This window comes from Periplaneta americana, chromosome 6, assembly GCF_040183065.1.
Source record: "Periplaneta americana isolate PAMFEO1 chromosome 6, P.americana_PAMFEO1_priV1, whole genome shotgun sequence".
Taxonomy (NCBI): domain Eukaryota; kingdom Metazoa; phylum Arthropoda; class Insecta; order Blattodea; family Blattidae; genus Periplaneta; species Periplaneta americana.
In genome coordinates, this window is record NC_091122.1 from 160244253 (window position 1) to 160532610 (window position 288358).

A 288358-nucleotide genomic window follows, 5' to 3' on the forward strand; every position below is an offset into this window, starting at 1 on the left:
TAAAATTATGATTTTTCTCGTTTGAACAAATGTAAAATGGCCGCTAACAAGTTTGTACAGAATGTAGTGGCATAGAATGCTTTTACTGTAAGCAATATTAGGGGGCGGTATTTGAAACAATCAGTTAATACAGGCCCACTTGATGTCTATTTTCAAATTTAATTTGAAGATTTTTACAGAAAATTTGTTTCTTTAGATTGATATGCATGAACAAGTAAAATTAACAACTGATTGAAATCAACTGATCTTTAACATATTTTGCCGCCAAAACGTACTCTCGCCGGTGGGTGGCTTCTTCAAAATATGGATATAACTGGATAAAAAGTATTTAAGTCTATTAGATCATTTTGTTTCAATTAGCATTCTTTATCATAAAGGTACTCAGTACCATTACACTCTGTATAGGCTATTCCATATGAAATCGATCAGTAAAAAACCTTGCATTTTTTTATACTCTAACTTTTTCCCTATTTATACAAGATGCTGAGAAGAGTGCATTTTCAAAAATATACTATCGAGAGTCAAACGGTTTTCGTATTGTTGAGCGACAAATTTAGCGTATTTTATAAAAACAAGCCTCTTTCAGCGCTCAGAACTCTGGAACCATTTACTGCAGAACATTGAACGAGAGCTCATTTTGAATCTGACATTTGTTAGGTTATGATAAGAAGTAATCCTTATTTTTATTTTATACAGAGAGACAGATAATCTCATTTTACTTAGTTTTAGGCTTTTTGCCCATTTGTAAAAATGTAAAAAAAATATTGAGAAAAAACCTTGCATTATTAAGAGGGATTCGGCATTGTTTGCTTAGTGTCACGGCAATAAGTTTCGGGAGTATTAAATAAATTATTTTCACACGCCTAGACTTGAAAGGCGCAACACAGCACGGACTGGCCGAGAGATGAAGATAAGCTAGCGCTGGGCGTCATTTTACTCCTGTGTTTATGAAAACTTGTGATAAAGCTAGCACAGCTATGCGCTACTAGACGAAACATCACCTGTTTGTGTCTCCTGGTCTTGCTTGCCTAGGCTAGCTCCCGCCTCACAGTCAGCTGGTTAGCTCACGCGCATACTATTTATTTTCTTTATTTGATTTTTCAATACTTTCTTATTAACGTTGCACCAGTAAAAAATACGTGTTTATTTGTACTTTCAATGCGGAATCTAACGATATATTTTAAAAATATTTTTTTTCGTGGGCAAAGGTGTCTTAATTAAGAAAAATCTAAATTTGTCCATTTCCATAAAAAAAAAAAAAAAAAAAACTGTTTACATGTCAATATAAACTTTAACTTTTCAGCATCAAAATAAACCATTATTTTGATCATTGGGTGAAAGGGTTTCGGAGCCGCAAAAGTTTAAAGATGCTAATCTTATGAAAATACGATAAATTAAAATATTTTAAATTTGAACACTATGAAGTTCTGATGCCTCAAACTTTGCACAAAGCATTGTATCACAGTTGTCTACGGACAGAAAAAGTTTCATTGTATTTAAAAATTTCAAGGTCAATTTTCTCTATATTTCGGTCGATTTGAGATGGAATAGCCAGTATGTATAAATTATGACATGTTCAGATATATGTAAGGCCATATATTCAATGAATTTATTACAGACTTCCAAGAATTATGACATTAAATTCTTCTGTTCGTTTTAATGTTTGTACTTTCATTATGAGCTGTTAAAGTTACTGATATTCAGTGATTATTTACGACCATAAAATTAATTCCGCAACTCGTCACTGTAGTTGAAGTATGTTTATTTTCAAATGTGGTGGAATTATTCGAAACATAAATGAATCGCTGTTTGCAAAACACTCTAAGTCACAAAATACACATTTCGTGAAAACATGAAAAAAAAAAAAAAAAAAACAGACTATATCGGGTTAATGGATTGCTATAAATAGTTATAAATAGGGACAGTATTCTGGCCCAGAGCGTACGGAAATAAGGTTAGTTGTTCATAGACTACATTGACGTGATATATTTGGCGCGTGCCACAGCTACTATCAGGTAACACTTGGATTTTCTTATAAGGCGGATGAAGTGTAATCTGTCAAGAAGCTTCTCGCAGCCACGAGCGGAGCGCCACATGCACAAACATGACGGGAATTTCAAACGACTTCTCTACACCTCCCCGTTATATTCTTATTTACATCAATGTTTGAAATGTAACCATCTGGAGATATATAACTATACGCTCACTAACGACACCTTCACCCTCGATTTCACATATTCTTCGAGCCACGGCAACACCTTTACAATATTGTTTCCAGTATTGCTTTAGAAGGACTTCAATCCCAAACTTAATCACCTCTATTTTATAATCGTTGTCTTGAAAAATTGCATTGCCCAAATAAAGAAAATCATTAACATTTTACAAAACACCAGACTTAAAGAACCGATAGGCCTATTACCTACGAGACAACCTAATACTGTACTGTTCACTCACTTAATCTGGAGACTCTGTTGGTTTGCCTGTTTCCCAACTGTCTTCTTTTTTCAGCAGTAATCTCACTAGAGGTTTTGATTTATTTAGAGAAAATCAAAACTCGAGTGGGATTTAATTAACTATTGCAGGATTAGAAGAAAGTATATAAAGATTAGAAGAAATAAAGTACTGTAATACAAGGAAACATTAATCGACTCTCTATGCTGTAAACAAATGACGATCGCAAAACATGTTTTATAGTACCATAAAGAATTTGCAGTTTGAAATATTGGCAAACAAAGAAACAAATGCTAGGATAGTGATAAAACAAACAAATGCTAGGAAAGCGATGAGATTAAACAAATGCTAGGGAAGCGATAAAATTGTGCAATAAGCAGCCATGATTGGTTGAAGGACGCCCTTTCGTACCGTTTTATTGTTTCAAAAATAGTATGACGTAGTAAAAGTGTAATAGCATAAAACACCGTTGGTGAAATCTCATTTTGCTGTCTACATTTTGTCTCTAATTGACATCCATATAGAATTGCCTAACACTCCTTCACTAACTGATTCGTTACTGCTACACGTAATGCAGAGATAATATTACGATACTTTCAAGGATTGTTCTACGGATTTTTTTTTAGTATATTCTGATCATCAAGGTAGTTTGATGCAGGACATGAAATTGTCAGGGAAATTGATTTGAAACACGTCTTTGGCACATGCAAGTGTTGTAAATGCCTCTTAAAAATTGATTTAAACACATCTGAAGCACCCGATGAGGCAAGCAGGTTGGATGCATTCTCTCCGGTATTGGTGTTTTATAACACCGGTCACACAACTTTTGCAACATACATTGCACACACCCTTGAATGCCTGGAGGCTTCTAGAGGCATGCAGCGAATGTGTAAAGACGCAACATCACTTTCATTGGGAGTAGTTGAGACAATAGCACATGATCACTACTTAAGAAAATTTAGATCTAGAATGAGTGAGTTATCAGCACTGTTACGCATGTGTAGTTTTTAAATTTACAACTTTTCTGTTATTTTAGCATTATTATTTTCGTAGAAATCCAGTTAATCTTGCAAAAATAGTGCTCGTATGCAGCGTAAGCCTTCCTGTAATGTGCTTGTTATGGTACAGGGACATCATTTTATTTTTACTAACATTTTTAATATTAACCTGGCTATACCATTGGATCAATTCCGTTTGTTACTCCCTTCCACGACTGGAGTTCGATTATACTGGCGTAATATACAAACAAATCACTTTACTAGGTATAGGAGGGAAGAAAAGTAATTCACCCATTTAGGTAAACTAGGAAATATCGCGATTTTGAATTTGATCATTTTCATTAGGTTTTTGTTTAATCAGTACAGTACAGTATTAACAATGAGTGTTTTTACTCACGAACTGAGCTGTCCATGTGGACGTATTCATTATGCAGTGTATATTATACTGTCTACAGCACATTAGCGTACACTATAGAGAATGAAGTTAAATTGAAAAATAATCATAATATGGATATTTAAACACATTTTTGAAAATGGTGGCCGTTCATGTCGATACAGGCTTCAGTTCTTTTGTGCATATTATCGCACTATAGACTATTGCATCTAATTCCAATTACCAGTTTCGTCCTTCGTACTAGTAACTCATGTTGAAATAATTCTGTACCTACTCTATAAAAGAGTACCTTACGTACTGTAAATTCAGTCTTCACTTCTGTCCGATCCGAAAAGATAAAATTACTCAGACATACTATCTACTGTCCGTCTAAGTAGTTATGTCATAGGGTCGTAGAAAGGGAGGAAATCACGTGACAGTTAATTACTTAACGAGGCCCTTTTATTTAAGTTATTCTAAACAGTTGTATAATATTACGCAGACGTTAAATTCCTAACAGAAATTAATGTTCTCAGAAAAGAGCTAAGACAGCCCAGCCACTAGCTGGCGAATAAAAGCTGTTGGGGGAAACCGGGATGCGACGTAGGCAAATGGACGACAGTACCTGTGCGAAAATGATTCAATATTGAAAGCTCTTTCGTCACTAGAAAACGCGAACATATTTTTGGAACGTCCTGTTTACTATGACCGTACGGCTACTATGACTGTATATGCGGTCTTGGATCTGTGTGGAGGACGATTGAACTTCATTAGTAGAAGGGGTGGGAGTGAAGTACATTCAAAAACTCAGGTACAATAAAAATTGAAGTAAAAATAAAGTGATGTCCCTGTATTATGAGTTAAGGCTGGTTCACAATAAACCAGGAACGAGAACCAGAATGAAAACGAGAAGCAGAGGACGTGAATATGAAAATTTTTGATTCACAATAAACCGAGAACGTAGACGACTATGCATATCGATATGCATGTCAATAACGATATGTAAAGTCGATATTACGCATTCTGATGTTATTTGTGTATAATTGACCAATGGCGTTCTCTCATGAGTACAAGGCAGCCAACATGAACATAAGTTAACCAACTTCGAAATTTCAACTGAAACATTTCATTAGGTACGGTACTATAAATATGCCCATGCATCTTTATTATCACAACCTATTTTAAGTCTACTATAACGTAAAATAATTAGAGAAGAAACATTTGTAATAGAACAAATATGAACACAACAGTAGTTATTGAATTGAAGCGTGAATATGTAGTGTGTAATACAACCAATGCAGTAATAAAATATGATTCACTTACGATCGGTGTTCAAAGATGCAGCTATTGAAAGCCACGTATTCTCCTTCATTTTCTCATCTTTATACGAGGCGCGCCGCTTTCGTAAACGTGAGGATTTTCCTCAACACTCAATATTAGAATCTCATCAAATAAAACTTGCTCCATGATGCACAGCACAGAACAAAATAATGCATAGGTTATGTCACGGTCTTCTTGCTACAAAATATACGCCGACAAAATAGCTTTTAGATGGCAATAGAATGAATCTAGTGGGCTGTGATCGGAAACGTGAACGCTAAAGTTGAAACTCGGCCAACTCTCCGTTCCCGATCCCGGGCTCCGGCAAGCTTTTCGTTAATTGTGATTGCTCACATTTAAATGCACACATTTGAACAATTTTACCGTTTTCGTTTTCGTTCCGATTCTCGTTTCCGATTTATTGTGAACCAGCCTTTATCAGTGTTGTCATTTGTGGATTCTAACCGAACAGACCCAAATAAATGTTGACTATAAGAATAAAAACTCCAATATCTCATAACATCGTATAAAAATAAAGACTGTTATATTATATTATATTATATTATATTATATTATATTATATTATATTATATTATATTATATTATATATCAGATTTATAAAATAAAACCATCTGCCCTTCAACAAGGGTGACCACAAGAATCCAGATAACAAATACATGGCCACACCTGTGGAGTAACGGTTAGCGCGTCTGGCCGCGAAACCGGGTTCGTTTCCCGGTCAGGGCAAGTTACCTAGTTGAGGTCTTTTTCCGGAGTTTTCCCCTCAATCCAATATGAGCAAATGCTGGGTAACTTTCGGTGCTGGACCCCGGACTCATAAAGCGTCGTAAAATAACCTACTTAAAAACAATTACATATAGGCCTGTAGATGTTTACAATGAAACAATGAAAATGCATACAATAACGTTCAAAAGAAAATTAAAGTGAGGGCGAAATTATATTACTTGAAAGATAGATGGAATTGCAAAATTTGAATTGAATCCTTCAGAATTTCTCTAAGGATTTTCTCAATGTTTGTAAAATGTGAATCCCTTTGACTTTTAGAGGTTATAGGTGTATTTTGGTGTATGTTTGTAAAATGTGAATCCCTTTGACTTTAAGAGGTTATAGGTGTATTTGGAGATGGTACCACGAACTCCAAAGAGAAGTCCGTGTACTAAACAACGATTAGCCATGATGTTACATTGCTTGCTAAAATAAGGAATGCAAGATTCATAGATAATTCTTTTCTCCATCAGTAGTAAGTTTTGGTTGTTGCATCTCTTTCAAACCTGATAGTCGGGTCTAATATTATTCCTGTGTTGTTTTTTCTTAATGACATCAATATCTGCTCGTCTTGTTGAATCATCTTCATAGAAATTTAACCCCACAAGTGACGCCAATAAGGCATCACTCTTGAGGCAGCTAAGTTAGGAGATAATGGGGTAGGGTGGCTAGTTCATTTCCACCCTCCATTGCATATCGCTGACTAGTTACATATTACACTAATCAGACTTCAGATGTATACAAACAAATTGTTCTTCCTCTGACATATCGTCAAGTGAGATGTACTGCCTGATAATAGATTTATATATCGGCCAGAACCTCAATCAGATATTATATTATATTATATTATATTATATTATATTATATTATATTATATTATATTATATTATATCATATTATATATATCATATCATATCATATCATATCATATCATATCATATCATATATCATATCATATCATATATAATATGATATCATATATCATATCAAATCACATCATATCATATATCATATCATATCATATCATATCATATCATATCATATCATATCATATCATATCATACATCGTATCATATCATATCATATCATATCATATCATATCATATCATATCATATCATATCATATCATATATCATATCATATCATATCATATCATATCATATCATATCATATCATATATCATATCATATATCGTATCATACCATATCATGTCACATCACATCATATCATATCATATCATATCGTATCATCATATATCGTATATCATATCATATCATATCATATCATATCATATCATATCATATCATATCTCATATCATATCATATCATATCATATATCGTATCATACCATATCATATCATATATCATATCATATCATATCATATCATATCATATCATAATGAAAAAGATTTTTGAAATTCATATACCTACTCAAATTATGACTAGCAAAACAATGTAGCAAAGTAATTGAATTTTGTATTTAAATTTGTACGAACTCTATAAGTTTCCAGAAACAGTGTTAATCTTATTTCACCATGTGCTGGAACTTAACATGTTCAAAGTTTCGGTGCTGCATGCAAGTTCCATCTTGAATGCAAATTACCGGCACTATTGGCGAATTTGTTTGGAGTAGCCAGGTTTAACGGCTCCAGCAAAGTTAGATGTCCCATTATATCGTACTAATTTGCCCTGAAGATGGAACCTGTATACAATTCCGAAACTTGAGATGTGTTCCAGCACACGGTGGAATGCCCAGAATTGTATATCTGAACACAATCACCGTGGGAGCCTTAAAGTATTATGTTTCGAAGTTTTGTTTTCTATCTTGGTAAATCTCAACATGAGTTCCATTATACGAGTATCAATACTCGATTTTCCTGTTATACGTAGTACGCGAATCATATTAGGCGTGCTTAGCTGATCCTTTCTTTTAGGTGACTGAGGTAACGGATTTTCTCCGAGTACACAATGCTTATTGACATATCTCCGTATGAAGAAAACCATGACTTATGATCTGAGATATCTTGAAGAACTTACGTTTGACGCGTACAAGATGTAATTGGAACATGAAATGAAGGTTCAAGATTAGGCCTGTCGTTGAATTCTTGGCCGCGCAGTTTGGACATTTCTATCTTAGCCTAAGTAACATAGATCTCAAAACTCTTCCTGGTATAAAAAATATGTCAACAGTATTGATATTCAGTAAAGTTATATGGATATTATAACACGCAATGTTCCACTAACCCCGGGGAATACACGTTCCAAAATGCCACGCGACGGAAGTTGTAGCTGATTTCGTATCTTTTTGTTATTGCCTCTGGGCTTTACCTGACCTGGCACGAAGTACGAATTCAACCGACCGACACACTGTTATGTGTTAAAGCTACGGGATTTTAATCTGATAACCAAGGGTACGTAAAGGTTAAGAAGCAAAATCCGTATTTGACTGCAACTATGTAGACAGTCAGTAGAACGCTGGCTGTTTAGTGTAGTTATGCTTTTTGCACGTTTCATTTATACACTTTCAACACTGCAAGGATGAGGTATCTAACTGTATCATCATAAACACATCACAGTATACGCGTGGAATGTATTTCTTTCAACTGCATCAGAATTCAACGTATTGTAAGTGAGATATGACCGATGAATTTTCTCTGGATTCCCTAAGAGAGATAGGGTTCTTTTACTTGCCTACGACAAGGACCTCACAACTTTACTTTTATTTCGGAGAAAGCAGTGGTTTCCAACCTCTTGAGTGCCACGGACCTCTTGAATTTCATATTTCATTTTGGCGGACCCCAAAATGTTTTGTGTAATTTAGGCTGGTAATATGTTCTACTCATTGAACATTGGGTAGTAAGAATAAAGCTTAAGTACTTTCTCAAGGTTTATACTTATGAGTATGAGCACTTCCTGTGATTATATACTCGTAACCACTAGAACATACTCATATTCGTAAGAATAAAGACATTCTACCTAACGCGAATATATACTCATCTCTACAGCCTTCTTGATCGTTCAAAAGTTAGTATGTACTCATGTTACCTATCCTCTTTGACCACATTGCACCGTGATGCTCAGTTTTTTTTTTATAGACTTTCACATGCTATCCGCATGCTGTAGTGGTCTGTGTATGCTTTTTGTAAATTTTGATAATGAGTCTATACTAATAATAAATCTGTAGCCGAAATTTTTCTGGTAATTTTCGATTTTCCAAAAATAATTGGTCCTAACATATATAATTAACCACCCTGAAACCGAAAATCGCATTTTTGAAAATTTTGTTTGTATGTCTGTCTGTATGTTTGTTACCTTTTCACGCGATAATGGCTGAACCGATTTATTTGAAAATTGGAATATAAATTAAGTTCGTTGTAACTTAGATTTTAGGCTATATGGCATTCAAAATACTCTATTTAAAAGGGGGGTTATAAGGGGGCCTGAATTAAATAAATCGAAATATCTCGCTTATTATTGATTTTTGTGAAAAATGTTACATAACAAACGTTTCTTTAAAAATGATTTCCGATAAGTTTTATTCTTTACAAAATTTTGATAGGACTGATATTTAATGATATAAATGAGTTTTAAAATTAAAATAACGCCATCTAAGACGGTGCAATGAATTAAGAACAAATGACTTTGTCTATAAGGGGCCTTGAACAACAACAATCGAAACAGGGGCCTTGGACATCAACAATCGAAAGCTATTAAACATAGCCTACAGAGAATGTTTCTGTGTTTGTATGAAGTAATATCAGAAGCTAAATTAACCGATTTGTATAATTAATTATTATTTCACCATTGGAAAGTGTAGTTTCTCTAGATGGACATAATGCTATAATGTTATTACAGTAACGTCTGAGTAAATCGAGGACAGATAAGATTAAAATAGCTTCTTATGCACAGAAAATGTGATAGGCTATTTTGTACATTCGTTTTCTGTATTTCTTAAAATAATATTTATGTACACTCATTTTAATCTCAGAGAATTAACGAACAACGAGAGTGTATTGATTTAGTATGCAGTAATAGTACATTAGCTTAGCAATCCATTATTTTATAATTCAAATTTTAACTATGCTCAATTGAATCGTGTTAAAATACATAAAATATATATGCAATAAATGCAATGCAAAAAAATTGGGTAATGAGCGAAGCAGATTATCTTGCGCTGTTGTAAAAGTTGTTCCCTGGATCAAACGTCCTATTTTAATTATGTAATTACTTTATATTTATTTCTAACAGGTGCAGCGGAGCGCACGGGAACGGCTAGTAAATAAATAAAATAAATAAATAATTAAAGAAATTAAATAATAAAATTAATTAATTAATTAACTAAACGAATAAATAAGTAAATAAATAAATGAATAAATAAATAGACATGAAAGAGAGAGTGAATCAGATAAATGACGTTAATAAAACAGAAAACAAGATAATAGTACTGGGAAATGATCATTACGGGATGTTGGATAGAGATTACAATCCATTTCTAAAATTCCAGTTATGCTAATTCTATGTTTTATTATGGAGAGTTATATATAATTTAAAGTTACAAGTAATTGCATTTTGCAATTCAAATGTTACAAAATAAACTGTAATTCTTAATTATATTTAACAATACACTCTAACCTCATAATTTGATAATCTTCATATTTTTATAGGTTATGTTTTTTATGAATAACAAATACGTGTTTAACCTTTTTCGCATTCACTTTTGTGAAGTGTTAAAGGCTTCTGAAGTTCACGTCCTTCTCTATATTTTTCCATGAGGCACTACATCGTTCATAAATTCTGCCATTTTTTTTTATTTAACTTTAAACTGAACACAAATCAACAAATATTCAGAATTGAGCTTGCTACAAACCATACTTAGAATAACATGAGAACGAACATAAATATGAGAATATACTAGCTTTTATTCTTATCAAGCATGAGTATATATTCTGTACAAGATGGACACTTAAGTATATTCTACTATGCTTCCATGTTATGAGTATGTAATCAAAAATGAGTAGGTACTCAAATGCTTTTATTCTTACTAACAAGAGTATATACTAAAAAAAAGGATAGTATATACTATATACTCATGTTTATTCTTATCACGGATTTGCATTATGTAGTGAATTAAACTTCCTTATTAAATGACACCGACATTAAATTTCGACTCTAGCTTTTCAAGTGAAATAACCCTGCAGATTTTCAGAGCGAATAGCTCATGTTGTATGTAAAAAAGAAGTGTTATACCACATTGATAAAAGTCCATAATTTTCTTAGAAAAAAAAAAGTTTTTTTTTCTAAATGTTTAACATCCTCATATTTGGTAACTAGTACGAGTAGTATCGTGATTTTTGTCCATATCAATAGAAAATCTAATAAAGAATAATTTATCCTTCTGTCGTATTTCAACAGCGTGGACGGTTTTCGTGTAAATTTAATTAAAAAAACCACTGATTTGAAGCCACTGAACGATGCGATCAGCCTGCAACATTGTAGCCAGAAAAGGAGATGGGAGGTAGTTCACTAAGACAGACAGACCTGAGTTCGTTGACCTCTTGCATCTATATTACGAGGAAAAAGAGCAGTGTGTTAGCGGCGATGTTGCCAGACTGCTGAAACTTCCAACTCAGTTTTGTAATTAACCGTGCATTTAATCACAAAACATAATAGAGGTTTTCTATTCATTTAAGTGTACCTTGTCGTCCCTTTCAATCTGCAGTAATATTTCACTTCCTTTCTTGTATAATCTGAAAGTACATAATGCTGTCATTAATTATAATTAAATCTATACTAATAATAAATCTGTAGTCGAAATTTTTCTGGTAATTTTCGATTTTCCAAAAATAATTGGTCCTAACATATATAACTAACCACCCTGAAACCGAAAATAGCATTTTTGAAAATTTTGTTTGTATGTCTGTCTGTATGTTTGTTACCTTTTCACGCGATAATGGCTGAACCAATTTATTTGAAAATTGGAATATAAATTAAGTTCGTTATAACTTAGATTTTAGGCTATATGGCATTCAAAATACATTATTTAAAAGGGGGGTTATAAGGGGACCTGAATTAAATAAATCGAAATATCTCGCGTATTATTGATTTTTGTGAAAAATGTTACATAATAAAAGTTTCTTTAAAAATCATTTGCGATAAGTTTTATTCTTTGAAAAATTTTGATAGGACTGATATTTAATGAAGTAAATGAGTTTTAAAATTAAAATAACTGCCAAGGCCGTGTAACGAAATAAAAAACAAATGACTTGATCTATAAGGGGCCTTGGACAACAACAATCGAAAGCTATGAAAGAGTCCACACCTGTGGAGTAACGGTCAGCGCGTCTGGCTGCGAAACCAGGTGGCCCGGGTTCGAATCCCGGTCGGGGCAAGTTATCTGGTTGAGGTTTTTCCGGGGTTTTCCCTCAACCCAATACGAGCAAATGCTGGGTAACTTTCCGTGCTGGACCCCGGACTCATTTCACCGGCATTATCACCTTCATATCATTCAGACGCTAAATAACCTAGATGTTGATACAGCGTCGTAAAATAACCCAATTAAAAAAGCTATGAAAGATAGCCTACAGAGAATGTTTCTGTGTTTGTATGAAGTAATATCGGAAGCTAAATTAACCGATTTGTATAATTAATTATTATTTCACATTGGAAAGTGTAGTTTCTCTAGATGGACATAATACTATAGGGGAGAGTCGGGTAGTATCGGACATCGGGTAATATCGGACAGTGAGTTTCTTTCATCTACCACACGATGATAGTACCTGATTGACATGGTTACGTTTCTGTGATGTCGCATAGAGAAACGTAACCATGTCATTCAGGTACTACCATATGGTGGTAGATGAAAGAAACGCACTGTCCGATACTACCCGACTCTCCCCTAATGTTATTACAGTAACTTCTGATATAATAATATAATATAATATAATATAATATAATATAATATAATATAATATAATATAATATAATATAATATAAGTTATTTGAAGGGTTCAGAACCATAGTGGGCCAAGCGCCATTTACTGAATACGTAGAAAACAACAAGGGTTAAAATTAAGTTATTACCATAATTCAGTGGAAACATATAGCAAGTAAAATAAAGTAAAAGGTAAAGGTATCCCCGTAACATGCCATGAAGGCACTTGGGGGGCATGGAGGTAGAGCCCCATGCTTTCCATGACCTCGGCACTAGAATGAGGTGGTGTGGTCGGCACCACGCTCTGACCGCCTTTTACCCCCGGGAAAGACCCGGTACTCAATTTTATAGGAGGCTGAGTGAAAGGTAAAAGTATACACATTAAAGCTAAATGATGTCATTGTTCATTAAACTATGGTTGCATGTAATAACAATTAAGAAACATGTTAAAGGAATTGTCATTGCACCAAATGAGTGCTTTCTGGACCAAAATGATCGCATTTTAATTATTTAAATACAATTTAAATTAAGTAATATATTAAACGATTTATCCTTCTATCAACCACGAATGTTCCCTGGATCAAACGTCCTATTTTCATTATGTAATTACTTTATATTTATTTGTAACAAGTGCAGCGGAGCGCACGGGTACGGCTAGTATTATAATATAATTAATTAACTACGCAGTTAATATTATTAATGTCTGTTGATTGCAGAAAGGACTTAAGTCCAACAGTTTTGAAAATTAATAGCACACAAACTACAAGTGAAATTTATTTCATTTATTGTTTAATCAGTGGCACATACAGTATGTGTACTTTTAAAGAATTAACAACCAAGTTATTTTAATGTGACCCAGAAAATTTTAAATATATATTTTTTTCAGTTTTCTCAAAAATAGGTTTTCTGGACTTAAGTCCTTTCTGCAATCATCGATTCATATGCAAATGCATATTTAGTTTGCTTTGACTTGTACTTACGAGGTGGAAACTGGAAGTTAAATGCGCTTTATGTTCTTCTGTTTCCATACATAAAGCTTTATGGTGCAAATATTTGCATATCTGCGCTTTTATTGTGTATTTTATGTTTTTGGCATGTATAAGACGTTTTTGAAATAAAAATAAACACGTAAATGCAATAGTAAATTTTAGACGAGAGGAAAAATAGGTATGACATTCTCTTTGATTTGTGTAGGCCTAATCTGTGCAGTGAAGCAATTGCGTATTAAAAAAAAAAGAAACAAGCAATTGTTGCAGCACCAGCATCTTGCGGCTAAACAGATGCAAGACTACTCAATGCAGATCTCACTGGCCCAAGTATCTTCTACATAATTTTTGCTCCAGTGATATTTGTAAAATAATATTCCGAAGAATTTACTAATAATATCTAGTTCTGCAGTTTTCATGAAAAATTCTGTATTCGTGCCATGCCAGCAAAATAAAAAAATAGGAGAACCTCGGTTCCCAAATTACCGCTGAATGACGTTATGTAATGTATTTGTATATACAGTATGTTTTGAATTTTATTATGTATATTAGACCTGTAGTCGGTGGCGGTGCGTCAATAAGAGCACAAGAGCACGGGAACATCTTGTTTCCTTTAACACTTAGATTGGCAAAATTTCATTTCTCACACTAGTTTATTAAACCGTGTCGGACTGTAAAGAAAACAACTGTCGCAATGTCCATATTTTATATGTTGTACAATATTATAGTATTATGAAATTTTAATTTTCCTAACATTTTTTTTTCTATTGTTCTATTAAAATTATAGCATATAGACTATTTACCTGCTGTATCCTATAGGATACTTTGCTAATTTAAGGGTTAATATACTATTTTTATTATTTAATGTCGTATTCACGTACTAGAAATGTATAATATCCGAATTGAGAAGTTTAAACTTCACGCAACTTTCACAGAGTTCTTGTATAAATTTGGCAATGTACGTTCACATGAAAGCCGTGCTCTTTTCAAGGAGACTAGACCTACACGACTTGATACGCATGCGCGGTACAAAATTGCCTGTAGCTGGCTTCTTATGACTCGTCAAGAGCACAAGGCGTTAAGTGAACATTGAATCTATCTATCTGCCAGGTGCGTCGATGTAGGAAATAGTCTTTATTTTATTTTGTATGGGTGTATGTACTGTACAGTGCTGCTACGAGAGTGTAGTTTGTGAATTATTATACTTCAGAACACTCTAATTAGCTATATGAGGAGCTTGGTATCAAAGTTGGACGACTCCACTTTTGCTTTTCTTTTTTACAGGAGAGGTAAACTTGATCCTTGGAAACCAATGTCACCGTTATAGGCCTACGTACATTTTTTTAAAAAATTCTCATGGATCATAGAAACATATTTTCAGTCTTAAAATGTGATTAAAATTAATATTCAAGTCGCAATTTAAGTTTAAAAAGTGGAGTTGTCCATCTCTGAAACTAATTCATGGAATTGTCTGCTTTTAAAACCAAATGAAGCCATATTTAAAGTGGAATTGTCTACTTTTGAATCTAAGTCTCTTATAACTCGGTTTCAAAGCAAATTTACGTAAAACAGTAGTCTACTTATTCATCCACAAACCGATTATATAAACAATCAGCCATGTTGGATTCGCGATGTGTCATGGGAAAAGGTGGTACGAATGTGGCTTTCTCATTGGCTACTGAAGGAATTGTCATAATTTGAAACCAAGCCACAGTGGAGTTGTCTACATTTTGATTCTAAAGCACACAATTAAGTGCTATTTTCGCTCTGTTCTGTCCGTTTTTTGAACCTAAACAGTTCCAGAATCGCATTCAGCATATAACGTTCTATGAGAAACAATCGATATATCGAAATCGCAAAAAATGAAATTGTCGAACTTTGATACTATGCTCCTCATTATGTACCATGCTATAATGATATATCATGCAAGACAAACGTGGCGAGTAAACTGTAATAAAATATTGAGGTTTTATTTTTATCATTATTAATATTATTATTGTTAATATATATTTTCAAATTATACACGACCTTTTTTTCGATAGTGAGACGTTCGAATCGTGACATTTATAAAAAACCTTTTAATTTTGACTAATGATTCCAATTTCTCTTCGGTTTTGGATCACACACTCACAGGAATGCGGTCCTAAAGACTTCAAAAATCATCCCATAATAAGGAAGTCGGCACAATAAGCTTCATGCTGTAATGCACGTCTTCGGACCCTACTTAGAAAGAGGAAAAAGTACATTTCGTATGGATAGGAAGAAGTTTTTTTCAAGGAAGTTATTTATTACATGCAGTGGTATGAATGTTATCATATCGGCGTGTACCGTGTAGCAAGCTTGCCGAGTACATGTGGGAATATACTATGGCAGTGGCGGCTCGTGATATAATATTTAACTTTTTTATCTGTTCCCATGATAATGTTCGCTTGTAAGCCAGGAGATAATGGGGTAAGATGGCCAGTTTCTTTCCCCTTCCATTGCATACATCGCCGACTAAATACATATTACACTAATCAAACTTCAAATGTAAGGTAAACATTGGTAATTTCGTGATAATTTCATGAAAACTAATTTAAAATGCAAATGTGTAAATATATCCTTATTCCGATTTTTTCATCTAAAAGACGATAACTTGCTGTACAAATCTGGAGACATAAAAGATTGGATACGTTCTTGAATATGTGCCAAAAACCACTTTTACAACTTAAGCTGAAAGGTTGGTTATTTCGTGATAACCTTGGTAATTTCGTGATATTGCATTGATAATTTCGTGAGAGGTAGAAGAATTGTGGAAAAATTCATTAAAGTCAAATGAAATTCTCATTTATTGTTACAAGACTTCAAACATAGTAATTCCGTCTAATATTCATAGCAAGAAAACATAGAAATACATATCAACACATAATAAGAATGAAATCAAAGTAAAAATTGAAATTGAAAAGGGATCTTCTTTGCCCTGAAAGGGTGAACACTTTTATTACGGACTTTACTGTAACCTATATTACTAGGGTAACTCCAAAAGTAATGCATAACGTTTCTTTAAAAATTATATTTTTATCCACATCTTTGCTATCTTCAAAGAATGTAGATGCATCCTTAAGGAACAAAATGTCACTTTTCCACATAATCCCTGTCCGTTTCAACTGCCTTACGTAACCTAGGAACGAGGGCGTGTAGACCAGCACGGTAAAAGTCTGGACCAACACGTCTGAGCCACTCTTTAGCAGCGTGCACAAGGGAGTCAGTCATCTTCTAACCTCGTTCCGCGAAGGGATCCTTCAGTTTATCAAAGAGATGGTAGTCACACGGTTCCAGTTCAGGACTGTAAGGCGGATGTTTCAGTGTTGTCTATCCGAATTTTCTGATCTGGTCTGTGGTCTTGTGACTGACATATGGCTGTGCGTTGTCGTACAATAGCAGAACATCCTGCTTCTCCCGATGTCGTCAAACACGACTCAGTCCAACTAGAAGTTTCTTGAGATTTGCAACATACCGGTCAGAATTAATGGTGATTCCGTGTGGCATGATGTCCACAAGCAAGAGTCCTTCTGAATCGAAAAACACAGTAGCCATAACTTTTCCTGCCGAAGGTGTTCTTTTGAATTTCTATTTCTTTGGTGAATTTGCATGATGCCACTCCATTGTCTGCCTCTGTCTCCGGTCCAAAATGGTGGAGCCATGTTCCATCTTCTGTCACAATTCTTGCAAGTAAGTCATCTAGCACTTATCATTGACACTTAGCATGATAACAAATCAAACAGAAGCTACACTGAACCCATTGCGTCTCCGTTTTCTTTTTTGTTATCACATCTTGTCTTCAGATTTCTAAAATTCCTATTGTAATACAATTTTTAAAATAGTATAAAATGTAACGCTTAATGCTCAACAAAATTTCGCCTCAAACAGCTAAGATTTATATCAGTAAAGCTAAGCCTATATGGGGACTACAGATGTATCTAAAATTCCAAAACCATTTCCTAAAATTTCATGAAGATACAATAAATCTTTGTACCAAATATCATATGCTTACCTTTAGTAATAAGCCTGTAATGTAATTACAAACATCCACAAAATTTGTACGCCTGAGAAGTCGACGCAAACTTGCTCTCTCCAAACATAAAAGTTCACTGAAGCAACTACAATAGTCACACAAAGCTTAGCTGTATGTTTCTGGAAACTGGACAAACATAGGCAATCCCTTGGCGGAAATTTGGATCTCGTAACACCATAGGTTAGTTCACAAAAGAGCAAAGAAAAAGTATCACGAAATAACCACTACCACGAAATTACCAATGTTTACCCTATTCAAACAGTTGTTCTTTCTCGGACACATATCGTCAAGTGAGATGTCAATCAGAGGTATGGAGGCAAGAATAACGGTCAGAAAAACCTCTGGTTTTGTGGTCTATACCATAAACCTTTTAAATTAATAAATCCCTAGATAGTGACGACAGATTGGCGGACAAATTCTTAGTTATGGTTTTTCTTGGGGTCCTTCCATTTTCCCAATATAGGCATCTACATGATTTCCTAAACATTTCTCCTTTCCTATTGTTTTTTCTTTAAATATTCTAATATTTATAACATTTCGAAGTCTGAAGTGACTTTGAAATGACCTTATATCAGATTTTCCTCAAATTTTGCAAACGGGGAAAAACTCGACTTTCATTTGTTCTGCGTGATGTTACGATGGCAACCAACCGAGCACAGCGTGACGCTGGTACAAAAACTGTTGTCGCTGTTTTTCTATAGAGATACATAATTAACAATGAGATGTAACACCGGTAATGACGTATTTATGACGAAAACGTGAGTGAAATAACATGTTCTCGGTCATTGGATTGAATTTTAACAGTTATCGTGTTTGTCGGTCAGAGTCCGTCGGTGTGAACTGGATCTGCTAGTAAAGCTGTCAACAGTGCATTGCTAATGAGAAGAACTTCGTTATGCAGTTTGTGAGCGTAAGTTATTTCGTTCCAGAGACATTTTGGTTAAATGCATTCAACTAATATGAGATAAGGAATTACAAAATATTGAAAGTAATCGGAAATTAGTTATTAGTAGAGAGACCGGATTTTAAAGGGAAGATTTTTCATCAAAAAAAGGACAAAAAAGGGAAAGTCATAGCCAAAAAAAAAAGCTTGGAAAAGGACTATATTACTCCCCAAAACACACTTCAGCACATTCATGGAAATACATGGCACACAAAATCCTACATTTATCTCTTCACAACATAAGGAAAGTGTTGTATTTGATATAGTCAAAAAAGGACTTAAAAAAGGACTATATTACTCCTTCAAAAGGGTGACATTTTAATTGAAAACACGTTTCATCACACTCCTGGATACACATAGCACACAAAAGCTTATATTTATCGCTTCACAGCATAAGGAAAGTGTTGTATTTGATCACATTCAACATTTCAATGTGATTCTGCCTCTTTGAATGCAGAATGTCTTTCTAGACAGAAAATGACAGTTCAACATCAACTGAAACCCGAACTCTAAATCAGCACTTCATTAGCTTTTCAATGCCTGGAATCAGAAGAAGAACGATATTTATTTTCGCTTGCTCAGGAAGTTATAGGCTATCGGAAAAGTGTAGGAAAATTATCTAGGCCTAAATGTTTGCGATAATCTGTCAAAAAAGGACCTAAATAAGAGGTTTTTAAAAAAGGGAAAAAGGGAATATGGACTAAAAGAGGGGGAAAAAAGAGAAGTCAAAACCACATAATTTGGTCGGTTGAAGATAGTTTTGAACATCGTAATTAATTATTTCATGTTTCGTGTTGAAATAATAATAAAAAAAAAAGATTCCCTTTTAAATCCGGTCTCTAGTTATTAGATAGGAGGCTCATAAACGTATCAAAGATTTTATTCGATGCATCAGGTATTTTCCCTAAGAAAACGCTGTGTATTCTCCTTGCTCTCTTTGTAAACCAGATTTCCCTATCGTAGCTTCCCAAAGATGCTGGGTGGACACCGGTCCCATACATTGGCTGAAAAAATTCCCTTCCCATGAGGACTCGAATCAGCTCTCATTCCGCAACGCGAGTTCAAGCATGATGTCTTCTATCACAAGTCCTTAAATAAGGGATTTGTTTTAGATCGGTTAACAAGGCACTGGCCAGACGACTCAATTTTTGTATGTATGTATGTATGTATCTATCTATACGTACGTACACGTACGTGTGTATGTATCTATTACTGTGTGTATGTAGGTCTATAGTACAGTGCTCTCATTTTACGAGGAAACTTCGCATCATTCTGCCGCCGGCAGACTTCCTGCTCTCCCGACCGCAGCGTGGGAAGCCAGTTCTACAAAACATTCCAGCAGTTAGTTGCGCTTGAAAATTGTACCGGAACGTGTGTGCGACTGTTGCTTCTGTATTGGGTAATCGATTGAAAAATGAAGTATACGCCGGGGTTTCGCTGTAATCTAGTTTCCTCGTAAAATGAGAGCACTGTATGCATGTATTGTACGAATGTAAGCCTATTGTATGTGTGTAGGCCCATAGTATGAGCGTATAGTATGTCTGTATGCATGCATGTAGGGGAGTAGTGGGTACAGTGAGACACAAAATATTAAGACATATGTATGCAAGTGATAATTTAAGTATTTTTAAAATCAAGTGCAATAGAAATAGAAATTAAAACATGGAGTATAATAATACATAAACAAAAATGTTAATAGATGAAGGACATAATAAACAATACGTGTTTGTCAAAAAAATGCTAATGTCTCACTGTTCCCATTCAGGAGGGTAGTACAGTGAGACACCACAGTGTCTGTTAACGGACATTGAAATTATTTACATTTATTTCAAAAGAAAACAAAAACTTGCTGTCTCTTTATCTTGGCATGTTCTGTAGGCTTATTTAGAATCATTTTGATGTCTGACTTCGAAACCATTCAAACATCTGGAACATTTGGAAAAGTGAATTTTCCATGAAATTTCAAACTTTTGCGAAAAAATGAAATGAATTGTTGGTGACAAGAAATTATAATTATAAGAATTTAATGTAATTCTTTATTATTTTTTAACATTTTCTTAAATTTTGTGAATATTTTTTTATTTATGAAACCATTAAAATGTAATGTATCCATTATTTTAAGCTACAGTTCCTAAATTGGTTACTAGTATGTTCATTTTTAATGTTAGTTACTGGTAAATGTAATATAATTACAGTTTGTTTTTGCAAATCATTGGTACATGGGGACAGTGAGACGTCTCAGTGTACCCTTCAATGGCATGTCTCACTGTTCCCTTTACGCATAGTTCATTTAAAAATGACGCCATCACTTCAAAATTAAAACAAGAAGGACCAAACTTTGCCAAACACATACTCAAATACCATAGTATTAGGTAACAAAACATTCATATTTATATCTCATTTGTATATCCAATATAACCTTCATTAAACACAAGCCAAAATTTTACTTCTAGAGTGAAAAATTACGAGTTATTTTTTCATCACTCACCTTTATAACTAGAATCAAATCGAGTATGAAAATACTGTTACTTCACTCATGCAACATACAACTCCACTGTTACCAACATCTCAACATCAAAATTTATCATCTAATAAAAAATGTCTCGCTGTTCTCCCTGTCTTACTATACCCACTTCTCTCCTACTTGTTCTTTCTGCAAATGGGTAAACACCCGATGATTTTTAGTGCATGAAGTTCCGTGGTCTAATGATAATATAATGTTTATTGTAGAATAGTGGTCAAATGGGATGACACGGAAATCCCAAATACACAAAAGTGAACCTTCGATACAGGCTTCATCCACCATACATTTATTAACATCTACCATAGATTAAACTCCAGTCCTTTTGGTGAGAAGCTGAAAGTTTAAGTTTTCGGTCGCCTGACTCTTAACAACGACTCTTTCGAAAATTGCAAAAATGTTATTTTCTTTTACAATGCTTCAATATGTAAAAGTTGTATCGTGGTTTTATCATGCATTCAGAAAAGATCCACAGACGTCTTGGTGGCCATTTCGTATTCCATTTAGCGTCACGTAAGTGAACACTATTAGTAACGTTTTTAATAACCGACATCCGGAGTTGTTCGTCGTCTATGTGTTTTCATTTCACTGCTGTTAACCTTTCGTTATGTCACTCGTTCCTGTGGCATTGCATTGTGTGCTGAAGGACGGCGCTGGAGTGGTAATGTATGTTAGTAGGAAACAGAGATCGTAACCGGAGCTCTTCTCACAATGGAGGTGTTGTTGAAAAGAAAAATAGTTTCAGTCAGAACTCAAGTCTCTGCCAGCTGTTACAACAGAGTTCGTAATATTGTATACTAGACTAAACCCATTCCTTTAGGAGTCTTCACGGATTCTGTCAGGCTAATTCCTAGATGGTTTGGTTGCAGTGTAACTTCACCGATAAAAAGGGTTTAGCATTTATGGAAAAAGAACCAATAAAAGATAAACATCTCAAAGAGAACAAGTAATAAAAAAGCAATATTTGAGATGCTATATACCCTTAAAATACGAAGAACAAAAGATCAGTATCTAGATAAAAAGTGACATGTTATGTCTAATCCCATTAATTGCTTCACTACGATTTTATTAATTGTGTATTATACTTAATTTTAGTGAAAGGATTATGTCGATTCTGCTCGCAACTTCTTTCCATCTACGACGAAGCAATACAGTACTGACTGATGTCTCTTCTACTGTTACAATACTCCCCTCGTATGAGATGGACTCGTCCTATGCTTTCATTTCATTTGTTTTTGACGAAATCCCTTTCGTATTGTTGTTTAGAGAATCTTGTTTTCCATTCCTTCCACATGCTTAATCAATTCTGTTGGTATTTTTTATTTAATCTACAAAACTGCCTTCTAAACGAAATCATACTTTTAGAGTCCGTTACCTTCATTATCCTATTAATGAAAATCATATTATAGACTTTGACTTTTATTATCCTTGTAAAGAAAAACATGCAATAGACTTTAAGACCTTTATTATCCTTGTAACAGAAAACATACTACAGACTTTGACCTTCATTATTGAAAAGGAAACCATACTATAGACTTTATGACCTTTATTATCCTTGTAAAGGAAACCATCCTATAGACTTTATGACCTTTATTATCCTTAGTATAGGCATACTATAGACTTCATAAATTTTATTATACTTCTAAAGGAAACGATACTATAGACTTTAAGACCTTTATTATTCTTGTAAAAGAAAACATACTACAGACTTTGACCTTTATTATCCTTGTAAAGGAAACCATCCTATAGACTTTATGACCTTTATTATCCTTACTATAGGCATACTATAGACTTCATAAATTTTATTATACTTCTAAAGGAAACGATACTATAGACTTTAAGACCTTTATTATTCTTGTAAAAGAAAACATACTACAGACTTTGACCTTTATTATCCTTGTAAAGGTAACCATCCTATAGATTTTATGGACTCTATTATCCTTACTATAGCCATACTATAGACTTCATAAACTTTATTATCCTTCTAAAGGAAACGATACTATAGACTTCTTGACCTTTATTATATTTGTAAAGGAAACCATACCATAGACTTTATGACCTTTCTTATCCTTGTGAAGGAAAACATGCCATACGGTTTATGACTTTGAAAAGCAAAAATACTATAGACTTTGACTTTTATTATCCTTGTAAAGTAAACCATACTGTAGACTTTATCACCTTTATTATCCTCGTAATGGAAAACATACTACAGACTTGATGATCTTTATTATCCTTTTAAAGGAAATAATACTATATACTTTATGACCTGTATTATCATTGTAAAAGAAGTAGGCCTACTGTAGATTTTATGACCTTCAATATCCTTGTAAAGGAAACCATACTATAGACCAGCTGTTCTCAGCCTATAGTGTTACGCAAGACACTGCTTGGTGGTACTTATAGTTTGAAATAAAAATATAAATTATCATAAAATATAAATATATAGCTGTTTTCTGTATATTTTATGGAACATTCCATTGAATAAATTCGAAGAGTAACTGTTTCTTAATTAAACAGACCCTTGGAGCGACACATGACGTTTTCCCGTAATAAATTTGGTTAGTGGTACAGCAAATTTCCTAAATTAGAAATGGTAGTACATCATTAAAAATGTTGAGAACAGCTGCTATAGACTATATGACCTGTATTATCCTTATAAAGGAAACCATGCTATAGACTTCTTGACCTTCATTGCCCTTGTGAAGGAAACTATACTATAGACTTCATGACCTTTTAAACTTTTAATGGAAATCATATTATATAGTTCATGAACTTTATTATCTTCTAAAGAAAATCATACTATAGACTTCATGAACTTTATTATCCTTCTAATGAAAACCGTGCTATATAGTTCATAAACTTTATTATCCTTCTAAAGAAAATCATACTATAGACTTCATGAACTTTATTATCCTTCTAATGAAAATCGTGCTATATAGTTCATGAACTTTATTATCCTTCTAAAGAAAATCATACTATAGACTTCATGAACTTTATTATCCTTTTAATGAAAATCGTGATATATATTTCATAAACTTTATTATCCTTTAAAATAAAATCATACTATAGACTTCATGAACTTTATTATCCTTCTAATGAAAATCGTGCTATATATTTCATGAACTTTATTATCCTTCTAAAGAAAATCATACTATAGACTTCATGAACTTTATTATCCTTCTAATGAAAATCGTGCAATGTAGTTCATGAACTTTATTATCCTTCTAAAGAAAATCATACTATAGACTTCATGAACTTTATTATCCTTCTAATGAAAATCGTGCAATGTAGTTCATGAACTTTATTATCCTTCTAAAGAAAATCATACTATAGACTTCATGAACTTTATTATCCTTGTAATGAAAACCGTGCTATAGATTTAATGAACTTTATTATCCTTTAAAAGAAAATCATACTATAGACTTCATGAACTTTATTATCCTTTTAATGAAAATCGTGCTATATATTTCATAAACTTTATTATCCTTTAAAAGCAAATCGCACTATAGACTTCATGAACTTATTATACATCTAAAACAAAAGTATAGATTTCATGAACTTTATTATGCTGATAATGAAAATTGTGCTATAGATTTCATGAACTTCATTATCCTTCAAAAGAAAATCATACTATAGACTTCATGACTTTCTAAAAGAAAATTATAGACTTCATTAACTTATTATTCTTCATACTATAGACTGCATCATCGTTAAAAAATCAAGTGAACTTAGCATTCAGCTATACCAATGATGTCTGTTTATTAAGTTGTTAGGACTAATAATTGTAACCGATTATTTACCTTACCACTAGTACAAATATATATAACCCCTTTTTATTAGTCACTTTACTCTAGATATCTTGCTTGGGGTTTTAAATCCGAAGTAAATAACGTTCTCAACTTGTTTAAATTGGTTTGTGTTTTCTGTTGACTTGTACCGTAAACTGATAAGCTGGAATGCTAGATAGCTGTGCGAAGCGAACAAACAATGGCTTCGATTATTTCGACCTTACCTTCCTTAACATAACCTGTCACCGAGAGTAAAACTACGGCGCTTGTAAAGGAAGACGTCCGTAAAAGGTTTGTACACGTAGATATTCCTCTTTCTGGGATGAAAACTGCATTTTGTAAAATTAAATTATTATTTGTTGGAAGTTTTAAATTGTATATGATCTAATATATTACTGCGGCTTTAAATGTGTTACACTATAAATTGCCGTAATGTCTTAAAGTATCTGTCAATACGATATTTCAGCTTGGGAAATGTAATAACTAGGAACCGGGTATTTATGTTTTTACATAGAATATATTTTTGCTGTATTGGACATCGCTGAAATTTCATATGGTAATTTATCACAAAACATGTATTCTTTTGTATACAGAAATATTCGTTATAATTTTACCAACATTTCCCATTTCAAATATTCCAATTCTTAACTCATGCATTTATTTTAAACAATTTTTTTGTGTTTCCTCAGAAACTTCGTATTTCGTGACTTTTAAGGGGGTTTCTCTAAATTAACTAATTTAAGGCAGAAATTTGCATATTCATTCATTCTAGGAAGAAAATTATGTGAAGAATTTTAGAACTCGTAACTGCTAACGACGCAGAGGAGTTGCACTGTACTACGAGTAGACCTATATAAATCGCAGTCATCATTTTGTTTATCTACCTAAGCAAATTCCTCTCCTCTGACGTGATGGTACGGTTACAGTGTAAATGACATGACAATGTAGGCTTAGTTCACCGTATTTAAGGTCTGCTTTCCAATCTAGTTAAACCATCGCTTAATTATCACCATTTTACAATTTTAACGACCCTGTGTTTCAAAAGAGACGAATAGATGTTTAACTCCAATCGAAATAAAATTTCAGACCGAACTCTTCTCTGAAAGGATTTCGCAAGTATCTTGGTTGGAACAGTCTCGAGTGTACATGTAGTCTACACGGAATGGCCTGCGGATATAGTACTGGTCTGACATTTCCCTTGAACCCCGTAATTGCAAGTCATACACATACTTCTGAGGCTACAGTAACATCTGTATTAAACAAAGCATCACTTAGAATTCCGTAGTCGTATGTGATTGTACTGTAGAGTTGTAAACATTTGGAAAAAATATCTGTATAAACTGTTAAAATCAATAATATATTTGTACAGTAGTTCGTTCCGAAGTCTTGTGCTAGCTGGATATCATAAAATTCGAATTCTACTATGTTCCTTTCTCTCTTATATCGATTTATGCACACTTCGGCCCCCTATTATTTATTCGCTCGTTTTCATACTCTCTCTCGCTATCATAATATTAATACTCGATCACAACGCGATAACACGCTAGAAATTCCACTTCACACATCGTCTCTATATTCCTCATCTTTCGCTGTTGCTAACTTTCGTCACTGGAACTCTCTGCTGCCTGAAGTCAAGGGCTGCCGAACATTGAAATCTTTCAAATCCAAGTTAGAAAATTATCTTATAACGAGTTGCCAAACTAACTTACTATTATGACAAGTATTGTATTGCATGTTTCCACATATTCACATTTTTTTTATTCAACTTATTTTATATGTTTGTTTTCATATTTTCCGATAAGTGTATATCTCTAATGTGATAAGTTGAGCTATATATAATCATAATTTTTCTTATTGTGTTTACTTAAAAATATTGTATCCACTGTATGCTTTGTACTGCACTATTTTATTACTACTATTAGTATTATTATTATTATTATTATTATTATTATTATTATCATTATTACTATTCTTATTTTTATCATTATTGTTATTATTATTATTATTATTATTGTTATTATTATTATACTTTATATGCCTCATTTATTTTGACCTGCTGTTCACATTTTATTATGCTTTTTCCTTTCTTTCTGTATGTTATATATTATGTCTGATTTCTTCTTACTTGTTGTTTACACTTTATTATTATTATCTTACTCAGTTTTGTGTGTAAAATTGTAGTGTACTTTGTAAATTTGTAGTGTTTTTGTAACGCAGTCTTTACTCCTGGTTGAGTGTTAGAGAAGGCCGTATGGCCTTAACACTGCCAGGTTAAATAAATCATTATTATTATTATTATTATTATTATTATTATTATTATTATTATTATTATTATTATTATTATTGTTCCTCACTATAGGTCTTTTATGCTTCTGACTGTAGTTCTGCGCCAGAAGAAGTAGAAGACTGTAGCTACGATATATAGTAGTAGCAGTAGTAGTAGTAGTAGTAGTAGTAGTAGTTTTATTTCGCCTGGCAGAGTTAAGGCCATAAGGCCTTCTCTTCCACGCAACCAGGTGTCAATAATATACATGAAATACAAAATTATGTGATAGATTACAAAACAACACAAAAGAAGATACCTTAGAAATTACATAAAATATAGTAGAAAATTACAAATAGTCAATATAATATACATAATATAAGGAGAATCTAAAATAAAATAGAAAATTACATATAATCAAAATCAGTTACATAACATAAGGGAAATATATACAATGTATAAGACATAAACTACTCGAGATAAATTCGATGATTAATTCACTTGAGATATAGTTTACAGTTAATATACTAAAAGGAGAATACATGTGGGTTATAAGACATAAAAAGTTGAATAGCAAAATTGTATTATGTGCCATACAGATATAAATGATTAACTAATATAACAAGATAATAAAGAAGGAAAAAAAAAAAAAAGAAGAAAGAGGAGAAAAAAATAACAACTTTGTCATTTAACATTATTTAGAGACTTCCGCAAGAGTCTAGTTCTGTTCAATAAAAACATTTCTAAGTAGAGTGTACTTAAGAGATTTTAGACTCCGACTGCTCCTGATTTCCTGTGACAAGGAATTCCACTGTGTATGGTCCACTGTGAATCTCTGTCTCTTCCAAAATTGTCTTCCATCTCAATCCGGTGCCATTTTTCTCAAATTCCTGATGCCCGTTAATCTCACATGTTCCTTCACTCCTTCTTGCAGGATCATCTTCGTTGTACTCAATTCTGAAAGTTTTTCAACAAGTAAATTTGTTACTGGATAGCCCCACGCCAACCCCCAACCTGAAGGACCAGAACTTCTGTTTATATCCCTAGAGTCAGCCATATCCTCGGACACTAGGTGCACATTTTAGTCACATTTTACGAAACATATAGACTGCGGTGGAGTTGTTTTTTCCCGGCCACCACACGGGAAGACAAAGAAGTTTTACTATAGCATAAGAATTTTAGCTACTTTATTTATTTGATCTCTGTTCGGCGCAGAAGATATAAAATCGTCGCCTGAATGCTAGAACTAGGTAACTTGATTTTTCTCATTTTGTGACATTGTCTGTTTACTTATTTATTGCACTAAGGAATATGCCTCGTTTTCTTTTACCTATTTGTTATATTGGAAAATAGATGTCGCTGGTATCGTTCGATCAGTTACCCAGTTCTTGCTTTACATTTTGTGCAATTTTTGCTATGCTATAAAAGAGGTAACTAAAAAACGCAAATTTCGAGTTACCTAGTTCTTGCATTCACGTGACGAAAAGATAGACAACATTAAGATGTATTGGAGCCACCGACGTAGCTCAGTCGACTAAAGCGCTTGCCTGCCGATCCGGAGTTGCGCTCGGGCGCGGGTTTGATTCCCGTTTGGGTTGATTACCTGGTTGGGGTTTTTTCCCGAGGTTTTCCCCAACCTCAAGGCAAATGTCAGATAATCTATGGCGAATCCTCGGCCTCATCTCGCCAAATAACATCTCGCTATCACCAGTCCCATCGACGCTAAATAATCTCGTCGTTGATACAGCGTCGTTAAATAACCGAGTAAAAAAATAAAATAAAGATATATGGATCGTAGGCGTACACTAAGAGGAAGGCTAAAGAGATGGAAGATTGGTGAAAGCTTGGTTTTCAGTGAAAGACTGTAACAGTCGTCGTCGCCCTCGGCTGCCAGCTCCGAAATATGGAGAATATCTCGAGGATGGCACGTCGATGTCAATAATTAACTACGTACACTGATTAATTTGGGCGCCAGCCTCCTCGAGATTACTCCGGTAGAGGATGAGGTTCCCAGGTCAGCTGCAAAAACGGTCGGGACATGGGGTTTGGGAGACGTGTTCGTAAGTTGAAATGATGTAGGCGCACACCAGAAGTTGTTGGTAAGAACTATGAAAACGTTTATTATTATTATTAAGTGTTCGTTTCAGATTAGCAGAAATGCGCGTCCAAGTGTATAATATCTCGCTCTCACTTCCCGCAAGTTGGTATACTAATTTCTGAGTTCACGTAATTATATATTTTGTACTATAAAACACCAGTAATATAATGGACAGTTGATAACGTGATGAGAGGAAAGAATTCAGACTTATAATAATAATGCAACACACGACTTCTTACTACACCCACTAAAAATTTCTAAGTCCGTAAATTGTTATACTTCCGAGTTAGGTTTGCCGAGAATATGTGGAGTTCGACCTCTCCGAACACTGTCTATCTGCCTTCTGTCCGCCTTCTGTCTATCTGCCAAATCTATCCCCTACTTTCAACCACCAAACATAGAATTTCACCCTCCTATCTATATATCACGTGTCTCTATTAAGAATCCTGATTGGCCATGATTACACTTACGTCACTTAAGACGCGTTCTTCAAAAATTGTTCGTTAACTAGAACATCCCCCTACTTCCGGCGTCCTACCAATTCTCTGACATATACCAGATCATCTCTTTTGGAACCTGGCTTGGCGTCATCTTACTGACCACCCGCAGGCAAAGTCCATACATTCCCTCATCAGTCAACTCCACGCCTGGACACATGTTTCCTGTCCCCCTAGCTTCCTTTCGGTCTTCCTGTCCACCTGTTACTTCCGTCTCAGATTTTGAAACTAACTTACACGTCCGCGCATCCTATCCATATAAGAATATTAATACGAAATACTAATCTAATGAAAATCTCCTCATCCTATACGAGGAACCGTCTCAAATGCCCTCTCATAACAAAGAATATTCCCAAGGGAATATTTGTTGTTATGAGACGCCCCAAAAAAAAATACCTTCGCTACTAGTCTCCGGTGTCCCCTAATTAGTCACACTTGGATACACCTTTTGCTATGCTTATAAACAATTTACAACTTTACACTTACAATTATTACATATTTACAACTATTTACATGTATGAATCTATATACACACCTCACGCCTGCTTACATCTCACACGCCAGTTAAACTGACTTCTACCTGACATATATACAGCATCCAATCGTAACATTCAGGGCACATCCGAATACAATGGCGCTCTCTCACTCACATTCATGATCGGTTCCTTGATACATACTTATATTTATAACATAGAAATAAGAATTATGAACCACAATAAAAAAATATGCTAAATAATACATAATACATTTTAAAATACCAATTAACCCTTTATATCATACTTCATACATTAGCTTCAGCCTTGAAAACACATTTACGTCCATAAAACCGAAATAATTATTAACCAGAATCAAAATTATACTAAACGATACACAATACTTCTGAAATACTGACTCTATTTATCATATCTCATACACAAGCTGCAACCTTGAATACACATCTCGAATAACGTCCCCTCAATATAGAGGACAACTTTATGTCTCGAACTAAAATGATGGTCTGGCAATTAATATTGATTCTAAAAAAATGGATACATATTCAAATCGAATCATTCAACCTCTACAAATAAATGAACATAAATGAAGTTAATTAAAAAAATATATTCTATCATTATTATTAATCATTATTAATTCTTATTAATATCATCTTTAAATTATTGCCACAGGGAATACTACTTATCACATGATCTTATAAGAAAACACACAAAGACAACTAATTCTGAAGGTGGCAAAAAGAAAACAAAAGTAACAAAAATTTTCCCAAGGTTAACATTTTCAGCACTGAAATCAGTTCTTGGTTCTAGTTGCTTATACCGCTCAAATACTACATGCACAAAACAAACACATTCTTATTTTTCTTATAATTAGAGTCATATTATTTTCAACTTTACACAAATTCTCGTCTATTAACCTGGTACGTCGCCTGGATGTCTATCATGAATCGGATCGTCATTCTCCGAATGGGATCGTCTGCGGCCTTCCTCATATGTCATTGTGACATTCTTAAATTGACAGTTTACACGTGGAGACACACTACTCCTCACATTAAATCTACCAGCATGCTTCCACTTAACTTTTTCTCCTCCTGCAGAAAAATGAGGCCTCCAATAGCCCTTCCTATATTCACTCCTTTGATCGTGGCAGTACCGCCTGTCATTATTGTAGGGTTGTAAACCATGACCGCCAGCACTGTGTGGCCGATCCCTGCTCCAACCGTCATTATGGTCATTGCTATTGTACCCTCTGTGGGGTGGGAAGGCTTCTTCTGCCCTCCGCCCCATGTTTGTGAAGGTTTCCGCATTCTCTTTCCCAAGTCCAGTATCGCTCCCAAACACATCAAACTTTTCGATTACTCTATTTACTTGCTCCTTGAATGCTCTATAACTTTCTAACACCTGGCTCTCTAACCTGATACTGTCCTCGGCTAGTCTATACTCCAATTCATTACTATTCTCATCGAGATTATCGTCCAATTCATTAATATCCATATTTATATTACTTTCCACCTCATTATTATTTTCGGCTACTTTAATATTCAATTCCTCAGTATTCTCATTAATATCCTTAGCTAATTTACTCTCCACTTCATTACTATTTCCTGCTATCGTATTATTCAATCCATTAATAATCTCAGCTAACTTATCTTTCAGTTCAGTACTATTTTCATCTAGTTTCTCTTTCAACTCATTAATATTCACAGCTAGTTTAATTTCCACTTCATTACAATTCTCAGCTAGTTTATTACTCAATTCACTAATATTCTCAGCTAACTTATCTTTCAGTTCAGTACTATTTTCATCTAGTTTCTCTTTCAATTCATTAATATTCACAGCTAGTTTAATTTCCACTTCATTACAATTCTCAGCTAGTTTATTACTCAATTCATTGATATTCTTAGCTAACTTATCTTTCTGTTCAGTACTATTTTCAACTAGTTTCTCTTTCAACTCCTTAATATTCACAGCTAATTCAATTTCCACTTCATTACTATTCTCAGCTACCATATTATTCACTTCATCAATATTCTCTTCTAATTTATTATCCGATTCATTACAATTCTCATCTAGATTATCTCCCAATTCATCAATATCCACAGCTAATTTATTTCTCACTTCATTACTATTCTCAGTTATCTTACTACCCAATTCATTAATATTCTCCACTAATTTGTTCATCACTTCATTACTATTCTCGGCTACCTTATTATTCAATTCACTAATATCCTCAATCAATTTACTTTCCACTTCATTACTATTCTCGGCTACCTTATTATTCAATTCACTAATATCCTCAATCAATTTACTTTCCACCTCATTACTATTCTCGTCTACCTTATTATTCAATTCACTAATATCCTCAATTAATTTAATTTCCACTTTATTACTATTCTCGGCTACCTTATTATTCAATTCACTAATATCTACAATTAATTTACTTTCCACTTCATTACCACTCTCGGCCATCTTATTATTCGATTCACTAATATCCACAATTAATTTACTTTCCATTTCATTACTATTCTCGGCTATCTTATTATTCAATTCACTAATATCCTCAATCAATTTACTTTCCACTTCATTACTATTCTCGGCTACCTTATTATTCAATTCACTACAATTCCAGACCAGCATAGATTCCAATTTCCTATAATTCCCGGCTACTTCATTTCTCAAATTAACGAACTGGCTCTCTAGCCTGCTACTATTCTCAGCCATCTCACTCTTCAAATTACCCATCTCACTCTTCAAATCATTACTAGTTTCTATCATTTCGTTCCTCATCTGATTCATCTGCTCCAATATCCGCTCTAACACATTATTCGACATGACATTGTCCGAACCTCGCGAACTTTCTTTATCTTGGCTAGTACTCGTCCCTGCTGTAGTCTCCATTTTTTTTTTTACTTCTAGTCTGGCTCCTTAGCAACATGTAATATATAATATATCTTCAACAATTCCCCTTAAACTCAAAAACAAAATAAACCCTAACAAAATGAATTACACACATGTACATATATATGGACACAACAATTGAAATGAAACCCTTTATGCTTACGTATCGACGTCTTCTAGGTTACGCCTGGTTGATCGTCTCCCCCACCGTCCATCATTGTTCTCAGCTGTTTCGGGTCTGCACGGTGTTGTGGCTGTCGGTCGTTGACACTGCATGATACTGCAAGCTGCTCTACTAACGCTGCGTCGGCTGTCGGCTCTCGCGTCGATCCCCGCTGCGATCATTGTTGCCATCAGCCGCATTAACCCTGCGTCGGCTGTCGGCTCTCGCGTCGATCCCCGCCGTGGTCATTGTTGCCATCTCGAGCCGCATTAACCCTGCGTCGGCTGTCGGCTCTCGCGTCGATCTCCGCCGTGGTCATTGTTGCCATCTCGAGCCCGACGTTGGGACGCCAAATTTTGTAACAGTCGTCGTCGCCCTCGGCTGCCAGCTCCGAAATATGGAGAATATCTCGAGGATGGCACGTCGATGTCAATAATTAACTACGTACACTGATTAATTTGGGCGCCAGCCTCCTCGAGATTACTCCGGTAGAGGATGAGGTTCCCAGGTCAGCTGCAAAAACGGTCGGGACATGGGGTTTGGGAGACGTGTTCGTAAGTTGAAATGATGTAGGCGCACACCAGAAGTTGTTGGTAAGAACTATGAAAACGTTTATTATTATTATTAAGTGTTCGTTTCAGATTAGCAGAAATGCGCGTCCAAGTGTATAATATCTCGCTCTCACTTCCCGCAAGTTGGTATACTAATTTCTGAGTTCACGTAATTATATATTTTGTACTATAAAACACCAGTAATATAATGGACAGTTGATAACGTGATGAGAGGAAAGAATTCAGACTTATAATAATAATGCAACACACGACTTCTTACTACACCCACTAAAAATTTCTAAGTCCGTAAATTGTTATACTTCCGAGTTAGGTTTGCCGAGAATATGTGGAGTTCGACCTCTCCGAACACTGTCTATCTGCCTTCTGTCCGCCTTCTGTCTATCTGCCAAATCTATCCCCTACTTTCAACCACCAAACATAGAATTTCACCCTCCTATCTATATATCACGTGTCTCTATTAAGAATCCTGATTGGCCATGATTACACTTACGTCACTTAAGACGCGTTCTTCAAAAATTGTTCGTTAACTAGAACATCCCCCTACTTCCGGCGTCCTACCAATTCTCTGACATATACCAGATCATCTCTTTTGGAACCTGGCTTGGCGTCATCTTACTGACCACCCGCAGGCAAAGTCCATACATTCCCTCATCAGTCAACTCCACGCCTGGACACATGTTTCCTGTCCCCCTAGCTTCCTTTCGGTCTTCCTGTCCACCTGTTACTTCCGTCTCAGATTTTGAAACTAACTTACACGTCCGCGCATCCTATCCATATAAGAATATTAATACGAAATACTAATCTAATGAAAATCTCCTCATCCTATACGAGGAACCGTCTCAAATGCCCTCTCATAACAAAGAATATTCCCAAGGGAATATTTGTTGTTATGAGACGCCCCAAAAAAAAATACCTTCGCTACTAGTCTCCGGTGTCCCCTAATTAGTCACACTTGGATACACCTTTTGCTATGCTTATAAACAATTTACAACTTTACACTTACAATTATTACATATTTACAACTATTTACATGTATGAATCTATATACACACCTCACGCCTGCTTACATCTCACACGCCAGTTAAACTGACTTCTACCTGACATATATACAGCATCCAATCGTAACATTCAGGGCACATCCGAATACAATGGCGCTCTCTCACTCACATTCATGATCGGTTCCTTGATACATACTTATATTTATAACATAGAAATAAGAATTATGAACCACAATAAAAAAATATGCTAAATAATACATAATACATTTTAAAATACCAATTAACCCTTTATATCATACTTCATACATTAGCTTCAGCCTTGAAAACACATTTACGTCCATAAAACCGAAATAATTATTAACCAGAATCAAAATTATACTAAACGATACACAATACTTCTGAAATACTGACTCTATTTATCATATCTCATACACAAGCTGCAACCTTGAATACACATCTCGAATAACGTCCCCTCAATATAGAGGACAACTTTATGTCTCGAACTAAAATGATGGTCTGGCAATTAATATTGATTCTAAAAAAATGGATACATATTCAAATCGAATCATTCAACCTCTACAAATAAATGAACATAAATGAAGTTAATTAAAAAAATATATTCTATCATTATTATTAATCATTATTAATTCTTATTAATATCATCTTTAAATTATTGCCACAGGGAATACTACTTATCACATGATCTTATAAGAAAACACACAAAGACAACTAATTCTGAAGGTGGCAAAAAGAAAACAAAAGTAACAAAAATTTTCCCAAGGTTAACATTTTCAGCACTGAAATCAGTTCTTGGTTCTAGTTGCTTATACCGCTCAAATACTACATGCACAAAACAAACACATTCTTATTTTTCTTATAATTAGAGTCATATTATTTTCAACTTTACACAAATTCTCGTCTATTAACCTGGTACGTCGCCTGGATGTCTATCATGAATCGGATCGTCATTCTCCGAATGGGATCGTCTGCGGCCTTCCTCATATGTCATTGTGACATTCTTAAATTGACAGTTTACACGTGGAGACACACTACTCCTCACATTAAATCTACCAGCATGCTTCCACTTAACTTTTTCTCCTCCTGCAGAAAAATGAGGCCTCCAATAGCCCTTCCTATATTCACTCCTTTGATCGTGGCAGTACCGCCTGTCATTATTGTAGGGTTGTAAACCATGACCGCCAGCACTGTGTGGCCGATCCCTGCTCCAACCGTCATTATGGTCATTGCTATTGTACCCTCTGTGGGGTGGGAAGGCTTCTTCTGCCCTCCGCCCCATGTTTGTGAAGGTTTCCGCATTCTCTTTCCCAAGTCCAGTATCGCTCCCAAACACATCAAACTTTTCGATTACTCTATTTACTTGCTCCTTGAATGCTCTATAACTTTCTAACACCTGGCTCTCTAACCTGATACTGTCCTCGGCTAGTCTATACTCCAATTCATTACTATTCTCATCGAGATTATCGTCCAATTCATTAATATCCATATTTATATTACTTTCCACCTCATTATTATTTTCGGCTACTTTAATATTCAATTCCTCAGTATTCTCATTAATATCCTTAGCTAATTTACTCTCCACTTCATTACTATTTCCTGCTATCGTATTATTCAATCCATTAATAATCTCAGCTAACTTATCTTTCAGTTCAGTACTATTTTCATCTAGTTTCTCTTTCAACTCATTAATATTCACAGCTAGTTTAATTTCCACTTCATTACAATTCTCAGCTAGTTTATTACTCAATTCACTAATATTCTCAGCTAACTTATCTTTCAGTTCAGTACTATTTTCATCTAGTTTCTCTTTCAATTCATTAATATTCACAGCTAGTTTAATTTCCACTTCATTACAATTCTCAGCTAGTTTATTACTCAATTCATTGATATTCTTAGCTAACTTATCTTTCTGTTCAGTACTATTTTCAACTAGTTTCTCTTTCAACTCCTTAATATTCACAGCTAATTCAATTTCCACTTCATTACTATTCTCAGCTACCATATTATTCACTTCATCAATATTCTCTTCTAATTTATTATCCGATTCATTACAATTCTCATCTAGATTATCTCCCAATTCATCAATATCCACAGCTAATTTATTTCTCACTTCATTACTATTCTCAGTTATCTTACTACCCAATTCATTAATATTCTCCACTAATTTGTTCATCACTTCATTACTATTCTCGGCTACCTTATTATTCAATTCACTAATATCCTCAATCAATTTACTTTCCACTTCATTACTATTCTCGGCTACCTTATTATTCAATTCACTAATATCCTCAATCAATTTACTTTCCACCTCATTACTATTCTCGTCTACCTTATTATTCAATTCACTAATATCCTCAATTAATTTAATTTCCACTTTATTACTATTCTCGGCTACCTTATTATTCAATTCACTAATATCTACAATTAATTTACTTTCCACTTCATTACCACTCTCGGCCATCTTATTATTCGATTCACTAATATCCACAATTAATTTACTTTCCATTTCATTACTATTCTCGGCTATCTTATTATTCAATTCACTAATATCCTCAATCAATTTACTTTCCACTTCATTACTATTCTCGGCTACCTTATTATTCAATTCACTACAATTCCAGACCAGCATAGATTCCAATTTCCTATAATTCCCGGCTACTTCATTTCTCAAATTAACGAACTGGCTCTCTAGCCTGCTACTATTCTCAGCCATCTCACTCTTCAAATTACCCATCTCACTCTTCAAATCATTACTAGTTTCTATCATTTCGTTCCTCATCTGATTCATCTGCTCCAATATCCGCTCTAACACATTATTCGACATGACATTGTCCGAACCTCGCGAACTTTCTTTATCTTGGCTAGTACTCGTCCCTGCTGTAGTCTCCATTTTTTTTTTTACTTCTAGTCTGGCTCCTTAGCAACATGTAATATATAATATATCTTCAACAATTCCCCTTAAACTCAAAAACAAAATAAACCCTAACAAAATGAATTACACACATGTACATATATATGGACACAACAATTGAAATGAAACCCTTTATGCTTACGTATCGACGTCTTCTAGGTTACGCCTGGTTGATCGTCTCCCCCACCGTCCATCATTGTTCTCAGCTGTTTCGGGTCTGCACGGTGTTGTGGCTGTCGGTCGTTGACACTGCATGATACTGCAAGCTGCTCTACTAACGCTGCGTCGGCTGTCGGCTCTCGCGTCGATCCCCGCTGCGATCATTGTTGCCATCAGCCGCATTAACCCTGCGTCGGCTGTCGGCTCTCGCGTCGATCCCCGCCGTGGTCATTGTTGCCATCTCGAGCCGCATTAACCCTGCGTCGGCTGTCGGCTCTCGCGTCGATCTCCGCCGTGGTCATTGTTGCCATCTCGAGCCCGACGTTGGGACGCCAAATTTTGTAACAGTCGTCGTCGCCCTCGGCTGCCAGCTCCGAAATATGGAGAATATCTCGAGGATGGCACGTCGATGTCAATAATTAACTACGTACACTGATTAATTTGGGCGCCAGCCTCCTCGAGATTACTCCGGTAGAGGATGAGGTTCCCAGGTCAGCTGCAAAAACGGTCGGGACATGGGGTTTGGGAGACGTGTTCGTAAGTTGAAATGATGTAGGCGCACACCAGAAGTTGTTGGTAAGAACTATGAAAACGTTTATTATTATTATTAAGTGTTCGTTTCAGATTAGCAGAAATGCGCGTCCAAGTGTATAATATCTCGCTCTCACTTCCCGCAAGTTGGTATACTAATTTCTGAGTTCACGTAATTATATATTTTGTACTATAAAACACCAGTAATATAATGGACAGTTGATAACGTGATGAGAGGAAAGAATTCAGACTTATAATAATAATGCAACACACGACTTCTTACTACACCCACTAAAAATTTCTAAGTCCGTAAATTGTTATACTTCCGAGTTAGGTTTGCCGAGAATATGTGGAGTTCGACCTCTCCGAACACTGTCTATCTGCCTTCTGTCCGCCTTCTGTCTATCTGCCAAATCTATCCCCTACTTTCAACCACCAAACATAGAATTTCACCCTCCTATCTATATATCACGTGTCTCTATTAAGAATCCTGATTGGCCATGATTACACTTACGTCACTTAAGACGCGTTCTTCAAAAATTGTTCGTTAACTAGAACATCCCCCTACTTCCGGCGTCCTACCAATTCTCTGACATATACCAGATCATCTCTTTTGGAACCTGGCTTGGCGTCATCTTACTGACCACCCGCAGGCAAAGTCCATACATTCCCTCATCAGTCAACTCCACGCCTGGACACATGTTTCCTGTCCCCCTAGCTTCCTTTCGGTCTTCCTGTCCACCTGTTACTTCCGTCTCAGATTTTGAAACTAACTTACACGTCCGCGCATCCTATCCATATAAGAATATTAATACGAAATACTAATCTAATGAAAATCTCCTCATCCTATACGAGGAACCGTCTCAAGACCTGGCCTTGGGCAGAAGACTATGAATGAATGATAAGAATTACGAAGAATTCGAATTCTACAAATTAATATGGAACAGTCACCAGCTTGGCTCAGTCGATTAAGACGCTTGCGTGCCGGTCTGAAGTTGCGCTCGGGCGCGGGTTCGATCCCCGCTTGGGCTGATTACCTGGTTGGGCTTTTTCCGAGGTTTTCCCCAACCGTAAGGTGAATGCCAGGTAATCTATGGCGAATCCTCGGCCTCATCTCGCCAAATACCATTTCGCTATCACCAATCTCATCGACGTTAAATAACGTAGTAGTTGAAAGAGTAATGGCATGGAGAAAAATTCTCTCCGGCGCCGGGATTTGAACCCGGGTTTTCAGCTCTACGTGCTGACGCTTTATCCACTAAGCCACACCGGATTCCACCCCGGCGTCGGAAGAATCGTCTCAGTTTTAAGTTCCAACTCTTGGGTTCCTTCTAGTGGCCGCCCTCTGCACTACGTCATAGATATCTATGAACCTAGGACCGAAGTCCACAATGTGCTGAGGTGCACTCGTAATGAGTGACTAGTTGGCCGGGATCCGACGGAATAAGCACCGTCTTAAATCACGAAGTGATTTGCGCATATCATATATATTATTTTAATGTACCGAAGTACATATGATATTTCCATGCAGATATTCTGCGTCATCATACGATGAAAGAGTAATGGAACGGAGAAAAATTCTCTCCGGCGCCGGGATTTGAACCCGGGTTTTCAGCTCTACGTGCTGACGCTTTATCCACTAAGCGCTTATTCCGTCGGATCCCGGCCAACTAGTCACTCATTACGAGTGCACCTCAGCACATGTGTGGACTTCGGTCCTAGGTTCATAGATATCTATGACGTAGTGCAGAGGGCGGCCGCTAGAGGGAACCCAAGAGTTGGAACTTAAAACTGAGACGATTCTTCCGACGCCGGTGTGGAATCCGGTGTGGCTTAGTGGATAAAGCGTCAGCACGTAGAGCTGAAAACCCGGGTTCAAATCCCGGCGCCGGAGAGAAGTTTTCTCCGTTCCATTACTCTTTCATCGTATGATGACGCAGAATATCTGCATGGAAATATCATATGTACTTCGGTACATTACAATAATATATAACCTAGTAGTTGATAGAGCGTCGTTAAATAACCAACTAAAAAAAATATATATGTGGAACGATGGAAGACTGGGCTTGGTGGTGTGTACACCCCTGCGCCAGATGTGTGAATGTGTTGATGCTGTTTCATTTCTCCCCTCCCGCCCGCATGCACGATGATGCTTTGCGCGGTCCCTTTCCAGTGCAACAAGTGCCGTGCGGCGTTCAAGAGTTCGAGCCCCGCGTCAAATATTCATATCGCAATTCAAATTACCAGCGTGCTGTGTAATGACATTCAGAGTTTGCATGCTGACACCGCGAAACCATCAGAATTGTGCCAAGTCACTTCTCTGAGGATGATATTGTAAGTTTTCTACTTTTCGTTTTATTTCTCTGTTATATGAAATATGAAGAATGAAATAGACCTTAGCTACTGCATGAGTCGATTTTTTAAATTTTACCGTAAATAGTTATGTTCAACACAAATGTTAAAAATCACATTTTATTTTGTGAGTAGGGATATTTGCTGGATGAGTGGAAGAGAAGGCCTTACGGCCTTAACTCTGCCAGCTAAAATAAATCATTATTATTATTATTATTATTATTATTATTAATATTTGCCAAGTTTATTATTTTTAAACAGCTCTTCGTCCATGCTCGTTTAGAGAGAATTCCCCTGGTTCTCCACTGCTGTATTCTCGCTCATTGTAATTATCATTAATAGCAAGGAGTGGAATAGCTCAGTGGTAGAACATTCGACTGCAGATCGAGATGTCCCCGATTCATATTCGGGTATCCCTATTTTTATAATTACTTTAATTTTAATTATTTCATATAGTTGTCAGTAAAATAGTTGATCAAACAATTTGTACGTTTCTAAACCAAAAACAGTTATTTTTAAAAGTAGGTCTGGCATTGTTTTAACCGTTTTATTGATCGGTTGCGATTGCTGCCGTGTGACATCTGTTGGGGGAAAAATATGACAATCGACGTATGTAGTTGAGAGTGAATGTTAAAAGTACTTTCGCAGGCTATCGTATAATAGTAGGCCTAATTATGAAACAAGTTCACGAAACTTTCCCTAATTTTGACGAGTACAGTAACTGTATAACATTATAAACGTGTTTCACACGTTATTTTTTTCTGCGATAGCATTATAAAACAATTAATAAAGAAATAACATCATATTTGTAATTGTGGGTAGTTTGATATCATGGTTTGTGAAGAAAGAGGTTGCTATGACAAGAATAATTAAAATATGTCTAACTTAGGTTTTTAGACATATTTTAATTATATATAAAGGTGGACAAACTTCACCATTTTGTTTACCTCAATATATTTCTTATCTGAAATTCAGTGTAAAAGGGAATAACCACTAGGATCTCCACTGTCGAAAATGAATTTTTTTTGTTAATGATTGCTAAATGAAAGTACAGCTACAAGCTGTTACTCCTTGCAATTCCATCAGGATTATAACGAGACTTCTTTGTAGTCGCTAGATGACAGCGTAGTGAAATGATACCGGGACATCATTTTATTTTTACTAACATTTCTAATATTAACCTGGCTATACTTTTGGATTAACGGTTGAGAACCGGTAACACTGTTTGCTACCCCCTTCCACGACCGGAGTTTAAAGATACTGGCGTAAAATACAAATCACTTTACTAGGTATAGGAGGGAAGAAAAGTAGTTCATCCATTTACGTAAACGAGAAAATATCACGATTTTGAGTTTGATAATTTTCATTAGGTTTTTCTTTCATCAAAATACAGTACAGTATTAAGAATAAGTGTTTTTACTCACGAACTGAGTTATCCATGCAGACGTATTCATTATGCAGTGTATGTTATACCGTCTACAGCACATTAATGTACAATATAGAGTGAATTTAAATTGACAAAAATCATAATATGGATATTTAAACACATTTTTTTAAATGGTGGCCGTTCATTTCGATACAGGCTTCAGTTCTTTTGTGCATATTATCGCACTGTAGACTATTGTACCTAATTCCAATTTCCAGTTTCGTACTTCGTACCAGTAACTCACGTTGAAATAATTCAGTACCTACTCTATAAAAGAATACCTTACGTACTGTAAATTCAATCTTCACTTCTGCCCGATCCGAAAAGATAAAATTACTCAGATATGCTATCTGCTGTCCGTCCAAGTGATTTTGTCGCAGGGTTGTAGAAAAGGGGGAAGTCACGTGACAGTTAATTTACTTAACGAAGCCCTTTTATTTAAGTTATTTTAAACAGTTGTATAAAAATTACGTAGACGTCCAATTCCTTAACAAAAATTAATGTTTCCAGAAAAAAGCCCAACCCCTGGTCTTTACAGAAGTGCGAGCAAAAGTAGGTGGGGGAAGTCACGTGACAGTTAATTTACTTAACGAAGCCCTTTTATTTAAGTTATTTTAAACAGTTGTATAAAAATTACGTAGACGTCCAATTCCTTAACAAAAATTAATGTTTCCAGAAAAAAGCCCAACCCCTGGTCTTTACAGAAGTGCGAGCAAAAGTAGGTGGGGGAAACCGGGATGCGACGTAGGCAAACGGACGACAGTATCTGTGCGAAAATATGATCCAATATTGAAAGTTCTTTCGTCCCTGGAAAACGCAACCATATATCTGGAACGTACTATACTCACTAACTCAATACTGTTTACTATGACCGCAAGGCAACTTTGACTGCATATGCGGCCTTGGTTCTGTGTGGAGGACGGTTGAACTTCATTAGTAGAAGGGATGAGAGTGAAGTACATTAAAAACTCAGGTACAATAAAAATTTAAGTAAAAATAAAATAATGTCCCTGTAAAAGTTGTCTTGAAAATGTATTAGATTGATCAATTTGTTATATGTGGTCACTTGATCAGGAACTGTATGTATTAGAACCAGAAACCTTTAAGTGCTTCCGCTAAGCCCATTACTGGACTTTTTTGAGACTTAACACATTTTTTGATGCAAACATACGTACTTGTAGCTGCTTTCTGTTGACGCCAGGCACTTCGATTCATTACACTTACATGTGAATATGCCCTAGACAGGATTCGAATCGTAGATACTCATAGTTTAGATATGATTTGCTTCTGCGTAACGTTGAAGCTATGCTGCGTTCACCAAGACTGACGTATTTGACTAGCTTTGCCGTTGTATGATTGAAATGCATGTTAAATCTATTCACAGCTTGATATTGTTTACAGAAGTCGCTGACCACCGTTTCATTTTGATAAGTGTTTAGTTGAAAGCATTGCGAACAATGTCATCTATTTATAAAGTGTAAATAGACAAACTCGTGGCAGCTACTCACTTCTTTGTAACAAGGCCATATTCATACAGCCGACTCTTCTGTCAATTGATTTAATGCATTCGTTCAACAACAAAAGATAAAACCAGCTACCAAATTAAATAGAAATGTCTTTCACAATCACTTAAGCTATTTCTCAACCTTGAAAGTACGGATTGAATAACAAATGAAACTTTTTGACGAAATAATAATGTTAGTTTTAACAAGAAATTCGTAATCAAAACAGGATGTACATTACTGTTTCCATTTGATGTTTTAATTTTGATACTAAATTGATTCGAAACTCTTTTTATGTTTATATAAAGCAAATGAAAATCATATGGCACACACTCGTGACATAGCGTTCTGTTTTATTACAAATTTTGTAAACATCAAGTTCAACTGTTTGCTTAGTGTAGAAGCTTCCAGAATGTGTTTGTAAACATTTGACTGGATGATAATCTCTCGTTTAATTAGTTCAGTATGCATAACTGTTGACACACGCCATATGTCAGCTGTTGTTAGCAATAATAGTTCATAGGAAACTATAATTTCCGATTGTGCTTGTGTAATTCAGTTTCTGTTGACTTTATCCAGGGTTGTAAATGACTTGTGTAAAGCCCAGGATTGGTACAGCAGTTGACTGCTTGCTTTTCACTAAACGAACCGAAGTTCGACCTACGGTAGATTCATAGGTGGAGATAGAACTATTTCCTTGGGGGTGACGGAGGGCATAATAGGGTGATAAAATAATTCACAACTATATGCTCATATCGTGAGCATACGAATGCACAGACACACATAAAAATATAAACATATACATATACATACACAATAAAAAATAAACATTCATTATGCCCTCTAAAACTTATAGGCCTACCTTGGAATGGAATTTACGGGAGGGGGATACTATGGCCCAGCACTGCGACCTGTTGCGCTAATCCTCAAGCTAGGCGCATTCCCAAATCTACACCGGCTGACTACACTAAGGTTCGCTGCGTACCCACGTTTCGAGCAGGCAACCCCACTCGTCCCTAGGCCAGCCCCCTTCGATCGGGGAATGCTATGGAATGATGACGAAATGAAGAAATGGTGACGGAATGATGGAGATGCCTAATATGGAGAAAACCCCAATTTTCGACCTTCAACGCCATAAGTGTCACTATGAATTTTTCAATGAAAAATTACAAATTTGACCGGAACCCGAAACCGGGCCGCCTTACTTAGCTAAGAACAGCGAAATGTTAATTATATCAAATCGAGGCTGACGAGAATAGAGTAATGCAAGTAGGTAATACAGTAGTCCAGGAACCAGTGATGAAGAAAGAGGAGAAAACAAGGTGAAAAAGCAGTGTGACTTAAGGAAATGATATGGAGAGGAAATAAATCGTGAGAAAAGAAAACTAAGACCTAAACTAAAGTAGCAATGTGGAAACGTTAGCAGTGAAAAGTGCAAATAGTTAGAGATGTGAAGTGAGGGGAAATATATCATACAGGAGGGGGGGTCAAGAATTAAAAGTATAATATTTTTGGTATAATAATGGGTGAGGAGTAAAGTAGTGGAAGAATTGATGACAGACAAGGAAAGACTAGTGGAAGAATTGCAATAATAAATTGAAAATAAATAATGTCCTAAACGACTTGTACAAGAGTCTTGTATAACGGGGAGACGTCACTGTATACTAATAATGTGAAGTGCCGCCTCACCAAAAGGTATATTGCTTAAAGACAAACATATTCATTCATTCATTCATTCATTCATTCATTCATTCATTCATTAATTCATTCATTCAAATAAATGTTGTCTATTTTTGTTAACAAGATCCTAAGATACTTGTGTGAACTAGAGAGCTGTGCTATCATTGATTCTGTAGGATGCTTCATATTTGTACACTTCGCAATTTGTTATCATTTGTATGGTGACTAGTTGTAGGTTTAATCCTAGATCATATATGTAACAGATAACTCCTCGCTACGTTAAAATCGGCAGCACTTTGAAGAGAACAACCGCCAGGATCGCCACCCGCCCGCCGTAAACGAACACGAGATGGCAGCACAGTCGCTAATGCAATTCGAATGGGAATTATGACGTGACTCCTTATGTAACAACTAGATGGCAGCGTAGTAAACCTGACAAAAGTTGTTAACCTCAAAGCCTATAAGCCCGACATATCTGTTACATATATGATCTAGGGTTTAATGCCATCACCCGCAATAATATCAGATGCACCAACACTCATAGGCGCGGACTGTACGTATACAGTAGGTGCTCCGGGGTTCAAGTATCCAACAGATGTGTAACTGGGTGTTCAGTTGGATTTTGAAGTTGAAATTAATTACGATTTATATTTTAACTTTCGTGCCACAATGAAGAGAAAAACTAATTTCCTTCGATCATGTAATGTGGACTTTACAAAATAATGTAGTCTTTCCAGTTTACACGATGCAATTTTAAAAATTTGTGTTAGCTATCGATGGGTTCTTTTTCAGGGGGAAATTAACTACCCTATCACCAATGCGCCTATGTTAAATTTGCTTATTTAATGAACCATTATCTCTGTAACTACTGAATATATCATAATGACATTTCTACAAGGTTTGTAAAAAAGTAGACACAGATTTATTAAGAAATACAGTTTGTAAAAAAATCGAATTTATTAAATAATGTCAATTTTATTGTTATGTGTTATGGAAATGCTCAATACGCTGGACTCATTTTGATGATATCACCTTCACTTCACTCAGACGCTAGATAACTATCGCAGTTGATAAAGCGTCGTAAAATAAACCAAACCCAAGTACTTGGGTAAAAGAGAATGAGATGTATTGAGATTTCCTAGATCTGGTAAAAATCTTTTCCGAGTTCCAGTTGTGAAAAATCGCATCATTCGCACCAGAGTGAAAGAGTTTGCGACTGAAGGTAATTTATATATCCGAGACGAATAAATTGGTAGTTGAACCGCATGATTCCGTTATTATTAACAGAAACTATTTAAGAATAATTTTCTTGCAATTGACTGAATTTGTATGTAGTTCTTACGTACACTTGGTCAAAATGAAAGTGGCCGGCGTCTAAGAGACTAAGATCGAATCGGGTATTTCCGTGAGCGCTCGGAACAGCCAGGCTTTGTTCAAAAGATTGCGTATATTCTTCTGGTAGTTATAATGGGGAACACAACTAGCAATCACTAAAATCTTCCGAGAAAATAATTCATATACGAGATTTAAAACAGACAGAGGGTTTAAACAGTGAATATTGTAACACAAACACTATATACTGTGGAACAGGTTTTCAAGTGGAGTACGATCATTGCTCGTTACAATGCCGTTCTGACTGCAGTAAAACTCTTAGCGTAGTTGGTAAAGCGTTAGCTAAGAGTTTGTGAGATTGCAAGTTCAAATTTTCGTGGAATTACTAAACTTTTTTTTTTGTTGCCTTTTAAATGCATCAGTGAAAATATAACCGGTTTTCGTCATTTTTTTAATATTTAGAATACTTTTCGCTTTATTATTTTTTCGTGTTAAAAGAAACTTTTGACGCTAGATGGAAGTAACACTAAAGACGACAATTAAGGGCTTTTATATTAAAATGCTGTGTTAATTATTTTATTAATCCCTGCTGATTTGCACTCTATTGCCTAAGGAACATTCAGTAAATATGTTGCCGGTTAAATAGTTGGCAATAATTAATTTGCAAGTTGTGCTACAGGGAATATGATTATTATACTAATCTAAATCCGTGATCATTAGGGCCTAAATGTAGCAATTGTAAACAAGAAGAAAAACCATAATCCTGATGACAAAATATATTCTGATATCCTGGAATTATAACCACAAATTTTCACCAATTTTATAATTATTTGTAAATAACATGAATTAAAGCAAAATTATTTGATTATATTACACTAAAAGGAGTTGTAAAAATAAAAGAAAGGACAAAACAAAACATTCTCTACGGAGATTCGAAGCATGCTGTGGAGGTAGCCCAAATCAGCGCCTTGTATTATGGAGTTAACTAAAGCGGCGCACGGAGGTTTACGTAGTGAACTGCGCGCTCACCCGAAGGGGCTTGGAAAATTTTCGCTGCTCAAGAGACCGGCCACTTTCATTTTGACCAAGTGTACATATTTATTTGTATGGGCTAGTTATAAAACGTTGTCTTCAAAATATATTTTATTTGTTACAGGTTGTGGAACTGTTCAATGCAATGAGGGACCAATCTAAAGAGGGCAACGGCCCTGCTTCAACCAATGGCCGCTCTGTTAGCAGTGCTGCCGCCTTAACATCTCTGTGTGCTGACATATCACCAAGCTCCTCACATTTCTTTGAAGTATGTATTTGAAATATTTATTTACATCTTCTTCGTTTTTCAATTTGTGTTCAACTCAAGTGATTGGCGAGATATGAAACCCTTACTCTTTGCCGGAGGATGTGTCACATTGCTGGATGGCAAGATTGCGCACTTTGTCGATCGGAGTTACAATGAGATGATGATGGAGAAACGGGACTATCCCGAGAAAACTCGTCTCACCACTCTATGTATATTCCTTTAGAACTGACTCGAATTTAAGCACGAGTATCTAGCGTTGAAAACGAACGATATAGTAGTCACTCAGGTAATGGTGAATCATTGCTCTATCTCTAATATCTACATTTTAATTAATTATTTGACGACACTGTAGTAAATGCTGAGCTATTTAGTGTCGATGGAAATGGCGGTACAAAGATGAGACCGAAAATCCTCTATGAAATTATCTGATATTGTCCTTACAGTTGGGGAAAATCTGTAAAAAAAAATGTGACATGTCGAAGTGGAATTCTGTCTTATACCCAAATACAGCTGGATCAGGATTCCAGCTCGAAAACCCTGAGTCATACACGTGATCTGACTACATAATTGCTGGAGTGCTTTATTCATGAATGTCTGAGTAGTTACGTATAACGTTACAATTTTTGTTTCTGCGAATAAGATCGACGTTATCGGTATATTCAGCTAACAGTTTCAGGTGTTCCGTACTATGGTATTGTTTTTAATCTGTCATGTCATTTAAAATGACAAGAATTGCAAATACGTATAAGAAATATATTTACGACAATGCACTTAGGATCAACACTTTTATTGTAATGTTTATACAATAATAACAATAAGTAGCCAAAGTTGTTTCGATTTTTCAAAAGGCAAAAAAAGAACGTAGAAATTATTATGGGATAAATGATTTAAATGTAATATCCTCGTATAGTATATATTACTTCCCTGAGAAATATATAAGATTTAATTATTTGTATTAAATTAAATCAAAGTGCTAATGTTTCATTTTTCATTTCATTTATTGCATTCCATATGGAGGGTAGCTGCGAATATATTGAATAAGCAGTCGTGGACAGCCGATAAGGGGTGGTCCTCCAGCTTGGGGGTTGGGCGAAGGGCTAACAACCCATCACCGTAAAAAACAGCTTGTTACGAATTCCTACAGTAAGCCTCGGAATAGGACTGATTCTCTGGCACGACCACAGCAAAGGAATAAGGTTTTGAGATTTGGCACTTGGAACGTAACTAGTCTTTATAGAACAGGAGGGGTAACATTAGTAGCAAAAGAACTAGCTAGATATAGAATAGACTTTGTGGGAGTACAAGAGGTTAGGTTAGATGGGAATGGCATATCACAAATAGGAGATTACTTGTTGTATTATGGGGAAGGAAACAATAATCACCAATTAGGAACAGGATTCTTTGTTCATAAAAGAATAAAATCAGCAGTAAAAAAGGTCGAATTTATCAGTGACAGGTTATCATATTTAGTACTTAAGGGTAGATGGTGCGACATCATAGTTATAAATGCTCACGCCCCTACAGAAGAGAAAGACGACTATATAAAGGATAGCTTCTATGAGGAATTGGAACATACTTTTGATCAGTTCCCTAGATATCATATGAAAATTTTATTGGGGGATTTCAACGCTAAAGTAGGACGGGAGGATATTTTTAGACCAACTATTGGAAAAGAGAGCCTACACGCAATTAGTAGTGACAATGGAGTTAGATTAGTCAACTTTGCCACATCGAAAAATTTAATTGTCAAAAGTACAACATTCCCCCATAAGGATATACATAAATATACTTGGACTTCTCCAGATGGATTGACACACAACCAAATAGATCACGTCTTGATAGATAAACGGAGACATACTAGTATAGTAGATATTCGAACTTTCAGAGGTGCAGACTGTAATTCTGACCATTATTTGGTGATTGGAGAATTAAGAGAAAGATTATCAGTAGCCAAGCGAGTAGAGCAACAAGTTAATATTACTAAATTCAATATTTTGAAATTAAAGGACGAGGAAGCTAAGCAAAATTATCAGGTCGAAATTTCGAATAGGTTTGCCACTTTAGAAAGTTCCGACGAAGTTGAAAAAGAATTAGATGTTAATAGCGTGTGGGAAAATATCAGAGATAGTATCAAAATTGCAGCTGAGCAGAGCATAGGTTATTATGAAACTAAGAAAAAGAAACCGTGGTTTGATGAAGATTGTTGCATGGTAGTAGAAAGAAGGAAACAGGCAAAATTGAAATTCTTACAGGATCCAGTTGAGGAGAATAGAGATAATTATTTCAATGAAAGACGGGAAGCAAGTCGTACACTTAGGAATAAAAAGAGAGGTTACTTGAAGGAAAAACTGAATGAGGTAGAAACAAATAGTAAGAATAAAAACATTCGAGATTTATATAAGGGTATAAAGGAATTTAAGAACGGATATCAGTCAAGGGTAAACGTGATCAAGGATGAGAATGGTGACTTGCTTGCAGACTCTTCATCAATCCTAAACAGATGGAAAAACTATTTTGCGCAACTACTAAATGTACATAGGCCAAATAGAAATGATCGGGACGATATTGAAATACAAACTGCTGAGCCATTTATACCCGAACCCACGATTTCAGAAGTCGAAATTGCGATAGAAAATCTGAAAAAGTACAAGTCTCCAGGTATTGATCAAATTCCAGCAGAATTAATACAAGAGGGTGGAAGTGCATTATATAGCGAAATTTATAAACTTGTACTTGCTATTTGGGAAAAGGAAATTGTACCAGAACAATGGAAGGAGTCCATAATTGTACCTATTTTTAAAAAGGGGGACAAAACGAACTGTGGTAACTTTCGAGGAATATCACTTTTGTTGACGTCGTACAAAATTTTGTCCAATATTCTTTTGAGGAGATTAACTCCGTACGTAGATGAAATTATTGGGGATCATCAGTGCGGTTTTCGGCGTAATAGATCGACTATTGATCAGATTTTTTGTATTCGGCAGATAATGGAGAAAAAATGGGAGTATAAGGGTACAGTACTTCAGTTATTCATAGATTTCAAAAAGGCATATGACTCGGTTAAGAGGGAAGTATTATATGATATTCTTATTGAATTTGGTATTCCCAAGAAACTAGTTCGATTAATTAAAATGTGTCTCAGTGAAACATACAGCAGAGTCCGTATAGGTCAGTTTCTATCTGATCCTTTTCCAATTCACTGCGGGCTAAAGCAGGGAGATGCACTATCACCTTTACTTTTTAACTTCGCTTTAGAATATGCCATTAGGAAAGTTCAGGATAACAGGCAGGGTTTGGAATTGAACGGGCTACATCAGCTTCTTGTCTATGCAGATGACGTGAATATGTTAGGAGAAAATCCACAAACGGTTAGGGAAAACACGGAAATTTTACTTGAAGCAAGTAAAGCGATCGGTTTGGAAGTAAATCCCGAAAAGACAAAGTATATGATTATGTCTCGTGACGGGAATATTGTACGAAATGGAAATATAAATATTGGAGATTTATCCTTCGAAGAGGTGGAAAAATTCAAATATCTTGGAGCAACAGTAACAAATGTAAATGACACTCGGGAGGAAATTAAACGCAGAATAAATATGGGAAATGCCTGTTATTATTCGGTTGAGAAGCTCTTATCATCCAGTCTGCTGTCCAAAAATCTGAAAGTTAGAATTTATAAAACAGTTATATTACCGGTTGTTCTATATGGCTGTGAAACTTGGACTCTCACTCTGAGAGAGGAACATAGGTTAAGGGTGTTTGAGAATAAGGTGCTTAGGAAAATATTTGGGGCTAAGCGGGATGAAGTTACAGGAGAATGGAGAAAGTTACACAACACAGAACTGCACGCATTGTATTCTTCACCTGACATAATTAGGAACTTGAAATCCAGACGTTTGAGATGGGCAGGGCATGTAGCACGTATGGGCGAATCCAGAAATGCATATAGAGTGTTAGTTGGGAGACCGGAGGGAAAAAGACCTTTAGGGAGGCCGAGACGTAGATGGGAGGATAATATTAAAATGGATTTGAGGGAGGTGGGGTATGATGATAGAGACTGGATTAATCTTGCACAGGATAGGGACCGCTGGCGGGCTTATGTGAGGGCGGCAATGAACCTTCGGGTTCCTTAAAAGCCATTTGTAAGTAAGTAAGTAAGTTTATTGCATTCCATAGATCTTATATCAGCATTGTAGTTTTGAGATGTGGAACAAGTCAAAAGTTATTAAAAAATTATACAATATCTAGCAAGCAGATTAATTTAGTTTACAACATAAACAGTTCATCAGTTGAGTAGGAGATATATGTAATTATGCATATATTTGATTAATCTTTTCTCGCTTGGACCGCCTCTCACAAATCCGGACTACATGAGAGATAAATGAAAAATGTGTTGTGAATTCCATAGTTGCTTTGTACAGATTTTTTTTTTATTTTTAACTACAAAATTACATTTTCTTACGCATTTATCACAACAATTGTTACAAATCACGACATTCTTGTAAATTCTTTAAGACTGTACATTAGGATGCATAATTAAACTGTAAAGAGTGAAGTTCCTAAAGTCGTATGATTTGTAACAATTTTTGTGTTAAGTGCGTATGAATGATGTCTTTTTAGTTAAAAATTGAAAAACAAAATCTGTACAAATCAATTACCAACACATTTTTAGCTCCAGAACAATTAAAGAAATGACACTTCTGAATAATTCATTATCTATTTGTAATATTCTTTTACCTATAAAACTAAAGGAAAAAGGTATTTTACAAACAACTTCAAATTAGTGTAACTCTGAAAATATTGAGATTAGGACACATGTTTATATGACATTTTTTGCTAATAATGTCTTCGGAAATAAGTGGCGGTAAATTCTTGTGAATCACCCTGTATATCGAAAAAAAATAATAATCACAACTGCGATTAAACTGTTAACTGTAATAAAAAGAAAACAAATTATGTTACATTTACATAAAGATACGAAGTTAAGAATAGGTACAACATTGTTGAAGTGACAAAAAATAAAGAATAAGAATTTATATGTGATGATTATAATTTTAAAAATAATTCAGGCATTAGTTTTTCGAATAATTGATTGTTTAATAATTTTAATTTTGGATCATTAAAAAAAATCTTAATACAATCTTGGGCCGTAATGGAATAATTTATTGTTACTTTAATATAATTTGCAGGTACTATATATTGGTAAAATCAAAGTCTCCCACAAAAAGGTTCCAGAATCGTTCATTGATGATGCCCTGGAAAAGTTTCGAGTGCACGAACTCGAAAAAGGGAAATGTAAAATTACGAAACAAGGCAGTTCCCTTAACATGTCAGCAACTGGAGTGTCTACTGGCAGCAATGGACATATCAATCAATCTGGTGCTCCAGGAAACAATGTCGTGTTGGGTACCTGTCGAGATGAGTTGCAGAGTCGAAGAGGATCTCAGGTGTGCATGTTTAAAAATTACTATATTGCATGAAAAATTCGATTGATTTATTATAATAAACAATATCATTTAAGCCCAGATGATTAAATAGTAATACTAATAATTGTGTTCCACCTGTATGTAACAATTAAGACATTTTCGTATTATCATCATTATAATTTGCACTATAAAATACGGAAATGGTAAATTCTTCCTGTACCACTGCTGCGAGATGTCCAGAAGAAATTACTAGAATAACAGATCATAGTACAGCAGAATCCCTCTTATCCGACACCAAAGGGACCAGGAAATTCCAGATACGAGATTTTGCCGGATAATTGAATAAATACCGGTATATACAAAAAAAAGAGTTCGTATTTCATGGTGTCAAATGTTGAAACTGCAGCCATGTGAAGCTTATTTCTCTATCACTTGCTCATAACTGAATAAACATAAAAACTGTGGATTTTTCTTATTAAAACACATCACACAACACAAATAATAGCTACACTAATTTTTTGTTCGAATATTCACTGAAAATTGAAGTTCGTGCGAACTTCCTAGGTCTAATGTGGCAACACTGACGACCTGAACATAATTAAATAAACATAAAAGCTGTGTGGATTTTCTTTATTAAAACACATTATACAATACAATTAATACTCTAATTTTAGATTCGAATATTTACTGAAAACGAAAGCTCATGCGAACTTCCTATTGTGGCAACATTGGCGACCCAAAAACAATTAAATAAACATAAAAACTGTGTGTGTTTTCTTTAATAAAACTCATCACACAACACAAATACAGTAATACACTAATTTTAGGTTCGAATATTCACTGAAAATGAAAGTTCGTGCGAACTTCCTTATGTGGCAAACCTGACGGCCCAGACTGTGGCATTGTGGCAGATTTAAACTTTTTTTTTTTTTTTTTTTTTTTTTTTTTTTTTTTTTTTTTTTTTTTGCCAAAAGTGCCGTTGTTTCAGTATTGCCGGTTCGGTGCCATTTACGAGGGATTTTACTGTAGTTAGGCCCTAATTGTTATTGTACATATGGTAACACGGAGGACGCAATACTAGGAATTCGTCCTAGATCTTTTGACGAAGTGAAATCCCAAGAAAGAGAAGCAACCTTTATATACCTAGATATAGACTCAAGTCTGATTGAGGCGCAGGATTTTGTGTAAGATTACTTCATGTGTTGGATGATAAATAAGAAAATTCGTTTTGAACAAAAATGAATTGCGTTTTCGGGTGGCCTGTGTACAAGTTCGATAGTTGAGTCCAATATTATTCGGCGGTGTAATCCTCGGCTTTTTTCTTGCGCTGTTTAAACTGTTTAACACGCCTGGTGTTAGTGATTTTAGACTTGTTCGATTTCTTTTGATTCACTCTTGTCTCCTGTTCAGATTTTCACCATTCTTATTACGCTCATAAGGGGTATTGCGTAGCATTTTCAAAACACTTATGTCTTCCTGAGAGAAACAATTCTTTAAAATTAATTTTACGTTGAATAAGTTAATTTTTAGTTTTATTACATAGATCTCTTCGAGCGCTTTACAATGATACCAGACAAGAATATCTTACATTAACGAATGCCAAGATAAATTGAGTTTAATTCCGCTGTGTGGCCGAAAAATTACTCCATCTTGGAGCATTACTCCGCGAATGAGGGCGGAGGGGTCAAGGTAGAGTATCCACCGGCCACTGAACGAGTATTACACACTTTTGTCACTGCCATTATATATGACGTTATAAATCAATTTTCAATGCTTTTATCACAACCACAACACATTTCAATTTTTACTTCAATTATCCTTGCATTAAACACATTGATTCATTCACATGCTTAACAAATTAAATGTAATTATGAAGAATGGAGATAAAATACGTTCGCAATCACGTTCCACTTCTTCCACTAGATGGTTCTCGACACGTCCCCTACACCAAGGCAGGCAACATTTGCAAACGCAATGATACTAAACTTTAGGAATGTTACTACAGGGGTGTAGTATTATGTGATAGGTTAGGTTAGGTTTTATTAAGTGTGTTATGTGACAGGTTAGGTTAGGTTTGATTAGGTGTGTAGTATTATTATTATGTTGGCGACATTTGAACCTACTTTCACATTAACGAAATATGGCCGTATTCTTCATTCACGTACGACGATTTTCGTATATAAGTAAGGTACGTATTTAGGGAAGGTTGGGTGAGCATACAGCTCTCCCAGTGATTACATCAATTTCTAATAATCACTTACTATAAATCCAAGGCATTTTAGCAAGTTCCTATAGAGGCTGGGACATAAGTAACCTTCACCGGCGGAGGAGATGCGCGCGACTTCAGTGCACATTACCGCTACAGGACTTCTTGTTCTATAATAATAGTACTGTATAGTATCATAGTTTTAAGCGTATTACTTTAAAACTTATAGCAGTTTTCGCAATATCATTATTTGCGTTTATTGAAGTGCAGCTCTTATACTGATTTTAATTCATAGACGTCAAAAAAATTGTGGCTCTTGTGGTGTAGTTAATCAGGAGAATTACCCAGCTAGTCTTCACACTTTATTGCAGGATTCAGGCTGTAGTGGGGAAGTGGAGACAGCAGATAACCTGAACATGGTGTCCCCAACAGTGCTATCTCCAATGGTGCCGTCGTCTAATAGCAAGCAGCTCGGTGATTCCATGGAAGCGATCAGTGTAGTTTCACAGAGTGAGAGTAACATAGTGCCCCGTCAGCACTCGCAACCAACGACACCAAGTGAAGCTCTTCCTGTACGTAACAACTCCACAATTGGTACCGACTCAACATGGGCAAAACAACAGTAAGTTCTGTGATCAGTATTGTATTTATTAAATTCCATGGTATTCATACATTGCTTACAGCTAGAATATGGAACAAGTCAAAAAACTTAATACTATTATAAAGTCTTAATTTATAGTCACAGTCTAGATGAAATATATACAGACGAGATTTACAATATATGTATGTATGTATTTATTCATTCACACTGCAATGGATATATACCCGGTGGCAGTGGTAACTAATTACACTCAATAATGACAATAATAAACTTATTAATTAAAAATACAGTTAATAATAATACCAATAATTAATACAAATAATTAATACTAACAATAATTTATAATGATGATGATGATAATAATAATAATAATAATAATAATAATAATAATAATAATAGGGAATATCCTAAATTAAATGAAGCACGATCACTTAAAATAACATTTAAAATAAATCTAATTTGTATCTTAAATCTAAGTTCGAACTAAAACCCACGAGTATGATATGTTCATATCTGCACAAGTACCTTTCCACATTACACTCATTTCGCTGTCAACTCGCTCACTGCACTGGAATTACGACACATTTCACCGATTCTATCCTGATTTCACTAACACTTCAAAAACATTTCACTGTTCAAATACTTTGCATTGCCACTATAAACTATAAAGCTTCCCTGACAGGAACACGCTTCACTGACACATCACACTTCACTGACACAACACACTTCACTCACACAACACACTTCACTGACACAACATAATTCTTCACTGATACAACACCTCAATAGCAAAATATCATTTACATCCTTTACATACTGTGTATAATTACCGTCTATTAGTAAAGTCCTTAAGCCTATTTTAAATACGTTTTTGGTTGTTGGTAAAGCCTTTAGTAAGTCTGCAGGTAAATCATTCCAGTCCCTGATAGTACGATTGAGAAAAGAAAACTTTCCAGTGTCCGTCGAAAACTTTCCAGTGTCCATCTGCTAGTACAACACATAGTTTTAGTATCAATTTCATGAAGTGCTATTGAATGTCATGAATTCACCTACAAAATAGAAGGTGTGAGAAATTAGGTACTTCTTTAATTTGGCCCTAAATAATTTTATGTTTTGAGTTTCATTTTTTATAGCAATAGGGAGGCTATTAAAAATTTTTACTGCCATATAACGCACTCCTTTTTGATAGCACGATAGACTTGCCGATGAAGTATGAAAGTCATTTTTTGACACATATTCATGCTATGAACTGTTGAATTAGTTACAAAGTTTTCACGATTACATACGAGGAAGATTATTAATGAAAAGATATACTGACAAGCCATGCACATTATTTGTAGTTTTTTTTAAATAGTCCTACACGATTCCCTAGATTTGGCACCTACTATTATTCTAATTACTCTTTTTTTCTAATAGAAATATACTGTTACTATCTGTGGAATTTCCATAGAATATTATTCCAAAACTCATTACCGAGTGGAAGTATGCAAAGTATATTGTTGTTTAGGTATTGATATTTCCTATCTTTTGCATAGATCTAATAGCAAAACAAGCTGAATTTAGTTTGGGGGTACGTATATTTGGGGTATCTGGGTGTACTGTTGGTCTGAAGGCTTTTTCCTTTGTTCCTCCACTTAAATACAAGAATAATATCTTAATAACAAGTCACCATCATCAACTTCAGTAACATTTCCAGATTTTCTTAATAATTTAGATATTGACTTTCTTATATGATTTGATAGCCTATATATTTCATGTCAACATTTACATCCATGTAATGTGGACCTCACAATTTTGTATCCAATGTTACAATTACATTCATTACAACTATATCTTCTGTAGACGCCTTTATAATTTAGATTCATACCTCTTACTTACATTCCCTCATTATTGTATCCTCCTCTTTCCCTTACACTCATTCACTATTTATTATAATCTCTTATTTCTGCCCCCATCTAAATTGATCTGTATTCCCACCTTTAGAACCTAATGATTTAATTTAGTTCATTCAAAATTGACACTTTTACAGCTCCTTTCTTGGTTTCCAGTTCACTTATATCGAACATACCCTGTTTCTAATAATACTTGTTGCTAATCCTTACTACACCATTATTCAATCGGATCGTTATTATGTCTGTTTCTTACGTGCATCACGTTTTCCTAACTCGTTTTCTCCATGCTGTGCTTCACTATCCTGGCTAGCCTCCTCCACCATATTCCTCGCCTTTTTTCATTATCTCTATCATCTCACTTATCTTTCTACTACACTTCCTAATTTATTGTTTATTATTATACTTACAAAATCATCTATAGTATATCCTTAACCTGTCCACACCTGTGGAGTAACGGTCAGCGCGTCTGGCCGCGAAACCAGGTGGCCCGGGTTCGATTCCCGGTCGGGCACTGGCCGAGAGCTCAAGATAAGCGAGCGTTGGGCGTCATTTTACTCCCGTGTTTATGAAAACCTGTGATAAAGCTAGCACAGCCATGACTGCTAGACGACACATCACGTGTTTATGTCTCCTGGCCTTGCTTACCTCGGCTAGCTCCCGTCTCACAGTCAGCTGGTTAGTTCACACGCTTACTATTTATTTTCTTTATTTGATATTTTCAATACTTTCTTATCAGCGTGCCATCAGTAAAAAATATGTATTTATTTGTACTTTCAATGCGGAATCTATTTTTTTTAATTTTTTTTTTCCCCCCCCCCCTAGGCAAAGGCGTCTTAATGAGGAAAAATCTAAATTTCTCCATTTCCATAAAAAGTAAGAAAATCTGTTTATATGTGAATATAAACTTTAACTTCTCACCATCAAATAAACCATGATTTTGATCATTGGGTGAAAGGGTTTCGGAGCTACAACAGTTTAAAGTTGCTAATTTTATGAAAATACGATAAATTTAAATATTTTTAATTTAAACACTATGAAGTTCTGATGCCTCAAACTTTGCACAAATCATTGTATCACAGTTGTCTACGTACAAAAAAAGTTTCATTGTATTTAGAAATTGTAAGATCAATTTTCTCTATATTTCAGTCGATTTGAGATGGAATAGCTCGAATGTACTCTTAAAACCAGATTAATCTCTAATCCCTTCAAGATGTCCTCATTCTTCTTAAGAACCCATCTCATACAGAGTATAGCTAGCAGTACCTCATCTCTTTGTAATTCTAGAGGTGTCACATGTACTGATTATATGCTTTCATTCCTATAAATAAAGATGGGCCGAACTAGAGTTTTATAACTGAATTTATTGTGCGTATATCTTTTAGAAATTTAATAATTAATGTCTATATCACTTCTTTAGGTAAGGGAATTGCCGAGATAATTAAATGAGTTACAACTCTTTCTAGTAATTTATTATCAAGACATAACTTATTTGGAGTTGGGTTTTTCCCTGTGAAGGCTAGAACTTGTTTTCTCCTGTGATATTTCCATATCATAAAGTTTAACTACTTCGTTAAGATTGCACATTAATATCTGTAGACCATCCTCAGAATCAGCTAGTGCCTGATTATCAGTGTAGAGAATAAAATGAATAAATAAATAAATAAACACACAAACAAACAGACAGACAGACAGACAGACAGACAGGCAAAGTTACGGTACTTATTATGATGTATTTTTAAAATACGGTATTTTTTATTTTCTTGAATGGATGAATGGAAACGGAAGTTGTTAGCAATTTTTTCCAATCTGATTGCCGATTACATTTCCTGCTTTACAGTACAGTTTTTTCTACACTCGCAGGTACTCTAATTTGTCATATTTATTTTTTCCTTAGTACATTATTTTCATTTTATTTTGTATTTTTTATATTTTCATACAGGTCGCTTCCACTTGAGCCTATGAGAAATCGAGCAGCATCCACAGGCAGTGCAAAAGAGCTCAAGAAAACAGAAAGTACAGTAAGTGATTACGATACTAGTACGAAAATTTACAATAGAAAACATCAATTGTATATATCTCTCTGTCTTGGTGTTATTTCTTAATACAGTATATATGTTACCATCAAAATCCGAAATCCGTCAAACCAGTTTCAACTAGTAAAAACTAGTTTAAAAAAACAAAAGCAGGAACAAAATATGTGTATGAAAGGCCTACCAGAAGCCTAAACAAACCTAACCTAACCTGTCACTGATTCTAGACCTTACGAAAACTTAATTTCTATTTAAATTTATTTAAATAGTTTTTACTACTTGAAACTGGTTTTGACGGATTTCGGGTTCTAACGGTAATAATATAACTTACTTTTAGTGTTGTATTATTTGTTGTTAATTTTTTATTGTGAGATACTGATTGATTGTTGCAGACTCACAATGATCACAATCGCACAATGCTATTTCAAGTTGGCCGCATCGACCTGAGGCTCATCAGTCCAGATCGAAAGCAGATACTCCTGCACAAACATCTCAAGGATGTAGCCAGCTGTATTCAGGTACAACACGTTTATACTTTCTGGAGTCCCTTGTACATTCACTGGTAGTATATTTTATAAAATAGATTATAACAAAAATTTTTAATAAGCCTGTTGCTACATCACATCTTCAGACTATAAATTTAATGTAGAGAAAGGATGAGCTAGACTGAGAAATTAGAGCTGAAAAATTATCATCAAAGAGTTGAAAAGAAATATTCTTGTAAAATGACAATTTATTATTTTTATGAAAGCGAATGTTTATTTTGATTTAATATGCGACACTGTATTGATAAATTCTTAGAGTAACATGCAAAAGTTTATTTAACGATGCTCACAACTGCAGAGGTTATATCAGAATCGCTGGTGTGCCAGAATTTTGTCCCACACGAGTTTTTTTTTTTCATGCCAGTAAATCTACTGACATGAGCCTGTCGCATTTAAACACACTTAAATGCTATCGACCAGGACAGGGATCGAACCCGCAATTTCGAGCATAGAAGACCAACACTATACGGACTATGCTACCTAGGTCGACTGTATACTCTAAACATTTAGCATAATGGTCATCAAGTAATTTAATGTTTAAAAAATCGATTATTTTGGTCTGTAAAACCACTCTTCCACAGTACATATTACTGCTTCATTCGACTTTTTTTTAAATAGGCTAAGGGGCTAAATATGGCGAATATGGGGGCTTTATCAATTTTCTGCAATCCAATCAGGGATTTGTGAGTGAATACATTGTTTTGCAACAGTGCCATGCCTTTGAAAATTTTACTACGTTGTTTGTCCACATATTTTTTCGAAAGCTTAGTTAGTAACGAAGAATAATATGCTCACGTCACAATTTTTCCCTGATCTATTCTATTTTATTAGTCCCCCTTGAGGAGAGGAGCACAGACTAGGAACTACCCACGCATGGGTGGGCCCATTGTACTACCCTAAGGTTCCTTGTGCTACAGATTCCCCTGTGGGCTGCCTTCGAACTCCCTACAGCCTACAGAATTCCTTTCCCTTTCCACGTAGGCATCACTGCCGACTCTGCATCAGAGTAAGCTGCAAACCCGAAATAAGGGAAAGAAACAGAGATGTTGATGAAAGAGAGAAAAAGTAATTATGATGGCGAAATGACGTCGAGATCCAACACCGAAAGTTATCCAGCAATTCTGCTTCAATTGGTTGACGGAAAACCTCGGAAAAACCCTCAACCAGCTAATTTGTCCCAACTAGGAATTGAACCCTGGTCCGCTCGTTTCACATCAGACATGCTAACTGGTATTCCACTACGGTGGACTTACTCTGGTCTAAATAGTCTGTCATAGTTATTCCGTATTTGTTCCAAAAATCTAATGCAAGGAACTTTTCTGCTGATTTTTTAACTTGACATTTCTTTGGGCAGGGAGAACCAGAGCTTTTTCATTCTTTTTGATTGATCCTTCGTTTCTGGATCGTAATGATGGATTCATGTTTCGTCCATAATCACAATACAATCCAAAAAAAGTTAGAAGGATCCTCTTGAAAATGGCGGCAAAGAAACTTTGAAATTGTCATTCTGAGTCATTTCAGACATTCAGGCAGTGGCGGCTCGTGATAAAATATTGTGTGTGTTCACAATTTTGTGTTCCAAAATCGAAGAGAGTTTGAAATCGTACGTTTAGCCTAATATGAAATGTCATGATTCCAATATATTTCACTACCGAAAAAGCCGTATATAAATTCAAAACTACATGTAATAATAATAATAATAATAATAATAATAATAATAATAATAATAATAATAGGCCTAATGAAACCCAATCTTTTTATTTCCAATTTTTCCTCGTAACCCAGTTTACCCAGTTCTTTACTGTTCAAAATTACTTGAACTGAGTTCATTGTTTACGTTTGTTAAAAATTAATACATACCACAATGCTGTTATTTACAAAAGCGTGTGTTCAGTAATAGGCTATATTTTGATTCACAACACACTGATACACTATAGCCCATACCAGTACTGTAATCCCATTCGGATAGATTGATTACTATAAGTACATGCCAGTAAATATTATTCTTAAATAATATACACCACCATACATATATTTAAATTTATATCACCATCTCATTCAGCCAGTACGTCTTTGAAAGCCAAACTATGCTATTTTGCTGACACTGAAGTATAGTAATTCACAAACTACACTCTCGTAGCAGCACTGTACACACAACCACATAATTTAAACGTTCCGACAGTGAGATGCTGACAACTACAGGCTAAAATACAGACTATTAAATTTCGTCCTCGAGATATAGCACGTGAACGATAGGCATCGATGCATCTGACATCTGTAGGATAGATTCACAGTTCACTTAACGCTTTGTGCTCTTGACGAGTCATAAGCGGCCAGCAAAAGACTATTTTCTCCCACGCATGCGTGAAATTCCTGTAACCTTCTTGAAAAGAGCACGGCTTGTACGTGAACGGATGTTTACATAAGAAGTTTATGCAAGATGCGGGAAGTTTAAAATACTCGATTCTGATATTATACATTCCAACTACGTCAATACGGTATTAAACAATAGAACTAGTCGTGCATTAATGGAAACAAGGTGTTCACGTGCTCTTGTGCTCTTATTGACGCACCGCCACTGCATTCAGGGATCATTTAGCAGATAATTTTCTCATATCCAAATCATGATGTACGTTGTCAAATATACGTTTTCCGTAGGAAATTTCTTAAGTCTGCGTGTAGTATTGCATTACTGCAATGGAGCATGCGGAATAAAAAGAAAAAGAAAAAAGTTTGTGATATGTATATTAGAGCCCAATTTTTCGATCGTCTAAACTCATGTCATGCATGGCATCAATATTTTCTAGAATGGTCACATAAGTATGTCTTACAGCACGGTATTTATTTTTATCTCCGTTCTTTCTCTCTTAAATTTTATAAACCAAGTTTTTATGGTAGTATACAAAGGACAATGAACCCTCACTGTATAAACCATATCCGTATTAAATTTCCTTGGTAGACAGCCCTTACAAAAATTGGTAGGCTGTATTTTATATCTGACTGATACTGTACTCAATTTTATCACAATTGATTTTTTTCTGACCTAATTTCTTTAAAAATTTACTGTAATAGAATTGACTAAACTTTTTTCCGTAGTAATCCTTTCCGTTTTATTTATAATGAAGGTCCAAGGGTAACTATATATGAATATATACAGAGCGATTCATGAAGTATGACCCGTGCTTTAGAAATTAGTTCTATAAGTCATTTTTGCATTTCTTGATCATTAGCTCCAAAGTTCTTCTTTAGATCATCCATACATAAAGCTTTTTGTGTCCCTATATTTCTATTACCGGTATTTCTGTCCCATGCTGTTATCCTGAAAGTTCACCACTCTTGGTCCTTCCACATCATATGACTTGCCCATTTCCTCTTGAAGTTTGTGGATGAATCTGCGACATTCTTAAGGGAACAAGATACTGTACTCAGAATCATCGAAAAATTTAATTTTTTTGTTTTTAACGGAAATAAATTCTCTGAATCTTCTGAATTTTCCTGATAAAGAATATATAGTCTTATAATGTTGCGATGTGTCTAACCTACAAAAAACCGTTTTTAATTGAAGCGGCTGTCTCATTAAATCAGTAGTGCCACACCCCTTCACTGAAATGTGAAAGTGAAAACGTTGTGCAGGATGTAAATACCAGTAGTGATAGTGTTGTAAATTAACAGTAATGATGTAGGCTAAATAGTAGTGGTAATATTATAATTAGTGTAGATTTGTAAGTAAGTCAGAAATAGATGTTAATTTTTAAACACGGTTTTCTTAAAACAACATTTTTATGTATATATGCACCTATATCTCAAAAACTGTTAGTGTTACAGAGCTGAAATTTTGCACGCTCATTGTACATCATATAATGAATTTGATGGTAGCACTTTTACATTGATAGAATATGTATTACAAGATTATATATATTTTTGTGTTGAAAATTTCAGGTTTTTCTCAATATAATTTTTATAAAAGTAAATTATTTAAAAAAAAAATGTGATAAAATGGAGCTAGATCTATAATTTTACTTGTGAACGTAGATAAGTATATTGCAAATATGTATGAAAAATTTTAACCATGTACATTAACCAGTTTTCAAGAGAAAGGTGCATGAATTTAACAATTTTTTTTTTCCTTCTTTCATTTGAATACAGTTTCTTAAAACTCAATTATAGCAGTTAATATAACAAACAACCACCAATATAATCCTAAAAGCAAGTAGAGTAACATGTAAAAATTTGAAAATAACACCTTTTATACTTTCGGAGAAATAACCACTTAAATTCAGCATTGCGCACTATTTAATTAATTGAAGTTAATTATTAAATCTTATTTGCAGGGAAACAAACATGCGGACCACTTCGGGTTTATTTGTCGAGAAGTTAACGTAGAGTGTTATATTGGCTATGTTTTCAAGTGCCAGTCAGAATCTGTAGCAGATGATGTGGTAGCAGGTGAGTTCGTTTGTGGGAATAAGCATTGAAGAAAGAAGTGATCATAGATCATTGAAATAGATTGTGAGCGAGTGTGTGAATGTGTATGATTGTGAGTGTGTGAGTTCTAATACGAATTTAAAATATTTGCCAAGCAGGAGCCTTAGAGAAGAAAAGCAATAGCCAAGATCTTCAGTACATTCATTACATATATATCTGTACATATTTTTTTTACTTAATGTCTTTCAAACTTTTTTAATATGATTCTTGGAAGTAAACTAAGCAATTATGTACATTTAAACGTGAACATCAATTTTTGGGGCCCAAACAATTTTTTGGGGGGGGGGGGAGAAAAAAAAAAGTAAATAAGTAAAATTCTGGACAAACCTAACTTCAGGTTACATAATAAAATTATTTATTTATCTTGAACAATTGAAGGGTCCAGGGGAAGAACCTGCTAAGTCACATTTTACTGTTTTTACAGGAGAGAAAGTTTAATGTTTCAAGGTCCATTACATTCTATTGTATCTGAGTTATCATTCTTCAAATATATCTGGCTTAATCAAGTTTTTACTCTGTACAATTAAACCACTGAAATCTCTACTGCCTGAGGTATTTCATGGCATCCAAAACAAAAAATTGATAATTTTGGACTTAACAGGTTTTTCCCCTGGACCCTTCAATTTATATCTGTTACATTATATGTGTACTTCAGAAAAAAAATTATATTTATGATCAACTACTTACAGTGAATAATTTTGGTATATAACACATGTTTAAGCTTTATTTTGATACTTGAATGAAGTCATTTACACAATTGAAAGTCTACTTCTTGTCTGTGAAAAGGATAAAAAAAATGTGGAAAAATCTGAATTAGGAGAAAGGAGGCATTAGAGATGGCGTATGCTGTAGAACATCGTATAGTACAGGTACGCTTGTATTGTAAAGGCCCAAATAATTAAGAAGTTAATGAGATAATGAGTACGACGTACAAGATATATTTTTTAAAATAGAAAATGAGCTTGAGAAGCTTTTGTCATCTAGTCTAGTTTCAAAAAACTGAAAGTTTGAATTTATAAAACAGTTATATTATCGGTTATTCTGTATGGTTGTGAAACTTGGACTGTCACTTTGAAAGAGGAACAGATGTTAAGGGTGTTCGAGAATAAGGTGCTCAGGAAAATATTTGGGGCTAAGAAGGATGAAGTTACAGAAGGATGGAGAAAGTTACACAATGCAGAACTGCACACATTGTATTCTTCACTAACATAATTAGGAACATTAAATCCAGATGTTTGAGATGAATCTGAGTGAATCCAGAAATACGTATAGAGTGTTGGTTGGGAGACCTGGGGGAAAAAGACCTTTGGGAGGCCGAGACGTAGATGGGAGTATAATATAAAAATGGATTTGAGGGAGTTGGGGTATGATGCTAGGAAATGGATTAATCTTGCTCAGGATAGGGACCAATGGCAGGCTTATGTGAGGACAGTTCTCTAAAAGTCATTTTAAATAGGTAAGTAAGAAAGAAAATGAGCTTTCAGATGAGGCGAAGAAAACTGACATTTTAAGGATCGATGTATACCTTAAATTGATACATACCTTTCTATGATGCACTGTGTGTCAAGAGAGGTGATTGTAATTGACGATTTCGCTTACTAAACGTGACTTGGCATCTAAATAAGATAATTCCCCTATTTTAAATTAATTTAGTATCGCCAAATACAGAAAAAATTAGTTACGCCATTTATCGAATGTGTATTTATTACATAATATGTTAATGATTTTATTACCGTTAAATTAATTTCCTATCCTCTACCACATAATGGGCCTTATGTATCATTTTTGTCTAAGACCTCTCAAAGTTTTTTTTAGGTATTTCAGAACCTTTTTAAAATAATGAAATGACTGAATCCCCAGAAGTTATGTTTATATTTTCAGCTTCATTGTCACTCCAAACCAAGAACATCTACGAGATCTATAGAGTTGTAGGAATAACAGAAATGGTCTGATTGCTTTTACAGCCATTACTCAGGCATTCCTTGCCACTTCAGAAGCACAAAGGCGAGAGAAACTGCCGGTGCTGTCCTGTGAACATTGCCCCATGGTCTGGTACCACAAGCTGTGCACCGAGGCAGAAGGTAAGAAAATACTGAATCAGAAATGCACGTCCAACAGAGCAACAGTTCCTTACTCAAACATTTCAATATTTATTACTACAATTCAGTCTAAATGTATTTTCTAATGAGCTTGAAATAGTTTGCCTTTAGACATGATGAAGATGATTGATGTATAGTGAGAAAGAATAAATTAATAAATCAGGGATGCAAAACTGTGGTATAGTTGTGGCACACATCACAAGCCGGAACATGTGACTCGTCCCTTCCTTTCACCCGACACATCATTGAACATGGTAGGGGAAGAGGAGATATGTATTCAGTGTGCTTACGGACATCACAGATATACTCAAATTTTTTTCATGGAATGCAGTTTCATAGAAAGGACTTTGCCGACAGACCTTCTACTGCCCCCTACTAATTGGTTGTCATAAATAAATGTCTTCCTTACTGTGACGGAAATCTTGTCTTCTCCTGTCAGTAACCAATCACAACCCTTGTTCAGAAGAATTGACAGGCTCCCGTCAAATCCACGTGGAGGCAGAGTTGCTGCATTTTCTGAATTCCAAGAATCCCGTCAGTCTCATTTCGAGGGTCACCAGGATTGTGGCAACTGTGCAATGTTGGGACGAGGGGACAGGATGGAATTGTCAGAGGTGTTTGTGTAGGAAGTCATAAATCTGTAAGCGGGTGTTCAAAGGAGCCACCGAACTGCACTCCTTGAAATAAAATAGAGTATACGTAATTCAAGGCTGGGGGATTGTGAACAGGGAACTAACTCTTCCAGACCTCTCTTCTTCAGTTCTGCATCCCTGTAATAAATTGTCTTAATTATACACAAATAAAAATATGACAGGATTGTCTTAGAGAGCTATTTTTCATTGAAATACCATTCTGGAACATTTCATCTATTATTTCTATACCTAGGAGAGCATTCTGTAACATTTAAATGGATCCATAACTATAGATGAAATATTGCCGTGAAGAAAACTGCAAAGGAAAAAAATGTGTGACGAAGATAACACATACTTCCTAATTATATTTTTACGCGTTTTGCAACAATTCCTTTCCTTTATTATGTCTAGGGTTCTCAGAAACATCGGGAGAAAATACGGGACACTCAGCACTGATTTTAAAAACTGAGCTTTGGTGTATATTTTCCATCGTGCTTATCCATGTTGTCTTTGAACAGATTGAAACAATACAATTAAATTTAATTAAATACTACAAAGAGAGGCAGTGGAAAGTTACCGGATTATGCGAAGGATGTCGGCAAACAGATTGCCCGCAATCCATTGCTCGACTCACTGTTAAGCTGTAGCAGCACAGGCAGGCGTTCAGTTTTATTACTGTAGGCCTAAATTATTACAGTAGTTAAGAGTTACCTAATGAATGAAGTTGAAAACTGATGTAGATCTTACCTTTCATCAAAGCAGCAGTTGAAAATGATGTCCGGTGTTCTCGATACAATGCTGCATCGTATTAAACAATTTCAAAACACTCGTATCTCTACCTCTGCAATTTCAGATATCGCTAGTCTGATTTCATTCTCCAGGGCTTCAAGAGTATGTGGATTGTTCTTGTACACTTTCTGTTTTAAAGTTCCCCACAAATAAAAATTACAGGCACTTGAGTCAGGGGAACACTCCACTTGTCAACTAAACACTCTGTATGCTTCCCACTGTCCGTGCACTCCATCCCCACCACTCGGTAACTTTAGGCCTACTGTAATGGAACTGAATGCCCGCCCACACTGCCACAGCTTACTGTGAGTCGAGCAATGAATTGCAAGCAATCTGTTCCCTGACGTCCCCTACATAGTGCGGTAATTTTTCGCTGCCTCTCTCTGTATTATTGAATATAAAGTACTTCAAAAATAAATTGAACAAAATGTATTGAAAATGTGCTCCTTATAAAATAGGTTCACTTGAGAATACACTGTTATGAATCAGAGTCATTCTGAAGAATGAATTTCTTGTAACAGTTGTTTGTTGTGAAGCATTTTGTCATGAAATACAACACAGTCCTTACTGAAAAATTATTTCACAATAAGCATTGATTTTATTATTTTTATATGCAACTTGTTCTTCTCATCATTCCACAGTCAGTACAGGTAGAAGAACAATCTTTCAACATTTGCATTTGTGCCAGGGATAGACATAATGAACTCTTATCACTTCTTTAAAATTTGAGAGCTTTTTATCAAGTCTTTCAAACATATCCTCCCATACTTCATCTAAATATTTTGATTCAAGAATTTCTTTCAGTTCACTATCTTCTTTGGAATTCAAAACATTTTTACAATTATGATCTCATAAAACAATTGAGATTCAACAATGTTTGATCTGGTAGTAATTTGCTTCATAGTATGAACTGTTTTAAGAACATTGTATACATTCATTGTCACCTCCAATATTGCCAATGTGGCGAATTCCAATGTCACTAACAGTGATACAGACTGATATTTATAATAAAATAGCAGTCGATATTCCCAGTTTTCTTTTTTCAGTCACAAATTTTTAAATATGGAAAAAACATGTCCCGAAGACCTCTTTCAGAATAACGAGATACATTAGCGAAGAAGGGAAATTTCCGTATTTTATGTTGTGAATGATATTACTGTTTATAGTTTATTTTCAGTAACTAACACCCAAAAGACTTAAACTTAGTTAAATGAACTTATTTAACTTGCACTCAAATCAGAAGACGAACTTTTGTTTTCTGGATTACACACAAAAGTTTTTTAACAGAGCTTTTCCTAAAAGTAGAGCCTTTAACTCAACGCAAGCATGTTGAAAATTGACTATTTTACTGTAGTGTGTGAAAAATACTTCAAACATTAGTGCAAAAAGTATTTTCAATATTGACTTGCAAATTTATTAGAATCATGAATATAAAAACGTTCGATTTCCAGGTCTGAATGACAAGCGCACACAAGCAACCATCTTCCGACGACTGGAGCTGTTGCCAGAGGAAGAACAATCTGTGATATTAACCAAATTCCGTGGAGCAGAGACGTCAAGTCTTCGAGAACAGAATGAGTTTCTAATGATGCTTCTGCGAGCACACTGTGAAGGCAAACAGGCACGGCACACGCACGATACGGCTGAGAACCGCAGTGAGTTCCTCAACCAGTACCTCGGTGGCAGTACCATCTTCATGAAAGCGAAGCGGTCCCTTACCAGTTCATTTGACCAGCTGCTTAAGCGGAAAGGATCTCGAGATGATTTTGGGCCAATTGTGAAGGAACTAAGTCTGCCTATGAATGCTGCATTATGCAAGGTAATTGTTTTAGACTGCTTCATCGTCTTTAAAAATAAAAAGTTCCTTATTCGTTCTAGCATTCTCCACAATGATAAAACAAAATTTGGCTTAATACACATAGATAAATAATGATGATACTGTCTTGTTTACGTTGATTATAGTAATAATAATAATATTTAATCTTCCTCAACTAGGTTGCCAAAGACAGAGAATGTTAAACAGTAACATTTAAGGTACTATGACATTTAAATGCCTTACAAGAAAATGATTTACATAAATTGAAATTTACAGTATATTACATGACTTACAATTTAATATCATGAAAATTTGCAGTAAAGTAAAAAGATAAAAGATTTTTTAAAAATAAAATAAAGAATAAACATGAAGTGAAGTACAAGCATCACTGTAAACTCTGCAGAGCTCTTCAAAGCCAGTATAGAAATTTCCTTTATTGTTGTTGTTGTTGGGACTTCAAATCTTTGACAGAATGATACGAAATGTTTTGTTTTCGTCCTTCTTGCGCCCATCATTAAACTGATGATTTCTATATCTCTGAATTTATATGAAAGTTTCGTAATAGGAATAAGGAATAGTCGGTTCATAATTTTTTTTTTTTTATTAACCTCCTCGAATTGATTTTGATGTGTTTCGAATCTGATGTTCGGGTTCAGGATATAACTTTTGTCTCTCCAGGCTTAAATGCTATAATGTCGATACGTCAAAGACTTCTGGTGTAGGTATTCCATATACTTCTTCGTAGATAGTGTAGCCATTGGTCTTAAGTCCTAAGTCTTAAGACCTGATCTTTTGTTGTCTGCTATTACGAAAAATTTGCGAATTCGAATAAATCATTTTTGTTGTTGTGGGAATAGTCACAATATTTTAAAATTAAGCATTCTATTACTCTCCCTCTTTTAAAGAAGAAAATGAAATGTTAGGATAAACTTAGTGTTTTGTTAAGATGATATTAGTTCTACAGAGTGCTAAATCAATGCACAATTTTATCACAGTCTAGTATATACAGTCACGAAGCTCAATACATAGTAAATATGCATGCATAGATAGTTGCTAACCACTAGGATCGCTACTATCGCCTCATTACAGACAATGCGAAATAGCACCTGCACAGTCTATTGTTCCTAGTACCCTCATAAACTCAAACTTCGTGACTGTGATTTTATATCATTGTTGTTCCTTTAAATTTTAACCTCTTTGGATGTAACAAATGAAAAACAGTAGTGTAGTCAATGAGAATTTGTTGCAGTTGTTGAGATATTTTAAATTTGAAAAGCTAGAAGAAAGAACTAAGCCTTGAAGAAAGAACACTAAAATAGCTGCTCATTTCGAGGTGTGGGGTTCTGTGTTCTGTGATTCGTATTCAGAAGCAGTGGAAAAGACATCAAGAGTTCCATGCTGCATTGGATGGTCGAACCATCCAGGAATTGCCATGAAATGTTAATGACAACTGATAGTGCCTCTGATAAAATAAGAACAAGGATCTGTTTCATAAAAGTACTAATATTATTAGTTTCTAATTATGAGCGCAAAAAAAGTACAGTAAAACTTCTATATAACGAAACTGGAGGGAACCAAATTTTACGTACTTTGTTATAAGGATCTTCTTTATATACAGTCAGTGGCATATTCCCTAGTGCACACACATTTTATTTTTCCTATATATAGCAATTATAACACTGTTAATAGATATTACAACTTTATTAATATACACCGTACCATGAAATATTATTGTACAGGGTTCAGAATTCATTCTTACGAATTTCGACAACCTGCTCTTAAGTGAATTTAAGGTTTAGAAATATCAAAATAACACAGGATATGGCTTGAACAATGCAATTTATTGACATATTATTTTCTGAAAATGACACATTTTAGGTTATCCTCTCAGTATCTTATGGTTTTCCATGTTGAATCTTTCGTACACTACTTTTAACACTTGAATATAAATAATTGATTAAATGGCGATCTTACTCATTACAGACACACTAAAACACACCCTAGTCAAATACTCAATACACAGATCAATTTCAGAACACACACACTATTTGATACAACTCTTCATCACATGAACACACCCACACAACAGGCAGTGAAGTTGAGATGACGCCGAGACACAGAATGCTCTGAGGATGGTGTCAAGTAGCACCAAAACAGATGTAAGTCGCACATGCTTACATAATTAACACGAGTAAGAAAGCCATTTAATCAATTATTTATCTTATGGTTTGTTGTAATTTTACCAATATAGAATTTTTGGCGCAACTTTGTAAAACGAGAATTATTACACAGTCGGTAAAAAACAATGAAATACTGTAACAGTAACACAAACTCAGAATAAATAAAGATATCGATAGTAGAACATAATGCTTAGACTTCAACAAACAAAATTTGGTAACACAATCCCAAGGGAAAAAATGGAACTCTCTGCATCAAAATCCACAGTTAATTCCCGATTTACCACGATTGCATTTAGATTGGCAACAGGCCATGATTGTTTGGCTAAACACCTGCATAGAATTGGAATATATCAGTCCCCTAACTGCCCGTTGTGCAACTCAAACCAAGAAATGGATTCGGAACACCTCAAAATCTGTGCTTCATTGGCTGGTCATGATAATATCTTTGAAAAATATCGGAGTGCTAGAGGTCAAATGACTTTATTGTCAAACGCCTGGCATTAGAAAACAACAAGAACAACAACAACATAATGCTAAAGTAGTTGTATTGTATTGTTAATAATCAACTTTACTTTAGTGTGCACCTCCTAGTCCTTATTGATGGTCCATGCAAGCGGATATGTATAAGTAGTCTGTCGGCTACTATGCATAAATTAACCATTCATTAATTATTTTCTTCAAAATTTAGTGTGCACATGAGTCCATTTGCGCAGATAGCTGAAGCGTCACCGGGTTTATTCCTTAATCCACATATAATTCATTCATCCATCCTATTATAATTTCCTATTATGACAGAATAGTTACCCAATGAACTCTGGAAACCTTATTTTCACTTTAGTTTTTGAAAACAGAAATCACTGTCTACTTATGTTGCCAGGATTCACCGTCTTCATCAGGAACTGCAAGTCCAACCACTCGTTCATCTCCAGCTCCAACACTAGACGTACCTGAGAGCAATCTAACAGACAGTGGTGCCAACTTGAGGCCACGTTCTTCTACTGTAGGCACAGCAGATGCTGAGACAATGAAGCGAGAACTGCAAGGGAAACAAGCAAATGGTTTGTGCAAGGGGAGCAACTTATCTGCTAGTAACTCCCAACAGCAACTGGCTGCTGTCACTCCTACCAACGGGCAGCAGAAGGGAAGTCCCATGATGAACATGTGAGTCAATGAACTGAGAAACAGTGTAGGTTGGACATGTTTGGGTTGTTAGAAGTCAATCTGTAAGTCGGCAACATTTAAATTCTTTATTTTCAGTGGCAGACTTATGTATATGGTAAAATTATATAAGATATTACAGAAATAGAATGACAATAATACGATACCAGTATTTCCTTTCCTCGATTTTTATTTTAAATTAATACTAGGCCTATACATTAAAAATTATGAAATCTTAAATCAGTGACTTACAGTGTTTGATGTCTGAGTAAATCATGTCTTTAAGTGCGAAAAAATGTTACTGAAATTCAGTAAATAACATCAAATATCTGAAAAATTTTATGTAGAAATAATTTAATTCAGGAAGTAGATGTTAATTCAGCTGTATGTTCTTAAATTCAGTTCAGTTCATAAAATTCAATTTATTTTGTGCTTCATATCATAACAATGATATTGGATACGTCAATAAATATATAACTTGCTAGGTATTGGTTAGGTACTTACTTACCTACTTATGACTTTTAAGGAATCTGAAGGTTCATTGCCTGCCATCGATCTCTATCCTGTGCAAGATTAATCCCATCTCTATCATCATTTACCACCTCCCTCAAATCCATATTAATATTATCTTCTTATCTACGTCTCGGCCTCCCCAAAAGTCTTTTTCCCTCCGGCCTCCCAATTAACACTCTATATGCATTTCTGGATTCACCCGTATGTGCTACATGCCCTGCCCATCTCAAACGTCTGGATTTAATGTTCCTAATAAATTATGTCAGGTGAAGAATACAATGCATGCAGCTCTGCATTGTGTAACTTTCTCCATTCTCCTGTAACTTCATCCCTCTTAGCCCAAAATATTTTCCTAAGAACCTTATTCTCAAACACCCTTAATCTCTGTTCCTCTCTCAAAGTGAGAGTCCAAGTTTTACAACCATACAGATTAACCGGTAATATAACTGTTTTATAAATCCTAACTTTCAGATTTTTTGACAGCAGACTGGATGATAAAAGCTTCTCAACCGAATAATAACACGCATTTCCCATATTAATTCTGTGTTTAATTTCCTCCCGAGTGTCATTTATATTTGTTACTGTTGCTGCAAGATATTTGAATTTTTCCATCTCTTCAAAAGATAAATCTCCAATTTCTATATTTCCATCCATTTCGTACAATATTCTGATCACGAAACATAACATATACTTTGTCTTTTCGGAATTTAATTCCAAACCTATCACTTTAATTGCTTCAAGTAAAATCCCCGTGTGTTCCCTAATCGTTTCTCTTCCTTTCCTTTCATTTTTAACAGTCATTATAATAAGTGGATTTTTTACACCTTCTTCCTCTTGTCTTTCTCCTCATCATCCTCTTTCTTTTCCGCTCAACCTTCGCTTTCTACACTTTTCTCTCCTCTTCTTTGTTTCACTCCTTTATCTATTCCATCATTGTATTCTTAAAATGTAAGTCAAACGTAAAACTTTCTAAATTATTATTTGTTTGTACAGTTTCTTGAAAGTTGGTCACACCTCAAGGACATCACCAACACAAGAACCAAATCAGGATGTGACAAGACAACCAGGATCGTGGCGTCAAGCCATTTTCAACAGGGTAGTGACTCCTAATAAGGGTCTGCCAGGTAAGCATTCACTCCACAAATTTCCACTGTTATTAATAACTATTATGCAGTAATAAAAATTGATGAGTATGCATTACCATTGCTGCTATTGAAAGCAAGGAACGGACGTTACTAACATATGCTAGTGTAAGAGTTGGATTAATATTTTGCTATTAATTCTTTGCCACAACTTCTAAAATAAATTTATTGTCGTTACAACTCTCTGTGTATGTCTAATTTGTCATAGATCAGTCGTCATTTCAAATCAATAACTTTCGTTAGGATGACATTTTAACAATTTGTTAAACTCTTAAGAGACGTTTAGTGTAACTAACACATTCTACAGTTCACTTATTTTGTTTGGGGTCGCTACTATATGGAATACTGTGGTGACTGTTATGTAAGCACAAGTTGAATAGATAGGCAGTGATGCATGAGACAGTTATTTTGAGAGACTTGTACTGTTTGCGGCATGGTTCTAAGATTTACTACAGAACAAAGAATTTTCATTTGTTGTAACTTTTTAAGGAGAGTTTCTTGTTATCGCATGCAAAAAATGATAAAAATGGCCTATCTTCAAGTAGTCATAAATATAATACTATTTATCAGAACTCTTTCATTTTTTAGTGATGTGTGTATACACTTTAAGTTTTAAGCTACAAAAGGAATGATTACTCTAGAGTATATATTTCACCTTAAAATAATTTTTGAATTTAAACACAATTTTTTTATAAATTCACTACATGCCTGTGATTAGGTACCGTACACTGTATTCACTTATTATTGCATACATTGATTTGAAATTTTAGCTACTTACTGCTGATAGATACTAAAACTTACCCTACCAAAATTATTAATATATCTGAAATATTATGCGCATAGAGCTTATTCCAATATTCTTACTTACTTACTTACTTACTTACTTACTGGCTTTTAAGGAACCTGGAGGTTCATTACCGCCCTCACATAAGCCCGCCATTGGTCTCTATCCTGAGCAAGATTAATCCAGTCTCTATCATCATATCCCACCTCCCTCAAATTCATTTTAATATTATCTTCCCATCTACGTCTCGGCTTCCCTAAAGGCCTTTTTCCCTCCAGCCTCCCAACTAACACTCTATATGCATTTCTGGATTCGCCCATACGTGCTATATGCCCTGCCCATCTCAGAGTCTGGATTTAATGTTCCTAATTATGTCAGGTGAAGAATACAATGCGTGCAGTTCTGTGTTGTGTAACTTTCTCCATTCTCCTGTAACTTCATCCCTCTTAGCCCCAAATATTTTCCTAACCACCTTATTCTCAAACACGCTTAACCTATGTTCCTCTCTCAAAGTGAGAGTCCAAGTTTCATAACCATAAAGAACAACCGGTAATATAACTGTTTTATAAATTCTAACTTTTAGATTTTTTGACAGCAGACTGGATGATAAAAGCTTCTCAACCAAATGATAACAAGCATTTCTCATATTTATTCTGTGTTTAATTTGTTGCCGCTGCTCCAAGATATTTGAACTTCTCCACCTCTTGAAAAGACAAATTTCCAATTTTTATATTTCCATTTCATACAATATTCTCGTCACGAGACATAATCATGTACTTTGTCTTGTCGGGATTTACTTCCAAACCTTTACTTGCTTTACTTGCTTCCAGTAAAATTCCCGTGTTTTCCCTAATAGTTTGTGGATATTCTCCTAACATATTCACGTCATCTGCATAGACAAGCAGCTGATGTAACCCGTTCAATTCCAAACCCTCTCTGTTATCCTGGACTTTCCTAATGGCATACTCTAGAGCAAAGTTAAAAAGTAAAGGTGATAGTGCATATTCCAGTATTCACCGTCAAAAAATTTTAAAAACTTATATGTATATTTTTTATGGTGATGATTGGTATAATAGCTGTGCATATTTATTTGTATAATAATTGTTGTTGGATTGTGTGTAGTTTGTGTGAAGACGCGAAAAGTGTTTCATATCAAAATGAGTGATTTTTCTCCGAATGAGACAAAGAAGACGTGTTGTATTTAATAAACTAGAACATAAATTACTAGGTAGTTCAGATTGTAAACACAACCGTTGCAATTACCTTTTCCCAATCTGTATCATTAATGTCCCTTCTAAATTTTATTAATACAAAATAAACTAATGCTAGTAGTATGAGACAGGTATTTTTTCTCAGACTCTGCTTCAATATTCTATTCGTAGTATAGGCCTGTGCTCTGATTATGATATTCACAGATTTTTCTCTCTCTTAGAAGTTCCTCTTATTTTCCTCGAGATATATGTTGAAACTGTCTCTTATTTGCATCCTGAAAACCTGGCAACCTTATCTCTTCAAGTCTCGCTGTTAGAAAACAGCAGTAATAACATTCTCATATACGACATAATATGAATGAGAAGAGACCATGTAAGATAGATACGTACCATACACTATGTTGTGCCATTTACGTCTTAGTCAATTTAATTTAGAAAACATACATTTCAGAAATTTATTGAACAGTATTTCTCATTTTTCTATTGACTTAGTTCTTAACTTATTTCTTAATACGTGTGTCCAGCTATAAGCTGATTACATGATGTCCACTGTAAATCAAATATGCAATTTTCCAGAGTTTTAGATTGATGAGAATTTCATGTAACGAATGGTTTTTCATTCTTTCCTACAGTTTATGGTTGGTGTTGTTACATTGAAGTAGGATATGTTCTATTGTTTGTTTTTCTGTTAAATATTTTTGACATAGTGGTGACTCTGATATAATTTAAAGTGATTCACATAAGATTCCATAACAAGATGTCCAATTCTAACTCATGCAGCAAAAGTTTATATCTGTCTGGATATATCACAATAGGTTTTAATATTGTTGGGTTGTTTCAAAATTTTCCATAGTGCTCTTCCTGTTTTTTCACTTAACCAAACTTCTGTCCACTGCTTATTTATTTATTTATTTTTTAATTTAAGATTTATAAAAGTTTAGTCTGAAAAAAAAAAAAAGAACTGACCTTTTTATTCTACTTTTTAATTGCATTCAGTTCACAAATTATTATGTTACTTCACTTTTCGCCCTTGTATCTACGTACTTCACGTTTACATAAGCATCTTGTGTCCTCTTACTACAATTTATATAAAGATGAGTTATTGGATGTTACAGGATAATTACCGGTAATCCTTCTGGTACCATATAAAAATTGTTCATATTCTTAATTTTTAAATATCGCTGTCATATTTGTTGGACTTTTACATTTGTATCTAAGTTGTGTAGCTTCTTCTCTTTGTAGTAAAATGATGTGTTGTTTTAAGGAGAAAGAGGTTTGGGCGCAACAACTCCAAAACAGCATCCATTGAAGCGAGACAGGGAAGAATTGCGTGCTCTGTGGAAGAAAGCCATCAACCAACAGCTGTTGCTGATACGCATGGACAAGGAAAATGCGAGATTAAGAGGTAAAATATAGAGATATTAATTAGAGGGTATCAACACGTAGAAATGGTCATTTCACGTGACTGATTAAGGATAAAATAAAGATAAATAATTTGATCTTCAGTGCCAAGGAATATCTAGATAGCATTAGGGACCCAGAAATAAGAGCAGAAGAAAAGAAGAGAAATAGAAAAATCTCGAAGAATAAAATACAAAGAGCTTATTGGTCTTCCTCATGATTGCCCTGACGGAATGCTCTACTCCCCTAAAAAATATCATGGTCTTTTGTTAATGAAAGCATCTTGGGAAGCTTATATACAACATATAAATATCTGTAATACCCTTCTTCGTGTTGATGACTGCCATCTCCACAATGTTAGGGACCTTGTAAGCGAAAAAGTTTCTGCTCTGTCAAAATTGAATATCACTACTATTGCTGCTATCAACTGGTCAGGTCGTAAAATTCGTAAACACTTAAGAAATGACGCATTCCAAACTTGGACAAACCATACCTTGCGTGGTAAAGGGGTTATTGTTTATAGTGATCTCCCCAAGGCTAACTCATGGGTAAGCAATCGAAAGGGCCTATCTTCCTCAGAATGGACCAATGCTTTAAAAATGTCAAGCAATATTTCGGCGGTTCGCGCAATACCGGGCAGAACTCTAAGCACAACCCGCTGCCGTCATCCAGACTGTAGTGAGCTTGAAACACTTGGACACGTGCTTGGACAATGCCCTAAAGGCGAGCTGCTGATCAGTGCTAGACATCATCGTGTATGACATGCTTTGGCGACATCGTTAAAAACTTTAAATTGAGAAATTCATGAGGAAGTACATTGTGTATCATCAGATGGTTCTTTCAGACGGGCAGACATTATTGCTATTAACGGACACGTAAAACGGGCTCTTGTTCTTGACCCTACTATCCGTTTCGAAAGAAACCTAAATCAGGCCACCGAAGTTGATATTGAGAAGAAGTCCATATATGAGCCTTGTCTGCCTTATCTTTCTCAAAAGTACAACGTCCCTCTTAAACAATGGTCCGTCATTGGTTTGCTGTTTGGCAGTAGAGGTTCTATTTCCAAATTCACATGGAATTATCTTAAGAAACTTCACATTCCTTTTGATTATGTAATGTCTGTCCTTATAAATATTATCAAGGATTCTCTTCAAATATTACATCATCATCTGTATTTCAATTAATCCACTTAAATTTGCCTTAAACAATTAACTTTCTTTTTTCTTTAACGTATCACATTACATTATATATTATTCAGGACCCTTGTGGTCACTCAAATTCTTTGAGCTGATGTCTATAATTTATAATTTATATATTGAAGGGAATGATGAGTGATATGAGCACGAGTGGTGTATTGGAATGTGAAGAACTATGCGGCAGTTCAGGAAGGGCAACGTTTCAGGTGTAATGCAATGTCAGCATTAGGGATAGCAGACAAGGAAGCATGCACGGGGTCGAGGGAAGAAGCTAGTGACGTCAGGTAATAATCAATGTGTGACGTCGAAGAAGGAAACATATGAGTCAGCTAGTGCATATCTTCCCCTCCATACCTATTGGTGATATAGCCAGGCACATGATAAGATCACGGGACAGGTCTTGCCTCCTCTACTATACATGAAACAAGAGAGAACAAAAGGGTAATTAATACACACAAGAATAAATGGTTAAAATGTTAAAACTTTATTTTTAAATAATCCTTTGAGCACATTGACATGTGTGTCAGTATTATATTTTTACTTACTTATGGCTTTTAAGGAACCCGGAGGTTCATTGCCGTCCTCACATAAATAATCCTTTGAGCACATTGACATGTGTGTCAGTATTATATTTTTACTTACTTATGGCTTTTAAGGAACCCGGAGGTTCATTGCCGTCCTCACATAAACCCGCCATCAGTCCCTATCCTGAGCAAGATTAATCCAGTCTCTATCATCATATCCCACCTCCCTCAAATCCATTTTAATATTATCCTCCCATCTACGTCTCGGCCTCCCCAAAGGTCTTATTCCCTCCAGCATCCCAACTAACACTCTATAAGCATTTCTGGATTCGCCCATACGTGCTACATGTCCTGCCCATCTCAAACGTCTGGATTTAATGTTATGTCAGGCGAAGAATACAATGTGTGCAGTTCTGCGTTGTGTAACTTTCTCCATTCTCCTGTAACTTCATCCCTTTTAGCCCCAAATATTTTCCTAAGAACCTTATTCTCAAACACCCTTAATCTCTGTTCCTCTCTCAGAGTGAGAGTCCAAGTTTCACCAACCATACAGAACAACTGGTAGTATAATTGAATCAGTTGGAGCTAAAAGGAATTAGTCACTTTTCACAACTTTTCAGGGGCTGCAAAAGGGTATCTGTCGGATACAGGGGGGAGAGCCATTAATCCTTCCCATTGAAGGCTTTAAGGAACCAACCTGGACAAATACCCAATGTCCCATCCCTACCTTCTCGTGGTGCAGCTGTTAGTAAGCATAATTTTACGAGCTGAACTAAAGGGAGGGGCTACTCATCCATTAGCACTGATCAGCTTGATGAGTTAATGACTGAATTTGGTATAATTTTCCTCTATCCAATACCTAATTCCCTCTTTACACTTTCCTATCCAGTCCTCTGACTGAACTCTTACTTTCTTCTGCCCCAACGGCATTAGAGCATTCGAGGCCTAGGGGTTCATTTCCCTTTCCTTCCTCCTCTTTCTACTTTTCTGTTCCTAGTGCTGACCTGCTATGGCACTAAAATCGTCCTCCAGTGGCTTAAGGAGGGCAAGCTACTGATCAACAAGATCTCCCAGCTAGGTCCAATGGACCTGTCGACCAACAGCAGATGTGGTCCTCCAGACATTCTGGGGGTTGTGTGTGAATGAAGTAGCCACCAAAACGTTAAAATATGGTGTTCACTTAAATCTGCTACAACTTGCCATTTAACACCTCAAAATCTGTGCTTCATTGACTGATCATGATAATATCTTTGAAAAATATTGGAGTGCAAGAGATCAAATGACTTTATTGTCAAACGCCTGGCATTAGAAAACAACAACAACTTTTCAGGAGAAGCAAAAAACATTCCACTAATAACACAAATATTATATTTTTATGTTATGGAAGAGAAAAGAATATTTAAAAGTCTTTGTTCCTTCATCCACCATTCAATGCTCGTGACATCCGTTGTTCAAATTGTTGCATAACCCAAACTGTATATTTTGACTTAGTTCCTTTCAGCTCCAACCGATCAATTGTTTTATAAATTCCAACTTTCAGATTTTGTGACAGCAGACTAGACGACAAAAGCTTCTCAACCGAATAATAGCAGCCATTTCCCATTTTTATTCTACGTTTAATTTCTTCTCGAGTGTCATTTATATTCATATTTTTACAGTTATATTAAATTTTATTATCAGTAATGATTTATGTGGACATAGTATGTGCTATGTAATTATATTGTATTTGCAGCTCGTCAAGAGGAAGCGACTGTGAAGCGTATCAAGTTGGAGTATGATGAGATAGGTTCTTGCGTCCGAGAGGTTATGGAAGTTTGGGATCTTCTTGTGAGTAAAGAAAGTCGCGTTTCCACACAGTGTGATTCCAAGATGCTGCTTCAGGCCATCAGACAAGGTAAGGTGTGATTGAACTTAAGCTTCATTTTATTAAAGAGGCTGACAACTGTGGAAAACACTATATGTGAACTTTTTGAACATTTTCAGGAGTTCCACGAAGCAAGAGAGGAGATGTCTGGCACTTTCTAGCAGAGCAGTTCTGTCTCAAAGTTGCACCAATTGACACAACTAATTTCCCCAATTATCATGTTCCTTATGAGAACTTGCTTCGACAACTCACTTCACACCAGCATGCCATTCTTATAGACTTAGGTGAGTTAAAGAAAAATAATCTGTAGTAAAATTTTTAAATGTATACGTAAATCAACTTCAAACATTCATGTTTCATTTATCTTGAGTAACATTTTATAAACTCATTCCATACTGAGTAAAAGTGATATTACTGGGCAGATTGAAGGGAGCAATGGAATACATTAAAATAAATAAAAAAACATAATATCAGTGGCGGCTTCTCAAGGGGGTTGCAGGTTTGTACACCCCCCAGTAATGTTCCTAATCTGATGCATTTGTTACTATTAAAAATATAATTTTATTTTACAATTAATTCATGACTATCTGCAGCTGGCGTCTTGTTTTGTACGTCTGCAGGAGCCTCCGAGCCTCTTGGTTTGCAGAGACGGTGAAAACCTAGGGAAAGTAGTTTATAGAGATGTATGGCTAATGCGGGGTCAGGGGGGCTAGAGGCGTGGTCTACTGCTTTCCTCATTGAGAACGGTTTGTCACACTCCCTGACATGGACACCAACGTCAGTGCAGAAGAAACTATATTCACTGGGAAAGTCTCTGTTTCAACTTGACATTTGTCCGAAGTAATAAGCATGAAAAATGTATTCATTCGGCTTGTGCAACGGACAGTCGCATATTTCGCATATTACTTTCTCAATCTACATGCACACAAACGGCACAATACATAAGGAGCTTGTATTTTGCTTTAAAGTTTAAGAGTTGTCGTTCTGACAATAAGTGCCGCTATCTCCCGACAGCCTACAAAAGCTACAGTTGAATTTTATGAACGAAAACGTTGCACTTGGTACTTGGTAGCATTCTGATGACGATTCTGTGCTCAAATGTTTTTCATGAGGGTAAATCGCAATATAGAGAGCTCCACTCACGACCTCTTTCACTTTTGGACTTTCTGTATAAATAGGTATGCTTGTATTTAGTCATTTTACTTATTAATTGCATATATATTAGCTTTATATGTATACACCCTCAGGTATACACGGTTTTAAACTTTAAAGTAAAGTATGTTTAACTCCTCTTCGATATCCATTGTGCACCACCATATTTTCAAACCACCAGCCGCCACTGCATAATATACATTTTGTAATTAAGTGCAAGATTAATTAGAAAATTAGTATAGATGACTTGTTTCGTCTTGATTCTTCATTGTTCTGTATACAGTCTTAACACTTATAATCAATGATTAACTTTGTTGTGTTAATATGAGAAATTTTACCTATTTGGCTAGTTTCGAAGTGGTATTCTTTATTGTCCGAAGCCTGACTAGACTAGTCTGTCGGAATTAGTTGAAAGTGTTTCATCTTACCTTATTGTATTACAAAAACCAGTGTCACGAATACGCTGACAAACTGATTTAATTTTAATGTCTGTGCATTTAGGATATTGTATTGTATTTATTAACATTCCATGGTATTCGTACATTGCTTCACAGCTAGAATATGGAACAAGTAAAAAAACTTAATATGACTATAAAGTCTTAATTTATAGTCACAGTCTAGTTGAAATATATACAAGAGATTTACAATATAGTCTGTTAGTACAACACAAAGTTTTAGTATCAATTTCATGAAGCGTTGTTGAATGTCATGAATTCACCTACAGAATAGAAGGCATGAGAAATTAGGTACTTCTTTAATTTGCCCCTAAATAATCTCATGTTTTGAATTATTTTTTTCTGAGAAAAGTATTCATTTGAGACTAATACAGTATTAGAATTTTTTGTTGTAACTTACTCTATCCAGGAAATAAGCTGTTAAAATCTGCACTGTTATATTACTTCCATCCTGTATTTAAGGTTCCTAAAACATATTGATTTAATACAGAGAGGCACATAAGTCAGTTTTCTCTTATTTCACATGTGCAATTTCATTTGTTTTAGTCGTACTGTTCACACAGTCTTCTGTTCCTCATGCAATATACCCTATAAGGTCTCTCCCCCCTAAAGAAAGACCCCTCACCCCAAGCAAAAAACTGAAATGGCGCCCCTGTAAAAATAGCTATAAATATCTTAAGAAGGAAAATACTAAATTATTATAAAAAGTATTTTTATGCTTTTCTTTTACATATTTCTGGTGGCGTGGAAGAGAAAGCTTGAGGGCATTAATACCATCAGAATAAATAATGTATTATTATTTATTATTAATTAGTGAATTAGCTATTATTGCAGAGATAAGTTACTGGTGTCATATATATTTTATTTTGTAGGTCGTACATTCCCAAACCACACATATTTCTCATCCCCGCTGGGACCTGGACAATTGGCACTGTTCAATCTGCTGAAGGCGTATTCACTTCTTGACCCTGAGGTTGGCTATTGCCAAGGATTGAGTTTTGTAGCAGGAGTTCTGATCTTACATGTGAGTAATTCCTTTGTTCAAACTCGTAGGTATCTGTATTTTAACTGTTTTATCGCAAGTTTGTATTTCTTAGTAGTGCCTGCTTACATTATGTTTAGTTAAGTAATTTTCAGTGTTTTTGCAAAAATGTGCCATAAAATTTTCGGTTAAAATTCTTTACAAATATTTATAATCTTTTTGAGAGCTGAGTGAATGGAGAAAGGATGTTAATGTTTTCAATTCATGATCACCTAAAACAAGATTTCTTTAAATATTTTGTGATGCCCTCTTCATCTTCTTATACTCTTAGATAACATTATAAGTGTGTAACTCCCTCTACTTCTGTTTAATTTTCATGTAGGAGTTTCTTGTATTATTTTGTGTACGGTATTAAAATTAGTTTTGTTTGGTCAATCAGTACTCGCTTTATTAATGCCAACAAGAAATTAAGGTTAGTCTATGAAATTGAACTTGCTAGACAACTAAAACAGTTGATAAAGCGTCGTAAAATGATCAACTAAAAGAAATAATGAGCAAATCGCAATATAGCGAACGTAGAAGCTCCGCCCACTACCCCTTCCACTTTTCCCCTACTAGCTCGTCAGACATTCTACGTGATAGGCGAGTGTTGTGTCGAATGCAAATTTCATGTGGGTGGGGATAACTTCCCCTACTGGCGTTCGCTATATTGCGATTTATCCGAAATAATACACCATTCCATTTCATTGTGCTTGCTTACTTAGTATCACATGTGGACAGTGTTCACAATCTTCAAAAGCTTGAGAACCCCTGCTATACAATATTCCAGAGTATTTACAGTACCATGCAAATTAATCCGAACACGACAAATTTTTACATTTTCTGTCATTGTTGGCCTCACAGCTGCTCATACCGCTTTGACATCTGTAGTACGTGTAATTCCATTGTTGAAGGTCTGTCGTTATTATTATTTTTTATAATATGTGACATTTTGCCTGTTGTTTTGTACGTATAAGCATTTCAGTTGTGTTGAAGACTTAATACTGCAATCCTGTGTACTTTTTGTCGTCTTCACGAATGGATACAACTCCACGAAAACGGTCTAAAATTATAACATTTGCGGAGCATTCTTCTATGACACAGAGGCAAATTGCTGCAGAATGTCACATTGGTTTGGCTACTGTTAATTCGATCATAAAACGATACAGGGAGACTGGATCCATCACACCCCAGAAAAAAGAAAACTGTGGCCGGAAAAGGAAGACTTCATCTGCAGATGATCGTTTAATTGTCAGGAAAAGTAAATTAAATCCTAGACTAACTGCTGTCGACTTAACCCGCGAGTTAATGGCTACCACTGGGGCGAATATTCACGTCACGTGCAGCGTAGGGTTTTGGAAGCTGGACGAAGGGCTCGTAAGCCTATTAAGAAGCAATTGCTAACCCCTGTTATGTGCAAAAAACGCTTAATGTGGGCAAAATTACATAACACTGGACAGTGAATGACTGGAAGAATGTACTTTCTTCTGATGAGTCTCATTTCGAGGTCCACGACCACCGTGTTTCTTACGTACGGAAAGGATCCGAAAAAGTAACAGCAGCTCATCTCCAACAAGCACCCAAATACCCCCCTAAAGTAATGTTTTGGGGTTGTTTTACACATGAAGGCCTGGAGCATTAATACCTATCAAGGGAATGATGAATTCTGACAAATATATTCACTTATTGGAAACCAGAATCGTAACCCAGCTGCAAAAATCATTTCCGGATGGCAGAGGTGTTTTCCAGCAAGACCTGGCACCACGCCATACGTCTCGAAAAACTACAGAATTCTTCAAGAAGAAGAATATTCAGGTACTCCCCTGGCCAGGCAACTCACCTGACATCAACCCTATTGAGAACTTGTGGTCAATTTGCAAAAGAAGAATGCAAAAAATGGATTGTTCTACAAAGAAGAAGATGATTTCTGGCCTCATTGGTGTATGGTTTCGCGATGAAGAAATGAAGAATATTTGTGGGAAATTAGTGGAATCCATGCCAAATCGTCTCAGAGCTGTTATTAGGAACAAGGGAGGCCACATAGATTACTGAGGTATGTCTTAGATCCTTTTTTTTTATCCCGTTTGAGTGTTTTTGCATAAGTAATTACGTTGTTCGGATTAATTTGCACGCTACTGTAAATTGTTCTATTTAACGACACTCGCAACTGCTGAGGTTATATCAGCATCGCTGGTGTGCCGAAATTTTGTCCTGCAGAAGTTCTTTTACATGCCAGTATATTTAGTGATATGAACCTGCCACATTTAAGCACACTTAAATGTGCATCGACCTGGGCTGGGATCGAACCCTCAATCTCGGATACAGAATGCCAGTACTCTACCGACTACGCCACCCAGGCCGACTCAGGAGGTTAATGCATGCATGCAATATATAATATGATTTTATAGGTATTCAGTAATCTTTTCTCTATTGTATACCAGTACTGCATTTGTATATCCAATACCGGTACATGATGTCATAGATATTCAGTAATCACTTTTCTGTTATTTATTGTAGTTTTGTACTGTCTCCAATATATGAGTTTATAGACTACTGGTACTGTAGTTGTATAACCATTATATGATTTCATAGATATTCAGTACTGGTAATCACTTGTCTATTATTTACTTTAGTCGTGTATTCAACATGATTTCATAGGTGTTCAGTACAACCTTTACTAGTATCTTCTTTTTTTATGTAAACTCATAAATGAAAAAGTTCCCTTGACTGTTTTAGAATATTATTTTACGAGAATTACTTTCTTCAGTTCTACAAGCCTTGAATCCATGGATAAGGGTTCATAAAGAATTCATTATTTATTCTTGAGATATGCTTACAATAACTAAATGTCAACCGCACAATATACACAATGCATTCATATGCATGTGGCCAGTATCTGTGAGTGTTAGGACTATCATCAGGATTAATGGTTTTTTGAGGGATTTCTTTGGATTTTTTCGATTTTTGCTTTCTTCTTTCTGTGGGCTGTACTTTGCAGAAAAATGTGTTCAGTATTTTGTCTCTTGTAAGACATTTCGTACAACTTTATCAAATTGAATGATTGAATCTGTGTAGGTAATGATCAGTAACAAGATATTCAATTGAATATTTAATATTTGAAAGTATTTTGGCCAATGCTGATAAATGCTTATGTCATTGGACTTTTTCGGGAGAGATTTTGAATAAATGTCCTGCATTAATATACCCATTCATGAATGTGAATACCATAGGCATCGTTTCTTGGATTTTTTTGAAGTGATTAATTGATTTCTGGTTTTGGATATAAATTTGAGGTTACTTTCGCAGTTGTGTCAGCTAAGATATTACGTCTTAAATTGTACTTACCCCATTCTTTTCTCTCGCTCATGATTCAATAAATGCATATAGCTGAACCAAGGAAGTTTGTTATGCTGTACAATATTCAGAGTATTTATTTATAGCCAATATACTGTATAACACAAGAAATACCGTTTCTAGAAAATACAACCAAATATATGTATGTAAAAATCATTAAAGTAATATTACAAACTCTTTTTACGATTAATTAATGGACACATTCTAGATGACTGAGGAGTCTGCGTTCTTCTTGCTGAGGCACCTAATGTTCCGACGAGGTTTGCGGCGTCAGTACCTTCCTGATATGGCAGCATTACAAGTGCAGTTGTACCAGTTATCGCGGCTTCTGCATGATCAGCACCGTGACTTGTACGATCATTTTGAAAAACACGAAGTGGCGCCCACTCTGTATGCAGCCCCATGGATCCTGACAGTTTTTGCGTCCCAGTTCCCCCTTGGATTTGTTACAAGAGTTTTTGGTAAGTTTAAAGTTTTATTGAGTGATATGTGGAAGAAAGTAGCTGACCTTGTGCACCTCATTCTTGAAAGATCTGTTGTGTGACTTAACCTCAATCTTTTAACAGCCTAGTTTCTTCAGCCAGAATTTGACAGAGTTACACAATAAGAGACCAACTGACAAAAACCTCTTTTTTCGAGATATTGACCATTGAAGTAAAAATGGTTATTTATTCATGTTGAATCTTTCGTACACTATTTTTAACACTTGAATATAAATAATTGATTAAATGGCGATCTTACTCGTGTTAATTCTGTAAGCATGTGTGGCTTACAGCTGTTTCGGTGCTTCTTCACACCATCCTCAGAGCCTACTAGGTCTCGGCGTCATCTCGAACTTCGCTGCCTGTTGTGTGGGTGCGTTCGATTGTTGAAAAGTGTTGAAATGTGGTGTCAAATAGTGTGTGTGTTCTGAAATTGACACACTAAAACACACCCTGATCAAATTCTCAACACACAGATCAATTTCAGAACACACACACTATTTGACACCACATTTCAACACTTTTCAACAATCGAATGCACCCACACAACAGGCAGCGAAGTTCGAGATGACGCCGAGATCTAGTAGGCTCTGAGGATGGTGTGACGAAGCACCGAAACAGCTGTAAGCTGCATATGCTTAGGCTACACAATTAACACGAGTAAGATCGCCATTTAATCAATTATTTATGGTTATTTATTAAGCATTTTATGCAAGAAGTATCGTAACATTCATACTGTTACAAAAAAATAGCACAAATAATGTTGTCATTGTTAACTAATGCTGAGTTTTTGGCAATAAAGTCATTAACTTTCTTGCTGTCCGATATTTCTCACACAGTGAAGTTAGAGGAAAGGGCTGGACGTTGCTGAAGATGATTCTGATCCATTTCTTCATTAAGACTGCACAGTGAACAAAGTGGTGAAGAAAAAATTCCAATTTTGTTCAAGTATTTTGACAAACAGTCGTGTCTTCAAGTAATTGAAAGGATGCATCTGCACTTTTCTTTGGATATTTTGGAATGGCACAAATAATAATAAAAAAAGGCTAACCGATTTTTAATAACAGATTAGCATTGATTTACTATTGCAAAGCAAAATAAATAAATAAATTTTAGGTAATAAACGAATGCTTATAAATGTAAACAGAGTGCAGATATCGCATTCTCGATTTTTTCTGAGTTAAATAATTTAGCCAACAATAGATTTCTGCAAATATCTCTCTTTTTTTTTTTTTTTTTTCAAATTGTCGGTTGGTCTATTGTTGCATAACTCTATCCAATTATTATGCTTTGAGGTGAAAGAAAGAAAAAGGTCTATCTTCCTTACAAACAGACACAACATTGCAGAAGCAATATTTGAACATGTCATATAAGGCTAAATAGAGTTTGTGTAGTTCCAAAAAGTAGCTTCCAAGAAGGAGAGCTCTTAGCTGGGTTGAGGTTTAGCCGCCACTGGCATGGCTCAGTCGGTTAAGGCACTTGCCTGACAGTCTGAAGTTGCACTCGGGCGCGGGTTCGATCCCCGATTGGGCTGATTACCTGGTTGGGTTTTTCCGAGGTTTTTCCCAACTGTAAGGTGAATGCCAGGTAATCTATGGCGAATCCTCGGCCCCGTCTCACCAAATACCATCTCGCTATCACCAATCTCATCGACGCTAAATAACCTCATAGTTGATACAGCGTCGTTAAATAACCAACTTAAAAAAAAAAGGTTTAGCATTCACATAAATTGCTAGCATTTTAACGCCTTTAAGCATCTAGAATAGGAGGAATCCACCCAATTAATACTGTGTATGATCTTGCATATAGAGAATAAATTTTATATGGTTGGTTGGTTGGTTGGTTGGTAGGTATCTAATGTTTATGTGCACTTTAGTTATCTTGTTTACTTTTTGAAAATAACTTGCCCCATTACATAGGTTGGTTACTGGGTATAGATAGATTTCGTAGGCTGTATAATGAGAATAGAATTGACGAATTTCGTGTTGTTATGAATTCACTTTTTGTGTTATGAAATTTAATGAACCATGACATATTTTTTCGGTATGTAAGTCAACAGATACTTTGTATAGAGTTATTTTTTCAAAACTGGGAGCATTCAATGTCAGCCACTGCTGAGTGGTTCAGACTTCTTGTCAGGCCTTCTAATGGAAGCTGTATTACCACGAAATTATGACACAACACTACCATGAACCCGAAAATTTAACTTATTTTAAAACGTTCTGTTTGGATATCTTTCCATGTCTTATTGAAACTTAATTCTGATGTTTCTGTGTGTTTGCACAGTGCTTCTGGTTTTGGAAAACACCTCCACAGAAAATATCTATTAATTTACCGAAAAATGTACTATAGTTTACATTGTATAACATAGAAAATTAATTCGTAACAGCATGAAATAAACAGTCAATTTTTGCGTTCTTATTCCCTCCTCTCCTTTTGTCTCTGCTTTTCTGTCTCCATTCCTCTCATCTTATCCTTTTCCGACGCATTACAGTCAAAGAGAAATTAAAAAATATTTTACTATGCAATTGTTATACTAATGAGTTCCTGTATGAAAAGCTAAGTTGGACAACGATTAATCATATCACATTCAAGCCTCTTGGTGACAGTATGTTTATGTCTACCACAAGCAACTTCATTTGTAAATGAACTTTCATCATAGAATTAATCAGCATAGCTTTCGAAAATAATTTAGCTGCAACATTTTTACTTCCATTCAAATTTTATAACTATTATTTACAATTTTTATAACGTTGTTATAACGATTTTTATAACATTGTTATAAAAAGTACTTAGTTCTTAGATATTTCTGTCTAAATATTTGATTGGTTACAAAATTAAATAAATTAGGTAGCTAAATTTTAATTTAATTAAACATTGTGGTCGTTATGTTTGGTTAGCTTAGGTCCATTTTTAGTTTGTAATTTTAGGTTAATTTAGGTTATGTTATGTTAGATTGGGTTTGATTTGATTTGGTTAGGTTAAGTTGTCATGTTATGTTAGATCAGATCTGTTTTAGTTACTGTAAGAAGCTTATTGTATAGAATGTATGGGTAGTATCTGCTTTTACTGGCAGAATGTTCCAATTTATGGATAATTTTATTACTGTTGTTGTTTTGAGCAACTATATTTATAGAGAAGATTGTGAGATGGGTTTATTGGCAACAACTATCATGGCATCTTAAACGTTGTTTTTATATTACTACTACGAAAATGTACAAATCACAGTTATTATGAAAAGAAACTTCACTTTTCGCTAGTTATCAGTTACGAGCATTACAGTGAATAATATTGTCAGAAATGTATTAATGTAAGTACCGTATGCAAGCGCTTATGGTCGACTTTATTGTACTGGACCCAGCTGCTCATACATAAGACATTTTAATATAATTTCTCTATATCTGTCTACTCCAGATCTGCTGTTTTTGGAAAACACTGAAGTTCTATTCAGAGTGGCTCTGGCCTTGCTTGGAGAGCATAAAGAAGGACTTTTATCATGTGATAGCTTTGAAGAGATTATGGAGTACCTCAAGAATGTGGTGCCTCAAGTTGACAAGAAAATGATGGACAGGGTTATGAAACAGGTACGATGTCTAATTTGAAGTAAAATATAATTGTATTTATATATACCTGCATTTGTGCCCTAACTGTAACCTGCAGAATTTTTTCAGCATTTTCCCTCATGTCACTAACTTTTTTTTGAAGTATAGAATTATATTGAACTTTAAAAATAAAACAACAAACGTCTTAGAACACAGGAGGATATATGTATTATATTGTATTACATTTAATTTTCTTATTACCAGAGTTCATTTTTAAGATAATTTAAGAAAGTGGTCACATTACTCATAATTTTCTATTTTCTATTCAATAGAAATTGAATTTCCGTGGGGAGGGCCAGAACCCCTTTGGCTTCCCCCCTATATATACCTCTGGTAAAAGTGTACAAAACCAAACCTGTATGGGATGAAAAAGCAGTTGTACGAGTTTGCACAGTATAGGCCTACATTAAAAAAGTGTTCAGCATGAGCACAGTTCGTAACATAGCATACAGTGTATTCCGAATCTCAGCACTGAGCAATCCGATGGCATCACGGCGTTCCAAATTTCACCGATGGCGTAACTGATGCTCCACCGATGTCACACCGGTGCCATCAGCTTGCAGAGGTGGTGGCAGTCTCCATCAGCTGCCATTAGTGAATCTGATTGGTTCTTGTATAGGGCGGGAATTAGCAGACGAATGACATCGTGCACTGTTGTGTCATGGCGGTGTGTTCTGCTGTATTGTTTGTAATGAGCACAATGTAAAAACAGTATGTTAATGGCTTATGAGCGAACATGTCAACGGACCAGTTATTACTACCGGTTCAAGAAATAAATTGTTTATGCTCTCTTTTCTTTGAACGAGATGGCAGTACGGAAATTTCGCAAAATTTTGCTAGCATAGCACAGACAACAACTTATACAGTCGCCATAACAGCCATTGATCCTTCCAGCAGTTTTGTTCCTCTTTTGCTGCAGCGTTACGTCATTGTTGTCCACCGGTCTGGTGAGATTCGGAACACGCTGATACATTGTGGCTAATGAAAAAGACAGGCTACAGTGCGACATCTCATTCTTAGTCATAACATGGCTAACATTGAACAAGTTTATATATAAATGTACGTTTAACATCAGTTTAATATAGCAATTCTTTTGTTTTTTAGAACTTTGAACATGTATTTATATTAGGTGATTGTCAAGATGGCCATGACTGGACCATGATAACACGTGACTCTGATTCGCGTCAAGCCTGTCTTTCTCGTTAACCATGCCATACATCCAGTCAGTAGTCTAATTCTTGCCATATCCTAGTCAGCTTGTCAGGTGTGATAGGCTCAACAGCCGCACAATCCTGTGTATAAACTAAAGGTACGGTCACACGTCGCTACTTTTGCAGTGCTGCAGTACAAAAAACTGCGCAACTCTTGTACTGCGATGTGTGAACAACGGTGCAACCCGAAAAGTAGCGGCTGCCAAACCTGCTGTTCGCTGCTTTTTCATGCTGCATGCAGCTTAAAAGTAGCGACGTGTGAACAGGGTTCTCAGGGTTGCAGCCGCAGCATTTTTGATATCGGTTTTGTTGAAACTTTTGCTGCAGTTGCAACCAGTGTTACCACCCAAATGTGCCAATGATACTTTTATTGTTTGGATATATTTTAATGTTAAATGTGATGAAAATAAATTATTTGTAACAATTATTAAATACACAACATAGTCTGAGCATAATTGCTGACGATATAATTCATTTCTTAAATTTTCCGTAGCGTAGTTCCAAACAGGAGGGTTGCCAACATTGATTACGTGAATATGCTGTTGATTATCATTTAAGTATATAGGCGTTTTTAAAAGCTTTATAGTAAAAATAATGTCAATTTCTGAATACTAGATACGACAGAAACGCAAATAATAGATAAGGAAGCTTTCGCATGAATTTCTTAATAATGCGAACATAACCACAAAATGTATATTGAGAAGTCAACACGGAGATGGAAACCTGCAGCATGACTGCGGCTGCAAAAGTAACGCCTTGTGTGTGAACAGACTCGCAACCTCCAGTTGCAACTTTTGCAGCACTCGGGTTGCGCAGCAGGAAAAGTAGCGTGCAGCACGCTACTTTTGGCTTATGTGTGAACACGACACGCAACTTTTGCAGCTGCAGTACAAAAGTTGCACAGCAAAAGTAGCGATGTGTGACCGTACCTTTAGGCACATTCATAGGTAGCGATGGCTGGCATGTTTAGTCCTTCATTTAACCCAACAGGAAGAAATCACACTGTGAAGTTGGGGAACCATGAAGGCCACCTAGAGAAAACTATGTCGTTCGGATCTCTTCTAAATTCCCGTCAAAATGTCTGCTAAACTGTAACTACTGTACTGCACTTTGCGAATTGCAACACACAAAATACTTATTTCTTGGAAGTCACCATATTTTACAGTGGTGCTGTTATGTAGCAAATAGGAAAAATCGAATTTTTGTGCATGAAACTTTACATTGACGTCCATCTGCATTGCCATACTGACCATCTGAAACTCCGGAAGTCATTTAGGAACACTGTACCATTTTATTGAATTAAATTAACTTAGCATTATCTTAATTAGTAGCTATATTGATTCAATTGTAGGTTTTCACAATGGATGTGAGCAAGCAGCTTCATGAATACGAAGTGGAGTACCACGTCCTCCAGGAGGGAATGTCATCCCTGCGTCCTGAAGAAGTGGAAGCACTACACAAGGCAGAGGCGGCCAACCGAGAACTTATGCAGCAGAACCAGGCTCTTATCGAGCAACTTGAGGTACTGTGTTGTCTCAAGACTGTTTGTTCTTGTACATTAGCTTTAGGGAGCACTATTGGCATGCAGAGTAATTTCGTAAATGCGTCACTCCTATATGCTGTTTTTGCCCTAACAAGACAATTGAAATACAATTTGTTGACAATATCGTCCCATTATAAGCATAAGGACCAATGTGACATTTTTTCATAAAATGAGTTATGTTGACTATGTGATTCTGTACTATATTTTTCATCAACATGCAAAAGAACTAACGTTTTCTCGCAATATTGTGGCCGTAAATAAGAAAATAATGTTGGTTCTTGGGGCCGATGTTAATGAGACATGACCACCAGAAGGGCCAACATCATATGTTTACAGTAAGCGATGTTATTATGATGTCATAAATACTTATTGATTTTTTCCTTTTAAATATCACAGAGAGGCAATAAAAAGAAAAAATAGATTCCAAAAACACAATTCTTCCGTTATAATGCTGTATTTTGCGATATTTTTTATTTCAATTAACTGCGAATGTTGGTTATCTTACGTGTTTGATTAACAAATTACGCTAATAGAATTGTTGTTATTGTGTCAGTTATCTAATAAATTGCAATATAAAAATGGATGTTTAAAATGTACAACAATGACAGTTAAGTTTGAATTTCATTCACTGTTTTGTGTTTTAATAATTATTAAGAAGCTTTGTAAATTGTTATGGTTTCAAAAATGAGGTTAAGGTCGTCGAACTTATAATTTTAGAATAAAGTTAAGTGTTTCAAACATTATTTTGCGAAAGGTATTAATATGAACATTTCTGAAACTAATTAAAATCTTCAATATGAATCGAGTAAAAACTGTACTTTGAAATATCGTATTGTAATTATAATTATTTTATAGTTCAGAGTTGTGAATTGCAGAATGGCGTCGTTCTACCAGAAGAGTAAATGTCTCAGTTTTTACATTAATTTGGCCGTTAAAAATAAACTCTTTTATCTGCAAATCAAGCTTTCAGGTATAACTCCCTGTAAAGTTGATTTAAATAATTTCGAGGGTAAAATTGTTCCGGGGCCTTTGGTTAAACGTACCAATGCTCTACCAACTGAGCTACCTGGGAACTCTACCAGACACTGATCCATTTTTTCGCTCTATATCCACAGACCTCAACGTGGGCTGACAACTGTCAAGCAACCAACATTGAGTGCACACTAACTTTGTGTGACTTAAATGGTGGTTTTCTGTAACGTACAGTGACGTGTATTATGCAAATCAAGCTTTCAGATGTAACTCCCTGTAAAGTTGATTTGAATAATTTCAAGGGAAAAATTGTTCCGGGGCCGGGCATCGAGGAAAAAATTGGATTGATGTCTGGTAGAGTTCCCGGGTAAGTCAGTTGGTAGAGCATTGGTATATTTAACCAAAGGTGCCAGGTTCGATGCCCGGCCCAGGAACAATTTTTCCCTCGAAATTATTCAACTCTTTTATCTATTTTGAAACCATTACGAGGAGTAGTCATAAAGTTTTAATTATCACCTCGAAAAAATGAAGCTGCGACCATGAAACTTGGTGATGGTGTTAGTCCTTTTCTACATATTCACCCTTCAACGCGACACATTTTTCCCAACAATGGATGACTTGGTTGTAGAAGTCTGCAGTTTGGCTGTTCAGGAAACGTTCCACCTCAAAAATCACCTCGTTGTCATTCTGGAAATGCCTGCCTCGCAATGGTTTCTTCATCCGAGGGAAGAGGAAGAAGTCACTGGGTGACAAAGGAGCGAAGCAAGCAGTGGAGACACGTGGATTCACCACCGCCGAAAAAGGCAAAGACCCAACCATCATCGGGCAAGGTGATGCTGAGTGTTTTTTTGGGACATCCAAGGTATGGTGCTGACAGATTATGCTCAGAAGGGGCAAACCATCACAGGAGCATACTACCGAAATCTCCTGACGAGGTTACGGAGGCTGTCAAGACGAAGCGTCGCGGGAAGCTGTCCAAGGGGGTCCTTTTGCTTCATGACAACGCCCCAGCTCATTCTGCACAGGACACAGTCACACATGCTGCTTCTTTAGGCTATCAAATTTTGCCTCACCCCCCGTATTCTCCTGATATGGCACCCGGTGACTTCTTCCTCGTACAACACCTTGAAATACGGAATTGTACCAGCATTTTAAGATAGTTATTAAATAAATTATTGAAGTGGTAATTTTTAAAAATGTTTTTTCTCTCTCCTGTAAAATCAACAAATTGTTACGTTGGCCCTTATGCCTATAATGGGACGATATGTTACCTAGTGTACGGGTTTCTTTGGTTAGAGTGATTCTACTATGTCCACTCTCTGTTTCTAGATTGCAACCAGCGAAATTCAGCGGCTGGAAGCCAGTCGAACCCATCAGCAAATCGTAGTGTCACGGTTACAATCACAAGTCAGCAGCCTTGAAGTGAGCGTGGCTACAATTGGTCACTTCATAGAATCCCTGGCCGAATCCAACTCCAACATTGAGATCCCGGGCGAGATTCGCCGTGTTGTGGCTCAGTTGTCTGTTGCTGAACGCAGGCGCAGTAATGTCGGACAGACTCTCTTCAAAAGCCCAAAGCAGGATACCTCACTTCTCAAGACAGTATCACTTAGAGCTATGGAGTCAAATGAAGATACGCTCTCATCTTACAACGCTGCAAATGGAAGGACACATTCTGCTGGCAGTGAAATTTCTATCAAGCTCAAAGGAAGTGAGGATAAACCTCGAGAAATGCCTTATCCTCTTAAATCTGCTCTCAGTTCACCGAATCTGACAACGAAGATATCAGGAATGTCCTCATTTTTTGCCAATACTCATAATCAAATTAAACAGCAAAGATTGAATGCTACTAGTAACCCAACCGAACTGGCAAATAATGGAACTGTTGCTGCGAAGAGGTTGCCAGTAAACTCTACAAATAACAGTGGTGCTTCAACAACGGCAGACGGCTGTAAGAACTCTCTTCCGGATATTACAGGTTACGAGAAATCAAATTCTATGCCCCTGGCTGCTCCCCGCTCAAAACTGAAGTCTTCTCAGAGTTCGTTTGAACTTAGAGCTGGCACTACTAGTAATAAGATTATAGAGAACACCCAGTGTGACAGCAGTGACAGTGGAAATGTGACGCCCACATCACCGATCATGACTAACCACATTCATCCACTGGACACGTGTTCAGATGTACACTTCACATACGGGGGCACAACCAAACTTAAAACCATCCGTCCTCTCCGAGCACACCTCTCCCGTAACTCCAGTGTAGACAGCATACCAATGCTTAAGCCGGTGGGGCCGGGAGGGGACGGTAACATCATAACATCCAAATTAGTAGATAGTAAGAACAGTGAAACCTCAACAGTCACACCTATTGGGGAAACGAAGAAGAGTCTTATTACAGGGTAATAGTTTGGAAGAAAGATTTATTAAGCTGATCTCTTGACAGCTAAAATATGATATTGGATGCTGCGAAGTATTGTGAATCATAGCATTACACATCTGCGTGTACAGTTACTTAACTAGTGGTAGTTAGGAGAGATGGTATCTTGTAAGTGAAATTACATCATATTTGCCTTTGGGTACTTCCAACTATTTTTTTTTGTCTGTTCACACATAGCATTTGTTCTTTCTAGACTTTCAGTTATTAGCAATCTACAAACATATCTTCACTGAAAAATAATTCGAATGTTATTTTATCGGACTTCAGTAGGCATAAAGAATTTTACAGTCACTTGAAATTAATAATTTACATTTTCGTTATTAATTTTTGAGAATAGAACCTAGTCACTGGTGCTTAGATGATTCATTTTATTTTGAAATATTTTTGCACTGTGATGACGTTTAATCACTTATTCTTCATGAACAATTATCTCATATCACAATATTAGAATATAAATCAGTAGAATTCAGTAATTTAATGAAAAGTTAAAAAGTTGAGATAACACATCCTTCCTTACATATAAAAGAAAAATCCTAATTAAGTCACATCAGTCCCGATAAAATATAGATTGGTAACATTTTTAGCAAACTAACTTGGACACTGCCGGCAGGTAAAAAACGTCTATGTGACACGGTAGATTACAACCTACTTATACAATATAATACAGTAGAACAAATGTAATAGACAGTGAACAACGAAACAAAAGACAAAAAGAAATGACTATTTATAAAGAGAAAACGAATTTGATGTTGCAAAAACAAATGCATAACATTATTTCGTCTTTTAGCAATTGTACGTCTGATTCAAGCAGTAATACTGTGGTCAGTATCAGTTTCTGAAACACTTTACATCGTAAAATGAAGCATGTTTATTGTGATAGATAACTTGATATCTGTATTAATAAGTATAGTTTTGATATTCATGTTTAAATTAGGCTTGTGATAATGTTAATTGTGGAAACGAAGTTTTCTAATAGTTGTATAAATTGCAGGATGTATGTTTGATAGTGTGTATTTGAGGTTCAGTATTTTCTGATGTGGATTGTCCATGTATCTACAAGCGGGATGAGCTTGTCTGAATGCATTTCTTATGTGAGAGAGTTGATTAGGTCCGATCTCTCTCGAGAAGATATTCAGTTTATGCACAGTGAAGATATTGAATGGTAAGATCTTATTATAACAGCGAGTAAAAAACTGAGATATAATGTTTTTAATAAAGGAAGATTTAGAGAAACCCGTATATGTACGTCTTGAGATTTCTACTCCAGTTGTTTCTTTATTCCTGCCATGAAATATTTTTGGTTGGTCAAAATTATAAAATGTGAATTTGTTTGTGTGTGTATGTGTGCGTGTGCACAGTATTGTGACCCATTTTCAAATTGCACACCACTTCGGCAGGCCACGTTATGCATGATATATATCTATGAAGAGTTATGTCGTATACTAGGGTAAGTGTACTTTTTTCTTTAGTTATTTTACGACGCTTTATCAACATATCAGGTTATTTAGCATCTGAATGAGGTGAAGGTGACAATACCGGTGAAATGAGTCCGGGGTCCTGCACCGAAAGTTACCTAGCATTTGCTCATATTGGGTTGAGGGAAAACCCCGGAAAAACCCTCAACCAGGTAACTTGCCCTGATCGGGAATCGAACCCGGGCCACCTGGTTTCGCGACTAGACGCGATAACCATTACTCCATAGGTGTGGACGGGTGAGTGTGTGTTAAGTGTTCGTGTAAGTGTAATGTAGGGAATAGGTGAGGATGATGAAGGTAAGGAAGGGAGAAGGGGAAACCCTGTGCCGGCACATAGCCTACTCCTGTTGAATAGCACCAAGGGGGCCGCCAGGCTTAACGTCCCCGTCCGACGGACGAATCACTATCAACAGTGACATATGCCTTCTCTTCATATGCACTGCAGAAAGATTTGGGATTTAACCCAGGCATATTGGTGCACAATTTAGTGATTAGAAGTTGTACACCCCCATCTCTCCTAGTCCCGAGGTAGAAATTAAAATTTCTGACCCCGCCGGACATCGAACCCAGGCCGGCTAGTCTGAAGACAGACATGCTACCACAGAGCTAACTTGGTGGACTGAAATGTGAATGGAATTTATTACTTTAACGTTCTTTCGACCTCTTCCTTTACGAATTGGACTAATTCCTTACTGATGATGTATTCTGGAATAATGACATGGGCTATCACTGATTAAAAAAATTAGATAGGCCTAATAAACTAACACGTAAATATATAATTGTTAAAAATTTGATTAAACAAGTCCTCTATAAAACAACCAATACAATATTTAACTATTAATACATTTCAATTTATCTGTTTTATCCAGCCTTTTTCCTTGCATGCGATTTTTGAGGGAATTCCTTAAGAGAATACAATACTAAGTTCATTTTTCAAATGCACAAGGTCAAAATATAAGCTTTAAGGTTTTTTAAGTTGAGAAAATACCTTCTCCTTCTGGAGAACCTACGACCTATCACCGAAAGTACTCCCCCCATCGAGACTACTATATTATACGAGCTCGCAGACTATTTCCTTAATCCAACTGCTCTGAAGATGACCACAACACAGTGGTCGAAACGTCAGCCACCAACACCAAGACAACGCGGTAGAAGCCCTGAACCTTATCCACACACCATTGCGATATGTTCCTGTTCAAATTAATGGATAAAGAAAAGCATGAGTTTTATATGAATCACTCGTAGTAATTGAAAAGGAACGAAAATACAAATATTCAATGTAGTGAAGACTCAAGTACCACCTGTCAGAAGAAATTTAGGGATTTTCGGTGATGAATTGAAGTACTTCCATAGTTGAATCTATTAGGCGCAGGAATTACAAAATATACCTTTAATGAAAAGTATGGCCTTTTGTTACAAGACACTAGGTTTTTCATGTCAGGAACATTTTTGAAAGGTTTAATCTCAGGTCATGTTTAATTGCCGTATTTTCTCTTAAAAAGCTAGAAGGAAAACTACTTTCAAATAAGTAAGTATGTTTCAGTGAAATATAAAATCAGTTTTTCTTGTCCAAAATTCGGGACAGGTTTATTTCAAAAAAACAGGTCTCAAGGCTAATATTACAAATATGCTCAATTATTCTTTTTTTTTAGTAGAAATCTTTGAAGATAAACATTTTTCACGTGTAAAAATTATTATTATTATTATTATTTTAATCCCAAGCTCTGACCTAAAATCTTCAGTAAAGTACCATACTGACAGTGCTCCTGTATCTCTGTCACCACTTCAGGATTGGAACAAATATGATTTTCTTGAAGGTAAGGAAATCTACTTTTTTTAATACTAAAAAGAAACAATACCACACATTACTGTTACTAACACTTACTTACTTACTGGCTTTTAAGGAACCCGGAGGTTCATTGCCGCCTGCACATAAGCCCACCATTGGTCATTATCCTGAGCAAGATAAATCCATTCTCTAACATCATATCCCACCTCCCTCAAATCCATTTTAATATTATCTTCCCATCTACGTCTCGGCCTCCCTAAAGGTCTTTTTCCCTCCGGCCTCCCAACTAACACTCTGTATGCATTTCTGGATTCGTCCATATGTGCTACATGCTCTGCCCATCTCAAACGTCTGGATTTAATGTTCCTAATTATGTCAGGTGAAGAATACAATGCGTGCAGTTCTGTGTTGTGTAACTTTCTCCATTCTCCTGTAACTTCATCCCTCTTAGCCCCTAATATTTTCCTAAGCACCTTATTCTCAAATACCCTTAATCTATGTTCCTCTCTCAAAGTGAGAGTCCAAGTTTCACAACCATAAAGAACAACCGGTAATATAACTGTTTTATAAATTCTAACTTACAGATTTTTTGACAGCAGACTGGATGATAAAAGCTTCTCAACTGAATAATGACAGGCATTTCCCATATTTATTCTGTGTTTAATTTCCTCCCGAGTATCATTTATATTTGTTACTGTTTCTCCAAGATATTTGAATTTCTCCACCTCTTCGAAAGATAAATTTCCAATTTTTATATTTCCATTTCGTACAATATTCTCGTCATGAGACATAATGATATACTTTGTCTTTTCGGGATTTACTTCCAAACCTATCTCTTTACTTGCTTCCAGTAAAATTCCCGTGTTTTCCCTAATCGTTTGTGGATTTTCTCCTAACATTCACGTCATTTGTATAGATAAGTAGCTGATGTAACCCGTTCAATTCCAAACTCTCTCTGTTATCCTGGACTTTCCTAATGGCATACTCTAGAGCAAAGTTAAAAAGTAACGGTGATAGTGCATCTCCTTGCTTTAGTCCACAGTGAATTGAAAATGCATCTGACAGAAACTGACCTATACGAAGTTGCTAACACTAGAGCTGAGAAATTGACGGCCAGTCTAAGTGCATGCCGATTGTCGAATACTTGTAGCCCACATTCAAATTAAGTAATTCATTTGCTTTACGAACTTAAAGGTACGATCTACCACACTTTCCTGTATCACAGGGGATATGTGTATCATAATTTGAGAACCCCTGTAGTACTAGAAAATACTTGAGGCAGGAATCGGGACTGTTGTTTGTTAAATCAACTGTCTGAAGACAGGTCTGCACTCCATAAGTGACACCAACAAGACAACTAGATAAGGAAATAATGGGGTAGGTTGGCCAGTTCCTTCCCCCCCCCCTCCATTTTATAGGCCTACATCGCCAATTAGCTACATCTTTCACTTTTAGACTAAACTCAGCCTTGATCTAGACCAGCGTTTTTCAACCCTTTTCAACATGTGACACATTGAAATTGTACTGTAATTAAAAAAACGGTACACTCATATAATCTAAACTGGTGGTTCCTAATCGGGGATTTTTTTTCATAAAATAAAATTCGATATTTTTTTAAGGTTGATTCATGGTGACATTTGTGGCAGAGAAGGTCGAAGTTGGGGTTTTTTCTCGGGTTTCTCCTGTTTCGCCATACTGTGCATTATATCATTTTGTCAAACATCTCTTCATTCTATCATCATTTCATACCATTTCCCGAACGCCAGTTGGCGACGAACAGAGGGCCAGAGACAAGTGGGGTTGCCTGCTAGGAACTTTGATAGGCAGCGAACCTTAGTGTGGTCAGTCAGTGTGGGTTTGACAATGCGCATAGCTTGAGGATTAGCGCAGTATCTAATAAGGTCGCAGTGATCGATCATAGTGCCCCCTCCCTCAAATTCAATTCAATATGATATTCTGCCAACCCTGGTTCGCATTCACTGAAAGTTGACTCTTGTGGACTCACTTTCTTTACCATTCTTTTCACGCAAAGATTAAATTTTTTCTTTGGTCCTACAGAATATAACCATTGTTACCATAACACGGTAATTTGCTAGGAGACGTCGCATATAGGCCACTTTTACACTAAACCTAACCTTAGTGTATACAACATTGCATACTAAAACACTAACGTAACCTGTCACAGATTAAGGAAAAGGTTAGGTTAGTTTAGGGTTTTAGTATATCTTGCAAAAATCAAATTTTAGGTTTAGTGTAAAAGTGGTCTATATGCAACGACGTCTCCTAGCAAATTACCCCATAACAGATAGAGTCTTTTCACTTTTATTTTTACAAATTTTGCTGCGTCAACCTTCACTATTTTCATTTTATCACGGTACATCAGCAGATCATTTAGTATGCCGCAGCACACTGGTTGGTTTAAAATGGCCGATCTGGACTAAATCCGAAAACCAGTCTATTATGAAATGTGGTAATAGTAGTGTAAATCAGGAATTTGTTTTTAATGCTGAGTCCAAAGAAGTGAAGTTAAGGCGAAGCATTTATGTAGATGACCTATTGTTATTACAGAATTTTTATCTTTGCGTAAGACACATTTTGGGGATGGGTGCTGCCTAGTCTTGTTCTGTTATGATGCGAAACACAGCTACTGCTTCGTGTCTGGATGAATCCGGAACTGTTGTTACTTTAAAATTTATATTTTTTCTTCCATTTATTTTTTAATATTTTTGTTGACTGGTTCATTATTTTTATTACCGTATCTTTTTCTTTTAATGTAAGTTTCCCATGTTTTATTTGTTTAAAAGGACTGTAAGAGGTACTTTATTGCCTCTCCACATATTAAGAAACACCATTCAAGAAAATGTGTTAATGTTTAAGCATTTTTTTGGCACACCTGCTGTTTTTCATAACACATTATTGGTTAGAAAGTTCTTTGCTGTACGGCAAAAACATTGTTAGATTCATTTTTCCGTACGAATACCGTAAAGTTGTCATAGTAACATAATATAGGCCTAGTTATAATTAGACGTACAATAAAGACGATGTGATATTAGTAGGCTTCGACTCCCAGTGTACAAAAATCTTAATAGTCTGTGATTAAGTAATAAGTGACCAATATCCACATACGTAGAAATTCCATTATGCCGGCCTACTGACCCTCCTACAGCTCAATTTGTGACAGATTCCGCTAAGGCTAAGATAAAAAAAATAATAGATACAAAAACCATCAGTCGCTACTCTTATTGCATGTCATCTGGTCGCACCCAACAATCACGTTTCGCTAGGTTTTGTAGTTACACTTTTTTGTATCCACATTGTAATTGTTTTTTCCTTTTCTTCGCGCGCGCGCGTGCGTGTGTGTGTGATGGTATAGCATCGGTTCTTACGCTATCACTTGCTAGGAGCCAGCATGCGGAAAGTACGTGGATCACACTGTAATTTTCTCTATATTTCAGTAAACCTCTTGTAGGGTTGCAGAAATGCATAAAACAGATACTAACTTACGTATTTATTGTAAATTTGATCAAAATATAAAGTTCAGACTCACAAAAAATAGTTTTATAAATTTTGTCAAAAAGCTAATCAAACATTTGGTACTGGTAAATTTGAAGTGAAGTATTTTTCCATATGAAGTCACAGAAATAATATGGAATGTTTATGTGATTATTAGTTTTGAAACAAATGCGAAATGAACCGGTAGTTCTTATTTTATTGCCGTAATTCTGTTTACAGTGTCGATAAAGTGAAGTGTGTTGGTTTAGAATAGAGATGGAGCGGAAGGGGGAGGCAAACTGCAAAGTCGAGCGAATGCAAATAATTATTGAAGTGTTATGGAAATGGTATCCTCACAATTTTACAATAGTGACAGTTTTACTAACAAACTCTAGTACGGTATGTCGAATGAAATCAGATGTGGAAAACAGCAGAAGACAGTTTATTGTGATAAGTATGTTAATGAGTGCTGTTGTTTAGTTAATTGCCCGAAGACAGGTCTGAACCTCATAGTCATAAGTGTTACCAATAAGGAATCACTCATGAGGCTTATAGACCAGGAGATATGGGGTAGGGTGGCCAGTTCCTTTCTTCCTCCATAGCATACCGGTACGCCAATTAGCTACATGTGACACTAATCAGAATACAGATGTAGCCCTATACAAGCAATTTTTCTTCTAACACATCGTCTAGTGAGATGTTGGCCTACTGCCTGAATAGATATAGTCTAGGCCTACATATCAGCCAGAATACCAGAGGAAAATGAGTTCTGTAGGCTTACGTGTACCGTACAATTTTGACGTGCGTAACTTTACTATGGAAGAATATGATTCAGTTGATCTTGTGTTGACATAATTTCGAAGTCTGCACCTCAAAGTCTATTAATACATCTCGTGTATTTTTTTTTTAAATAAAATAACTATATGTGTTGTATTGAAGTAGGTATCCTACTGTAATGTGTCGGTGGTTAGGATAGTGAAGTTAGATTTGACATAACGTTATGTCTTTGATTTTTTTACCGTATATGATATGGGCAACTTAACGTAAGACTGTATTTTTATCATATACATTAAGATATGATGGAGTAATACCCAGGTTTACATTTTAAGCCTATAATTTTCATAGGATCATGACGTCTGTATTTTCGTATGATCGTTCTCTGCCATTTGTTTCCTTTGAATGTTGATTTCTATTCGCTTGTTTATACAGGAAAACTTGTTTTAATTTCATAAGTATTGTAAGTTACTGGTACAGGTCGATGAAATAGTAATGAAATCAACTCATAGGAAATCAGACCACTAAAATTATGTATCGGGTACCGGTATCGTAATAAGAAAGTAATAAAGATATAGTCTAAAATCTGCAGCAAAGCAATATAGGCTACTGTACAAGGGTACGCTTAATTAGGCCTAGCTAAAATAGAGGTTTCGAAAGTACGTACTGTTAACTGTTCATAAATGTTTAAATGTTATGTTTTATTTAACGACGCTCACAACTGCAGAGGTTATATCAGCATCGCTGGATGTGCCAGAATTTTGTCCCGCAGGAGTTCTTTTACATGCCAGTAAATCTACTGACATGAGCCTGTCGCATTTAAGCACACTTAAATGACATCGACCTAGCCCGGGATCGAACCCGCAACCTTGGGTATAGAAAGCCAGCGCTATACCAACTCGCCAACCAGGTCGACAACTGTTCTTGGATAATGGGTTAATGAGGGGAGAAAGAGAGTATGGTATAGGTGGATTCAGTAACATGATGACCAATAATGTGCATGTACAGTATGGTACCGGTAAGTTATCTATCGAGGTTTTCATATCCTTGTCTAATTTAATGCCTATCTACTCTTTAGTGTTGTCACTTTTAGAGCAATACCCCAATCTTGGGTAATTTTGTACTACATAGGGTAATTCTAGGGTAAGGCTATTTTAGGATAATAATGAAAAAATTAGAATCTTTAAATACGGTATGGAAAAAAAAAGTTTATTAAAGCATTATTTTACTACAAAGTTAAACTATGCCAGTCTTATTTCCAGTTCTGCTATGACAGTAAGTTTTCATGAGAGTTCAAATTTAACATAGTTCTGAACACCATATTTGGTACGGTATGTATAATTGCATTAAATTTATCGTGTCTGTATTTTTCAGAGGTTTTCAATTTATATTTATGAAATGGCATTTTTTTTGCGTAGATATTATATTATGATTCATATATTATATATAGGCCTAAGTACTTCATAATAATAACTTATTATATTCTATGCTGAATTTTCTTAATATAAAAGCATATATACCTAGTAACACAAACTCTAGATAAATGCATACTTACACAATTAAAATATATAGGCTAGACATAAAATTGATTTTGTGTTGCTTTTTTAGAATAATAAATTATCAGGCAGTAACTTCTATTATTGGTACCGGTACCGTATATTACTCAAAATGAATCATTCCTTTTCTTTTGCTGTGATTAGAGAACTTTGTCTGTAAGAATTTCTTCAGAACACTAGTCACATTTCAGTTCATTTAAAACATCCCATGCCTTGCCTTTGAACTCTGGAGGAGTGACACAAACAGGATCCATCGGTGACTGTGGAACATAATGTTTTTCTCTCATAATGAAATGTGGAACATCATGGATATACTTTTCCCACAGTTTTTTCAAGTGACAGTCACAATCTAAAGGATTTCCATGAATTACAACTTGTCTCAAATTATAGAGATTTATCAAAAAATCAGAATCGACTGTTGTTAAATTGTTATTCGCAAGCCAGATGGAACTAATATTTGGCATAAAAGTCAGAACATCTTTCGGAAAAGTTTCCAAGCCAGTATCGCTCAGATAAATGTATGATATCTCTTTGAGTTCTCTAAATGCTTCACTTAATAGTAGTTTCAAAGGGTTCTCACCTAAATTTAAATTTTTTAAATTTCCTAGTCCTTTAAATGCATTTGGATTTAATTTTTGTAATCGATTTCCACGCAAGTTAAGTGACTGTAGGTTGACAAGCGATGAAAATGCGTTATTTTCTATATCTTTGATTCTGTTTACACTAAGATAGAGATCTATGAGGTTATCAAGTTGAGAGAACATTCCTACAGTTATCTTTGTTAATAGATTATTGTCCAAATTGAGTATTTGTAAGTTATTCAACCCACGAAACATTGTACTGTCAATAATTGCAATTTTATTTCCAGCAAGAACTAGAATATTTAGACTATACAGTTCTTCTAGAGCCAGCGGCTGTATAACACTGATGTTGTTATCATGGATCTCTAAATTCTTAAGTCTAGAAAGCCCTTTAAAGACACCATTATTGAGAACTGTTAAATTATTAAAACTCAGACTCAGGGTTTCTAATTTTCTTAGATTTTCAAATGCTCCAGTATCAATGTGAGAAATGTCATTTCTAAGAAAAGAGAGAATTACAATTGACTCTGTACCAGTTAGCATTCCATTACGAACTGCTTTAATTTTATTGTTAGTGAGATCTAAAAAAGTAAGTTTAGCAGAAATGTGCCGGAATGCACCCGCCTCAATATCTTCCAGTTTTCCGTCTATTAATTTTATAACAAGCATATTTTTGTTCCTAATGGGGTCAAGATATTCTCGGCGAAGTGTAGACAAGTTAATGGCTGTCCAAAATTCTGTAACATTATCTTCATCCTTTATTTGTTTCCCAATTGTATCCAGAGGTGCAGAGGGGCAGACATAGCGACGGCTGTATTGATGAATGTTGCCGCAGGTACAGCCTGTAGGACATTTCACATCATGTGCAGCACAAAATCCTACCAACAGAAACAGTGCCAATGTCTCTGCAGGTAACATGTTTTTCCTGGAGACAGAAAAAAATCATCATTGTCGTTTTCTTCTTCTTTATTCTCACAATAATAATAATAATAATAATAATAATAATAATAATAATAATAATAATAATAATAATAATAATAATAATAATAATTTATTTATTTATTTATTTCGAATATTAATGTGCAAAACAACAGCACAAAGCCAATTAGAGTTTAGCACAAAATAAAAAACAAAACAGAACAAATGATTATGAGAATGAATGACAGAAAATGGCAGTGAGATGAAATACAATTAATATAATGGTCAACATTAATCATTCAACAAATGCAACAAAATAAATGGCAATATCTAACAAATAATAAAATATATTAAATAACAAGTAAGGATATATCATGCATAAGTAAAATCAAATCAGATCTTGAAAATTAGCACTTTTAATACACAAAATGTCCATGAGATCAAAATGTCCATACACAAAATGTCCAAGAGATCAAAATGTTCATAACACTAAATGACCATGAGAACAAAATGTGAAAAGGATATTTCTTTCTTCATTGCATACTTTTGCCGCAAATGAATTATGCTCTTCATCTTGGGGCACAGCTCCAGATTTCAGATGATATCCAATTCCTCGTAGATATGTAAGAATTTCTCCATTCCGTGCATAAGTGTCATAGTTCTTCACAATTTGGAGTATTTGTCTCTGATGTGTGATGTATGTTTTATTTAGAGGTTCCTTAATTTGTGTGTGTCCACCTCTTACTTCGATGATTTGCATTCATACTTGATTTTTCTTATTCTTTAAGCATTGTAGAAACCTCCAAATTGAAGATTGCTGCCGGAAATCATAGAAGCATCACAAATTTTTCTTTCGCTAAACTTCCAGTAAATTTGTGTTCTATCTCTGTTGTAGTCGTGATGGTGGTACAAGTATTCAGGATAACTAAGGAAAGGCTTGCTCTTTTGTGAATTCAAGATTTCAGCTGGTCTATCCATTGCATTTGACAATAAAATTTTACATAGGTTACTATAACTACCATGAACAATGGATTTCAGCTGGTCTATCCATTGCACTTGAAAATGTTACATAATTTAAATTGTTAACTGCCCCCCATTGGAGGTAGCCCAAAAGGACTCAGTATACTCTCCTACACGAATTTTACAATATTAAATGTTTACATAGATTTGTTGACAGAAAATTAAAATAAACATATATGAATTATTAAGTGAAGAAAAAGAAGTTAGAGTGAATATGATGACTCAGAATTTGGCAAGAGCGTTTCAAAACTGGAGTTATGATGTCAGTAGTAAGTGTCTGTGGTAGTTCAAAAGTCTTCCTGAAGCTCTTAAAGAACTTGGGAATTACACCACGAGCTCCAATAAGAAGACCAATCACCTCAATGTTTTCAAGCTGGTATTTTGCTTTGAAGTAATCAACTGTTGACAGATAAATGTTGATTTTTTCTTGATTGACATCCTCTGGCTAGCTAGTCCCCGTTTCAATCCTTATGGTAGGATCAATTATATAACCTTTCTTCGTAGTCTGGGAATACGCTATGATGTCAATACGTCTAGAGGAGCCATTAGTAGCAAGGCAAAAGACTTCCTCTTCTACTGTCCAAGACTTTTTTTTCAAAGCAGTTGCAATTAAGGATTGAACATGATGATGTCTGGCATTTCGGAGGAGTAAACCTCTGTTACACTGACCTTGGACGTGGGCAAGGGTTTCAGTCTCCGGGCATCCATGTCTGCACCGGGATCTGTCCAAAGAGTGACCAGGTACTCCTCTAACTGCTGCTAAATTGGCGTTCATTTTAAGACAGGTTACCCATTCAGATGTAGATAGTCCAGACTTATTAAAAATCCAGGCATTGGCTTTAGGTACTTGGCTGTACAATTCTACACCTCTGCCTCTTCCAGGCATTACTTTCCAAGATTCGAATTCTGTATTTCTTAACTACCATGAACAATGGATATAATGGACATTACAGGGTGTAGTGGACATTTTGACTCTGGACATCAGAGTGAAGTGAACATTATAGAACTATAGGCATTTTGACTCGACAATTTGGCATGGACATTTTTAACATGGACGTTATTTCATGGCCATTTAGATGCATGGACATTCAAATCCTGGACTTTATGACTGGTAACCACTTGAGTTGTTTACCTGTAGAGTCTAACATAAAAATAAGCTCTACACCGAATTTATTATTATTATTATTATTATTATTATTATTATGCTATATTAAAGCACGAAAATATGTCAATTTTTATAAATACTTCATAGAAATACAAATTACTTAAGAATTAAGAAGTCTTAAAATAGGCCTGTATATAACATATTTGACTTCTTCATATTTTTTAAATTATTCTACATGTGTTTGTGTGTTTCAGTGTTCAATTTAAAGAATGATCAATTGCAAAACTAAGTTATGTAAAATTGTAACTCATTTCTCATGTAGTCTCTATTGCATGCAAGGCTCATTTAGAGATCAGTGTATTCAGAATTTGTCTCGATTTCGCAGAACTAATAATGTATGATACCCGTTATTTCATGGCATTTTCCATCTGTTTATAAAGCACCATAAGAGGTGCTTATCACCAATGTAAATTAATACAGATGTAAAGTTATTAATTTGTCAAGGTAACTGGTCCATAATTAAGAACTTAAGTAAGTTAAAGAATATTTAACGAATCAAGACAACAATGCTTTAAGTAGAATACATACTGGTACCTCACCTCAACAAGAATCGAATCCTAATTCTGTTCTACAAATGCCACGCTCTCGTGCTGTAGTTCGTACAGAATGCAATGCGATAATAGTTTCTTTGGTCTGGATTACATGAATGGCAGGATGATAAGAGTGTAATAAAGCATTCTATCTACGTTTAAAATGCAGTTTGCTGTACTGACTTACGATAAAAGATAATTGTGTATAATTCTGAGTTTTATAGCAGACCTATTTTTGTAATCAACTTTAACGGCTGCTTTCGATGCTACAATCTTGCTGAACTGGGTTCAATTCCCCGCATTAGATACAGGTACTGTAACAATGTTCTGTGTCCATTAATGCTAGGATAATAGGCAGGACTTACACTGTCTTTGAAGGACAAAGGGGGGAGGAGATCAAACTACTTCTACAGAATGTACCAAAAGTCACTCACCATAGCGCTAAAGATCAGTTCATGTACAGTATGTTCGATGTGCTTACTATTCTGTTGTACGCACAGATTAAGACATACTGCTCAGTCATAGATACTGGATAATATAATCTAAATTTAACAGAAGAAATACTGAAATCAGAAGTAAACACTGAAATACTGAAACAATTGTCTTTAGAGACAATTAATATTAGGTATCCTCCACAAAACTGGCTTCATTTATACACCGACGGATCCTTGATCTCCAGAGAACAAGGTGCGGTGCAGGTGTTACGTGCTGTCTCTTCTCACTTTATAGATCACTTGGATATGGAACAACAAGTTTTGATGGTGAAATCATTGCAATAAGTGAAAGTCTCAGGAATCTTCTCTGCCACATCAATAAATTTAAGAATGCAGTTATATTGTCAGACTCCAAAGCAGCTATTCTATCAATAGTCTCTAAACACACACCTTCATCTCAAACAGCAGAAATAACTAAAATGCTCTCTCAATTAATATCACTCAATAAAAGAATTGTATTCCAATGGATACCATCCCATTGTGGAATCCTGGGAAACGAGAATGCGGATGCATTAGCAAAGAAGGGCAGCACTGCTACTTACAGACCTGTTACTAAATCTACGTATTACTCTGTGAAAAGATTTATTAAATATACATACTTAGACTACAACGAACAAAATTTGATAACACAATCCCAAGGGAAAAAATGGAACTCTCTGCATCAAAATCCACAGTTAATTCCCGATTTACCACGAAAATCGTCTGTAGCTGTATTTAGATTGGCAACAGGCCATGATTGTTTGGCCAAACACCTACATAGAATTGGAATATATCAGTCCCCTAACTGCCCATTGTGCAACTCAAACCAAGAAATGGATTCGGAACACCTCAAAATCTGTGCTTCAGTGGCCGGTCATGATAATATCTTTGAAAAATATTGGAGTGCAAGAGGTCAAATGACTTTATTGTCAAACGCCTGGCATTAGAAAACAACAACAGATACTGGATGAGTAGATTATTTCTTTCTCACGAAATGGCAACATGACTGTTGGTTGATGCACTCGTGTGCACCAGTTGTTGAGAGAGTGTGCTATCGCTAGTTCGACAATCTTTAAAACTGTTGATTTAAATATTATTAATTATAAATGATTGTTGTTTAGTCAACTATCCGAAGGCAGGTTTGAACTTCACAAGTGATACCAACAAGACACCACTCATGAGGAACCAGGAGATAATGGGGTAGGATGGCCACTTTCTTTCCCCCCTCCATTGCATACATCGCCGACTAGATACATATTACACTAATCAGACTTCAGATGCATACAAACAATTGAAGGGCTCCGTGCAAAAATGGGGTGGCTCCACTTATATATAAAATAATCCATGTACCTTCAAAGAGCTGAAAAAAAATATACTGCATCGGGAAAACATCATCTACAGACTCAAAGATTACTGTATCAAGTGATACGTAATTTCTTAATCAGATATCACAAAAATCTGTAATAAGAAGGAAACATCTTCTTGCTTAATTTAAGTAAGTAAATGACGTTTTAATCATTTATAATTTAAGTAAGTAAATGACGTTTTTGCCTCTAATCGAGGTTCTGGCTGACATGTAGATCTATTATCAGGTAATACACTTAACGATGTGTGTCAGAGGAAGAACAATTCATAGTCCTCACCCTATTATAGCGGTTGTTTCACATTAGGTTGGTCTTTTGACAAAACCCCAACACATGTCCAAGAGTTTCAGTCTTACTGCAGCCAGAATGGCAACAGTGTGGAGATATATTACAGGACATCTTGAGCACATTGATCTATTCAGAAGTTGACAGCTGGTTTTTTGTGGTCATCCAGGAGTTTACTTGTTGCAATACCGGTACCGATATGCTAAATTGCATGGACTTTTAAATGGTTGTGAATGTCGAAAAATAGCTGAAATATAAATCTTTTATTTTCTCTTAGTTTCCATTCTTCACTTTAGAGGGCTATAATTTCAAACTACAATTTGTTTGGATTGCTGTATAAACTAATAAATTTATTTTTCTAATGAGCACTCTGACATATTTATTCTAAATTATCAGACAAACTTAAAACAAAACACTGCATTAAAGCATTATATGTATATTTACAATAGCTTAATATAATTGCAGTACTCAAAATAACATTCTTTCTGTAGGCTATACATATTCAAATACAATTTTCATGTTAAAAGTTTAAATCTACTACTCATTTAAGGTGAACATGAATAAGCAGAAAATCACAGAGTGCATACCAGTGCAATAAATCACTGTCACGTTATTTGCGTCTTAATTATTGTATTTTGTTTAAATAATTTAGTAGGTACTGCGAAAATGCATAATCTCAGTGATTTCAGAAAGGAAGGAGTATTTTAACACTGAGCTCAGATAAAATATTCGGAAATACAGTAATTTATATTTTACGCATTATTTTACTCCTTTCTTGTCCACTAACGACCCTGTAGAGTATAAATCTTAGCAGACAGGCATTTGATCATGAATTAAGTGGGTTGCATTACCTTATTCTGCAAAAACATGAATAACTATAAATCATAGGCATTATTTATGTGAATTTAGTAAACTTTACATTCTAAAGACTGTAGTAGGCCTAGTGGGAGATATTGACAGAATTTTTATTATTTTTATGTACTGGTAACTATGTGCTCATATTAGATAATTAGGCTATGTGGTTTATATTTTATATATCAATATAAGTATTATTGTTCATGACTTCTGGTCTTTTTTATTATTCTGGATCTATATGGTTACCTTATTTTTCTGTAAGACAGTCTCCATTTGGAATAAATACAAATAAAAACACGTACCAGTATATATACAAAACTATCTTTTAAACTATAAACTTATCGAAATTAATTAATGTAAGAAAGAATATTAAAAATAAATATATGTTATCAGTTAAGATAAAATGGCTTTCAATAAAACTAAATTGAGTTTAAATAATGATATTGAGTATATTCTTTTAAATTTTAATATTGTGAACTAATTTTCTCAGCTAATAAGCACAATTTGAAATGAAATTAATGTTCATAGAAATAGGTACCGGTACTTTCATAAACAAATTGTATAAATATTGTCATGTTATAAATCTTTTTGAAAACACAGTTGTCTTTGAAACAACCAGAATTTTAATCCGCGAAAATTAACATGTGAGTAGGTGTGAGTGTTGTATTAGCTTCTGAAGTAGATTGCTATATCTATTGTCAATTAATTTACCAATTCTTCCTCACCAATCATGCATATTGTTTTTGAAATTTATTGAAGTAAAGATAATTTTCTTAGAGCGATCCAATTAAACAAATATGTGGATTATAGTCACTTACTTTTGTTATTGATAAACTCTATTCTACAAACATTCTGTACACATGTATCTCAACATGTAGGCCAACTCAAATATAAGCATATATAAAACGTAATGAATAAATTGAGGTGAACATTTTCAGTTTATTTTTACTGCTGGTAGTTACTCTGCTTATTTCTACCTTTTCTTGTTCATACTTTGCCATAATTAAATATTTTTTTTTTGTAATTGAAAATAATTATAACTTATGTAAATAGAATAGCCACACATTACCATACTGTAAGTACATGATTCTCTTCTCCAGCTTGTTAAAGAAGGAAAATTTTATTATAATAAATTGCAATTCAATTTCACTTTAAAAAATGAAGACTTTTCAGAGTTACTATTATAGAATGACAGCTTTTCTTGATACTACACTGATATAATAGCTGAAATGTGGATGCTTGATATAATTTGATTCTGAAATTAGAGAATTTTAAAGTCTATTCACTATTCTTATATATAATTTGTAATAATATGACTTAAATTCGTGTCTTTTGAACACAGTTTGAAATTAATTGTGATTTTTTTTTTTACGAAAATCCAAGTTTTCACTGATTCTTCAGGCAATAGTTGGAGGTTCTAGACACTATGTTATTTCATTACTCTTATTTATACCGTATATAAAAAAACTCTGAATACACATCGGTTTGGAACTGTTTGTGGACACAAGAGAAATAATTAAAACAACACCTATTATGGGTTCCTCGTGAGTTCTTTTGCTGTAATAATAATTCTTAAAGAAGGAATACGGAGAATAACATAATTTGAGATAAATTAAATTGATTTAAAAACACTGCTGGTGACCATTGTTGAGACAGATCTTGATGATTTTTATTTATATGTAAACATGCTCATTGGATAATAGTTTTTTCCGTAGTCTGTGTTCAAAGCTACATAAATTTAGCACTAATCACGTAATGCAGCAGTTATTGGAAAACAATAGCAGAATGATAATGACATTTTTATGTAGCAAAATAACATTATATATTAAAAATATCTCTCATGACCTTATTGGACCTTTGTGTTTCACATTTAACGCTTCAGTCCAGCATTTTCATTATTACCTTTTATTTCTACATGCCTCCTCATTCATACAAGTTTAATTCTTTAACTGCCAAGTCTTGTGTATTTTGTTATATAAGGATGTTCTAAAATGCTTGAAATTGTTTCTATGATCCTCGCAATCCATTAAAGTGTATAGTCCTACCGGTATGCATTCAGTAAAGAGTACAGTTAACAGTTTGAATACCGGTACCTACATTTTAGTCAAGGATATTGTTATCCATTCCAATTCTAGTACCGGTATAGATGATTTGGCATATCTTCGAATATTGACCTCACATTTTTTTCCTCGGTATATGACAAAAACCTTCCAAGGAATGACATCAGTTAAAGATTTGAAATATTTATTACCTTAAAAACACTATTTTTGTCATTATTTATAGCAGGGGCATACGCAAAGAGGGAGGGGGCTTACCGAGTTTGAAAACCTCCCTATAACTTCTTTTTTTTTTAAATGACGGTACATATTTAGATTGGAATATATTTTTATGCATAATCGTTTTCCCTTCTCTCTCGTTTTATTGTCAGAGTAACAAAATCTACATCGACATGAGGTATAGTCCTATCCTTCCTTCACTATAATCCCTGTGCTTGGTGTTGCGGCACGTTCGAATTATAACAATGCTATCTTTATTATAGAGAGACATACCACTTATAGTACAGGCAGAATCAGTAGGAGGGTTTTTGGTTTGGTACGGAAACAACTCACTCCACACTTTCTCTAGCGGTTTATGACCTGAACAAAGAGACCTTTCTGTCGCTCTGTTCGAATGTTAGTTATTGAAAAGTGCTTGTCTGTGATACTACTGTGCTACAGTTTGTTCGTAAATACAATATATCTCATAATAAACAGTATTTTTAAACAACTACTAATCATCCGAGTATTGTAATCGCTATCATGTCTCAATCGGGCCCTGATATGAGAAGCCTTACTAATGGTGTAGTTTATCAACTTCACTGTTTCTTGAAAGAACTATGAGGACATTAAAAATGTCCTGTCATCAATGCAGACAGTCACTGCCAAAGGCCAGTGGCGCTTCTTTACGATCGGTCCAGAGAATTTATGCAAAAGGGAGACGAATAGCAGTAAAGCAATGATCCTATGGAGCCTAATTTTACATATTATATTTATTTAAAGAACCCACGGACAGATGTAGATAATATGGAATTTTACATTTAAATTAATAATATTTTTTTAGATATTGTAACATTTTATTTTATGCTATATTAAGTTGTTTATTTAAGACATTAACAATGGAAAATTGTTTCATTATTTAGATTGTTGAAAACCATTATTAAGTTAATTTAAATTTTTTTAGAAATTGTTCAGGGAATAAGGTAAATTTCTTAATTGATATGCTAATTATATCTCTGTCAAATGGAGTATTATATTGTAGTCTACTAAGTTACATATTCTCGACTGCTGAATTTTTAGGAGCTCCAGTGCTAGTTATAATTAGGTAAAATACATTACAATAGGGAATAAAATATTATTAGGATCATATAATGAAATATTATTTAATAACTTGTCAATAATACATTAAGTTGGTAAGTATACTGCATAAACATTATTTAGTATTTACTGTTTCAACACAACATTATGAAAATACGTAAATACAAGTATTTGTGTAATGCTAAATATTTGATTTATATTAGGTTTACATTACACTTTATTACATTAGTGAAATGACTTAACTTACAAAATATTATAATAATAATATTGAGTAAAGAACGTAGGCCCTATTTGTAATTACTACAAATCACGTTATTATTTTATTTATTTTCTAAGTTTTCCTGTAGTGAAAAAGTATCAATGGAGGAGAAAGTTATTTGGGACAGGACCATATACCAAGCCGGTTCTGAGGGGTGTAGGAGTCGGGGTAGAGAAGTAGGGGTTCGCCAGACCCGCCGATTTCTTCTGCCCCTAGTATAGTACTGACCTTGTAATAAAATGAAGCCGACACAATATGAAATTTAACTTATTGTGAAATATATTGAAAAAGTTGTTTTGACAGTTCTGCAGTGCAGACGTTTGTTAGAATTCTGACTTTATTGTGAAAAGTTCGTTTAACGTTTTGTGCATTTGATAGTTCATATTTTTAATAATAATAATAATAATTAATAATAATAATAATAATAATAATAATACACAACATCTAAAATACCGATAATGTAAATTGTAAACAATTTTAATAATGACCCCCTCCCCCCTTTTGACAAAATTCTGCGTACGCCACTGATTTATATTATTTTACTATTTTAAAGCTAATAGTTAAACACAAAAAATTCATTTTGATCCGAGGCTTGGCAGTAAAAGGATTAAAGAAACATCCTATGATATTAGTATTATTAACACACTATAATACAGTTTAAATGCCCTAAGTTCTGTACTACAGAATTACTTCATTTACTTAACCCAGTAGTTATTAGGCATAACATATTTGTAATGATCGTACTTTACTACGTCATAGTGAAACATAATAATTATTCATTCCACATTCTCATGCTTTTGAAGAACATATTAATATGTTCTATGATATAAGGGAAGATTATAGTAAAATATCCAGTCAGAAAGAAATATAATTTCTTGCACATCACATCTGTATCACCACTGAGGAAATATACAATATGTTTTGCACCATCTTCATGTATAATAATGCTCAATTCAACATAGACAAAATAATTTAATATAAATTTTTATAATTACATGTTACAGTTCCTCGTATAAAGAATACAAGTAAGAATCGGTGAATTGACCCCCCCCCCCCTCAAAAAAAGTGAAAACATTTAAATTAAATTTCTGTTTTTGGGAAATTGTGGACATAATAAAAAATAAGAGCAAACATAATTGAAAAATGTTTGTTACCGGTACGGTATTCAATTTTCTTGACACAAGTATTTTTATTCCTCTTGAAGTAGGTGGTTCCCTGAGAATACCGTACATTTACAGTGGCGTGCCGTACATGGAAGGTAAAGGAAGCATTGTTTTCCCTGTTCATAAAGCGAAAAAGAAGAAATTTATTGCAGAAATTATATTTTAATCGTGAGAACTATGAATTCTCTAATCTCAAAATGTCACAAAATTCTTTCTCTGAGCGCCCATCCTGGTCGAGGTGGATTCCTTGTTTACATTCTTAGCTTGAGGTGCCTGTACTGGCCGTTCGATGCTTTTGCTGCTAAAGAGAGGAGAATTGCTTTGGTCTTCAAATATATTTAGATGAGTTGGTTGTAATCAGTTTGTACTATACATATAAAAATTTGTATTATTGCTTCCTTGACATAAAATTGCACCATACGCCACTGTTGTACAATGTTTAATTTTTCAGTTCTAGAAGAGGATTTTTACTATCATTTATAGGAATAAATATGCCATTATAATTTAAAATAAATAATTTGAACATTATGTTAACATCATTTATAATTACGTAAGAAATAAATGGAAAAATATCAGAAACTAACCTCTACAGGAGATAGGGGCTATTTTATGGTGGCAATATTACTATGTGCAACTTATGGAACTTTATTTTAAAGTATTATTTATTTTTTTTATTAATATCATTCATAAAAGTGCTTAAGTTGATAATTGAATCGGTCATTTTGAAAAGGAATCATCAATTTTCTTAAATATTACAGGAGAAGCAAAAAGCTATTTTAAATCCTTCCTAATGCCGAAAAATTAAAACAATAATTTTGTATAATTAAAGGACATTGGACGTGATATGAAAAATCCACATAATCATTGTTGGCTATACAAGATGTCCAGGAAAATTTTTTTCATGGAGATGACTCATTTTCAAAAATGAATGAATCCGGGTTGTTATAGCTGAAACTTGTACTTTTATGAAAACTAAGTTTTAAAAAACATAAATTGCACTGCAAAACTTTGCTAAAACAACATGTAATAGACAAAATAGTTATGAAGAAAGCTACAGTTCTTCAGGAACTTCGTTCATTGTAGTTGTCTATTAATCCTTCTTGAGGGAAGGGGCATGGGCTAAGGACTGCCTTCACACGTAGACTGCTTGAATGTAGACTTAATAGTGTCAAACTATTAATTTAACAGAGTACTTTCATTAGCAAGGGTTGAGGGATGAATAAGCATGTAAGTATTCTAGTTTCATTTTCTCTCATATTTTCTCAAGGATTCTGCAGACTACCAGTAAATATTTGAATTTAATTAAAAATTACAAATAAATTGTTTATTAGTTGTAATCTTAATAACACCTGTGAGAATTTACTTGATCGACTTACAAAGGAATGGAAACAAAATAAGGAAAAGTAAAAACTATATTAATTAGAAATAAAATATCTACTAGACTAGCTATCACAAAAAGATGACAACGTATTCTTTGTAGCATATTTGTTGAAGTTCCATTCAGAACTGAGATCACAATTTCTTTATACATCTTGATTACACAACTTTTAACACTATATCACTTCGGAATATGTGTTCTATATCTTTCTCGTGTTAAATTTTACTGTACCTAGTTAATATGTTTCGGCCTGTTATTGGCCTTCTTCAGAACTGGTTGTTGCTGATCTTGGCGTCTTTTGTTTTGTTTCCTGTGAGGGTGTGTTTGTGTAGTGTAATGTGGAGTCAAAGAGTGTGTGTGTTCTGAAATTGAGTTGTGTGTTGAGAATTTCGTTTGGATGTGTTTTTGTGTGTCTGTATATTTCGTATTGTTCTAGTGTGTTTAGTTTCTGGCTTTTAGGTTGGATGTGTAGAATTGCAAAGAACACATCACAGCCATAACAAAATTACAGAACACTTCCACATATGCAGAACACGTCACAAATGCTAACCACACCTACAGAGATATCAACACAGACATGGAAATTCTACACATCCAACGAAAAAGCCAGAAACTAAACACACTAGAACAATACGAAATATACAAACACACAAAAACACATCCAAATGAAATTCTCAACACACAACTCAATTTCAGAATACACACACTCTTTGACTTCAAATTACACTACACAAACACACCCCCACAGGAAACAAAAGGCGCCAAGATCAGCAACAACCAGTTCTGAAGAAGGTCAATAACAGGTTGAAACATGTTAACTAGGTACAGTAAAATTTAACACGAGGAAGACATATAATACATATTCTGAAACAATTTCTTTATTAATTGCATTATAATTCGATTAACTGTGTGGTTATTTTCCTCACTATTTAGGCTGTGGACTTGACTAAACAGTTAATAAAAAACTAGAGCTATCTTGAGGTGTGACATTTATATTTTACTTAAAGTAAGAATTTTTTATGAATATTTTAAGTCATTTTTTACTTCTGCAGATATTCATATTAACTGGGACATTATATAACTAATTTTATGCTATTAATATTATCTGAATTTAAATTATACTTTTTATACGAGGAAAATATTTAAATTTAACATCTTGAATTTTAAGTAAAACTGTGTAAATGTGGAGAGAGGTTCATTTTGTATATTAAGAACATGTAGATTATATGGTTAGGAATAATGAAATAGAAATTATGGTTTTATAATTACATTTTTTTGTCTACATTGCCGGCAATTAAATCCAGTTATCCAGCAAAACAAGAATTATGCAGCTCTCAATTTGTATAATCCAGTAAGAAAATGACATTAATTCAGTTTCACGGCACTAAAAGACAATGGCAATTTTTTCCTATAATTGATAATGCAAATACGAATTAGTGATTATAAAAATAAAGGTAATTATAAACACAGCACACAATTCTCTAATGCGGATGTAGATCTGCTATATTTTAGAATAACTGTGTTCATTTCGACACCTTAATTTCCACTCTAAAGAAACAGTCGCCTGCTATTTCTGGAATGACTCTACTGTATATGTCTCATGTAAATATATACCACATAATAAGCCGTAACTTTATCTGTGTAGTTAGAGTGATATATTTTGTCGAAATATGTAAGAAAAATTTTTACCCACAATGTATTGAAATAAAAATTGTAAGATAAATGGAATAATGGTGGTCATGGTGGTGATGATGATGATGGTTATGATGGTGTTGGAAATTATGTAATTTGGAGGGGAAATTATCGGGAAATTGAAATACAATAATAGTCGAAAATGAAATGGCTACTGTCACTTTGTGTCATCCTCTGTCACTTCTTCATTTCCACAGTCCTTCAGCGTGCAAAAAGAAAGATAACCATCAAAGCCACAGAAGCATGTATTGCAATCGTCCTTCCAACTACTCCCAGGCGTACATCCTCCATATATTGGCTTTGAAACAGCTGAAAGAAAAGAATTTGTTAATTAGATTAATTAAGTGGAACAGACGCAAAAATGACAAAAAAATTGACTATTTTTGTGGTCTTAAAAATAGTATGGAGTATGTTTATTATATGCTAAAATACTTTGATTGTAGTAAGTCTCCAAGTGCTCTTAAAAATTTAAATGCCAGAATGCTGCACTGCAGCCATGCAGAAAGTTTGTATCTTTCAGTCGACCATCTCTATAACTTATATTTTCATTTGCAAAGCAAAGTCAAAAGACAAAGCAATAGCATTTGTGGAGGTGTATCAAATTCTACAATTTGGAATTTCTCCAGGGGCGAATGCTAGTCACGAAAGTTAGGCTTGCCCTTTTATTCATAGGGGAAGATGGGAGGATATAATAATTCATAATTAATAAAAATAATCAGACCTACATAAATAATTTATTTTATAATTATGAAATCATTATGAGTCATGGATCATATTCGCTTATCTGATGTATATAAGTTTGATATAATATTACAAACATAGCCAACAAAACAGTTTATTTATTTTTTTCGACCCTGCCAACCAATGCACATTGTTGTATTGAGCTGCACTGAACGAGCGCACATATTATCTATAATGTCTGTCTTCTCTTGAATAGTCCTTCGGGAAAATGAATTTAATAATAAGGTTTCAATAACACACAATTCCGAACTCATTGCAATACTTCAAATTAATGTTTAAGAATTAATAATACATGGATTCCGCTCATACAATTACATTGCACACGCAAATCACAGCACATTCCCGCCGTCAATACTGCTCTGTGTAACGTTAAATAGTCGTTGGTGTAGCTCTCGGACCAGAGCTTCAATCAACATATAACAGAAGCATGTGCACCTAGGACGGACTAAGGAGGAAGGCACTTGCGCGCGCATCATATTCTCGCTATTTCTACGTCTTTCCTGTAGCTCCAAGAAACGAGCAAGCATTGCGATACTTGCGATGTGCAACCTGCGGATGGTACTACGCCCATACAGTATTCAAAAAATCAAAATACATTTTAATGTACGTAACGCCATTTTGAGAAATACACATTCTACGAAAATATTGGGCTTGCGCAGCAAGCATAGCATGCCCTGAGAAGTCACTCCTGAATTTCTCGTTAGAGATCTTTCCTTCTCCACTCTGTCCTAGAGTAGTGATCGACAGAATTTTTGTCATCACACTTCTATAGCTGAAGAGGCGAATTGAAGCCGAAACAGAGAAAACGCAAAACAACAAATAGAGTTTACACTCTTGAAAATAAAAGTTTGTGTTTTCGTAGATCTTTGCCAAAGGTTTGATCCTTTGATTGCATTTGGTATTATCCTTTGCAGTCTTTGGATCTTCCAAAGGCTTTGGCCTGTGATACACAAAATGGGATGATATTCTTTGACCCAGTTTGTGAATCTCCGGTTTCCTACAAAGGAAAATACTGATAATTTAAGTAAAGTAACGGTACCGGTACTAATAATTTAGAAATTGTATCATGTTTTTGGAATTCTATTTCTCTATTTTACAGGAAAACGTATACTAGATACTTAGTATTAAGCTGTTATGTTCATCGGTGTTCGAATTGGAAATAAATTACTGCCCAGTCACTCTGTATAATATATGTAGCTAGTACGTACCAGTAACAAACATTCTTATGATGTATCCATAGATAACAGATATGATAAATTTGTGACATTTAAATGATTTCTACAAAATGATGTAAAACCCAAAAGTGTGGAAATTCAAATGTACCTCATTTGTCTGTTTGTGATTCAGGTGCACATAACTTGAGAGTGCAAACAGCGGAAGATCCGTCATCTGAACAGACACATGTGTTACAATCTTGCTGAAAAACTTTGTTTGGTTCACAGTGTCTAGAAGCTGCAATAGGACAGAAGAAGAGTTAATTGTGGCTTGTTAGCTATTTATAGTAAGATCGTAATCATTAGTGGGATGACTGATTGAAATGCGTTCGTAAGTTAGTAAGAAAAAGCTAGATATGTATGCACTGCGCAGATTTATAATAAGATGGAAGAAATATCAGATTGTAAAGAGGCAATTGAAACATTTTTTAGGAAACACTTGAAAAACCCAAGCCACCCAATCCACCATCATACCGTGTTTCCCAATGGCAAGTGAAATCTCGAAATTTCTCTTTAGAATCATTGAACTCGTATCATTGAATTCGAGAAGCCAAAACAAAATAAGTGGTGTCCATTCCACCTTTACTCATTCTCTCGAATCCAGTGAAAGTTTTTTCATTATATCCAGTCTAATTGTGTACGTGTAAATTAATGTTTTAAATGGGTTTAAACCATCAATTTTTCTGTCCGTATAATTTCTCCTTTTTTTTTTTTTTTTTTTTTTTTGAAACTTTATGGGTTTTTCGTTGTTACAAACCAATATTAATTCACAGAATGTACGAGGGGGATCCAGGAAATAACGACCGTTTTGTTGTAATAATTAAAAAAATATATTTATTTGAAAAAAAAACAAAGTCTGTTACATAACTGAAGCTTCCTTTACTTCTCTACATAATCACCACCTACATTTAAACATTTGTCGTATCTGTTCACTAGCTTTAGAATTCCCATGTTATACTCTTCTGCCGCCAGTACATTAAGCCAGGTGTTCACTGTCTTCTTCAACTCTTCATCACTTCCAAAACGCGTACCACTCAGAAAGTCTTTCAGCTTAGTGAAAAGGTGAAAATCGCTAGGAGCAAGGTCTGGACTATAGGGCGGATGATCAAAGATTTCCCAACCGATTTGATCCAGCAATTCTCGAGTTGAAGCAGCAGTGTGCGGGCGGGCACAGATTTTGTGGTAGCCAAGATGTTGCGACACAATTTCACCAAGCAAAGAACGAGAAATGTCAGGAAAGGCAATATCCAATTCGTCGAGTGATGTGCGCCTGTCTTGCAAGATTCTGTCGTTCACTTTAGTCTTCAGGTCTTCTGTGATGAGTGATGGGCGTCCGGGTCGAGTTTCATCGTGGACATTTTTTCGCCCATTGTTGAACATTTTGCACCATTTTCTCACATTTCTTTCATTCATTACAGTATCACCATACACTTCTTTCAATTGCCGGTAAATTTCTGCAGGTTTCAAATGTCGGGCATTCAAAAATCGAATCACACTCCTCACCTCACAGTCGGCGGGATTATCAATCACATTGTTCATTTTGAAGTAATGCAAAATGCACAATGGCGACTTGTTGCAACCAGTACTCACAACATTATGAGAACACATGTTAAGGAAGCCAGTTGACCTTCAAACAAGGAAGGGGAGTCAGCTGCGCGGCGGGTATGCACGAACGGTCGTTATTTCCTGGATCCCCCTCGTATAATATTTTCCCAGGAAATGTTGCTTGTATTGTAACCAGTACTGAGTCCAGTCAATGTAAGAACTATAGATATATTTTTTTGTTCTCTTCAGTGTGAAAATAGATTTGATGATGCTAAAAAAACTGTTTAATTATGCATATAATTGCCATGCTTCCAAAAACCGCTGTGTGTTTTTAAAAAGATTTTGCAGGAGCAAGAAAAAAAGCATTGTATGAATGAGGGGAAATGGGAGGAGAAACTTTAAAGGTACGTGAAAACACGTCCTTGCAAGGGGGGAGTTGGGGCTGTGAAAAACTGAATATGTGAGCTCCAAGCCTCTTGGCCACTTGTCTCACTTCTGGTTTCGCCGCCCCAGTGAAGGAGCGCTAGAAATTTCGAGTGGGAGAGCCGAAAATGGATGTAACAGTTTAGCTACAACATACGGGGAGGGGTCAGAAGTACAGCTGCCTGATCCGGAGGAGAAACGCGGTGGTACCAACTAGGAGGAGAAGTGATAGAAGTCTAGGCACGAAACGGTAATAGCCAATTTGGCTGTTTGAAGATTCGAACGCGTAGGGGTTAATCATCTTAACGGCAATAGCCAATTGGCTCTTTGATGACTCCATTGATCTGTACAAGAGGACGATTGAATTCTGTTAGGGCCCGAGTTCGATGTGAATAATCATTCATTTTGAGCCGTCACCAATGTCTGGGGAAGTGAATGCAGGTCCGTGGCCCATTTCTTTTAGGGCTCATCCCGACATTTGTCTTAACGCCTTAGGAAAACCACGGAAAAACCTTAGACAGGATGAGAAAGCATTGTAACTTTTAATTCCTTTTATATTCAAAGCTACTTTCCCTATTTTTTAATAAATGTGTAATGATTGAAATTATACCGAAAATAGAGTTGGAAATCAAGAGACTTAAGAGTGACAATGATTTTTTCTTTCTCATGAAAAATCATACTGGATTTTGGAGGCACAACGACGATATTTATTACATTTATTTCGCAGCATATTAAATATAGAAAACGCTATTACTCTGTAAAGGATTATTTTGTAAACCTGCTGCAATTGGTTTAAGAACGAAGATATTTTTGGCACCAAAATATTTATCCAGTATTTTCGTATTTTGCCAAAATAAATTCCATATTTGCGCAAAATTTTATTCATATTATGCTGCTCTAATAATGACTAGCCCTAGGTGATGATGGACTGTCTATAGGTCAAGTCAGCAGATAGCTTCTCACCAGAGAAAATGGGTTCCAATTTCTATTTACTTATTCTCGATTTGGTGTAAATGAAATGGCTATGAGGCATATTTTCTCATGATACTTCAGTTTATTTTCCCATTTGCATTTCATAATTTTACACTTGTAACTTATATTGACAATATCAATAGCTGACAGATAATAACCAGCTGTAACAGTACTAGGGGTTGTTCTGATATTTCAATGGGTTGCAACTGAACTAGATCTTGGGATTAATTTTCTTCTTTTGACAGTGGACACTAACAAATATATTCTGTTACTAGAAAAAATTCAAAATAAATTTCTAAAATGGTTATATTACAGACTTTATAATGATTATCCTACCTATGAGGGTTATGCTACAATGCTTCAACATTTCCATTTTACTAGTTTGCAAATTCGACGAAATTGTCAATCTTTAAACTTCCTTTATAAAATTATTAACAATAAGTTTGACTGTGTTGGTTTATTTTATTATATAACATTATATGCACCTAAGCTTAAAACGAAATTTCGAAATTTGTTTTACATACCAAGAACAAATACTGAGTCCCACAAAAATTCCCCAGTTTTCCAAATGTTACAGTTATACAATAAATTACATCCTCATCTGAATGTTGATATTTTCAATATGAATTTCTATAGATACAGAATTATTTGTTATCATATTTTACAGAATATTATTGTTAGTTAATTTGAAGCTACTTTCACGCCTTATTTCAATTTCTCTTTTTTTCTTTCTCTTATTTCTATTTTGTTTCAGTTTTTAATAAGTGTATGTTTCCTTTTCCTTGTTTATGTTTTATAAATTAATTTGTTAGTCGTGAACATTGTAATTGGGCTTTGCCTGTTATGTTCAACAACAAATGAATAAATAAATAAATTCAATAAATGCAAGGTACAAAATTATTAATGTAATATTGATCTATTAATTATTATTAGTACAACAATTTAGTACTGGTACATGGAACACTAAATACTTTAAAGGTCATTTGAAATTTTCGTTACTGTAATCAACATCATCCAGTACGATGAGGTGTTTTGCGTGCTAAGTTACAGTAGAGGAGGCAAGACCTTTCTGTGACCATATCATGTGCCATGGCTATATAACCAATGGGTATGAAGGTGGAAAATAGATTTTAGTCTGAGATGAACTTTCGTGTCGGTAGATCGTATAATATTAACAATCTTGAAACAAACTCACTTTCTGCTAGTTTATTCTTTCCCCTCTCACATAGCTTACATGCCAGGTCTCACTTCCTCACCTACACATACATTTACTGATATGAGATTAGGAACAATTTTAGGGGTTGCATGCAGCATATACTACCAGTGTATTATTATACTACAGTAAAATCCCTCATAACCGGCAATACCAAAACAACGGCACTTTTGGCTGGACCAAAAAAAAGTTTAAATCTGCCACATTGTCATAGTTTGAGCCGTCAGTTTTGCCACATTAGGAAGTTCGCACGAACTTTCATTTTCAGTGAATATTCGAACCTAAAATTAGTGCATTATTTGTGTTATGTTATGTGTTTTAATAAGAAAAATCCACAGTTTTTATGTTTATTTAGTTATGAGCAAGTAATAGAGAAATAAGCTTCACATAGGTGCCGTTTCAACATTTGGCACCATGAAATACGAACTTTCTTCTTTGTATATACCGGTATTTATTCAATTATCCGGAAAAATCTCGTGTCCAGAACTAGCCTGGTCCCTTTAAATGCAGGTAAATCGCAGGCAATCTTAATAAAACATCAAAGATCGAAGTGTGACAAACAAAATTTGCCACCGATAATTGTAAATAATACTACTATTCCATACAGTTTGACTGTGAAGAACCTTGGTATTTATATGGATTGTCACCTGGAATGGAATGAACAAGTGAATCACACTTCCAAAAAAATATTTTCTATTATTCACTCATTAAAGCGACTGAAGCACTTTCTTCCCGATAAATTAAAATTAATCCTTGTACAAACACTCGTGATGCCACACTTCGACTACTGCGATGTTATATTAAGTAACCTCAATGCAAATTTGAGCAGCAGGCTACAACGTGTGCATAATGCGTGTGTCCGTTATATTTGCAATATTCGTAAGTATGATCATGTTTCCCCGTCTTTCCAAACTCTGTCTTGGCTAAGGCTAAGCAAACGACGAGCCCTGCATTCTCTTGTTCTCTTATTTGAAATTCTGCGCACCGCTACCCCAATCTATTTGGCTTCTCGTTTTCAAAATTTATCCGCATATCATCAGCTAAGTACAAGATCTCATCATAACAATTTACTCATACCCTACCACAAGACATCTTTATATTCTTCATCTTATACAGTTTCAATTACTAGAAATTGGAACTCGCTTCCGAGTGATGTAAGGGGTTGTTGGACAATAACTTCATTTAGGTCAAAATTACATAAATTCTTACTTAACAGATTAATTGCTGATTAATATTTGTTACTTATAATGAAACTAACATCTATACATTCTTATTATCATCATTAATTTCTCTAAATAGATTTACAAAACCTCTAATGGCAATTACATTAATATTCTCATTATAAAAATATATTTTAGATTTATATATATATATTTTTTTTTCTCCCTGTGACATAGTTCTAGTAAGCTTATATTAAATTAATTTTCATCATTTTACTAGCTATCCCAAATATTAAATTAATTATAATGGATTGAATTAAATTAGCTCATAAATTAAGTTACTACTTTACCTTATAGGCTTATCTAAATTTAAATAAATATGTAGTCTACCAGTCGTTAAAATTGAAGAATATTGCTGGAGAACCTTTTAAGTGTAGTTTGTAATTTAAATATGTATTGTATTGATTAAGGCTGGTTGAGTGGAAGAGAAGGCCTTATGGCCTTAACTCTGCCAGCGAAAATAAAACATTATTATTATTTGGTGCCGGTTAAGATGGATTCTTCTGTACTACACATCATTGTTTCATTATCACCTGTGATAGACTCTGGATAACTAAGTAGGCCTAGATTAAAAGGATTATGAACGATGACAGTGACAATATTCATAACTCTGATAATTATGGCTGTGGTACAGTAGTGTTAGTAAGGAAGAAAATATACAGATATATTGTAATAAATGTGTATTTTACTTGAAGACTTGAGAAATGAAAGAATGTATTATGTTCTTACCTCTCTTTGCTATTGCCGCTCCACACGCGTTTTGAGTGCAGTACGAAACAACACCTACGGCATTACAGTAACAAATGTTACAGTCCCTCATGAATGCTCTGCCAGGTTCACAGACTTGCACTGGTTTAACTTCATGTGTACCAAATCCTGCAGCACAAACACGCATTTGTTGATATGAAATTTCGTACGATTTCATGTTAATGCTAATTAAAATTCTTTATTTATGGTCATAGGACTCTGTGACACGAATATATAATTTTGATCAATTTTACTGGAGCTAAATGATAGCTGCTGTGAGCAGTATGGGATGATGATAAATGCCAACAAGACGAAGACCATAGTTATTGGAAGAAAAATAAATACCGTAATGTGAACATGTGAATTTGAAACGAGGCAGTAGAACAAGTGGACATCTTCTAATACAGTACTTGAGGTGTATAATTATATAAGTATTAACATGACATGCTGTCAGAAAGTTAAAGGAGCATAGCAATGGCAAAAGAAGTTCTTAATAGAAAAAGAATAATCTTCTGTGAATCTCTGGAAAAGAACTAAGGAAGAGACTAGTGAAGTGTGGCACTGTATGGTGGAGAAACATCGACATTACGATGAACGGACGAAGTGAAGAGAAATGGAGTGTGTGAAATGAACAAAGTAAGAAATGAAACTGTGCTAGATAGATTGAGTGAAGAAAGAATGAAGATTTAACTGAGCAGGAAGAAAAAAAAAAAAAAAAGAAATTGGCTGGGTCATTGGCTAAGAAGAAACTGTCTACTGAAGAATGCATTGGAAGAAATGGTGAACGAGAAAATAGTTTGGGGTAGAAGAAGTTACATTTTTTAGACAGCATTAAGATATGTGAATCGTATGCAGAGACAAAGAGGAAGGCGGAAAACAGTAAAGATTGGAGAATACTGAGTCTACAGTGAAAGACCTGCCCTTGGGCAGAAAACTGTGAATGACTATACTGTATTCAGTAATCTTAGAATGTAGGCTTTCACAGCCGGCGTTGATGGGATACGTATTTTCCGGCCTAGAGGGTGTAGTTTCAAGACCCGAATCACCGAGCATAGAAGGAACTGCCATCTAGGTCACGTGGACAAGTCAGCCGCAGCCGAGCATGCTTTTAATGATGGGGATCACAACATCAGGTTCCAGGACTCCGACATCCTAAGCAGTACGCCACACTTCTATGCCAGGTTACATTGGGAAGCTATTGAAATTCATAAACACAAAAACAATTTTAACCGTAAGGAGGAAGGACTCAAGGTCAACAAAGCTTGGTATCCGGCCTCAGAAGCACACACATCAAACCCTTTCTCCGACAATTAGACACTACGACAAACAATCAGAACACCGAAGCCATTGGTGCGGAACGCGGCGACAACGACAAGCAACAACAGCCTCACATCTTAAATAACGACGTGCTACAGTCTCAATGCCAGTTCCTGATACACACAGCAGATCTCTCCGTACACGTGTACCACGCCACTGAAACATTTGGACGAAACGTTTGGTTGTAACACCGACAGACCATAGCCCTCTAGCCCAGAAAATACGCATCCTATGTATTCAGTAACTTTGTGGATTTTTCTTTTCAAGAATTTAAAATGTCTTCTTGGCAATAACTTCGGATAAAGTGAATACTTTGTGTTGAAGCATTACTGGATTTTCCATTTACATAAACTCTGATGTATCTATGGTCGTTTACAAGGTGCGAATTGACGGGGCAGATATTGGGGATCGCCACCACCCCCTCCCCCGGAGAATGTGATGTCCTCTGCTGTAAAGGTGTTAATTAGTCTCTTCCACGGACAACGTTTAATCCTTTCAGCTGCATAATAATAGTTTTCTATTTTATACGTTATTAATATCTGTAAGTTGAGTGCGACAACATTACGAGTTAGCCAACACTGCAAATTATTATGGACAGTACTTTTCAGTGGCGTAGCATGAAATTTTGAGCAGGGGAAGCTAATTCAAGTTGTCTTTCATGCAATATGAGAAAACGTAATACAAAAATATAGTCTTAAAATAAATAGTAGTCAATGTCAAGTCAGCAGTCGAAGATTGGTTGGAACCTCTTAAGTAACACCAATAAGGCATGACCTCAAATGGTACGTAGTAAAATATGATTTCACGGTTTACACATATCTCTAACAAATAGACACGTATAGGCCTACGTATAACATTAGCTCACTCCCTGTCACAGTTAGAGGAATCACAATATTAACGGTCAATAGATACAGTACATATGTATGCATCTGTCTTTTGGTTGTATCCTTCATTGACAGAAAGGGAGTCGGTCATTTGTTTTTTAGATCACACTTTTGTTCTTAAGTCAGTCTTGATAATAGAATTGCCTAAAAAATTCAAGTAAATTGGTGTCAGGAACTGTTATTTCGCTCATTATTTATTATATCAGCCACAATGTACACTAACACTTCAACTGAACACAATTGATGAAAAGGGATCTCGGAAACTACTTATTTTCAATGTTAAAGCTAGCTTCTTGCGAGCCTTGCGACCAGGATAGTTTAGTTAGAAAGGGATGGAAAATCTGCGGGGTGGGTTACCCAGAAGAATGAGTGTGAGAAACCAGTCTGCTTGGAAGCTGGTGTGTGCAGGCTTCTAGTTTACTGCTGCATCACGAATCATCCTGAGCTGTCGCATCACAATATTTAACGCATAAATATAAATTCTGTTAAAGTTAATAAATAATTTTGTCCATAGACTGCAGGTTTATTATGAAATTATTATTAACTGGGGAAGCTGAGCTTTTTAGCTTACATTGACGCTACGCCACTGGTACTTTTAACGATAATTAACATTTTAACTTCCCCTCCTGGAGAAAATATTCAATTCGCACCCTATTCGTATAATAATTTCATAGGTACAATACATTCTACCTCCTTTCCGTTTTTCTCTCTTTTCTTCAGTCACTTCTCGAGGTGTAGGCCTGCATGCTTTCCGAGTGCAAGCATAGCCGCTTCCGTCATTTGCGCACCTACATCGGTTACATTCTATGTTGAAAATAGATCCAGGCTCACAGACTTTCAGGTCTTCTTCTGAAATGTAATCAAAGACATCATTGCCAAAAACATGAAGGATAGTGAAAGGGGTTTATAATAGTTAGGTCCCATCAGATACTAGTACAGAAGAACCTCTATTATCCGTGGTAATGAAGGGGATGAACTGAATGGTTAATCGAAAAAATCAAATAATCCGTTCTATAAAAGATTTTCATAAATTAAGTGCACAATGTTTAGGTCTATAGTTTCGTCGTTTCCTCCTTTGTCTTATGTTTAACATGCAAGATGGTAGATCAGAAGCTCACTAAGTTAAGTCTGGTTGTCAACGACTGGTTTTTAAGGGCCAAGAAAGCTGTCGGTTGTCTGTGTAAAATAGGAATAGCAGAGGCCTCGTATTTGCAAGATTTACTTACTCGTAATTTATACATTTGTCTTTTATTAAATCACGCACATTAGAAATGCCAATCTCATATTCTGATTGAAACAAATCACGTTTCTATTTACCCAAACATCTCAATTATTAGCACTTCCGTTTTTTCCTATTATCAGCACAACACATTTTCTTTTGACACCCGTGAAAGACATTTTGCATAGAAGTTAAACAGTACGGCCATTCGAACAGTAAGAATAAGGGCTGAATGGTGCATGGGTTTGCAATTCTGTGGAAGTTCTTGGGGTAATTGCTGCAAGCAGGTAGTGACTATTATAAAAGTTGGGAAAACTACCCCTTCCCATAAGTAACTGATTCTGTTACTGGCAGTGGCAGCATTCCTACTACATACTGTGTAATGGTAAAGGCTTGTAATACCCTTTCTAGAAAAATACGTAGGCTACTAACAAAGTAATTACTTACTTACTGGCTTTTAAGGAACCCGGAGGTTCATTGCTGCCCTCACATAAGCCCGCCATTGGTCCCTATCCTCAGCAAGATTAATCCATTCTCTATCATTATATTCCACCTCCCTCAAATATTATCCTCCCATCTACGTCTCGGCCTTCCCAAAGGTCTTTTTCCCTCCGGCCTCCCAACTAACACTCTATATGCACTTCTAGATTCGCCCATACGTGCTACATGCCCTGCCCATCTCAAACGTCTGGATTTAATGTTCCTAATTATGTCAGGTGAAGAATACAATGCGTGCAGTTCTGTGTTGTGTAACTTTCTCCATTCTCCTGTAAATTCATCCCCCTTAGCCTCAAATATTTTCCTAAGCACCTTATTCTCAAACACCCTTAACCTATGTTCCTCTCTCAAAGTGAGAGTCCAAGTTTCACAACCATAAAGAACAACCGGTAATATAACTGTTTTATAAATTCTAACTTTCAAATTTTTTGACAGCAGACTGGATGATAAAAGCTTCTCAACCGAATAATAACAGGCATTTCCCATATTTATTCTGTGTTTAATTTCCTCCCGAATATCATTTATATTTGTTACTGTTGCTCCAAGATATTTGAACTTCTCCACCTCTTCAAAAGATAAATTTCCAATTTTTATATTTCCATTTCGTACAATATTCTGTTCATGAGACATAATCATATACTTTGTCTTTTCGGAGTTTACTTCCAAACCTATCTCTTTACTTGCTTCCAGTAACTAACAAAGTACAGGGCTTTATATTTTAATCTGCAAAAAAAGAAACAGGGATAAAAAACCAGTTGGATAATCTGCTGATCGGTTAAGAAGGTGACAGATGATCGAGGTTTTACTGTACCGGTACCTGAAATATTCATTATGGGTACTAGATGGGCCCAGGGTTAAAAATGATGCAGCACCCGTCAGGTTCTGAGCTAATAAGGATGCAGTATTAATTGGATCCGATTCGCATATGTGTGTGTGTTTTTTTTTCTTTGAAGATTGATGATTCTATGATCAATTCATCAGCCATGAGATAAGTTATGTATGTATATACAGAGTGTCTCATTTATTTTGTGCATCTATTATAACTTTTTTGTTTGGATAGGTATTGGAATTTTTGTTTTTGAGAGTTATGTTAGAACAAGGGGCTAACATGAGTGTAGAGATTTGGACAGAAAACCCTGTTATGTCCCTGGAGTAGATCGGGTAGCATTGGTAAGCTGTCACTTGGGCCTTGCAAACATTGCGCAGGGACAATATCTTTAAATTTACCACTTGAACTCATCCGTTTCGAAGGGGTGTTGGATGAGTCTAAATAGGAAAGTGTGAAATTCTCTGTTACACTGTAGCATATAAAAGTTTCATTCGAGTAATAGATAGTATAATAATAATAATAATAATAATAATAATAATAATAATAATAATAATAATAATAATTTTTATACTATCTTAGATACAGTTCTTCTTAAATCATGTCAGCAGATGTCCTGCAATAACAAAGCTACAAATTCATAAATATACCTTTAGTATAATCAGAAACTAGATTAAGACTTAGAAATAAGATTGACGAAGCCATGATTTGTAAAGATCTTTATGGTGAATAAATTACTATTACTACTATTATTAGTAGGCCTATATATAAACAAGCAGACATTAGAGATATGTTAAAGAGGTTCAAATCATCGAGTGCTACATCATCATCGTCATAGTTGCAACGTTGACTACAGTGCTCTTCATGTCACATGGCCATCATTTAAAATTGTTATATGGTTATGAAAACTTAAAGTAGGACGCTATTATGTATTACTGTAATTATGAACTGATGATTGTACATTACTATATGCAGTACTGGTACTAAAAATAAACATTGTACGTATTACGAAACTTTATTTTTACTTCGGAAAACGTATTATGTGTCTTTCTCGTATTAAATTTACATTACTTCGTTAACATGTTGCAGCCTGTTATCGGCCATCTTCAGAAACATGGAAAAAAGTGTTTGTGCAGTACAGTATGTCTTTACATAACCTATAAACATATTTTTCAATTATCTAGTAAAAAAATCAGTTATTCGGCACTGGCTTTGCCCCACAGTTGCCAGATAGAAGGAATTCTACTGTACCTATATTCTTATAATAATTTCAGATATAGACCTACTTCATGCATTAGACGTACCGGTACCTGCTTCTCGTTTTTTCCTCTTTCCTTCAATCACTTCTTTAGGTACACATGCTTTTAGGGTGCAAATATAGTCACTTCCGTCATCTGCGCATCTACATCTGTTACAGTCAATGTTGAAAGTAGATCCAGGCTCACAGACTTTCGGTTTCTCTACTGAAATGTAATTAAAACCACTACTGACATGTTTTATTTGCTGAGAATTTTTGATACCGGTATACGTGGCTTCTTAGAAACCCATTCTATTCTGTGCAAGAATATTTTGAATCAGAAAATCAAGCTGTAGATATTTTTTAGGTTTCTTTCTCTGAATTGTATTATTATTTTGTAATATATTAGGAAATTCTCATAAATTGTTAAGCTAATTCTTGTTTTATTGTATATAAACGGAGCAAATCAAATAATATTTGTGATCAGTGTGTTACAATTTTCATCTAGATATTAGCCTATTTTTGATAATCTTGACTCTCAATTGTAAACTGTAAGGAGTATTTGTGATCATTTTGTTTTATGTTTAGTGTTGTAATAAATAATTTTCATTTTTGCACGATAATTTCATAGTGTAATTTGACAATGTCATTAGCTTTTGCTATAACGACAGCTAATAAATACTAATACTATACTATACTATACTATACTATACTATACTATACTATATTACTATACTATTATACTATACTATACTATACCTTGTAGTGAAAGATTGATTAGAGCACTGCATAACTTTTCATTTACCTACTGTAGTCTATTATCATAATTCCATATCATACCTGTATTCTTATAATAATTTCAGATATGGACCGACTTCATACATTAGACCTACCCGCTTCTCGTTTTTTCCTCTTTTCTTCAATCACTTCTTTAGGTGCACATGCTTTCCTGGTGCAAGCATAGTCACTTCCGTCATTTGCGCATCTACATCTATTACAGTCAATATTGAAAGTAGATCCAGGCTCACAGACCTTCGGTTCCTCTACTGAAATGTAATTAAAACCATTATTGACAGGTTTCATTTGCTGAGAATTTTTGATACCCTGTAGTGAAAGATTGATTAGAGCATTGCATAACTTTTCATTTATCTATTGTAGTCTACTATCATAAAAGTCATGATGTTCCGTATCATATCTGTATTCTTATAATAATTTCAGATATACATTCAAACATTATCTACCTTCTCTTTTTTCTCTCTTTCCTTTAACAGTTTGTACAGGCGCACATGCTCTCTTAGTGCAGGCATATTCAGTTCCATCATCTGAGCACCGACATTTGTTGCAGTCCATTTCGAAAGTAGATCCAGGCTCACATACCTTCGGGATTTTTACTGAAACATAATTATAATAATTAATGTTTCTTTTATTTTGGAAGAAATACTCATAAATGTAACAAATTATGGTATAGTATTGAAATACTCAATCACCACTTGAGTATGTGCAGCAGTACGTGTACCTCGGGCAAAGCATCTCCCTAAACAAGAACACAGAGAATGAAATCAAACGCATAATAGGACTGGCATGGAACAAATTTTGGTCACTCAAATTCCTACGCATGGACAAACGGCAAAAAGCAAGTACGAAAGCTGAAATCCTAGACAAATGTGTCATGCCAACATTACTCTATGGCTGTCAAACGTGGTCCTTGACAGAAAAACAGAAAAAACAACTACAGGTTTGTCAAAGGAGAATGGAAAGGAAGATCCTAAATGTTTCACTAAGAGACAGACTCAGAAACGAGGAAATAAGAAGGACAAAAATGCGCGATGTGGTAGAAAGGGCAGAAAACCTAAAATGGAAATGGCGCGGCCACATAGCACCTATGGATCACCAGAAATGGACGAATCACACCACAATGTGGGACCCGAAAGAAGGACGACGGCACGTGGGATGACAAAAAACCAGAAGGGCGGACTACTTCAGAACCAGAGCGGGAAGTCAATGGTCGAGAGTGGCACGAGACAGAGAAGTATGGAGGCAGCTGGCACCAAACATGAACCAGCAAGCACCAGATAGGACAGAAAGTCAACGACAGTGAGTGCAATTCGTGTGAAGTGATATGAGGAAGTGTGGGAGATGAGTATGGTAGAAATGATCGAAGAGGGAAGTCAGGAACAGTGAAACGAAGAAATATCAGTAGTATGACCAAGCTCCCAAGGACTCGCTCACCTTAGGAGCCTACTTATGAGCAATTCCCTGTGACAACAGGAGGCCCTTGCCCTTCTGGGATGTGTACGGGCTAAATTTATTTATTTATTATTTATTGAAATACTCATCTTTAGATTACCGGTAAATATGAATGAACTTTCAAATGTTAACTTCGATATTTAAAACATTGGTAACTTGGACCAATTTTGGACAAAAAACTAACTTAGCAAAATCATATAGATCACAGTATTACCAAGGTACACAGAATCTTCTGGACCTGTAGATTATGTTTGATAAAACATAGGGTCTAAAACCAAAAAATAAGTTATCATCATTTCTATCAATCTCTAGATACTTTGGAGCTTTCAAGTTACTTGCGTGAGCTTTCTGTCCTCTCTATACTTATTTATGGCTTTTAAGGAACCCGAAGGCTCATTGCCTTTACCTTTGAAGAATATTTTTGTATGTGGTCAAAGATTGTTTTGTAATTGTATGTTAAGGTAAAACTTGAATTCTTCTTTACCTGGATTTTTAAAGAACACTCAGAATGTTACTTACCACTTCCCTTCACTGGCAACTTTCTTGAAGCACCGCCTAGACATGCCATCTCAGTACAGGATTCACTGGTTCCATCTAATGAACAACGACATGTGTTGCAATCCTTTTTGTAAGTAGTTCCTGGTTTACATTTTCTTGGAGGACTTTCTGAAAAAAAAAAAAAAAATTTCAATTGTTTAAAATTGTATATAAAAATACATTTCATGATTTTTCATACACACGCACACACACACGTTGTGTAAGGATTTTCAGAGGATCTATATGTAAAAGTATGATACGGAGTTTTATTTAAAAAATGTTTAATACATTTTTATTTATCCAGTGATTTTGCTGCACAGTTGCTTTTTTTGACGCGAATACGTCTTCTTTTGATATAGAATTTTATTAATGAGAAAGTCTAACATTTTAATGTAACACGAAGTTCAAGAACTCTCTGTTAGGTGCTGCACATGCCAATGCGCATGCATGCTGCCATCTACTAAGTGTTGCATAATCTACTTGAAAGTTGATAAGGACGAGCCTAATCTAATAAGCAACTAATGTTATCGTTAACTGGATACTGCCCAGCAACCTCGTTATGACGTCACTGGATGAGTCCATGTAATAGACGGGAGTCAGTTGAAAATGGAAGAGTTAATTATTTATGTGCAAGGGACTAGACTGAAAATTTAATACATCAATTTAATTATTAAGTTAGTTAGTATTGTTTTATCATGGGCAGAAGATGGTCAAGAACAGTGTACATGCGTGAATATTGCAAACGAAAAATAGAACTTACAGACAGTGAAAATGCAACCTATGTATCTTCATATAAATGGTTAAAGAGAAGTAATAAAGAAATAGAGAATGTATGAAAAGAAAAAAAAAACAGCAAAGATATATACAGTATTTACATGATAATAGTATATTCAATAATTTAGCAGGTATGTAATTAATGTAAAATTATAAAATATATACAGTGTGTATATATATATATATATATATATATATATATATATATATATAATTTTTTAAAAATATTTAAAGAAAATAATCTGCCCTCAATGAGGGTGACCATAAAGATCCAGAATAAAAGCACTACAGAATAATTTAGAAAGACAGGAATTGTGTAGTAAAAACATATACTGTACATATACATTATATACTTACCGGTATATGTACAATAAATATACATATATATACCCTAGCATTGTGATGCACTTAGGGAGCTATGGTAGGTATCGAAATCCAGTTGCAAAAGCCAGCTATAATGGCTGAGGGATCATGGTGCTAACCACACGATACCTCCATTCTGGTTGGATGATCGTCCACCTCTGCTTCAGCATGTGAACGTGAGGCTAGCTGGTCGGTCTGGGTATTTCAAGAGCTCTGGCGATACGGATTATTATTATTATTATTATTATTATTATTATTATATATATATATATATATATATATATATATATATATATATATATATACACACACACTTAATATTATATAGGTCTATCGGTATTATATTTTACATATTTATTTTTGTTGTTGAATAATATTTATAAACCAGGCATTTCTTCACATATTTTCTTGTTTTAATTATCATGAATATGGAACTGATTTTCTATTACCAACAGTGGATATTGATTAATGCCATTGATCTAAGTGTTCCTTTCAAATAGTAATGTGCTGAAGCTGTTGATCATTGTGTTGTCTTACATCAGGCATGTTGCACCAATTACACTATGTAAAGCATCTTACATGACATACAGTATATGGTACTGACTTTGGATAAGGAACGATAAGAGGGGAAGAGTCTTTAAACAATTTTTCTTCTCCTGCAGTGGCGAAATGTTGAGAGAGGTTTGAATAGTAAAAGTGAGCTCTTCAATGTTCATCCTCATCATCATCATCATCATCATCATCATCATCATCATCATCATCATCATCATCATCATCATCATGTATATTATCTAACCTGATGATGTCATATCCAGGCCTTGTACACTGGTTTCTGACAAATATTATTAGTATCATTATAATTCATAATTAGGAACATTAAATCCAGACATTTGAGATGGGCAGGGCATGTAGCACGTATGGGCGAATCCAGAAATGAATATAGAGTGTTAATTGGGAGGCCAGAGGGAAAAAGACCTTTCGGGATGTCGAGACGTAGATGGGAAGATAATATTAAAATGGATTTGAGGGAGGTGGGATATGATGATAGAGACTGGATTAATCTTGCTCAGGATAGGGACCGATGGCGGGCTTATGTGAGGGCGGCAATGAACCTCCGGGTTCCTTAAAAGCCAGTAAGTAAGTAAGTATCATTATAATTATAATTATAATTACCGGTATTATTATTATTATTATTATTATTATTATTATTAAAATATCATCATCATCATTATCATCATCATCATGTCTTCGTCATCCAAAACTGTAGCCAGGGGCTGTGAACTGGGTATCTGCCAGGGGTGCAAACAGCTGGTGTTATTAACTTGATCATAATATCATGAAACGGAAGAACAGTACATAAATTACCCATTTTACGGGTAATTTGAACTTTACTAAAGTAACAATATATCCTACCTACACATGACCCTGTTATGCATGTACACGCACGCACGCACATGCTCACGTACATACCCATACACACACACTCTCCCTCTCCTTCCCTTCCCTATCCCTCCCTCCCTCTCCCCTCCCTCCTTATCTCCCTCCCTTTCTCTCCCTCTCCCTCCATCTCTCTCTAAAATTAGCACAAAAATTGCGAATAATACTGCCTGTGTCAGTGTAAAGAATAATATTAAAAATAAATGATTTTCTAAGTTAATTGTGATGGTGATAATCAAGGTCGTATGCAAGGAGGAGTTACCGGTTTTGAACTCCCCCACTTGAAGTAAAAAAAAGAATACATATTTAGATTTGAATATTTTTTATCCATAATCGTTTCCCCTTGTCTAATTTTTCAGTCGGAAAAAATGTTATGTTTTATTTAACGACGCTCGCAACTGCAGAGGTTATATCAGCATCGCCGGATGTGCCGGAGTTTTGTCCTGCAGGAGTTCTTTTACATGCCAGTAAATCTACTGACATGAGCCTGTCGCATTTAAGCACACTTAAATGCCATCGACCTGGCCCAGGATCGAACCCGCAACCTTGGGCATAGAAGGCCAGTCACTGTCGGAATAACAAAATCTGTATCGACATAAGGCATAGTCCTTCTACCCCTCCAATATAATCCGTGTGCTTGTGCTGCGGCATGTTCGAATATAACAATGTTATCTCTATTATGGAGAGATCTACTGTCTAGTACCGACCTTGTAATGAAATGAAGCTGACACAATATGAAATTTAACTTGTTGTGAAACATATTGAAAACGTCGTTTTGACAGTTCTGCAGTTCAGATGTTAAATATTGTGCATTGTCCATTTTAAACTCGTTATTCACCCGTTTGTTAGTTTGAGTTCTAACTTTATTGTGAAATGTTCGTTTAACATTTTGTGTAATTCAAGATTTCCGATTATTCTCATATTTATAACTAATTCCACACATGTAATGAAATTTCCTGTGTACAATACCAGTACTTAGTTATTACTACACTAAGTGGAAATTAAATAATTTATGTGTATAAACTTATCACTTATCACTTAGGATTTAAAAGTTTAAGTAGTGAATCCAATTTAAGGAGTCACATCTTGAAACGTGAAGAACACTGTTATTGAAAAAATATCTACTAATCTAAATCTAATAAACTAGTTCTTCTTCCTCTGAAGTAGCAAGACTTGGTAGGTATGTTCCAATTTCAGTGGTTGATATCTTATGTCCAATACGGTATGTCGTCAATTTAATTTTGTTTTTGTAGAAGTTCACACTTCAGATGGAAACTCACTCTCCATATCTGATGGTAAGAAGTGATAGTCCCACTACAAGACTTTATTTTTTAGCACATGTATCACAGCCGAAGGATATATTTCTTACTGAAAACTTGAAATTGGTTTATCTTGAATATCATCATCATCATCATCATCATCATCATCATCATCATCATCATCATCATATTCCAGGCACGAAATTAGGCCATTGTTGGCCTGTTTCGGTTCCAGCTATACAGGATCCAATAGACGTTTCTGTGGACGTCCAGGTCGTCGTCGTCCTTGAGGGTGGTATTTTAGCATTTCTTGGGGTGTTCGGCCAGCTTCCATACGAGAAATGTGTTCAAGCCATCTGCTTCTGTATTCTGTAATTTCTTTCTTCTAATGGTTGCATGTTGAGTTCCTGCAGTATATCCTCGTTCCTCTTGTGGTCCAGAAGTGTGTATCCTGCAGTTCGTCGCAGATATTTCATTTCAGCTGCTCTTAATCTGCTGATATCTCTTTGTTTCAGAACCCAAATTTCGCTTCCATAGAGGAGAGTTGGTAGTGCAAGGGTTTTATATAGTTTTATTCTGGAATGTTTCTGTACTAAACTTGGTTTTAGGGTATGGTTTAGCAGTCCTAATATTTGTAAAAATTTGTTAATTTTTCTGCTTACGGTACATCATTCTCTCCTTCATATGATATATTACATCTTAAGTATGAAAAGGAATTTATCTGTTCTAAAATCTCATTTTCAACAACAATTTTGCTTCGGATTGGGTTTGTACCTTCAAATGCCATTATTTTGGTTTTTTTTTTCTGGTGAAATCTTCATGTCATGTTCTTCTATGATTTTATTTAGTTTAGTTTAGTTTATTTAGCTATCTTGAATATAATATTGATAATTCTTTTAGGCCTATATTCATTCCAATTTTTCTAGATTTTCCTTTGCTTAATTTTAAATATAGTAAATTAACAAAACATATCAGGATCTTCAGCGAAGAAGAAGTATATTCGATATTACAAATACCAGTATTCACTTTTGAAATGTAGATACTTGCATTTTATGTCATGCTACTGTGTCACATGCTGTAATGCTGTGCTTCAAAACATTCCCATGCTTCGTGCTAGATGAATATAACATCATTACCTCGTTTGCCTCTTCTACCACAATGATGAATTGTACATGAGGCGTGATCTGCAATGCCATCGATTGCACAAATGCAAATATTGCAATCCCTTGAGAATATTTCACCAGGATCACATCTCAGAGCATATTCAATACCTAGATGATAAATTATATTAATAATAATAATAATAATAATAATAATAATAATATTATTATCAATTATACTCATTATCTGAGATTTTCATTTTATTTCAAACATTTTTTCATTTCATAGTGAAAGTAGGCTATTATAACATGAAAAATATTTAATTTTTTGCTTCACTTGAATGAAACTAAATCTTTATTAAAAGAATAAAGTTTCCAACAGACTAGGTACATTGCAATTCTAAAAATGCAAGATTAAATTTTCATACATAAATTTGTTTCTACCTACATAACATCTAAAAATACAAGAATGAGCTTTCATATTGTCGACTTACTTTTAAAACCTCGTAACTGCATTTGAGAAAAATAACCTCTTATTCTTTTTGTTATGCATTTGTTACTGGTATTTATAAAGTGAGGAATCACTTGCAGACTTACGAGGTGTTATCTGGAGATGCGTGGAAAATGAACCGAAATATTGAGAAACCCCACATGTCTAGAAAACTAAACTTTTCAGGAGATATAAAAAACATCTCAGGTCCTAGATTTGTGCTCAAATTAGTTTTTTCTTAACACTTCATCTAAAATGACTGTTGATGAGAATATGTGAGGTTTCTCTTCATAATATTATGAGTCTACATGTTTAGAATACGAAATCATATATAACTCAATTTCGTAAAAAGAAATGGACATGTGGGGTTTCTCAATATGTGATTCAAATATCCAATGTATAAATTCTTTTATACTCGACCATGCCGAAATGTAGTAATTATACACCTGGTAGCAGCCCTTTAATGGACCTCATTAAAGTACACCTATTCATTAAAGTTCAGGTGTTCCACCAATCAGAAAATACAATTGTAGCAATATGAAAGTGCAAGTATCGATTATTCTCGGATATGCAATCGAAAGACAACAATAAATCAATAAATCACCTATATTTGAAAACAATAAATCACCTATATTTGAAATAAAGTCAGTTCTGTTACTATAACAATTAGCGTTAATTGTAAATAATATTCAAATAAATTCAATTTGTCATCTCGTTTTTCATTGTCTAATTCAGTTTCAAGGTTATATCAAGATTAATGTTTATTTTACTCACTAGATTATATCAAGGTCAATGTCGACATTCGTTTCTCGGAAAAATCAATACTTTCGCATCTGCGCACATCTCACAATTTACGAGGTATTGCACAAGTCAGTTCCGCTCCTCAGTCAGATAAGAATAACATGAATACTTATGAATAATTTCAAGTTATAAATATGGTCGAGCATAAAAAGTCGTATGAAACTTGACTATAATGGTAATTAAGATGCTCGTACGAAAATTATGAAACTCGCTTGCGCTCATTTCATAAACATATTCGCGTCTTAATTACTACCATTATAGGCTCGTTGCATAATGTACTATTATGGAAATGTTATAACACACAACTGCAGAATATATTATACATTTGCATGGATATAATTAATCAGACATACTAACTTGAGTTGCGAAGTTAACTTAGGTGGTGATGTTAAAGAATCTGGATTTCATACAATAGATATATTTTTCAGATATAATTAAGAATGAAATTCCAAATTCTCTACATGAATTTATTGCAGGAGATTAATTTGCTAGGTTCTGGAATAGGTTTGCATATTGCATGCCTGCTTCTCAACTAATATTTCTTTTTTCAGTATAAGAATAAAAGATTTAATGTCTGTATATGATGTAAGTTAACATACCAGTAGCAATTCCTCTAGTAACCAATAATATGACAGAAAATGTTTAGTGTTAGGACTCGTGTGCTAAAAGTTCTTGTAACTTTCAGATGTTACTGATACTTGTTTTTTCCTTCACTTTCTTCCGGTATTTTCATATATAAAATCTAAATGCATTTATGACATCCATATTTCTATATACTTGTTCAGATTGTTTTTTTTTTTATTTATGTGAACAATAGGACAGGTACAGATATATAAATTCAAACAATTTCTTTCCTATATAATTTCACCTCATATTTTTTATTCATTGTACATGAAATAATAATTGATATTGTAATATGTACAGTTACTTCTTTTTGTTTAACAAAACAAAGCATTAAATTTTATATAATTTTTATCTCTCGCACTGATTATTTTATGATTTTCGTTGAATTATTGTGATTAAGTGATTTTCCCCCGTAATTATGTTGTAATTGCAATTTAAATTTGTATAATATAATTCTAAATTAGATTAATAATTGTAATGTTCCTGTATAAATAAAAAAAATGACATTTGGGTTGTTGGAAATGTAGATTCACTATAGGAGTTCAAAACATATACAGTAATATAAATAGAGGAAACTGGTATTAATAAAATAATAGCTAAAGCAATTAAAGACATGTGGAAAAACCGAATTATAAGATGATTAGGAAAGTAATGATGTACTGTACTAGTTGACGATGGAACTTCACTTCTTCATTTTTCTATATACACTTTTAACACTGATTTTTGATATCACTGTTTAAATTTCCACCTTCTTTACTGTTTTAATATTTAGGATTTACCTTGCTTGTCTAGTTTCGAAGTCTTGTGCTTCATTGTCCAAAGTCAAAGACTTCGAAACTAGTCAAGCAAGGTAAATCCTAAATATTAACACATAAAGAAGTTGGAAATATAATCAGGAACTTCAATTATTAGTATCTTCCACGGGATTATATAATTCTATATATATATAGCAGAAGTTTAGATTTAGATTACAAAATTAAATTTTAAGAAATAAAGGGCACGCAGATTGTCACTATTTAGTGTTATAACTGAGAATCTGCTATGTTAATTGTGAACAGTTTAAGTATTCCATAATTTGCTAATTAGTGACTAAACTTCTCAAGTTACTTAAATGTTCCTCTACACTAAGAATTATACTGAAAATTCTGGAATGTCTAGTCACAATAAGTAGCCGAAATGTAAACATATAAACAACAAAAATACAATTCCAATTGAAAAGGGTCAAATAAGTTCCATCGCCAACAAAAAACACTGTCAATTTGGGAGCTTTAAACAAGTATCATTTTACTACATACCGGTATTTTTAAAATCGTGTAACTGATTCCAATAGCAGAATATAGTTTTTTTTTATCTCAATGGAAGTGCATGCAACATACTAGCAGGCATAAAATATATTTTCTTCGTCGATTATAAATAATAACCAGAATTGTGTCCTAACTCCCACTTTCCAGACAGAAGCATATAAAAGACAAGAGCTTAGGATTTTGTAGTCAAGAATAGGAGATTTTTCAGTGAGATCTACAGAGTGTTCCAGCGATAAATACCAATTTATTCATCGGCCGCTACGTGGCGGCAGTGGTTGAGCAACTACCGGCCAGCCAGCTCCCCCTCTCTCGGCATTCAGTCTGAGATTGGAATACGTAGAGAAGGAGTCGTGTTGTGTTGTGTTGTGTTGTGTCATGTCATGCCGCTCATGTACTTAACACATGGAGATCGCATAATTGTGAGATGTTCTGTGCTTGAACATACATCATCGTCATTAGTCCACACCTGTGGAGTAACGGTTAGCGCGTCTAGCCGCAAAACCAGGTGGCCCGGGTTCGATTCCTGGTCGGGGCAAGTTACCGGTACCTGGTTGAGGTTTTTTCCGGGGTTTTTGCTGGGTAACTTTCGGTGTTGGACCCTGGACTCATTTCACCAGCATTATCACCTTCATCTCATTCAGACACTAAATAACCTAAGCTGTTGATAAAGCGTCGTAAAATAACCTACTAAAAATCATCATCATCATTTCCTGTATCTCCCACTGGAACAAAGGGCCTCAACAAACTTTCGCCACTGTCGCTTGAACATACATACTTGAGAAAACTTACTATTATACGAAAAAAAAAAAATTGCGTGACAAAACAAGGCGAAAATTTATAAATCGTTTTCCAGGCCGCCCAGTTCCGAAAAGGTGGGCAATAAAAAATTAATGAAAAAGTTTATTGAAACAGGTTTATAATTGACAGAAAAAACCACAATCTCGTGTGATTACAGAAGAAAAAATTGACGAAGTTGGAGCAAAATGGTCAACGCTTCCAGCAGCTACTGTCATGAGGGTGAGTACAAAATTCTATAATTATAGTCCCGTCGCTCTAATTTCCGACAGCCAATCACGTTGCAGGTCGGCTACATTTAAACGTGTGCGTCTTGTCATTCGCTGATGAAGACGTTATGCACTTCCTAAGGCTGGATAAATACTTAATATAATCGCCCGCCATTTTGGCTCTTTTATTGGCGTTCGCAGAAAGCACACGAGGACATTATTTGCCGCTCAATTATTTGCTGAATTACAGTGCGTTTGATTTATTATCATAGGAGCTACAACATAATAATGTTTAATTGTGTGGCAAATAGATTCCTTGTATGGTAGCTCGGGAACGAAAGAACAAAAATGGCGAACGATACTACCTACCTAGACATTATAGAGCCTTGACTTCCTAAGACGTAAGCAAAGAGGAGGAGTCACACCGGGAATAACAGCGTCGCGACTATAATATAACATATAATAATTAAAGTTAAATACAACATACTATGGTTAATAAGTATGCATGTAAGTTTTAATTCAGTGAAGTGTTGTGAGTTTAAGGGCCCAATTGTCGACGGTTATTCAAGCACTATGCTGCCCAGCGGCCGAATAATAAACCGGTAAGCGTACTTATCACTGGAACGCTCTGTTATAATACATCACCTGCATTATCTAATATTATTACGTACCTTAGTAAAATAGAACTAAACAAGTCTTGTCAAGTGCTCAATCTCATCTCACTGATTTGCAATAAATTCATGTTACCGTAATATAGGCCTACAAGTTTTTTTAGAGATTTTTTTTCCACTTGTCATAACGTTTTGTATATTGACAGTATCCTGTTACCGGTATCTAAATATAATAATATCGTATCAGCATTTATTAATTACGGTATTTTTTTGGTTATAGTGAGCCTCACAGAAGACACGCACTATGAATAATAAATAATCACATTATGAACAAAAGAAACAGTATTGTGTTGAAAAAGAATTAGTGGAGAGTTAATAGTAATCTGATCACTAGAAAGTAGCATCTTACAAAGTCACAACAATCAGAAAATCGAAAATTAGTGAAGCATAGGTGAGGATATGTTAGGATTAGGTATATCCTACTGAGACTGAGAAACCTATTTTACTTTGTTACCGTAAAGTGGGGTGACTTTGAACAATAATGTAGTGCCTTTCTAAATTAAATGCTGTACCCAATTGCGAAAAAACTGAACTAATTTATTGACAACTTAAACAGTTTTTTCGCAATTGGGTACAGCATTTAATTTAGAAAGGCGCTACATTACTGTTCAAAGTCACCTCAGCGTTCAAAGTCACCCCACTTTACGGTACTACGTTTTAATACAATAACACCTGTTAAATTGTCCAATTTGCAAAAAGTTACAAAGAAATCTAATTTTATTGGAATGACTTCTCCATGTTTTCCAGTATATATATTGTAATTTTACTTTCTTATAAGTGCTGTAATGAGGGAATTGTAAATAATATTTCAAATATGAAGATAATAATATTAATGAGAGATATCTTTAACCTGCTAGACACAGATCCTTAGGGAATTTAGGTTGCTTCTTTAACTAAACGACTGGAACTTCATAATATTAAACAAGAATTATGTTAAAATTATTGTATCGTTTAACCTATGGATTAACGATCAGCACACTTCTACAAAAAAAGGAAAAAGTCCATTTGCTGGCAACTAGCATTTTTAAGAGTCAACCTCATTAACACTTTTCATTGTATTTTTATAAAAACTTTTAGAGGTAATGTACCAGTAGCTATGCAATTTATACTTCTGAATAATTCTGAATTACTAAGTATGTTTCAAAGATTATATAATTTCAAATTAGATATGAGTATTGATTATAGTAATTTCAAAGATTGAAATATATTTACCGGTACATACCGGTAATCACATTTCATTGCTTTTGTATCGTTTAATAGTTCAGAAGCAAACATGTAATATGCACACCATCCAGAATTCATTAATTGGAATGAGAAGAGTCGTTCATTCATAACTGACTTCGTGATTGGCTAGAATTACAAACATTTTCATAGTAAAATAAAATAAAATAAAATAAAATTACAAGTTTAGTTATCTGAAATTTTAGACTTAAAGGCTAATGATGCTTTATTACTTTAAAAAAATTCGTTGTTAGTGAATAATCTCGGAGAACACATAAAACTTTGTTTAAAGAGTTCGCCATAAAGGAGCTGTATTCATTTAAAAGCTTGTTGTTAACCCCTTCAGTGGGATACAAATGAAATTTTCTGGTGTGACTTATCCATTACATGCATGATATTTTTATAAGTCGAGCATGACATCTTTCGAATGACACTGAAATATTACGTGCTTTCCATTGAAGGAGTTAATTTGCGACAATTAGATTATATTCCTACCTCGCTTTTTTCTGGTAACTTCAGAAGGAGGACACGTTTGAGGCTCGCAGAATGAAGTTAGTCCATCTGATGAGCACCAACATGTTTTACAGTCCTCCTTGTACTGTGTTCCAGGTGTACATAAGTACCCGGTGGGTGTCACTGCATGTAAATGAAAATCTATTTATGAAAATTAGCTTGCCAATTTTAAGGTATGAAAAGTTGGTGTATATAATTTGTAAAATGCACTGTCTCTTACAAGAAGAATAAACAAGCTTCTCAGAAGTACCTATTCGCTCCTTTTTCTGTAGCAGCAGATTATTCTTCTTTCACTACATAGTGCAAAGATTCAGAAACCCACACTACTTAGCTACCATGGAAAACTTGAAGCCTTATTTTGTGACAGAAATGAATTCGCTAAGAATGACTTCGTGTATCATATGTAACTCTTTAATTTTTATAAAGTGAATTAATTACATGGTTTTTAATTATTTAGCTGTAGGAAAATGTTAAATTTAAGAATATACAGGGTGATTCACGAGGAAAGGTAAAAAATTTAGGATACTGTATCTTAGGCCATTTTGAGTGAAAAAGTTCATATGCACATAGGTCCGTTTTCGAACGATGGCGGAGCTAGAAGCATTTTTTTTGGTAAAATGTCTCGCCCCAATGTGAATCAGACGTTACCATATGCTGCTGACGTGAGACAAGGTCAAGGTCGCAATGAATGACGTAACATTGAATCTGCATTGTGAACGATGTAGAAAAGAGGAAGAAACCGGGTGGCGGGGCATTACAAATGTCCAATCGCCTGCCCTTGTCTGATGTAATGACACAGAACCCGCAGATAACAGAAATAGCCTACACTATCATTAATTCACAGCAGTTCAGTCAGCTACCTACAGCACAGTAGTTATACAGGTACAGTTATTGGAAGTGTTAAGTTGTGTTTTTCAAGATGCCTTATAAATTTTCTACTACAGAATACGCCGATATTGTGTATATTATGGTTTGTGCGATGGAAGTTCTTTGTGTGCCATCGCTGAATATGAACGACGCTTTCCGAACAGAAGGGTACCATATCGAAGAGTACTTACTGTCTATGGTGTTGGATGAAAGACTTGGTATAGCAAAGGAAGGGGGAAACGAGAGAGGCGCTAATCGACCTATTTTGGATGCGGCATAAAGAACAGTTACGTGCAACTCTCCTGCGCGATGAGCGCGATTCATGTCCGAGCACAACAGTGCATTGAAGCAGAAGGAGGTACATTTGAAAATGTGCGAAAACATCGATCCCGACGTCTAGAATATTAGGTATGTATGCATACATGAATATAAACTTTAAATTTGTCCGTTATATGTCTGTAAATGCGAGTTAGTACAATAGAATCTTAGAAGTTTTTGTGAAATCAAAGAGCCATATCTCTGTAATCGTTCGAAAACGGATCTATATTCATATGAACTTTTTGACTCAGAATGACTTCAGAATTCACATTCTAAATTTTTTACCTTTCCTCGTGAATCACCCTGCATATTAAAATCCCAGTATGAAAAATAGAACATAATAATTGGAGATCGATGTGTGTAACATCTTAACAATAAATTATTACATAAGTACACATTTTTTAATGTCTTGCTTGGTAAGTCTGTTTATTTGGTTACAGCTTCTGGATTGGCATTCCCTCGCCCTTTATTGCCACCATAGATATAATGTTCCTACATTCACAAAACACAAGTTATTTCTTAAACTTCAAACAGCATTCTATGTTTAACTTACTAAGAGCACAGCAGACAATCCCAGTGCTTCTTCGGTGAAGTGCTGGCATTTCCAGATTTTATCTTGCTTCATTCCTCGCCAATTCGAAATTAAACGCAATTTCTAACCCTTATTCTATGACTGCAAATTATAACCCTGACCCAATGATTCATATTCTGAATTGCCCTTTCACCGCTGAACTTCTCTCCATCTATTCAGGAAATTGTCTCTTATGTAGTTTGAGCATCTTGGGTGGTTTGTTTTCGGAAGCTCTTCCCTCTTCATAATCTCTACTTATGCTATCCCTGTTTCTTGGTATGCAATCAATCTTCTGTCACAGGGATTTTGTTTCCCTTGAAATATCACTTCATCACTAAAAATGACCATGCAGGGACGCAGACATTTTCTGCACATGACCATGCCAGTCACCGGACCTCACAATATGCGATTTCTTCTTGTGGAATTTCATCAAGGACACTGTTTACGGCCTTCCACTTCTAACGACTCAACCCGAATTGCGAAGATGTATCAAAACTTCCATCGGGAATGTCACTCAAGACATGCTTGACAGGGTTTGGCGAGAATGGGAGCATGGCTTCGAGATCTTCTATGCAACACATGGGGTGTACATCGAATACATCTAAAGTAAATAGGAAACTGCAAATATTCCTGTTTCAAACGGTGATAATGTCATGTATTTCTGTTTAGTATTGGTAAAAATATGGTCTTACAAAATCGTCCAATAATTTATATGCACAGTGTATTTATTTGTGTTGTATTGTGTGAGAAATAAGTTTGTGATTGACAGTCAGTGGGCGAACATGCACGTGTGAAGGCTCGGTGGCAGCTTGCTTAATCACAATTCATGATCCAGCGGTGACGTAAGGGAACAAGCATTCAGCATTGTCGGAGTTCATTTTGGATCGTATGCCTGCATTACATGTCCAGTTCCGAGTACAGTGCATTGTATACTCTGTTTTGTTCACAGTTCAACAACGTAATATACATTAATTGACTAAGTTTTACATATATTATCATCCAGTTATCTCAGTAGTTCTCCGAAGGCAGTGAAAAAGAAAAGGATTTAGCATAGATGATGCACAATTGAATACGGTACCGAAAGTGTGTAAGTAAGAGAAGATGTGATACAAGGCAGCAGGTAATGTCAATCACAACCTTATTTCTCATGCACTGTATGCAACATTTGTCATTAGAAAGGGGATGAAAAGAAAAGATAATTTCTCTGATACTTCTTGTGCGGTGCCGAATTAAAATAATAAAATAGGCAGTTCAGAAATTCGACTCAAAGCACACCAAAAAAAAGTAGCTCAAATACCAAACTGTAAGCACTGCGAAAATTACTTGTCTTGCGGCTTTAGAATTAGTTATTGGTAATGCTTTTGGCTTTGGATATCCTTTGTTTCTCGTCTTGTATCCCAATAGTAATTTTCTAGCTGAGAATCTTCACGAGCATTAATCTTCTTGATGGCTTGACACTTGAAAAGATGGTACCGGTATTTATTAATTATTTTCCGATTTCGACATAGTGGGCAATAAGGTAATGGATAGAGTGACATTGTGTGGAGTTGAACTGTCAAACAGTTCTGTCCTGTGTGGAGACGGAATAAGGTTACTGATGCTATCTTGGAGAAATCTAGGATTAGATGTTTATTCTTAAAAATTTAACTCCACTGCTTGTTTTCAGTTTCGGTTCTTTACAGTTCTAATTTTACTTTCATTGTTCTTTGTATTTTTAATTTTGCTGCTTCAAATGATACTGCAAAATAAGTTATTTGCAAAATATTAGTAAATTTTTGGCAAGAAAGTCAACATGGTCATTGCCAGTTAAGGTGTATGTCATAATGAGATGGAATTAATTTGAGAAGAATTATTTTGCCTAGATTTTGTGTTTTTTTAGATTGAATTATTTAATTTATTCTTCAGTTTTGATGTCTTGAAGGTTTAGCTGCTGTTTCGATTGCTGCCTTTGAATCACGCTATAATACCGTACTACCTTATTGAAAGATGAGAGTAAAAAGTTGAATCAGTGACGTGTTTATGGCTTGCAGTTCTCTCGTTAGATTTTGTTGGGTAGTGATCCATCAGTGTAAATATGGATCCATTCTTCTTGTGCAAATTTTGTAATGATTGTTTCCAGAGCCAGTTTTTCCAGTACTGATTGGTCTGTTTCTTCCTTCAAAATTTTTTGTAGTAATTCAACATTGTTTATTATTCTTATATGTCGAGAGGGTAGTGGGTTTTTCTGTTTTTTTCTTTCTTTCCTTTTATCTCTCTTTTTTATTTAACCTTATACGAATTATTATATTTCTCCCATAAAGCAGATTTATAACCATATAAATCCATAAAATAAGTAAACGTCAGTTATTAAAAATATGTATAAATTACAGTAGCGTGCAAATTAATCCGAACACGACATATTTTTACATTTTCTGTCATTGTTGGCCCCACAGCTGCTCATACTGCTTTAATTGACATCTGTAGTACGTGTAATTCCATTGTTGAAGGTCTGTCATTATTTTTTTTATAATATGTGACATTTTGCCTGTCGTTTTGTACTTATAAGCATTTCAGTTATGTTGAAGACTTAATACTGCAATCCTGTGTACATTCTGTCTTCTTCACAAATGGATACAACTCCACGAAAACGGTCTAAAATTATAACATTAGCAGAGCATTCTTCTATGACACAGAGGCAAATTGCTGCAGAATGTCACATCGGTTTGGCTGCTGTTAATTCTATCATGAAACGATACAGGGAGACTGGATCCATCACACCCCAGAAAAAAGGAAACTGTGGCCGGAAAAGGAAGACTTCACCTGCAGAAGATCGTTTAATTGTCAGGAAAAGTAAATTAAATCCTAGACTAACTGCTGTCGACTTAACCCGCGAGTTAATGGCTACCACTGGGGCGAATGTTCACTTCATGTGTGGCGAAGGGTTTTGGAAGCTGGACGAAGGGCTCGTAAGCCTATTAAGAAGCAACTGCTAACCCCTGCTATGTGCAAAAAACACTTAATGTGGGCAAAATTACATCAACACTGGACAGTGAATGACTGGAAGAATGTACTTTTTTCCGATGAGTCTCATTTCGAGGTCCACGGCCACCGTGTTTCTTACGTATGGAAAGGATCCGAAAAAGTAACAGCAGCTCATCTCCAACAAGCACCCAAATACCCCCCTAAAGTAATGTTTTGGGGTTGTTTTACACATGAAGGCCTGGAGCATTAATACCTATCAAGGGAATGGTGAATTCTGACAAATATATTCACTTATTGGAAACCAGAATCGTACCCCAGCTGCAAAAATCATTTCCGGATGGCAGAGGTGTGTTCCAACAAGACCTGGCACCATGCCATACGTCTCGAAAAACTACAGAATTCTTCAACAAGAAGAATATTCAGGTACTCCCCTGGCCAGGCAACTCACCCGACATCAACCCCATTGAGAACATGTGGTCAATTTGCAAAAGAAGAATGCAAAGGAGAAGATGATTTCTGCCCTCATTGGTGTATGGTTTCGCGATGAAGAAATGAATATTTGTGGGAAATTAGTGGAATCCATGCCAAATCGTCTCAGACCTGTTATTAGGAACAAGGGAGGCCACATAGATTACTGAGGTATGTCTTAGATTCTTTTTTTATCCCATTTGAGTGTTTTTGCATAAGTAATTACGTTGTTCGGATTAATTTTTACGCTACTGTATTACTATTGTTTATATCTGTACATGTGCACGCAAATTATGTAAGTTTGTAAAACATCACAATTAAAATAGTATAGCAATATAATTATGTTGATATAGGAAATCAGCAAATATGTAAGTATAGGCACTATATTGGAATCAGTTACAGATTTTTAGTAACCTGCTCGACAGTGTTTATTGATTTGTCTACGATGTTTTTTTGTTATTCATGGCACAGCTACGCAAGTTCTTAATTTTGTTGATAATAGAATGTCATAGAAGAATTATAACACATTCGCTATTTTAAGATGCAATTAAATCATGTATACCACTTGTTTTTTTTTGTAGTTAAAATTAAACGTACCTTAGCCTACAAGTAAATTATTATTAAACATCCTATGCAAAATTATGATACCGGTACGAAAAAAGGCAATTTATAAATAAACTACATGCCTGTAGAGTAAAATTATTTAAAAAAATAAAAAAAAAAAAACATACGGAAATAACATAGACCTACGCCTATACTGTAATATTTAAAGGTTTCACTGTAAAAACTGAAGAATAATTAAAATTATTACTTTGGTTTGTGTAGTGATATAAACAAACATAAGAGACTCCAGTTAGATAAATTCCACTTATTGCAAAGATGGCTTCGTATCTCAATGTATGATTAAAAAATCTCTCCCGATGCCATATAAAGAAAGCCATATGTACATTGTATACATGTATATCAGAACAACACACCTTCTTCTTCTTCACCAGGCTCGGCACATTCCATATCTGTGCAAGAGATGTCGAGCCCATCTCGAGAACACCAACATGTGTTGCACTCCTTATTAAATACTGCTCCTGGCTCACATATCCAGTTTTCTGAGCCATTTGTTGTGATATTTGTTGCAGCATCTTAACAGCGAGGGAAAAGAGCAGCTCAAATATAAAGCAAATATACAGCATAGAAGCAAAACAATATTTTAATATTACCAATATCATAATAATATATTAATTTAGTAGTTAGCCTATATGTGTGTCAAATAATATTGAAGTTCTTGTATTGATTCCTGAGAAACTACTATAAGTTCCTTCAAAATTCATAAAATGTAGGGACATAAAAATTATCTGGTATAATAGGCTACCAGGTAGTTACAATTAAACTGACGGTGTTCAGCGTGGCATAGCATGGACTGTAATGATCGTAGGAGTGTAATATCTCTTAGATATGTGCTAATTAAGCAATGCAATCACTAATTATACCTACTACAACTACTACTACTACTACTACTACTACTACTACTACTACTACTACTACTACTTACTGGCTTTTAAGGAACCCGGAGGTTCATTGCCGCCCTCATCATAAGCCCGCCATCGGTCCCTATCCTGAGCAAGATTAATCCATTCTCTATCATCATATCCCACCTCTCTCAAATCCATTTTTATATTATCTTCCCATCTACGTCTCGGCCTCCTTAGAGGTCTTTTTCCCTCCGGTCTCCCAACTAACACTCTATATGCATTTCTGGATTCGCCCATACGTGCTACATGCCCTGCCCATCTCAAACGTCTGGAATTAATGTTCCTAATTATGTCAGGTGAAGAATACAATGCGGCAGTTCTGTGTTGTGTAACTTTCTCCATTCTCCTGTAACTTCATCCCTCTCAGCCCCAAATATTTTCCTGAGAACCTTATCCTCAAACACCCTTAACCTATGTTCCTCTCTCAACGTGAGAGTCCAAGTTTCACAACCATAAAGAACAACCGGTAATATAATTGTTTTATAAATTCTAACTTTCAGATTTTTTGACAGTAGACTGGATGATAAAAGCTTCTCAACCGAATAATAACAGGCATTTCCCATATTTATTCTGTGTTTAATTTCCTCCCGAGTATCATTTATATTTGTTACTGTTGCTCCAAGATATTTGAACGTCTCCACCTCTTCGAAAGATAAATTTCCAATTTTTATATTGCCATTTCGCACAATATTTCCGTCACGAAACATAATCATATACTTTGTCTTTTCAGGATTTACTTCCAAACCTATTTCTTTACTTGCTTCCAGTAAAATCCTCGTGTTTTCCCTAATCATTTGTGGATTTTCTCCTAACATATTCACGTCATTCGCATAGACAAGCAGCTGATGTAACCCGTTCAATTCCAAACCCTTTCTGTTATCCTGGACTTTCCTAATGGCATACTCTAGAGCAAAATTAAAAAGTAAAGGTGATAGTGCATCTCCCTGCTTTAGTCCACAGTGGATTGGAAATGCATCTGACAGAAACTGACCTATACAGACTCTGCTGTACGTTTCACTGAGACACATTTTAATTAATCGAACTAGTCACTAATTATACCTACCAAAAATAATTAGTTCCAAGTATTGTCACCAAGTGAAAATATGGCACTATAAGCAGATAGAACGTGGTATGAGCACAGGAAAAAGGCAGGAAAGATCAAACACATGAACACCTTGCGGGACTGTTAGATGTATAGTGACATCTGCAGTTATAGAGACCTGCTTGTGCAACACGTGATTCCAGCTTTGCAAGAATGCAACTGTGACCACATCATTATTTTTATGCAAGATGGGGCAACACCACATGTCGCTCCTCGCCAGGTGAAAGATTTGCTGCGAGAAACTTTCATTAAGGACTGCATCATCTCTAGGCAATTTCCAGATGTGTGGCCTTCAAGATCCCCCGACCTAAATTCATGTGACTTCTGGTAGTGTAGATATTTGAAAGATCGTATCTGTCAGTGATATATCCAGTCTCTCCCTGATCTAAAGGCTAGCACATGACATGTCGCTCTGATTTCACCAAATTTGCTGTGAGTAACTGTTGACCATACTGTGTTATGGATGCAACTTGTTGCTGAGGTGGGAGGCCATATTGAAGTGTTTGTAACCATAGTTCCTAATAAACGTACCAGAACCACCGTTATCTTGTGCTTGATCTTTCCTGCCTTTTTCCTGCGCTCACACCATGTTCTGACTGCTTACAGCATCATGTTTTCATCCAGTGGCAAGATTTGGAACTAATTATTTTTTTTTTATAATTCGCGAGTGCATTGCTTAATTAGCATATCTACGAGGTTTCACACTCCTAAGATCATTACAGTCCTTGCTGTGCCACGCTGAACACTGTCAGTTTAATTATAACCACCTGGTACAATTCATTTTAAACTGAAATGTTTTCATTGAAAGTTGGAAAACATAAAGAAGACTGTTATTACTGTACATTTTATTGCATATGTTGACATCATTATTGAGTGGAAGTTTATGTTTGACCTGTAGAACTTATAAAAATGAACTTCCTTTTTTAAATATGTATTAAAGTACTGTACATGTTTAATTACTTTCTTTTTGTATGTTTCAGTCCTACAGACAAGACCTTCACGCTGTATTTCATGCACTTTGAATTTAAAAAGCGAGAGGAAAAGTTCTAGTGATACAGAAACATAAGATACTATTTCTTGGTACGTATTTAGTTTCATTAATATTGTGAATATAATTTATTGAACCCATCAGCTAATTTTGTTTTTTAATGGAATGTAGCATAGTAATCTGTAAACCAAATTATATAAATCGTTGCTAAGACAAACAGTTTAAGTTCATTGATTAATAAATTCACTTGCACTATTGAGGTGATACCTTTGTATAGAATATGTGATGCAAAAGAAGATGGTGTTTTATACCTTAAATAAGTCACGTAGAAAATTTAAAAATATAAAAAAAAAATTAAGGAACTGTGGATATACAGTATTTAATTAATGCATTATGAACTGTTTTACGTTCAAATGTTGTAAGTGCAATGCCAGTAATTGTGTAGGTCTCCTATGAGATGTCTAGATGATACACATTTCATGGTATGAAAATCTCTGGAATTGGCTATGCTACTTGGAACCAGACAAGGCACATGAAGAAAAGAAGAATTAAATGAAATTTTGAAAGACTATCATACCTCTTTTGTCGACCGTTACTACTTTTTCAAGTGCATCATTCTCACACGCCATCTTGGTGCAAGTAACTCCTTCTGGAGCACATAAACAGGTGTTGCAGTCTTCTTTCCAAGAGGTTCCTAGTTTGCAGCTGTCTGCCCACAAAAATATATGATTTTGAGCATTAAACTATTTATTGCTTAAAACTATTTATTCCTACATTTTTTTCCAAGTTAAGATGGATCAGAGATAATAGACCTACTTATGAAATGCTTGTATAGATTTATTACAAAATCCTGCTTGGAAAAGAAAACTTGCCTGGAAGTTCGAAGCTAAGCACTAGATGTTATGGATTTTTTTATACTTATTACATATGTCTGATCTTAAAGAAGTTCAGTGAAGTAGATCTAGCTGTTTGTAACGATCCCAACAATAAGGATACCCATATCGATATCGCATTATTTATTTACTTTTTTTGTTCACCTGAAGAGTCAATGTCAGAGACGTTGTGAATTCCTTAGTCATTACCAGCAATGGAAAAAGGCCAGTTTACACCTCTTCTTTACATATTTTTGTTCGAGCTATTTTAATGTAAATAATTGATTAAATGGCGATCTTACTCGTGTTAATTTTGTAAGCATGTGCAGCTTACAGCTGTTTCGGTGATTCTTCACACCATCCTCAGAGCCTACTAGATAGTGGCGTCATCTCGAACTTCGCTGCCTGTTGTGTGGGCACTTTCGATTGTTGAAAAGTGTTGAAATGTGGTGTCAAATAGTGTGTGTGTTCTGAAATTGATCTGTGTGTTGAGAATTTGATCAGGACGTGTTTTAGTGTGTCTGCATATTTCATATTGTTTTAATGTGTTGAGTTTTTGGTTTTTGGGTTGTATGTGTAGGATTTCCATTTCTGTATTTATGTTATTGTATGTGTGGTTAGCATTAGCTTATGTGTTCGCCATATGTAGATGTATTGTGTCCTCTGGTTATTGCTTTAATGTGTTCTTTGCATCGAGTTTGGAATGATCTGCCTGTCTGTCCAATGTAGAAACTGTCGCAACATACAACCCAAAAACCAAAAACTCAACACACTAGAACAATATGAAATATACAGACACACTAAAACACACCCTGATCAAATTCTCAACACACAGATCAATTTCAGAACACACACACTATTTGACACCACATTTCAACACTTTTCAACAATCGAACGCACCCACACAACAGGCAGCGAAGTTCGAGATGACGCCGCGATCTAGTAGGCTCTGAGGATGGTGTGAAGAAACACCGAAACAGCTGTAAGCTGCACATGCTTACAAAATTAACACGAGTAAGATCGCCATTTAATCAATTATTTATATTCAAGTGTTAAAAGTAGTGTATGTAAGATTCAACATGGATTATTTTAATATTTTAAATTTTGACACTTATTTTAAAAAATATCTATAATGCGCCTAGGTTCATAATGTATCTTTATAGATAATTTCTCTTAGGTGTGATAGAGTAAAATAATGACGCAAAATAACAAGGATATGGTAGTTATAAATTATGTGGTTCAAGTGCTAGTAGTGCGCTGGTCTTCCATCCAGGTGGTCTGGGTTATGTTCCCGGCCAGATTATGATGGAATTTATGGTCTACAAAACATACTTCAGAGAAGGTTTTCTCAGGGTGGGGTGAAGTCTTGGGATTAGTAGAGACTTCCGATGCTGATATAGGAAGGGCTTGGTACCCTGGGCCCCTGGAGCTTATCAAGTACTCGTTTGAAGATGGGACCTGTCTCTGTCAGGGCTTAGGCATGATGACCCACCTGTTAGTATTGGATTCATCTGGACCACCCGTCAGACTTGGGAAATCATCGTATATTGGGGCCCACAGTGGTTCTGGCTGATATGTAGGCCAGTAGCGGCCGGTGATCGAAATCCTCGGTGAGGCCAGATGCAACTAGTTTAAGTGCCTCCGATAGAAGATGTTTGCTTATGATATTAATTATTATTGTTATTATATTATTAATATCATTATTACTGTATTATTATTATTATTAATATTATTATTATTATTATTATTATTATTATTATTATTATTATTATTACTACTACTATTATTAGTCTATTCTTATTACTATCAATGAAAAATAATAATTTCACTCACCAAATAAGCTGTTATACTCTGAGTTTCAGTCATTATTTCAGTGTGATGAAGCATCCCATATTGTGTGTTGAAATTCCCCTTTCTTTCTTTTCTTTTTATTTTTTTCCTTTGACAGCAACAAACAAGGACAAGAGAAGTTTATTTTGCATCACATTACCACATAACCATTTATGTTGCCCATATCAGGATGCAATAGAAACTAGCGTTTTAAGATTATGTGTCAGAAAAATTATCAGCGATGTCGTAGGTATCTCGGTAGTGTCTCTCTTTATTTAAAACTTCCTTTCTTTCAGTATTATTTCTTCTCGTAAAAGGACACTCTAACAATGAATTAACTGCACCAGCATTATTTCTCTCATTTGTTTCTGTTTATATTTTCCCAAAATACATAACAACATTGGCCCAGATTCACTACTGTACTACGAAGTACAATAGTAGAACACCCTTGCTTATGTCATAAACTGAGACATAAGGGGAGAGAATCGAGTGTGTCTCTGCCTGCCAAAGAGCTGGAATTTTGTTATTTATGGCCTAGTTAGGAAGACAAGTCACCACTGCTATTCCCACCCTACTCTACCCTTGAGGCCGGCCAATGGATGGGAGGAGTGAAACCTGACCAGGCCAGACGAATTGTGCCTCAGCTACAACGTTTTAAGCGTAAACTCAAAGCCCGCGAAAGGACATGAAATGCATTAAGCCAGACCCGGCACGAACGATTCTGGCCTCAGGAAAAAATTTTACTGCAAAACAGGTCTATATACATCACAAGCCAAACCCGGCACAAGCGATCCCGGCCTCAGGAACAAATTTTACTGCAAAACAGGTCTATATACATCAAAGTTTTCAAATGCTTCTACAGCGATATATGCTTCATTCAAATAACTAATACATTATATAAAAACACAAAATTTGATTTCAGTTAAGCCAAGTGACTGAGGCCCGGCCTCACTTGCCTCAGTCAATCAGCCGCCACTGATATAGGCCTACATCTATTATCAGGCAGTACATCTCTCTTGACGATATGTGTCAGAGGAAGAACAATTTATTGTTGCATACATCTCAAGTCCGATTTGGGTTTTGCTCTGTTTTATGGGTTCACAAATGCTACTACAAATCATCTTTAACTTCATGGTTTCTTTTACCATTGCATAGAGATTTACCATATTTAATCTTTTTTTGGAGCTTTCTAATAGTGGTACAATGTACATGTGTTCGAAACTTAGAAGTAGACAAATTGTCAGACCATATTTTCGGAACAGAAACAGAAATGGGCGGTAAATTGTCATTAGTGATACCCCTTCTACAAATATGAATTACTGGTACTCTTTCATTGATTAGTGAGTGTGCGACAGCAAAAAGTCACTCTTATTTCACTTTCAAGAATATACAAATGCTCTTTGTTGTCTTCAAAGAAAGAAATGATCATGGAGATAATTGGAAAAATGTGAATCATGTTGTAGATGACTCTAAGAATTATCATGCATATATACCATACACTGCATTGTAGTCAATAATGTAACATTGAAATATACATACCAATTAATATAACATTTTCATCCCTTTATCATACTAACACAGAAACCACGAAAGGTTGTCACTTCATTTAGCCTCAAAAATATATTGAATAAAGTGCACTTCCTTAACCCTTAGAAGCAGGAAGACTTATGCCACTATTGCACGCAAATGTCTAACTCTTAACCAGGGGTTCGTATAACTGCATAATCGAGTAAATTCGTGTTGGGTTCGTTAGCCGAGCAGTATAAGACGCACAAGATATGTCCGGTCAGCATATCGTGCCTAAGATCATGGATTCTCGTCCTTGTCACTGCAGTCAATTGAGCCTGTGGTAAAGGATGGGGAGGGCCCATGTAAAACATTCGGTGTAATGGTACGCATGGAAGCTGACAGAGTTTCAGTTGACTGCAGTTGAAATGATTTTGCTCCTTAAAAAAAAAAAAGAGACACTGAGAGAAATGGAGTGATTTCGTCTCAAGATTAGAAAGAGATTTAACATTACCAAGACCCAAAACTTTCAAAATTTTAAAGAAAATAAATTCGGAGATAAAAGAAAATGTTGTTATAAACCCTATTCCTAACGAATCTCTACTTGCTTACTTTAAAAATATATGGTTTCACAAAAACATCTCTCTTACATTAAAGAATTCCAACAACAACACAACAGATATTATTACTTATGATGAACTCATTAAAGTATATAAACGTTTAAAAAACGGGAAAGCCCCAGGCGAAGATAATTTAAATTTCGAGCTTTTTTAAATACGCTGGAGAAGAATTTACCTATAGATTTTTATATTTCTTAAACAATATATGGGCAGGATTAAACCTCCCAGAAAGTTGGCAAAAAGCCATTGTAGTACCCATTTATAAGAAAGGAAACAAAAAACTATGTGAAAATTACAGGGGTATAAGTCTTCTCAATTCTGGATATAAGATCTATACAGCCATAATCAAAAATAAACTATCACATCTTTACGAAGACAAAATCACTGAAGAACAGAATGGATTCCGAAAAGGAAAATCATGTTGTGACAGCTATTTCACCATGAAGATTTTAATTGAAAAGCACAGAGAATTTAATATTCCAACCCACTTAGCTTTTATTGATTTCATAAAAGCTTTTGATAGAGTTGATAGAAATAAACTTTTAGAGATTTTACGCCATGATAATGTGCCAAACCAAATCATTCTCTCCATTTATAATTTATATCAACAAAATGAAATTGCCATAAGAACTGAACGCGGAACTACTAGCTGGACTTCCATCAACCAAGATGCTAGACAAGGGTGCGGTCTTTCCCCTCTGTTGTTTATTATATATATGAACCATATTTTATACATTTGGGGGCAAAGTCATCATGCTGGAATTCAAATTAATCGAAACACAGTTCTCGATACACTAATGTTTGCCGACGATCAGGTTATTATCGCTAAAACAGAGGATGCTTTACAAAGAGCCATTTATAATTTGCAAATAATCGCCTCAGATTTCAATATGGAAATCTCAAAAGAGAAACCAAAGTCATGGCATTTTCGGGAGAGAACCCAATTCCAAGTAATATCATGATAAATAATACTTTAATTGAACTTGTTAATTCATTTAACTAGTTAGGTTATAACCTCTCTTACATCACTGATGAAGATATGTCAAACAAAATATCTAAATTTATAAAAATCACTGGCGTCATTAACGCCGTCTTCAAATCCTCCCATGTTCAGAAACATACAAGGCTAAAGGTATACAAAACACTAGCTCGACTGGTCCTCACTTACGGTAGCGAGGCATGGACAATCAGAAAAGCTGATGAGCAAAGGCTGACGACAGCTGAAATGAGGTTCATGAGACGAACAGCGGGATGCTCTTTGCTGGAACACCGTAAAAATGTGGACATATTGCAGGAACTCAAAATGGATCCTATAGTTAATTTTGTTCAACATTATCGACTTCAGTGGAAAAAACATGTCGAAAGGATGGATCGCACTAGATGGCCTAAACAGATTCTTACTTATGTACCAAGAGGAAAGAGGAAATTGGGAAGACCACGAAAGCGCTGGCATGAGACCGTAACAGATCCTGTAGGGTCTAATACGTGAAGGATATGATGATGATGAAACAAAAAAAAGAACATTACAAAAATAAATTATTGTTTTAATCAAGTGCAATGTCCTTAATTTTATATAAAATTAAAGAATATCAACGTATTTTATATATAGCATACAATTTATAACATATTATATCACGTCATGACCATAATACTAGCTGGCTACTATAATGGACGCACAGCTCCTAAAGGTTAATAGTTTGCTTCAACGAGTATATTATTACAAGTAAAAGAGAATGATTTCTGAGCCCGCACTTGTTTTGCAAATTCTTTGAAATGGACACACAAGTCGCAGTTTAAACAAATTCAACTCACTGCCTAGCAGTGGCCTGTAACATAGACTAACATCTGATCATTAGCTGGATGCGGAGTGTTAAAGTGTTGTTGAGTCCCAATTATTTTGATTTCATTAACACCGTACCATTATTCATAACCTCAACAATCAAACATATCAAAGTCGTGTCGCAAGAGTATTATAAATTACCCAGAGCTTATATGAATGCTTAGTAAAGCAATGACGACAGTGCCTTTGTCAGTATTTTTAACAATTTAATTCACATTTAATTGAAAAATATACTGAAATATCATATCTAATTAAAACGAACCATCCATTTCTTACGAGATGAAACGAAAAGGTTCCTGAAATTCATGAACCGGAATACCATCCTACAGTCCATTTTGAGCCCTGCACAAAACTATTGATACCGGCACCAGTATTAATCCAGACATGGCTCTGTTATTGTAGAATTTCATGTCAAATGCACATGAAGAACTTACTGCGACATTACATATGAGAGACATGAACGTATCGAACAGAAATTAAATAATTTTAATTACACCTGAGAAGCAAGCCAATATTAGGGACTAACAAGCAAACATTCTGATGGTAGCAGATAAAAAAGTTAAATTTTTTTCTTGCACATGTTAATAATGTCAAAAGAAATGCTTATAGAAATTTTGGCCACTCGACTGCAATTACGAGGCCGTCCAGAAAGTGATTTTCCCTGGGGCCGTTTACAGAAAAAAAAGCACAAGAGCATGGAAAGATTTATTGAAACAGATACAGCAATTGTTGTGCTATTTGTCAACATATCCCCCACTGGAATTGAGACATTTGTCATACTATGAGACCAATTTTTGTATTCTTGTGTCATAGACATCAGCCGCCTGGGATCAGAACCAGCATTTGACAGCTATCTGCACCTCTCTATCGATCCCATGATATGACAGATGTCTCAATTTCGGTGGAGAATATGTTGAAAAATAGCTCAGCAATTGCTGTGTCTGTTCCAATGAATTTTTCTAATGAACTAGTGTTTTCTTTCTGTTAACAGCCCCTGGTGAACTTATTTTTTTACGGCCCTCATAATTGCGGTCGAGTGGTCAAAATTTGTATAAGCATTTCTTTTGACATTATTAACATGGTGAAAGGAAAAAAAAAACTTTTTTATCTGCCCCCATCAGAATGTTTGCTTGTAAGACATAGAGAGAAACACAGGTGGAGTTTTATATGGTCATGTCTATTCCAACCTTAATGTTATAGAAGTGGTGAAACATGGACTATAAAAAAATACAGGCCTCCGAAATTACATTTTTAATAGTGGTAAAAGGATGTAGCTTGAGAGACCACCTCAGAAACATTACCGTCTATCTTTGATAAGAGATAGAACCTACTGTTGTGACAATAGGGAATATCTATTTCAGAGTAACAGGAAACGTCTATTGTAGTTTGCTTTTTTAACAATATGAAACACTTATTGTATAGTATCTTATTAGCATTTGATGTTGTAATACATAATTCCTAAATATATGAATATATTAATGTAATTTATAGAGATATGTGGTTACGAAGTTCTGTTCTATTTCTTATTAATGTATAATATATATTTCTTATTACCGAGTTGTTTATATTCATATTTGGATATAGTATTTAACCCTTTTAATTCCACGAGGCCAATGTATCAGCCTGTTTTTGTTATGCACATTGTGTCACCACAAATTTTACGTGCTTGTAATCCCCTTTTCAGTCATGTGATGTCAGCACAAGTCATACCGGTACCATCTTATGAAGAGAAGTCATTTTTTTCTGAAAGAGGTCGATTTATCACTAGTGACCAAACTACGATTTTATATCATTAGTTTTTTTTTTTCCCATTTGCATAGATGTCATATGTTACAAGTGTAAAAAGGGAGCGTAATATTTGTGTAAAATTTATGTAATTGCAAAATTATATGATGAAACATTGTCAAAATTTGTAATATTGCTTAACAAGTAAGTGTGCTTTAATATGGGTGTTCTGTACATATTTTCAAGACTGAGATTTAGCATGTGCAAAATAATTACAAATTTTAAAATTATATTTTGAAGAATATTAGTAATCTGAAACAAGATTTTTTTTATAACTATGAAGTGTAAAATATAGAGTGTGTACGAATGTATTTTTACGGACATAACCTTCAACAAGAAAACATTTACACCTTTATCACAAGAACTGTGGTGAGAATATACACATGAAATAAATTGTCAAAAGTACATATAAATTTACATCTCTTATGAACTCCAAACACATACAGTGCAACATGCATATGCTAAGCAATGTCAAATTAAATTACATGTTCTTAAAGTGATATTATAATATGAAATGTATGAGATATATACACATATAGAGTGGCCTATGTAACATATTACAAGCCAGTAGGTCTTAAATGGATAGTAAAATTAAATGCTATTTTTTTCCAAACTTTATAACAGGATGAGATCTTCTACAAATTGACATTGAAAACATTTCACTATATCCACTTCATGAGACATTGGGGTAACTTTAGAATTGCAAGCAGAATAATGGTATAATTTTAGGATATTCTGATTTTTCTAAAAAAAATTAAGCAACATCTACTAAAACATTTTTCTTAATAATACAGTAGAATCTTAACTAAAGTCCTGCGTTTGATTACCCAAAACCTTCAAGCAACCAGTCCACACCTGTGGAATAACGGTCAGCACGTCTGACCGCGAAACCAGGTGGCCCGGGTTCGAATCCCGATCGTGGCAAGTTACCTGGTTGAGGTTTTCTCCGGGGTTTTCCCTCAACCCAATTCGAGCAAATGCTGGGTAACTTTCGGTGCTGGACCCTGGACTCATTTTACCGTCATTATCACCTTCATCTCATTTAGACGATAAATAACCTGAGATGTTGATATAGCATCGTAAAATAATCTAATAAAATAAATTCAAGCAACCCGCAATAGTGTAGGTATGTATGAAGTACAGATCGGCAGCATCCCACTCTACTTACACAGTTCAGGTCTGCTGTTCTGGGAACATTCGTAAACAAAACAAAGCTAGGTTCTTGGAAATGAGTGCTTCAATGGAAGAATTTGGTAGCCAGCACATTATTAAGAAAGAAGAAAATGTATTTTATCAGAAATAAGGGAAAAATATTTCATTTGAAACACTTAAAATGTTTACAGTCATTGGTTGTAATGTGTAGGGGAAAGTAAAAAAAAAAAAAAAAAAAAAAAAAAAAAAAAAAAAAAAAAAAAAAAAAAAAAACGGAAAAATGTAATTTTTTGCTCATTTCTATAAAATTATTTTTAAAACTCCCTATTCATTTTTTAAGATTCTGTCCAACCTATGATGAATGTCGTCGTCATCACCACCTGATGTCTTCTATCGGGCTCTATTGAATTAAAAACGATTGTACTGTAGTATGTATTAGGTATTATTTATTCTTGATTCTCTTTGGAAGTTAATTTATTATTAATAGGATTTAAACACTGTGTCATCGCACATTTTTTCTATTTAGAGCATTCGAGGCCTAGGGGTTCATTTCACTTTCCTTCCTCCTTTTCCTACTTTTCTGTTCCTAGTGCTGACCTGCTATGGCACTAAAATCGTCCTCCAGTGGCTTAAGGAGGGAAAGCTGGTGATCAACAAGATCTCCCAGCTAGGTCCAATGGACCCATCGACCAACAGCAGGTGCGGTCCTCCAGACATTCTGGGGGTTGTGTGTAAATGAAGTAGCCACCAAAACGTTAAAATATGGTGTTCACTTAAATCGGCTACAACTTGCCATTTTCAAAGCCTATAGATCAGGCTGCAGTATGATATTATTTTTCCAGGCTATCTCAAACAGCATAAATAACTCAAATTCTCTCTCAATTGATATCACTCAATAAAAGAATTGTATTCCAATGGATACCATCCCATTGTGGAATCCTGGGAAACGAGAATGTGGATGCATTAGCAAACGAGGGCAGCACTGCTACTTACAGACCTGTTACTAAATCTACGTATTACTCTGTGAAAAGACTTATTAACTCTACATACTTAGACTTCAACAAACAAAATTTGATAACACAATCTCAAGAGAAAAAATGGAACTCTCTGCATCATAATCCACAGTTAACTCCCGATTTACCACGAAACTCGTCTGTAGCTGCATTTAGATTGGCAACAGGCCATGATTGTTTGGCCAAACACCTGCATAGAATTGGAATATGTCAGTCCCCTAACTGTTCATTGCGCAACTCAAACCAAGAAATGGATTCGGAACACCTCAAAATCTGTGCTTCAGTGGCTGACCATGATAATATCTTTGAAAAATATTGGAGTGCAAGAGGTCAAATGACTTTATTGTCAAACACCTGGCATTAGAAAACAACAACATTTTTCCAGGCTTTATCAATAATTAAAACGAAATTTCATAATCTAGCAACAATGTAACAAAGTTAGAAGTTTAGACCATATATAATTAGTTGAAATACAGCACGTAAAATCAGTTGTATTGCAAATTCAGTTATTAATTCAAATGTTTAGTAACATTAAGGTGTGCAGTGTCATCATCTGTCCTGGATTCCTCATTAGAGAATCTTACAACCCTGGATCATTGTGTTATAATTTTCATCTAGACGACATAAGCCTACTTTTGATTATCTTGACTCTCGATTGTAAACTCTAAGGAGTATTTGGGATCAGTTTGTTTTATCTTTAGTGGTATATGTAATAGAATATTTTATATTTTAGTGCGATAATTTTACACTTGTATTTTGACAATGTCAATAGCTTTTGCTATAACGACAGCTAATAAATATTATACTATATATTACTTTAAAACAGATTGCTATAAGAATGTTTTCGTTACCTAATCTGCAGCAGGGGAGGCTGGTACATAAAAGGTTCTAGTTATTCAGTTGTCATTATTTTCAAATTTTCTTCGTAAAGAAGGTACCGGTAATAAGTGTTAAAATATTAATGGAGGTTATTTTGAGTAAGCCTACTTAATAATGTGGTGAAAAGTAATATCTTTGAATTGTTATTTATTTGGTATGGCTTCAAAATTTCAAATTCTCATTACTTTTTAAGGTTTTACTGTAATCTAGATAAAAATATTTCAGTTAAAATTTGCGTAACTATGTGAGAAGATTCAGAATGTTAAACAATTATACCACAGTCTAGCATATACAGTCACGAAGCTCAACACGTATGAAATATGCATCCATAGATAGTTGCTAACCACTAGGATCGCTGCTATCGCCTCATTACGGATAATGCGAAACAGTACCTGCACAGTCTATTGTTCCTAGTACCCTCATAAACTCAAGCTTCGTGAGTGTATATACTAGACTGTGATTATACTATAATTCCATTGACTCTGCAGTGCTCCATGAAGGGGACATATTGAAAAGTTGTTAATGCCATTTTCTGGAAGGACCTCCTTCCTGTTGTAAAGATTGAAAGAATTATCATTTAGCTTATTGATTCACTTAAGAGATATTGGCTTGTAACATTTTATACAGGCCACTCTGTGTATGAAGATTGGTTATTGTGTAACCAAGATACTTCATGTACCAGTACTTGTAGGATACCAGCTGAGTTGAGGTACCAGTATATGATGCAAAGGTCAGGACTGAGTGGAGGAATTGTGAGAGGTATTAATAATTTCATACATATTTACAAGAAATAGATTAGATTTATGAATTTAGTGAGGTTATTATAAAGGAGTGCATTTCATTGTTAATTTTTTATTTATTTCATTACTACAATATACATTTCTAGTAATCGTTTTAAATCACTGTTACATTGAATTTTAATTTCTTACTATTTTATTTAACATTTTATAAAAGAAATTAATAGAGTGATACTACAAATATTTATGCAACTATAGTGTTAATTGCTGCGATGAGCAATGCTCATTTTATGAAATGTTCTCCAGAATTATTGTCTTATATTTAGAGAATATGTCCTATTTTGTCGTTTCCTTATCTTTTAGAGGTAACAACATAATAGAATTATATTCCTGTAATTTATATTGTATCTGTTCATGCATTCTGACCTCAGAAAATGAGTCCATGCACAATGCTAATGTAAGCGTAATATACAAGGAAAAGCCTAGTAAAACACAACATATTAAACTGTACGTAAAACATAAAACATGAAGCTTGATTTGGATGATAGCAGACTGAATTGTAGTGTAGCTACACTTTTTAAAGTCAAATCTGTGTCAGAAACATCTATAGACTATTATTTGAGTCCCTATATCAATCAGTAAATATTTGATCATTTATTTTTGCACGGAAAAATATTCTGGTCTAGTAATAAGTATACTTAATAAAGTTAATACTAGTATAATATTAATATGAATAATGTGTAAATTTATGAATATGTGTTGCGACATTAATATGCTGCAAAATATAAATATCCCCTACATTTCTTATAGAATATTTGAATAACTAATGAAACTTGGTTGTTTGAATTTGTGTCACATGTGGTTTTATATATCTTTATCATGCATTCTTTTTTGTGACTGTGTGAAATATATTGCACATCATCTTATCAACATGCAGTGCCTCCTATAATTGAAGACTTGAAGCTGTTGGTCCAACTGTTTTAGCCAAAGATGTTCAATTGGGTACTTCGGTATTACTTTTGAATTATTATATTAAATATAAAATAATTATTGCTTTCTTAATTGCCTGTCACCAGAAGGAATTGCCTTTGTAGTTTATGTGTTCTGTTATAAAATATTTGTTCTGAGCGTAAAGCCCTTAAATTTAAAGACAAATAAATCCTGTTTTTTTTTTTTTAATTCCATGCAAGCATTTTGTAACACCTGGTACATGAGAACAACGTCATTAATTGCAATGGATGAAATAGTGATAAACTGGCTCTAAAAATCTAAATCACGTACAGAGGAATTCCTTATTACATAATATAAAATATAATGCTAAAACACACGATGCTTGGAAAGAGTAGATAAGCCTGAGTAGGTGATTTGTGTGCAGTCAGCCTATATAAGACAACTGGAAGGACATTTCTTTCTTCTCGTATTTGTTTCTCTATTGATCTAGGTTAATGTGCTTGGATTTCTAAGTAACTTCAATGGGATATAGTGGTACATAGTTCTTTCTCAGGCTAGAAAAGAGTACCAATACCCAATTTAGTTGTACCGGTAACAATTTCATTTTATTTTCATGCCATTTGTTACTAATGTTATTTCGTTATGATTGAAGAAAGATAAAACTCCAAGCAACATTAACAAAAAAAAAAAAATACTGTATGAATTTGAAATAAAAATAGTAATGACTTTTGCATTTGTCAAGTAATCTATAGACGAAATGTGGTTTCCCACTTTTGATGATTATGTAATAGGTTCAGTGTACGGAATGGTGCAGAGTGCTCCATGCTGAGAAAAGGTGTTATTTACAGCATATCTACTGTTGTGGAGCAGGATTAGAAGCAGATGTACCTCGTTTTGTAATAGATTTCGGTAAACACAACTTCAGAGTACAGGCTGCAGATTTCCCATCAGATGAACACACGCATCTGTTGCAGTCTTGCATGAAGGTACTTCCAGGTACACAGGTTTCAGTTTCTGCAACAAGAAACAATCATACTAACTGATAATCTACCTATAATTTCTATGCACTAATAATTCATATTCGAAATTAATTTTATTGTCATGTACCGGTACTCCTGTAGGTATAGTCTAATGAAAACGTATCAGTGAGAAAAATCGGACATAATAATATTGTAATGAATTATCATGTACAGAAGTAGAGATTTTAGGCTTTTGAGTTAACATCATCTGGAGTGGCATTGGATGCTAGAGTGAATTCAGACATTTTTGTGTGCTTTTATTTCTTCTTCTTCCCTTCAAGTATTAGGCCATATGGCCTGTTACGATCTCACAGTTGAATTTTCAATCCATTGCTTCTTTGGACGACCAAGAGATTTCTTCCCGTTTGGACGATAGTGGAGCATGACTTTTGGGATTATATCTCTATGCATGCGATGCAGATGATTTATCCAGTTGTTCCGATAATGTTTAATTACAGGTTGTAGTTGTAATTCTTCCATTGCATCTTCATTGCGTTTGTGATCCCATTTTGTATATCCCGCTATATATCTCATAAATTTCATTTCATTGGCCATTATTCTGCTTTCGTCTTTCTTCCTCAACGTCCATGCCTCATTGCAGTAACAAAGTACAGGTCTCGCCAAGGTCTTGTATAGGCGAATTCTAGTATGCCTTTGTATTAGGGAAGGTTTCATAATGTTGTTAATTATTCCCATTGTTTTGGTGTATTTAGAAATTTTCTGTGAAATGTCTACTTCATCGAAAAAAGATAATGTGTATCCGAGATATGTAAAATAATTTACTCTTTATAATATTTTTTAATCTAAACATATTTTGCTAGGCACAGGGTATTTTCCGCAGAAGACCATAATTTTAGTTTTTTCTTTATTGATATTCATATCATAATATTTAATTCCAATTTTGTTAAAATTAAAAATTGAACGTTGTAATTCATCTTCTGAGGATGCCACCAGAGCTAAATCGTCTGCAAAAGTAATGAATCTAGTTGTAAATGTCTATTGAGTTGTATATATCCTTGAGGTAATTGTTTCCATTCTCTAATTATATGATTCATATATATGAATCAACGATGAAAGGACGCAACCTTGTCTTACTCCTGTATTTATTTCTGTCCATTGCGATAATTTATTGTCACACCTTACTGCAATTAGATTTGTTTTATAGATATTATTATATGTTTGCTATAAGTTGTTGTGGAACATGTCTATGGCTAATACATTTAATAATTTATTTGTGTGTACTTTTATTTAAACCACTAGCCATACCTGTGCGCTCCGCTGCACCCGTTAGAAATAAATATAAAGTAATTACATAATTAAAATAGGACATTTGATCCAGGGAACAGTCGTGTTTGATAGAAGAATATGTTACTTAATTTAAATTGTATTTAAAAAATTAAAATGCGATCATTTTGATCCAGAGACCACTTATTTGGTGCAATGACAATTCTTTTAACATGTTTCTTAACTGTTATTACATGCAACCATAGTTTAATGAAGATTGACATATCATTTAGATTTAATGTGTAAACTTTATATTACTTGCTATATGTTTCCATTGAATTATGGTAATAACTTAATTTTAACCCTTGTTTTCTACGTCTTCAGTAAATGGCGCTTGGCGCACTATGGTACTGAACCCTTCAAATAACTTAAATAGTGATACAGCATATATAGTGATATGTAATTATATTTCTTTCTTTCGAAAATGTAAGAATTCACGATCTCCTATGTACCATTGCCATGGAATGAATAAATGTGTTTTTTCTTCCTACTCAAAAATTTTATATTTTGCACATAGGAGTTACTGCAGGAACAACAATGCTATAATCTGAAGCGGCGGTGAAAATGTATTGTATTGTTATTTTAAAAGTCTTGTATATCCTTAAACATCAGTCCTATAAAATTTTGCATAGAATAAAGTTTATCGGAAATAATTTTTAAAGAAATTTTTGTTATGTAACATTTTTCATAAAAATCAATAATCAGCGAGATATTTCGATTTATTTAATTCAGGCCCCCTTATAACTCCCCTTTTAAATAAAGTATTTTGAATGCCATATAGTCTAAAATCTATGTTACAACAAACTTAATTTATATTCCAATTTTCATTGAAATCCGTTCAGCAATTATCGCGTGAAAAGGCAACAAACATCCAGACAGACAGACAGACATACAAACAAAAATTTCAAAAAAGCGATTTTCGGTTTCAGGATGGTTAATTATACATGTTAACACCAATTACTTTTGGAAAATCGAAAATTACCAGAAAAATTTTGGCTACAGATTTATTATTCGGGTGTGGCTCAGTTACCTTGTATTTATACAATAATTTGTAATATGTAGACTATTTGACTAGGAGATTTGTAATCAATTTCTAATTTTGAAGAATATTCATTTACGAGTATTACAATAGTATTGTAAAATCTTTGTTATTGTATGTAATTTTTGCTTGCAACAAAAAATCTTGCAATCTTGTAAAAAAAAAAAAAAAAAAAAAAGCTTATAATATCATCATAGTACAGGTATACCATCATCTGCTCAAATGCTCGAGTTGTAGAATCTATGTATACCTATTAAGCTGGTTCAATTATGAATGGATAACTCAAAAACTGGTTTCTGCACTCAGTCATTCTATATGGATTTTAAAATGTGTTTTGTCATTTAAAAATTACACGTTTTATGTGAATTACAAGTTGATTACCTCGTTTCTTTCTCCCGAAACAGGCTTTCAGAGTACAGGCAGCATTCATACCATCTCTAGAACATCTGCAGGTGTTGCAATCCCTTTGGAATACCGACCCTGGTACACATCTTTGTGCTGCTGAGAAAAATTAATGATTATACTTCATTTTCAAAAAATAAAAAAATCAGTGTTACTAAGAAATCACATTTTTGTGTAAAATTATAATTGTAAATGTACTCTACGAAGAGAAGGAACACGAGAAGACACTGATAATAATAGTGATAGTAGTAATGGTAGCAGTAGCGGTTCCTCGGGGGAGGGAAGGGAGGAACGTCCTCCTCAGTTTTTTCTTCTTTTGAAAGTAAATACCAAATAAAATATGTGTGCCTTGAAATTCAAGGAAGATTCGATAATTTTTAAGTTCACAGCTATAAGAAAACCTCGGTTGATCAAGTTTTAAACGATGCGCGCTCATGTGCTGCTAGAAAACTGTGAGAAGGATGCGAGATTGTTTGTGTGGAGGAAAGTCAATCCATTCCTCCTTTACTGCAGTTAGCACACATGGACAACAGCGCACTAGCGGCCGGAGAAAGAAGCAGAGTTCTAAAGCGAGTAAATGAACAGAGAGGGAGGAGATCCTCCTCTGAATCAGCTCATGGGCAGGAAATAGAATCCGACTGGTCGTGCAGCAAGCTCGCTACCGCTGCCAACTAACGATCTTGCATTCAACCAGACTATAACACATCTAGGAGGAGGCACAATAAAAACAGTTTTAACGCAAAGCTATGAAAGACACCATATAAACTTTTTTGTTTAATTATAAATCAAAAATATTATTCATTGCACTTTATATAAGCTGCTATTCATGGTTTGAAACTTTCAAGGATATTTGAAAGTTGAAGTCGGGTTTGTATAAAACAAAGAGGAAGTAGTTCTACGTTAGTATCGCAGATCTTTTCGGCCCCTGAAATTCACTTCCATTCATTGTGTACTAGACAGGGCAACAGCCAAATTGTCAGTTTTGTACAAATATATTTGAAATTGAAAGTAGTACTCCAAATTGCATTATTTTTAACAAAAAAAAATTGATTGGCCACCGGCAACTTTGAACAATAATGGTAGTATGACTTTACAAGAACTGATATTCTTCAAAGCATGTGATACTGAACTTGTAAAATGTACATGTGGCAACACAGATCACGTGGGTGGGTGCAGTGTTCTCGTTTTCCTCAGATTATTACCCATTCCCACTTCCGTAAAACGGTTCCGATTACGTGTTAGTAGCTATAATCTCTTCCAACATGTGCGATGCTGTAGTGTGCTCGAAAAATGCTGCGAGGTGAATTTCCTTGTAATTGTTAATTTGTGCAATTATTCAACAATGAATGGAAGTGAAAACATTATATATTTTGGAAAATTTAGGAAACTCAGTTTACAAGAACAGATTATTGCTATACAGAAGGGAAGGCCAACCCCAACACTACCTGGTCTTACATGTATGCATGTTGGCTAATTTGTAGCATGTTTCATTCAAGAAGGTGTCATTTCGTGCTGTTACCTTGTTTCCTCCTCTTATGAAATACGCAGGAGCCGCCACTGAATGGTAGAGTCGACGGCAATGCAGAAGGCAGTAGTCTGCTAGCGTTTGTGTCGAGAGAGACAGATAGTGAGAACAAGGCAGCGCACAACATTGCCACATCGTACTTCACGCGCACGTGCAATACAAATAGCGCAGGAGAGAATTTAAATTCTCAAAAGACAATAATGACCTTAGCCGTTGATTACTGTAAGCATGACACCAAACAAACCCTCTTTCCTTCACTAACACTATTCTTTGCACGGTTTTCAATCCCACACCACATGCTTCTGCAATCGTTTTTTGCGCGTTGGCAACATTGTAGCCAGCATCAAGATGGCCGACAGCATTCTGCTCGTCAACGTTTTTAAAATAATTATACACCTTAAACACTATTTTCTGCTCCTGCCTGTGCAATGCTTCTCTTTTTACAGTTTCTTCTTCCATTTATTTATCTTACACACACACCCAGTAAATGTTAGTTTTACTTATTCAGTGTATTGAAACATTCACACGTGAATAAACGAACTCGGGAAGTACTTGTTACAGACTGATTCCGATTGGTTCTACTGTACAAGCTTGTGACGTCACATGCCAGAAATGCTACTGCGCATATAGCAGCTGACCGCCTTCCAAAATGCCGTCTAGTCTAGTAGTGATGGTTTTTTTTATTGGGTTATTTTACGACGCTGTATCAACATCTAGGTTATTTAGCGTCTGAATGAAATGAAGGTGATAATGCCGGTGAAATGAGTCCGGGGTCCAGCACCGAAAGTTACCCAGCATTTGCTCGTATTGGGTTGAGGGAAAACCCCGGAAAAAACCTCAACCAGGTAACTTGCCCCATCTGGGATTCGAACCCGGGCCACCTGGTTTCGTGGCCAGACGCACTGACCGTTACTCCACAGCTGTAGACATGGTGATGGTGATAATGGAAGTGATGATAATGGATTTTTCATCATCATCATCATCGTGATAGCAGTAATGGTAGTGGTGGTGGTGATGGTGTTAATGAATTTTTCATCATCATTATCATCGTGGTGATAGTAATGGTAGTGGTGATGGTGATAATGGATTTTTCATCATCTTCATCATCATCATCAACTTAGTTTCGTTTACAGAAATCATTCATCGCCACTGAAGTGATTAGTTATGATTATATAATTAAACAATGGTCATTAACTTCTACAGCTGCTTGCTTATCTAGGTGTTACACAGAGTGGCTATAAAGTCTAGAACCATAGGGGTATTTGTTGGGAAAAGAGGGCCTGTGGAATGGGCCGTGCAGGCCACCTAACCTCAACCCCATGGACTTCGCCAGATAGGGCCTTTTGAAAGCTCAGGCATATGCTGTAAAAATGAGTGATTTCTAAGAAAGGATAACCACCACTATGGCTGCTCTTTATCCTCACATGTTGAAGAGCATTCAAGGAAACATGGTAAAAGTCTGAGAAGTGTGATGAAAATGATGGCGAACATGTGGAGTACATTATGTAGGAAATGCATTGTTCATCGTTTCACCTATGGTTCTAGACTTTATAGCCGATGTAATGTACCACTGTCTACTGGATGTGAATACATACTTCAATATTTCAGATACCGGGTTGCCAGGTCTCCCGTACTTTACGGGTTCTCTCGTATTTTACCCACATTTTCGCTAGTCTCAAGTATTTGATAATACATCTTGATTACACAACTTTAAACACTATATCACTTCGGAATATGTACTGTATTTCTTTCACGTGTTAAAATTAGGTACCGGTACCTTGTTGACTAGTTTCAACTTGTAGGTTTTCCTCAGAAATGGGTGTTCCTGGTTTTCGTGCCCAGTTCTGAAGAAAACCTACAACAGGTTGAAATTAGTCAACAACAAGGTAATAAATTTATAATAATATTAAATTTAGCCCGTACACATCCCGTAAGGGCAAGGGCCTCCTGTTGTCACAGGGAATTGCTCATAAGTAGACTCCTAAGGTGAGCGAGTCCTTGGGAGCTTGGTCATATTACTGATATTTCTTCGTTTCACTGTTCCTGACTTCCCTCTTCGATCATTTCTACCATACTCATCTCCCACACTTCCTCACATCACTTCACACGAATTACACTCACTGTCTTTGACTTTTTGTCCTATCTGGTGCTTGTCGATTCATGTTTGGTGCCAGCTGCTTCCATAGTTCTCTGTCTCGTGCCACTCTCGACCATTGACTTCCCGCTCTGGTTCTGAAGTAGTCCGCCCATCTGGTTTTTTTTGTCATCCCACGTGCTGTCATCCTTCTCTCGGGTCCCACATTGTGATGCGATTCATCCATTTCTGGTGATCCATACGTGCTACGTGGCCGCCCCATTTCCATTTTAGGTTTTCTGCCCTTTCTACCACATCGCGCATTTTTGTCCATCTTATTTCCTCGTTTCTGAGTCTGTCTCTTAGTGAAACATTTAGGATCTTCCTTTCCATTCTCCTTCGACAAACCTGTAGCTGTTTTTTCTGTTTTTCTGTCAAGGACCACGTTTGACAGCCATAGAGTAATGTCGGCATGACACATTTGTCTAGGATTTCAGCTTTCGTACTTTTTGCCGTTTGTCCATGAGTAGGAATTTGAGTGACCAAAATTTGTTCCATGCCAGTCCTATTCTGCGTTTGATTTCATTCTCTGTGTTCTTGTTTAGGGAGATTCTTTGCCCGAGGTACTGCTGCACATATTCGAGTGGTGATTGTTGAATTTGAATAGGGTCTTGTGTTCCATTGGTCATAACTTTTGTTCACAACAAGGTACCGGTACCTAATTTTAACACGTGAAAGAAATACAATATACATATATTCCGAAACGTATTTGATACTGTAAAGCGGGGTGACTTTGAATGCCGAGGTGACTTTGAACAGTAATTTAACGCATTTCTAAATTAAATGCTGTACCCAATTGCGATAAAACTGTTTAAGTTGTCAATAAACTAGTTCAGTTTTTTCGCAATAGGGTACAGCATTTAATTTAGAAAGGCACTAAATTACTGTTCAAAGTCACCCCACTTTACAGTAATATTTTCTTCCGTAATTTATTTACTTATTTATTTATATATGTATCTATTTATTTAAATGGTAAATATGAATAGTACTATGATGCTATGAAAGTTATTCTAATTACATATTTTTAAGTGTAATCTACAATGACAAATTCTCATTAATTTTCAACCTGTTTGTTAAGGAAAATTTCAATTGTAAAAGTTTCTGAATGAATACAAAAAGCAAGTGGTAAGTATTAATAGTGCTATGAGATTCAGTTTAAATTACTTTTTCGTACAGTTATACTGTATATAACATGCTCCTAAAGGTAAAACATGTCGATAATGTCTTGAAGGAACGATTTTGGCAATTATTTCCAAAATCTCCCATATTTTCAGTTTGAAAATCTGGCAATCCTATCTAATAAAGTAAGATATTGTTACTGGAATATCATATATTCATATATGACGATCCAAGAAAACTATGGAAAATTTATCATAATAATCAAGAATAAAACCACACAGATCTGAAATAATTGGCTTATTTTTCATTGCTTTATTTGAAAGGGCTGCCCTATTGCAGTGGTCAGAATGTTATACCTCGTGCTTCCCGTTTTTCGACTGGACAAGCCTTTCTTGTACATGCAGCCCTTCCATTCGGTAAGCAGCGACACATATTGCAGTCATCCGTCCAGGTGGTTCCAGGTTCACATTCATCTGTCATATCACAACGAATCATTAGTTAAATATAAATAATTTATGCAGGGTGTTTCTAAAATGTCGCCTAAAAAGAACAGCACATGGTAGAGAACAGCAAGTTACGGTACCATACATAAATTTAATGTAGAAACATTTGCCTTACTAGCACTTTTACTTCACTATGGTCTGTCCAAAACAACTTCCGACCTGACAAATGGCGCCTTTAGCATGTTACCATGGCAACCATTCAAATCAACCAATCACGAGAGACGCATAACCATAGTAACAGGACGGTGTTGCCCTGTGTTGCACGTGAATACCACGGCCTAGTGGTGAATACAGTGCCCGGAATGACTGAGTTGGCTGCTTAGCGCGTGCTTTGTGTGAATTAAAAATATTATTTACTTGTATTATTGTTTTAGTGTATCGATAATTATTGTGTTTAAATTATATTACACATATTATCTTCGTTGTCATTGGTGGAGTGTGTGGCTAGTGTGTGTTTTCTAGTTTCTGCGAGAGTTTCTAAATAGGTGACTTGTGCAGTATCGGAAGGAAGGAAAGACAGGCGGAGAACAAAGAATATTGTACGAGTACAAGATGCCCCATTAAAGAGTCAAGCGTGAGAGATGGTGTGTTATGTAAGAGAGTATTTTGAGAGGGAAAAAGATAATGGCAGGTCTCTTTTACCTTTGGCGCAAGTCGTAATGAGAACTGCTGCTTGTGTTAACATTAATAAGAGCACTGTTATCGATATTGGAAAAAAAAGAGGCCGTGCAGATTTTTAATCATAAATATTTTTACAGTTTACAATTTTTTCAACGCCTTTCTAACAATATTATATTGAAGAACACCGACACTCATAAAAGTAGAGGCTTCGTATTAAATTTAAACCTATTTTTACAGTTTACAGTCCTTTCCACGCTTTTTTAACGGTATTACATTGAAGAATACCACCACCACCACTATGATAATTATAATAGACTAATAAAAATAATAATGTACTAGAGATGGGTAAAAAATAACAGAACAGTTATTTTGGAACTGTTCCGGTCTCGGAACTGTTGCAAAAATGAACAGTAGGTCAGAACCTCCTGTTCCGAAATAACAGTGTTCCGACTCCGAGCTGCTCACTTGCCCAGCTGTTGCGGGCTCGCAGTACCGCGTTGCACAAGGTATGTTCCGACTCCGAGATAACAGTCGGAACGTCGGAGCTTGTTCCGATGAACCAACGACAGCTGCAGTTACACTGTTCTCGTTGTTCTTTATGTTGTACTTGGAACTTCGTTGGATGAAGTTGGTACTTGAAACTCTCACGTGGTTGGAGGGGGGGCGCATGGAAATTGAAATCCTTGCGGTGGCGCGAACTTTAATATCAACATTTGTAAGACTGGCCAATCATCTGTAATGTTATAGTAAGTATTTAATAATCATTCCCCCTTTATGGTTTATTTCACCATTAGTTGACTAATTCTGTTTTATAAACATTCTACAAAGTCATAAAGTACGCATACTATTATTAATTCATTGATCAGCCGATTCTATACAAAGGTTAAAGTCGTAAATGGTAATGAGTGGTTTAGTTAAAATGTCTGTATGTCGTTTGTTGAGGTTAAGTCTGACAAGCACAAGTTTTTGTGCTATCTTCTCTGTTATCAAAGAACGACAAAAATGTTGTAGCATTATTTGTTGGAAACTACCCATGTAAGTACTGATTTGGAGAGCGAGGTTTAATGCGAAGTTTAAATTACACTTTGGTAAAGATGCGATTCCAACATTTTACTAACCCACTGCGGGGTTTCCAGGTTTCAGTACTGCCAATATATATATTTTTTTATTTACGAAATTGTAATATTTATTATTATTATTATTATTATTATTATTATTATTATTATTATTATAACTGTGCATTAAGAAAAGTAAAAATAAAAATTAATGATTTGTTTTTTTTTATTATGTAATAGAGAGAACAGAAATTACATACCATATGTTTTAAATGTTATGTTATTTTTTTTTAGTTGGCTACCATGTCTTTATAACTTTATGTACGAAAACAAAGTGTTGTATTCTGTCCTTGTAGTCAACAGCTGTGTAATTACTAACATTAAGCTTTTGAGTTCTGTCCGCATGCACAGCAATTTTTGCAAAATCGATTCGAATGTGCATTGCAGTGCCATCTATAGATAAGAATGTGTACTATGTCATGCCTATGAGTGCTCCAGTGTGAGCTGCATGGTGAAGAGGGAGGGTACTGTACCGTTCGTTTGAACGACTCCGACTCATCACCACTGGTGACTGTTATTTCGGAACTGTTATTTGGAACTTAGTATTTTTTCGGAACCGGAACCGTCGGAACTGTTCCGGGAAAAGAACAACTTCGCCCATCACTATAATGTACAGAAATTTTAATGCCTAGTGTTCACCAAATTGGTTAAAAATGTATGTGTTCATGTCAGCCATTCATTACTGCACTCTATCGGCAGCGCGCTCCCTTACAAGAAAGATGGACAACACTGCTCCCCCTTCTCTGTAAACTGTCAAGTCGGAAGTAGTTTTGGTCAAGGATAGTCAAATTATTCTCAGCAAATTTATGCTGATTAACGTAGGCCTACTCATATTCAAGTTTGCATCACATGATTCACTTCAAATATCTTGGAGTTATTTATAATGAGTCATAGGATGCAGTGTTTTAATATAGGTACAATAACCTGATCAAACGTGTTCTACCCCATTTGAGTAGGAGAATAAAATCGCAAATAACTTGATCTTCATTATTACATGCTGTTCTTTTTAGGTGGAATTTTATAAATACCCATCATTTTAACTCATTTTCACTACCAGTCCTTAATTTTTTAACTTCGAAGTCCTAATGTTTGCTTAAGAACTTTGTTTCTGATTTTATTCCCTCTTGTGTTCTTTTACACAATCTTAAGAACTTCATTTCTCCTGCCTGATTTCTACTCATGTATTTTTTAAACTTGGTCCATGTCTCAGCTTCATATGTGACTATAGGCATGTAATAGCATTTATACAAAATGCAAATCAATTTATTTTGTAGGCATTGAAACTTACTTTCCTCTCGTTTTCCACGTCCACAAGCCTTTTGTGTGCATACACTTCTTCCAGTTGATGTACACGAACATGTGTTGCAATCCTGATTCCATTTAGTTCCAGGCGTACATGAAACTGTTAAGAGAAACAATAAATGGTTAAACTATAATATCAGTCTTTATCTGTAAGAATGAAAAATAAACTAGTAATAAGTGTAAAGTTATCCTTATCATAGGCCACAGTGTCCACAGGATGAGAGGAGGGTAAGACTCCAGCTTTGCAGACAGTCTGCATTAAGGTATATGTACACCTTTACATACAAAAAGTTTTGTTTTGTATAATTTTGCTCTGTAAAATTTTTATACAATTGAGAATGGTACCAGAAAAAGAATGAAGTGAACAGATCCCTTGAAATTATGTCTAAATTGTTTATAAAAATTATTTTGGTTATAATTTTGACATGCAACTTGAAACCTGATAGCTCATGCAGTTTTTAAGATAGAGCCACAGTGTTTTCACTGTTTTATAGCTAAAACTATTCTTTAGTGCCTGACATAGAGCTATTTTTTATTTTTATTTATATTAATTAAATATTGCCATATATGTAACTTACAATAATATTTTATGTTGCATAAATCATGTAAAAAAATCCATAGATAATTAATTATATTAATGTTATTTTACTCATTGTCAGGCACTAGGGGACATTTCAAGCTTCAAAATGACACCAATATCTTCTTGGTATCACCATATTTGGCTGAGATATCATGTTTGAAAGAATTAAATATTCTAAAATTACTATATGCAGGAAATAGGCCACAAACTTACAGAGCCTAGAAGACTCCATCATCATATGTCACCTCTTAAGCAGCTTCATGTCAGTCCAGTTTCAGCTTCTTTCTGCCTCTCAAATACCTCCTCCTTGTTTTAACTTCAGGTGTTGAATGTTTTTTTTTGGCATTTTTGTCCCTATTTCCATTGATGCAACAAATCCTGCGATGGTGTTTGTCCCAGGGTTTATGCCCATCCTCCTCAGAATTTTAATTTCTACTTTTGGACTCTTATTAAAATGACGTACAACATCATTGACACACAAATTTACAATTTTATGACTAACAGTGAAAGATTATAAATTATTTCATTATGTAAAAAGTTTTTTCGATCTAATGATCATGCCCAAATATCTATGCATCTATTTCGTGACTAGAAAGAAGTTTATTTTACAAGCAATGCTGGACGAGGGGATTGACTGCTACGAAGATCACTCCAAAAGTAATGCACTCCAAAAGTAAGTGACGTGGCTGATGACGCAGTATTTTGGAAAATGGGACTTATCTGAAAAACCGTAAGGCATAAATCGAAAATTCTTATATCAAATTAAAGGGGTGAAAATTCTCTATTAAAATAATTATATTTTTGAAAATTCTAATTTTTCATTATTTTTTGCGTTTTATGGGTGTACATATACCTTAACTGCAGTAGAGATGCCAGTCCTATGCTCTTAGCTAGTTTTACCTTCAAGGAAAATTACTTGGTGCTCATTTATGTTTTAGATTGAGTTGACTACAAGACCATAATGTTGGGTCAATTGGAAAATTAATGGCCCCATCGGTAATCGAACCCGTGGTCTTCGCCTTTGCAGTTTAATGTCTTAACAATTAATATACCTTGTGCTTACAACGTACAGCATATACAAAGAAAATCTGAGTTACAATAATTAGCATAAGATGTTTCTCTTACAATAAAAAAAGAAGGAATGTAGGCAAAATATATTAACAATTAATTTTACGGCATCACGGCACAAAGGAAGAAACATATTTTTAAGAAAATTAAATATAAGAAAATCTTGTATATTTCAATTTCAACTTTGATACAGTTGCTTTATCTTCATGTGACGAAATTAACGCCAGAGACCGGAAGTTTAGGCATTATGAATCATTAAAATAGGCAGACAAAAAGGCATCATAAATAGCTAAAATAGGCAGGTAAAAGGCATTATAAATAGCTAAAATACGCAATAAAAGGCAGTTACAAAAACCTTGCATTAGACCCACAACCTTGCACTTTCCACAAAGGAATTTCGGCAGCAAGAAAAACTTTACACATGTCGAATGCAAATTGAGATTTTCGACTCGATGTTGCCATTACTGTTGGAAGCAAAGAAATATTCTTCCCAGTAGCCTTGGAAAGTGCATTTTTGTGTTTGATTGTACTGATATTATGTTGCGATATGAAATATTTAGCTAGCTACAACAACGTCACAATGAAAACTGAAAGAAAAATAACCTTTAAAAATAACGTTAGACCTGCACTCATTGATAATTATAACGCTTACTGTTATACATTTTTGCACGGCAGCACTCATTGTTGCAAAGAGTATATGAACTGACTGAAAGACAATAATATACATTCGGTGAAGTCACTTTCATTGTAGCGGTTATAGAAATAAATTAAAGTATACCAGTACCTGTAGGCATTTTTTTAATAATAAATTAATAAATAATAGATAAATAATCAAATAAGACGAAAAAAAGCATTTATTTTGCAAATTAGGCATTTATATTAAGAAAGGCAGAAAAGGGCAACATAAAACTGTGACGTTTCAATCACAAAGGTATAATTTGTACAGATTTATTTTCAAAATGAAGATAGAGTTAACACATTTAAAAGAGCATTCTGTCAAAGTTCCGGTCTCCGGTTATCACCATTTAAAAGAGCTTTCCATTTTCTTGAAATATTATGCTTGTAACACAGATGATAACTTTTTTAGTTTTTGTAAAATCTCTGATAAAAATGTTTGTTCGATAGAACATTTTTTTGAATAGAAATGATTTAACAGTTTACTTTCTGCGGTTATACATATACAATCTTATTATTAGACACCAAAATTGTCTATTATTTATCAATTATGTTGTTATTTTTCAATTTAATGTATCATTGGGCTTAATATAAATCATTTAGAATAATTTTAAATACTGGTAATTTAAAACGAATAAAAAATTTTTTATATTGTAATGTTTTTTCCCCCCTTAAAAAGGAGCAAAATCATTTCAACTGCAGTCAACCGAAAATCTGTCACTTCCATGTGTACCATTACACCGATTGTTTTACATGGGCCCTCCCCATCCTTTACCACAGGCTCAATTGACTGTAGTGGCCGGGACGCGAACCTGCGATTCTGCTAACTCAACACGATTTTACTCGATTATGCAGGTATACGAACTCCTAGTTGCAAGTTAGAAATTTGCATACAACAGTGGTGTAATCTTCTGGATGCAAAGTGTTAAAAGGGAGGTGATGAGTGAAATTTATGTTTTATATATATTTTTAAGCCAGAGATTTGAATTTTTGTACACATACTCCTATTGATATTAGTAATGATGCGTCTAAGTTTCATGTTTATAGGGTCAGTAGCTTAAGAGTGGTTTACGTTGTTGCCGGACATAAGAAAAAATTAAAATAAATCCGTTTTCTTTAGTGAATGTTGTTAGAATATGAATTCAAAACATACAGTAATTTTTTCAGAAATTTTTTATTTTTTTATTTTTTATTTATTTATTTTTTAATATTTTAATTTTAAAAAAGGTCGTATTTCTATGTACAGTACTGTCAGTACCCTTGATGGATTTTATTTATCAGGTTGCACGTAATTTCTGGCGGTTTATTATTCTTCCAGGTCTTCCAGTATGCAAAATAAATCACGGTACTTCTAAGTACTGTCAGGCAACTAAGGGTTAAAAAAATAATTAGCATATTTTCAAAATATTTTTCTTCCAAATTTTTAAGCATCATGTCTGAAATTTTTTACAGTATGCCTAAGTAAGAGGTATGGATCTAAATTATAAGAGTGTCTACAAAAAGACGTAATAAATTGTAATGAATGTAATAGTGGTAGCTACCAGATACAAAATTGTGAGGTCCACATTACATGGATGTAATTGTTGACACGAAATATATCTCGTCATATCATCACATAGCACATGGTGATCGATTGCGAACTAGATCACTTAGTATATATGAAGATTCAGTGTAACTTACACAGATCATATGGTGGCCTGGGAGTTGGTGGAGAATTTACGCCTGTACATGCCTTCAGAGTGCATACAGGTTTGCCTCTTGGTGTGCAAGAACAGTCGTTGCAATCTTGTTTCCAAGTGGTTCCAGGTACACAGGTAGCTAGAAATATAGAAAAAAAACTTCGCAATATTTGTTGAAATAAGTTTTTGCATTTCTGTCTAGTGGTCAGTCCTTCATTTAGATTTTAAAAACCGGTTCATATAATTTATTGTCTCATCTTAAGCAATTATTTCTCCATATCGCCATGGTTACAAACTTTTATTCTTACTTACACTGGACTGACAAAACAGTAATTTGTAATCTACGAATAATTTCTTTAGTGTCACCAATGTGTGCAATACGTATGTATAAGATGTTATAGGTCGTTTGGAGATCTATTCTCCGTTTTCTGCATGCTTCTAAGGGCCGTGTGTGATTGCAGTTCATTTGAGATAAGTGATGACTGATGGGATTGTGCAGATCTTACTCTAAAATAAGATTTAATTACAAAATAATATAAAGATACCTAACAAGATTGAAAAGATTTATAAAAAATGTTTTTCATGTATAACTTTACAATCAATCAAAGGACATTATGGAGCATGTTGACTCCATGTCGATTTTACAAAATGCTTCCACTAAGTTCTGTCTTTTGCTTTATGTGTTTATTAAATAATTTTATTATGCAAGAGAATAAGCTATTGTTGCAAGAGTTTTCTCTTAATCTCTCTGGATCCATGCAGATTATTCACATCAGATCTGGACTATACTGTAATTACTGGCATTTCCAATAGAAACTACGAGAAATAATGAATGTCAGAACGTAAGAATATCCTATGTTTTAATGGTTAAAAGGAACTGATTGCATTCTCATACGATATCAGTAATCTTGAAAGTTCAAAATGGAAATTAAATAGTAATAGAAGACTGAATGAATAAAAACCGTCTTTTGTTATTTTCGATCACAATGTCATTAACTGACCATTGTCACGTACAGTACCCAAACAGCTAAACTATTTCAATGTCTAGTAAATACATGATCTTCAATACTATTTTACGGAAAAGAGGGAATATTTCTGTCTCCTGTTAATATGACAATTGGGCATCAACTGAATTCCAAATTCTAAATTTAGTTTTTTTTTAATTAACTTACGACTTAAAAAAAGTAACTGTTCTGTATTCAGGATCCTTGTAGTCACCCTCGCTGGAGGGCTGTTGATTTAAATCTTTCTCTCTATTCCTGATTTGTAATCAAACTTTGTAACATTATCTTCTGTATCTGAAATACCACAACATAATTCGAAATACATTTTTTGTAAGATTCTGAATACAGTACACTGATTATTATGTCCATACACATTGGGTTAAATTGTATTTTATTTGGATATCTTGGTAGGACAACTAATATTTTCATGCAGGTGATCTAAACTTTTGTTTTAATTGTGTTTTCTATACTTGAAGTTTATAATAAATATTTTTATTTCAGTAAGTTTTAATGTAATACATATTTAATCTATTTTTTGCAGATGAATAAATGAAGAAGATTAATTTTATGTTGAATGTAATCCTGTTAAGTTTTCCTGCCATATGCAACATGTTGGAACATGCTACTGCAAGATGCTCCATGCATCAACCCATGCACATCCTACCTTACCTCGCTTCCTTCTCGTACAAATGTGCAAGGTGCAGGATGCATGAGCTTTTATACCATCCTGTGAGCAGATGCATGTGTTGCAATCGTCTGTGAATCTTCTTCCAGGCTCACATCGTTCTCCATCTCTTGGAGCTGGATGGTAAGTGAATCTTTGTTTGTTTCGTAATACGTAAGTTCTGTCCGGAAAGTATCCAGCCATTTTAAATTTCTCAAGTATCAGTTTCGCTGCTCTGATATAACTTGGCAGTCAGTCAGAAGGGACCTTACTGCAGATGCAATAACAGTCACTCTCTTGTTGGGATGCTCTTGTTGAATGAACTTGTGCATTTGCAATGACAATGAATAGATCAGCTACTCTGCATCAAGTTTCGGGAAGGGAAGGGAACAGTGATGAATGTTAAATGTTATGTTTTATTTAACGACGCTCGCAACTGCAGAGGTTATATCAGCGTCGCCGGATGTGCCGGAATTTTGTCCCGCAGGAGTTCTTTTACATACAAGTAAATCTACTGACATGAGCCTGTCGCATTTAAGCACACTTAAATGCCATCGACCGGGCCCGGGATCGAACCCGCAACCTTGGGCATAGAAGGCCAGCGCTATACCAACTCGCCAACCAGGTCGACAACAGTAATGAATCTTATGTTTGGGGTACAATCTTGAGTGGAAAAGTGTCTCTAGGGGTACGAGGAGAAAAAAAGTTGAATACCACTGTGCTACACATATCATGAAAGCACTTGGGAGGACGTGGAATTAGAACACTATGCTTTCTTGAGGAGGGGCAAAGGCTAATTGAAATTTCCCTGTCTCTGATCGGGTCAAAGACTTGGTAGAACTGATATTTAACCCTTGCGGTGAATTTCGGTGAAGTCAGGAGGGCCCAATTAGTTAAATCTACTCTCCTTACCTCCCCTGGGATCGTTTAAGATGCGAAAGAGAGAGTGGTGTGCGGAAAGCAACAAGAAGCTACAGCATTTATTCTTCCCAAGAAAAACTGCAAACATAACATGATGAGTCTTTCCACGGTAAAAGATTCCGGAAGTAAACTATCCCACCATTCGGATGTCCGGGAGGGGGATGCTGGGGAAGGACACATTATGAAGCAACCTGTCAGAGAGAAGAAAAGAAGATTAAGAATTGGAACGTGGAATGTGAGGACTCTTTTGCAAGCAGGTAAGTTGGAAAATGAAGTTGTGTTGGAAAGAGTAGGCGAAGAAAGAATGATGCTGAAATTGATCAGAAAGAGAAAAAGGAATTGGTTGGATCACTGGCTGAGAAGAAACTGCCTGCTGAAGGATGCATTGGAAGGAATGGTGAACAGGAGAAGAGTTCAGGGCAGAAGAAGATATCAGATGATAGGCGACATTAAGATATGTGGATCATATGCGGAGACTAAGAGAAAGGCAGAAAATAGGAAAGATTGGAGAATGCTGGGTTTGCAGTGAAAGACCTGTCCATGGGCAGAACACTTACGTATGTATGTATGTATGTATGTATGTATGTATGTATGTATGTATGCTTGACATCAGCATTAGAATGAGTTGGTGTGGTCAACACCACACTTTGACTACAATTTTATCCCACGAAAAAACCCGGTACTCAGTTTGCTAGGAGGCTGAGCGAACCTCTAGGCAGTTCTGAAAGTTCAGCAACAAGAAAATCCCGTCATAACCCAGGATCAAAGTTCGGACATACCAGTCCGTAGTTGTCCTACCAACTGAGCTATCTAGCTGCCTGCAGTTCTTGTCAAAACAGTAAAAGTAATTTTGTGTTGAGCTGCACAGAAACTTACTTGAAGCCACTAAGAATGGACAGATTTCCTCAGAATGGTAATAGCTAGGGGGTGGATGTTGATGACCTAAAATTCTATTTAAAATGATCAATAAAATGCCCTTAAAATAATGGAAAAATGACGTAAAATGAAAAGAAAATGACATGTAAATATTATTCACCGTACTCGCACCATAACATCTTAAAAATTAGTCACCTTGTTTCAATGACTGCTCTGCAAATGTTGGAGAGAAGAGGCAAATTCCTGGTATTAGACTAAGATAAAGGAAAAAAGCATGCAACAAAATGAAGGTTTTAAGGGAAAATTATAGATTTTAATTAGGGTTTACAATGTGTTTCAATCAGGGGTGGTCCATGTCAGTGCCTTCATTCTCCATCTCCTCTTTCCACTCTTCACTTTTGTTACCAGACCTTCCAGATGGGAGTGTAAATGACAACAAAATAGTGGGCGCAATGTGCATTCTTGCAATCTTTGTGTTAAAAATACTGTCTACTGTAGTACATCCCTTCCGAACCATATTGGAGAAACGTCGAATTGTTCAGAAAATGGTGAATGTTTCCTCCCTTCCAAATATAAATTCTAAAGACACACTCGTACCAACAAAAGAACAGTAGCAGTTAAAGCCCTCACTTAAACTAAGCTGTTGTCAAGCATTTTATACTAACATTGTGTGAGGTGAAGCCTTCGGTGAAATAAGGAATGGACTTTAGAGTTTGAAACAAATTATAAAACTCAAACTTCACTGTTATTCACTTATTCAATTACTAGTAGGGCCTACTATTCATCTGTTTGCTTAGAAAAAGATTTAACAGGCCTATATGTAAAGAAGGAAGTAAAATGCATTCAAATTAATCTAAAAGTTCTTCAAAATATTAAAAATGACCAAATAATGCCGAAAAAATGTAAAAATAACCTATTAGTTCAAAATCGTCAAAAAATACAATATAAGAAATTAATTTTTTACGTTGGTATTAACATAGAAAAGATATCTGTAGTCTATTAATAAGCATCGTCCTAATGTGAAAAATAAGAAGATGACTTTTCATCAACATCTGCCCCCTAGTCATAACCAATGAGTATGGCAATATTCCTACGGGAACACTAAAGTTATGTTGATGTTTTCTTCCTTTCACGAGATTTTGTACACCATGAGTACGCTTCTCGTGGCCAGACAATAACTAAAGTTTACTATAATTCGAAGTTCTTCGCCAGTTGAGATGTAGTAAAAAAAAACCGGCTGCAGCTATGGGCAAGTGATGACTGAATAATTCTTCACATCTTGTGCAGGACGTTTTGGAAAAACATTGCATTGGCCAAGTCTGTCAGCCCCCATACATTCCAGATTTGGTTCCCTTCTGCTTCTGGCATTTCTGGCTAAAATCACCATTAAAAGGTAGTTGATTGTAGACCATGGACGAAATTAAAGAGAACGTGATGAGTCAGCTGAATGTGGCCCAAAAGAGGACTTTGAGACCATTTTGAAATGTGGAATGTGTGTGTCAGAGGTCTAAAGAGGAGTACTTTTAAAGGGACTAGATTTCATTGCCTTAGGTAAGTTACTTTTTAAAATGTTATATGGCTGGATGCTTTCAGAACAGACTTCGAATATAAATGAATGACTGAAGACTTATGCTACTTTTTTCGATTGTTTCTACGAAAGTTTATACGTAAATATCACCTTGCTCAAAGTGCTTAAGAATATAAAACAGCAGTTAGGTTAAATGTTTAGTGAATTATAATAATCAATATTTTAAATCGATATTAAGGATAATAATAATAATAATAATAATAATAATAATAATAATAATGTTGTTGTTTTCTAATGCCAGGCGTTTGACAATAAAGTCATTTGACCTCTTGCACTCCAATATTTTTCAAAGATATTATCATGACCAGCCAATGAAGCACAGATTTTGAGGTATTCCGAATCCATTTCTTGGTTTGAGTTGCACAATGGGCAGTTAGGGGACTGATATATTCCAATTCTATGCAGGTGTTTAGCCAAACAATCATGGCCTGTTGCCAATCTAAATGCAGCTACAGACGATTTTCGTGGTAAATCGGGATAATAATAGACTACTTTTTTCGATTGTTTCTACGAAAGTTTATACGTAAATATCACCTTGCTCAAAGTGCTTAAGAATATAAAACAGCAGTTAGGTTAAATGTTTAGTGAATTATAATAATCAATATTTTAAATCGATATTAAGGATAATAATAATAATAATAATAATAATAATAATAATAATAATAATAATAATAATAATAATAATAATAAATGTTGACCAATGTCTGATCGTGAAACAAAAGTGGTCCCAGGTTCAAATCCTATTGAAACAAGTTACCTGGTTGAGGTTTTTCCGGAGTTTTCCTTCAACCCATTAAAAGCAAAGGTTGGGTAACTTTCGGCTCTCGACCCTGGATTCATTTTGCTAGCATTATCATTTTTCCTTTCACTCTGACTCTAAAAAACCATCTCAGTTGATGAAACATCGTAAAATAAACCAATTAATAATAATAATAATAATAATTCCCGAAACTTAATGTCTGCCTAAAATGTATTAGATAGGAAAAGTGTTTTTGTTGTGTTTCGTAAGTTCACACGCATTTTTGTATAGATGTAATTTGCATAACCTAGTTATGCAAATAATAATGACAGTTTTTACAGTTTTCTCTTAATGTAAAATATTTTGATTTTTCTAGGAAATGTGTTTCCATATTTGTATGTTAATGATGAAAATTAAACAAAATGGGATACCAGAATCTTTGTACTCATTTTAAATCACAGTAATACAGAAAATTATAAACTTTTCAATTTAAACATTTTTTATTCACATGTAAAATTTTAGATTTTCAGAATGTCATAGTCGGTAACAAAATAAAATTCTCTTTAGTCGGAGTTCTTAAATGGATAATATATGTATTTTTACTGTTATCCAGACTGTGTTATAATTACTGTTGATGGTAAACATTGATTAGAGTGCCGGTATGTTAAACAACTGACATTATTTTGTGTCTCTATAAATAAGTATAGTAATAGATATCCATTCGTAGTAGTACTAATTTTTAGGAAACAGAATAGCGAATGGGCTTCCATTTATTTGTGTACGGTATTGTCTTATTATTTTGAAAGTTTGAAGTTTTACTCTAAGATCGATCGTCCGTAATGATTAACTTTTCCGTTGTTTCACTTAATATGTTCAGGACACTGCTTAGGTAATATCGACAAATAAGTTGCTATCAAGCCTTTTAACATCTTTACCATCACTTAACTGATTCTTAATAAAATAATTGCTTGAAAAGACTTAATAGAAATACGTTAGTACGTAAAATCAAATAAACCTTACTCCACAATAAGAACATACATTTTATCCAATGCCTATCCACTTCACTTTACGTGATTCGGGTTCCGCATATTGCGTATAGATGGCAGGACTGTGACCCATTTTATAGTTGCACACCACTTTGGCGGGGTTTGGAATTGAACGGGTTACATCAGCTTACATACATCTTAAATCACATAAGCTATTTTATTGCTTGAAAAAAAAAATTGTATTATATACTTAATTTAAATGCAGGAATCCACCCCTGAGCACGAGTTCTACTCTTTCAGGGATGAGCTAAAGTTTTCGCTGTTTATATTATATTTTATGTTACAATTATTAGCAAAAATAAATACATTTACGTTTAAAAATCCAAAATATGTGTTTTTTAAGTGAAATAAAATTTAAAATGTATGCTCATGAGTAAATGCTGGGTAACTATCGGTGCTGGACCCCGGACTCATTTCACCGGCATTATCACCTTCATCTCATTCTGACGCTAAATAACCTGAGATGTTGATAAAGCGTCGTAAAATAACCTACTAAAATAAAAAAAAACTGATCATACACAATTTACAACTTTTGCAAATTCGCCTCCCTGAAGAAATATTGTTAAATCTAACAGAAAACTATGAAGCCTAATTTGATTTACTGCATTATCAACAGTGTAGTCGGCCTCGTTCTACGCACTTTCGTCTTTCGTGTTTTATGTAAACACGGCCAGGCTTCGGCCCGCTAAATATCCTTATAACTTACGCTACAAGAAAATTACAAAGAACATTTGAAAATTCATCCCAAACATTAATCAATAAGCGGCTATTTCCAGGAATGCAACTCCCGTATATAACGAAAGCATACTTACTTACTTACAAATGGCTTTTAAGGAACCCGAAGGTTCATTGCCGCCCTCACATAAGCCCGCCAGCGGTCCCTATCCTGTGCAAGATTAATCCAGTCTCTATCATCATACCCCACCTCCCTCAAATCCATTTTAATATTATCCTCCCATCTACGTCTCGGCCTCCCTAAAGGTCTTTTTCCCTCCGGTCTCCCAACTAACACTCTATATGCATTTCTGGATTCGCCCATACGTGCTACATGCCCTGCCCATCTCAAACGTCTGGATTTAATGTTCCTAATTATGTCAGGTGAAGAATACGATGCGTGCAGTTCTATGTTGTGTAACTTCCTCCATTCTCCTGTAACTTCATCCCGCTTAGCCCCAAATATTTTCCTAAGAACCTTATTCTCAAACACCCTTAACCTATGTTCCTCTCTCAAACTGAGAGTCCAAGTTTCAGAACCATACAGAAGAACCGGTAATATAACTGTTTTATAAATTCTAACTTTCAGATTTTTGGATAGCAGACTGGATGATAAGAGCTTCTCAACCGAATAATAACACGCATTTCCCATATTTATTCTGCGTTTAATTTCCTCCCGAGTGCCATTTATATTTGTTACTGTTGCTCCAAGATATTTGAATTTTTCCACCTCTTCGAAGGATAAATCTCCAATTTTTATATTTCCATTTCGTACAATATTCTGGTCACGAGACATAATCATATACTTTGTCTTTTCGGGATTTACTTCCAAACCGATCGCTTTACTTGCTTCAAGTAAAATTTCCGTGTTTTCCCTAATCGTTTGTGTATTTTCTCCTAACATATTCACGTCATCCGCATAGACAAGAAGCTGATGTAACCCGTTCAATTCCAAACCCTGCCTGTTATCCTGAACTTTCCTAATGGCATATTCTAGAGCGAAGTTAAAAAGTAAAGGTGATAGTGCATCTCCCTGCTTTAGCCCGCAGTGAATTGGAAAAGCATCAGATAGAAACTGACCTATACGGACTCTGCTGTATGTTTCACTGAGACAGCATACTACTGTATTTTAACCATTTAAAAAATCGCATCCCTTTGTCAAAATGTCACGCGACGCCACTGATGTTCACTACAACTGACAACCAAACGTTCTGACGGGGGCAGATAGAAAAGTTAAATTGTTTTCTTCCACCATGTTAATAATGTCAAAAGAAGTGTTTTTACAAACTTTGGCCACTCGACCGCATTTACGAGGACCGTAAAAAAATAAGTTCGTCAGGGGCCGTTAACATAAAAAAACACATTTTCATTGGACAAATTTATTGGAACAGACACAGCAATTGTTGAGCTATTTTTCAACATATTTTCCATCGGAACTGAGACATTCCTCATGTCGTGGGATCGACAAAGATAGGAGCAGACACAGTCAAACATTGGTTCCGATCCGAGGCGGCTGATTTCTACGACACAGAAATTGATCCCACGGTATGACAAATGTCTCAATTCCAGTGGGTGATATGTTGACAAATAGTGCAATTGCTGTATCTGTTTCAATAAATATTTCCATGTAATTGTGCCTTTTTCTATAAACGGACCCAGAGAAAATCACTTTCTGGACGGCCTCGTAATTGCGGTCGAGTGGCCAAAATTTGTATAAGCACTTCTTTTGACATTATTAACGTGATGGAAGAAAAAGAATTAACTTTTTTATCTGCCCCCATCAGAACGTTTGCTTGTGAGTTTATTATATCCAGAGCTGACTGTTGTACGTTCGCATTAAATAAACCATGCAGTAGTAATGTTCAGTGGCGTAGCATGAAATTTTGAGCAGGGGAAGCTAACTCAAGTTGTCTTTCATATATGAGGAAACGTATTGCGTCTTAAAATAAAAATAGTAGTCGATGTCAAGTCAGCAGTCCGAAGATCGGTTGGAACCCCATAAGTAACACCAATAAGGCATCACCTCAAATGGTAGTAAAATATGATTTCATGGTTTACACATATCTCTATAGACACATACAGTACGTATAATATAACTCCCTGTCATATTTAGAAAAACCACAATATTAACGGTCAATAGATACAGTGTTAGTAAAATTACATCAATCAACGTTAAAAGCCACCGGCGTAGCTCTGTCGGCTAAGGCGCATGCCTGCCGATCCGGAGTTGCGTTCGGGCGCGGGTTCGATTCCTGATTGGGCTGATTACCTGGTTGGGTTTCTTCCGAGGTTTTCCCCAAACGTAAGGCAAATGTCAGGTAATCTATGGCGAATCCTCGGGCCTCATCTCGCCAAATACCATCTTGCTATCACCACTCCCATCGACGCTAAATAACCTCGTAGCTGATACAGAATCGTTAAATAACCAAGTAAAAAAATCAACGTTAAAATCTTTATCAGAAGATTATTTTTGACTACATAAATTAGTGTCAGGAACTGTTATTTCAGTCATTATTTATTATATCAGCCACGGTGCACACTAACACTTCAACTGAACACAACTCACGAAAGGGATAACTGGGAAGCTAATTCTTTCCAATGCTAAAGCTAGCTTCTTGAGAGCCTTGCGACCAGGGTAGTTTAGTTAGAAAGGGATGGAAAATCTGCGGGGTGCGTTACTAGTACATAGAAGAATGAGTGAAAGAAACGAGTCTGTGGAGGGGATTGGAAGCTGGTGTGTGCAGGCTTCATGTTTACTGCTGCATCACAAATCATCCTGAACTGCCGCATCACAACATTTAAGGCGTACTTATAAATTGTATTAAAATTAATACATAATTATCTTCATAAACTCCAGTTTATTATGGAGTTATTAACTGGGGAAGCTGAGCTTTTTAGCTTACATTGACGCTACGCCACTGGTAATGTTGGTAAAGTTATTAAATCACGCAATTTTTCTCGTTATAAAATTAAGAAGAAAACTAGGAAGGTATATACTAAATATACATAACTTTAAAATGGAGGATATTAAAAGTCAACGAGAAAAAGATAAATGTTGATAATGATGCATTGGTGAAATGATTATGAAAGGGGCAACTATAATACTAAGGGTAAACGTGTTTCATAAATATCACAAATTCTGCTGGACTCAGACTTTTGTAAAACATACATGAACATCAAAACTTAATTTACTCTTGCCTCGCTTCTCCCTTGCAAAGCAGTCCAATTCAGTGCAGGTTGCATAGCTTCCATCACTTGAACATTCACATGTATTGCAGAATTCTTTGAAGATACTTCCAGGTTCACATTTTTTTTCTGTTGAAATATAAAAATTCCCAGTAAATAAATAAATAAATAAATAAATAAATAAATAAATAAATAAATAAATAAATAAATAAATAAATAAGTAAATAAGTAAATAAGTAAATAAGTAAATAAATAAATAAATAAATAAGTAAATAAGTAAATAAGTAAATAAGTAAATAAATAAATAAATAAGTAAGTAAATAAGTAAATAAATAAATAAATAAATACAAATTGGTTTTTGTGTTTTTTTCTGCCTGTCCATCTGTGTAGAGCGATTTATTTCAAACTATCGAATTTTGTTCATATTCATCATTTACTCGTACCTAGGCTAATATACGTAGGCTACAGTTTACCCGGTCATAATTTACATACGATTTTAACATATTTGCAGTAAAAATTAATTAGACAGCCAGAAAATAATGGAGTAGGATGGCCAGTTATTTCTCCCTCCATTTATTTTACTAATCAGACATCAGATTATGCAAGAATTGAAGGGTGTGATCCCAAGCATAAGCGATGGATGTATAAGCAGCGTATAGCTATGCATGGGAATCCCTTTGCTGTAGTTACACAAAACTTCCCATTTAAGCGTTGTAGATAGAGAAAAAAAAAATGGTCGCCTTTTAACAGCTGTTCGTATCGATTGTCATTTTATGATGATGGTCGCCTTGTAATCACAGAAAAACAAAACAAAGACCACAGAATAATTAGAATAACATTGCTGTAGTTGTACTCTTTGATCAAAATATAGCGCTGTAATCGATCAGGCCCGTTGTACTATCGATACATAGCACGGCACACCAGTGCACACTATCGAATGAAATGGAGAATCTCAATTATTCTGTTACCTTTCGTAATAAAATATTGACGAATCCATGTCGTAGCTGTGCAGCAGTTTTATTTTTATGTACGACGTACTGTATGTAGTGATTATTGGTCAGGAATTTACACACGACTTATAAACAAGCTATTCGCTGTGTAAGTTTAAGACAGTTAAACCTCTGTATAAGGGTTTTTATTAGTAAGACAGTAACGGTCTTACTAATAAAAACTCTATATGCAGACGTTTAACTGTCTTATACTTATACAATGAGCAGCTCGTTTATAAGTCGTGTGTAAATTCCTTACTAATAATCACTACATACGTCGTGTATAACAATATAACTGTTACACAGCTACGTCATAGTTTCGTCATTACTTCGTTACGAAAGGTAATAGAATATCTGAGGTTCTCTACTGCATCCGGTAGAGCACTCTAGTGTTGCGTGTTAAATATCGATAGTACAACTGGCTCTAATCGACTACCACACTACATTTTGGTCAAAGAGTACAAGCTACAGCAATAGTATTCTAATAAACCTATGATCTTTGGTTTGTTCTTCTGTGGTTACAAGGTAAACATCATCATAAAATGACAGTCGATACGAACAGCTGTTAAAGGAGCGGCCATTTTTTCCCCATATACAACGCTTAAACAAGGGGTTTCGTGTATATAACTGCTGCAAAGCAATTCCCATTGTATAGTTACAGCCTGTTTATACGTCCATCGCTTATGCATGGTTTATTAGTAACGTTTTCTGTCTCAACTCTGCATAAGTCTCGTATAAAAAACTATACACGGTTTATTAGTAAGACTGTAAGTCATTTGTCTCTCTTTCTTGCCGCTTGTAAGATATGTTATGCGTAACATTCAAACAATTGTATCTCGACATCCTTTGAAAATTGGACACGTGTTTATATGAATATTTTTACTCAGAATAGTCCATTCTGACACCCCTAAAATATTTACTATTCTTCCTGAATCAGCCTATTTATAAGAAATAAAGATTTTTCTTTTTATGTCTTAACAAGAATAGTAAGGAAATAATCGTTGACTTTAAGAAGACGTTGTTGAACTCCATACAATTCACTCGTTACATAAGTTATAATATTCATTCATTCATAGTGTTCTGCCCAAGGGCAGGTCTTTCACTGCAAACTCAGCATTCTACAGTATTTCATATTTTCTGCCTTCCTCTTAGTCTCCGCATATGATCCATATATCTTAATGTATCTATCATCTGATATCTTCTTCTGCCCCGAACTCTTCTCCCGTTCACCATTCCTTCCAGTGCATCCTTCAGAAGGCAGTTTCTTCTCAACCAGTGGCTCAGCCAATTCCTTTTCCTCTTCCTGATCAGTTTTAGCATCGTTCTTTCTTCACCCACTCTTTCCAACACAGCTTCGTTTCTTATTCTGTCTGTCCATTTCACACGCTCCATTCTTCTCCATATCCGTCTATGTTTCTGCCTCATACAATGCTACATTCCACACCAAGCACTTCACTAGTCTCTTCCTTACTTCTTTCTCCAAAGGTCCGCAGAAGATGCTTCTTTTTCTACTAAAAGTTGCCTTTGCCATTGCTATCCTCCTTTTGACTTCCTGGCAGCAGCTCATGTTACTGCTTACAGTACACCACAAGTATTTGAAACTGTCCACTTGATCTACTGTCCCATTTAGAATTCGCAAGTTTACCTTCTTTACTTTTGTTCCTATGACCATGGTCTTCGTCTTGTTGGCATTTATATTCATTCCTACTCTTCACAGCTGTCATTTAGCTTCAGTAGCATATTCCTTAGTATCATCTCCTCATATTGTTTTGGAAAAAAGTTTTTTTTATCCATGTGTAATAGTCTCTCTGACCGAATGTGCTTAACGTGGATAGGATACTGACTTCTTATTTGCAGAGTCTAGAATTAGATTTGCGAGATCATTTTTTATGATGGATATTTATCTCACATTTTTGCAGCATGAAACACTCTCATACTAAACGGAGCGCACACGAGTTTATGAAGAGTGCGAACACTAACTGAAGGACGTTTTCACTTATATCACAAAAAGACTTAAACAAAATAATGACGTAGAATTCTCGTGATGTTCATAATTTTATTTCTACATCTATTGGCTTTAATTCCATTAGTATGTCTCTACTTTAGGACGTCTTTGTAAACGGTACAAAACATCTAATGTTACATAATAGCGAAGCTATGCCGGAATTGCTTATGAAGGTCAAGGTCAGTTCAAATTACAGCTTGTATCTACCATATAGTAATTGAATCAATTATCAGTTGTGTACAGTTACACATAATTATAACAATAAAGTTGTTACCCTGTTTTAAAACGTACTTATTCTACCTTTCGTGGGAAAGTGTTACTGAAGTGTCTTGTAATCAGAGAGATCATACACTGAAGACGTAAGTTTCCAGTCCTCTTAAAAAGCTGTGTTCAAGTAAGAAATTTATATTTATTTATGCTTCCAATAAGAATGTGTAACAAGTTACAATAAAAAATAATGCATGACTGAAAAGTGTCTTCATTTCGACGGAAATAAATCGACCAGTATAGGCCCACTCTGAAATGCCCACCAGGAGCCTATTCCATAAATATCTGGAATATATGGTATTGTAAATTCTCTAGAAAGCAGCCTAGTACAAATACTAGATTTTTGTTTCACAAGCCTAGTACAAATACTAGAGTTTTCGTTTCACAAGCCTAGTACAAATACTAGAGTTTTTCATTGATTAACTTTCTAACTTCTTTACTGTGTTAATATTTAGTGGTGCTATGCATAGACATTTCGCTAGCCCGCGCTACGAGCATGCTAAACTAGCCCCGGCTATCGAGTGATTACTTGTACAGGATTCATATCATATCATATCATATCATATATCATATCATATCATGTCATGTCATGTCATGTCATGTCATGTCATGTCATGTATGTCATGCCATGTCATATCATATCATATCATATCATATCATATCATATCATATCATATCATATCATATCATATCATATCATGTCATGTCATGTTATGTCATATCATGTCATGTCATATATCATATCATATCATATCATATCATATCATATCATATCATATCATATCATATCATATCATATCATATCATATCATATCATATCATATCATATCATATCATATATCATATCATGTCATGTCATGTTATGTCATATCATATCATGTCATGTCATGTCATATATCATATCATATCATATCATATCATATCATATCATATCATATCATATCATATCATATCATGTCATGTCATGTCATGTCATGTCATATATCATATATCATATCATATCATATCATATATCATATCATATCATATCATATCATATCATATCATATCATATCATATCATATCATATCATATATCATATCATATCATATCATATATCATATCATATCATATCATATCATATCATATCATATCATATCATATCATATCATATCATATCATATCATATCATATCATATCATATCATATTGTGCGTGAGACACACTGATTGGAGGCCGATCTCATGCTCACACGCAAGCGAGCTGAAATCTCACGTATTTGTGGATTACAAAATTTTAATACAAGACAGTATCCCTGAAGATGTATGGGAAAGTGCTAACGTTCAAGATGAGGAGCAAGTAAGTTGGTACATTTACCGAATGGATGTAATTTGTGCATATATACGCAGATTTATCTCAGATGAAACTAGCAAATGAAGAAATAAGGTACAAGAGGCTGTCTGAGGTTGCAATATTGGTTTTGATAATTCCACATTCTAATGCTGGCGAAGAACGTGTTTTTTCTATGATAAGGAAAAATAAAACAGCTTTTAGACCTTCGTTGAACGTGGATGGTACATTATCATCTGTCTTGACCATGAAAATGGCCATTCCTGGGCCATGCCACTCATTCGGACCACCAAAAGAAGTGATGACTAATGATAAGAAAGTAACGCATTGCAATAAAGAATGAGATTTGTATCGTTTACAATTAAGTGCAACATATGGATTATATTAACATATTTTGTGTTTTGTGTTTTTCCACAAAACTGATGAATATTACATAAAAATAATTTGCATTATAAAAATTGTGATTTGCTAATGATTAATTATGAAATAAATGGATATTATAAAATAAATTTTCCTTGAATCTCACTCTTCCTGATTAGTGATCTTACTTAGTTATCATGGGGACCCTTGGCAACTCTGTTAGTACTAGCCTATATAAAATATATTTATATCATAATATTATCACAGTCTAGTATATACAGTCACGAAGCTCAATACGTAGAAAATATGCATCCAAAGATAGTTGCTAACCACAAGGATCCCTACTATCGCCTCATCACAGATAATGCGAAATAGTACCAGCACAGTCTACTGTTCCTAGCACCCTCACAACTCAAGCTTCGTGGCTGTATATACTAGACTGTAATAATATTAAGATATAATATGTTGATAAATATGTGGTCTGTAATATCTTTTCTCTTCTATTTCCTTTAAAAGAAAGAACTTCGTCGCCATTGACACCGTTTTAATAATTTTGTAGTGTTTGCAATTCCGTAACAATTAAAACTTACATGTGAAGGTCGTTATTAGCGGCATCCGTGAATACTCGTAATATGAGAAACTAGAAGAACATGTTAATAATAAGGAAGTAATTTTTATGATCGAAGAAGTAAACTAAAATAAATAACATTGCGAGATTACAAAATTCATAGAAATATTACAGTACTACGAATCTTTGCTGTGTAACTTACTTTAAAATACAACATTACGATTAAGAAGACAAACATAACCTAATTTGACGAATTAAATACGAAGGTAAACAGCTGTTTCATGTTATGACGTAGTATGTTTATTGATATGATTTCACTTGTAGTGATTTACTGATAATGTAAATACATTTTAATTCTTTCGTGGAACAGAAAGATACAACTCCATGTTTTACAACATCTTTCACAAATAACTTGTAAAGTAAAACACCAAATCTTTGTGGAATAGGTTCTAGGAACTTTTTGCCACATTTGAGAATGAACGCAATGTATATTAAGTTGTCAAAATTGTATAAGGTCGTTTTTATCATTTCCTCTTCTTGGTAAATAGATTCCTTTTTCGGAGATCCCCCCACCCCCAACAATAAGACGAGTGTCAGATAATCCATGGAGAATCTTAGTTTAATTTTGACTTGTTTCATATCTCAAAGCTACATTGCTTAATATGTAAGATCTCACTACGGAATATAATCTATACTAATAATAAATCTGTAGCCGAAATTTTTCTGGTAATTTTAGATTTTCCAAAAATAATTGGTCCTAACATATATAATTAATCGCCCAGAAACCGAAAATCGCTTTTTTGAAATTTTTGTTTATATGTCTGTCTGGATATTTGTTACCTTTTCACGCGATAATGCCTGAACCGATTTATAGGAAGATTTGAATATAAATTAAGTTCGTTGTAACTTAGATTTTAGGCTATATAGCATTCAAAATATTTTATTTAAAAGGGGGGTTATAAGGGGGCTTGAATTAGATAAATCGAAATATTTCCCTTATTATTAATTTTCATGAAAAATATTACATAACAAAAGTTTCTTTAAAACTAATTTCCGATAAGTTTTATTCCATGCAAAATTTTGAAAGGACTGATATTTAATGAGATAAATGAGTTTCAAAATTACAATAACAACGCCATCTAAGGCAGTGTAATGAAATAAAAAACAAATGACTTCGTCTATAAGGGGCCTTGGACAACAACAATCGAAAGCTATGAAACATACGGTAGCCTACAGAGAATGTTTCTGTAATTGTATGATGTAATATCGGAAGCTAAATTAACCGATTTGTATAATTAATTATTAATTCACCATTGGGAAGTGTAGTTTCTCTAGATGGAGATAATGCTATAATGTTATTACAGTAACTTCTGAAGGAATCGAGGACAGGTAAGATTAAAATAGCTTGTTATGCACAGAAAACTTGATAGGCATTCGTTTCCTGTATATCCTAAAATAATTTTTATGACCAAATGAGTGGTCTCTGGATCAAAATGACAGCATTTTAATTTCTTTAATACAATTTAAATTAAGTAACATAATAAACGATTTATCCTTCTATCAAACACGAATGTTCCCTGGATCAAATGTCCTATTTTAATTATTATTTATTATTATTTTATTATTATTTATTTCAAATATACAGAATAAAGAAATATAATTACAAAACAAACAAAGAGAAATACAAATAAAATAATACAAGCAATATAAAAAGAAGATACAGTAGTATTAACAAAATTTGAGACCGAATGAGCAGCGCTCGTGCTCGGTCGCAGTTCAGATATAATATTAAAATAAAAAATAATAATATAAATAAATGAGTAAAATAAAATAGGAACTAAAATATAATTACAGCGGCAATGGAATTATATAATATAATATTAACACTATAGAAGAATAATATCGCACGTGAAAAGTAGGACTAATATATATTTCAAAATTGTAGAATACAAATATAATATAGGTTGATTAATTCATACACATAGGCTATAAATTTATTTAATCAAATTGAAGATATTAACACGTTTCTAATTTTCTTGTTATATTTTAGTGGGTTACATGTTAGAAGTTCTGGGTGTAATTTAGTTAAAGCATTGTACAACCGAGGGCCAAAATTTATGCTATGCTTTAGACCAGCAGATGTGAGACATTTAGGTTCTACTAATGTTGAATTAATATTTCGTCTTGTGTCATAATTGTGTGTCTGTAATACAAACTTATTACGATTTTTATGATAAAATTTTAACAGGGTATACTTATAAATTTGTTCAATATTAAATACATTAAATTCAGAATAAATTAATTTAGTTGGATAATCGAAACGTTTCTTCAAACAAATTTTAATTATTCGTTTTTGTAGTAAATTTAACGGACTAAGATTAATTTTTGTACTTCCACCCCAAACAATTATACCATATTGAATGATAGACTGAATAATGGCCAAATAAACATTTCGTAGAACTCTAATAGGTAAGTAGCATCGAAGATTAACGAATTTATAAATTGTTTTACGAAGCCTCTTACAAAGATAAGTAATGTGATGAGGCCATTTTAAATTCTGATCAATAATGATACCCAGATATTTGACATATTTGGCTTCTTTCAAAGGTGGACATTACTTTATACTCTAACGGGTGCAGCGGAGCGCACGGGTATGGCTAGTAAATTAAATAAAAGAAGTGTCCTGACCATCTTCGGATATCGAACACTGACGGCTAAGAAACTGAAACATTCTAATAAAGAACTAGCCTGTTCGAGTCTGCTTTAATACTGATGTGTCATTTTGTTGAGCATGTGCTTTTCTGTTAGAGGCGAACTCTTCTAGTTTCTGCCATTACACCAGACAGCTGTTCCTAACAGCGGTGTAACCCAAGGTTACATGGGGTGGCCACAGAGAGTAATTACTAGCATATGCTCTTTTCCTGCTCTCCGTATTGAAACTTGGAGCTCTCGTTGGGACTTACGTATATGTTACAATATGAAGTCACGAAGTTCAGAGGAACGTAAAAAAAAAAAAAAAAAAAATAGAAACTGATCCCGAATTATTTCAATTTGTGGCATGGTACGTGAGGAAAATCGCAAGTAAATAAATGGGCTAGAATTTCTGCGACTACTTTCTGTGAGGTTACCTGAAGTCCAAAGTGTACGTAAACAGGCCCCAAACAACTGATGGCCTGAAGATTGGCATTGCCCAGGAAATCGCCAACACTGATGGCGAAATGTTGGGAAGAGTGACACGCAACTTCAGGGAAAGACTTGAAGAGTGCATGGAGAGAGACGGACACCATTTGAAGGACATAATTTTTAATACAATCTAAATGGTTGTCAACAAAATGGCATAGGGGATAAGTGGGTACAGTAAGACAGGGAGAACAGTGAGACATGTTTTATTAGATGGTAAATTTTGATGTTGAGATGTTGATAACAGTGGAGTTGTATGTTGCATGAGTAAAGCAACAGTATTTTCATACTCGATTTGATTCTAGTTATAAAGGCGAGTGATGAAAAAATAATTCGTAATTTTTCACTCTAGAAATAAAATTTTGGCTTGTGTTTAATGAAGGTTATATTTGATATACAAATGAAATGTAAATATGAATGTTTTGTTATCTAATACTGTGGTATTTGAGATTATGTTTGGTAAAGTTTCGTCTTTCTTGTTTTAATTTTGAAGTGATGGCGCCATTTTTAAATTAACTATGCGTAAAGGGAACAGTGAGACATGCCATTGAAGGGTACACTGAGACGTCTCACTGTTCCCATGTACCAATGTTTTGCAAAAACAAACTGTAATTATATTACATTTACCAGTAACTAACATTAAAAATGAACATACTAGTAACCAATTTAGGAACTGTAGCTTAAAATAATGGATACATTACGTTTTAATGGTTTCATAAATAAAAAATTATTCACAAAATTTAAGAAAATGTTAAAAAATAATAAAGAATTACATTAAATTCTTTGTTGTCACCAAAAATTCATTTCACTTTTTCGCAAAAGTTTTAAATGTCATGGAAAATTTACTTTTCCAAATGTTCCAGATGTTTCAATGGTTTCGAAGACAGACATCAAAATGATTCTAAATAAGCCTACAGAACATGTCAAGATAAAGAGACAGCAAGCTTCCCTTTCTCTTTAAATAAATGTAAATCATTTCAATGTCCGTTAATAGACACTGTGGTGTCTCACTGTACCCTCCTGAATGGGAACAGTGAGACATTAGCATTTTTTGTGACAAACACGTATTGTATATTATGTCCTTTATCTATTAACATTTTTGTTTATGTATTATTGTACTCCATGTTTTAATGTCTATTCCTATTGCACTTGAATTTAATAATACTTGGATTATCACTTGCATACATATGTCTTAATATTTTGTGTCTCACTGTACCCACTACTCCCCTACATAGCCAGCTTTTTTTGGTAGCAATGGATTTGTTCTAATAGACATAACTACTGAGTTATTTCCATTTGAAAATCGTCCGATTTCTCTGGCTCACATTGTACTATTATGCGTATGCCTGCATGGTATTCTGAGATTCTATGTCACTGTTGCACCTTGTTTGAAGGCTAGATCTGGCCCGGCTGGGCTTGCCTGCTTTTTAAAACCTAAAAATGGGCCTATAGTTTCGAGAAAAAGCAAATTTGTGAAAGAAAATGCAATACTGACACATGGAGTAGGCCTATATGATAGTTCCTTCTGAACCTCAAAGAAGACGTAGGCCTACAGGCAAGAAGCTTCTTATTATCGACTTCCTAGAGTGCAAGGAACATTTTCATAGAAAGGAAATTTGATTCGTTTATATATATATTTTTTTTAACTCAGTGCTAGTGTCGCTTAAAGCTATATCTGTTGCCTTCATGTTGAGATAACAAGAAAAGATTATGACTAGCTCAATAAAATATCTCTGATAAACAGAATCGTTAGCAAATTAAATATTTTAAAGTTATACTGATTTGCTGATTGTAGGGCCTATAGTAAGGGCGTGAGATTGTTTCAGTGAAAGAAGAAAGACTATTTGTTCCAGTAATTATGCAATTGCAATTCATGTGGAAATCCGTTGTCTGCAAAGAGATTATTATCAGAGAGTTGGTTCAGTTACTGGGAACACTCGAGGTAACAATGATAAAAAAACATCAAAAGTAAGAGAGTATGATAGCTTTTATTCCTAATAAAAAGAAGAGGCCGATGTAGAGGCCAAGAGGAAGAGAAGGATAATAAGAAGAAGACAAGAAGAACACGGCCTTCCTAGTCTATGCTGACACGATCATCATGAAAACGAGTAGCCCAACGAGAATCTGTACTACAATCCACTGTAATTCACCACAAACTGCACTCAAGGCACTGAGATTTTCTGTGGGGTTTTTGTCATGTAAAGATTCGATCTTTAATCTTCAATTGTCACAATACTCCAGACACGTGTAGGCTCCATTTCTAGCTCTCGTTGCTTAAACACAGAGTACGCTATGGACGAAACGAACACACGTGCTTGTTCCTCAAGCCTTCAACTACAACTGACGTAATTTGCATTGATGTTGCTTCAACCACTTCACAGTTCTACCAACGTTTGCATTATTTATGAAATTGTCGTCGTACGAAGCTCGAGGGACATTTGTATCAATAGTTTCTTAATAATACGTTTTTAATTCAGTATTCTGTTGTGAATTTGTATATTTTCCACTGTTTGATTAAAATGAAGTCAAATTTAAACAGTTATTATCCACATAGCGAGATTAATCATTATGGCACAAGACATAATTACCACCTTGTGTCCCCTAGCGTTAGATTAACCAAATCTAAACAATGGTTTACATCAGTTGCATTGTCTATGTTTAATAAACTTGCTTATAGTGCACATAGTGTTAATTTTAATAGATTTAGGTGTGTTATTCGTGACTGGCTAATCAAAAACCCTTTTTTATGATTTAAATGAATTTATGGAAACTAATGTTGATATAGTATTTTAGTTTGTTTGTTTATCTTGTTTTTCTTTTGACTTTGTCTATGTATCTCCGATACCACGACTGTTTTTATCAATAAATCAATAAATAAATCATACACTTCTGTGAAGGACTTAATAGGAAGGTTGGCTGCACTAAAATAAAAGACACGCGTTCATAAGCACATTATTATGATGACGAAACAAAACAGAAGAAAACATATTATGCTTAATGAAGGTCGTGTTAATTTTAACTCCTGGTCATATAACCTACAAGGACTTCTCTTTAATGATAATGTACAGTAGTTATGACGAATTACTCATACCGGTATGTAATCTTTGAATTCCTTTGCTAAGAAGAAGATTTCATACTGCACTGAAAAGCAATGCGGTCGAACAAAAAGTATAATTTCTTTAAATGGACATGATATTTTTATACCATAGGGAATTTAGAAAATATACATAATAATGCATTAGCATTTTTTCCTTACAGGTTACTACTACTACTTCCTCTCTTATTAATAAAATGACAGTAACACATACAGTGTTACCACATGCAACATTGTTGCAAGAACGTTATCAAACTTTCTCACATGTTTCTCCATCACATCCACACGTCTGCCACGCGTATATCAGCATGTCTTTGAGAACAGGTGAATGAAATTTGTGATACACAACAGAATAGAATGTCATTATGAAGCCCCTACCGTGCAACTTGTCTGGAATGTTTTCAGAGATAATTTTATGTCTGAAATACTCTTCTAGCTTTCCAATTACAATTTTATATTGCCTTAAAATATACATCCAAGGATTGTACAAAACTTGTAGTTTTTGGAAGAATAATTTGTGTTTTGGTTGTCTTATTATGTGAAGTATTGTTTACTTCTTCATCAGTAAATATAGTGTCATCTATCTGACCACTCCAGGAATTCAGATGTTGTAGTGCTCTTAACAACCGGGAGAAATACATCTCTTAACCATTTTCTCACGTGATTTTTGTCAGTTTACCGGAACTACTTACATCGACCACGACATTAAATGGATGTTTTAATTTAGATCCAAATTCCCTTTTCGGTTCTTGAAAGCATATGTACCTAGACTTTCAACTGCATACCTATGGATTTGGACGGTGTACGAATGAGTGACAGATGCCATGGATTGCATTACTACTATATTGATGTGAGTTAAGAGAAAAAAATTGACTAGAGCATTAATGCAGGAGCTGTGATACGATATCGCAGAACTACGAGGATCGGAGTGCGCTCAAGAAGCGGCATAAGTAGCAACGATTTTCAAGTCAATATATTTCTTAAACGAGGAAAAAGCGAAACGAACGACTATCACCACGTTTCTTACCGAACGAAAATTACCTTAAATATGCATTTTTATTAAACTCAAGCACCATGATCTGAGATAGATTCCTTGTCAGTGTTATTTATATCGGTTTATTAGTTGTATAGAAGCGTTCTGATTATTTATATCTGTTTATGTGTTAGTTTAAACTGGATATGTGAATTGTGTTGAGTTCTTATTATTTATATTAGCTTATTTCTTAGTGAGTAGTGATTACAGCTATAAATATCATCGATAGTACTAGCTAGTCAAGTGCGTGTGTTGTGAAAATAGAGCTTTTGTGTACCGCTACATTTTCAGGCCACGATCCGCTCTGTTTTTCCCTGTATCTTATGTTTCATTAACCTTCAGGAAATGTGTTTATCCAAAATTGAACTTTTATCTCCAACGGAAAGACATACTTGTATTATCTGCATTGGCCCACCCAAAGAACATTGTTATCGAAAATGAATCACAGATTTCTTGAAACCACTGTGCAATTTTGTAGTACCTGGAGCATTGGTTATAAAGAGTAGTTTCTGAGAGTTTTATAAGTGATATGTATATACATACTGTATATAGACAAGGATGCCCTTTATCATCTACCCTATTCAACATCTACTTGAAGGATTTGGTGAAGAACTGTTTTCAGAACATGGGAGGGATAACAGTAGGAGGAAGAAGAATAAAGTTCTTAAGATTTGCTGATGATATGGCGTTGTTAGCAGAAGAGGAGACGACTAAGGAATAGCCTATGCTACTGGAGCTAAATGACAGCTGTGAGCAGTATATGGGATGAAGATAAATGCAAACAAGACAAAGATCATGGTCATAGGAAGAAAAGTAAATAAGATAAACTTGCGAGTTTCTCACACGCCGCTACTTTTGCTGCGCAACTTTTGTACTGCAGCTGCAAAAGTTGCGTGTCGTGTTCGCACGTACGCCAAAAGTAGCGCGCTGCACGCTACTTTTCGTGCTGCGCAACCCGAGTGCTGCAAAAGTTGCAACTGGAGGTTGCGAGTCTGTTCACCGCAAGGCGCTACTTTTGCAGCCGCAGTCATGCTGCAGGTTTCCATCTCCGTGTTGACTTCTCAATATACATTTTGTGGTTATGTTCGCATTATTACGAAACTCATGCGAAAGCTTACTTATCTATTTTTGCTTTTCTGCCCTAACTAGTATTCAGAAATTGACATTATTTTTACTATAAAGCTTTTAAAAACGCCTATATACTTAAATGCTAACCAACGGCATATTCACGTAATCAATGTTGGCAACCCTCCTGTTTGAAACTACGCTACAGAAAATTAAAAAAATGAATTATATCGTCAGCAAATATGCTCAGACTGTGTTGTGCATTTAATGACTGTTACAAATAATTTATTTTCATCACATCTAACATTAAAATACATCCAAACAATAAAAGTATCATTGGCACATTTGGGTGGTAACACTGGTCGCAACCGCAGCAAAAGTTTCAACAAAACCGATATCAAAAATGCTGCGGCTGCAACCCTGAGAACCCTGTTCACACGTCGCTACTTTTAAGCTGCGGGCAGCATGAAAAAGTAGCGGGCAGCAGGTTCGGCAGCTGCTACTTTTCGGGTTGCACCGTTGTTCACACGTCGCAGTACGAGAGTTGCGCAGTTTTTTGTACTGCAGCGCTTCAAAAGTAGCGACGTGTGACCGTACCTTAATTTACTCTTAACTGAATATAAGTATAATAATGAAATTCATGTATGTTAAAATAAGACCCTTTTCAATTTAAAATACAAGAACACTTATTATTTTAAAAATTAGAAAAAATATTAGACTCATTTGATTAGGTACAACAGAAAAATCGACTTTTTCGACTTAATGTGCCTTTTCCCGCCGACCAAAGCACTGTGAACTTATTTCATAGTATAGGGCCTACTATTATTTCTATGATTAGCAATTTAAAGTACATTAGAAATTACTCCAGACCTGCATTCATTAGCAGCATCATAATGCTCTATTCCTAATCAGTTTAAATGGTTGTAATATTTTTTAAATAAACCAAATTTCACACTACTATGTTCCACATTCTATACCATAGATCATGGATCCACACTGAAGTAATACGAGGAGAAGAGAGGCCTCATTACCAAAAAGATTGAGAAACACTGTTCTATGTGGCAGATTTTCCCAACGAATTTTGGTTTTCCTGCTGTCTAGATCAAATGTTTGTTCCACCATTGTCATTCTGTTCTTTAATTAAATAAATAATTATTACCAATTACATTTTTGGGCCTAAATTTTAGATCAGTGAGACAAAAACATTTTGTGCGAGATCGTGCGTATTTGCTTGCTTTCCGCACAGAACTATTACGCGGTAAGTGTGAAATACCACATTCAGTATTCCCAACGTAACACACATAACAATTTCCCTCTTCTTACCGCTTAAGCGCCACATTCATTTTACTGCTTTAGGCTTTTAACATATTATTTTTAGAGACGTTTAACATAGTAATAATTATAAATTGGAAACTTACCACTGCAATTTCACCTAAATTGCAATGTTAATTATTGTTTTTGAATATTTGCAAAAATTAAGTAAACTCTACAACACCACAAAAGTTACTGCATTTGTAATCCAAGTAACATTAAGGAAGCCGTGAAAAAATCAACAAGATTCCAGATGCCGATGTTATTACTGCAATATGTTATATAAATAATATTGTTAAAATATTAAAATGAAAAATAAATCATTACATAACCTTACCGTTTGTTTTAAGTTCGCATTTACAGACTGGGGGGGAAAAAAAGACAGACGTATATCACGGCCTGCTGGAATATAGTAAACACAGAAAACATTTTATAGCAACAATGTTGAAGATAGATATTTTAGTTTTTAAAAGTTGCCGTCATTGAACAGAAACCAAGATGGAGATTTCATTGCAACTAATTAGAAATTCCTCTTTCAGGTATGTAATAAACGATCTTCGCACAAAATAATGTACGATACACGAGCGGTATGTTTGTTTTCATGTTCTCGGAAATTAAAAAAGCTCAACTACGTTTCGATTTTTCAATCTTTTCCTCGAACATGAAAACATCAACATACCGCTCTTGTAACGCATATTACTATTATTGAAACAGGCAAAAGTTACGGCCCTGGCACGCATGGCTGATGAATCGCTAAAGGGTAAATTTTAGTCTTTTTCTTTTAATTGGTTATTTTACGAAGCTTTTTCAAATGCTATGGTTATATAACGTCGAATGAGATGAAGGCGATAATGTCAGCGAAATGAGTCCAGGGTCCAACGCCGAAAGCTACTCAGTTATTTGCTCTTAATGAGTTGAGAGGAAACTCCGGAAAAAAACCTCAACCAGGTAACTTGTCCCAACATGGATTTGAACTCGGGCCCGCACGTTTCACGGTCAGGAATGTTAACACAGCGGTGGGCAGTTTATTCTTAAAGGTATACCTATAACAAATACATAATTAAATTATTACCACAGTCTAGTATATAGACAGTCACGAAGCTCAATACGTAGTAAATATGCATCCATAGATAGTTGCTAGCCACTAGGATCGCTACTATCGCCTAATTACAGACAATGCGAAATAGTACCGGTACAGTCTATTATTGTTTCTAGCACCCTCACAACTCAAACTTCGTGACTGTATATACTAAACTGTGTTATTGCTGTAAGAAATATAGAATATAGGTGTGAATCTTATTACATCTCAGTTTTCTGGTTGATAAAAATTAATTTAAAAGAGTTTCATTCCGCTGTGAGCCTTCTAACATTTACCCGCTCTGTTCTCACAGTCATTATAATCTATTCAGAACTGGTTCAGTCTGCTGAGAACACTCTGTGGTTAGTGACGCAAATGAATCACTTGTTAAAATATGTGCGCACAGCGTCGGATTGAAAAGGCCTAAGTATGAAATATATCGTCAAAATATTTCAACTTCATCTTAGTTTTCCCGGCTGAAGCATTTTATTTATTCATTAAATCTTAAATAATTATCTAGTGTATATATATATATATATATATATATATATATATATATAATTCATTTTCAAAAAATCGTCTGCCAAGGCATCCTGGGTTACGAAGAACACAGAATAATATTATACATAGAAGAATAATAACTGATTACAGTAAGTAGCTGAGTCAAATTTACGTGAACATAGAACATAAATTTTAGAAATAATGTAAATTATAGGCCTACATACATTTATTACAATTACACACTAACAAAAAAAAAAGGAGGGGGAAACTATAATATCTGGTATAAATGGTTTTTCAGGATTGCCACAGACCTTTTCAGGACGGGGAAAAGGTGTTGAGATGTATAGCGAAGTAACAGCCGCCAACAGTTGGATTGCAAACAAAAAAGGACTTTCGACTAGTGAATGGATATCTAGCCTGAAAATGACAGCAAATTTAGCAGCTGTTCGTTCCGTTCTCGGCAGATCTCTCGACGGTACCCGGTGCAGACATGGCTGCCCGGAGATTGAAACTTTAGCACACGTCTTGGGTTTCTGTGAACAGGGATTGCTCTTGAGGAATTCTCGACATCATCTTGTAAGATCCAAAATTGCTGCCGCATTAAGAAATAAGGGCTGGATAGTAGAAGAAGAAATCTCCTGTCTAGCTGAAAATGGGTCAACGAGACGAGTAGATATTTTAGCGTTCAATGCTGACACTAAACAGGGCATCATTGTGGACCCCATGATACGTTTTGAAGTAGGATGTCATCAGTCAGCCGAGGTCCACCTTGAGAAGAAGTCGATCTATGAGCCTACAGTCAACTATTTCAAGCTGAAATATGCCTTAATTCACGTTGAGGTATTCGGTTTGCTCATAGGTGCTCGAGGGACTATACCAGCTTTTTTCGAAGAATTTCGATGGCAGTTTGCTCTGCCAACATCTCTGAGGGATGACATTGTGATAATTGTGTTGAAAAAATTCTGCCAAATCCTAATTAATCACATGGTGCCACATTAATAGCAATTGTAATTTTTCACGCCCTTTTCTTTGTTTCTCTTCTTTAAAATGTTTACATAATATATATATATATATATATAATTTTTTTTGAGGATATACTGAGTCCGTAAGGGCTACCCTCAATGGGAGACAGTTTAATATTATTATTATTATTATTATTATTATTATTATTATTATTATTATTATTATAATTATAATGGTTGAAGTCAGTGATTATTTGAAAAGTTCAGAGCCATAGTGGGCCAAGCGCCATTTATTAAAAACGGAGAAAGCAATTAAGCGATTACCAGAATTCAATGAAACATATAGCAAGTAATATAAAGTATGCACATTAAAACTAAATGATATGTCAGTCTCCATTAAACTATGGCATTCACTCAACTTTAACCCGTTTTTATTAAATGGCGCTTGGCCCACTATGCCTCTGAACCCTTCATTTAGGATGATGTCATGGATTCCAAATATTTTTTAGAGTGTTAACAGTTAATTATGGGATGGTACTCCTTGCTCCGATCATTAAACCATGCACTTCTCAGGTGTCTTCCATCTGGTATTTTTTTTTTCGAAAATACTGAATAGTAGGCTCATAAATTTGTTGTTTTTCTTTGTTGATCTCATGGTTGAGTGTGGCTCATCTCAAATCTAAATAATACTAGGTTACACTAACAGAAAAGGTTACAATTTAAGTCGGTACTCCACTTAAAACTGAATTGTATTGTAAAGTTTTAATATAATGTAATATAATATAATATAATATAATATAATATAATATAATATAATATAATATAATATAATATAATATAATATAATATAATATAATATAATGTAATATAATATAATATAATATAATATAATATAATATAATATAATATAATATAATATAATATAATATAATATAATATAATATAATATAATATTTTGCACAAGAAAATAACAAATTAAAATAAAGTAAATATTGTTCCTTATTTATTTCTTTGTTTGTTGTTTAGTCAACTGTCCGAAGACAGGTTTGAACCTCACAAATGATACCAAGAAGGCACCACTTATGAGGCAACTAGGCAATGAGATAATGGGGTAGGGTGGCCAGTTCCTTTCACCCCCCATTGCATACATCGCTGACTAGCTACATATGACATTAGTCAGACTTCAGATGTAATTATACAGAATCTTAATCAGAGGATATTTATTTTATTTCTTTATTGAAGTTTATATTATTATTATTATTATTATTATTATTATTATTATTATTATTATTATTACTACTACTACTACTACTACTACTACTACTACTACTACTACTACTACTACTACTGATTATTACTCATTAAAGACAACTTTTAACAAAAAAAAAAAAATGGAAAAGTCAAAACAGCCAACATTTAAAAATTGAACCTTACTTTCATTAATCTAACTGCCGGATTTTAAATTGCCATTTCGTCAGATGTTGCAGTATTGTATGATTAGTTCACTTATCTCTTTTTTACTATATTATTTATTGAGAATAACTTCAAAGTTATATATTTTTTGTAATTATTATTTAATATTATTTCATTATTTTACTGAACTTGTGCTTTTATAGCCTACCTGTATCTATCATTGAAAGTTATTTGAATTTTAGTCTCTAAATATTAATTTGTATTGTGAACTCGCAGTCCGCCGTTGTGGCTATGTGGACAGCGCGTGCGTTTCCCCACTAAGTGGTCCGAGGTTCAATTCCCGGTGTGTGAAAAAATGTATCTTCCGTTTACGGCACTGGGTGTTTGTCCGTTGTCTTGTCCTGTGATGTCTCTGCGGTGATCATGTGTAGGGCCTCACTTTTGAGATGGCTAGTGTGTGATTTAGTGATTCTCCCTCCCCTACCATCAGTGGCATGTAAGAAGGAGACGTGGGAATTTAAACCGACAAAGAAAGGAAGAATTATGAACTCGCAATAAATAACTTATTGTATATAGGTCTACACTTTTTTTGTTTTTGCTTGAAAGTACAAAGTAAGTAAGTAAGTAAGTAAGTAAATAAATAAATAAATAAATAAACGGTTCTCAACCTTTTTCAATGACGTACCACTATTTTCAATTTAGGACATTAGCTGTACCATTAACGAATTTTGTTATGAGAAAACTACATGTGTCGCTGTCCTACGATCATAATAAATAGTTCTGTGATCCAATAGCCTACCAATATTAATAACTGATTTTTTATTTAGGCGTGTTTAATCAAGAAATGGCGAGTCTTCGAATTTCTTCAGAGTGTTGTATGAAATATATAGAAAACAGCTATTTTTTACACTTTATGATAATTTGTAGTTTTATTTCATACTTTAAGTACCATCCAGCAGTGGCTCACGTACCGTAGATTGAAAACTTCTGAGATAAATAAATAAATAAATTACATAACCTTCCTAACGCTCTTAAATGATTAAATAATAATAATAATAATAATAATAATAATAATAATAATAATAATAATAATAATAATAATAATAATAATAATAATAATAATTTTTATTTTATTTATTTATTTTATTTATTTATTTATTTAGAATATTAACGTGCAAAACAACAGCACAAGGCCAATTACAGTTTAGCACGATACAGAACAAAACAAAACAACAAATGATGATGAGAATGAATGATAGAAAATGGCAATGAGATGAAAATACAAACAATAAAATAGTCTACAGTAATCATTGACCAAAATAATAATAATAACAACAACAATAATAATAATAATAATAATAATAATAATAATAATAATAATAATAATTTATAACATAATACCAGTAATCATAATAATTTATTATTATTATTATTATTATTATTATTATTATTATTATTATTAAGGTTCAATTTTTGAATGTTGATTTTTTTTATTTTTTTTTCGTTAAAAGTTTTCTCTGAGTAATAATAATAATAATAATAATAATAATAATAATAATAATAATAATAATAATAATTTAAACTTCAATAATGAATAAATATCCTCTGATTAAGATTCTGGCTGATACGTACATCTATTATCAGGCAGTACATCTCACTTGACAATATGTGTCAGAAGAAGAAGAATTGTTTGTATGCGTCTGAAGTCTGGCTAGTGTAACATGCAGCTAGTCAGCGATGTATTATTATTATCATTATTATTATTATTATTATTATTATTATTATTATTATTATTTTGTTATTACGAGCATTGAGCATAGTACATTTAGGTAGTGAAGATAAAATACACCAATTAAAAACAGTTATCAGCATTACAATCTAGAAATTAAATCTCATTATAAAATTAATTTTTGTTTAACCAACGAAACAGTAGAGTTTTAAAGCTTAAAAAGATACAGTAAAAAGCCTCTCGGGGTACTTTATTAAACAACATAGGAGCTGTAGTCACTTAATGAAGAATTGACATATGTATATGCAATATGAAATCGAAATATTCTGATATAAACTTAAAGAATTTTAATTCGGAGAACGCCATTACATGAAAATGATATTATAAAATGGCTGTTTGAAATATGTTCGAATTAGTGTCCGTTTATAAAGAACGAGAGTATTTTGTTGTGGGGTACAGACCTGCGCTTGCATACGCTGCGACGGCTACGAGAAGAATCACCAGAGGGACGACGTGTTGAGCCATGGCGGTCGTAACACTGAGCACACCTCAACAATACACAGACTGAGTGACCCGCGCCCAGGCTCTGGTTTAAATGCTGCACGTTCGTGCCGCCCTCCCCCTCTTTCACACCTCCCATCCAGCCTATTAATTCACATCCTTCTCCATGATGTACTGCGCCGTCACAACACGTTCATATTCTGCCATGATGCTCTTTTCTGATCTCGTTGGGCCATCGAGGGGCGACTACTCGGTTTAGATTAGGGCAGCAGGGTTCAGTGTGTAGAAAAAGAGGACACGCTGTAATACTGCTGTCTTACTCCTTCAACCTCTGGCAGTATCTTGACTTTATAATATATTAGCCGTACCCGTGCGCTCCGCTGCACCCGTTAGGAATAAATATAAAGTAATTACATAATTAAAATAGGACATTTGATCCAGGGAACATTCGTGTTTGATAGAAGGATAAATAGTTTATTATGTTACTTAATTTAAGTTGTATTAAACAATTAAAATGCGATCATTTTGATCCAGAGACCACTCATTTGGTCATAAAAATTAGTTTAGGAAATACAGGAAACGAATGTACAGAATAACCTATCAAGTTTTCTGTGCATAAGAAGCTATTTTAATCTTACCTGTCCTCGATTCACTCAGAAGTTACTGTAATAACATTATAGCCTTATATCCATCTAGAGAAACTACATTCTCCAATGGTGAATTAATAATTAATTATACAAATCGGTTAATTTAGCTTCCGATATTACTTCATACAAACACAGAAACATTCTCTGTAGGCTGTGTTTCATAACTTTCGATTGTTGTTGTCCAAGGCCCCTTATAGACGAAGTCATTTGTTTTTTATTTCATTACACCGCCTTTGATGGCGTTGTTATTGTAATTTTGAAACTCATTTATATCGTTAAATATCAGTCCTATCAAAATTTTGCATAGAATAAGACTTATCGGAAATTATTTTTAAAGAAACTTTTGTTATGCAATATTTTTCATGATAATTAATAATAAGGGAGATATTTCGATTTATTTAATTCAAGCCACCTCATAACCCCCCTTTTAAATAAAATATTTTGAATACCATATAGCCTAAATTCTAAGTTACAACGCACTTACTTTATATCTAATTTTCATATAAATCGGTTCAGCCATTATCGCGTGAAAAGGTAACAAACATCCAGACAGACAGACAGACATACAAACAAAAGTTTCAAAAAATCGATTTTCGGTTTCAGGGTGGTTAATTATATATGTTAGGACCAATTATTTTTGGAAAATCGAAAATTACCAGAAAAATTTCGGCTACAGATTTATTATTAGTATAGATATAGAACGCTTCCCAGGAACATCAGAAATAAAAAATACGGGACACTCAGCATTGATTTAAATTGAGCTTTGTTTATATTTTCCATCGCGTTTATCCAGATCTTTTTTGAACAGATGAAATTACAGCTGCAAAAATTTAGTGATATTCATTTTTTATATCTCATTGTCAGCTACTATAAAAGCTAAATGAAAAAAAAAAACTTTTCATGCTTAATATACATACATTACACTTTATAAAACATTATTCTGAATATTAAAATAGCTACTAATTACCTGTAAAAATAATATCAAATTTTCATAACTTTTTACAACCGTAAAGCATTTACATAATAAAATATACAATTAATTAAATCACAAGTGAGGTGGGTAGGCATTAGATACACACATACACGAATTAATTAAATATCTGCATGATTACTTTACCGGAATGTTTTAAAGACCTACATCAACAACATAGTCTAAGATTTTTTACCTAGTCCTTCAGGAAATATATTTTTCTTAATCAAATATTTTAGAAAATTTAATATTGAAGGTAACGATTAAGAAAAAAAAATTCTTGATGGAATAGGTAAAAGATCCTAGACTATGTTGTTGATGTAGGTCTTTAAAACATTTTCACTATATAAATTATTACAAAACGAAGTTTAGTTTACAAACTTTGCAAAATTAGTTTACAACATTTTATGAAAGATTAAGAAACATTTATTGCTGGAATTTTATAGTATTTTATTGCATATTTTATCATTAGGGGAGAGTCGGGTAGTATCGGACAGCGGGTAATATCGGACAGTGAGTTTCTTTCATCTACCACACGATGATAGCACCTGATTGACATGGTTACGTTTCTGTGATGTCGCATAGAGAAACGTAACCATGTCATTCAGGTACTACCATATGGTGGTAGATGAAAGAAACGCACTGTCCGATATTACCCGATGTCCTATACTACCCGACTCTCCCCTAAATAACAAATTAAATATTAATTCGAAAACTCACTTGGGAACCTCTGACTATTTATCTCTTGGGATTCCCAAGGGTCCGCGGATTACAGTTTAAGAATTACAAGGTTAAAACAATACAATTAAATACTATTATTGAAAATAAAGTACTTCAAGAATAAATTAAACAAAATTAATTGACAATGTACTCCTTACAAAGTAGGGTCACTTGAGAATACACTGTTATAAATCAGAGTCATTCGTGTAGGGGAGAGTCGGTCAGGTACTATCATCGTGTGGTAGATGAAAGAAACTCACTGTTCGATATTACCCGCTGTCCGATACTACCCGACTCTCCCCTGATACTTTTCTGAAGAATGGATTTCTTGTAAGAATAATTATTTATTTATTGTTTGTTACAAAGCATGTCATTAAATGCAACGCAATCCTTGCTGTAAAATTATTTCACAATAAGCATTGATTTTACTGTCTTTATACGTAATGATTTTTCTCATCACTCATCAGTGAGGTCATGCGAGGGAACAGACTTTCAACACTTGTATTTGTAACAGGGATACACATAATGAACTCTTATCACTTTATTTCAATTTTTGCTTGGGCGGAGGCAAGATTCTTTTTAGAGAAGACCTTATAGTAGCGTTTCTCAAACTTTTTTGAAGTGGGAACCACTTTTTAAGTCAAAACAGTTCCGCGGACCACCTTACTCTTGTTCCCTTCGAAAGCAAATTTATCATTTTTGTAGCATATTTTAATAGTAATATACTTATATTTTAAAATATAATTAATTGAAATTAATTAAATTAAATTAAATTTATATTAGTATTAACTAATTTAGCTAATGTTAATAGAAGAAAATTCATTTTTGTTTTTTAATAATTCAAGGCTATTAGAGTTTGGATAATCTTTAACTTATTAACTCACATTAATGAGATGGATGAGCCTGCCGATTCTTGCACAGTGTTCTATATTTGGACGTATGCTGGTAAGCTTAAGTCGGAGATCGTCACATACACCGAGTCGATTTTGGCAGCCTACTTTGTTTTTATTAGAGTTATGATGAAAACCCTTTCTCACACAGATACGTAGAAGCAAACTGAATTATAATCTCTAAAGCACCATTGTACAGTTCACTGTATTCTCTTTTCACTTGTGATGAGGTTCAGAAATTAACCATACCTTCCTCTTGGAATTTCATTTTAAGTCCGGTCTCATTCGAGAGTTCAATTAACTGTTCCCTTTCACTCAATGAAAGTTTGTTAGTTTCAATATCGCAATGAAAGTGATCACGAACTAATGAAAATTCGTCATATTTTGGGAAATAAGTTTCAAATTGTGAGCTCAGAGTTTTATTATTGGTGTACGACGTACAGTACGTGCCCACTTCAATGTGCAGACTGGGTGTCGGCAAAACTATGTATTAAGAAAGTCATAAATATATGAAAAGGTTCAGTCTTCTGTTATGAATTTGGGTGGTCCCCTGCTGGGTTACAGGGGCGGCGCCAGATGTGCAGGGAAAAGATGGCGAGAAACGCCACGTTCATAGTGCTTTAAATCCCTCTTTTGTTGTTGAGAGTAGAGTGGGCAGTCAGTAGACGGATAGGGTAATAAATTTCATAAAATGTCAATACTGGGAGAAAAGTGAAAGGCGATTGCCATGTGTCATTTCCAAACTCTGAGATTTTCAGCTATAGAGTGATACGAAATTCGTTTGAATTTTATTTTTTCTTCTGCCTTTTTCGAAGGACCACAAAGGCAGACTTCGAGGACCACAGGTGGTCCGCGGACCATAGTTTGAGAAACGCTGTCATATAGGGTATATCGTGTGGCATATTCCCTCCCTATTTCCTCTGAAATGAACTATTTTCCATACCTTAAATTTCGGTATATTTGCCCATAAAAATTTAAAGCATGATGTCAGATAGGGCAAAGGTTTGTATACTGTGATACGAGTAATATTGTGATAGTTATTTTTGAGAATTTATTGCAATTGTACTGAACGAGAGAAGGACTGATTTTGTGCAGGAACTTGTCCACGAACATTCCCTTAATACGTTGACGCAAAACACCGATCTTCCTCTCGCTTAGTAAAATTGTAATACATTCTCAAAAAGAACTATCATAATATTACTCTTATCACAATATTACCATCCTTTACCCTACATTGAACACACTTTTAGTTCATTGTTTTTTTTTCAGTTTATTAAGTAATTTTTATTATTTTAAGTTACAAATATTGTTCATATCCTGGTTTCACTTTTTGTTTTATGATCAAGTTTACCCCGGTACTTTTCCAATTTTCACACATAGGCCTAGATCTAACTTCTTATACTACACATACGATATGTAATTAACACGCAATTGCTGTTAATATGACGTAGATGCAAATAAATGAACCCATACAATTTTAATGATAAAGAAATTTTTGATTTCAATTAATGTTAACTACAAAAAGAAGTCTGCTTAAAGTCCATGTAGGCCTATTTTTCACTTAAGTGAGAGATACAAAATTAATATTAATATGTGGAAAGTGAAAGGACTTCTTTTTGGGGTTAGGGGAGCTTAATTTAAGTTAGTTCAAAACCATCCTCCTTTCTGTTAAATTTTCTAGTGAGGATATTAATAATCCGCATACGACCCATAGGCTTATATCTCAGTGTTGTCTGACATCTGATATCTTCTACCCCGAACTTTAGTTCAGTTCATCATTCCTTCCAGTGCAACACTAAATTATAAGTTAATATTATTATTTCCTTTTAATTACTTTTCATTATGCTTTTGTCTCAAGTTTCTCTAGTCAAATTGAACCTTTTAAACCTTTGCTTTCCATTCTGGATCCTAGTAGTCAGCCGTAGATATCGGCCAGATGTCCCACTTGTGGAATAAATAATATTTACAGTAGGTAACAACCACTAACGTATCTAAGGGTAACACCTTGGTTTCATTTAAACAAAGTCATTAACTAGCTCGTCTTTTATTTTTCTTCTTTCCTTCTTAATCTGTTTAATCTCTCGGAATGCGCGCTGGTTCGAGTCCCCATGGGGAAAGAAATTTTGGAACAGATGCATTATAGGGGCCACCCATCACACATTATACAAAAAAAAAGGTCAGCGGAAGTAATGGTTCGATTAGCGTTTTTAGCATTCGATATTCGATAAACATTAAATGCTACCAAATTAAAGAAAAATAAAAACAATTAAACAGTTTGTTATTACTGATGTGATTTTAGTCACTTTGTATTATATTTTTGGTCCAGGGAAAATATATTTTGCTATTACTGCCATTATTTCCATTTTGAAGTAGGCTACAAGTCAACAATATAAAACTGACTGTTAATTTAGAAGTTAGAAGTTTATGTCGATTATAAGAACAATACATATCGATAGTAGCATTCATACCATTCAACCAATAAGGAGATTGGCCCCTATAATTTTCTCATGAAATTTCGGCCGTGTGTGGGATCGGTGCCCACCCAGCATCGTGATGCACTTGGGGAGTTGCGATAGGTAGCGAAAATCCGGTTTCACAAATCAGTTATAACGGCTGGGGGGATCATCGTACTAACCACACGATACTTCCATTCTGGTTGGATGATCGTCCACCTCTGCTTCGGCATGTGGACGTGAGGCCAGCAGCCGACTGGTCGGTCTTGGCTCTTCAAAGGGCTGTAGCGCCATGGATTTACTATTACTTTACTACATTTTACACTGGTTTTCTATATGTAATTGTTGAGGTTTTACTTATTTTCGAATTCGATACAGAAGTCCGATCTATTTATTTAATGCTAGTTGATTTCCAATTTTTATACCTTGCATAACTTACATTCTGTGAACACCAAGAAGGAATCGAACCAAGGACGTCCATGTCGTAATATTCTGTATGAAACAGTGGGAAGGGATAATTGCAATACTTGAAGATAAGCTCTTGGAACTTTCCCATGTCACATATATAAACAGTGCAATGTTTACTCTAAACTTACGAGAGCTTGGATTTCTCTGCTGGTTGATTTTTTGAGAACGTGGCAGAGGAAACCACAGCCGCGGAAGTGGATTGGTCCGTAGCTATCCCCACCGCCGCTGATAAAAAAAATTGACAAACATTAACATCCGTACTACAAGGTGACGAACAGCTGCGGGCCGTGTGGTCTCGAAGTGCAAAGGGCATGGGTTCGAGCATCAAGGGTAACGTTATTACAGAAGCATTTCATTTACTGCGGACTCTTTCTTAAATACGCAGTACAGCCATTCCGGACAAACTGGGAATTCCAGACCTTGATAATTAGTACTTCTTGTTTTCCTAAAGTCTGCAGCACTTACAAATAGATAGATCAGCTATTAATGTATGTTTTTCAAGGAGATATTGTTGAAGAAATATTTTGATAACCTGTACTGTTAATTCCAGAGCTCCAAGATCAAGAAACTGTTTACTGTGTACTACATTCTTTCTGCCATTTATTTTAGGTAGATTGGGTTAATAACAATTAGCAATCTTATAGTTCTAATGAATATTTTGACTTTGAAATGTCTAATTGTTTTGAAACTGGAAAAATGAAGGACATTAACTCATCTGTAACAGCTCATCCACGACATAGAAGAAACATCCATAAAATATTTACCGTTTATGTTTTTGTGAATTAATTGGGTACTATGACATTTGTATAGCTTTCACAGGCACACCAGCGAATAGGGATTATAAATAATGGACACTGAGCGAATTTTCCTGTGTTTTGTTTCTCTGTGCGCAGCGTTTAGTTCCACTTTCAAGCGCTAGAGGTTAGTGTAATCGAGCATACGCTAAGATAATAATTGAGAGTAGAGTTGAGACACAGGATTCAAACATCGCCTACCTTATTGCATAATCCAGTAACGCTTTGGTTCAAATAAATTCAAGTTAACAGCTTTTCCTTATTTCTCAGTGGCAAACTAGTTGTAATAATAATTTTTTTATATTTCAGATATAATACATTATATTATAAAATAATATAATACATTATAAAATTAAGTATCGAATTCGTTAAATATTTGTATATAATATAATATAGGTATATGGTTTTTACTTCTCATAAGAGTTTTGTTTTTCCATTTACAGCGCTATCAAATCATTACATATTTTAATTCTTGTTGGGGTCAACGTCTCAACTCTCATTATAAAGGAACTCTAGAGTCTAGACATTACAGTTAATGACGGATTTATTATTTTATGGATCCAATTTATTTTATTTGAATACATAATGTACCTAGATGTATTAATTATATGTGTTATATTTCCGCTGTGTCGACTGCTAGCTGGTGTGATGTCAGCGGCAACTCTAGGGAGAAAGCAGAATCTCACGCTATAGCTGGCTTGGTCATAGAAATCAATCTGGCTACATCAAAGGTATCGACGCGAAGTGTCCATACTTAATTACCTATACACAGGGCACACTATGAGAATGAATCTATTTTTGCTTGAGGCAGAGACCTGTGTTTTATACTTTTTGTTAATAAGTTCACAAATCTTGTGTACTTGAGGCCAGCAGTCGGTTGCTCGAATTTGGCCCTTCATGGGCTATCGCGCTACAAATTACTAGCAATAGCGCCAATAACATAGCCGCAGCGACTAAACCACGCAGCTTTGACGGCATGAGAAGTTAGGCAATCATGGGTTCCAATCCCGTTTAGGGCATGTGGTGTCCTACGTCATACACGTCCTGTATCGGTTTAGTGTTGGATTGCGAAGTCCTGTGAAGATGGCCTTGGATCAGAATGGATTGGCGATCTGATGGCTATGACTAGCAATAGTAGCAGAAATACTGGGGGTCGGGGGAGTAGATTATTTCCTTACCACGAAGCGGCAACTTCACTCTCGGCCGGTGCACTTACACGTGCCGGTAACGGAGAGAGCAGTTCCATATTTCTCATACTATTAATACAAGATGCAGTGTTTTTCATAAATAACTGAACTGAATCCTATTTTCTCTTCCATATACACAATATTCGAATAAGTGTTTTGTACAGTATGCGGAAAACAAACAACACTGAAATTATTGCTTATCTTGTGTCCACGTTTTATTCATTGTATATAATAGTTTGACATATTGTGAATTCAGTGTTGTGTTGATTTCTGAAATAATTGTGGTTCTCACAACAAAAGATTGTCGAGCATTATTTCCGGTCATACGGAGTACTGAAATTACAAACATACTCTGAAACTCAAGATGTCATTATAACATGGAAAGCGACATAAGACTGATCCCGTACGACGGAACTTCTCGACGACAGCTAACATTGTTGTGTTATTTGGTGCCGCATTGTTAAATCGCTCCTGGTACTGCTCTTTAACGTGGCGCAAGCTCGGCGCATTCTGACGCCCCACTCCTTATAATGCTCGACGATTAACACCTCCTCTTTTGTGAGGACCATAATTGGACGGAGTTACGCAACAATAGACCAACCGACAATTTGAAAAAATTGAGATATTTCCACACGTCTGTTGTTGGCTGGATTATTTATCTCGGAAAAAAAAAATGCGATATCTGCATTTTGCTGCTATTTATAAGAAAAATTCGTTTATCGCATAAAATTTATTATTATTTTTTTGCTTTGCAATATTAAATCAACTGCTGGTCTATTATTAAAAATCGATTAACTTTTATTGAGCATTATTTGTGCTATTTTTTGTAATAGTATGAATGTTACAATACCTACTTCTTGCATAAAATGTTCAATAAAAACCAGATTTATTTCAATGGTCAATATCTCGAATACAAGTTTTTGGCGGTTGGTCTCTTATTGGGTAACTCCGCCCAATTGCAGAAATCAACACAACACTGAATTCACAGTATGTCAAACTATCTCTGAAAATATTGTTCACGTCCGAAAATATGTTACTGCGAAATTCTGTCTGTATAATCACGTTGCAAATGTAGCATGTTATGCATTGTGGAAATAACAATCTCTTAATTTCTAAAATACCGTTAAGCCTATATGTCTCCCAGATTATTAGTTTTTATGTTAAAAGTGACTTATTGCAAGTTTATATTGTATCTGTATTCTGTGTATAAAATAAGAATTAATATAATATGTTCTGAATTTCTGAGATATAGTTTTCCAAGTGATATTAAAAAAAATTGGGTATGATATACTGTAAGTGAGTGTACAGCGGTCAAGGGGTAAAAAATTTTCCAATATAAATTAAATTATATAGGAATATAATTATTGATTCGATGCTAAAACTGGTCAGAAAGAGGAAAAGGAATGATATTTTCGTTGGGTTTACTTTGTTCATAGCTTGATTTTTCTATTATTTTATTTTTATTTCTGGCGGTGTGCAAGATAAGGCCTAATGACTTTAACTACACCAGAATAAATAAATAAAAACAAATAAATATGAAATTAAAAAAACCGTTAAACGTCGGGCACATGATGACATGTTTTATTTTTTGTGCCTGATTTACAACTATTTTAAATTGATTAACGCTGGCAGGCATTTCGCTAAGGAGTTCATCAATTCATGTAAGTGACGTTAAGTAAAGATTCATCTTAGTTTAGTAAAGACAATTTGTTTTGGTTGTCTATAGTTAGGTGTCCGAGATTTCCGAAAATGTAATAAGCAGTTTAATTAAAAATAGAAGCAAAAAGGAAAACCCGTGCAACGCCGGGTGCTTTCAACTAGTTATTCAATAAATAAAAACTTTGTTGCTAGGGAAACGTTGACAGCAGATGGGCAATAATTTCAGTTTCACTTGTTTTGCAGCATACCGTAATGTAATCCGTGTTTTCCAGTTGACTTCACAACATTTAATCAGTAGGAGAATGGCATAGTATGTTCTGTTAGCTAATTGTAGTCGATTCCGGATTTCCTTTCTTCCTTAATTTCTGTCTGCAATTGTGACCCATAAATCAAGGCTTTGGTTTTGCTTTCATTTATGTGAAGTCTAACTTCATGACACTGATTAGGCCTATTTATTTAGCTATATCTTTATTCTTATTTATTCGTGTTTATTTGACTTCATACGTAACACCTCAAATTATCTTTTATATTGCTTAGAGGAAAACGAAATTTCAGATGACCTACTTCATGCCGTCAGTCCGGATCGATTGACATATATGACGCCATTATCGTAAACACATTCTCAGAACTGTGACGTCATTGTTAAAATTCCGACACGTTCTTGAATGTGTTTATCTTTTCCAGTTGATTTTAAAATCCTTTCAAAATTTCCATAAAGAGTGGCTTGGTTGTAGATGTCAATATAATGAGAACAAACAGATAACCGAGATGGTGACGAAGTTTGTCGCTGGACGAGCCTTTCTTAGAAGAAGCTACACGTGTCAACAAATCAGTGCATTGCTTAAGAGCTCAGCGGTCGCAAGGAGAATGACAGTTGAAATTTCCAGTGTTGTAAACTAGCTGGCTTTCTTCGAATCACTCATGCAGTGTATCTGAATATTGTAGCTTAATAACTTTTATGCTCGACCATGCCGAAATGTAGTAATTATACACCTGGTAGCAGTCCTTTAATGCATGTCATTAAAGTACACCTATTCATTAAAGTTCAGGTTTTCGATTATTCTCGGATATGCAATCGAAAGACAACGAGGGAAACGTCACGGAGGCTGGAAATCCAATACTGTCGCAGAAGGTTATGTTCTGTTACTATAATAATTAGCGTTAATTGTAAATAATATTCAAATACATTCAATTTGTCATCTCGTTTTTCAATTCCAAATCAATTTCCAGGTTATATTAAAATTAGTTCATGTTATTCTCTAGATTATATCAAGGTCAATTACATTATTGTTCCTAGGAAAAAATCAATACTTTCGCGTCTGCGCACATCTCACAATTTACGAGCTATGCACAAGGTCACTTCCGCTCTTCAGTCAGATGCGAATAAAATGAATACTTCTGAATAATTTCAAGTTAGAAATATGGTCGAGCATAAAAAGTCGTATGAAACTTGCCTATAATGGTAATTAAGACGCTCGTATGAAAATTATGAAACTCGCTTGCGCTCGTTTCATAAACAAACATATTCGCGTCTTAATTACTATCATTATAGGCTCATTGCATAATGTACTATTGTACCCCTATTTTTGGTGTTAACGACATCAACGAAATTTTGGTTTTATAATATCCCGAGCTGTATCTTTTGATTTACCCAAACATGCAAAAATATCAACTTTTAAAACCGCGAAATGTCGCTAAAGTGATTGTAAACGCGAAATGGACATTTTTCTAAACAGATAGTATGCAACACAATTGCTACGACATAAAGATTCTTTCGCTTGTCGCAGATCAATTATTTTTATTCAGCGCGTAAATTTGTTTTGGTTCCGTGAGGATGTGTGATGCCATTTCTGAAGGGAATTTTAAAACGAAATTTTTTACAAGGCTATATTGCACTACATATGTAAGCAGAAAGCTATAGAGAGTGATGACTCTATAGCAGCCGTGGCGAAAATGTAAATGTGCGCCGAGCCACTGTGTAACCTGCAACGTGCATTGCACCTATGGAGGGAGGCGGACACCCGAAGGGGAAGTTAAGCAACTGTCTGACTTATTAACGGATTTTCATTTTCCTTACGTCAAGCACTTAAATATATTTTTTATTTATTTTCTTGGGTTATTTTACGACGCTGTATCAACATCTAGGTTATTTAGCGTCTGAATGATATGAAGGTGATAATTCCGGTGAAATGAGTCCGGGGTCCAGCACCGAAAGTTACCCAGTATTTGCTCGTATTTGAGGGAAAACCCCCGGAAAAAACCTCAACCAGATAACTTGCCCCGACCGGGATTCGAACCCGGGCCACCTGGTTCCGCGGCCAGACGCGCTGACCGTTACTCCACAGGTGTGGACACTTAAATATAATTTTATAGAGTATAAGGTTACAAACTAATGTTTAGTACGTGTAACGAAGAAAGAAATGAACAAGAAAACATAGGACACATTAGCACAATCTAAAGTTAACTGTCTTCAGAATATCTCTGCGACAGAGTTTCAACATCAGAAATTATGTCACTTACTGCCAGTCGTAGTTGATCACGAAGGTATTTGTCTATCAGTCGTGATCTAAATTAGGTTTTTACTATTTTCATTCTTGAAAATAATTTTTCACAAACGTAAGTTGTAGCGAACATGGCTTCATAAGAGAAAGCGAAAGAACGAAGCTTCTGATATTTATTTTTTGGCAAAGATTTGAAAAGTTCAACATTTGTCAAGTCCTTACATCTAGCTTTCATTGTAACATTACATTGTAAATCTGTCAGTTTAAATTGAAGACTTAACCGCATTATTCGTACATCTGCTGAAAAAGGATCGAAATAATAATAATAATAATAATAATAATAATAATAATAATAATAACAATAACAACAACACTTAACCTTTTAATGTTTCATGAGTGACATGTAGTATAATGCTGTTTTATGTTATACAACCGTTTTCCTCGTAATACTTGTGAACAAATCATACATTTAATATTATCATCATATTGACAGCAAAAAAATGCGTCCTCCCATCCTACTTGAAACTTTCGTTTTTTTAGAGGTACATGGTTTCGAGAGAGACATTGCGACGATACGCCACTCGCAGGTCAGAGACAAATACAAAGTCCACACCTGTGGAGTAACGGTCAGCGCGTCTGGCCGCGAAACCAGGTGGCCCGGGTTCGAATCCCGGTCGGGGCAAGTTACCTGGTTGAGGTTTTTTCCGGGGTTTTCCCTCAACCCAATACGAGCAAATGCTGGGTAACTTTCGGTGCTGGACCCCGGACTCATTTCACCGGCATTATCACCTTCATTTCATTCAGACGCTAAATAACCTAGATGTTGATACAGCGTCGTAAAATAACCAAAAAAGCAAATACAAATGGAACGGAGTTTGACTCCAGTGAGTGAGAGGGTGAGGGTTGGGGGAGCAAGAGACATGCACAGCTATCATTGCGAGCCACAATGTGCTCGTGAGTTACATTTTCGCCACGGCTGCTTTACAGTACAACCGCTGAAGAGTTTAGTTGAAAAATATGAGTTGTTTTCAGTGGAGTGTCTTGAAGCTGTAGGCCTATAGTTTCCTACTACAAATGTAGAAAGTGAGAGGAGGTTTTCTGATTATGCACTGGCTTCCTACATCATAGAAGTAAACACATTTTGTGCGAGATCGTGCGTATTTGCTTGGTTTCCGCACAAAACCAACCCGCGGTAAGTCTAAAATTCCACATTCAGTATTCCCAACCGAACACACATAACAATTTCCCTCTTCTTACCGCTTAAGTGACATATTGATTTTACTGCTTTAGGCTTTTAACATATTATTTTTAGAGACGTTTAATATAGTAATAATTATAAATTGGAAACTTACCACTGCAAATTCATCTAAATTGCACTGTTAATTATTGTTTTTAAATATTTGCAAAAATTAAGTAAACTCTACAACTCCACTAAAGTTACTGCATTTCGTGATGCATGTAACATTAAGGAAGCCGTTTGTTTTAAGTTCGCATTTATAGACTGGGGGGAAAAAAAAGACAGACGTATATCACGGCCTGCTGGAGTATAGTAAACACAGAAAACATTTTAAAGCAACCATGTTGAAGATAGATATTTTTGTTTTCCAAAATTGCCGTCATTGAACAGAAACCAAGATGGAGATTTCATGGCAACTAATTAGAAATTCCTCTTTCAGGTATGTAATAAACGATCTTCGCACAAAATAATGTACGATACACGAGCGGTATGTTTTCTTTCAATTCTCGGAATTTAAAAAAGATCAACTACGTTTTGCTTTTTCAAACTTTTCCTCGGCCATGAAAACGTCAACATACCGCTCTTGTAACGTATATTACTATTTCATGATTTTACATATTTTGGTACATATTCAGCTTAATTTTCTTACATAAATATGTACATATTTCATACCTTGCTATTACATAAAAATCCGGTCCCTAGTGATGACTCTATGATAAAACAGCTGAAGAGTTTACTTGAAAACTATGAGTTGTTTTCAGTGGAGTGTCTTGATGCTGTAGGCCTATAGTTTCCTACCACAAATGTAGAAAGTGAGAGGAGGTTTTCTGATTATGTACTGGCTCTTACACACAGGCGAGCCAGTCTCCGCTCTGACAATAGGGAAACAATGATGTGCTTGTAGTTTGGTGGCAAACTGTGGAAAGTGATTGTGACATTTAAAATTTTTCTGTTTTCTGTTACGTTCGTTTTAAAGGATTATGCAGTAATACAAAGGTACGAAAGGGGCAATTGGACTACTGCGAACAATCGGTGAAAGAATAAAGAATATGGACTTAGAAAAGGCATTTGACAGAGTGGATTGGAATAACCTGATGGACATCCTGAAGAAATATGGTGTGGACTGGAAAGAGAGAAAGTTGTTCAGTAACCTTTATATGAAACAACGGTCAAAGTCAGGATACGAGAATGTCAGAAGGAAGTGAAATAAGGGGAGGAGTACGGTAAGGATGTTCTTTATCATTAGGGCTAGGATTTTGATGACTTATAAATCATGAAAAAAATGTCCTAAACAATGCATTTATGATCTAAAAATCTTAAAAAAATGCCCTTAAAATACCCCAAAAATTGATCTTACATAATTGGCTTAGTAGGAAAAGAGGTTTTGTACTACTTAATATTTAGACTAGTAATTAAATGAAATTCTAGTGCCAACATTTAAGTTTATTTGATTTTACATAATTTTTTTAAGTAGTACTTACTTAGTTACTTAGCCTACTGGCTTTTAAGGAACCCGGAGGTTCAATGCCGCCCTCACATAAGCCCGCCATTGGTCCCTATCCTGAGCAAGATTAATCCAGTCTATACCATCATATCCTACCTCCCTCAAATCCATTTTAATATTATCTTCCCATCTACGTCTCGGCCTCCCCAAAGGTCTTTTGCCCTCCTGCCTCCCAACTAACACTCTGTATGCATTTCTGGATTCGCCCAAACGTGCTACATGTCCTGCCCATCTCAAACGTCTGGATTTTATGGTCCTAATTATGTCAGGTGAAGAATACAATGCGTGCAGCTCTGTGTTATGTAACTTTCTCCATTCTCCTGTAACTTCATCCCTTTTAGCCCCAAATACTTTCCTAAGAACCTTATTCTCAAACACCCTTCATCTCTGTTCCTCTCTCAAAGTGAGAGTCCAAGTTTCACAACCATACAGAACAACCGGTAATATAACTGTTTTATAAATTCTAACTTTCAGATTTTTTGACAGAAGACTAGATGATAAAAGCTTCTCAACCGAATAATAACACGCATTTCCCATATTTATTCTGCGTTTTATTTCTTCCCGAGTGTCATTTATGTTTGTTACTGTTGCTCCAAGATATTTGAATTTTTCCACCTCTTCGAAGGATAAATCTCCAATTTTTATAGTTTCATTTCGTACTATATTCTGGTCACGAGACATAATCATATACTTAGTCTTTTCGGGATTTACGTCCAACCCAATCGCTTTATTTGCTTCAACTAGAATTTCCGCGTTTCCCCTAATCGTTTGTGGATTTTCTCCTAACATATTCACGTCATCCGCATAGACAAAAAGCTGATGTAACCCGTTCAATTCCAAACCCTCTCTGTTATCCTGAACTTTCCTAATGGCATATTCTAGAGCGAAGTTAAAAAGTAAAGGTGATAGTGCATCTCCCTGCTTTAGCCCGCAGTGAATTGGAAAAGCATCAGATAGAAACTGACCTATACGGATTCTGCTGCAAATTTCACTGTTTTAAGTAGTACACTTTAATTAATTATTTTACCTGATGTAGTTTCCATGTAGCCCACCACAAGGCCACTCTTATCCGGAATTAGCAAGTATAGAGGAGTCTATATTGAAGGGGTGGTTGGACTGATCCATTACATGGGGTGTATTATGTTAAAAGGACAATATTTGTGTAGAAAAACGATTAAAATATTATATAAAATAATGGATATTAATGGACAAATTATGTAGAGAAAATATCGAAGGATATAAACATTATTTTACATTAATAATGGGGATTTATGGCCAAAATTAAATTAAAATGCCTAAAAAATTACTGAATAAAAGAAAAGATGCTCTTATGAGTTGAAACAGGCAAAAAAATGCAAAAAATGCCCTAACAAATATGTCTTAAAACATTCAGTTTATTACATACCATATAAATACTAAAGCAGCAATGTTTCTGGCTTACTAGAAAAAAGATGCAATTTCATCAAAACCCTAGCCCTAATTATCATATACCCTGTTCAATATCTACTTGGAGGATTTAGTGAAGAACTGTTTTCAGAACATGGGCGGAGTGATAGTAGAAGGAAGAAGAATGAAGTGCATAAGATTTGCTGATGACATGATATTTGTTACTAGAAGAAGAAATGCTACTGGAGCTAAATGACAGCTGTCACCAGTATGGAATGAAGGTAAATGCAAACAAGACGAAGATCATAGTTATCGGAGAAAAATAAAGAAGGTAAACGTGCGAATAGAAATGAGGCAGTATAGCAAGTGGACAGCTTCAAATACTTGGGGTGTACTATTAAACTGCAGCCAGAAAGTCAAAAGGAGCATAGCAATGGCAAAGGAAACTTTTAATAGAAAAAGAAACATCTTCTGCGGACCTCTGGAAAAAGAACTAAGGAAGAGACTAGTGAAGTGCTTTGTGTGGAGTGTGGTATTGTACGGTGCAGAAACATAGACATTACGACGAAGTGAAGAGAAGCGAATAGAAGCATTTGAAATGTGGATATGGAGAAGAATGGAGCGTGTGAAATGGACAGACAGAATAAGAAATGAAGCTGTGTTGGAAAGAGTGGGTGAAGACAGAATGATGCTGAAACTGATCAGGAAGAGGAAAAGGGAATTGGTTGGGTCAGTGGCTGAGAAGAAACTATCTACTGAAGGATGTACTAGAAGGAGTGGTGAACGGGAGAAGAGTTCGGGGCAGAAGAAGATATCAGATGAAAGACGAGATTAAGAGTAGTAGTAGTAGTAGTAGTAGTAGTAGTAGTAGTAGTAGTAGTAGTAGTAGTAGTAGTAGTAGTATGTCCTTTCACTCCTTATGTGGAGCATAGGGCCTCAGTGAGAACCTTCCAACGGACACAATTTTCTGCCGTAGCCTTCACTTCTCTCCAGACTTTCCCACTTCTTCATTAACCGTTCTTCTCCATAGCCCTCTTGGTCGCCCCACCTTCCTAGCTCCTTGGGGATTCCATTCCAATGCTTGTCTTCCTATAGCCTGATTAGGTTTTCTCAGAGTATGTCCTATCCACCTCCATTTCCGTCTTTTAATTTGAATGTCAATTGGTTCTTCTTCTGTTAGTCTCCATAAATTTTCGTTACTTATTATCATTGGCCAGTAGATATTTAAAATCTTCCTCAGACGCCTATTCATAAAGGATTGCAACTTTATTATAATTGTATTGTTTGATAGCCAGGTTTCAGATCCATATAACAGGACAGCTTTAACATTACTCCTGAAGATTTTCAATTTTGTGTGGTTAGAAAAGTTTTTATTTCTCCAAACCGGATACAATTGAGTGAATATCGAATTTGGAGATTAGGAGATATGTATCATATTATGCGGAGACAAGGAGGAAGGCAGAAAATAGGAAAGATTGGAGAATGCTGGGTTTGCAGTGAAATACTTGCCCTTGAAACCATGAATGAATGAATGCAGAAATACGGATAATAATAATAATAATAATAATAATAATAATAATAATAATAATAATAATATATCCAAGTCGGAAATTGAGTACATGATCGCAATCCCTACATCACGCGGAAACTGCGTCTCAAGCAAAGCTTACATAGTCTATCCATTATACAGTGTAACGGCTGATTATCCAGGAAGCAGCCATATGTTCCTCTCAAAGAAGAAATTGATTTGTTTATTCTTCACGCTGTTTCTTTTATAAGACTAAGAAGTTTATTTATGGTATCCGATTAATGATGTTGGAACATATTGCCGCCATAGGCGTATACAGTGCAATATTATGCGACAGTATAATATCGTTGTATCTTTGTAGATTTGTCATTCAAAAAAACAATTTCGTGGAAGCAATTATTTATGTACTTGTGCTCATTATTTTTGTAAAGATATGTAAAAAATTATTGCCCACCACTGTGGAGTAACGGTTAGCATGCCTCACCGTGAAACGAGCGGGCCCTGGTTCAAGTCGTGGTTGGGACAAGTTACCTGGTTTGTTTTTTTTCCGGGGTTTCCCCTCGACCCATTGGGTAACTTTCGGCGCTGGACCCTGGACTCTTTTCGCTGACATTATCACCTTCATATCACTCAGGCCTTAGATAACCATAGCAGTTGATAAAGCGTCGTAAATAACCAATTAAAAAGTACATTATTATTGATATAGAACGAGCCATATACAGAGTGGATGGTAATCTCTGCACCAAAATGAAACTGGTAAAAGATCTTGAGGAGAAACTTGAAAATTATAAATAACTTTTTTGTTTAACATTCACCATTTTAGTGGAAGTCGTTATGTTTCTATGTGCGACCTTATTTCATTCTCGGAACATTATTGATTGTAATAAAACCGTACTATCCATCACTATCACAACACACGACTGCAGCGCCACTGTTAACGTTCCACATACAAGATGGTCACCTAGTATTGTCGTTGATTTATACAGTATAACAAACTTATATTGTCCCGCGCCGTGGCGTCGTTGTCTAAGGCATCCTGCCTAGGACTTGCGTTACGGAATGCGCGCTGGTTCGAGTCCTCATGGGGGAAGAAATTTTCTCATGAAATTTCGGCCAGTGTATGGGACCGGTGCCCACTCAGCATCGTGATGCACTTAGGAAGCAAACCAGCTACAACTGCTGAGGGGATCATTGTGCTAACCAGTCTGGTTGGATGATCGTCGATATCTGCTTCGGCATGTGGCCAGCAGCCGGCTGGTCGATCTTGGCCCTTCATGGGCTGTAGCGCCATGGATTTACTTTTTTACTTTTAACAAATTATATTGCCTAGTAATTTCATTTTAAATTGTCTAATTTCTCTCTTACATTAAATTGCAAGGTAACCTACTTTAAATCTACGACCGTTATTACTTCCATGATAAGTCTGTTGTGTACTTCTGCTTAATATGAACAGTCTTGCTCTTTTGGGCCTTGAGTGCAATTAAAAAATCAGTAACTATGTTGAGTATCGAAACCACGACTTTCGGCTTTGTAGCGTGGCGTCCTAACCATTACATTACTCTACGACACCTACTGAAAATAAAATAGACGATAGTCATACACGGTAGCTACTAGCTACTAGTGAGTACCTGACACTGCAATGAAAAATGATGGAGGGCCACTGTCTCACGCCCTCGATTTAAGCGACGCTTGACACATTCGGAAGCAACTTCTTGTGCCGGTCTATCATTCGTGATTCATGAGCCATACGTCACATTAGAGCGGCTATTTGTAACTTCCCTATAAACAGTTTAACTAATTTACACGGCTGGAGTGTTGCAACCACAGCTCTATACTGCTGATTAGACTCTCACAAGCGACATTGTGTTCTGCCATAGCAAAAACAAACGGTGCAATGTAAATTGCACATAGGCCTACTTTCTCTGTATGTATCTCATTGTCGGTTGGAATGAAATCTTTCTGATAGTGCTGGGAAATATCGTTCTTCTTCAGGAACTGTTTCGAGCGATCTGATTCAAAGAAAGTACTAGTCCAAAGAACAATTCGAAATAATACAAAGTAATAACCAGGCTTCGAGACTTCGGACCCGATAGAGTAGTTCAGTGGGAAATCCGCATAACGGCGTACTGAGTATAGTGGTAAAGCGTACAGTGGGTGGGGGTACTGTAGAATGAATGCCAACAAATACGCAAAGGAAAACGCTCTGGATTTGAAGGTTCTGACGAATAATTATTTGGTTTTCATACAAACCTACTTTCAAACTGTGTCTGAAACTATTACACGGTTAGAAAAGTTAGAGCAAGAGATGCCGGAAGCCCTCAAATTAGTTGAGTAAATGACACAGAGAATTACTGAGACACCAAATACACCGGTTACTGAACGTGTAAAACAGAAGTGGAAATCAATTTTATGTAAAAATAACGGATATGGAACATTGTGTAATATAAACAGCAAATTAGTGGACATAGAGTCACCCGAGAATAAAGGACTGTCTCTTAGAGACTGCAATGATGTTAGGTTTTTTCGTTTTGCTCCCATCACGTCATGCGATGTAGAGCGCAGCTTTTCACAATACAAACTGCGTTTGGTAGATAACCGAAAAAGATTTATGTTTGAGACACTGAAAATATATCTTGTAGTACATTGAAATTCGGTACTGTAACTGGACTTCCTAAAGATGACCAATAGGATAAATGAAGAAATTAAAACTGCTACATGTTTATTTCCACCATTAACGCTGTGTATAATTAAACAAAAATGCTTATAAAAGACAGGAGAATAAATGATTTTCGCGTTCTTTTGACATTGTCATTGTGTAATGTATATTTACTTTCAGAATGTACATATGTGTGTGTTTCCCCATTCTACCGTACTCTACTCTAAACAGCAACGTTGTTACCTCAACACATCTCTACCTTTCACTACCTGCAGCGAGTCAACAACCTATATATAGTACATGCACAGTAAACTTATTGTATCTGGTCCAAAGTCTCGAAGCCTGGTAATAACGTATTCTGACCTAGGATTTACAGAGATAAGGTTAGCTGTCCATAGACCATTTTGACGTGACGTCATACTTGACGTGTGCCACAGCTACTATCAGGTAACACTAGCATCTTCTTTGTATTGCAGTTGACGTTCTAGTCATGATTCAAAACTAGACTTCATAGACTGTTTGCACTGCATTAAAGCAGCGGTGACAAAAACTCGAGCTGCAGTGATTACATGAGACAGACAACCTATGAAGTAAGGAGACGGAGGAAAGGTACTTGGCATGAAAACTACAACCAGTGGCGGTTCCTGTACTAACATCTTGATCAATCCCGCGGATAAAAATCTCAAGCTTTGCTATATTAGTAATGTCACTGCTGTCATCAAGAGCCAGTGAATAATATACGATTTTTCTTGCTTCTTTTTTTTAACCTTCCACTTGAATGTAATCAGGAATTTTCTAAATTCTTCTCTCGATACTTGGTCTAGAAATTCGTAGTTTTTCAAAATTAAAAATTTCTTATGGACAAGTTATATAAACTATTTTAGTCATTACTCTTTTGAGAAATTCTGTTCTATTAATAGGCTTTGGAGCACGAGATATTTCAAACCCCATTAGGTAGCTGACTTCCTTACATTTATTTATCTCATCTTTCTCTTCCTGGCTATGATTTAAGACATGTCAATTCCTGGCGTTTAACAGTTCGTTGGCACATAATATTGAGTCAGTTTTTCTACAATATTATTATTAAATGAATAACTAATAAATAGTTACCCTCATCTAAAAATTAAGAAGATTAAAACTGAGATATAACCTAATAATTTTATCCTTCTAGAGAGAAGATCTAAAAATAATAATATTCATGCACGTACAGAAGTATTATACAGGGACATCACTTTATTTTTACTTCAATTTTTATTGTACCTGAGTTTTTTTAATGTACTTCACTCCCACCCCTTCTACTAATGAAGTTCGAGCTGTCCTCCACACAGAATCAAGGCCACATATAGAAAACAATAATAAGTTAGTGAGTATAGTACGTTCCAGAAATATGTTCGCTTTTTCCAGTGACGAAAGAACTTTTAATATTGAATCATATTTTCGCACAAAGATACTGTCGTCCCTTTGCCTACGTCGCATCCTGATTTCCCTCACCTGCTTCTGCTCGTCCCTCTGTAAAGGCTAGTGGCTGGGCTGTCTTAGCTCTTCTGAAAACAATAATTTTTGTTAGGAATTGGACGTCTACGTAGTATTATACAACTTAAATAAAAACGCCTCGTTAAGTAATTAACTGTCACGTGATTTCTCCCCTTTCTACGATTCTGCGACATAACCACTTGGACGGACAGTAGATAGCATGTCTGAGTAATTTTATCTTTTCGGATCGGGCAGAAGTGAAGATTGAATTTACAGTATGTAAAGTACTCTTTTATAGACTAGGTACAGAATTATTTCAACATGAGTTACTAGTACGAAGGACGAAACTGGTAATTGGAATTAGGTGCAATAATCTATAGTGCGATAATATGCACAAAAGAACTGAAGCCTGTATCGAAATGAACGGCCACCATTTTCAAAAATGTGTTTAAATATCCATATTATGATTATTTTTCAATTTAACTTCATTCTCTATATTGTACGCTAATGTGCTGTAGACAGTATAATATGCACTGTATAATGAATACGTCCGAATGGATAGCTCAGTTGGTGAGTAAAAACACTTATTGATAATATTGTACTGTATTTTGATTAAACAAAAACCTAATGAAAATTATCAAACTCAAAATCGCGATATTTCCTAGTTTACGTAAATGGATGAACTACTTTTCTTCCCTCATATATCTAGTAAAGTGATATGTTTGTATTTTACGCCGGTATCATCTAACTCCAGTCGTGGAAGGGGGTTGCAAACTGTGTTTCCGGTTCACAACAGTTAATCCAAAGGTATAGCCAGGTTAATATTAAAAATGGTAGTAAAAATAAAATGATGTTCCTGTAGAAACACATACTTAGTAGTGAGTAATAATAATAATAATAATAATAATAATAATAATAATAATAATAATAATAATAATAATAATAGACTGTTATTTTATTGGGTTAAGAAGTGTTTACAATACAGTCTTAAGATTATGTGCAGCACATGTTGACCATTATTAAATGTTAAGAAGCGCTTATAATAAAATTTTAAGATTATTTGCAGCACACATTTTTCGTTATTAAATGTTACGGGGCGCTTATAATACAAAATTAAGATTATGTGCAGCACACGTTTTCCGTTATTAAAAATGTTAAGAAGTGCTTATAAAACAAATTTAGGATTATGTACAGCACACTTTTTCCATTATTAACTTCACACTATAATAAAAACAAGAGCCTAAGATACATACCTAATGCCTTTGTTGTTTTGCTGACAGTTAAAATTTTGTGTACTTTTTCAAATAAGCGTGTTTTAACAGTGTGAAATCTTAGCCTTAACTGTACCACCCCTACTTGTCTGTTACGTTTTTCAGCGGAGATCTTTGGCAAGAGAGCGGAAGACTATTCCAAGAAAGTATTTTCCACCCTTCACTCATTAAAAAGATTGTAACACTATCCAGCTAAATTAAAGCAGACGCTTGTACAGACTCTTATTATGCCTCATTTCGATTATTGTGACGCTTTATTCAGTGATCTCAGGGTGGATTTATCCCAGAAACTGCAACGTGCTCATAATGCGTGTGTTCGTTTCATTTGTAATGTCCATTACTACGATCACATTTCGCCTTCTTTCGATAAATTATTGTGGCTCAGGTTAAATGAGAGGAGAAAGTTACATTCCCTTTCTTTCTTATACCGAATTTTGCACACCTCTACTCCCTCTTACTTATCTGTTCGATTCCACAGTCTTTCTCGGTATCATAACTTAAATACTCGGTCACAATATGATAACACGCTAGAAATACCACTGCACACATCATCTCTCTATTCTTCATCTTTCACTGTTGCTACTTCTCGTCACTGGAATTCTCTGCCGCCTGAAGTCAAGGGCTGCCGAACTTTAATTTCCTTTTAATGTAAATTAGAAAACTATCTTATGATGAGTTGCCAGACCTAACGCGTTGCAAATATTTAATGGAATGTGTTCCACTGTATTTATTATTATTATTATTGTTATTATTATTATTTTGTTGTTTCTTATTTTTATTGTGTAATCATGTAAATCCTGTTTATTTATCACTTAACGCCAATATGTATCCCACTGTGTTTTTTTTTATTATTAATCTATTTTTTTGTGTAGGCCTACATTTTATTCAATTGTCGGTTTCTGGTTTAATTATGTAAATCCTACTTAATTGTAATCTAATGTTAACATGTATACTAATGTGTTTATTTTTATTTTTACTGTGTAAATTTTTTAATTGAATTATCGGCTTCTGTTTTTATGTGATTCGTATTTGATTCTAACAACATTAATATGTATTCCGCTATGTTTATTTTTATTTTATGAGGTAAATTTTTATGTAACTACCTCTTTTGATCTCATTATGTACCTAAATTGTATCAGTATGTAATTACTTAATTCCGATCCAGTTTTATGTTCAACTATGTAAGCAAGTTTTAATCCTGGTTGAGTGTAAGAGAAGGCCTTACGGCCTTAACTCTGCCAGGTTAAATAAAGCCATTATTATTATTATTATTATTATTATTATTATTATTATTATTATTATTATTATTCCATGAATTTAGCTGTTCCCTCGTTATTTGTAAATCAAATATATGATAATTTTAGAGGTGTAATACAATTTTAGCATACGAAATCGATCTAGTTCTCAATGAAATTATGTTCTATGAATTAAATGAAACTAATTAATTCCCAGTTCTCAAGAAAAATACTTACTAATAGTTGCTGGAACAGCCTCCATATGTTCAATGCTATTTTCTTAAAGTGGAATCCTCTATAGCGATTATGATTACATAATTTCTGTTAGCATAGTGCTTGTGATTCCCTGGAGAAGGTTTTGTGCTGTTACAACAAGGGCTTGCTTTGTTTGTGCAGGGAATTAACAAGAGTACACAGCATCTGAGGTGTTTTGGTTCCTGGAACAGTAGTCAGGGCACGTAGCGAATGGAAAGGACTGGTCCTTGATCGCTGTCATCTATGGAGGTCAGCTCGGGGAAGAACCGGTCTATTGTAAAAAGTACGTCATTGATGCACTACACGTCAGACGTCCTTCACATCATTTATACAGGGTGAACCCTAGGTAAGCTCATTAATTTCAAGGGGTTATTCTTTGACATATTTCAAACAGAAAGTTTTAATAACATTTTTGCTCGTTTTTGGTTCCTTTTCGAGATAAAAACTGTTTTATATTAAACATTTCATAACGCGTTTTGGGAAAGCCATTGATTTAATTTCCAATATGCTCAGTCAATTTAAGAGAGCAGTGTATTATGATAATAAATTATTGTAAGAATTTTATGTTTGTTCTTTAAATGTGAAGAAATGTGATCAGAACAAATGTAACACATAACCAGGCTTCGAGACTTTGGACCCAATACAATAAGTTTATTATGTATGCACTATAGGATGTTGACTCGCTGCAGGTAGGTAGAGATGTGTTGAGGTAACAACGTTGATATTTAGAGTAGAGTACGGTAGTATGGGGAAACACACAATGACAATTTCAAAAGAATGTGAAAAGCATTTATTCTCCTGTCTTTTATAAGTATTTGTGTTTAATTATACACAGTGTTAATGGTGGAAATAAGCATGTAGCAATTTTAATTTTTTCACTTATCTTATTGGTCGTCTTTAGGAAGTGCAGTTACAGTACCGAATTACAATGTACCTACTACGTAAATCTTTTTCGGTTATCTGCCAAAGTTTGTACTGTGGAAAGCTGCGCTCTACGTCGCATGACGTGATAGGAGCAAAACGAAGAAACCTAACATCATTGCAGTCTCTAAGAGGCAGTCCTTTATTCTCGGGTGACTCTATGCCCACTGATATGTTACACAATGTTCCATATCCGTCATTTTTACACAAAATTGATTTCCACTTCTGTTTTACACGTTCAGTAACCGGTGTATTTGGTGTCTCATTAATTCTCTGCGTCATTTCCTAAATTAATTTGAGGGCTTCCGACATCTCTTGCTCTGACTTTTGTAACCGTGTAATAGTTTCAGACAAAGTTTGAAAATGGGTTTGTATGAAAACCAAATTATTCGTCAGAACCTTCAAATCCAGAGCGTTTTTTTTTTGCGTATTTGTTGGCATTCATTCTACAGCACCCCCACCCACTGTACGCTTTACCACTATACTCAGCACGCCGTTATGCGGATTTCCCACTGAACTGCTCTATTGGGTCCGAAGTCTCGAAGCCTGCACATAATCTTTAGGAGCCATGCATCCATTATAGTGGCCAGCTAGTATTATGGTCATGACGTGATATAATATATTATAAATTGTATGTTATATATAAAACAAGTTGATATTCTTTAATTTTATATAACAATAAGGACATTGCACTTGATTAAAATAATATTTTTTTTTGTAATTTTTTTTCTTAAAAAGGAGCAAAATCATTTCAACTGCAGTCAACTGAAACCCCGTCAGCTTCCATGCGTACCATTACGCCAATTATTTTACATGGGCCCTCCCCATCCTTTACCACAGGCTCAATTGACTGCAGTGGCCGGGATGCGAACCTGCGATCTTTGGCACGATATGCTGGCCGGACATATCTTGTGCAGTATATTGTAATAATAAATGATTGTAAGAATTTTATGTTTGTCCTTTAAATGTGAAGAAATCTGATCAGAACAATTATGTAACACTTAAAAATCCCTTTTCAAAACGAAAAGCTACATTGGTTCAGATAAAATCTCTGCACATTTAAAGGACAAAACTAAAATTATTTGAATTATTTATTATCATAACACATTGCTGTCTTAAATTGACTAAGCATATTGGGAATTAATTCAGTAGCTCTTCCAAAATACTCTATGAAATGATTCATATCAAATATTTTTTTCTCTCGAAAAGGAAGCAAAAAGAAGCAAAATTGTATTAAACTTTTTTGTTTGAAATATTTCAAAGAATAACCCCTCGAAATTAATAACATTACTTACGATTCATTCTGTATACACGGTGATTCCAAAAGGAGTATACAACTTTGTAAGCTTATTTAGAAAACATACGAAACTGGTTGCAATGCCATCTGATAGCAAAACTCATCAAGTTTTCACTGACATAGCTTTGTAGTACCTAGTTCTGTCACCACTTGCTCTAACATAGTTAATCCCTTATTCATCTGTCGTAAAAAATCTTGGCTTCTTTTTTGATAATAATCTAAGTTGGAATTTTCAAGTTAAAGAAACGATAAAAAAAATCTGTTCCTCCATTCACTCTTTGAGTCGCTTGAGAAACTTCTTGCCCCAGCAACTAAAACTTACCCTAGTACAAACCCTAGTAATGCCGCACTTCGATTATTGTGACGTTTTGTTAAGTGATCTAAGTTCTGAACTGTCAGTCAAGTTACAGCGAGCTCAGAATATGTGCGTCAGATACGTGTGCAACATCCGACGATATGACCACATATCACCGTACTTCGCAATCTTTCGTGGCTCCGACTTAAAGAACGCAGAACTTTACATTCTTTGTCTTTACTCTTTCGAATTCTGCACACCTTAACACCAAATTACCTTTCGTCTCGTTTCTCTTATCTATACTCTAACCACGACGTAAATACCAGATCACTTATATGTGGCACGCTAAGTATACCTCTTCATAGAACATCTTGTTATTCATCATCTTTTACAGTATCCACCTCGCGTCAATGGAATTCCTTGTCACAAAGTATTAGGGGCTGCAAGACAATAAACACCTTTAAGAACAGCTTAAAAGATAACCTTATTAGCATTTCACTCCAATCATATTGATTTAAACTATCACTGACTACATTGTTACTTCTTTCTTTTAGACATCATCCTGATTGTGCTGTACTTTCAAAATTGTCTCATAATAATCTCTTTCTATTATCTAATATTATTTGAAATATATTAACATTCTATGTATTTTAGCTTAATTCTGCTATACAGTTTATTTCAGTGTTTAATTAATAGTTCATAGTATTTTGTTGTTTAATTCGTAAATAACTCTTGTATACATGTAACTCTAATCTAAATCAAATTGTTGAATTCTTTGTAAGTTTATGCATATGTATATACTCTTTTTGCTGGTTGAGTGGAAGAGAAGGCCTTACGGCCTTAACCCTGCCAGCTAAAATAAATCATTATTATTATTATTATTATTATTATTATTATTATTATTATTATTATCATCATTATTATTTCAAAATGGCTGATTTTACAGGTACAGAGCGAGCTCACTGTGTGTTTTGTTTGAAGAAACGAAATCTGCGACAGTGGTTCAGCGTAGATTTCGTACCCACTATGGCAAGGATCCTCCTACCAGGTCAACAATTTATTCTTGACACCGTACTTTTGTTGAAACTGGCTGTTCTATTACCCATGCCAAATCTCCCGGACGTTCACGTGTGGCTGATGCTGTGGTCGAACAAGTGAGGGAAAGCTTTGTTCGAAGTCCTAGACAATCAACGCGGCGTGCTTCTCATGAGACTGGGATTCCACAACCAACCGTTTGGCGCATTTTAAGGAGACGTTTGCACTTAAAACCATATCGATTTACGATGGTGCAACACATTACTGATGAAGATAAGAGGGATCGACGGGATTTCTGTGTATAAATACTTCATAGAATTGAAGAAGATGAAACGTTATTGAACCACGTGATCTTTAGCGACGAGTTGATATTCCACGTCACTAATAAAGTAAATAACCGACATCATGGCCACCTCGGTCCCCCGACTTGACACCTCTTGATTTCTTCTTATGGAGGTTCCTTAAAGATTAAGTGTACGTTCCACCCTTGCCTGCCAATCTCGCTGAGCCCAGAAACCGAATCACCGCCGCACTTGAGTTAGTGACGCCGGATATGCTGCAGCGAGTTTGGCAAGAAATTGAGTTCATGTGGGATGTCTGCCGTATGACCAACGGAAGTCACATGGAACCACACTGAGTGACAACTTGGTGAGTTTTGCTATTACATGGCATTAAAACCAAATCTGTATGTTTTCTAAATAAATTTCTATAAGCTTACAAAGTTGTATAGTCTTTTTGGAATCACCGTGTACAGTATATCCAGGTGTGTAACACTAACATAGAAAATTGGATTGGTATACTATATTTAAGGGGGAAAAGAGTAATTAATGCGAGAACTGTAGAGGAATAATATTGGGTGAACTCAGGATGCATGAAACAAGTTCCAGGTTGAAATATTTGCCGGGGTTTTCCATAAACTCTTTAAGAGCAAATTTAACTTTCGGCGCTGGATACTGGATTCATTTCGCTGGCATTATCACTTTCATATGAGGGGATCAGAAGCAAAGGGTTATAAGTGAACTTAAGTTATTTGTGAGAAAATGTAGTTGAAAGTACTTCATATTTCGTAAATTCCGTGAAATTTTTTATTTCGCTTTTATTGTGTGGTGTGGTTAAAAGATGTGTCCCTTTGCCACTAAAATTTTAAATGTTTTAACTTGCCCTGGTTGCATCTAACCCATGTTCTTAGAAATGTCACTTGTACCCCTTTGCTTCTGACCCCCTCATATCATCCATAGTACACTAGATCAGTAGTGTCAGAGTTGTAAGCTCCGAAACCGGTTGTGGTGCTAGAGACGTCCAGTCGGAGCGTGAACTTGCTTATGTCTGTGGAAGCACCGGAGCTCGCAACGAGTTATAGTGGAGCGCTCCGCTCCGTTTAGGCTGTGTCTGACAACGCTGCACTAGATAACCACAGCAGTTGATAAATCGTCGTAAAATAACCCACTAAAAATACAGGATGCAGGATTAATTGCCTGTTTCTCCAACCCTCGCATATTCATTCGGTTACTATTGATTTGCTGAAGTTGTGAATTTTGTAAATCTTCGTCGTGTTTCTCGAACATCGCAGCCTCTAATTTTTTTATTTTGATTATTTAACGGCGCTGTATCAACTACTGGACTATTTAGCGTCGACGGAATTGGTGATAGCGAGATGATATTTGGCAAGATGAGACCGAGGATTCGCTATAGATTACCTGACATTCGCCTTCCGGTTGGAAAAACCTCGGAAAAATCCAACTGGGTAATCAGCCCAATCCCTGAGAATCGAACCCACGCCCGAGCGCAACTCTCTAACTTAGCTTATCAACCCGTTAATTATTCATTTGTTGATCAAGTTTTACAAATATCCGCTGGATGCAACAATAGCCTCATTGACATTGTTATGCATAATATTTTCAGAATCTTCATGGTTATCGGAAGAAAAATGAAGAAGGTAAACTTGCGAATTCGAAACGAGGCAGTAGAACAAGTGGACATCTTCAAATACTTGGGGTGTAGAAACATGAAGAAGTCAAAAGAAGACTACAATGAACACTGTGTCTTAAGTCAATTTTTGTGAAAATGAGATTTTTATATATTCTGAAAGCGGAAACAATTCTCTACAATCTGGTAAAACGGTTAAAGTCAAGTAAGACTCCTGACTGGATCTATAGAGCGTTACCAAAAAATGTCCTAAGTTTGTACTTTTTGAATCGAGCACACACAGAATAAAGAACTTAAGTATATTTAATACTTTATTCCTTACAAACCATCACATGTTTACTTTCCATGCTTCCCTATTAAAAAGGTCTAACTTGTATTTTAGCTATTTTATCACATACTGATGGCCTTTCCTTTTAAAACTTAAAGCACCAGGTAAACAGTCCTATAATTTGTTTAAGATCTATTTTGCATTCCTAATAATTTACATTTCTCATTTATGTCGTTATGAAAAAGGTCTTATGTTTAAATAGTCTCTTCTACTCAGTTTCAATTCTAGTCTTAAAAGGGCTTAAGTGCGGCTATTTTTGGAAATAATCAAGAAAATTGTTAAATGAGCAACATAACCTATTTTAGAAGAAATATAAACAAATAATACCCAGGAAAAACCTCTTAAATAAAAAAAACTCTATAATTGACACCAATTTCAATCTTTCTACTGCTCTCCTGAAAAGTATAAAATTTTTACTTAACTTTTTCCTCCCGGCCACAGTAAAATTTACGAATTCCCGGATGAAAATACTCGTAGATAATGAATACGAACAAAATCCGTCTAATAGTTTAACAGAAATCGTTTGGCAGAATCATACACAGACAGATAGAAAGACAGAGACAGATAGACGATAAGCCCAGAACCAGTTTTCCTGCATAACGAATGCTGAAAATTTGTATTGCTATGAAACTGTTGAACTGGAAATTCTGTAGCACCAGAACGTTTCCTCTTTAGGCTGTATTTTGCATGACAAATTATAGACGTTATAAGTAGGATTCACCATTAGATCTATCAGCTTTGCAGCCTAAGAGAGTTCTAGATGATGAACAGATTTCGAGGTATTGGACATCAACCAGTTGATTCAAATGTGCAGTAATAGATTAAACTCACTGTTTTGTGCGCATGGATTCACGGATCTAGTGCATTCCTATAGCATCTTTTATGTCAGCTACAGTCTTCCTTCTGTGTCAGTACGTACGTGTTCGAATGCAGCTCAGCGGGCGGTTATTTCTGTGGCTTTCAGTACGGAGTTCCATAAATTGTGTCGTAGCTAAAAGTGGAAAAATCTTCAGATATTCAAAACGCGGTAAGTTTTATTAAGTTGTTCTTCTTCAGAGGTAAAATCCTTACTTTCACGTCAAGCTTGGACAAGTGATTAACAAAACAAAAAAGAAGTAGGGCCGTAATTACTTTCCATTAGTCGTTATTGTCCTACATAACCTTCAAAGCTTATTAGTAATGAAGTGGTTTGTTTGTTTATTTTCAATGCCATTCCGGACGATAAATAATGAAATTATTTTACTTTTCTCCACTGATCTCTAATTATATCCATTTACAATTTGTGTAACCAATATTCATAGATCACCGTGTATTGTTACAGGTAGGAAACTTTGTACTGAAATGTTCACACTCTTTTCTTTCGTCGGAAATCATAATCTTTGTCGTGCGTGGTGCTATCAGGAGTTGATATCGGAGTAATAGTGGGCTAAACTAACGCCGACGGAGTTCCCTTCGTACTCCTCTTAAATACACCTTGCATATACGAATCTATCACAAGTTACGCTTGGTTACTTTAAACTTTTGTTATACCTTACATGTACGATCAACTGCATCTTCACAAAAAATTTCCTATAAATTCAACGATTTTCACTTCTGAAATCATCGGAACTACATCAGCGGTAGTTTCACCTAATAGCGGTTATAACTTAAATGTTGTCTTCATTCGCCTCTTTTCTTGTACAGGGACATCATTTTATTTTTACTAACATTTTTAATATTAACCTGGCTATATCCTTGGATTAAGGTCTACAACCGGAAACACCGCTTGCTCCCCCTTCCAAGACTGGAGTTCGATGATACTGGCGTAAAATACAAATCACTCTACTAGGTATAGGAGGGAAGAAAAGTAGTTCATCCATTTACGTAAACTAGGAAGTATCGCGATTTTGAGTTTGATAATTTTCATTAGGTTTTTGTTTAATCAAAATACAGTACTGTATTAACACTTAGTGTTTTTACTCACGAATAGAGCTATCCATTCGGACGTATTCATTATGCGGTGTATATTGTACTGTTACAGCACATTAGCGTACAATATAGAGAATGAAGTTAAATTGAAAACTAATCATAATATGGATAGTTAAACACATTTTTGAAAATGGTGGCCGTTAATTTCGATACAGGCTTCAGTTCTAATGTGCATATTATCGCACTATAGACTATTGTACCTAATTCCAATTACCAGTTTCGTCCTTCGTACTAGTAACTCATGTTGAAATAATTCTGTACCTACTCTATAAAAGAGTACCTTACGTACTGTAAATTCAATCTTCACTTCTGCCCGATCCGAAAAGACAAAATTACTCAGACATCCTATCTACTGTCCGTCCAACTGGTTTTGTCGCAGGGTCGTAGAAAGGAGGGGGAATCACGTGACAGTTAATTACTTAACGAGGCCCTTTTATTTAAGTTATTTTAAACAGTTGTATAATATTACGTAGACGTCCAATTCCTAACAGAAATTAATGTTTTCAGAAAAGAGCTAAGACAGCCCAGCTACTAGACTTTACAGAGGGGCGAACAGAAGCAGGTGGGGGAAACCGGAATGCGACGTAGGCAAACGGACGACAGTACCTGTGCAAAAATATGATTCAATATTGAAAACTCTTTCGTCACTGGAAAACGCGAACATATTTCTGGAACGTACTATACTCAGTAACGCAGTACTGCACACGGGTCCTCTGTTCTGTGTGGAGAACCATTGGAAGTTTACTAGTAGAGGGGTGGGAGTGAAGTTCATTAAAAAAATCAGATACAATAAAAATTGAAGTAAAAATAAAATGATGTCCCTGTATAATGGGGCATTTTACCTGAAGGAAATCTGCACAGCTTTACTTCCTTAAGCGATTTAAGGTGCAAAAGTTATTCCGCCGCCTAAAAATCAATTGAAAAAAATCAGTGTTTTCAACTATTTTGGATTTACTTATAAAATAATAATAATAATAATAATAATAATAATAATAATAATAATAATAATAATAATAATAATATTAATAATAATAATAATAATATGATATGATATATGATATGATGTAATACCGGCGTGGCTCAGTCGGTTAAGACGCTTGCCTGCCGGTCTGAAGTTACGCTCGGGCGCGGGTTCAATCCCCGCTTGAGCTGATTACCTGGTTGAGTTTTTTCCGTTGTTTTCCCCAACCGTAAAGTGTATGCCAGGTAATCTATGGCGAATTCTCGGCCTCATCTCGCTATCACCAATCTCATCGACGCTAAATAACCTAGTAGTTGATACAGCGTCGTTAAATAACCAACTAAAATATATAATATAATATAATATAATATAATATAATATAATATAATATAATATAATATAATTCATTTGACGATGTGTCAGAGGAAGAGCAATTGTTTGTATGCATCTGAAGTCTCATTAGAGGAATGTGTAGCTAATCCGCGATGTATGCAATGGAGGAGGAAAGGAACTGGTTACCCTACCCCATTATCCCCTAGCCTAGTTGCTTCATGAGTGATGCCTTATTGGTGTTATTTATGATGTTCAAACCTGTCTTCAGACAATTGACTAAACAACAACAATATAATAATAATAATAATAATAATAATAATAATAATAATAATAATAATAATAATAATAATAATTTTCTCCGAGAAATAGGGAGCTAAGGACATACTATCCAGATTATTTAATTATCTACCTCTTCGTATTATGGAGTGGGAGAAAAGAAAGTAATAAAGAAGCGTTTAAGCCGATTTCAACTTAATCGCCATTTTATATTTTTGGTTTCACATAAACAACAATAACTTCTGTATTAAAATTATTATATTTCATACGCGTTGTTCATGTACAAATTGGCTCGTAGATACTGAATATGAACAAAATCAGAACAATAGTATGAGAAATTCCTATCAAAAGACGGCAGACAACAAGCCCAGATCACTTTTCCGGTACCTAACAGTGGTGCTCGAATTCTGATGTCTCTTGGCGAGAAACCGAGAGTTGACTCAATTACGACTGGATAAAAAATGTGGTTATTGCATTATCACACGAAATTTTCGAGTGGGTTTGTTTATCAAGTAGAAAATATCGATTTGCATAAGATTCCTGTTACTTAGTATCATTCTGTGGAAGCTTTTAAGAGTTTGTGGCCGTGAATATGTTGCAATGCAGCATGTAGGCTATCTCTCTTCCTCTGCGGTTACTGTGAACTTCACAAAACAGATTTCATCCCATATTAGTACGTAAATGTAACCATATATTATTTTCATTCAATACTTACGTAACTCTGTTTTCTATGACTTGGTAATGTATTCTCTCTGACAAGGATTGCATACATGCTTGTACTTACTGCCTCCCTAAAGGTCTTTTTCCCTCCGGCCTCCCAACTAACACTCTATACGCATTTCTGGATTCGCCCATACGTGCTACATGCCCTGTCCATCTCAAACGTCTGGATTTAATGTTCCTAATTATGCCAGGTGAAGAATACAATGCGTGCAGTTCTGTGCTGTGTAACTTTCTCCATTCTCCTGTAACTTCATCCCTCTTAGCCCCAAATATTTTCCTAAGCACCTTATTCTCAAACACCCTTAACCTCTGTTCCTCTGTCAAAGTGAGGGTCCAAGTTTCACAGCCATAAAGAACAACCGGTAATATAACTGTTTTATAAATCCTAACTTTCAGATTTTTTGACAGCAGACTGGATGATAAAAGCTTCTCAACCGAATAATAACAGGCATTTCCCATATTTATTCTGTGTTTAATTTCCTCCCGAGTATCATGGTCGTGCCAGAGAATCAGTCCCATTCCGAGGCTTATTTGAAGGATTCGTAACAAGACATGCTTGTAGAGACTTTAACTGGAATTCAATTTTTTAAAAGTACGTCTGAAAATATTTGCTAACAATTTTTACTTATTTGTAAACATGTTTGGTTTCCGCTTTGTTATTAATAAGGATATAACGCTATGATATATAGGCATCTGAAGAGCCTTGCTGTTGAGAGTTACAACATCCTGTATGTTTGACAGTCCAAGCCACTTGTTTGTTACGCAAGTACACAAGAATTAGTCGGAACTGTGACATCAGCTAAATATTCGAACAACCTGCCACACTTGACCCCAAGGACGGCAAAGATTTCTGATCCTGGAAAGTTTGTTTACAAGACGTTCTGCATCACGTGGCAAACAACTTACTGGGCTGCGCCATAACAGCCATGTACAGTTGGTAACGTGATTTACTTCTTTATGCCTAGTTGTAATAAAAGTCGTCATCTACCCTATAGTTTATGTTCAACTGTACCTTACTAAATAACTCGAGGTTCTACATATTCATTCATTCATTCAATAATAAATTTCTAAATTATAGACATCAGCTTAAAGAATTTTGAGTGACCACAAGGGTCCTGAATACAATAAACATGTACAATAATGTTTATTGTTTATTGTTAATAAAATAACATTGACAGAAATACAATCTTAGTTCTTCCCTGAAGGAGTAAAAAACTCGTGCTCAGGGAGATATCTAACACAAAGATAAACACAAAGATAATTTTTTGACACAAACTGGGTCAAGAAAAAAAAATTACAGGATTAAATTAAATTTAAAAATACAATTTCAATTTTAACAATTTAAGTCATACAAATACATATACATATTAAATCAATATATATTCTTTAAAAATTAAATTCCTAACGCTATTTTTGAAATTCCTGATACTAAAATTTTGCAAATCTGGATATTTATGAATTATTTTATTGCATAACCTTGGACCAAAGTAGGTACCATGGCTCAGAGCTGTGCTTGTGAAACACTTTGGTTCCTCTAGTCGTATAAAATCGGATCTTTTAGTTCCATATTTATGATGATACAATTTGAATTTATTACGGTTTTTATGTATGAAGATTAATAAGGCAATATAATAAATCTGTTTAATTTTCAAAACATCAAAATCAGTAAACAAAAGCTCGGATGAGTAATCAATTGGTTTATTAAGGCATATTTTAATGATTCTTTTCTGAATAAGTATTAGTGGAGTGAGATTAGAATTACAAGCATTTCCCCACCCTAAAATTCCATACTGGAGAATGGATTGAAATAAAGCTAAATAAATGAGACGTAAAATATTAACTGGTAAATATGACCGAAGTATAACAAAGATATAAATTGTTTTACGTAATCTATTGCATAAATATGTAATATATTTGTTCCATCGTAAGTGTTGGTCGATCGTAATGCCTAAATACTTAACTTCTGAGGATTCGGTTAATATGGGACAATCACAATTTTGAGAAGAACAATCTGAATGATGAATTTTGTGCCTAAAGGAAGATTGAGGAGATTGAAGACCACTGGACCTTAGTGAAAATGGAACAACAGTTGTTTTGGATGTGTTTAAGGAAAGAGCGTTTGAATCAAACCACTCTTTAATTACATGTAATCCATTATTCGCATTAATATAAGTGCCTTCCCAAGATTGTTCACCAAAAAGAATTACGGTTTTATCCGCATATGAATATATAACCCCATTATATTTGCGTAAATCTGTTAATAACAAATCATTTATATAAATCAAGAATAAAATTGGACCAAGAACTGTGATGTGATACATTAAAGAAAAAAGAAAGTTAATTGTTGAAGGCAAATATAAGTTGATTAATTGAAATAGAGATGATGATGTAATATTTGAAGAGAATCCTTGATAATATTTATAAGAATAGACATTACATAATCAAAAGGAATGTGAAATTCCTTAAGATAATTCCACGTGAATTTTGTGATTGAACCTCTACTGCCAAACAGCAAACCAATGACGGACCATTGTTTAAGAGGGACGTTATACTTTTGAGAAAGATACGGCAGACAAGGTTCATATGTGGACTTCTTCTCAATATCAACCTCGGTGGCCTGATTTAGGTTTCTTTCGAAACGGATAGTAGGGTCAAGAACAAGAGCCCGTTTTAAGCGTCCGTTGATAGCAATAATGTCTGCCCATCTAAAAGAACCATCTGATGATACACAATGTACTTCCTCATGAATCTCCCAATTTAAAGTTTTTAACGATATTGCCAAAGCATGTCGTACACGATGATGTCTAGCATTGATCAGCAGCTCGCCTTTGGGGCATTGTCCAAGCACGTGTCCAAGTGTTTCAAGCTCGCTACAGTCTGGATGACGGCAGCGGGTTGTGCTTAGAGTTCTGCCCGGTATTGCGAGAACCGCCAAAATATTGCTTGACATTTTTAAAGCATTGGTCCATTCTGAGGAAGATAGGCCCTTTCGATTGCTTACCCATGAGTTAGCCTTGGGGAGATCACTATAAATTAATTAATTAATTCATTCATTGTTTTCTGCCCAACGACAGGTATTTTATTCTTCTCCAATTACTATGTTAGAATAGTGACTTGACAAACTTGACAACTGACCTTTCGAACAAGCTGCAGCGTGTGCACAATATGTGTGTCAGATTCATCAGTAATGCTCACAAATTTGACCACATTACACCCTCGTTCAAATCTTTATCCTGGCTGCAAATTAGTAACCGTAGAACACTTCATTCGCTCTCTCTTCTGTTTCGAGTTCTCCACACGTCTACTCCAAATTATCTTCGTTCCCGGTTTAACTACTTATCCTGCAATCACAATCTAAACACCAGGTCACAGGAGAGCCAAATCCTAGCAATTCCTGCCCATAGAACATCCCACTATTCATCCTCTTTTACTGTCTCAGTCCCCCGTGAATGGAATTCTCTATCTCAGAAGATTAGGGGCTGCCAGACAATGACCACTTTCAAGAAAAGTCTAAACGATTTCTTACGGGCGCAGTCAAATTGAAGTTATAATTGTGATCGAGTTGAATAATTTAATTTAATTTAGGTATGACTATTATTATTATTATTATTATTATTATTATTATTATTATCATTATTATTATTATTATTACATAATTATTTTATTGGTGTTGTGAAGATGAAAAGAATTGTCATTGTATTATATTAATTATGTATTATATTGTCTTGTATTGTAGTATTGTATTGCTTTGAATTGTATTGTATTAATTATGTTATATTCATAGCATTGTAGTACTTTTCTATCATACTGGTTGAGTGGAAGAGAAGGCCGAATGGCCTTAACTCTGCCAGTTAAAATAAACCATTATTATAGTGATAATGTAATTATTTTTTGGGATTAATAATATTCTCATTGTATTCTTCATTTGACATAATTAGGAACATTAAATCCAGACGTTTGAGATGGGCAGGGCATGTAGTACGTATGTGCGAATCCAGAAATGCATATAGGCCTAGAGTGTTAGTTGGGAGACCGGAGGGAAAAAGACCTTTAGGGAGGCCGAGACGTAGATGGGAGGATAATATTAAAATTTATTTGAGGGAGGTGAGATATGATAGAGACTGGATTAATCTTGCACAGAATAGGGACCGATGGCGCGCTTATGTGAGGGCGGCAATGAAACTCCGGGTTCCTTAAAAGCCATTTGTAAGTAAGTAATAATATTCTACTTAAGAACAAGTTCTCAGTCCTTAGAGAGAAGAAGGATATTATCATATACAGGGTGTTTCCGGGCTAGTGTTACAAACTTTCAGGGATGATGGCGAAGGGCACATGTATCAATTTGAGATAAGGAACCCTGGTCGGGAAATGACCGTGTGGAAAGTTACAAGCAAAAATAGTTGTGTGTAAATGGAATAATTTTATTCCTCTGTACACCTTATTTATGTGTATTTATCTGTACATCTTACACATACTGTATCCATCTGACGTTGTTTACATTGTCTACCTACAGTATTTCGTTCAGTACGCTTTCTGAGGGGTGGGGACAGGAAACTACACTAAAGCAATGTAGATAGCGTAATGTGTAAATGACATGGTCGGTCCTGATATGCACGTCTGTAGACAGCAGTGTATGTGTACAAGTTGCAGTGTCAAGTCGATCAGCTGTAGTGAAATGAAGGTCTACACGAGAGCGAAATATGCAGACCTGATTTTCGAATAGTAGTAGTAGTAGTAGTAGTAGTAGTAGTAGTAGTAGTAGTAGTAGTAGTAGTAGTAGTAGTAGTAGTAGTAGTAGTAGTAGTAGTAGGTTTATTTTGCCTGGCAGAGTTAAGGCCATGAGGCCTTCTCTTCCACTCAACCTGGTTTCAATAATATACATGAAATACAAAATTAGATTACAAAACAACACAAAAGAAAATACCTTAGAAATTACATAAAATATAGTAGAAAATTACAATAGTCAAGATCAGTTACATAATATACAATTACAAATAGTCTAGATCGGTTACATAATATATAAAATAAAGTAGACAATTACACATAATCAAAATCAGTTACATAACATAAGGGGAATATACACACTCACACACATACACAAACACAAACACACACACACACACAAACACACAATTTATAAGACCTAAAATGCTCGAGATAAATTCGACGATTAATTCACTTGAGATATATTATACAGTTAATATACTAATAGGAGAATACATGTGGGTTACAAGACATAAAATGTTGATTAGCAAAGTCGTACTAAATGGCATACAAATACAAATGATTAAGTAATATATCAAGATAATAAAAAAAGAAAAAAAGAAGAAGAGAGAGGAGAAAAAAATAACAACTAACAAATAACAATGGATGAGCCAATGGGAACAGTAGACAAGCTCACAGATTGTATCGGGACAAGTACCTATGTAGGAGACATCCGGCCCATACCATCTTTCCACGACTGTTCCAAAGGTTAAGGGAAGAAGGGCACGTGTTGCGAAATTACAATTCCATTTCCACACAACTATTTTTGCTTATAACTTTCGACTCAGTCATTTCCGGGCCAGGGTTTCTTATCTCAAATTGATACATGTGCCCTTCCCCATCATCCCTGAAAGTTTGTAACATCAGCCCGGAAACACCCTGTATGTTGTAACCAGAATTCAGTTGACTTGGTACTTCCATAATTTTCACTATTCTTAATAGGCCTATCTCATTTTCTTAATAATTGATACTATGATAATTTCATCCAATTCGGTTGGAATTTATCTCCATGTTATACGTTATTGGGAGAGATTAAAAGTCTCTGATCAGGACAAATTCCTGCATACTTGAAAAGTTGTAAGTTGAGAGTATCTCAGTGGGTGACGCGCGACAGTGCGCTGTATTGCGACATTTATTTTAACGTCCACACCTGTGGAGTAACGGTTAGCGCGTCTGGCTGCGAAACCAGGTGGCTCAGGTTCGAATCCCGGTCGGGGCAAGTTACCTGGTTGAGGTTTTTTCCGGGGTTTTCCATCAACCCAATAGGAGCAAATCCTGGGTAACTTTCGGTGCTGGACCCCGGACTCATTTCATCGGCATTATCACCTTCATATCATTCAGACGCTAAATAACCTAGATGTTGATACAGCGTCGTAAAATAACCCAATAAAATAAATAAAAAATTTATTTTAACGATTTTCGCAACTATTCAATTTAAATTAATGGCTAAACGGTTTGATATGAAAAAATGATTCAAGACATTGTTCAGATTGTGTTTACCTACCTGCTTGTATAGCAATCAACCATTTTTCTCGGACCATTATCGCAGTAGAGCGCTGCAAACATTAGGCAAAGACCATTTTTTCCTGCTTAACGGTGCTTCATCGAAGGAAAAGCGTAATAGAAGTTTTGTTACATTTAACATGTAGAATCACATCGGCTCCCTTCCACTCTGTACACAGAGTGTTAAAAAAAGTATCCAATGTTTTAGGAGGTGATAGTATGCATCAAAACAAAAAAAAAAAAAATGTCTAATAAACATGGATCCTATAACACATACTTTTTGAGATCTGAACACTTGTTCATAGGAGGTGCTCAATGTGACGTCCATTCATGGCAATACATTTTTTGCCCTACAATACAGCAGGCTACCAGATAATCATACAGCGTATTCCGAATCTCACCGGTCCGGTGGCATCTATGACGTCACGTTGCAGCGAAATAAGGAACAAAACTGCTGGAAGGATCGATGGCCGTCATGGCGACTGTACAAGTTGTTGTCTGTGCTACGCTAGCAAAATTTTGCGAAATTTTCGTACTCCCATCTCGTTCAAAGAAAAGATAGGGTATAAACAACTTATTTCTTGAACCGGTAGTAATAACGGATCCGTTGACATGTTCGCTCATAAGCCATTAACATATTGTTTTTACGTTGTGCTCATTACAAACAATACAGCAGAACTAAAGCAGAACACACCGCCATGACACAACAGTGCACGATGTCATTCGTCTGCTAATTCCCGCCCTATACAAGAACCAATCAGATTCACTGATGGCGGCTGATGGAGACTGCCACCACCTCTGCAAGTTAATGGCACCGGTGCGACACCGGTGGAGCATCAATGACGTCATCGGTGGAATTCGGAACACCGTGATGCCATCGGATTGCTCACCGGTGAAATTCGGAATACGCTCATACGTAGTTGACACTCCTGGCATGGAGTACTGATATGTCGCAAGGAATGCTGAAAACAAAAGTCTGGTTGCAGATATGGGCGGGGTTCAGCAGAGATGGTGCTGTGAATTTTCGTAATCAGCATGTGTGGGCTGAAGAAAATCCCCATGCAGTTGAAGAAACAAGGCATCAGCACCGATTCTCAATCAACATATGGGCAGGCGTTCTTGGCGATAGATTATTAGGGCCATACATGCTACCACAGAGATTAACTGGGGCTCGTTATCAGGACTTTCTTATTAACGTATTGCCTACCTTGCTGGAGTATGTGCCATGTCAGCAAAGACTACAGATGTGGTTCGTGCATGATGCACACCAGCACATTTTTTTCGGCAATGAGCGTGAACACCTGACGCTGATATTTCAGGACCGCTGGATTGATTGGGGAGGTCCAACACCTTGGCCTGCTCGTTCCCGAAACCTAAATCCCCTAGTCTTTTGGTTATCAAAACCAACTATATCAATTTCAAAGAGTGCGTCATTTCTTACGCCGAAGGACAGAGGAATACATTGCCATGAATGGACGTCACATTGAGACCTGCTATGAACAAGTGTTCAGATCTCAGAAAGTATATGTTGTAGGACCCATGTTTATTAGACATTATTTTCTTGTTTTGATGCATAAGTTACTATCACCTCCTAAAATATTGGATACTTTTTTTTTAACACACTGTATATACATACTCTTTATTTCCTTATTACACCTGACCATTTTATAACATTACCGATTACACAATTGTAAATACTAAAGCTGTTATCAGAAGTAAAAAAGGTAGAAAATAAGAGATTTAACATAATTTTAAAAATATATTTACTTTTTCAAATTGTTTACATAAACTTCATGAAAATTAACATGTAACATCATGTTTATGACATATTTATTTAAAATTAACTTTATAGTAAATATGTAATTAACTTTTTTCATAATTCAAATCTGCTCATTAATTATTAGTCTCTGTTCTGTTTTGATCTGATAGTCTATTGGCTTTGTGGTAAATGGTAACAGTTTTAAGTAGTTTAAATATAGCAGAGTTAATTAATTCCCCCATACAATATTATAGTAAGACAAAATTCTTATCTCCCCCCACCAAACAAATTACAAGTCACTGCCAGGTTGCATTATCACAAGACACCGACTAAAAGTCTTTGGTGAACTAAGACGGAAGCTTCAAAACACTGACTTGGGTGGAGTTCTGTTGTTTCACCCAAAGCTTGAACCCGTATCAGCGTAGTTCCTGCACGAATCACGGGCTCAAACATTTAAGCATCCTCCCTACAATCCGGATCTTACCCTCCCGGAATTTCATTCTTTTCTCAAAGTGAAGTTAAAGGTGTCACCGAATCTTGTCTCCTGAATTTGGAGTAGCTGCATATAAGAAGCGTCTTTCTACAAGCACGGCGTGAATGAATTTGACTTTACACATAGTATGCTGCAGAATGCTCTGAGAAGATGTAATGATACGATTTTATTATTTTATCCACTTTTATTATGTAATGTGGACTTAACATCACTAATAAAAATGTTGTGAACATTAATTACGCAACTAGTTTGGTAATGATACTGCTATTACGCAACTCGTTACGTAATGATACTGCTATTACCTAACTGGTTGCATAATGTGAACCACACAATAAATTAAAAAAATGGAATTGAAATTTTTTTATTAAAAACATTAACAACAATATGTTTACAATTTGTTATATTAATTCCTACAGTTGACGCGGTATTACGATGGTTCTAAACATTCAACTGCAGAATTTTTAATATCTGATCTAGTTTGAACTCCTTTTAACAAAGTTTGTTTATTTCTCCTACTACTGCTGTTCTGTTATAAACAAAAACCTGTGGTGTTGAGAATTAATTAAACAAGCATAAATGAATCGCCTCTCGCAGGAAGAATATATATTTAAAAAAAGGCAAATCGTAAAACAGCGAAAGCTAAGCTCCGCCCACGACCCCTTTCCACTTTTCCCCTACAAGCTCACCACACACTCTAGCGGGAAAGAGTGGAAATGGGGTTTAGGGTTGGTGACATCTAGTGGAGGAAAATGGAACAAAAAGAGTGAATGCGGCATCTATGAAGCAAAAGAGGAACTTCGTCCTGTTTCCCTCTGTCTCTCCTCTCTGCTTGATGTCTCTCTCTCTTTTTTTTTTTTTTCCTTTTGACTTTGCGGAGGGCAGTATTCGATCCGTTGATCTTCCTAACGAAACGCACGCACGCTCTTTGGTCACGCTTTAGACCTCTCGGCTACCGAGAGGAGTTGATGGTAGAAGGGAAAATGAATCTATTTATGTTCAAGTGAACTGCCATAACGTATTGCAGAAATGTAATGTGTGTCGTTGGATATGTCTTGTTGTCTAATGCACATTAATTTGGTTGTGTTGTGATGTGTTGTAAAATATGAAATACTGCGAGGCGGTAGGCAGTGATCCACCGAAGCGGGGCAGATAGAGAGAGAGAGAGAGAGAGAGAGAGAGAGCAGGCGAGCGAGGTGCCGAGCGGCGAGGGTAGAGATAACTCCCCCTACTGGCGTTCGCGTTTTACGATTTATCCAAAATTAATTTTTTATCTAAGTGGATAAAAAGTTGTGTGATGTAGCCTACTTATCGTAACATCATATTACAATACTCGACAAATTTCAAATCTCGTATTGTAATATGAAAATTTACGCACTCATATTTTAAACAACTGTGGCTTTATTGCTTCTATTGTCACAACTTTCACAACAGCGCTTGTAATGAAGGCATTATTTTGTAAAGCGTGAACCACATTTTGTGTCTATCACCACACTTGTGAACTCTCTTGCTGTCAACAGGTGATCAGTTGTCTACAGACACCTTCCTGAAGACTTGGTTGCTGCCTCCGTGTTTGAAAAACACGATGACTGGATCTTCAGGCTCCGTGCCGCCTCCACGCACATCAAGCACCAAACGCATCAACTCCGACCTGATGGTGCCATCGTTATCGAAGTGCCACTTCTGGTTGATTCCGCCGTGTGGTTCGTTTGTGGAGATATCACCGGTTGCCATGTCCACCTCGAGGACCTGTCTGAAAATCAAGGTAACAACGTTATATTTATAAATATAGCGTGTATACTAGGCCTATGACTTGAATTATTCACCCTGTTGAATGCCTTTGTTGCAATTCTCACAATGTGCCTGATTTTACACTCACTCACTCACTCACTCACTCACTCACTCACTCACTCACTCACTCACTCACTCACTCACAAGTCGTTAGAATTCTGTAGCTATGAAAATAATTTTGTGCGAGATCGTGCGTATTTGCTTGTTTTCCGCACAGAACCAATACGCGGTAAGTGTGAAATACCACATTCAGTATTCCCAACGTAACACACATAACAATTTCCCTCTTCTTACCGCTTAAGCGCGACATTCATTTTCCTGCTTTAGGCTTTTAACGTATTATTTTTAGAGACGTTTAACATAGTAATAATTATAAATTGGAAACTTACCACTGCAATTTCACCTAAATTGCAATGTTAATTATTGTTTTTAAATATTTGCAAAAATTAAGTAAAGTCTACTACTCCACGAAACTTATTGCATTCCTGATACAAGTAACATTAAGGAAGCCGTGAAAAAATCAACAAGATTCCAGATGCCGATGTTATTACTGCAATATGTTATATAAATAATATTGTTAAAATATTAAAATTAAAAATAAATCATTACATTACCTTACCGTTTGTTTTAAGTTCGCATTTATAGACTGGGGGGAAAAAAAAGACAGACGTATATCACGGCCTGCTGGAGTATAATAAACACAGAAAACATTTTATAGCAACAATGTCGAAGAAAGATATGTTGGTTTTCCGAAGTTGGCGTCATTAAACATAAACCAACAGGGAGATTTCATTGCAACTAATTAGAAATTCGTCTTTCAGGTATGTAATAAACGATCTTCGCACAAAATAATGTACGATACACGAGCGGTATGTTTGTTTTCATGTTCTCGGAAATTAAAAAAGCTCAACTACCTTTCGCTTTTTCAATCTTTTCCTCGAACATGAAAACATCAACATACCACTCTTGTAACGTATATTACTATTATTCCGTGTATTTAAAATGACTGAAGAGCAATGCGAATTGACTCCTGTCCTATAAAGGTAAGCGTTCACTACATCGTATCGCACGCATCGGACGAATCGCACGGATCGGAAAAAGACAATCTTTGCTGTAATTATTATGTAACCGCGTTCACTACATCGTATCGCACACATCGCCTCTCGGCAAATCCGTCCACGTTTCTCGGATGAGCAACTTTTCCAATGCGTTCGATCATGGCCTTCTTTAATAAATCAATTTTAATTGGTCAACTGTTACTATTATGTTGTACCATGTTCAGTGTCGCGCCAAAATGGCAGACGGAAAACTTATTTCGCTTGTAGAAAACTGCGAAGAATTATATAATTTGAGGCGTTCCCATTACAGTAATCAAGTCGTTTCTTACATATATATTATGTAACCAATATTTCCTTTCGTTTCTTCCTCTTCAATTAAGACGCATGAAGCAATTACAAATACTTATTCGCTAACAGTCATAATTAATAGACCTGACCTCAACTCCTCTGTTTTCAGCAATGCCAATATCGTACGACGTCATGTTTTAAACAGCTGATAGGGGAATCCGATGAGACGATGAGGTAGAGCCGTTACAGTGAACGCACTGCACTTAAAATATCCGTTGCGTGCGATTCGTACGAGGAGTGCGATACGATGTAGTGAACCCTTACCTTAAGTCTTCAGATAAATTAATTCGTTATTTTATCGACAGTGATTTCACACAGTACAGTATTATAAAGAATCATTGATGAATAAGTTTTAAATGGACTTTCCCTCCGTAGGAAGAAATATAGTGAGATCCATACAAAACTTTACCATTTTAATGAGTTATACCCTAGATCATATATACCCAGAATGCTCGGCCTTATAGGGTTTGACGGTAACAACTTTTGTCAGGTTTACTATGCTGCCATCTAGTTGTTACATAAGGAGTCACGTCATAACTCCCATTTGATTTGCACTAGCAAAAAAAAATTGATTTGCATTAGCGACTGTAAAACTTGGACTCTCACTTTGAGAAAGGAACAGAGATTGAGGGTTTTTGAGAATAAGGTCCTTAGGAAAATATTTGGGGCTAAGAGGGATGAAGTTACAGGAGAATGGAGGAAGTTACACAACGCAGAGCTGCACGCATTTTATCCTTCACCTGACATAATTAGGAACATTAAATCCAGACGTTTGAGATGGGCAGGAAATGTAGCACGTATGGGCAAATCCAGAAATGCATATAGAGAGTGATGGAGGCCAGAGGGGAAAAGACCTTTGGGGAGGCCGAGACGTAGATGGGAAGATAATATTAAAATGGATTTGAGGGAGGTGGGATATGATGGTAGAGACTGGATTAATCTTGCTCAGGATAGGGACCAATGGCGGGCTTATGTGAGAGCGGCAATGAACCTCCGGGTTCCTTAAAAGCCAGTAAGTAAGTAAGTATTAGCGACTGTACTGCCATCTCGCGTTCGTTTACGGCGGACGGGTGGCGATCCTGGCGATTGTTCTCTTCTAAGAGCTGCCAATTTTAACATAGGGATGAGCAATCTGTTACATATATGATCTAGGGTTATACTCATAATTTCTCTTTGGGAGTTGGTATAAACTTGAAATTGAATGTTAGCTATATCTCTGTGGTTCTCAGAGAATTTATATTGGCACAGTTATCGTCCATTGTTTTTATTGATATCGGCTGTTCTTGCAGAACGTATGTAGTGATTAAGTTCGCCGTAATATCGTAAACACGCAGTACTCGTTAAAAAAAATAAAACTTTGTGGTGAAAATACTTTCTTAATCATTTTCATTCTCTATGTGCTAAATTTGTGAGTTCTTATGTTCCCTTAAATTTAGCTAAAACAGCTCGTCAATATCAATAATGTTAGAGGAGATATTTAAGATGATAGTTTTAAGTGTCTCACCCTGTATACAAAAGGCCTTTACAGAGTGGAACGAAACCTAGTAGACCTACATTAATTCACAGCAGTATTTGATCAAGTCAATATGAACAAGTTTTGTGAAATAAGTTTCTTTATACGTCCAATAGTTTTTAGAATAGGAAATATAACTTGTTGCAACGCTGAAAAAGTAGCAGTGCACCTGGAGGTCATTGCTCCGCAGCGGGAGTGAGTGTAACTGCAATCATCCACTCCGCAACACTTGCAAAAGGAGAACGTGAACCAAAACGTCTCATCCACGAGATACGTTTCGATCAAATTACTGTACATACGTAACACTTAATAAAGTACTTAACATTACTTACTTACTTACTTACTTACAAATGGCTTTTAAGGAACCCGAAGGTTCACTGCCGCCCTCACATAAGCCCGCCATCGGTCCCTATCCTGTGCAAGATAAATCCAGTCTCTATCATCATATCCCACCTCCCTCAAATCCATTTTAATATTATCCTCCCATCTACGTCTCGGCCTCCCTAACGGTCTTTTTCCCTCCGGTCTCCCAACTAACAATCTATATGCATTTCTGGATTCGCCCATACGTGCTACATGCCCTGCCCATCTCAAACGTCTGGATTTAATGTTCCTAATTATGTCAGGTGAAGAATACAATGCGTGCAGTTCTGCGTTGTGTAACTTTCTCCATTCTCCTGTAACTTCATCCCGCTTAGCCTCAAATATTTTCCTAAGCACCTTATTCTCAAACACTCTTATCCTATGTTCCTCTCTCAGAGTGAGAGTCCAAGTTTCACAACCATACAGAACAACCGGTAATATAACTGTTTTATAAATTCTAACTTTGAGATTTTTTGACAACAGACTGGATGATAAAAGCTTCTCAACCGAATAATAACACGCATTTCCCATATTTATTCTGCGTTTAATTTCCTCCCGAGTATCATTTATATTTCTTACTGTTGCTCCAAGATATTTGAATTTTTCCAACTCTTCGAAGGATAAATCTCCAATTTTTATATTTCCATTTCGTACAATATTCTGGTCACGAGACATAATCATATACATTGTGTTTTCGGGATTAACTTAACATTACTGTGAACGTAATTTCTTTTCTAAATTAATTTATTTTTAATTTCTTAAAATATAATAATTTAAATGGAGATTGGGTTGCAGAATGTCTATTCGTAATAGTAATCAAATGTAAAGAAATATTAATGGAAATAGTTTTGTTGATAAGAATGTACATTCTTTACTGTTTTGTAATTACGTAAAAAGCAAAGAAATCAACATACTGTGAATATTAAATGAGTTTCATAGTATTAAATTTAGAGTTAAAAAATTATGGAATAATAAAGAATGTTTTTTTACTTGGTTATTTAACGACGCTGTATCAACTACGAGGTTATTTAGCGTCGATGAAATTTGTGATAGCAAAATGATATTTAGCGAGATGAGGCCGAGGATTCGCCATAGATCACCTGACATTTGCCTTACGGTTGGGGAAAACCTCGGAAAAACACAACCAGGTAATCAGTCCAAGCGGAAATCGAACCCGCGCCCAAGCGCAGCTCCGGATCGGCAGGCAAGCGCCTTAGCCGACTGAGCTACGCCGGTGGCTTAATAAAGACTGTTAAAAACCAAACTATTTGCGTAATTAATTCTGTGAATATTTACTCTTCATTTTGATCTACAGTAATTTGATCGAACAGATACGTGTTTGTTTACATTCTCCTCTCGCAAGTCTTGCGGAGTGGATGATTGGAGTTACACTCATCCCAACGCGGAGCAACGACCTCAAGGAGTACTGCTACTCTTTGCAGCGTTGCAACACGTTACATTTCGTATTTTCAAAACTATTGGACGTATCAAAAAACTTATTTGACAAAATTTGTTCGTATTGACTTGATATATTGCCCCTGTGAATTAATTAATAAGTTCTCTTCCATCCTGTACTATATCTGTACGTACCGTGTCGCCTTTTAAACCAAGCATTGACGTTATATACCATTAACTATTACATCCTATGGACTTTTCTAAGCACGGATCATGTAGGACTACCTTGTACCATTTTAACAATGGACGTTATAACATGAACATTACTAAGAAGGCTAAATTGTATGGGTATTTCGAAATAGACCAAATTCTCTGTATACGTTTTTGAATAGACCAATAATTGCTGTCCGCTAATTCTCCTGCAGTATGAAGTGTAGAATTATTACACGTAGTTTTAGAACATTCACATACCGAATACTTACCCGTTCTCTTTGCTGTATATCATACTATCCTTGTATTCCCATAATTGGTTGGGACCTCCGTGGTAATCATACATAATCAATTGAAAAGCATCGCCGTCTTCGGGAGCCTTCAGGTCCATAACCAATTCTGTCTCAACATTCTGGATGTAGAACGTCATCTGAAAGAGAGAAAAGAATCACGTATGACGGACTTAATACTATTAGATTACTTCAGAGTTACGATACAGAAGCGTTCATTGAAGTAGGGACTCAACCGAATGGATTCGTTCGGAGTGTTCGGATTTTCATTCTTTGTATTATTCTAAATTGAGCATCGCCCATTTGGCCAGAGAAATCTAGATGGATTTCTGTAAGGATGAAGATCGAAATAAAGAGAGCTATGACAATATAGACCTATTCAATACAAGTGCCTATGAACGCGATAATATTGAAGGCATAAATGAAGTGAATGACGCAAAGCGTATTTGTTTTATTTTTTCCGACGCTAACACAATTAAAAATACACCCCCTCAAAACTACTTTTTTCCAGAACACAGCAAGGATGTAATGCTCTTGCTCTAGCAGTAAATAACACTATAAGACGAACAATTTGGAAATGCAGACAAGCGAATGGCACGCCGAAAGAATCTGTTGCGGTATGTGAGCGCTTTATTTTACCAGAGTTATATTTTAGGAAGACATTATTGGGTATATGGTGTGCCACATTCCGTTCCTATTTCTTTTAAAATGAACTATTTTTCATAGCACTCTAAACTGAGGTAAAAAAATTTAAACCATGATAGCAAATGCACTGAACATATTTTTAAAATTCATTATTTTTACTCCAAATTATTCAATATTTTTTATTTAATTCAAGTCACAAATAGAACAGATATTTGGATTTCATTGATTGGTTTTCTCACTACTGACATTTCTAGCAAACACATGGCATCTGAAGACTACTGTACTCCAATCAGCAGAAAATCTCGGGGGAATGATAGGCCTACGCAGTGGGGTGATGCTGTGAATGAATGTCGATGTCATAAGGTCATACACGTGGATACATGCATCTCCATTGACTAACTCTCAAAGCAAAAACGATAACACTGATACACACATTTATACTACCCTAGTTACAAAATTAGATCACGGTTAATCTCCCCCATACAAGAAATAACATATGCAGGAGAGCGCATGTTTTTAAACTGACGTTATAACGGTAATATTATCTATCTACTTCGCTCCAATAGATGATGCACATTCTTTTCACGGTTAATCTCCTGGTTGAAGAACAGTAGTTGGAACCTCGTGACACGTGACACCAAAAAGGAAAGTCATGAGGAAACTGAGCCAGGAGATAAAGGTCTAGAGTGGTCGGTTCCTTTCCCTCTCCATTGCATACATCGCTGATTAGTAATATATTATAATAGTCAGACTTCAGATGCATACAAACAATTGTTCTTCCTCTGACATATCGTCAAATGAGATGTACTGCCTGATAATAGATATAGCGTACATATTAGCTAGAACCTCAATCAGAGGTAAAGAACTGATAGGCCTATAATGGTTTAATTTTTTTTTTTGTTTTATTGTCAAGTTTACTCCATTTTACAGTATTTTAAATTTGCAGTTTCCACGCATCGGCCTAGTTTTAACTTCTTATTTTACTTATACGGTAAGTAATTTACATGCACTTGCAGTTAATATGACGAAGGTGCGAACAAATGAACACGTACAATTTCATTGGTATAATTTCAGTGCAAAACGAAGAATTGTACGTTTATTTATTTCCAACTAGCCGTACCCGTGTGCTCCGCTGCACCCGTTAGAAATAAATATAAAGTAATTACATAATTAAAATAGGACATTTGATCCAGGGAACATTCGGGTTTGATAGAAGGATAAATCGTTTAATATGTTACTTAATTTAAATTGCATCCAAATAATTAAAATGCGATCATTTTGGTCCAGAGACCACTCATTGGTGCAATGACAATTCCTTTAACACGTTTCTAATTTTTATTACATGCAACCATAGTTTAATGGACAATGTCATCATTTAGATTTAATATGTATACTTTATTTTACTTGCAAATCAAGATTTCAGGTATAACTCCCTGTAAAGTTGATTTGAATAATTTCGAGGGAAAAATTGTTCCGGAGCCGGGTATCGAACCCTGTTTAACGTACCAACGCTCTACCACTGAGCTACTCGGGAACTCTAACCGACACCGATCCAATTTTTCCCTCTATATCCACAGACCTCAAAGTGGGCTGACAACCGTCAAGCAACCAACTTCGAGTGCACACTAACTCCGTGTGACTTAAATTGTGGCTTTCTGTTAACGAACAGTGACGTGTATTATGCAAATCAAGATTTCAGGTATAACTCCCTGTAAAGTTGATTTGAATAATTTCGAGGGAAAAATTGTTCCGGAGCCGGGTATCGAACCCTGAGCTACTCGGGAACTCTAACCGACACCGATCCAATTTTCGGGTTCGATACCCGGGTTCGATACCCGGCTCCGGAACAATTTTTCCCTCGAAATTATTCAAATCAACTTTACAGGGAGTTATACCTGAAAATCTTGATTTGCATAATACACGTCACTGTTCGTTAACAGAAAGCCACAATTTAAGTCACACGGAGTTAGTGTGCACTCGAAGTTGGTTGCTTGACGGTTGTCAGCCCACTTTGAGGTCTGTGGATATAGAGGGAAAAATTGGATCGGTGTCGGTTAGAGTTCCCGAGTAGCTCAGTGGTAGAGCGTTGGTACGTTAAACCAAAGGTCCCGGGTTCGATACCCGGCTCCGGAACAATTTTTCCCTCGAAATTATTCAAATTATTTATTTTACTTGTTATAGGTTTCCATTGAATATGGTTTTCTACGTATTCAGTAAATGGCGTTTGGCCCACTATGGTTCTGAACCCTTCAAATAACTTAAATTATATTATATAATATTACATTACATATATTATATTACATTACATTATATCAGAAGTTACTGTAATAACATTATAGCATTATGTCTATCTAGAGAAACTACACTTTCCAATGGTGAAATAATAATTAATTATACAAATCGGTTAATTTAGCTTCCGATATTACTTCATACAAACACATAAACATTCTCTGTAGGCTATCTTTCATAGCTTTCGATTGTTGCTGTCCAAGGCCCCTTATAGACGAAGTCATTTGTTTTTTATTTCATTATACGGCCTTAGATGGCAATTATTTTAATTTAAAACTCATTTATCTCATTAAATATCAGTCCTATCAAAATTTTTTAAGGAACAAAACTTATCGAAAATTATTTTTAAAGAAACTTTTGTTATGTAACATTTTTCACAAAAATCAGTAATAAGCGAGATATTTCGATTTATTTAATTCAGGCCCCCTTATAACCCCCCATTTTAAATAATGTATTTTGAATGCCACATAGCCTAAAATCTAAGTTACAACGAACATAATTTATATTCCAATTTTCATCGAAATCCGTTCATCCATTATCGCGTGAAAAGGTAACAAACATACAGACAGACAGACATACAAACAAAAATTTCAAAAAAGCGATTTTCGGTTTCAGGATGGTTAATTATATATGTTAGGACCAATTATTTTTGGAAAATCGAAAATTACCAGAAAAATTTCGGCTACAGATTTATTATTAGGGAGATAAATAATAACTAATGTACCAAAGGATAGTGCCGTGATATCATTTACTGTAAGTCATTAACTAGCCGGTTTTTTTTTTATTTCTTAGGAGTTTCAAAAGTGGAATATTTTAATATTTAAAGGTACAGTTATTACATTTTTCAGTAGTAGGTACTACTAAATTATTATTTTTTTAAATTTTAGCCCCTCTCAAATGACGCACGCGTACACGCGCACGCACACAGATCCTTTGAATGAATCATCCGAAACGCTGTAATCATTTATTATTGTAAGCGATAAACGAAGCTATTGTAACATCGATAGCAAAGATAATAATAATAATAATAATAATAATAATAATAATAATAATGAAGAAGAAAGGTTTTCTTGTCATAGAACGAAGAATATAAACCTATTTGAACTGATCTGGATATGAACCCAGATCTTTGCATGGAAAGTCAATTTGGTAGCCATGCAGTTAACATTTTGTCGTATTTAATTTCTAGATTTGTATTTATAAAAGTATTAATTGTGATTGTTTACTGAAAGTGAAGGTCGGAACTGGTGAAAGTAGCTTAAGCACACTTGCTTGTCATTACTTAGCAAACATTTCATTGTCATAGTACAATGGTATCCAAGGATGCGAGTACTGAATGCAAAGAGAAGTACTGAGTTTTCCCTTGGCTTCTCGTCTTGCGACTGTAGATAGATCCGTTCCGCTATAAAGTAAAGGAAAATACGCAACACGCAATCCTTATGCTTTAATATTTCTTCTCATAACATTATACCATCACTTGTTCCCTCGACTATGGCTCGGCGCTACAGCGTTGGTCTTCCATCCAGGCGATCCGAGTTCGATCTCTGCCCAGGTCGTGATTAGAATTTGTAGCGGAAAATGTAGACGTTGCAGATGGGTTTTCCCGGGGTACTCCCGTTTCCCTTTATCATTCCAGCAATACACACTAACTCCCCTTCGTTTCATCCATAGTTAAAAATAGGCTGGGGTGAAGTCCGGTGGTAGTACGGGTTTCCGAAGCTTATATAGGAAAGGCTTGGGGCTCTGGACTCTGGTGATTAACAAGTACTCATCTGGCGATGGAACCTAGCTCTTATCAGGATAGAGGCAGTATGGTCCACCTGTCAGCATCGGATTCACGAATGCCACCCGGACCATCTATCGGACTTTGATAATTATCGCGTAAATAAGTGCACAGTGGGACAAGCATGCCTGAGTGTTGGGTTCTCGTGAAGACAAACCAAGGCGTCATTTACTATATATTGGCACTTCCCAGGTCGAATTTAATTGTGTAATTGCATAGCTGCTCACACATTATTACCCTTGTTATTATTGTCATTTTTATTGCTATTATCATTATTAGACATCGTGGAATTGCCACGAGAATCGTAAGGTTTACTACGCACGCGGTATAGACTGTATGAGAAGGGGCAGTGCAACGGATGGAGTATGCCTCTGATGTAAACACTGAGCAGTATACTGCGGTTACAATAAAACCTGTATCCTGCATTCAAGAAATATAATGAATGATCATTGAAGTAGGAAATGTCTAAACATGTAAATACACAATTATTTTATAGTGAGATATATTAACTCTTAAAATTTAATGTAAGATACTCACATCATCCTTGTATATGTGCATTGCAGTGAAGAGTTACGTACATTTTGAGCGACTGCAAAGTGAACCTCCTCCGATGGTCACTCAAACAGTTTTTATATTGGGAAAATTTACGTTCAACATCACACGAAGTAATACGTACATATTTGAAGAACGGAAAGTCACTACTTTTTAGTACACCAATTTCAGACGTCTTGTCGTGACCTGATAGTACATACATCATTTATAATACGAAGGCAGAATTTTTAGCAATAATTTTTCTCAACTTACATTTAACTTTTTCTGAAATTAGCTAATTGTTATTTTGGATAACAGTTTGTGATTCTTTATACACTACGAGTATATTAAGGGCTTCTGAGAGTTGTAGTTTAGACGATTCTAATAGGATGATGCTTTTGGACACGATTTTAAAATTAGAATCAATGAACAGAATATCTTCCAATAGCTGTTCAGAAGGCAATGATTTTACAGCTGCAACAGTGGATCTGTCTGTGCTATCCAATGCATCAATTACCTCCATTATTTTGCCGTAATATTCTGCATAATAATTAACAGCATCCAACCACGTTTTCCAACGGGTCAAGACTGGCCGCGGGGTAAGGGTAGGCTATTCCAGGGGCAATTGTTTGGAACAGCAACACTCTCATTGTGGTATGTTTGATTGAATTCTTGTCTGCACTGAACAAATGTTAAGCTTTGACTATTGTAACCACAATAATGCAAAAACAAGTGCTTACATAGGTATACATTAGCTGTAGCTGCTCTATCTATTTGGACCGGTCACATCTGTTAACATGAACTGCTTATACTACGAGACCGGGCGGTCGCTCACCTCTTCTATACTACCGTAAATCGGCAACCTGATTGCACGCTGCGTGTGGCAATTCAACGAAGTATTATCATTATCATTATTATTATTATTATTATTATTATTATTATTATTATTATTATTATTATTCGTTTGTGTCAGTCGGGGTTATTTTGTTCGGACACTTGAAAGCACATAAATGTCCTATTAATCTGTTGCTAGCCGATTAATGGAGCTTTAAGAACTATCAACCAGGTTTTCACAACCACGAAAACCCAAAAACATACCAGGTTAAAAGTATATAAAGTTCTAGCAAGACCTGTCCTCATGTATGGTAGTGAGACCTGGACTGTCCGAAACTCAATGTTCAACGCCTAAAACTGCGGAAATGGGATTTATAAGGAGGACTGCCGGCTACAGCTTGCTTGACCACAAAAGGAATGAACTAATTACAAAAGAATTGAAAATTACACCCATTTATGAACATCTCAACCACTATAGACAAAAATGGCTTAACCATGTCAATAGGATGGACCGTTCCAGACTCCCAAGACAAATTCTCCGCTATATACCACATGGAAGACGATCTTTGGGACGCCCCCTGAAAAGATAGACCACTAGGCCTAATACCTGCAAGGACGATGATGATGATGATGATGATGATTATTATTATTATTATTATTATTATTATTATTATTATTATTATTAGTGCATCTAGTACAGTACAAGAAAATAAACTATGAACAGTAAGGACTAATAAAATTATATTCGCAACATGAAGTATGCAATTACATTGTTACGAAAGTCATATAATGTATGAGTAAGTTTTCATTCGGGTGCTCTGAGTCATTCAACCAAGCGACTCCCCCTCTAGGAATGATGCATCGTTTTTTATAACTGTATTTTACTATCGTGTCGTGGCGTTGCTCTCCGTTGCACCATGAGAGGCAATCACCGTAGAACAGAATCATGATTATTAATGGTAGATGGTTTCAGAACGGCCCCAAGGTTTACTCAGCCTTCTATAAAATTGAGTACCGGGTCTTTCCCGGGGGTAAAAGGCGGTCAGAGCGTGGTGCCGACCACACCACCTCATTCTAGTGCCGAGGTCATGGAAAGCATGGGGCTCTATCTCCATGTCCCCCAAGTGTCTTCATGGCATGTTACGGGGTTACCTTTACCTTTTAGAATGGTAGATTGCCGGTGGGGGAGACAGAAGTACTCGCAAAAAACCTACCACCAAGCATTGCCTTTGTCCACCACAAATTCCATTTGAGCCCACCGGTATTCGAGCCCGGGTTACCAGCGTGGAAAGCAGACACACTAGTCTACAGGGTATAAGGGGTACAAGTGTCGTCCTTTTCGCAGTCGTCGGGGACGATCTACAGGATCAAAAAATGTTCATACAACATAGGGTCAAAACTTGATAGTTTTCCTAGAAAAAATATTTATTTTCTTATTTTATTTGCGTTATACTGCTTATATCGTTAGTAAAATTACAAAAAACAATTACACCTGTAGGTATATCTAACAAAGAGTTAATATTAGTTTAAATAAATATTTGTGCGTTCTACTACGTTTTCGTGAAATTAAATAAAAATACTTGCTTAAATTTGTTAATATTCTGGCGTGAGAGACGTGGCAACGTTCAGCAGGCAGTACTCTGCACAGACGTAAGTACGAGTCAGCTGAGTTCAAGCTCCCTGTCCATAGCTCTACTGCCGAGCGGATGACAGTTCAGTACAGGGTATTCGATAAACAACTTACAATGTCATTCACAGTTTAGGAATATCATATATCATCAATTTATGGAGAAAGTCGTCGCAATTCAAGTGAAGCAAGAAGGATGTACCGTTAATGTTTTCTCAAAGAAGGTTACCTAATCGGTGAACTTTTGTAGCAGTTTCTCAACGATTATTAGAAACTAGAAGTCTCTTACCCCGTTTCGAAAACCACACAACCAGAAATTTGTTTAAAAATGATACTGCTTTATGGAAGCGGGAGAGATTAAAATGTTGCATTAGAAAAAAAGTTCGTGTGATTTGTGCAGAAAACCATTATTGTTTATTTTTTAGACGTACAATTAAAAATGGCGTAATATTGTTAAATAAAATGTAAATTTATTATAATGTTCTATTAATGAGATTGAAAGTTTGTATTTGCTGCTCGTTTTATGTAAACAATAGTACTGTTATGGTCCGCTCCTGCATTAGAACAGAGCATATGTTTTGTACCGATATGTCTGTACCCGCTTGAGCTGTACTGTATACTTCTAAACCCCCTCCTCCCCATCTAGCAACGTTGCAAAATGTCTAATATTGTAAACTTTAATAATTAGTTAAATATTGCAATTAGAAAAAAATTGTAAGGACATTTTTTCTTCCTTATGGCATGAATAATCATCAGTTAAAATAATGACACTTATACCTCTTACACTCTATATAAATTAACTTCGTGCAAGACACAATTTTGTTTCAGAGACTGTACATACATGTTCCACTGTGTACCAACTGTCATACATTTACTGTGTTAACAAAGTAGGTAATTCTAAGGCCAGATAAACTTTAAGAAAATTAGTTCTGGTAATTAATATTTATTTTGCTGTTGAACATGTTTGTGTGTATTCTTAGCCAGTGCTAGACATTCATAAGTAGCGGAACCTCTTTGTCATGTTGTTAGCTTGGTTCAAGGTCGTCATTCACACAGCAAACAAAACAGACAGCCTGTGTCTACGAGAAAAATGTCTCCACTTTCTGCTGAAAATGAACTGAATTTGCTTGATTCTAAGTTGTAAATGTTTTAGAATCCACAATGTAGTAAATAAAAGAAACTATTTATCCTACATCGTATTACAGAAGTGAAGGACATGGAACACCGGTAGAGTAACGAACAGCGTGCTACGTTAAGAATCTGACGTTGTAACGAAAATGAAATTACCTTAATCTTATGGGAAACTACTTTAGCACTTACCTCTAGCAGATTCAGCGGAGAAAACTAACTTATTGATCAGGCCAGCCTCTGTCAACTAGATGAGGATTGTAACGTGGCTACGGACGAAACGGTGCCGAGCACAAGGCTACCAACTGCGACGTTGGAAGGGAACTATATATACAGTAATACAGTAAATCGCAGCGACCTTCTTTGTCCTACATCTTGACACACTCTCCGGATAGAAGTAGGAAACATTATTTCACTGAAATTTCGCAGTGAAGTGCAACATATAAACTCACGGAATATAAATGATAACAATGAGCATTATATTCTTTATTATGCATTTTATTTAGTGATTACCCATACACGTGCACTTGTTAGAAATAAATTTAATATCATTTACTTAAATCTGTAATGTTTTCGAAAACAGCTTCATCAAGTTATGTATGGATTTTATAAAAATTGAGTAATTGTAAATTTAAATTTATATATTCTAATTGCATAGTTGACATAAGACAATTGTATTATATACTTAATAATTTCAATTCAGGAATCCGTCCCTGAGCACAAGTTCTACTCTTTCAGATGCGAGCTAAAGTTTTTTCTGTATATATTATATTTTACGTTACAATTATTAGCAAGATAGATAGATAGATAGATAGATAGATAGATAGGTAGATAGATAGATAGGTAGATAGGTAGATAGGTAGATAGGTAGATAGGTAGATAGATAGATAGATAGATAGATAGATAGACTGACTGACTGACTGACTGACTGACTGACAGATAGATATATAAGTTGCCTACAATTAATGAATAATAAAGATTTTTTATAAGTTGTAAGTCATTTCCTCCTGAATTATTTTCAAAATTGTATTTAGTGAAACCTAACTTATTTTGCATACCAATTGTCATGAGACCTGAGTTGCAATGTACAGTGAATACCTTGTGGAAGATTTCAAATGAAAATGATTGTCTATTGTCAGCTAACAAAGTTTTGTTTATAAAAAAGCTTTTTCTACTTTTACTTATAAAATGAGAGCAAATTTGAAATGAACAATATCACTTGACTCTGATTCTCTCGATGTTTCTCCCATACACCCACCTTTTCCTAAAATTTGACAACTAAGTGGTTTTTCCCTACTTCCATATCCAGTTGCTTCACGTGAGATGCCTAGCCACGCCTTTCTACACCTGCGTGAAAACAATAGATAATTATTTGTAGTGACTCGTGACCATTTAGGGTTAAATCCATTTTGAACATTCCACAGAATAGGGGAGGAAGGAAATATTAACATTTTACCGGAGGAAAATGAGTGAACATAATTCTACAAAATTCAAAGAACGAAGGAAACCAACGTTGGATATAAACAAGTTTATAAAAACCTTCAAGAGGTAAAAATATGCTGAATATGACCAATATATCACTAAAATATGCTCTGTCAGAATAAATGGACAAATATGCACAAATATGGTCTAATAAAGTGCTTTTATTTAATTACTTTTTTATATAAATTGGATTTATGTGTACTTTAGCAACTCATTGAGGTTCTAAAAAAATATGCTAAACCATGAAAATCATAGCCCTAGTAATAACATTTCAATCGCGGAAAAAATGGGCTCAGCCGGGATTTGAACCCGGGACCTCCTGCACCCAAAGCAGGAATCATACCCCTAGACCACTGAGCCGGTAGATAGTTGTTTTACTTAGATGACTATAGCTCGGACAAAAATTACTGCAAAACTAGTTGTTTACATAAAGCTACTTTCTTCAAAATACATATAAGTTTAGGAGTGTTCGAGTGTGTTATAAAAGAAGTTCTCCGTTTAGTCTTAATTGAATTTATGCATTACTTATGAAAAGTCATGCGTATCAATTATGTTTAAAAATACTCTTTATATTCTTCGTAGACTTTCCAATGCAGGGTTGCAGAACTGGGGAAGAGAGGGGTGGAAACATGGAGAAAGAGTTCGTTCCCCCATCCACAAGGCCGGAGCCTTCAATGACGTTTCTGTGACGTTTGGCATAAACACTATTCTCTCTTCTATTCTCCTCCCTACCGTACAATAACGCGAGGGTTGAAGGGAAGGGATGAGTTACATGTTCCGGGTTGTGACGTGTGCTTCAATTGTAGCACAGTTTTGCATCCCTGTCCTAATGCGTGCCTCACTTCATCTCATCAAAATTTAACATTTTGTAAAATCTTGACTTGTTCCATATCTTAGAGCTTCAAAGCTAATGTAAGATCTATGAAATATAATAAATGAAATGAAATCTGTTATCTTTTTCTTCGAGGTGAATGATCTCAGGCTGTAGATAAGCATAAACAAAGTTCTGACAATTAACGTCCGGCGATCATGGAGGTTAGAAAGCTGAACTCGGTATTATATACAACACCAATCGAAATGTCTATTATAAATGCTTTTAGTATTATGGTAAAAACTTTGTAATGCTGTAACAGTTACAGCTTGCATTTTGTCAAGACACTCCCACACCAGTCCTACAGAGCTGCGCACGAGATCGGATGAGTCTGCTTACGAATTATAGGGGAATGGGTTAGCCTTTGCCTTGAACTCGGTAGACACACGGTCGACCTTCCCTTCTACTCCTACCCTCTCCACAGAAACGTTGTTCTCGTACTGCACATCGCGAGTGTCTTGACAAAATGTATGAGTTGTGTCCATACGCCATGAGTTGTGTCCATTGTTGACATCGAGATCCACATCGCTCCTAGGCTGGTGGTAAATCAATGAGCAAAAAGAGGATATACTGTAAATTTCATAACATGAGAGAGATGAGATGAGATTGGGAAAATACTAATTTATTCAGGTATGTCCATTATAGCTTATTTAAGTTACAGAGCTATTCATTTTATTTTCAGGTTCAGTTCAAAACACTACAATGCAATAATGCGCTCTAGCGGTAAATTACAACACTATTTGATTATTCATTCGGAAATGCGGACAATGAGCGATACTATAATACAAATCCGAACGCAACGAACGAATTTTTTCCGGTAAGTGAGCGCCTACCTTGATACAGAACAGAACTCTGTGTTTTAACTCCATATAGAAATTACAATAATTTTTGTATCCAGTGGCGAACTTCTGCCCAGAGCTCCAACCTCGCAGGGCCCCAGTCGGGGAAAATAATAATAATAATAATAATAATAATAATAATAATAATAATAATAATGATAATAATTAATAATAATAATAATGAATAATAATAATGATAATAATAAAGTAATAATAATAATGATAATAATAATAATGGTAATAATAATAATAATAATGAATAATAATAAAATAATAATGATAATAATAGAAATAATAATAATAAAATAATAATGATAATAATAGAAATAATAATAATAATAATAAAATAATAATAATAATAGAAATAATAATAATGATGATAATAATAATTAATAATAATAATAATAATGGTGATAATAATAATAAGTATTATTTATTTATTTAGAATATTAACGTGCAAAACAACAGCGCAAGGCCAATTACAGTTTAGCACGATACAGAACAGAACAAAACAACAAATGATGATGAGAATGAATGATAGAAAATGGCAGTGAGATGAAATACAAACAATATAATAGTCCACATCAGTCATTGACAAAATGCAACAAAGCAAAATAGCACAAATAATTATTAAAACTAGTACAGTGAGATAATCAAAATAATGACAATTAAATATAATGAATTACAAATGAATCAATGAAATCATATAAATGAAGACTGGAATAGCATAAGACACAGTGCATAGCGACAAAATGAATAGATAACAAAAACAGTGCATACAAATAATTATTAAAATTACAGACAAATACAAATAAACAATAATGACAAATTGAATACATAATTACAAAAATACATGATACAGAAAAGCTAAAAGCAACACAAATGGAGTTAAAAATGAATGTGCTTAATATAAGAATAGCCAAACAACAAACTACACATTAAACGGATCTGAATTAATATAATGTAGATTGGCAGCTTTCATGCATCTGACAACTGGAGAGAGAGATTTAGGCTTATAGGTATAAAATTTTTTTTGAAATCTTAAACCATTCGTAGGGGCCCGAAGGAAGATATTGCTTATGAAGGATTCACAATCAATATCACCCTTTAAGGCCTTACAAAAGAATAAGTAGTCAAGTTCAAGACGTAGCATAAAGGCTAGAAATAATAATTAATAATAATGATAATAATAGAATAATAATAATAGAAATAATAATAATGATAATAAAATAATAATAATAATAATAATAATAATAATAATAATAATAATAATAATAATAATAATAATAATAATAATAATAATAGAGCCAGAAATAATGCAGCCTGTGGACTATAGTGAAGTCATCTGTTTCTTTGCAGAGAAGAAAGTTCCTCGCGTGGCAATGTAATTATATGTAAGAATTATAATGTGTAAAATACAGTAGTATAGTTGATATTTGTCTTTTTCAGACCTGCAGAGCTGTAGCTCCTCAGGGCGACTGCCTTTTTACCCCCTTCTACCTTAACCAACCTTTTCTAGCATTGTGGTCACGGCGTTCTAGTTGCGCTCAGCTATATCAACATTTATCCTAGCGGCGGCAGGTACACAATACGCGTACTGCAGTTCGAAGAGAACTGAAACATGGAAAAATCTAAACCCGTGAAGAAATACTACTTCCAAAGGAAATGGGAATATGATTATTTTGTTGTTCAAGAATACGAAAGAATTGTTTGTTTACTGTGTCCCATCCAATTTATTTCTACTCGTCATTTAAATATTAAACGACATTTAAACAAAGTCCATATTAAGAATTATGGAATAGACAAACTTTCGGGCAAGTTCATTATTATGAACTGTATATTGGTTACTTACTTCTGGCATATTTATTCTGCGTTTAATTCATCATCATATACTTGATCTTTTCGGGATTTACTTCCAAACCTATCTTTTATATATTGATTATTTATTTATATATTGTTAAATTAAGGACATCACTCGTTGTGTTCATTTTGTACTGAAATGAATAGTGACATTTATATTAACTTTCAAGGTTCATTATTTAAATTCTACAAATTTATGTTCACGCAGGTGATGAAAGGAGAAAAGTTTTGGAAAATCTAAAGCAGGCTAGGTGCAAAGAAATATCAAAGAAACTACCGACAGAAAATCTAGCATAATCGTAAACCTTGAAACGACAGAAAGCGTTATAAATACAATGACTTTATTACAATCTATTTGTAAAATTACAGTGCCGCCACTGATAGACCTTCCCACATGCAAAAAATGTCAACATCTCTACGTAGAAGTCGATCATTCCCAATAGAAGTGGAATGAGGCTGACGTCATATAAGGGTTCTGCAGGCCTGGTCTATTTCATTTCTAAATCTGTTTGTGTATTTTTTAAAGTCGATGTACCTACGATAAATAAATTAAAAATAAAAGTAAAGTTTGTTTCTTGCTAAATTACCAAAAAGGGGGCCCATCTCTGTTAACCTGGGTCGTCCGAGCTTGCTTGTATTACTACTGGTATAATTTTTACTTAAATTTTATTTTTCTCCGCAAACGAATAAGAAAGCTTTGATTTGCAGCATTATAATGAAAATGAATGCTTGAGAAACGCATGAAAAAGCGATACTTTAAATCTCAAACTGAGTAGGCTTATTAATTTATAAACACTTCGTGTAAGTTTAAATTTTATAGTCAATGGTACAGATTTTAAAAATTACACGGGCTCAGCCGGGATTTGAACCCGGGACCTCCTGCACCCAAAGCAGGAATCATACCCCTAGACCACTGAGCCACATACAAAGCCTCGCCTTTCCTTTGCTTAGTATAAATCACCTCGTTTCTCGCATCATCGCTAGATAGTGATAACGTCAGATATTATTAGATTTAACATGAAGATTGTCATTTGATGTACCAGAACATTACACTGGTAGCAGACAAGCCTGCAATATAGTGAAATCTTCATTTGAACCCACGCTCTTGGCTTACACGCCGCAGCGCCGTTGCGTAGGCCTACAGAATGAATTTGGAATGCAGTCTGCTGCATTGATATATTTAGCTAGATTCTGATTACAGAGTTGTTTTCTTCCGTTATTATATTCGCGTGGAAATAAATATAGCAAATAGCCACAAATTTATAACATGAAGTTCCCCAAGGATCAATTTTAGGCCCCTTATTATTTCCAGTTTCTATTAATGATTTAGCTGAACTATAAATCATTAGCCAAGGTAATTCTAATTGCAAATGATACAAGTGTTATTATCTACATTTTTTTTTAATTTATTGAGTATGCCCCAACGAGCATAACTCATATATAGGGGCTATACAAGAACACATACATATGTTATACAATGTAATTGAAAAAGTCATGAAACTACAGTCTGTGAAAACAAACAATAACACAAGAATTTATTAAAGAAAGAAAGCAAAATAAGAACAAATAATAAGATGGCATAAAGTTTTGGGCAGAAAGAAGAAAAAGTTTGAAACCATGAAATAAATAAACCAACTAAGAATTAAAATAAATAATCTTCCCCAAAAACGTATTTTTAAACAATTCTTAAAACACCGGCAATTTGGTAAAATTCCATATTCTAAAGGAAGTTGGTTAAAAGTTGTTGTTAAAAAATGGTTAAGTCCTTTCGTTCCATAAGTTACTGAGCTATGCTGAGAAAAAAAATTGTCTTTTTGTCTTGTTAAATAAGTATGTATATCTTTGTTAAACTGAAATATAATATTATTATGTATTAAATTATTAATAACTTTGTACATGAAAATGGCAGCACCTAATTTGATAATTGATTCAACTGGTAGAACGAAAGAAAATTGATATAGATATTTAACTGGAGTCAAATAATGAAAATCCAATAAATTTCTTAAAGCTCTATTTTGAATAAATTGCAAAGGTCTCAAAGCAGTTTTCTTATTATGTCCCCAAATAAATGACATATACATTAAATGACAATGGATAAAATCATAATATATACTCAAGAGACAAGATATAGGCAAAGATCTTTAAAACTTTTTCAAAATACCAGACATTGGAGCAATTTTCTCAGAGAAAGCCAAAATATGCTTATCCCAAGTTAAATGTTAATCAACAATCAAACCTAAAAATTTAACTGATGCAACTTTTTGTATTACAGAATCATGAAACTTTAATTCTTTCGGAATAATAAAATAAAATGAAGATTTAGTGAA

The 288358-nt window shown here is 35.0% G+C and overlaps 4 protein-coding genes and 2 non-coding genes across 23 annotated transcripts in view; 1 reads left to right on the top strand and 5 right to left on the bottom strand.

Moving 5' to 3' along the window:
- Positions 1 to 100304, top strand: part of plx (PTB_TBC1D1_like and TBC domain-containing protein plx) — a 403577-nt gene extending 303273 nt beyond the window's left edge. For all 4 annotated transcript variants that reach the window (XM_069829428.1, XM_069829431.1, XM_069829429.1 and 1 more), the window contains 18 exons: positions 48199 to 48342; positions 53532 to 53789; positions 56346 to 56596; positions 60407 to 60485; positions 60890 to 61015; positions 65374 to 65488; positions 67492 to 67608; positions 70499 to 70866; positions 73921 to 74204; positions 75708 to 75838; positions 79116 to 79256; positions 82705 to 82866; positions 82956 to 83120; positions 85316 to 85467; positions 89027 to 89279; positions 92715 to 92884; positions 95465 to 95635; positions 97958 to 100304. In XM_069829428.1, coding sequence (XP_069685529.1) covers positions 48199 to 48342; positions 53532 to 53789; positions 56346 to 56596; positions 60407 to 60485; positions 60890 to 61015; positions 65374 to 65488; positions 67492 to 67608; positions 70499 to 70866; positions 73921 to 74204; positions 75708 to 75838; positions 79116 to 79256; positions 82705 to 82866; positions 82956 to 83120; positions 85316 to 85467; positions 89027 to 89279; positions 92715 to 92884; positions 95465 to 95635; positions 97958 to 99031 — 4161 coding nt within the window. In that variant the 3' untranslated portion in view covers positions 99032 to 100304. The remainder of the gene's footprint in view (positions 1 to 48198; positions 48343 to 53531; positions 53790 to 56345; positions 56597 to 60406; positions 60486 to 60889; positions 61016 to 65373; positions 65489 to 67491; positions 67609 to 70498; positions 70867 to 73920; positions 74205 to 75707; positions 75839 to 79115; positions 79257 to 82704; positions 82867 to 82955; positions 83121 to 85315; positions 85468 to 89026; positions 89280 to 92714; positions 92885 to 95464; positions 95636 to 97957) is intronic.
- Positions 100305 to 114735: 14431 nt separating this feature from the next.
- On the bottom strand, positions 114736 to 161118 carry LOC138701994 (protein psiP-like). 11 transcript variants are annotated; one of them, XM_069829440.1, is made up of 12 exons: positions 160967 to 161118; positions 157751 to 157909; positions 151571 to 151711; positions 144997 to 145131; positions 140010 to 140156; positions 138485 to 138634; positions 138137 to 138289; positions 137311 to 137469; positions 134149 to 134312; positions 131245 to 131389; positions 125252 to 125380; positions 123358 to 123496 (listed from the first exon to the last, which is right to left on the bottom strand). In XM_069829440.1, the coding sequence occupies exons 1-11, from the start codon at positions 161016 to 161018 to the stop codon at positions 125253 to 125255; spliced, it is 1533 nt and encodes a 510-aa protein (XP_069685541.1). In that variant the 5' UTR covers positions 161019 to 161118; the 3' UTR covers positions 123358 to 123496; position 125252. The 11 variants fall into 11 exon arrangements, with proteins under 11 accessions (XP_069685539.1, XP_069685540.1, XP_069685536.1 ...); XM_069829438.1 differs by lacking the exon at positions 125252 to 125380 and having other exon boundaries at positions 114736 to 123496; positions 137311 to 137466; XM_069829439.1 differs by lacking the exon at positions 125252 to 125380 and having other exon boundaries at positions 114736 to 123496; positions 137317 to 137469.
- Positions 161119 to 172980: 11862 nt separating this feature from the next.
- Positions 172981 to 221871, bottom strand: LOC138701995 (keratin-associated protein 10-8-like). 5 transcript variants are annotated; one of them, XM_069829449.1, is made up of 8 exons: positions 221722 to 221871; positions 200390 to 200506; positions 191313 to 191444; positions 189641 to 189778; positions 185624 to 185737; positions 182453 to 182569; positions 177298 to 177414; positions 172981 to 174588 (listed from the first exon to the last, which is right to left on the bottom strand). In XM_069829449.1, exons 1-8 carry the CDS (start codon positions 221783 to 221785, stop codon positions 174428 to 174430), a joined length of 960 nt encoding a protein of 319 aa, XP_069685550.1. In that variant the 5' UTR covers positions 221786 to 221871; the 3' UTR covers positions 172981 to 174427. The 5 variants fall into 5 exon arrangements, with proteins under 5 accessions (XP_069685550.1, XP_069685549.1, XP_069685553.1 ...); XM_069829448.1 differs by having other exon boundaries at positions 177298 to 177417; XM_069829452.1 differs by lacking the exon at positions 191313 to 191444 and having other exon boundaries at positions 177298 to 177417.
- A 42803-nt stretch (positions 221872 to 264674) lies between these two features.
- Positions 264675 to 281325, bottom strand: LOC138701996 (uncharacterized). The gene is made up of 3 exons (XM_069829453.1): positions 281172 to 281325; positions 272125 to 272282; positions 264675 to 266927 (listed from the first exon to the last, which is right to left on the bottom strand). The coding sequence occupies exons 2-3, from the start codon at positions 272280 to 272282 to the stop codon at positions 266699 to 266701; spliced, it is 387 nt and encodes a 128-aa protein (XP_069685554.1). The 5' UTR covers positions 281172 to 281325; the 3' UTR covers positions 264675 to 266698.
- A 1424-nt stretch (positions 281326 to 282749) lies between these two features.
- Positions 282750 to 282821, bottom strand: TRNAP-UGG (transfer RNA proline (anticodon UGG)). The gene has a single exon. It is a non-coding gene; the product is annotated as a tRNA-Pro (tRNA).
- Positions 282822 to 286879: 4058 nt separating this feature from the next.
- On the bottom strand, positions 286880 to 286951 carry TRNAP-UGG (transfer RNA proline (anticodon UGG)). Its single transcript has one exon. It is a non-coding gene; the product is annotated as a tRNA-Pro (tRNA).
- Positions 286952 to 288358: the final 1407 nt, after the last annotated feature.

Coding starts and splice junctions, on each gene's coding strand:
- LOC138701996 (XM_069829453.1), bottom strand. CDS start 272,282: ATGACGTTCTACATCCAGAATGTTGAGACAGAATTGGTTATGGACCTG. Junction 266,928..272,124: donor ATATACAGCAAAGAGAACGG/GTAAGTATTCGG, acceptor CTTGATTTTCAG/ACAGGTCCTCGAGGTGGACA.
- LOC138701995 (XM_069829448.1), bottom strand. CDS start 221,785: ATGGCTCAACACGTCGTCCCTCTGGTGATTCTTCTCGTAGCCGTCGCA. Junction 182,570..185,623: donor ACGTGGAAAACGAGAGGAAA/GTAAGTTTCAAT, acceptor GTGATATGACAG/ATGAATGTGAACCTGGAACC. Junction 174,589..177,297: donor TTTCGGGAGAAAGAAACGAG/GTAATCAACTTG, acceptor TTCTTGTTGCAG/AAACTGAAACCTGTGTACCT.
- LOC138701994 (XM_069829435.1), bottom strand. CDS start 161,018: ATGGCGTGTGAGAATGATGCACTTGAAAAAGTAGTAACGGTCGACAAA. Junction 138,290..138,484: donor AAAGAGAGAAAAAAGAGAAG/GTAGATAATGTT, acceptor ATTACATTTCAG/TAGAGGAACCGAAGGTCTGT. Junction 123,497..131,244: donor AGCGGCAATAGCAAAGAGAG/GTAAGAACATAA, acceptor CTTTTCTTTCAG/CTGTTTCAAAGCCAATATAT.